At 36.0% G+C, this 288,358-nt stretch overlaps 1 pseudogene; it reads left to right on the top strand.

Annotated features, from left to right (window-relative positions):
* Positions 1-101,117: 101,117 nt before the first annotated feature.
* LOC141401837 (bumetanide-sensitive sodium-(potassium)-chloride cotransporter-like) lies at positions 101,118-256,632 on the top strand (annotated as a pseudogene).
* Positions 256,633-288,358: the final 31,726 nt, after the last annotated feature.

The following is a 288,358-nucleotide window of genomic DNA, read 5'->3' as shown; positions in this document are numbered from 1 at the left end:
AGTTAAATAATGAAACTTGAGCCAAAATACCAAAATTTTCAATTACCTTTTAGTTTATCGGTCCTAATATCATGGCTAACGCTTGGTATTTGCTCTCAGACAATTTCCGAAGCTAAGGAGGGGTCTCACGAAATCAATATGTCATTTTAAGCAGGGTTATAAAAATGTTTATTGGAATATTTCTTAATTTTATATGAATGTTCTTGGTAATTTTTCCAGGTTTAAATTTGAACCCACGTACCTAATAAAGTGGGTCAAACTTTTGTAATGAGTGATTGCAACCAAAGCCGTAACATACATTTCTTGACTATGAATTGTCTTTATATATTTCTTTAACTATACTCATTCATAATTGTTTGCTGGGTAATCTTAGTATCTCCATTTTTCATCATCATGATCTTCATCACCCCAGCAATTCATCGATACCACCTCCCACCTTATTCTGAGTTATGCTTTGCTCTACCCTCTTCTCGATATTATCTATTATTAACTCATTCTTCTCTTATCACACGTATGTGACACCCTCAAACTTTCACATGTGTGGGTGCACACAACACGGCAAGCTTCGTACACTCTCGGCTGCATTGTAAGTCAGGCTTGTCATAGCCTAGTGGATAAGAAGCCGATCTCCGATGCCAGAGACTCAGGTTCGCACCCAGGTCCGCGCAAAGTTTTTTGTCCGATTTGATTTTTTTTTTATTTTTTTTCCTCTTTTGTTCTTTTTGCTTTGGTAAATCCGAGTATGTGGGGTAGAAATACGATCATAGAATATACTCCAGATCACTAACAGTATATGTTTCAATTTCGAGTGTTCCGTTTATAGTTAATCAATTTGAGAATGTAGGAAGAGGTGAGATTCTATTGTGCCTGCTCTCCAGGTACATGAGAGGGCTAAAGGTATACAAAGCAAAATGCAAATGATCTTTTTCTTTGTGGCTTTGTAACGATACAGATCATGAGATTTTTGTGAACATTCGAATAATAGTTCAAGTTTGATTATATATTATTATAAAACACCTTGATTTAATCATTAATTATCTGATTAATCAGACAACAAAATATAAATCAAACCACAAATTGAAAAGTAACTAAAGTCCTTCTCGTCAAATCGGTCGAAATTTTCACAAATCAAATAAAAGTGATTTTGACGATGATTTTGTAAAATCGAAATTGCCACAAATATAACCCCGCTTGTCGAACGCAAACACAAAAAATTTGTTTAAAAAGCAATCAGCATAAAAATAAGCACAGGTAAAATAAAATTTGGCAGAATTTTTTTTTATTCGGAAAGTGAATTTGGTTATTTCTTCCATCCATAGCCCTCTTGTAGTCTTAATTGGCTATCTTTCTGCCATTTTTGTGAACGCTTATGGTGCAGGAGGAGGGCTGCGCTATTGTAAGATCAACTTTACCAATCTTCTTGATTCGAAAGCAAATTCTTGTGCTTGTGAAGGAATAAAACCCAATCGACATATGTACATACGACTTTCAGTGGAAAGGCCAAATATCCAGAGCTGGTTGTGAATTTAGAGAAAGTGACAGAAATAATCAGCCATAACCAACTTCGCCCAAATACATCTGTATTAATCCTCTATACCGGCATTGTGTGAAAATACTCTACTCATCGAAATCATACCTCGGAAAAGAAGTTCCTGTCTAGATTATCTTCTACATTAATCAGTTTAACTAGAATAAGGAATATCAAATCACAAAAACACCATAAAACACACAACAAGGATTTCGAATTACGTAACATACATGAAGCATAATTTAATCATTTTGTCCAGGTATCCACATTCCGTCCATAAGGAGATCATCGAGGCCTCGGCGTTCGTCAAAAAAAGGACTGAAGATAGTGGTAAGTCATAGAAAGTATTGTATGCTCCAATTTTGGGAGAAATTATTATGCTTACCTATGTTAATTACATAATTTGAAATCCCCAAACAATTAATCATAATCTTGGTGTAAATCAGCTTATAAATTGGTATTTAGTTTCCACTTTATATAGCTTTCACATTATTTTTATATTTTTGTATTTGCACTGTTACATATTAATAGATCATCAAAGATATATTGAAGTCATATTTTACTCCGAGATTTTTTTATCATAATAACAAATGCATGAATTCTAATCATATCTTCTCACACATTTTCTTAAAAATATAAACCTTCAGTTTTTCTGCTCATAGGGGTGTTTTTTCCTGAAACCTCCATTTTGTAACCTGTAGTCAATTCTACACTCATTTAAATGCACATCATTATCTGCAAATTGGAGTAAAATAAGACTTGTTAATTATCATTAACATCCATTGAGTGTACCACTAAGTTTCAGTACATACGTTGCATTCTGATTCACTTTTCTATTAGAGCATAATTATACAGATATCAAACATGTTCTATCAAACTAGTTTGATTATACCCAAATAAATTTAAAGTGGCTTTGTAAATGAAATTTACGGTAGGTTTTATTATATTAAATAAATGAATTCTGTTGTCAGATCTGATCTTAAAATGAATCTGTAAAGTTTTGATTTTATGGCTATGATGTAGGAGTAGAACGAAATACCATTGCGGCTAAGGGGGTCTTTGCTAAAACATACGTGCCAACAAGACCAAGGTTGGGAAGGGTCAAGAGGGCGCAGATTCCAAAACACCAGGAATCTTTCATTGTTTTGTAATCGAAAACGGTAAATAATGCCATCTGTTTCCAATAGTTGGGGTTACTATTTCTCATTCTCATTATGAGTTGTGGTTTTTTATTTTTTTTTGTCATAATATAGTTTCAGTTTATGGGAGTCTATATACAAATTCTTTGTTTATGTTGAGGGTAGGTGCTAGAACGTCAAGGGGACACGAACCCCCCCCAACTGACTGAAGCTAGCTTCTTATGGCTCCCAGTCCTTTTGGCGTCTAGAGAACTGTTTTGATTTTTAGCTACTTCCCTTCTTCTCATACAATGAGGTAATTAGGTGTCACCTGGTTAACCGAAGTTGTACATTACATAAATAAATGGCGCCTGGCGTGGGGCTTAAGTGACTCTAAAAATTTGGTATACATATTGTTTTCGATATTTTTTATCTGAAGACAAATATGAGCTTGAGATTGTTTTTGGTTCAGTAATCGTTTAACCAAATTTTATCCCAAGATTACCTGATTTTCAGATTTCTTGTAGAGCCCTAATAGACAATAGACCGGTGATATAAATAGAGTTCTTTTTTAGAAACGGTGGTAAGGTGTCATTTGTTCGGTTTGAACTACGTATTTGAATAGTTATTGGACTTCTACGGATATGCTATTATCTGATTGTGTCGGATAGTAGACCTGGAAACTATCCAATAACCTTTTCAATACGAGATCAAATCGACCGAAGGGCGTTTTATTATTCGTTCGTGATTATTTCAGTATGGGTTGCTCATTCTTTGACTAAGCTACGAGCCTCCTATTTTATAGTGGATTCACTTTATCTCAGCAAGTTGCGTCATAAAGTCCCTAGATAATAGTTCAGATTAAAGAAGATAATCGGCAGGCTTGTTTGTCAAAGTATCATCAATGCTTACCAGAAATATTCACACCATAGCCCAATTATAGTTATTAAATTGTTTGTCGTTTTCTCTATATTATCGTTCTACTCCATTAATACATCATCACATAGCCATATGGAAAATATATGTTAATACTTATCTTTTGATTATTTCAACGTTTTTTGGAACGGTATTGAAAAATTTTACAAAGGAAATACAAATTTTCTTTTGCGTCTACTCATAATTTTTTTTTTTAATTTTGTGGAAATTAAACTAAGGTTTAAAAATGACTCAACGTAGTCCCCCTCCTTCTTTGCTAGGTTTTTCTTTAGGAGCACATTCCATTGCTTCTGCTGAGGATAAATGTAGTGTTTGCGAAGAAGTTATACAGTTTGATTCTCAAGAATGTTATTCTATTAAAACGTGTGGTCATAAGTTTCATCGCACTTGTGTTGAGCAGGCGTTGTCCACATCGGCTGAATGCCCACACTGTAAATTACCATGTCAGCTAGCAGACTTGCGAAAACACCATAGTGCTACGGACATAAACGAAAATACTTTGGTGGAGACCGCCACCCAAACAACCAACTTTCAAAAGCTTAAGGCAATAGCAAATAGAGGCAAGGGTAGAGGAGCGCAGGCAAGTCGACCTATAACACGAAATTTCAGTAAAGCACTTTCTACAGAAATTTTTGACTTCAATACTACTTCTCAAACAAACCCCGATAGCTTGATGGACATAATTGAACCTTATTCTCCGGTGGGGAATAACAATAATCCGCCTCAAAACAATCCCGGGAATAATAATCCCAAATCTTCATCTAAAAATTCAACCAAAATTGACTATGCCAAAATCAATGACATGATTGAAAAAAATATTGCAAAATTTTTTGAAAATTTAAATCTACAATCTTATACTGAAACAAATGGTCCACAACCAGGAGTTCAAGACCCACAATTTCTTATAAACAATAATCAACAGTTTAACAGTCGTAGGCAGAGTTGTAGCCAAATTGACCAAATGATCTCTTCAAGGCCAGAGAAGTTGACTGCAATCATCCAAAATTGGAACGTCAAGTTTGACGGCTCCAGTACTGGACTTACAGTCGAAGAATTTCTCTATCGCATAAAATCATTGACTCAAGAACATTTTGAGAATAATTTCTCTATTATATGCAAAAACCTCCCCGTCCTGTTAACAGGAAAAGCTAGAGAGTGGTATTGGAGGTACCACAAACAGACCGACTCCATAGAATGGTCCTCTTTTTGCGCTGCTTTGAAATGCCAATTCAAAGACATGCGATCAAGTTTCGAAATTAAGGAGGAAATAAGAAATCGCAAGATGAGATCAGGAGAAAATTTTGAATCCTTTTATGATTCCGTCTGCTCTATTGTGGACAGGTTAGAACATCCTTTGCCTGAGGAAGAACTCGTAGAGATTTTGGTCAGAAATCTAAGACCAGAAATCCGCCATGAGCTGTTGTATGTCCCAGTCTTTACCATTGCTCATTTACGGAATCTGGTTCAACGACGAGAAAAGTTGTTTGCAGAGGAGTCTTATAGAAAAAATGTCGCAATAAAATCACAATCGAACCCAAATACAGCTTTTAGGCGAAACATAGCTGAAATCGATAGTTCTGAAGAATTAAATACTGATTCCAATGGCCAAGTTTTCGTTGACCCAGTCAACCACAATTCAAATCCACCTAAATGTTGGAACTGCGACCAGTCTGGACATTTCTGGGACGATTGTGTGCAACCTCGCACAGTTTTTTGTTATGGTTGTGGCACAAAAAAAGTGTATAAACCACAATGTGTGCGCTGTGCCGAAAAAAAGTTAGGACTTGCAAAAAACTTCTCACGCCCCAATCAACCCCAGAAACAACCATAACTCATACTGAATCCACAAATACAAATTTACATTGCGATTCACCACCCCTCATAACTATTTTAAAACGACCTGAACCCATTGTTAATGACTCAGCCAAAATATTACGGCCCATTCGTCCTTATCATGTGCGTTATAAGGAATACTTAACTAAACGTGACCAAATTTTTCAAATAAACAGTATTCAAAATATCCCTAGGCAAAGACCAAAACGTTCGACGCTTCGGTTAAGATCGTACTTCAAGAGACGAAAACTAACCAGCAAACTTATTATCTCATCCATTGTAAATAATACCAACGACAAAAGGTATTACGCCCGAATTAAATTCCTAAAATACAGTGAGTGTGGTCTCCTGGATACTGGGGCAAATGTCTCCTGTATAGGGTCTAATTTAGCACTAGAAGATTTCTCGGACCTTGAACAATATGTGCCTAGCAAGTCAGGTGTTAAGACAGCTGATGGTACTATACAAAAAACACTAGGATTTTTAGATGTTGAGGTTACTTTTCGTAATGAGACTCGGCGGTTAAAAATGCTCATCGTTCCTTCCATAACCCAGAGGGTCATATTGGGTTTAGACTTTTGGAGAGCATTCAATCTCGCTCCTGATCTGTTTGAACCAGCAATTGTTTCCGATCCATCAGCCTTTCAGAATCCACAAACTGACTACTTACAATTTCCAAATTCAGAACTATGTAATATTTCTAAATCAGAAATTTCAACCAAGACCCAAAAATTTCCTCTGACTGTCCATCAGCAGAACCAACTCAACTGTATAGTTGAGCTTTTTCCAAACTTTTCAAAACAGGGCTTAGGGCGAACTAAACTAATTGAACATGAGATAGACGTTGGGGACGCAAAACCCATTAAGCAGCGATTCTATCCAGTTTCTCCCGCTGTTGAGAACTTAATGTTCCAAGAAATTGATAGAATGCTTGCGTTAGGGGTTATTGAACCATCGTCATCTCCATGGTGTTCCCCAATGCGTTTGGTTTTAAAGCCAAACAAGGTCAGACTTTGTCTTGATGCTCGTCGGCTTAATCAAGTCACAGCAAAAGATGCTTACCCACTTCCCAGCATCGAGGGTATATTCGCTCGTTTGCCCAAAGCCCACGTAATTACCAAACTTGACTTGAAAGATGCCTATTGGCAAATTGGATTATGTGAGAAGTCAAAACCTTTAACGGCGTTTACTATACCAGGTCGGCCGTTGTACCAGTTCACGGTAATGCCTTTTGGTCTGTGCACTGCACCGCAGACCATGTGCCGTTTAATGGACCAAATAATACCGCCAGACCTTAAGCATTGCGTGTTCGGGTACCTCGACGACCTGGTCATCATAACCGAAGATTTTTCCTCTCATATATCCATCCTTGCCAGAATAGCACAAGAATTCAGAAACGCCAACCTGACTCTTAACATAGAGAAGTGTCAGTTCTGTGTAACACAGGAGAAATACTTAGGCTATGTCATCGGCCATGGGGGCATACAGACAGATCCCGATAAGGTCGAATCGGTTGCACGATGGCCTGTACCAAAAACCATCAAGCAAGTTCGTGGATTCTTGGGACTAGCTGGTTGGTACAGACGCTTCATTGAAAACTTCTCTTCACTTACATTTCCAATTACGGAAACATTGTCCACAAAGAAAAAGTTTATCTGGACTCCGGAAGCAAATGCCGCTTTCGAAGAAGTGAAGAAGCGTCTGACCACCGCTCCCGTTCTTGCCAATCCCGACTTTAGGAAAAAGTTCTACCTGCACTGCGATGCATCGGATTTTGGTATTGGTGCAGTCCTTGTGCAACTTGATGATAAGGGGGAAGAACGACCGATAGCCTTCATGTCAAAGAAGCTAAATACATCCCAACGCAACTACAGCGTAACGGAAAGGGAATGTCTGGCTGCCATCGAGGCTATTAAGAGATTCCGATGTTACCTGGAGCTTCAGGACTTCGAGGTCATTACGGATCATTCCTCCTTAAGGTGGCTTATGAGTCAACCAGACCTGACTGGCAGGCTGGCCAGATGGGTTTTTAAGCTCCAGCCATATCGGTTTACCATAAGTCACCGTAAGGGGAAGGATCACGTAGTGCCCGATGCCTTGTCCCGCATTCCCTCCGAGGAAGTATCTGTCTTGGAGCTCACAGAGCCGGAAATAGATCTCAATTCCCCATGTTTTGAAGAATCGGATTATACAGCCCTAAAATCCAAAATTTTGGAGAATAGCTCGAAGTATCCGGACCTTAAAATAGTCGACAAATTCATTTACATACGCACCGAGCACTACTCTGGCGATATTCACCAAGAAGAGAGCGCTTGGAAACTATGGATACCAAAAAATCTTCGCCTAACCATTATATCTCGTTTCCATAGCTCGCCAACAGCAGCCCACGGGGGCATGTATAAAACCGTCGAACTGATTCGTCGAAACTTTTATTGGCCAGGTCTACTGACCGATGTGCGAAATTTTGTAAGAGACTGTGAGGTTTGTAAGGTTACAAAACCTCCTAATATGATATTGAAACCAGAGATGGGTAATCAAATTCATACCACAAGACCCTTCCAACGACTATATGTCGATTTCCTGGGACCATACCCTAGGTCCAAGAATGGTCACATTGGCCTTTTTATTGTGTTAGATCACCTAACAAAGTATCATTGGTTGTGCCCACTGCGAAATTTCAATTCTACATGTGTTCAAAAATTCCTTTTGGAACAAATTTTTCACGTTTACGGCGTACCAGAGTATTTAGTAAGTGATAACGGCACACAATTTAAAGCCCATGCATTTAATGTTTTTCTGACCAAACTTGGAATAAAACATATTTATACGGCGTTGTACAGTCCCCAATCCAACGCCTCGGAGAGGGTCAACCGTTCTATTATCTCTGGTATTCGTTCGTATTTAAAACAAGACCACAAAATGTGGGATGAACACATTTCTGAAATAAGCTGTGCCCTCAGGAACTCAGTTCATCAAACCATAAAATACTCTCCTTATTTCGCAACTTTCGGCTTAAATATGATAACGCATGGAGATTCCTATAAATTACTGCGAAATGTTAGCCTTTTGGATGAGCCCACAGTTCGGTTAAATCGAGAAGATCAGCTTTCACTGATCAGGAGAGATCTGCGGAAAAACATATCCGAAGCTTACAACACAAACAGGCAACATTATAATTTGCGTACGAGGCCCAATTCATATACCGTCGGTCAAATTGTATATCGTAGAAATTTTTCTCAGAGCAATGCATCAAAAAATTATAATGCCAAGCTCTCCCCACTGTTTGTTAAGGCCACTGTTCAGTCAAAAATCGGCAACCATTATTACATTCTGAAAGATGTGGATGGAAACTCTTCTGGCACGTATCATGCAAAAGACATTCGTCCTAAATAACAGATCGTTAATTGTATACGCCGGTTAATATTATCATCCAAGGAATTAATATTACCCGGTTTGTAATGAGTGATTGCAACCAAAGCCGTAACATACATTTCTTGACTATGAATTGTCTTTATATATTTCTTTAACTATACTCATTCATAATTGTTTGCTGGGTAATCTTAGTATCTCCATTTTTCATCATCATGATCTTCATCACCCCAGCAATTCATCGATACCACCTCCCACCTTATTCTGAGTTATGCTTTGCTCTACCCTCTTCTCGATATTATCTATTATTAACTCATTCTTCTCTTATCACACGTATGTGACACCCTCAAACTTTCACATGTGTGGGTGCACACAACACGGCAAGCTTCGTACACTCTCGGCTGCATTGTAAGTCAGGCTTGTCATAGCCTAGTGGATAAGAAGCCGATCTCCGATGCCAGAGACTCAGGTTCGCACCCAGGTCCGCGCAAAGTTTTTTGTCCGATTTGATTTTTTTTTATTTTTTTTCCTCTTTTGTTCTTTTTGCTTTGGTAAATCCGAGTATGTGGGGTAGAAATACGATCATAGAATATACTCCAGATCACTAACAGTATATGTTTCAATTTCGAGTGTTCCGTTTATAGTTAATCAATTTGAGAATGTAGGAAGAGGTGAGATTCTATTGTGCCTGCTCTCCAGGTACATGAGAGGGCTAAAGGTATACAAAGCAAAATGCAAATGATCTTTTTCTTTGTGGCTTTGTAACGATACAGATCATGAGATTTTTGTGAACATTCGAATAATAGTTCAAGTTTGATTATATATTATTATAAAACACCTTGATTTAATCATTAATTATCTGATTAATCAGACAACAAAATATAAATCAAACCACAAATTGAAAAGTAACTAAAGTCCTTCTCGTCAAATCGGTCGAAATTTTCACAAATCAAATAAAAGTGATTTTGACGATGATTTTGTAAAATCGAAATTGCCACAAATATAACCCCGCTTGTCGAACGCAAACACAAGTGTTTGACATATACCACACCAAAAATTTGTTTAAAAAGCAATCAGCATAAAAATAAGCACAGGTAAAATAAAATTTGGCAGAATTTTTTTTTATTCGGAAAGTGAATTTGGTTATTTCTTCCATCCATAGCCCTCTTGTAGTCTTAATTGGCTATCTTTCTGCCATTTTTGTGAACGCTTATGGTGCAGGAGGAGGGCTGCGCTATTGTAAGATCAACTTTACCAATCTTCTTGATTCGAAAGCAAATTCTTGTGCTTGTGAAGGAATAAAACCCAATCGACATATGTACATACGACTTTCAGTGGAAAGGCCAAATATCCAGAGCTGGTTGTGAATTTAGAGAAAGTGACAGAAATAATCAGCCATAACCAACTTCGCCCAAATACATCTGTATTAATCCTCTATACCGGCATTGTGTGAAAATACTCTACTCATCGAAATCATACCTCGGAAAAGAAGTTCCTGTCTAGATTATCTTCTACATTAATCAGTTTAACTAGAATAAGGAATATCAAATCACAAAAACACCATAAAACACACAACAAGGATTTCGAATTACGTAACATACATGAAGCATAATTTAATCATTTTGTCCAGGTATCCACATTCCGTCCATAAGGAGATCATCGAGGCCTCGGCGTTCGTCAAAAAAAGGACTGAAGATAGTGGTAAGTCATAGAAAGTATTGTATGCTCCAATTTTGGGAGAAATTATTATGCTTACCTATGTTAATTACATAATTTGAAATCCCCAAACAATTAATCATAATCTTGGTGTAAATCAGCTTATAAATTGGTATTTAGTTTCCACTTTATATAGCATTCACATTATTTTTATATTTTTGTATTTGCACTGTTACATATTAATAGATCATCAAAGATATATTGAAGTCATATTTTACTCCGAGATTTTTTTATCATAATAACAAATGCATGAATTCTAATCATATCTTCTCACACATTTTCTTAAAAATATAAACCTTCAGTTTTTCTGCTCATAGGGGTGTTTTTTCCTGAAACCTCCATTTTGTAACCTGTAGTCAATTCTACACTCATTTAAATGCACATCATTATCTGCAAATTGGAGTAAAATAAGACTTGTTAATTATCATTAACATCCATTGAGTGTACCACTAAGTTTCAGTACATACGTTGCATTCTGATTCACTTTTCTATTAGAGCATAATTATACAGATATCAAACATGTTCTATCAAACTAGTTTGATTATACCCAAATAAATTTAAAGTGGCTTTGTAAATGAAATTTACGGTAGGTTTTATTATATTAAATAAATGAATTCTGTTGTCAGATCTGATCTTAAAATGAATCTGTAAAGTTTTGATTTTATGGCTATGATGTAGGAGTAGAACGAAATACCATTGCGGCTAAGGGGGTCTTTGCTAAAACATACGTGCCAACAAGACCAAGGTTGGGAAGGGTCAAGAGGGCGCAGATTCCAAAACACCAGGAATCTTTCATTGTTTTGTAATCGAAAACGGTAAATAATGCCATCTGTTTCCAATAGTTGGGGTTACTATTTCTCATTCTCATTATGAGTTGTGGTTTTTTATTTTTTTTTGTCATAATATAGTTTCAGTTTATGGGAGTCTATATACAAATTCTTTGTTTATGTTGAGGGTAGGTGCTAGAACGTCAAGGGGACACGAACCCCCCCAACTGACTGAAGCTAGCTTCTTATGGCTCCCAGTCCTTTTGGCGTCTAGAGAACTGTTTTGATTTTTAGCTACTTCCCTACTTCTCATACAATGAGGTAATTAGGTGTCACCTGGTTAACCGAAGTTGTACATTACACTTTTTGTAGGATTTACTGAAATATTCAATTTTACTAAATTAAAGCAAAAAAAAAGGCAAAATTTGCATAGGTAGTACTTTTTTAAATTTTATTTGATTTAAACCTATTCAGATTAGCCAAAAAATTTATCACTTTTTTGGTACATTTTTATTATAACAGCGATATTTTCCGAAAATATGGCAACAACGTTATGATTTTTCTAGTGAATGTTGGTATAGTATAGGACTCTTAAAAACTATATAGTATGGATCTGTAATCCAAACACAGCTGAAGAGATCTTAACATATAAAAATAAAAATTTTCTAACCTATTCAGATGAGCGGGAGTGTAATTGGGGCATATCATTGCGGCATTTTAGACCTGGAAAATCCACCACCATCGGCTTTGTAGCATGACATTAACTGATACGCGGTCCTTAGTTAAAATAGGAAAGAACATCTCTGGTACTAAACTAAAAGAGGTTTCAGACAAGGAGACAGCCTTTCGTGTGATCTTTTCAACATTCTGCTGGAAAAGGTTATAAGAGATGCAAACGTTAAAAGAAATGACGCAATCTACACCAGCAGACACATTCTACCTGTTTATTCCGACTACATAGTCATCGTGGGTCGATCTGTAATGGAAGTAAGTGATACCTTTTGAAAAGTCAAAAGAGAACCAGAGTCGACAGTAAACGGCGATAAGGTCAGGTTGATGCTTTCGACACGCAATGTGCCCACAGGACTGCGACCAACTGTGGAATTTGGCATTTACAATTTTGAAGTAGTTAACAACTTCATCTACCTCGACACCACCATAAATAAAACAGAAAAACATCAGTTGTGAAAAAAGAAGAATAAGAATATTAGCCAATAGATGCTACTTTGAACTAAGTATGCAGTTTAAAAACTTCAAACTAAAATCAAACTTTACAAAACATTGATACTGCCCCTAAGCAGAGAGGAAAATTGTAGGAAAAATGATAAAATAACTGCAGTTTAAAGTCTGTCCAAGATTATTTTTGAAATTAATCCGACATATTTTTTGTGGACAATTCCATACTATGTATGCGCCTGATCATAAATTATTTGAGGATTGTTCTAAAATGTTTACGAAATTTAGATCTTTTGGTCCAGGTTACAACAAAATACTTTTATTCTTTCCTAGATAATTACATAATTGCCCGAAAGATCTAAAGAGCCCCAAAGTAAGCAAATTCAATGGTTGGTATGCACAACATAACTCTCAAAAGGAGTAACTGACATTACGCCTTGGTAACATTTCTTCAATATGTATATCAAATTCTAGGATGGAAAAATAAGGCCACTGCTCGGAACGATTTGCAATTTTTACATCTGATAGTCCTAGTGATGATAGGTTAGTAAAGGTATACGTTTTTTTCGTGGGAAAATCCAACACTTATCATGATATGGACCACGAATTTCCCATTTCAAATGATTACACACTCCAATAAACGTTGCAAACTGCCGGCAAAGTGATTTTGCATTCTGACTACCAATTGACTTCATCTAAAATTTGACTTTTTTTAATATTAATTCTGCTTAGTTTGGTTTTTATCAATTGCTCTTTCATCCAAAAGCGTGGCAGCAAAATATACCCTTATTAACATCATTTCATTTATTTATACGTGTAATTTGCTGACAAGACAAATGTCTTTATGTCGCACTTTTTAAATGGCAACCGACAAGTCAGCAAAATCTTTATTTAGGGCAATTTCATAAATAAATTTTCCATATACTAAATCATGTTTATGGTTGCTTGGTACTTTATGTTTAGTATTGTTAAAAAATATTGGCTTTCAAACATTTTAACTCCCCATGTAATGTCATAAATTGTTGGCATTTAATATACAGTATCGGCCAAAACTAAAGCACCCCCTTAGTAAATTTTTTTGAAATGATAATTTTTTTATGAAAACTAAATTATAAATTTATATTTTATTTTTCTTTTTATTTATTTATATCTTTATAATTGGAAAATACAAAAATAAGGAATTCAGAATTTAATAAACAAAAGTTAAAATTCAAAAAATATTTTAGGTCGCAAATATAAGCGGACAAAACTAAAGCACCCCCCAATGTGAGGTACAACAAAAACTATTGAAATCAATATTTCGTTGCGTATCCTCTATTCTGAATGACACAATCACATCTTTTTGGTATAGAAGATACTAAATTATTAATTACTGCAGGCGAAATAATTGATTTTCGGAAAATGTAGCTTAAATCCTCAAAATACTGAAAATCGGAAGGTACCGTTATATGGAGGCTATACCCAAACGTGGACCCAGGTCCACGATTTTTGGTGGATATGTTTTGTGACCACTAAGAACACTAAGTACCAAATTACAGCTAATTTAGTAGGAAAATGTGGCTTAAATATCCGAAATACCGAAGATCGGAAGGTACCTTATAGCGGGCTATACCAAAACATTAGCCGATAATGTTCATATTTATCCAAAAATGATGCTACAGCATCCACTAGTCAAATACAATTCGCTAACGTTTAAAAATTAGCAAAAGAACGAATTGCAGAAGAACGATAGACGCCGGCTTATTCAGTCGACAACCAGCAAAAAAAACCTTTCATATCGACTAAAAATGAAGGAGCCAGACTGGCATTCGCCAAGACCCATTTGAACTGTTTTCCGATGAATCTACATTTAATTTAAAGTATTCAGATGGTAAAAGGCTTGGACCAAATGGGCAACCGTTAAATCCTAAATATTGCAAAGACGCTGTAAAACATGGAGGCGGAAGGTTTTTTGCTGGTCGTCGACTGAATAAGCCGGCGTCTACCGTTCTTTTGCAATTCGTTCTTTTGCTAATTTTGAAACCTAAGGGATTTAGTATTTGACCAGAGAATGCTGTAGCATCATTTTTGGATGAATATGAACAATATCGGCTAATGTTTTGGTATAGCCCCCTTATAGCGGTAGCTTCCGATCTTCGGTATTTCGGATATTTAAGCCACATTTTCCTACTAAATTAGCTGTAATTTGGTACTTAGAGTTCCTAGTGGTCACAAAACATATTCACCAAAAATCGGGGACCTGGGTTCACGCTTGGGTATAGCCCCCATATAACGGTAACTTCCGATTTTCAGTATTTTGAGGATTTAAGCTAAATTTTCCGAAACCCGATTATTTCGCCTGCAATAATTAATAATTTAGTATCCTTTATGCCTAAAAGATGTGATTGTGTCATCCAGAATAGAGGATAAGCAACGAAATATTGATTTCAATAGTTTTTGCTGTACCTCAAATGGGGGGTGCTTTAGTTTTGTCCGCATATATTTGCGACCTAAAATGTTTTTTGAATTTTAACTTTTGTTTATTAAATTCTGATCTCCTTATTTTTGTATTTTTCAATTATAAAGATATAAATAAATAAAAAGAAAAATTAAAAATAAATTTATAATTTAGTTTTCGTAAAAAAATTATCATTTCAAAAAAATTTACTGAGGGGGTGCTTTAGTTTTGGCCGATACTGTACATACATGTGTACATAGGTCAAAGACATTTCATTGCTTTTTGATTGCATTTCTAGCGTACACACGTTTTCCAACACTTTGTATCCAATTCAAATCCAAATAAAATGTTACAGAGGAACAACAAAATTCAGAAGTTAATGTTTCTGTTGTTTTTGTTGTGAATCAAAAGGATGTTTCAGCTATTCAATAAATCCTGCGGCTATATTCGTTTGTTTGTTTGAGTTAAGGGAGCTAAAATAAATCGTCTGTCTGTGTTGCCTTTCAGTTGGTTACATTGGCCTAAGAGTAATACTTTCTTGTGTGGCCTTGACCGTTGCTCCATAAAAGGTTAATGTCCTGATTTAATTGATAAAGAATGGTCTGGGCTGTATTTTGAAGTTAATGTTGCGTCAATTGATTGATGTTCTGCATAAAGTAATTTAAAATATTTTTACATGGTCTTTAAAGTCAATTGGGCGGAATTCTGGACAGATAAATATTTTAAATTATTAAAAGTATAACTTGTTATGACAATGTTTGATGTATACTTTTAGGAAAAAAATATTTGGCCTGGCCATACGTATATGTGTAATCATAAAATGCCTATCACACTATTTTATGTGAACTATGTGGAGCGTTTAGGGATTTGTATAAAATGCATACAAATAGTGTGATTTAAATGACATAGGATATGGATCGCTTATCAATATCTAGCTGAAATATTTAAAGCATAGCATTCAACGGATGTGCGAACAATATATCGTTGTAATAAGAATCACATGGACCACCTTCGATGAAAATTTCAAAACAATCTTCGAAAAATCCCAAAACTGCAATGAAGCAACATTTTGAACCTTTGTGAGGGATGTATTCGAATTTCGATATTGACCTTCATAGAACTTCCGAAGTAATTTTTCGAATTGCAACGATTCGACAAAATTCGTTCTAAATAGTGTTCGTCAGTAAATTTAGTTCCTGGCGGCAGGAAATTGTTAGAGCTTTTAGCCCATTATCTCGGAAAGTGTGTCCTGAAACTACACTTGGACGATGTGACCCATCTTCGAACGTTTTTTAAGATTGGGAAAAATATTGCGATTACCAAATCATGGGCTCCAACCAGCCAGACGGACGGATACATCGACTATAAATTGTGTAAAACGGATTTCGTATGGAATTGCCGCCATAGGCAATAGGTACCGCGTAGAATTTTAAGATTTTGGGTGAGAAGTAACCGAGGCAGTGGGCCGATACAGTCCATATTCAAACTTGATCTTTGCCTGGTAAAAAATATTTCGAGTAGCAAATTTTAGGACAAATCGGTTAATCAGTTCGTGGGCACAAGCCAGCGATCTTGCATTATCCGTTCACGGACGACTTAATTTTTTTCTGGTGCAATGGCCGTTTTTGGACGACTCTCACGATCTTTGCTTTTTTTTGGCGAGTGTAGCCACGATTGTATTTATTACACCAGTTATCCATAGTGCTATAGGATGCTCCTTAATCGACATACAAAGATTTAATTTGATCGGTGCACTCTTGCCGTAATTTTCCACGTCGAAAGTTGAAAAATGCTCGGACGAAAATGTTCACAAGTAAATTCCATTTTTTTGTTGCAAAGTGATTTTTTCAAGTAACTGTAAACAAAACAATACACGGTCGTATGACAAACTAAAGAAAAAAACCCGCGTCCTTGAAAACATATGAAAAAATTTTTTTTGCGTTCAAAACCAAACTCATAACTTCAAAGGCAGCGCATAGAAGCGTTTGTCATGAAAAAATACAATTCAACGGCCAAATATCCGTGGATGTATAAAAACACATTTGCATTTGAAAAACTAAAAGTTCTAGGACAGAGAAGCCAACCCACAGTCGATACGTCTGAAGAGCTGCTCAACCAACAGCGAAACCAGGTCATGTAATTTGGTGACTGTGTGGGTTCGAGTCCTTGGCTTTCCCTTTTCATTTGCAACAAAATTTCGATCATCAAGCCTAACTCTTAAACGAGAAAATTAATAAAAATCATTAAAAATGATCTTCGCCTTTACAGGCAAAATTTCAAAGAAAAAAATGTTGTTTCAAATACGTTCGCGTTCACAATATAAGCCAATGCGCGCAAAAGTTATAGCGGTTTTTATTCTCATTAAAGAAAAAAATATTTAAAAATGTCTTATTTATATTTATGAGAAAATTGTTGTATAAATCGCAAACAGCATTCCATATCTATTTGTAGAAGTTTAAACATTTAATAAATTTATTTTAAAGAAAACACGACTTCCGTTGATTATTTGGTTGATTCACTCTCTGTATTGCGGATGATGCTCTGCTATCAGTTTCAACTACATAAGAAAGCACTGAGGTTGATATACAGAGTACAGAGAGGAATGAACGAATTTATTAAATTGTATTCTACTTAGCTTCACTTTTGAGAAGCGACAAAATCGTTTAGTCATGAATGATAAAATTTAGTAGTACATAGTTGCTTAAAGTAGTAGTATTAAATGATTGTTTAAGTCTGGAGTTTCCCCCATTGCACAGTGGATGCGCCCAACGACAAAAATCAAAAAAATCATGTCGTCGTTTTAAAAATTTAAAGACTCAAATCGCATCAAAACATTCCAAATTTTTCGAAACTCAACTTATTTTTTCCATTTTTCGCGATTCTTAAGGAGAAACGCCCCACAAACATGACTAATTTTGAAGAAAAAAGTGTATTTAAAAATTAGAGAAAATAGTTATATTCTAAGCTAATTTCTGAAACAAAGGGCTATTTTTAACGCCTTAGCTTAAGTGGATCCATTTAGTAAATTGTCTAAGCTTCATTTTTCTAGTTATGAAAATTCCTCTAAATTGCAAGGGTTGCCAAATATTTTGGTTATAATATTGGTAAAAATGAAATTATTTAAAAAAGATGTATGGATTTCGTTAAAGTTTTGGTCACTTTGCACAAATTCGCACAAATGGCCACTAGCACCACTTTGTAGCCTAGCGCATGCAGATTTCAAAACTATGTAGACTTTTTGCGGAAATTTGCGGTTTTGGCAGTTATGATCAAAACTTTAACTCCCTTTTTAGTTGCTGAATTTAAATTTTTTGAATTTTTAAAATTATTTTTATTATCATTTATTATAAGTATGGCCAATGAAATGTTTTTTGTACTTATATATTGTAATTAGATTATTGTCGATGCTATTAGCGATTTAATTTGCTATGGTAACTTAAGCAATGTACAAATTTGAAATCAATAGGATTAAGTTTAGTATATGAAGATCCCACAAAATATAATTGTACTTGTCCAAGAATATTTGTTCATCAGATATTCATTGAAATTCGTGTAATTAACTAATAAATTTTATACGTTGAATATACCAAGAGACATTGTTACAAAGAATAGATTAATTGACCAAAAACAATATAATAATTAAAAAAATGGAAGTTATAGTCAAAGGTAAGAATTGAATCATATAGCGTAATCGGATATTAGTTAAATTAGTCACTAGTTTTTGTATGTTGAAAAGTATAGCTTAAAGTTTTTAATATTCATCTCTAATACTCTGTATCAAAGCTTGTTTATTATTATTCTTACATTATTACTATTGTTATTAGATGGTATAAAAAAGTGCTGCTTTACGCGCTTGTATATATTCGAACAATGGACTGCAAAGGAAGGGAGTAATTATGAGAAAATTCAACATATTTGTAATGGAATGGATATTATGATTAGACATATATACGAAGAAGATATATTGAAGTCTTTGGATGCCAAAATTAATAGCATTTGTAAGAGTATTGCGAGAAAATGGTCTCATAGTCATCGTAGCAAGTCGCGATTTATTACAAATAACATGGATTGGTTATTAATCGAAGAACAAATTGATTTAAGCGTAACAGCAAAAAATGTCACTATGGAAAATAGCGGTATTAAACGCAAACGGGGAAGACCATGTACAGGTTTTCTTCTATCCTCAAAAAGAACAAAACAACGTCGGGTTGCAGCTTTAAGAGAAACAGAAGAAACAGCAGCTATTGTTTTAAGCAAAGCCTACCAACAAAACAAAGATAATACAAATCCCGAAATACGCATAGAAGAAATTATTTCATTAATCGTGGAAACCAATCTAACAAAACAACAATATATGGTAATACGTAAATTTATAAACACTAAGACAGACTCGGAATTTTTACCAAGTTATGAAAAAGTAGTGAAAGGAAAACAGAAGAGCTATCCCGATTCATCGGCTATAACAGTCACAGAATCAAAGGCAGAAATAGAACTGCAAAATCTACTCGATCACACTGTATCCCACATATTAGACCTCAATATTGAAGATTTAAAAAACATGACGGACTTGCATGATTCAATTTTATTTGGAAAATGGGGATTTGATGGGTCGAGTGGGCACAGCCAATATAAACAAAAAGTGACTAATTGTGATTTAGAAGACAGCTACTTATTTGTAACTTCGTATGTACCCCTTCAATTAATGGCAAAGTCCTCTGAAATGCGCGAATCAAAAATTCTGTGGAAAAATCCTCGTCCATCGTCTACACGATACTGTAGACCAATACGATTTCAATTTCAGAAAGAAACAGCCATACTAGCTAATGAAGAAAAAGATTATTATTTCAAAAAGATTAACGATTTAAAATGTACTGAATATACAACCTTAGAAAGAAAAATATGTGTTGAACATAAGTTGCAACTTACAATGGTTGACGGAAAAATTTGCAATTCATTAAGCAAAACTTCGGCTTCAAATTGTTACATATGTGGAGCTAAACCCACAGAAATGAATGATTTGGAAACATGCTTGGAAAAAGAAGTAAATCCCGAAAATTATGAATTTGGATTGTCTCCTTTGCACGCGCACATACGATTTTTCGAATACTTTTTGCATCTGTCTTACAGATTAGATATTAAGAAGTGGAAGGCGTTTTCAGAAGATGATAAACGCAATCTTAACAACAAAAAGAAAAAGATTCAAAATCTATTTAGATTGAAGATGGGTCTTATTGTTGATAGACCAAAAATAGGAGGCTGTGGAAATTCAAATGATGGGAACACAGCCAGAAGATTTTTCAAAAATCCATCTGAATCTGCTAGAATTACTGGTTTGGATGAAGAGCTAATAACAATGTGCTCGACAATATTACAAGCAATATCTTCGGGCCACAAAATAAATATTACCAAGTTTAAAGATTTTACACTTCAGACCGCAGAGCTTCTGGTTCGTAAATATTATTGGTATTATCTTCCTCCATCGGTACATAAAATATTAATTCACGGCCCGCAAATAATTGAAAACGCGTTAGTGCCTATAGGGCAGTTATCCGAAGAAGCTGCTGAAGCAAGAAACAAAGATATAAAGATGTACAGATACCATCATACGAGAAAATGTTCCCGTACTGCAACGAATGAAGATTTAATTAATAGACTGCTGCTAAGTTCAGATCCCTTCGTGACTGAACAAAGAAAACTACCATCTAAAAAGACTACATCTCTTTCACAAGATGTATGTGATTTATTAGATGACGTGTAAAAAGTTTTAATATAAATAATTATTAAGGATGTATGTATGATATGTTTAAATATAATGAATACTTCATGTAACTAAATAAAAAATAATGATACTGTACAAAATATTATTGTAAAACAATTACTAATTCGTGGGCCTTTATTACAACATATTTTACAATGTTAAAACATTTCCATAAAACAGTTTTTGCGTTTGTTTGGGAATATTTTGGAGGTATTCACTTTAAAAAAAATGTAGTTATTGGGGACACCCTAATGTTTGACCACGCCGGAACGCTGATCTATATTGAACAATTTAAGAAGGAATTTCCCACTCTGAAAACCAAAATTACATTATTACAGGAAATTCTGCTGTAAAAGTTGCTTAAATCCTAAAAAGCACAGAAAGTGGATGGTAACCCTATATGGAGACTGTGGCCAAAAGTGAATCGATATCCATTTCCTGATAAGGTGATGTTCTCAACTCTGAATTCGCTATTAAAGCCTACTTCGTTTGAAAATTAGGTTAATATATTTTAACTACCTTAAATCGAGATAAAACTCATATAGGGAGTATACCAAATCATGGACCAATACCGACAATTTTTCGCGCGGAGGTTTACTATACAATTATAACTTTTTGTACGGGATTATGGCAAATTCGGTGGAAAATGTGTTGGTAACAGTAAAATACTTCAAATCCGTATGATGCGTTATATGGGAACCACGCGAAAACTTGGACCTAGGTCTACAATATTTTTGTTATAGTATTTGTAGGCCACTACGAGACTTTGATACAAATTTCAGCTCGATAGCTCTAGAAGTATTTTTGTCACACCTTCCCATGTAAGTGCCACCACTGTGCATTGGCTTAACTTCATCACTTTCCTCTCTGCAGAGAAAATGTTTACAAAACGCACTGACAGCTTGCAAAATTTACTGATCGCTACCAATATCATGATTTCATCCCGGCGAAGGGAATTATCAATTGGCTTTTCAGTTTTTTAAATGATGATTTTTTTTAGTGAAAACCTGAACTCTTTAAGCATCGAGTATTCTCATGTTAATGAGAATGATGCTCACTTTTCGGCTTTCCCAAATATTTAAATATATTTACAGAGGTGTATTTTTAGCTGTTAACTTTAAAAATGTAAAGATCAATCACAATAGGAAATATGAAAAAGTATAAAATCACAATGAAAAAAGTACAAAAGCTTAAAAGTGTTACTATTGAAATGTAGAGGGCGTAAAAGTGTAATTATTAAAATGTTGATTGCTTCAATTTTTATGTTCGCGAAAAATCAACAAATAATAAGAAACTTGAAGTAGATCAAAATATCCTGCACCACATTCCGAATAAACCTCTAAAAAATAAATTAAAAAAATATCTGCAGAATCTAGACAATGTATAAAAAAGTATGAAACCGAATTTATAGAGATTGGGTATATAAATTGTTTAGTTTATGTTTAAATTTGGGACCTATCTGTCCAATCCTTGTGGTACCACCCACACAAATGTTCAACAGTATTGTGTGGTTGGAGGATCCTTTGGACATTTTTACCGAAGGTTTTCCTAGTGGCCCTGTTTACAGCGGTATTATGTTTTTCGTAGGCTGGTGTGATAAAAATCTCTATCTATCGATATCCCCGCAAATTTTTGAGCTTTAATCCTATCCATACTTTTGTCGATTCATACGCCCAACATTTTGAAAACCCACCCACCCTGGGAAACAAAATTATTTCAATCCACACAGGCTGAGGGTATATATCTGTCGGCAAAGCCCACTGATACTTTTGTACTTCTTTAATGTTTCACTCAGCGGCCAAAGCGTGCCGTCAGTTGCATCACACAATGGAAAAAGCCTTAAAGTGGGTAAAAATCGCGCAATGTGCATACGTTTTTGATGCGCATCCGATTTCAGTAGCACCCATCAAAATTAAGTCAATATACACCTATTTCAAATAGATTATTCATGAAACGCGGATGGACCTCCATCTTATATTTTTGGTACAAGACCCATATTATTCCCGTATCTATGTAATTTATGACATAATTTTTCGCAAATATTATAATCGCGCATATACATTTTTGAAAGAAAATCGAGGCTTAGTACGCGGCTTTGTCAAAAATTATTATTGCATATTTTCGTATTTTCAAGGTATCTATACCCACCGCTTTAGTGGATGGGTTCCAACGCTGAAGGGCTCATTAGATCCGTCGCGTAAAAAACTAAATTCACGCGGGGTTCAAAGGAAATTGAACGGCACTTGTAAATTTTACACGAAAAAAAATAGTTTTTTAAGAAAATCCGCGCATCAAATTTCGGCCTTTAGACTCCAATTACTTGGCTGCTGTACGGAGCACACTTATGATATATACATTAATTGACGTAAAATCTTATTATGAGTTTTGAATGTTATCTTGTTGCGCGTCTGAATTATTAAAAAAAAAAATCAAAAAATCCCGAAATTCTGTCAAATGTCAGCATCAATTTTAGGTGGATGCAGTATATATATCGAAAAATTATACACTAGTATAATGCTACCCATGGAATATTCGTTGAGTCTTTCTTGGAACATAGGCCTATTAAATATAAGATTAAGCCAGAAATCGGAAGGGAACCTTAAAATACTTGTTGGCTTCAACCCATTTTTCTACTTTAATGAGCGACATTATGGGATCCCTTCTAAAACACTTTATTTTAAAGAATTTCAGTCATACTATATAGAATATGTTCGCGAATTCTGAAAGGGTGAAACTCGGATTCATCGATTGTAAAACATTTTTGGTTTTTAGCATATACCCTCGTTAGCCTAAAGGCTGAGGGTACGTAAACTTATACCGATTAAATTGAATGCGATGGAAGCATTATTTCAAAAATTGAATCCATGTCAGTAACTAATTTATTGTCACGCAACAAACACATTTTATCACATCATATACCATTTAACATTTCAGCTACGAAAAACACGAGAAATAACAGCGCAAAAACGTGAATGGTTATGGCCATTAAGTATGCTTTATTATACCCTCAGCCTTTAGGCTAAAGAGGGTATTTACACTTTGATACGACCAAAAATGTGCCTCATCGAAATAATGGTTTTAGACCCCAAGTATGTTTGTACGATATCCGTTTCAGACAATTTTGAGTAGATCTAGCAATGTCCGTCCGTCTGTCTGTCTGTCCGTCTGTCTGGCTGGTTGGTGCGGACGATAACTCTCGAACGGATCAATCGATTCGGTTCAAATTTTGGGCATCGAAATATTTTGTCCAGATTCGATTTAAGTTCGAAGATGGGCCATATAGGTCCACTCCTTCAAGTACCTCCCCCACAAATGTTCAAAAATTGTCGCAAAACTTGTGCGCACGATAACTCTTGAAGGGAATAACCGATTTGGTCTATACTTTGCACATCGTGTAATTTCTACCAAAATTAAATAAGGTTTCAATATGGACTCTATCGGTTCACTCCTTCGGGTACCTCCCACACAAAATTTCGGAAAATTTCAGTTTAGGACCTGGTCTCGAATCGCTTTGATTTTTGTTTACGCAAGTTGTATTCACTGTCCTCTATACGACGCTGTAAGTTTCATTAGGGGCAAGTCCATACTTCCTGAGAAAATAGCCTGAAAGTTACAAAAACCCTATGACACCGTGTGTAGTGGTTGGAGCGCAAGATAACTCTCGAACGGATCGGCCGATTCGGTCCAAAATTTGGCCTTCGTAATATTTTGTCCAAACATAGTTTAAATTAAAAGATAAGCCATATCGGTCCATTCCTTCAGGTACCTCCCCCACAAAAGTCCAAAAATGTTCGGAAAAATTGTGCGCACGATAACTCTTGAAGGGAGTAATCGATATAATTCATACTTTGCACATCCTAATATATCTACCAGATATAGATCAGATTCGAATATGGAGTATATTTTTCTACTCCTTCTGGTATCTCTCACACAAAATTTCGGATAAGTTCACTTTAAGACCTGCTCTCAAACCACTTTGATTTTTGTTGAAGCGATTTGCATTCGCTACCTCCATTACTTAGGAAAACAGCCCGAAAGGTGTAAAAAATTCTCGAACTGTTCAACCGATTTGGTCCAACATTTGGTCTTCGTCATATTATATCGAAATAAAGTTTCATGGGGCAATACCGGTCCACAACTTTCGGTACTTCTCCCCAATATTAAAAAATGTCACTAAAATGCTAGGACGATATTACTTGAATGGGACAACCAATTTGGCCCAAACTTTGGATCTCCTAATATTTTGTCAACATTTAGTTTAATTTCTAAAATGGCCCATATCGGTCCTCCCTAAGGGTACCTCCCCCACAAAGGTTCAACATTTGTGTCTTAGTGCAGTAAATTCCTAATCCACATTTTTGTCGGCAAGTTCAAATGTCCAAAAAGGGCCACAAAATTCCGAAGAGACCTTAAATACATTCGCTCTGTCCGTAGGTGAGAGTTTCACTTCACATTGGCTGAGGGTATACATATATCTGTCGGCAAAGCCGACTGACACTTTTTTACTTGTTATACCCTACACCACTATGTGGGGAGGGTATTACGAGGGCAGTTCGGAAACTTCTTAGCCTAGCACAAAAAGCGCGGTATAAACAGAAAAAAGTTAAGTGTTTTGGAAACTTCCATCTCTGTTATGAACACATGTTAAATTTTGTTTCGATCTGGCAACTCCTTTATATAGAAACAGGTGTTCAAAAAAGACGCATCCGCATTTTTTTACAATGGAAACATTAGAAATGCGTGCTGTCATTAAATATTTACATAAAAAAGGTTTATCGGGACAAGAAATTCGTAATGATATGGTGAATGTGTTAGGTGAAAGTGCTCCCTCATATGCAACAGTAAAAAATTGGGTTGCTGAATTTAAACGTGGTCGTACAAGCATTGAAGATGAACCACGTAGTGGACGTCCAAAAACAGCAACAACAACAGAAATTGGAGCCAAAGTGTATGATATGGTATTAAATGATCGACGGATAAAAGTGCGTGAAATTGCTAATATCATGGGCATCTCAAATGATAGAGCCCATTTAATTTTGCATGAAGAACTACCGATGAAAAAGCTTTCTGCAAGATGGATGCCGCATTGTTAACAGTCGATCAAAAACGCATAAGAATGAACATTTCTCAAGTTTGTTTGGATCGTTTTAAGCGAAATAAAATGTATTTTAAGCGTCGTTTCATAACTGTTGATGAGACATGGATCCACCACTATACTCCAGAGACAAAAGAACAACTGAAGCTGGAGGAAGTGCCCCAAAGAAGGCAAAACCAATTCAATCGGCTGGTAAGGTTATGGTTTTTTCGGACTTCAAATGTATTTTATTGCAAAAGGGTAAAACAATAAATTCAGTGTACTATTGCAATCTTTTGGATCAATTAAATGTACAAATTCGGGAAAAAACGTCCTGGCTTACAACACAAAAAAATAATTTTACATCAAGACAACGCACCAGCGCACAAGAGTGTTTTAACAATGGCTAAAATCAACGAATTAAAGTACGAGTTGCTTGACCACCCACCTTATTCTCCTTATTTAGCTCCCAGTGACTTTTACTTGTTCCCAAATCTAAAAAAAATCCTTCCTGGCACGCTTTTTACCTCAAATGAAGATGCAATTACAGTTGTAAACCACTATTTTGAAGACCTTGAGGAAAACTATTTTAATCAAGGGATAGAATTGCTAGAAATGCGTTGGACTAAGTGTATTGAAGTTTCAGAAGATTATATTGAAAAATAAAAATATTTTTGAAGAACTAACTATTCTCTTTCATTGATAGGCTAAGAAGTTTCCGAACCGCCCTCGTATATGTTGGTTTTGGCCAAAAAGTTTGTAACGCATCGAAATAATGGTCGTAGACCCATACTTATATATACCAAATTGAATGTCTCGACGAGCTGAGTCGATCTGGCTATGTGTGTCCGTCCGTCAGTCCGTCCGTCTGTCCATCTAAACCTTGTAATCACGCTACAGGTCTCAATTTTGATCGGATCGTCACGAAATTTTGAGGGTTAATGGGGGTCACACAGATGAAGAAGCCTATTGATTTTGGTGATGGTCGGATAATATTTAGGGGTCGTAATGGACAAAAAACTTATTTGGAGAAAAAGACAACGTTTTTTCCAAAGCGAATATCTCAGGTTCAATATGGGGTATACCAAAAGCAAAACCTGCTGAAGAAAGTAGAAAATATCACCTTTGCAACGATGTTACGTAGGTTGTCGTAGGTGGTCAAACAACGAAGATATCGCAAAAGCCGCTAATAGAACACAACTTTTCATTTTTGCGATTTTAATAATAATGACGAATATCACAGCTTTGGTTCCGGACCTTCCAAAAGCAAAGTCTGACAATGAAAGTAAAAAATCCCATCATTACAATGATGTAAAGCAGGTTGGCGTAGGTATCCAAATAACGGAGATATCGCAATAGTCGGTAATACATCCCATTTTTCCACTTTTTTGGAAATCACGCTACAGGTCGCAATTTTAATTGGATCGTCACGAAATTTTGGGTGTTATTGGGGGTCCCACAGAGAAAAAAAACCTTTTGATTTTTGATAATGGTCGGATATTATTCAGGGGTCGGAATGTGACAAAAAAAATATTTGGAAAAAAGGCCAACGTTTTACTTCAAAGTTAATATCTCCCTTCTGTAGGAGGTATATCGAAAACAAAACCTGGCAAGGAAAGTAGAAAATATCACCTTTACAACGATGTGAAATAGGTTGTCATAGGTGGTCAAACAACAGAGATATCGCAATAGTCGGTAATGCATCCCTTTTTCCATTTTTGTGCAATCACACTACGAAATTTTGATCGGATCCTCACGAAATTTTGGGGGTTGATGGGGGTCTAACACAGAAAGAAGCCCATTGATGGTTGGCATACATCCCACTTTCCCATTTTTTATTTGGACCTGTGTTAATGAAGACATTCAGAGCAAAGGCGCTAAGCTATCCCAATTTTAATATTTTGAATTTTATTAGTCAAAAGCTTATGAACAGGGGTAGTGGTGTAGGGTATCACATAGTCGGCCCCGACCCGACTATAGCCTTGGGTCACTTGTTTTTGTTTTCATTTTGGGGACGGGGATGACAAACTCTAGTAATATGTTAATAATTTTATAAGGTTGTCAACAAGTTGTAATCACGCAATGCTTTTTTATGGAGGAGAAACAAGGAAAAAGATATGCGGGACATACGAATGTCCCTTAACTTTTGCCAGTTGAATTTGAAGACAAACAAGACAACAACATTAAGTTGGGCTGAACCGAAAAATTGTGAGACCACGGATACCGCAAATGCCTAAATTTGGTCAAAAACAAGTAAAAAAGTATCAGTCGGCTTTGCCGACAGAGATATACCCTCAGCCTGTGCAAATTGAAACACTTTTTTCACAAAAAACTTATGTATTTAGGGGGTTTCAAAATTTTGGTCGTATGAACCGATAAAAATGTTGATTAGGATTAAAGTTCAAAAATTTTGCGGAAAAGGTACTTAAAGGAATGGACCGTAATAGACCATGGGGGTGCCATAGGGGGTTTTTACACCATTCGGGCTGTTTTCTCAAGAAGTATGGACTTTCCCCTGAAACAACTTTTACCATCGTAATTGAGGCAGCGAATGTAAGTTGCTTCAACAAAAATCAAAGTGATTCAATAGCAGGTCTTAAAGTGAACATATTCAAAATTTTGTGTTGGAGGTACGGGATGGAGTGGACAAATATAGTCCATATTCGAACCTTATCTATGTATATCTGGTAGATATTATGAGAATGTGTAAAGTATGGGCCAAATCGGTCACTCCCATCAAGAGTTATCGTGCGCACAATTTTCCGAATAATTTTGAACTTTTGTGGGGTAGGTACCTGAAGGAGTGGACCGATATGGCTTATCTACGAACTTAAACTAAGTTTGGAAAAATAATACGAAGGCCAAATTTTGGCCGGAATCGAAATTTCCGTTCGAGAATTATCTTGCGTTTCCACCCATAAACATGGTGGCATAGGGTTTGTTTTTCAACTTTCTGGCTATTTTTTCAGGAAGTATGGACTTGCCCCTGAGCAACTTGTACCTTCGTATAGGGGACAGTGAATACAAGATGTTACAACAATAACCAATGCGATTCGAGAGCAGGTCCTAAACTGAACTTTTCCGAAATTTTGTGTGGGAGGTACTCGATTGAGTTCATATTGGAACTTCATCTAAGTCTGGTAGAAATTTCATAATGTGCAAAATATGGACCAAATCGGTTACTCCCTTCAAGAGTTATCGTAAACACAAATTTTCCGAACATTTTCGAACTTTTGTGGGGGAGATATCTGAAGGAGTGGACCGATATGGCTTACCTTCAAACTTAAACTATGTTTGTACAAAATATTACTAAGGCCAAATTTTGGACCGAATCGGCAGATCCGTTCTAGAGTTATCTTGCGCTCCAAACACCTCACACGGTGTCATAGGGTTTTTTTGCAACTTTCAGGCTATTTTCTCAGGAAGTATGGACTTGCCCCTAATGAAACTTGTACCGTCGTATGGAGGGCAGTGAATACAAGATGCTAAAACAAAAATCAGAGCGATTCGAGAGATGGCCCTAAAATGAACTTTTCCGAAATTTTGTGCGGGAGGTACCCGAAGGAGTGGGCCGATTAAGTCTATATTGAAACATTATCTAAGTTTGGTACACATTTTACGATGGACAAAGTATGGACCAAATCGGTTACTCCCTGCAAGAGTTATCGTGCGCACAATTTTTGCGACAATTTTTGAACATTTGTGGGGGAGGTACCTGAAGGAGTGGACCTATATGGCCCATCTTCGAACTTAAATCGAATCTGGACAAAATATTTCGATACCCAAAATTTGAACCGAATCCATTGATCCGTTCGAGAGTTATCGTGCGCACCAGCCAGCCAGACAGACGGACAGACAGACAGGCGGACGGACATTCCTAGATCTACTCAAAATTGTCTGAAACGGATATCGTACAAACATACTTGGGGTCTAAAACCATTATTTCGATGAGGCACATATTTGGTCGTATCAAAGTGTAAATACCCTCTTTAGCCTAAAGGCTGAGGGTATAAACATAGCTAAAAATGTCTTCAATCTGTTGGTATCTTTATATGGTGGATATACACAAAAAATGGACTTATGTGGACGCTTGTTGGTGGAGAAGTTACGTGACCGCTGAAAACTTCAAGTTTAAAATTACTGCTAGATCGGTAAAAAATTGTAGCTAAAATCCTAAAAAAAGAAAATCGGTGGGATATTCCAAAACATAGACATATATTGATGATTTTTTTGGTGAAGAAGTTTCGGGACCACTGAGAACCTCAAATGTCAAATTGCCGCTAGTTCGGTCAAAAACATTTAGCTAAAGTTTCCAAAATACCGTTATAGGGAGGCTATACCAAAACGTTGACCTGTTTTGATAATTTCGTATAGAGGTTTTTTTTGGTCATTGGGAATATCAAATGTCAAATTTCAGCTAATTCGGTCAAAACATTTTGCAAAAATCCACAAAGTACTATAATCATGTGTTGTTTTCGTAAGGATATGAGTATTATTACCAGGATATATAATAAAGCGTATTTATAAAAGCAAAAAAAGTTATTGGTTGTAGCTCCCACTTTCGTCGGCACCTTAATCGTCTTTATAAGCGATTTCGACAGTACTTTGTTTGGTCTAAAATGATTATGTCAAGGAGCTACAAACGCAATTGCACATTTTTTTACGCGCCATTCAATGACGGACGGCTATAAAAATAAAACTTTAAATTTCCATTGACAGCCTATATTTGAATTATATTTACTTAGGTGTTTCAATTTTTTGGTCCCAATAAAAATACTATTGATTTGGGTGGTTTGTTGTTACAATTTCCTCCAAATGTCTGTGTAAATATTTGTTTTTTTTTTCATTTTTTTTCCATTGTGAGAAATGAGATGGTTGAACAACTAAATTAACAGTTGTTAAAACCAAGTGAAATATGCTATGATCGAATATTTTTGGAAAATATACATCGCGAGTTTGGGTGTGTACTCATATATATGCATATTTGTGTCTGTGTGTGTGTTTAATACTATCATGCATTTCCTAAACATTTATATGTGTAAAAATACAATTGGCCAACGAAAAATGGTGATATTTTTTTACTGTTTCTTTGAAAACCTCCGGACATATTTTTATATTTAAAATATCCAATTAGTTACTAAAGCTAGTTGTTTTAATTAAATATAAAATTTGTTTTGTTTAATAAAAATATACAACTTTTACATATTTTTAGGAATTCATAAAAATTCTGTGTGTGCGTTTAATACTATCATGCATTTCCTAACCATTTATATGTGTAACAAGTATGAACGGCGTTAAGTTCGGCCGGGCCGAACTTGTTATACCCTCCACCACAAGTTGTATTGAAGTAAAATGGAATAATTAGTTTCCTTTCGTGTATGAAAATTTCAGCAATTTCGGTAAAACAATGTGAGCACCATTCTATGGGGGTTATTTCAAAACGTCGATATATACCGACAAATTTTTGACGAACAGTTTTTTGGCTCAAAGAAGATTAAATACCAAATTTCCTTTATTTTGGTAAGAGAATGTGGCTAAAACTTAAAAAATACCGAAAATCAAGAAGTACGCTTCTATGGGGATATAGGAAGACGTGGGCCTATACTGATAATACTCTTCTGGAATATTTTATAACTCTTGGAAGACGAAATAACGAATTTCAGCAATTTCGGTTGGATATTGACGTCACAATCTTCAGTATTACGAAAATCGGGAGGTACCGTTCTATGGGGGCTAATCGAAACGTGGACCTATACCGACGAATTTTAGTCAGAAATGGGGCAATATGAAAGCGTGGACCTGCACAGACATATTTCTGGCGAACAGTTTCATATCATATTGAAGACTAAATACCAAATTTCAGCCATTTTGGTGGAATATTGAAGACACAACCTTCAAAATACGAAAAATCGGGAGGTGCCTTTCCATGGGGGCTATATAAAGGCGTGGACCTATACCGACAAATTTAAAGGGGAAGTTTGAGTACCCCAACGAAGTCTAAATACCAAATTTCAGCCATTTCGGTGGAATATTGAGGCCACAACGTTCAAAATACCGAAAATCGAGAGGTACCGTACTATGGGGGCTATATGAAGGCATGGACCGATACCGACAAAATTCTGGGGGAAAGTTTTATACCACCAACGTAGACTAAGTACCAAATTTCAGCCATTTCGGTGTGATAATGAATCTAAAACCTTCAAAATACCGAAAATCGGGAGGTACCGTTCTATGGGGGCTATATGAAGGTGTGGACCAATACCGACAAAATTATGGGGGAAAGTTTCATACCCCTAATGAAGACTACGTACCAAATTTCAGCCATTTTGGTAGGATAATGATATGGGGCTATGGGGGCTATATGAAGGTGAGGACCGATACCGACAAAATTCTGGAGGAAAGTTTTATACCCCTAAAGAAGACTACGTACCATATTTCAGCCATTTTGGTAGGATAATGAAGCTAAAACCTTAAAAATACCGAAAATCGGGAGGTACCGTTCTATGGGGGCTATATCAAAACGTGGACCGATATATCCCATTTTCAATACCAACCATCCTGCAAGTAATAAAAACGTCTGTACCAAATTTTGACTCTCTATCTTTAAAATTGGGAGCTGTATCTTGATTTCAACAGACAGACGGACTGACGGACGGACGGACGGACGGACATGGTTAAATCGACATAGAATTTTATGCTGATCAATAATATATATACTTTATAGGGTCTCCGACGAATATTTTGATGTGTTACAAACGGAATGACAAATTTAATTATACCCTCCATATGGTGGAGGGTATAAAAATACAATTGGCCAATGAAATATGGTGATATTTGTTTACTGTTTCTTAGAAAACCTCCGGACATATTTTTATATTTAAAATATTGAAATATCCAATTAGTTACTGAAGCTAGTTGTTTTAATTAAATAAATAAAATTTGTTTTGTTTATTAAAAATATACAATTTGTACATACTTTTAGGATTTCATAAAAATATTAAAGGTTGCCGATATAAAAAATAGCCAGTTCGTGGAATACAATGTGTAGGAGAAATGAGTTATATTAAATTAAAAAAAAACCCTTAACCACAATTCCTTTCGAATTGGCTTTAATTTCATATTTTCTATTGTTACAAATTTTAGAATTGAAATAGTTGAAATTCTTTGAAGTTGCTATGCATCTTTTCTATAACGTTCTATACGTATTAATTCTTGTTAATTTATGCGCATTTGTATATTACCAAGAATTGTTTTCCAAAACACTTCAAGAACAGCCTCTTCTGCCTTCACAAGCACCCACGCTTCTGTGATACACAACGGTGCAAGTAGCATCAGTTTTAAATATAGAGAGATTTATGTTAAACTAAGGTATGGACATTAGGGCAATCCCAAAAACAATTATTTTTTTGGTACTCCTACCCCCGAAATATTTTTCATTTGATCCAACCTAACGATCTTTGTTAGCATAGTAATTTGTATGGGGCCAAAGGTGAATTTTCTCTTTAAATTTTCAGGAAATCGCGCATTTCTACTAAACATATTCTGTTTACTCGGCCCGAAGCGACCAAATGTTTAATCCGCACTATAGGGACTTGGGGGGAACAAGTGTTGCAAAGACTCCCAAATGGAGCCAGTACGCCCAATGCGTACGAGTGGCCGTAAATAACAATGAAAAGAAAGAAGTAAATAAAACACGATAGTTTTAGTAAAGGTATGACTCAATTGCCGGTGTTTATTTGTGGTAAACAATATTACCTTTCTACAACGATATGTAGCAATGCTTACGATAAAGCGCGGGTGTAGTTGCTTGCAAGTCAAGCTGATGTTCGATTCTCTTTTTGTTTATGTTTATTTCTTATGTTTTTGTGTTGACATCTGCATGGATGTTTTAAAGTGGCGGTTGTCAAATCAATATTCGTTGAAATCTCTCATACTATTACAGGGGTGTAATAAATGGGCATGAGGAGATTTCAACGAATACACCTATGCAATTCATAGGTCCAATTTAAAGTTGTAGAATCAATTCTAACTTAAACATTTGCCGTCTCCCTTGAAACATCCAGATGTTTTAACAAATACGATAGAAAAGTATGTGTATATATGTAAGTATTCAGCATTAGTATGTATAGTGCAGGCGTGAGCATAACCTTTTACATTTTTTCTTTCAAACGATTTTGATTTTTTTTTTTTGTTTTTAGCATTTCATTTTTTTCAAAAACATTCTTACATGCTAAACGATGGGCCATGAGGGACCCAGGGCCATTAGGGACCCCGCGGTAAATATGGCCATTAGGGACCATGTGATAGTCTTACAAACTAAACGATTGGGCCATTAGGGACCCCGGGCCATTAGGGACCCCGCGGTAAATATGGCCATTAGGGACCATGTGATAGTCTTACAAACTAAACGATTGGGCCATTAGAGACCCCGGGCCATTAGGGACCCCGCGGTAAATATGGTCATAAGGGACCATTCAAGTGACTGGGCCATTAGGGACCCAGCTGTTGTGCAGATCACTATAGACCTGGCTAACGAAAGGGCCATTAGGGACCCTGCGAACGATAGTGCAACGTGAGCTAACGTTCGCCTTGTTTGGTTGGGGCCGCTTTACAACTATTTTTCCGTACGATTTACCAAAAACCAAATTTAAGTGACAGGACCCGTAACAATCCATCCAAACGATGTATTTTGAGCGAGCAGCGAACCAGACGAAAGTCGAAGAGAATGATTTTTAATTATCTTCGGGTACAGGTCTGCTCCTATCAAAATATCTGCGGGGCGCAATTCGCCGAATTGAGGATCTGCGAAAACAATATTCGACAAATCCGAGTTAAGGTCCGAAGTGACCGAAAAGGTTGGAAGATTTCCCGATATAGACCCTACTACCAACGCCGAAGTCTCAAAAGTAGACGACCTGTCACCACGACTGCAAAGTTTCAATGAACAGCTTTTACGACATGTAGCTGATACAGTACTATTAACTCCCATGATTGTAGCCTTCGTAGATTGAACCTTGAGTTTCAGATCCTTCTGAAGTCTTTCCGAAATTAAAGACGACTCAGAAGCCGGGTCGATAAGCGCCCTAACAGGAAATGAAGCACCTTGGTGAACGATATTCACCAGTGCTGTTCCCAATAGAACTTTTCTTTTCTGCCTGACGTGGAAGGATTGTCGAACTACATTATCTACCGATGTCGAAGGAATGCTAGAAGCTGAGGAAGAAGTACAACTACCATTTAGAGTTCTAGGCCGAAAAGTGGAAGCTGAAGCAGACAACTTCGAACTTCTGGGAGTCACAATTTGACTCGGACTGCTCACCATAGAGCGATCTCTGTGCAACAGAGTGTGATGTCTCTGGTTGCACTTTCGACAACAACGACTAGCACAATTTTTCACTTCGTGTCCCTTCCGAAGGCAATTTACACACAAACGATGCCTTTTGACCAATTTATATCTTTCCAACGGCGTACAATTTACCAACCGCTGGCAAACATTTAATTTGTGTTGTTGCTCTGTACAAAGAACGCAACAAGTCTTGGGCGACGATCGAAGAGGTGTCGAAAAGAGTTTTGGACTGGGAGAAGTGTGAGGAGAAGAAGTACAAGATTTAGGAGACACTTTACAATTCGAATTATACAAAGTGCCAAAACTTCTCATTTCATGCAAACACAGAAGAGTTCGAATTCTCTCTGTCAAGAATGCATCTAATTCTTTCCAAGTTGAAAGACGAGACTTATTTGTCACACTTTGCTCCCATAAAGCGTGTGTGATCTTAGGCAATTTTTGTAAACAAATGAAAACCACGATCGGATCCCAATTATCCGTAGGTATTTCATAAATTGCCATTGCCGAAAGGCAACTATTGATCCCGCGTTGAATAGACTTAAGTCCCAAACTAGTTTCCTGATCCAAAACAGGAAGTGAAAACAACGACTTCAATTGATTGTGGACAAGCAATCGTGGATTATTATAAGTGGAATTCAATGCATTCCACGCCAGATTAAAACTCCGATGAGTCAAAGGATACTTCGAGACGATTTGTCGAGCCTCACCACTAGTTTTACTCACCAGATGACACAAGCGTTCAATATCTGTCAACTGGGAGTTATTTACGTAAACCGCACTAAACAAATCTCTGAAAGTGGGCCAATTTAGAATATTTCCATTGAAAACCTCAACATCCAAAGGAGGTAACGCAAGATTATGATTGCTATTAAAATTTGGAAGATCAACCATAAAGTTTGGGTCTGCTCTAGGTTTCTCAATATTCGATATTGTAGAATTAGACACCTGGGTACCCACATCACGAGAAGTGTGGGACGACAAACTCAGGTCTTTAACATTTGCATCACACGACAGGTTTTTCAAAGAAATATCACCGGGATGCTCCGTTAAGGAATCTACCGAACTATTTTCCAATGAGTACGGGGACATTTTAGCAGAACTACTAAACTTTAACAACAATCTATTTATTATTGACGAACAATTTATAGATTTTTGATGCGACTCCTCATAAATGGAAAGAAGTTTCTCAGGATTTTCTATACGAGAGAGGCATTTTTGAAAAGTTCCCTGAAAGTTCTTCCACAATTTCTCAATTTCTTCGCAATAAACTTCGAGACCATAAAAGTCAAGTTCATCTTCCTTTAATGTACTGAAGTGCTCAGCGAATGTCACGATAGACTTGGAAGCACGAATTAATAAATGTGGAGGGGTAAAAACCATATTAGTAAAAAACGACAATCTAAACCAACAAAATGGTGAATGAAATTTAACAGCAAAAATGAAGGTCTATTAAATATATTACTTTCCACAAAAGGATAAATTCTCAAACTACCAATTGTAGCGTGCTGATTTAAAATCGGAAATCTGAAACAATATTCAAAATCCCACAAATTGCAACAAATTATTGTAACGAAAATCAACCAAAAAAGCAATTGACAACTCTAAGGGTCTAGGAACAACCTATTTACAATAATAATTTTAAACCAATAGTTTAATACCAAAAGTTGTAAAATAAATTTACAAAAAAACCAAATAAGGCAAGGGAAAATTCGAACGATATCAAAATTCCAGAAAAATAATTACAAAATTAGCACAAATAATTTCTAAAATACACTCTACACAAGAAAAAGTCCAATTGACCGGTTGTAGGGTGCATGCAATATTAAATTTATACAAATAACCACCGAATGTAGTGTATTTGTGTCCAATAATGCAACAAAAATTTCAAACTATATTGAAATTCCAAAATATATACAAATCGCAATAAATATTTTTAAATAACGCCCTACACAAGAAAAGATCTAACTGACCTATTGTAGGGTGCACGCAATTCCAAAATGTCCAAAAATATTATTAAAATGTTCCCTGACACCGATTTATTATATTTACCATAAAATATAATAATATGTGTCACAGTACTAATTTACTGACCGGGTACTGTGTAATAATACACCGGCGGGTTACTGTGCAATAAAAACGGACACGACAGAAAGAGGAATAACCAAAAATGCAATATTTACGCGTACATGCGTGTGTGTATATATTTGCATGTAAGCCACTTACTGACCGACTAGACGGTACGACAAAGCGACGATGCTGGAGTATGTAGAATCTACATAATAATAATAGATAGGTAAAAAATACCTTAAATCGGGAGGTGCGGTTATATGGGGGCTATATTAAAACATGAACCCAGAGACCACATTTTCAATACCAGAAGTTCAGTTGACATAAGAACGATTTGAGCCAAATTTTGTCAGCCTACGTGAAGTGGTTCGGCAGTTAAACCCAAGACTTGGGTAAATACTCCGGTATTGTAAAACATTTTTGCTTTTTACCATATACTTTATTTGAATCAGTTCTACAACAACCGTATATAGTTTTCTATAATTATAAAATTACTTAGTCTCAATTTTTCTCTGTTGGCTTCAATTCTAAAGCACACTTTAAAATTCCAAACTGATTTCGCATATTATAGCTCTGTTCCTTTACGTTCAAGAATCTTCAAGTTTTACCACTTTTAACTCGAAAAGCGTTCCTTTACTTCAGACACCATACAATTCATATGGGAGCAGTTTACAACTTTTGAAACTTTTGCCGGTTTTACCATTTTCAGAAGTAAAGGAACAGAACATATGTATCCAATATATTTCGCATTACTCTTTATTCTCCCACATTGGAAGTCTTATAATATAATCTTGGCGTCATAAAAAAATTCCTTTACTCCTAACAATCATTCTACCTTTTCCACTCTATTTTGTGTTCAAACTTTATTATTTATCACACAGATTCACAATCATAAATCTCGAAGGCTCTGCATTCACAATGGAAGAACGAATCTTGCATTAAATCTCTTTGGAGGCATTAAATTTTTAATGGCTGTGTAATAAATTTCGTTTTTCAAAAAACAGTATAACTCTGTTGACTGCAGTGGCAGTGTTAGAGCCCATGGATTGATGGCTGTGTAATTAAGGCAACAATATCAACAATACAACACATTATGTTTGGCAAAAAATTTTCACGAAATGTTTTGCAAACAAAAAAACACAACAAAAAAAGAAAAATGCGATTATTCTTATGTAATGTTTTTTACGCATTTACACCTGATCTCAGCGCTGTGTCAACGGATTAAGAAGATTTTATAATTTGTGTTCTGGCCATATTTTTGATTAATGGCTGGGGAATAAGATTGGCAACAGGGGAAAAAGTCGAATGATTTAATTTTATGGGCCATCATTTTGTAGCTGTGATCATTTATTTTAATTCATAATTGAAAGATAGCAAAGGGAAGGAGCAGTTTTTTTGGGAATATGCAAATCGAAGAAATTTGCAAGACTTATCTCTCTGGCCTGTAAAAATAATTATTCGAGGCGATTTAACATTTAACATAAACAAACACTTATCATTTATGACGATATTATTATTTAGCTTAAAATATAACCCCCCAAATGACAACATTATGCTAAAATAATCTGTGGGAAAACTACCAAAGATCGTTTCTACATTTCTAGATTTGCACCTTAATTGGCTGTAATTTACTATGTTTCACCAACCAAATGTTATACAAGAACACAAGTAATAAATTAAGACATCTTGTTATGCCAGTGGGGTTTGTTGTAGTAACCAGCCAACCAACCCCTTGTAATTATAGCTTTGTTTAAAAAATGTAATGGCGACCTTTACAGCCTACAACATGCCTTGTTGCTTGGTTCAGGTTGTTATGTCTCGGGGCGTTTTGTTTTTTTTTTTTTTGTAACATTCAACAGAAGACATGTCAGGCACATAATTACTTTTAATCATGTACTTAGAATCACCTTTTGAGGCGATCAATCAAGGTATGGGGTCGTTTTTGTTGTCTATATTTATGTACGTGAAGATAAAATCGTTTTTAACTAGCGGTGACAAAAACCCCATTACTAGTGGTATAACAGATTCGAAGATACGAAGGTAAAAACGATTATGAAAAACGATTTTTAAGGATATATGTTTTAGACTATTGCTCAGGATATAGAAAAGATATGCGCATGCATAGCACTAAGCATTGCATTGCAGAAATTTTAAGAAAATCGGAATTTTTTGAAAAAAAACTATTTTTCAAGGATATCGTATGTTTTAGCCCATTTCTCAGGATCTAAAAAGGATGCGCCTATACGGAAATTTGCATTGGACAACTGAAGATTTCTAGTTTCCAAAACTGCATAGCACTAAGCATTTCATTGTAAAAAATTGGAGAAAATCGAAAAAACTATTTTTAAGGATATCTTATGTTTTAGCCTATTAATCAGGATCTAAAATGGATGCGCTTATACGGAATGTGGCGTTGGAAAGCTGACAATCTCTCCTTTCCAAAAATGCATATGATTTAGCATTTCATTGTAGAAAATTTGAGAAAAAAATGTTAAAAAAAAAAAACAAGTAAAAAAGCATTAAGTTCGGCCGGGCCGAACTTTTCATACCCTCCACCATAAAATATTCTGAACTAAAATGGAATAATTACTTTTCATTCCTGTCCCCAACTTTAAGTGGGTACGTTATAATATCAGATAATGTTTATGTACATTTATGCTTCATTCGGGAGGCCCTTTTTAATGGTGCCTATATCTAACTATGTATGTTGACAATTTTTGGTGGACTAGAAATTGGGAGGTACTGTTATATAGAAGTTATAATAAAACATGGACCTATGTTGACAGTTTTTGATGGGAGCCTTTAATGTCAAATAACTCCTAATTCGGTTAAAAAATTTAGCTAGAATCTTCAAAATATCGAAAATCGATACATAACGTGGGAACTTCAAATGCCATTAACAGCTAGTTCGGAGGTATCTGGGCTATACGAAAATATGAACTTAAATGAAACGTTATATGGGGGCTATACCGAAACGTGGACCTATGTCCACAACTTTTGTTATATAAGTTTATTGACATTTAAGAACCCTAAATGTCAAATTATAGCTACATCGGTCTGAAAATGTAGCTAAAAACGTCAAAATACAGCAAATCGGAGGGTACCGTTATATGGGGGCTATACCAAAACGTGGACCTATGTCCACAACTTTTGTTTTATAAGTTTATTGACATTTAAGAACCCTAAATGTCAAATTATAGCTACATCGGTCTGAAAATGTAGCTAAAAACGTCAAAATACCGCAAATCGGAGGGTACCGTTATATGGGGGCTATACCAAAACGTGGACCTATGTCCACAACTTTTGTTATATAAGTTTATTGACACTTAAGAACCCTAAATGTCAAATTATAGCTACATCGGTCTGAAAATGTAGCTAAAAACACCAAAACACCGTAAATCGGGGGGCGCCGTTATATGGGGGCTATACCAAAACGGGGACCTATGTCCACAACTTTTGTTATATAAGTTTATTGACACTTAAGAACCCTAAATGTTAAATTATAGCTACATCGGTCTGATCTATGGTTTAAATTTCCATCAAATATTCCACATGACTTAAATGACCAGTCCAAGAAAGAAATCCACAAATTTCGTTAATTGCCACAAAAATATATTGTATGCAGCTTACAACAGCCTAAGTGGGATAGACCTGTACCCATCATTACGTCATTATCTTCACCAGATGAAAGCTTATTGCATTGGAAAAAGTACAGTCACTAATGTCATAAATAGGCTTTAAATATCATCTACATTTTGAATTACGCATTACGGTGGAGTATTTGTAAGCCACTCCAAGGATTAAAAACCACAAAATTAAGGATTAAAAACCACAAAATTAACAAAGAATTGTCCTTAGAAAGCATTTAAAACCCAAAATATTTAATTAGTATAGTATGGAAACACCCATATGTTAATTTAATGAACGCCATTTCTGAGTCGCAACATTGGTTTAGTATATTGGTATTGGTAACGTCATCATGATCTTCATAACGATAATTACTACCATAAAAATCTTATTTTTTTAACAGCAGAAAAGAACATCATTATTAAGCATCATTATTGAACATCATCACCAGGCAGATCGCTGAGGCCTCATCGTTCGATGTCTTTTGATATGGTGAGTGAGAAAAAATGCAAATTGTAAGTCTGTAGTGTATCAATATGTATGTATCATGATTTGCAGTTTATGAATGAGTACGCAAAGAGTGATTTAATAATTCTTCTCATTACATGAGGAATGAAATGGAATGAGACAGAATGCTTGTTGTTGTTTCTCATCTGTTTTTTATCGCGTTTTTTTTTCTATGATAAAATGTAAGTGATCAACGGATTAAGATTATAAGCATAAAGACAAAATTGCACATCCGTACATACATACTCTCGGTACTGTTTTTTTTCACTTCTCCTTTTTGTTCATAGAAAAAAAATTCTTCAGTTGATTGCGTCGTCATTCATAAACGGGCATAAAAAAAATACCAATGAAGAAAAAAAAAGAATATAAAAGTGTTTCGACTCTAAACATTAAAAAAAATTAATAATACTTTATTCTCCAATATGAAAGAAAGAAAACAAAATAAGTTACATTAAAAATCAAATCGAAGAGATAAAAGTAAATTTCTTTTAACATGCATGCAAATTATTTCAAGAAAAAAGATCAATGTTTACATTTCTTAAACAAAGTTAGTGTTGTTAATGTTGATTAGAAAATAAAAAAAGAGTATCAACAATTGTTAGTGAATATAGAGATGAAGGTCAAACCCTCCAATTATAAGAAAAAAAAAAAAACAACAGAAATAGTGGTCATTGAAACTAGTGAAGAATATACAAATATAGTAAGCATTAAATAATAAGAAGCCAATAATGAATTTATCAGACTTAGAAAAGTCGTCAATATTTATATAACTTCTAAAATTACGTTCTCCTTATTATTAGTGGTAAGATATTATTCTATATATTAAACTGTGAAATTTATCAACATATATTCTTAAAATAGATATCATTTTTTAATCATAATTATTCCCAAAATATCTGTAATCATGAATTGAAATCTCTATATGATATTAAAGTAATTAATATGAATCTTTAAATCCACCCTAGTGTTTCCTGTGTGATTGGTTATGATAGGGTAATCATATTTGGGTTCCTAGAAATCTTTTTACGCCACTAGGAATATGGAAGGTGCGGGTTATGAGGCGTGGATCTATGACCATCTTTTAGATCCAAAATTCCTCAAGTGAGATCAATACCATTTTTGTATACTATTACTGCTCTTGTTTTTCGGTAACCATAGAGGGGCTTTTGTTTGATTTTTTTGTACTATGGTTATCTTGGCCACTTAGAATACTTCGTAATCATTTTTAGTAAAATTTAAGGGAGTCTATAAAAATGTTGTAATTAAAGTGAGGTTAAAGAATAGGAGACACGAACCCCCCAAAATCCCGACTGTTAGTTAGCTCATCAATGGCTCCCGCCGTCTTCTTTTCCCTTAGCCATCAAAGTTTCTATTGCAAAATAGTAAACTATAAATTGATCAAAGCGATCACAAAAGTTACATTACAAATAAAATGGCGCCCAACGTGGGGCTGGAAGTGTCCAATATTTGGTATCTTTCAGTTCTGAATTCCAGTTTGAATAATTTAGAGGTCATAATTATCCTATAGTCACTGTAGTTTTGTTTGCCCGTGCCTTTCTTAACAATAAATTTGAACGCTTTTATGGAATTTTAGATACTTGATGCCTTCGAGTAATCTAACCGATTAGCCTCTTCATTTTCTTTTGGAAAAGAAGGAACAGACAAACAACACTATTAGCGCTAATGGATTTTGTATTGGGTATTGTTTCTATAGCAGGTATGACTTAGATATCAGACCTATCTTTTATAATGGACTATAGATATGTTGCTGGCTGCAAATATCTATCCGATAAAAGGTAGAAGTTATTTAAAGGGATTTACAATGAAACTGGTTTGTCCGCCTGTCTATATAATAATACTATCTTAGAGTCAATAACCCGGTTATTTTTCTTTTATTCATTGATCATCACTAGAGGGACATATTTATTCTCCACTCTACATCCTCACACAGGAACACTAACGTTTTATGTAAAAACTCTTGTTTAAACCCAAATTTTTAAACTTTCAAAAAAAAAAAAAAAATCGACATGTCTTTGGTACATACACCTCCTCCTCCTGCACAGGAAAAACCACGGTCTGAAACCCCAATACCAGATTCGAATATACAACAATCTCTTCCAACAGGAACGAGTGAAGCTTCGGGTTATACAAACTCCACTCATCCAGGGCCAAATACCCAACCTGGATTTTCAGTTTGTACCCTTTGCAATAGTGCTATGACTGAAAAGACAGAGTGTCTTATTCTAATTAAATGTCAACACGCTTTTCATAGAGCCTGTATAGAGAATTATTTGACTAGTGAAAAGGTGTGCCCAGTTTGTCAACAATCTTGTGACTTATCTGATTTCCAGAAATTAATTTTCCAAAGGAAAAATGTTAAAACCAGTAATAAACCTCGTGGGGCTATGGCTAAACAGTACCACACGAGAAGTTTTAGTAAGAATTTGTTCCCAGAAAATATTGATCAACAAAATTCATTGTTATTAGACACCAATATACATGAGCCACCTGGTCCACAACTTACTCAACATAACACTCCTAACAATAAAATACAGGAAAATCGACCTCAAAATGTGTCCACTAATCATGGAGTTGATTACAGGGTTATCAATCGAATGATTGAAACCACTATACAGAAAATGCTATCCAATCTTAATCTAGAGCAAAATCGGTCAGTTCCTCCAACATCCAATGCTATTACAAGTCCACCGAGAAATGCACAAAATTCTCGTTCCAATAATGCCCAAAATTCTCATTCAAATAACGCCCATAATTCTCAGTCACCAAATACTTCACATCAAAGCCAATTTTCTTCAAATTCTGTTAATTTTCATAACGACAAAGTTACCTCAATTATTCAAAATTGGGGACTTAAATTTGATGGTTCTCCGAACACAATTCATGTCGAAGAATTCCTTTATCGATTGTCTACTCTAACCAAAGATAATTTCAATGGAGACTTCTCCGTTATATGCAAAAATTTGCACATTTTACTCTCCGGTAAAGCTGGTGCATGGTTATGGAGATACAGGAAACAGGTTGATGTAATCGAATGGGATGATTTTTGTGACGCAATCAGATTTCAATACAAAGACTATAAGTCTACTTTTGATATTCGTGAAGAAGTACGCAACAGGAAGCAACGTCCTGGAGAAACATTTGATAGCTTTTATGAAGCTGTATCTGCTATTGCCGATCGACTTCCTTCGCCTTTATCCGAAATGGAATTAATCGAAATACTTACACGAAATTTAAGACCCGAGATCAGACATGAACTCTTATATGTACCCGTGAATACAATTCCGCATTTGAGAAAACTTGTCCAAATGCGTGAAAGCTTCCTAAATGACGAATATGTCAAACGCAATTTTACCACTAAAAACAACGCGTATCCGAGAAGGCAAATAGCTGAAATCGATCTAAATAATGACAAATTCCTTAATGATAACCCAGAATGTTGTGAAACTTCTATAGAAGCTATTCAAAAATCTGAGTTCATTTCCCGATGTTGGAACTGCGACCAAGAAGGACATCATTGGGAAAATTGTTTGGCAGATCGCTCTATTTTTTGCTACGGTTGTGGTGAAAAGAACACCTACAAGCTGCAATGCCAAAAATGTCAATCTCGTAGACCAAAAAACTTGAAAGTTCAAACGGTGTCCAAGGACCCAACTTAAAATTATCTGAAACTCTTATTTTAACCGATAAAGACAAAATTTGCCTAAATGTAAAACACTCGGACTTGACAAATATTCCCAACACAGACTCTAATCAGTCGGGTTCAAAACCCGTTAAAACTCCAATACAGATTTTGCGGAGAGAAATCTACAATGAAAATTATATTAGAAATGAGCCTAAAATCTACCCAAAACTACCTTATCATCAGAGATGGGAAAAGTATATAGCAAAACGTAATGAAATTTTTCTCGAAGATAGCGTGGCTCAAATAACTTCAGTACAACCCAAGCGATCAACAAAACGTTTGAGGAATTTCTTCCGAAAACGGAAAATATGTTCCAAATTATTAATCTCTGCAATTGTGACCATTCCAAAAGACAAACGCTATTATGCGAAAGTCTCATTCTTAAATTTTTCTGAATATGGATTACTTGACACAGGTGCTAGTATTAGTTGCCTTGGCTCTGATCTTGCCCTGGAAAATTTTTCCAAATTTCCAAACTATACCAAATGCAAATCTTCAGTTAAAACTGCAGATGGTAATTCGCAAACGGTTATTGGATGGCTCAAGTGCACAGTATCCTTTAAAAACAACACTCAAGAGCTAAATCTATTCGTTATACCCTCTATATCTCAACGCCTTATTTTGGGAATAGATTTTTGGAAAAAGTTCGACCTAATTCCCAATATTATTGAGTCTGTAGACATGGTTGATGAGTCAGTTTTCAGTTTATCAACCTCAGAATCTACTGTTCCTATGCCAGAATCTTTCCTTTTTCAATCTGAAATGTCAAATTCAAAAGATGACATAAAGACAAAAAGTTCTGAGGAACATTATTATCCTCTAACTTTAAGCCAAAAACAGCAGTTAGATACTGTAATCTCCTTATTTCCCGATTTCCAAAAACAGGGACTAGGAAGAACCTGTTTAATAAAACATACCATTGAAGTCCAGGACTCTAAACCAATTAAACAACGCTTTTACCCAGTGTCACCTGCGGTCGAAAAGCTTATGTATACGGAAATTGATAGAATGTTATCCTTAGGGGTGATTGAATTGTCAAACTCGGCATGGAGTTCCCCCATGAGGATGGTTGTAAAACCAAACAAAGTAAGATTATTATTAATTTTCTCGTTTAGAGTTAAGCTTAATGATCTGAAATTATTTGCAAGTGAAAAAGGAAAGCCAAGGACTCGAACCCACATAGTCACCAAATTACGTTACCTGGTTTCATTGGTGGTAAAGCAAATCTTCGGACGTATCGACTATGTAATGGCTTCTCTGTCCTAGAACTTATCGTTTTTCAAATGCAAATGTGTTTTTATACATTAACGGATATTTGGCCGAAAATGTATTTTCTTCACAACAACCGCTTTTTGCGATGCCTTTGAAGTTATGAGTTTTGGCTTTGAACGCTAACACGCCGTGACAACATTTTTTTTTTGATATGTTTTCAAGGACGTGGGTTCAAATCCCAGCCGGGCTCAGCCTATTTTTTATTTTTTGAAATTTTGCCTGTTAGGGCGAAGATCATTTTTTTTTAATGATTTTATTAATTTTCTCGTTTAGAGTTAAGCTTAATGATCTGAAATTATTTGCAAGTGAAAAAGGAAAGCCAAGGACTCGAACCCACATAGTAAGATTATGTTTAGATGCCAGAAAGATTAATGCCGTGACCAAAAAGGATGCATATCCTTTGCCGTCAATAGAGGGAATTTTCGCTAGATTGCCAAAGGCTAACATCATCACGAAGTTAGACCTAAAAGACGCATACTGGCAAATAGAGTTAGATGAGGAATCTAAACAAATTACGGCATTCACAGTCCCAGGCAGACCACTGTATCAGTTTGTGGTCATGCCATTTGGGCTGTGCAATGCCCCACAAACCATGTGTCGTCTAATGGACGACATTATTCCTCCTGACTTAAAGTATTCTGTTTTTGGTTATCTAGATGACTTAGTCATAGTTTCAGAAGACTTTCAGAAACATATATCTATTCTGGTTAGAATAGCTGAGAGGTTTAGAGATGCGAACTTGACCCTAAATATTGCAAAAAGTCATTTCTGCGTGACGCAAGTCAATTATTTAGGTTATGTTATAGGTGATGGTGGAATTAAGACCGATCCAGAGAAGGTTAGCGCCATTAAAAATTGGCCCATACCGAAAAATCTGAAGCAGGTCCGTGGTTTTCTCGGAATAGCAGGATGGTATAGGAGATTCATTGAGAATTTTTCTACCATCGTATTTCCTATCACAGAAACTCTTTCTAGTAAGAAAAAGTTTGTCTGGACAGCCGAAGCCAACACTGCTTTCGAGAAAATCAAGGACTTGCTGAGTTCCTCACCTATATTAACAAACCCTGACTTTAGTAAGAAATTTTTTGTACACTGCGATGCCAGTGATTGTGGTATCGGAGCTGTACTTGTACAGCTGGATGACAATGGACAAGAAAAACCAATCGCCTTCATGAGTAAGAAGTTAAATACGTCACAAAGGAACTATAGCGTCACCGAGCGCGAATGTCTCGCTGCGGTGGAAGCTATCCAAAAGTTTCGGTGTTACTTAGAACTACAAGAGTTTGAAGTGATCACCGATCACTCAAGCCTTGTATGGTTGATGAGACAGCCGAATCTAAGCGGTAGACTAGCTCGGTGGGTGCTCAAACTTCAGGCGTTTAAATTTTCCATTAGTCATCGCAAGGGAAAAGATCATACGGTTCCAGATGCTCTCTCCAGAATAGAATATGAAGAAATTGGTTCTCTTGAAAGTAATGGTCCAGAAATTGACCTCAATTCACCAGCTTTTGACAGTTCTGAGTATAAAAACTTGATAGAAAAAGTCCAGCTGGAATCAAACAAATTTCCCGATATTAAAGTAGTAGACAGATTTGTGTATATTCGTACACAACATTATAATGGTGTTGAGGAAGAAGATCAAAACTCGTGGAAATTGTGGGTTCCATTGCAGTTAAGGAGAGATTTGATGGCTAGATTTCACAGTGCAACTACAGCAGCACATGGAGGTATCTTGAAGACCTTAAACTTGCTCCGTAGATGGTTCTTTTGGCCTAAGATGGTATACGACGTACGCGAATTTGTAGGACAATGTGATATTTGTAAGTCAACAAAAACTCCAAACTTCATTACGAAGCCAGAAATGGGGAAACAGGCTGTTTCAGAAAGACCATTTCAACGGCTCTATATTGATTTACTTGGCCCTTACCCAAGAAGTAAATCGGGTAATATCGGTTTACTTATAGTTCTTGATCACTATAGTAAATTTCACTGGTTGCACCCAATGCGAAAATTTACATCTACTATCATTAAAGACTTCCTAGAGAAGCAAATATTTCATTGTTATGGTGTACCAGAGACAATTATTAGCGATAACGGCTCCCAATTTAAGGCCAACGACCTTAATGCCTTCTTTACTTCTCTAGGGATTCACCATATGTATACAGCTATCTATTCACCGCAAGCAAACGCTTCAGAACGTGTGAATAGATCTTTGATCGCTGGTATACGCGCCTATTTGAAGGGAGACCATACAAGATGGGATGAAAATATCTCTGCTATCAGTTGCGCCTTGAGAAATTCGATCCATCAGGCAATACAAATGTCACCATATCACGCTCTATATGGATTTGACATGATCACGCATGGATCAACTTATTCTCTTCTCAAGAAACTTTGCTTGATAGAGGAACCAAGTTATAAGTTATCGAGGGATGACAATCTACAGGTTATAAGAAAAGACATACAAAAACACATCAAAGATGCTTATAACACTAATAAATGCCGATATGACTTACGAACTAGAAAGGAAACTTTCAAAATTGGCCAAGAAGTTCTGCGTCGTAATTTCGCACAAAGTAGCGTAGATAAGCGTTTCAACGCAAAGTTAGCTCCTCTGTATCTTAAAGCCCGCATCAAGGAGAAAGTGGGAAATCATTACTTCATATTAGAAGATATGTCAGGCAAAAATATCGGCACATTCCATGAAAAAGATTTGCGAACATGATCTCAAGTTCCTATAAACGCTACAAGATATTATTTATCATTTGCCAACAGTTTTTCGTTATTCTAATTCTGACTAATATGTTGTCGCATAGCGCCCATATTATTCAGTTTTGTAATGAAGCAAAGCTGCATTAATTTTTGCCCATAAAGACCAAGGCAATTTGACCATTTTATTAATACTTTCAATTAGACTAAAACGTTTATTTGGTCATAAGTCCATTTCTCAGAAAAAAACATGACATTTCTATTTCATATATATTAAACTAATTTTTATTATATTTTTTTTTATTTAATATTTGTTATCAGTAACATTTTCACATCAGCTTCAAAGGTATCGCCTGTACAGTACCACAAATGCATACTATCGAACAAATCGGTTAGCATAAACACGTACTTTTTATCGTACACAGTACAAACGATTTATTTCTTCTAATCGATTTAAATGTTCACTAGTACATTCAACTTACTTCGGTCACATGAAGGAAATTATACTTCCTTTTTCAATAATCTGTCAAAGAGTGTAGATCCAGCGAAAAGTTAAACAAATATCAAAATTGTTATATCCAAAAATATCTTCAGATATATTAAACATTTTTAATAAATTTTATCGCATAAACGACCAATAGTGCTTTCCGAAGTGAGTTAGGTAAATATGCCAAAAAAATAAATGATCAAATTTCGTGAAAAAACGAAAATAAAATAAGTGCTTCTTTACATAGAATTCAATCAGTGAATAGATAGTACTGGCGAACTTGCCTAAAACTCACACGTGATCCTCAAGAATCTTACAACAACGCTTTCTCAATTTGCATTAATCAAGTGAAGAAATTACCCCAGTTAAAACTTCTTAAAATGGGTAAGAACTCAATTTAATCATGTTAAAAGTGTCCTTTTTGTAACTCAAGGATTATGTTTCCTTAGGTCCGGTGGAGTTAGCAGTTAATTCCTCTGCATAATTCGCCCGAGACCCAGTATCACGCCTTCTTTAAACCTTGCGTAAAGGAGCAAGCCTAAATGCCCAAGCAAAGCCACCAAAACATAAATCACAAAACAAGCAAATTGTCATCGAAAGCATAAACTGTACTTGCTGAATCTTGAATACTTCCCACGCTCAGTGAATATCCCTATACCCACATCGCTTCATAAAATCAAGAATTTTTAATCGCACCAGTAGCCAGCTTTGGGATTCTACCATCTTAATCACTGATTCTCTGGAATAAACACATTGCCAAGATCGCCAATTAAGTAGCCTGAAAAGTTCAAAAATCTATGGTTTAAATTTCCATCAAATATTCCACATGACTTAAATGACCAGTCCAAGAAAGAAATCCACAAATTTCGTTAATTGCCACAAAAATATATTGTATGCAGCTTACAACAGCCTAAGTGGGATAGACCTGTACCCATCATTACGTCATTATCTTCACCAGATGAAAGCTTATTGCATTGGAAAAAGTACAGTCACTAATGTCATAAATAGGCTTTAAATATCATCTACATTTTGAATTACGCATTACGGTGGAGTATTTGTAAGCCACTCCAAGGATTAAAAACCACAAAATTAAGGATTAAAAACCACAAAATTAACAAAGAATTGTCCTTAGAAAGCATTTAAAACCCAAAATATTTAATTAGTATAGTATGGAAACACCCATATGTTAATTTAATGAACGCCATTTCTGAGTCGCAACATTGGTTTAGTATATTGGTATTGGTAACGTCATCATGATCTTCATAACGATAATTACTACCATAAAAATCTTATTTTTTTAACAGCAGAAAAGAACATCATTATTAAGCATCATTATTGAACATCATCACCAGGCAGATCGCTGAGGCCTCATCGTTCGATGTCTTTTGATATGGTGAGTGAGAAAAAATGCAAATTGTAAGTCTGTAGTGTATCAATATGTATGTATCATGATTTGCAGTTTATGAATGAGTACGCAAAGAGTGATTTAATAATTCTTCTCATTACATGAGGAATGAAATGGAATGAGACAGAATGCTTGTTGTTGTTTCTCATCTGTTTTTTATCGCGTTTTTTTTCTATGATAAAATGTAAGTGATCAACGGATTAAGATTATAAGCATAAAGACAAAATTGCACATCCGTACATACATACTCTCGGTACTGTTTTTTTTCACTTCTCCTTTTTGTTCATAGAAAAAAAATTCTTCAGTTGATTGCGTCGTCATTCATAAACGGGCATAAAAAAAATACCAATGAAGAAAAAAAAAGAATATAAAAGTGTTTCGACTCTAAACATTAAAAAAAATTAATAATACTTTATTCTCCAATATGAAAGAAAGAAAACAAAATAAGTTACATTAAAAATCAAATCGAAGAGATAAAAGTAAATTTCTTTTAACATGCATGCAAATTATTTCAAGAAAAAAGATCAATGTTTACATTTCTTAAACAAAGTTAGTGTTGTTAATGTTGATTAGAAAATAAAAAAAGAGTATCAACAATTGTTAGTGAATATAGAGATGAAGGTCAAACCCTCCAATTATAAGAAAAAAAAAAAAAACAACAGAAATAGTGGTCATTGAAACTAGTGAAGAATATACAAATATAGTAAGCATTAAATAATAAGAAGCCAATAATGAATTTATCAGACTTAGAAAAGTCGTCAATATTTATATAACTTCTAAAATTACGTTCTCCTTATTATTAGTGGTAAGATATTATTCTATATATTAAACTGTGAAATTTATCAACATATATTCTTAAAATAGATATCATTTTTTAATCATAATTATTCCCAAAATATCTGTAATCATGAATTGAAATCTCTATATGATATTAAAGTAATTAATATGAATCTTTAAATCCACCCTAGTGTTTCCTGTGTGATTGGTTATGATAGGGTAATCATATTTGGGTTCCTAGAAATCTTTTTACGCCACTAGGAATATGGAAGGTGCGGGTTATGAGGCGTGGATCTATGACCATCTTTTAGATCCAAAATTCCTCAAGTGAGATCAATACCATTTTTGTATACTATTACTGCTCTTGTTTTTCGGTAACCATAGAGGGGCTTTTGTTTGATTTTTTTGTACTATGGTTATCTTGGCCACTTAGAATACTTCGTAATCATTTTTAGTAAAATTTAAGGGAGTCTATAAAAATGTTGTAATTAAAGTGAGGTTAAAGAATAGGAGACACGAACCCCCCAAAATCCCGACTGTTAGTTAGCTCATCAATGGCTCCCGCCGTCTTCTTTTCCCTTAGCCATCAAAGTTTCTATTGCAAAATAGTAAACTATAAATTGATCAAAGCGATCACAAAAGTTACATTACAAAATGTAGCTAAAAACGTCAAAATATCGTAAATTGGGGGGTACCGTTATATGGGGGCTATACCAAAACGTAGACCTAGGTCCACAACTTTTGTTATATAAGTTTACTGATACTTAAATGTCCAGTTATAGCTAAATCGGTCTGAAAATGTAGCTAAAAACGTCAAAATACCGCAAATCGGAGGGTACCGTTATATGGGGGCTATACCAAAACGTGGACCTATGTCCACAACTTTTGTTATATAAGTTTATTGACACTTAAGAACCCTAAATGTCAAATTATAGCTATATCGGTCTGAAAATGTAGCTAAAAACACCAAAACACCGTAAATCGGGGGGCGCCGTTATATGGGGGCTATACCAAAACGGGGACCTATGTCCACAACTTTTGTTATATAAGTTTATTGACACTTAAGAACCCTAAATGTCAAATTATAGCCAAATCGGTCTGAAAATGTAGCTGAAAACGTCAAAATACCGTAAATCGGGGGTACCGTTATATGGGGGCTATACCAAAACGTGGACCGATATATCCCATCTTCGAACTTGATCTTCCGACGGCTAAAAAAATGGTATTCCCCAATTTTCAGCGAAATCGGTCAACAAATGCGACCTGTATGTTGCGAACGGACGGACGGACGGACGGACGGACATGCATAAATCGACTCAGAAAGTGATTCTATGTATATCCCCAGAAGGAACTATGGGTCTATCTCGCTTCCTTTTGTATGTTACATACAAATGCACTAACACATAATACCCCTTACCACATAGTGGTGTAGGGTATAACTATTTTGAACAAGTAAGAAAAGCGTTAAGTTCGGCCGGGCCGAACTCTTTATACCCTCCACCATGGACTGTATTGAAGTGAAAAGGAACAATAAGTTTAATTTCGTTTTATTACAGGGGTAGTACATATATCTCAACTGATAATACTCCCTTCAAAACAGCTTATATGGGGCGACATTTTTGTTCTTTCCAAAACATGGACCAATATTTACAGTTTTTCGAATTGAGCGACATACATTTAATTGGGCAATACCGACTAGACCTAAACCTGGATATTCTGGATTTGGATAGTTAACAACATCGGAAGCACCATGGAGGCTGTATAAAACGTTGACCCGTGCCGATAAATTTCATTTATTCCCGTTGAATAATGTGGCTAAAACATTCAAAAATTGGGCGAGACCTTTCTATGGGGGCTATATAGAAACATGAACAATACCGGAAAATTTCAGATGGAAAGTTCTATGCCAACAACGGACTATTAAATATCATCTGTTTCGATGGGATATTGATGCCACAACCTTCAAAATTCCGAATATCGGAAGGTACGCTTCTATGGGGGTTATTTGAAGAAAAGGGCTTATACTGATAATAAGACATCGGATTCTGCATATTTTTAAAAATTTCAAATATGAAATTTTGTATATGTTTGGGTTATTTTATATATATATTTGTCATATTTGCATAAAATATTATAAAGTGGTTTAAAATGTAACAAAATCACGTACGAATATCAGAATTTTCCCATTTTAAATTTTAAAAAATATGCAAAATCCGATGTCTACTGATAATTCTCTTCTGCAATATATTATATACTTATGGCACTGGCCTATACCGGCAAATTTCATGTGCAATGTCTCATACCCCTATCAAAAACTTAATACCAAATATCAGCTATTTCGGTGGGGAACGAAGGCTAACTACCAAATGTCAGTCGTTTCGATGGGATATTAAGCAGCAACCGTCAAAATACCGAAAATCGGGAGGTACCGATCAATGGGGACTATATGAAGACATGGACCTATACCGAAACATTTCAGGTGGAAAGTTTTATACACTCAACGAAGACTAAGTACCAACTTCCAGCCATTTCGTTGTTATAATGAGGCTAAAACCTTCAATATACAGAAAATTCGGATATACCGTTCCAAAACGTGGACTTATACCGACAAATTTCTGAGGAAATTTTTGTAGCCCTGCAAAAGACTAAATACTAAATTTCACTCACTTCGGTGGAATAATGAGGCTAAAACCTTCAAAATACCGAAAATCGGGCGGTACCGTTCTATGGGAGCTATATGAAGACGTTGGCCTATACCGACCAATTTCAGGTGGAAAGTTTTATTCCCTCAACGAAAACTATGTACAAATTTTAGCCATTTCGGTGTTATAATGTGGCTTAACCCTTCAAAATACCGAAAATTGGGATGTACCTTTCTATGGGTGTACATTAAAACGTGGACCGATATCGATATATTTCTGGGAGAAAGTTTTGCATGCCAAAGGAGGACGAAATATCAAATTTCAGCCATTTTGGTGGATAATATAGCTAACTTTCAAAAATACCGAAAATTGGGAGATATCGTCCTATGGGGGCTAAATGAGGGCGTGGATCTATACCGACAAATTTCAGGTGGAAAGTTGCATACCCTTAACGAAGACTTACTTCCGCATTTCAGTCACTTCCGTAGGATATTGAGGTCACAGCCTTTAAAATACCGAAAAACAGGAGGTACCGTTTTATGGAAGAAATATGAAGTGGACCCGACAAATTTCCGCTGGAAAGTTGTATACCCCCAACGAACACTAAATACCAAATTTCAGCCATTTCGGTGGAATATTGAGGCCACAACCTTCAAAATACCGAAAATAGGGAATTAAATGAGGGCTATACTAAGGCATGGAACTGTACCGATAAGTTTTTGGGGGAAAGTTTTATACCCCCAACGGAGACTAAATACTAAGTATCAGCAATTTCTGAGGAATATTGAGACCAAAATCTTCAAAATACCGAAAATCGGGATATATCGTCCTATGGGGGCTATATCAAATGGCAAACCCTACCTCTACACCGAAATGCAATTCTGATAGGCACGATAACTGTCCAAAGGAGTGACTGGCATCGGTCCAAAGACAGAATCTAACCCACAAAAATTAATCTTTTTTGCTTATGTACAGTTTAAAAGCTGTGTAACGTGACCGTTACAAACGTTCCACCTACCTATACGCCCGTTTAATTTTTTATTACCGCAAACCCTTATTATAAATAATAATTAATAAAATAAAACCAATGCTGCTTTTATTTCATTTTACATACATTCCCCTATCAATTATTTCCCCAATTCACTGAAAAAAATTCATTAACACTACCCATCCTAATACACGTTTTACCCTCGGTACCTGGACAAAACTCACAAAACTACACACAAGACACCACACTGGTGCCAACCAACAACAAATATAAAGCAGTTGCCTATTCGTCAACACTCCCCACCCTAGCATACGTTTGGCATCAAAGGCAAACATACATACGCACACCACACATCACTCTTGTTGACAACACATGCTAATTTCGCACCACCATTCATACTGTAGTCAACATGTTAACATTGATTCTGGTGCATTTTTGACAACTCGCGCCACATGTGCTTCGCATTCACTTTGCAAGCGCATATATATATATATGATGTTCAGAATTTCACTATTGAGTTTGTCGAGAACCAGAGTTAGTACAAGTGAAGTGATGTGTGGCTTGCCCGCAGTCGTAGTAACCTGTAAGTAACGAGTGTACTTGACCTACCTAACCGTAGCCGGCTACCTGCTCTTTGCCAGCTCAACCGCTCTTTGCCAGCTCAACCTCTCTTTGCCAGCTCAACTGCTCTTTGCCAGCTCCCCCGCTCGTTGCCAGCTCACCCGCTCGTTGCCAGCTCAACCGCTCTTTGCCAGCTCACCCGCTCGTTGCCAGCTCAACTGCTCTTTGCCAGCTCAACCGCTCTTTGCCAGCTCACCCGCTCGTTGCCAGCTCAACCGCTCTTTGCTAGCTCACCCGCTCGTTGCCAGCTCAACCGCTCTTTGCCAGCTCACCCGCTCGAGGCCTGCTACTCGCCCACATCCACCGCTTCGCTCGATCAACACTTGTAGCCAGCTACCCGCTCGCCGTTCAACGCTCGTAGCCCGCTACTCGCTCGCATCCAGCTCACCGCTTCGCCCCGTCAACGCTTGTAGCCAGCTACCCGCTCGCCGTTCAACGCTCGTAGCCCGCTACTCGCCCGCATCCAGCTCACCGCTTCGCCTCGTCAACGCTTGTAGCCAGCTACCCGCTCACCGTACAACGCTCGAAGCCCGCTACTGGCCCGTATCCAGCTCACCGCTTCGCCCCGTCAACGCTTGTAGCCAGCTACCCGTTCACCGTACAACGCTCATAGCCCGCTACTCGCTCGCATCCAGCTCTCCGCTTCGTCCTTGCAACACTTGTAGCCAGCTACCCACTCAACGCTCGTAGCCCGCTGCTCGCCCACCACTAATTCACCGCTCATCACCGTCGACGCTTGCCACCAGCTACTCATCAGTCAGCCCGCTGTTCGCCCGTCACCAACGCTTGCTACTCGCTCGTAGCCATTTCGTTGCTCGCATCCAGCTCATCGCTCAGCAGCGCTCAACGCTCGTAGTCAGCAACTCGCTCGTAGCCCGCTGTTCGCCCGTCACTAATCCATCGGCAACGCTTGCTACTCGCTCGTAACTATCCTGTTGCTCGCATCCAGCTCACCGCTCAGCAACGCATCAACGCTCGTAGCCAGCTATTCGCTCGCCACTCAGCGCTCGATACCAGCTATCATCTCGCAATAAACCAGAACCAGACTAGTCAACAGCCCCGTGTGACTCCCCAGCGAACCCGTATACCAAAGCAGGGGAACCGAGGGTCCGATCTTCCACCAGATTTGTCCAATTACATATATAATCCTACAGCTATCTGAACTACATCTAAATATCCAACCAAATCTGAAATTCCACTAACGTACTATTCATTACACTAACACCCAAGAGTTAAATAAAGAATTGAACTTATAAAACTTGTGTTATTACTTAAGGTTTGTGGGTCCTTGGGTTGACCCTGGAGACGACTGAGCTTACCTCAGCCTTAGACAAAACCACTCGTTATAGCTGTTCGGGGATCCTTATGAAATTCTTACCAAAGATAGTTCTAATGGTACTGACGTTTTCCATAGGCAAGCCCACACTTTCTAACATAATGTCAGGGAAGTTCTAAAATATCCTACGGTGAGAAACATAAGGAATGATTTTTCAATTTAGATCAAGACCAAGATGAACTATGTCGACCCATTATTTCAGGTACTTCTTGATATAATTCACGTTTAAGGTTACTTTTAATTGTTTCTAGAGGAATCCAATACCTTCTGACACATGGGCACCGAACTGTGGCTATATTAAAGACCTCAATCATTGGTCCTCCAGTAAACGGGCTTCTTGAGAGTCGGTGATTACAGCATCGACTCCCTTTTCATTTTTGCTGGGAGGTAAAACCTCTTCGCTGTTTGGATTGGCTTCCTCGTCTTCGCCGATTGCCGCCTTTCCTGCTTTGAAGCGGACAGCGTTGGAGATGTAGAAAGCCCTGCCCTTAGTCTTTGCCCTCCTGCTCCTCCCTGTGGAAGACCTTCCATCTCTTCACGTCCAAGTCCTTTTGTTTGCGACCAAAGACTTCGAGCATGTGTTCCGTCTTGAACTTGCTGCCCCAACCTCTGACGAATACCGAAGTTTTTGTTAGTTGAGGAATTTGGTCTTTCCTCACCAACTTGAGTTTGCCGCTTTCCCATGGAGGTTTTATGCTGCCGATAATATCCTTGAGGGCGGCAACGTTTGCATTCTGGGCAAATTGGAACACCATCACGTCCCCTTTGACCCCCTGCTGATAATTTGAATTGTGATCCAATATTTTATTGTTGACCATTTCCTCAATTGCTGGAAGATGGTCTTTGGGTAGCTTTCCGGAACCTCTATTGGTATCGATCACTGCATAGCAGAGCTCGTCCCTGTAACGTTTCTTGGCTACCTTGGCGTAAGATGGCGGCTCTCTACCAGTCTTCGCAGCCCCCTTCCTCTTCTGCCGGGTCCGGGATTTCTTCGCAGAATCCCTAGACACTGCAGTCGATTCTGCGGCTGGGCACATCCTCTTCACGTTCGAGCTGGCTTTGAGATAATTGTCTATGAAGTCATCACAGCTGTAGCCGCTAGCTACGTACCTGCTGAAATTAAAACAAAATTCCCAGTAGAGGCGATAAGGCTAGGAAATGAGCATGATGAGCTTCGTCGTACGAACCCATCCGATAAGGTTCGGATATTATTATGAGCTTTCGGGCGAAGAAGATGGTACTACGTCATATAATAACTGTCTCCACGTGGATGTACCACCAAAATTTACACGACGTTGTAGATGTTATCCGAAACGCGATGTTATACGAAACTGCGTCACCAGTGTGGTATGCGAATGTTGGCGCTACGCAGTGGGAGATTATTCAAACCAGCCAGAATGCCGCCCTGAGGATTGCAATAGACCACATTCATGAGGAGGCCTCTCCACTAAGGCTTCCACCACTCATACACGCTAGACGAGATTTCATGATCTACATAGAGATGTCGAAAGGTACAAACGAGCACCTTTAGATTAACGGACCTATTAGACATGCTTGGATAGCATTCACACTGATGCAGTTGTGCAGCTAGTTTAAAAATTTGTGTAAATCGAATCGAATTTTGGATATTTTGAGTCCTATATCAAAATTCGCCCTAATGTGGTCGCAAAGTGGCATAACACTGAAGATGAGCTTTCTGAGTAAGCAATTTCTATTTTTTCTACAACTTCTATTTTAACTTGTGTCAAATGTTCATCTTGATACATATATCTAAAACTCAACGAGTTATAGCTCATTTATTACGATATTGGCATAGTTCAACAAAAATGTTTTTGAGTTTATGAAGCATTAAAAGACTTCAAATCATGCTTGATTTTGCACGGAAATTTAGCAGTGATATCTGGCTAGCTGTTTACAAAATATGGTCCAAGTAGTTTTTGTGTAATGACTTAAGTTGGGAAGTCAAATTTTAATCGCCAACTTGAAACGCGTTTTTCTCGAAACTGTTTTTTGAGATGTCTCACTCTTTGAGTAAATTAGCGATATCTACTTTAGAAATTTGTGACGACATGGACATTTAAAAAAAATCTGAAGAGGTGTTACATAACACCTGTAACTTATTATTTTACATTTTGTAAAACCTGTACCTTAAACTACCACAGATAATCCACGTACTTGTTTTCTATCCCGTCGTAATAAAAATATAAACATGTCCACTTGCTAGTCCATTTTTTGTTTAAATTAAAATCTCTAATAATTTATTTTGTCTCCAATGTAGCCCGCAACACCAATTACAATTTCCCCCAACAGTTTTCTTAACATTTGAATGACATTCTGGGTATTCGTAAATCCTCATCTACACAACCCACACAAAATCGAAGCAGATAAATACTTTATTATTAACAGCTTTGCGATTCAAACTTTTGTCGTGTAAACAATTGATGTTTGTTTTCGTTTTTAACATCTGTCATTTGTTTGTTTGTTTCATTTGCGTTGATATTTTAATATTTTATGAGTGCTTTTTCTTTTGTTATTGTATTTTTTCTTGCCTTTGTATTCCTGTCTTTTGTTTTTTAATCTGTGTTCTAATTTTATGTTTTTGTTGCATTCATTTTCCTTTCTTCCCTGCCACACCGCACCACCACCGATATATAGACAATCCATTAAAAGTAGTTTTCGTGACAAAGACAAACAATCGCGTTTCAAGGACTTACACACAACACCACAAAATTAGCATTCCAATGAGATCGCGAACTTTTGGATAATGAATATGACACAAAATATGGCAAAAGTTTTTTGAAAAGCATAAACAAAGGTAAATAATGCAAATACAAATATACACACATACCTATGACCATTGGTGTCCAAAATAAATGAGAGGGGATGGAATAAATGAGATGGGAGAGTAATGTTCCTTTGTTAAACAACGGCTGACATAGCTCTCATTTGAATTCGTTATTCTATGTTGTTACGACAATGTGCAGGCGTTGACATCAATGCTTTTGGCCATAATTACACAGCGCAATGAATAATGTTCGTTTTTGTTTTCTTTCTTTTTACACAGACATTTTACACGAGAAGCCTTGCCATGCCTGGTTAATTATCGTAATATAATGTCCATACAAGCTGTCTATCAACCCACACTGGATGAACTACATAATGCCACCCTAACAGGAAAGGTAGGTACCAAAACCCCCATAAGAACAAAGAAAAAATCGGAGAAAAAACATCACTGATAAAGTGCCAAAAAGTTCATCTTTGGCAGTTCAATTAAACAACTTTCCTGTCCCTAACTACCTATAGCTGAGTGGTCATGGCATTTCTTATTCGTGAATATTGTGTAGTTTGCTGATTGCTTCCTCTCTTCCTAAAGAAAAAAGTTTAACTCAGCGAATAAGTCAAAGTGTAAATATGCCACTAATACTAAGTAGAAAGTCGTGTTGCGTGTTGAGAAAGTTTCCTCCCAAGAAACAATCGTCACTTACAACTGTAGCAGCAATAATTATGGCTTACCATGGACAGTGAGCAACATTTCTTGATGTTTTGATTTTGGGAAAAACAAAAGTTTTTGCTTATTTTTAGCATCTTCTAAATATAACAGCGTCGTCTTATGGTTTGATGATTTAAGGAGGAAAAATAGAAATCGGAAAAAGATGTTAATCCGCTAAATTAGTTTCGACAAAGATGATTAATATGGTAGCTTAAAAAAAATCGTTAGATAAATTGTTGAATGTTAGCCATCGCTTGAATTAGGAACTTTTCACCAATGAACGGAAACAAACAAAACGATTCCCGTACCAATCACACAAAGCCACAAACTTTTCAGCTTCTCTGAATCGTTTCATTCTCACAACCAAAACAAAACCACAAACTTTTCAATGTAAAAAGATGAAAACTGTACGATTGCTGAATTGTACTTCGGCTATGCTTTACCGAGTTGTTTCATTCACCACCCAAACAAAAAGAATTTTTGGCAAACGTTTTCCCTGCGTTCTGGTCAATGACACAATCAGGAACACACACACACATGTGATTGCTTAGGCCTAAGATAGCATCAGCATACCACAGTGAATTTTATCAACCACCAAACGTTATTTATTTATTGAAATGTGTTTAGTACTATTCCGTTATCTATCTGCTCTTGAGTACTTTTCGTTTTGTTCGTACTCACGAATGTAAACAAAACGAAACTAAACAGCGAGCTCGGCCAACATGAGTTATGTTTTGTTTTGTATTGTTCCTATGGAAAATACGAAACGAAACGATTGGAAATGTTATTTAAAGTATTTTTACGTACGCTGCTTTTCACTTAATCTGAAGATTAAAAAAAACAACGGAAGACACGCAAATGGTCCAGTGGGCCCATATGGATGACAGAAAAGGAAAATAAGTTGTTTTCAAAAATATTTATACCCGTAGGTGTTTACTTGAGCTAAAATCTATATTTCGTTGCTTTAAATCTTTGAAAAAACAATAAAAGGATTTTTACTACGGGTGGAGGTAGAGCAGACAATGGTTTCCGTTGTTGCCACCAGGGTTTCGGAGTCGGATTCGTGCAATTTTTGCTGGAGTCGGAGCCGACATCCCCAGTATATGCGCAGCAAACCAATCGTACAGACATCGTAACGAAACCGGAACAAAATTCGGACGCTACGTCCGATGTCGGATCCGAAATCGTCACGATATCTTCGAAAGTTGTATGAAGTGGTTGACATAATTTCGGAACGAAAGGTCCGAGCGAAATCGCATCGATTTCGGTCAGATTTTGGAACGAAATCGAAAGCAAATCCTTGGTTATCTACGGTAACCAAAAAGGGACACAAAATTCTGAAAAATCCTAGAATACAAATTTTGGGGAAAACTATTTTGGCTGTGAAGGCGTGTTTCGATATGTCTATAGATAAAAGCCTCAATTAACACATGCTGAAGGCATATCTCTGGCGGCAAAACCGACTGAAACGTGTTTGATTGCTTTCCAAAATATAAGTGACGAGTTTTTATGATTTTGCTTCCAGCCGTTTACATGGTATTCGTAATCTCAAACAGTACTGCAAGTAGGATTTGGAATCTATGAGTTGTAGTCTGTATTGTCCGACTCCGTATGAAAAAAAAAAACAATCACTTTGGTTAAAAAAGTCATCATAAAGAAGTTATGATATTTTCTTTGGTTATCGACACAATAGCAATAGACAATTTATGATTGTACAATATTCACTCGCGGATTCTCTTTTATTCTTCTTTTTTTAGGTAGTAATTCATAGAATTCGTTTAGGTTGCACTTAGGGATTAAAAATAATTTTAAAGAGTTAATAAAATACATTGACGTATTACAGTATAACAAATATCATTGAAAGGTTTATACGATTTTAATAAACGTTCAATGGGTGTCAAAGATTTTGTCAACTAAAAAGCTTTTGAAAAATTAGGCTGGATTTGGAGGGCGATACGAAAATGTTGAGCAAATCTGGTTGAAAAGTTCTGGGATATACCTATACGTTAACATATATGATTAAAAATGTCATATTGAAATGAAATTCTGCGTACATCCCTGAAACGTGACATTTATACCGAGGTTATGTGGAAAGTATATACGAGAATTACATACGATCAAATCAAAAAATTTAGTAACAGGTTTTCCGGGCTGACAATAGTTTTTGTAAAAATTCTCGATTATGATAGTTCCTACCATAGGTATTGTCAATGATTTTTACAATATTGTGGAATTTCGCAAGTTGTTTTTGTTTTGTATGTTTGGAGCAAACGATGGTATTTTTGGATTTGCAATGCTTGAACAAAACAGTTGCGGCTCTGTGGGACGACAGCTTTGAGCTTATAACAAAGCATCATGCAATATCTATTGGGTTGGGATTCCTTTTGCCCTTTGATGCTGCATTGTCATCCTCCCAAGGACTATCTGCACTGCTGGCGGATGATTCCTACTTTCGAAACAATCACAGTCGATTCCATTGTTTTCTTTCGCTTGGATGGTTGGATAGTAGTGGCACCAGTAGGTTTGTCGCCATAGTAACCAATAGGGTCTTTGCTCTCAACTTGCAGTTTGTATAGGTTCTATTCCGTTTTGCACGGCCATTCGCGTCTTGGTGATGTTGATGTTTAATGTTTAGTTAGTTTTGCACAAATGGCTGTATCAGATATACATATGCGGCAAGTTCAATGTTTTGCTCCATAGGACTTTTTGGGCTTTAAATAAGGGCCGCCCTAAAATGTGGTTTCTGTACAAAATCATCCCTATTTCCCTATGTCATTTCCTCTTCAAATTGAATGTAAACGGAGTTGCTACCCGAAAAGAACCCCAAGATTAATTCAGTATAAATTTAGAAAAGTTTATTAGTATCCTATTGTCTTCAATTGTCTTAAAAAAATCGTCAATATTTTATACCCTGAGCCTATAGGCTAACGGGGGTATATGGTAAATTCCAAATTTGTTTTTGTTAATTCCATTGAAAAAAAATTAAGAAAAATGTTTGCGAGCACATCCGCGATTTTTGGTACATGAGTTAAGAAAAAATCGTGGTTTCAAATCTGTTCGCGTTCACAAAATTGGATGCTGCGCTCAAAAGTTGTGGCGATTTTATTCTGTTATATTATTATTTATTTATTAGCGTTTTTCCATCAGGAACATAAACTATTTACATAGAATCTCCATCTTACTCTATCCGATGCAATATATCTTAACTCATTAAATGTTTTTCCGGTTTCATAATGAATTGTTCTTCGCCAGGTGTTTTTGGCCGTCCTATGCTGCGATTATCCTGAGGATTTCAACTCAGTGTTTCATAGCATATATCATCAAAAGGCTTACGGAGTGTGTTTATATCTTCTTATTGAGCCAGTTGTAGAAGTTTTCATGTGAAATGGTCCTTGGCCACCATATGAAAAGTGAAAACTTGCAGTTTATTTTGAATATTTTCGTTCAATAGCCAGGTTTCAGATCCATACAGTAGTACTGATTTCTCGCATGCATTGTAAATGTGCAGTTTTGATTTTGAAGAATATGCCCCAGAGTTCTAAATATTTGTTTGGGCTAGGAGAAATTATTGACATTCTCAATGGGTTTCTCGTTCAGAAAGAATGAAGTCGTTTAATTGGTTTTAACAAGCATTCATTTCGTTTTTTCTCCATTTATGTGTAGGCCAAATTTAGCTGATTTCTCAGATAGTTGATGGATTTTGAATTGTATATTTTCTCTTGTTGATGCAAGCAGCACGATATCGTCTACATATTCTAGATCTTCAAGGTTATGATGATGACCCCAAGGGATGCCTTTGTGTTGGTTAATTGAATATGACATTATCTCGTCAAGTGCTGTTATGAACAGGAGCAGAGAAAGCAGACATCCCAGTTTAACGCCGCTGATGTGTTTTAAACTTCGCTGATTTTGTCGTTCTGAAAAAGCTCGAAAGCCTTTTCAAAATCGACGAATAATAGCGTGTTGAACTCGTTGCACTGCTCGATTACACTGTGACACAAAATGGAACTCAAAGTCTGGGGGGTGGAAAATTTCTTTTGGACATGAAAGCCCTTGATGAGTATACTAAGAACCCAAAAGGAAATTTTCGCCATAGGTCAAGTTTCTGAGATATCGCGCGATGAAGTTTTTGATTTTTTCCCTATAATACTTGGGAAAATAGCTCCATATCTCTGTTTGGCGTTGTTGTAGCATCGTTTTGAGATGACATGTCTTCAGTCAAATCGATTGGCGAATAATTTTGTAGAACATTCCATTCTTCTAACTCGATGCCTTTCATGTCCTTTTCGTCCTTTATTTCTTGAACCGTAGTGAAGGTACCACAAGATGAGATTTTTCAGCATACAAATATTCTACAAAAATGTTGCTCAGGAGATTTTAGGTACGGTTCTCTTTGACAACTAATCGATTTTGTCCCGTTTTCATTGTCCTTTTTGACATTTAATCGGCTTTGGTTCAGAAATAAACTATGTTTTGTTTTTCTGTATATTCGTCATTGGTTATTTATTGGTATGTAGACATAACAGTTGGTTATAGCTTATGTAGACATCTGGGGTGCTTCTAAAATATTTGCCACAAATAGCTCTTGTAATGATGAACACGTTAATAACAAATTTTCTTAGAGGATAGATCCGGTTATCTCAATTTTTGATCCGGATATTCTGACATTAAAACCGATTTTTGAACCGGTTTTAAGTAACCGATTAAACTTAAATGTATACCGTTAAAACGCTTATAGAGTTGTCAATCAAATTAAATTAGTTCGCTTCTGAAAACTTTGTTAGTTGCAGTTCTAGAACAAAAAAACCGTTTTCTTAAACCGTTTTTGAGGAAAAATATCAGTACGCGCAAATATAGAGATCAAAGGCTGGGGGGCCAACAATTATTTTTGGCGATGAAAGTCGATGAAGATAATATTGCGAACCCGGAAGGACAGTAATGCAGAAGGTCAAACTTCCGAGTAATGGCGCGATCAAATTTCGTTAGGTTTTTTTGTCATGTATGTATAGTTTGTCAAAAAAGAATTCATTTCGCTATAACTCAGAAGTTTGACCTACGGCATTACTGTCCTTCCGGGTTCGCAATATTATCTTCATCGACTTTCATCGCCAAAAATAATTGTTGGCCCCCCAGCCTTTGATCTCTATATTTGCGCGTACTGATATTTTTCCTCAAAAACGGTTTAAGAAAACGGTTTTTTTGTTCTAGAACTGCAACTAACAAAGTTTTCAGAAGCGAACTAATTTAATTTGATTGACAACTCTATAAGCTTTTTAATGGTATACATATAAGTTTAATCGGTTACTTAAAATCGGTTCAAAAATCGGTTATAGTGTCGGAATATCCGGTTCAAAAACTGAGATAACTGGACCTATCCTCCAAAAAAATTTGTTGTTAACATGTTCATCAATACAAGAGCTATTTGTGGTAAATATTTCAGAAGCACCCCAGATGTCTACATAAGCAATACCCATTGGTAATGTCTACATACCTATGCATAACCAATAACGAATATACAAAAAAACAAAACATAGTTTAATTCTGAACCAAGTCCGAATAAATGTCAAAAATGATAATGAAAGCGGGACAGAATCGATTAGTTGTCAAAGAGAACCGTACGTAAAATCTTCTGAGCAACATTTTTGTAGAATATTTGGATGCTGAAAAATCGCATCTTGTGGTACTTTCACTACGGTTCAAGAAATAAAGGACGAAAAGGACATGAAAGGCATCGAGTTAGAAGAATGAAATGTTCTACAAAAAGATTCGCCAATCGATTTGACTGAAGACATGTCATCTCAAAACGATGCTACAACAACGTCAAACAGAGATATGGAGCTATTTTCCCAAGTATTATAGGGAAAAAATCAAAAACTTCATCGCGCGATATCTCAGAAACTTGACCTATGGCGAAAATTTCCTTTAGGGTTCTTAGTATACTCATCAAGGGCTTTCATCTCCAAATGAAATTTTCGACCCCCCAAAAATGCTGCTGCACAGTGTTATTAATCGTAGACTATTTATTTGATCCACACAGGAACGGTTTGGCCTGAACCTTCCTTGTTCTTTGAGAAGGCATTTGTCTAGTGGATCGAGTATGCGAGTGAGAATGATTTTGTTGAAGATTTTGCATATTGATGTCTCTCCAGTCGCTGCAAAGGTTTAGGTCTCCTTTCATAGGTATTTTTATATTGTGTTATAAAGAGAAAATATTTAAAAATTCCCTTTGTGTTGTACTAAGAAAATGTATATATAAATCATTAACAGCATTTGATACCTATCTGTAGATGCTAAAATATTTGCTAAATTTATTTTTATTTTCGCGGAAAATCAAAAATATTGAAGAAATCTTGGAGGAATTGTTATTTAGTCTAAGTCAGAGTCCATAAAAAACTCTGAAAAAAAATTAAAAATACCGAATCTAAACAACGCGTAGAAAAATGTGAGACCCAAATTATAAAGATTGGGTTTTTAACTTGCATATTATAGCAACAACAAAAGACGAAAACTCATTGTTGAAATACTTTTTTACGAAAAATATAATATCGCTGTAGACAGGGCCACTAGGAAAACCTTCGGTAAAAATATCCAAAGGATCATGGAACAGACCTTTAACCACACAAAATTGTTGAACATTTGTGTGGGTGGTACCACAAGGATTGGACAGATAGGGCCCAAATTTGAACATAAACTAAGTTTCGACTATATTTAGAGATCCAAAGTTTGGACCATATCGATTGCTACGGCTATGAGAAATCAGGTCTTAAAGTGAATTTATCCAAAATTGTGTGTGGGAGGTACCCGAAGGAGTGAACAAATATAGTCCATATTCGAACCTGATCTATATCTGGTAGATATATTAGGATGTGTAAAGTATGGACCAAATCGGTCACTTCCATCAAGAGTTATGGTGCGCACTATTTTTCCGAACATTTTTGAACTTTTGTGGGGGAGGTACCTTCGAACTCAAACTAAGTTTGCACAAAATATTACGAGGGCCACATTTTAGACCGAATTGGCAGATCCGTTCAAGAGTTATCTTTCGCTCCAACAACTACACACGGTGTCATAGGGGGTTTTTGTACCTTTCAGGCTATTTTCTCAGGAAGTATGGACTTGCCACTAATGAAACTTATACCGTCGTATGGGGGCAGTGAATACAAGTTGCTGTAATAAAAATCAAAGCGATTCGAGAGCAGGACATAAACTGAATTTTTCCGAAATTTTGTGTGTAATTTTGTGAAACAGGCTCTTAGACTAAGAAAATATTGAATCTATATATATAAAAATGGTGTAAAAAATGTATAGTAATTCATAAAATGAGAACGGCTAGGCCGATTTCTGTAAAATTTTTTGTCAGTTATTCGTATTTTCGAGGAGAAGGTCTTTACGGAAGAAAATTTTGTAAAACATCTCTGGAAAAGTCGGATAATTGGAAAAATCGAAAATTGAGTTTTTGTATGAAATGTTATTCCTTAATAGCGAGACGAAGTTCGCCGGGTCCGCTAGTATTACATAAAATTTTTCATATTTTGCTAAAAACATATAACATATAAAAACATATACAGGGCAATCATGAATATTTCCCTCTGAATTTTCCGCACGGAAAATAATTTTAAAAAGTGAAATTCTTTTAAAATCAATATTAGTTAAAAGTTGAAAACTACCAGATTCGCTTCATTATGGCGTATTCTAGTCGAATAGACAAAAATATTCCCTTTTTGGGCATAACTATGGATATAAAAAATATGAATTTGGGGAAAGGCAACAAATTCTGCACAGAATTTTTATTCATGATTGCACTGATAACTATATTTTAATTCCCTAAGGGGAATGAGTTTGCAACATGCAAAAGGAAACGAAATAGACCCACAGTTCCTTTTGATTATGTGATTTGATTTGATTATAGATTCGCACTTATCCATCTGGCCATTTCTTTTTGAAAACAAAGTAAATGTCACATTTATTGACCAATTCGCATAACCATTGGGGATTTTTTTGCCCTGGGGCGATCCCTATTTATTTAGTAAGAATCGAATCAGATTTGGATATTGTTCCCATATATACAGTAAAATCTCGATAATCCATACACCACAGGTTTCGGCGGTGTCCGAATTATCAAATTGTAAAGAAAATAAATTATTTTCTATGATAAAATCACTCGTGGTAGTTATATAATAATACTTTTTTTAAATTTAATTGCTAACACCGAACACTTAAATGAAATATAAAAGTAAAAAGTGCTCTACGTGTAAAAAATAGTGAGATTTTTCTACACGACAATCCGGACATTTTTAATGGCATTGCCCGTATTTGTTCCTTTCCTTACCTTTTACCAATTTACTATGCAACAGGACTAAATTTTTCCAAATTACAGAAAAAGCCAATCAGATTCTGAAACTAGAGCTAGAAATACGACGTATTTAAAGTTTACATCAGGATGTAAGCAAAACACGGGACAGATGTGAAATTTTATTTTTTTTGGAAATTAAGATTCCTTAAAATCTTTGCCTTTTAGGTGTATAGTGCCTTTGGCAACTTTTATGATAATATTGCGGCGAATATTTTTCTTTATATATTTATATCCTATACAACAAGACTAATGTGTTATAAAGGGTGTTATATCTTTGCTGAAACAATTTTTACAGCAACTTCTCCATTAAACAACTATCAAAATTCGAAGCATTTGTTATAATTATTACAAATTATCGAGTACACGGGCAGGTATAAGTTAATTTATTGTGTATACAAAAGGGTTATGACTTTTCGACTGTTATCAAACTGTAGCAGGAATGAATTAACTATATTTTTTTAGCATTCCAAATGATTTTCTAGCAGAAATATGTGAGTGGTTTTGTCTTGGTTAAGATAATTCCAAGGTTCTTGACTTATTTTACCACTACCACGCTATTGTGTGGTTTTTCTGAGTGATGTCACTAATCATTGGGTGTTCTTCATTTTGCTTATTATTCATCGTGGATGGGTATAACAATAATGCATTACTTTTCGCCGAGGAGTGAACAATTCTGCGGTTGTATGCGTAAAATATAGATCGATATTATAAAATAATGTATTGTTAGTGCATTAAACTAAAACTATGTCATCAATATTAAAGCGGGAGTTAGATCATTTTTATGCCCTCAGCCTTTAGGCTAAAGAGGGTATTTACACTTTGATACGACCAAAAATATGCCTCATCGAAATAATGGTTTTAGACCCCAAGTATGTTTGTACGATATCCGTTTCAGACAATTTTGAGTAGATCTAGCAATGTCCGTCCGTCTGTCTGTCTGTCCGTCTGTCTGTCTGGCTGGCTGGTGCGCACGATAACTCTAGAACGGATCAATCGATTCGGTTCAAATTTTGGGTATCGAAATATTTTGTCCAGATTCGATTTAAGTTCGAAGATGGGACATATAGGTCCACTCCTTCAGGTACCTCCCCCACAAATGTTCAAAAATTGTCGCAAAACTTTTGCGCACGATAACTCTTGTAGGAAATAACCGATTTGGTCCATACTTTGATCATCGTGTAATTTCTACCAAGCTTAGATGAGGTTCCAATATGGACTCAATCGGTCCACACCTTCGGGTACCTCCCACACAAAATTTCGGAAAAGTTCAGTTTAGGACCTGGTCTCGAATCGCTTTGATTTTGGTTTACGCAAGTTGTATTCGCTGTCCTCTTTACGACGCTGTAACTTATATTAGGGGCAAGTCCAAACTTTCTGAGAAAATAGCCTGAAAGTTACAAAAAGACCCTATGACACCGTATTCAGAGGTTGGAGCGCAAGATAACTCTCAAAGGGATCTGCCGATTCGGTCCAAAATTTTGCCTTCGAAATATTTTGTCCAAACATAGTTTAAATTCGAAGATAAGCCATATCGGTCCACTCCTTCAGGTACCTCCCCCACAAAAGTTCAAAAATGTTCGGAAAAATTTTGCGCACGATAACTCTTGAAGGGAGTGACCGATGTAATCCATACTTTGCACATCCTAATATATCTACCAGATATAGATCAGGTTCGAATATGGACTATATTTGTCTACTCTTTCTAGTACCTCTCACACAAAATTTCGGATAAGTTCACTTTAAGACCTGCTCTCGAATCACTTTGATTTTTGTTGAAGCGATTTCAGGGCAAGACCATATTTCTTGCGAAAACAGCCCGAAAGGTGTAAAAAACCCCTATGGCACCATATGTTGTGGCTGGAGATCCACTTCCATAACGGTCAATGTCTATCCATTCCTTTTAGTATCTCCTCCGCAAAACTTTTGATCTTTAATCCTAATCAACATTTTTGTCGGTTCAAATGCCCAAAATTTTTAAAACCCCCTAAATGCATACGTATTTTGGGGAAAAAATTGTTTCAATATACACAGGCTGAGGGTATATCTCTGTCGGCAAAGCCGACTGATACATTTTTACTTGTTCCAAAGATATTCAAGATGGATATTCAAAACGTATACTTCAAATTATAGTTATATTCCAGAACCTGGAATCGTAAGTAGTACTCTAGTACTTTTTTCCTTTTTGTGCTAAACAACAAACCCATTTTCCAAAAACTAGAAAAACTGCGCTTTTATTTAAACACAAATTGCAATGACTAACTCTAGCTCCTTTGTTTTACTGCTAGACAATTTTGGCCGAGTAGAAATTATCACCATATTTGGTTACGTTGATTTTGACATTTCTGATTGAGTTTTTGAAAATTTTCCATTACCTACATTTGGAACTTATGTTGTAATAGGAATGCTGGGTTATTTGACATTTTCTCACCTTGTGAAAACTGATTTAATTCTTATTAGTCCAGATTTATTGCTGCGGTAGAATATCTGGAGAGTCTCAATAACATAATAATCTGCAAAAAACTATGTTAAACTGCAAAAAAACTTAATTTAGAACGCTTTTTTGATGATTTTCCAAAGTTAATTGACGATTTTCGTAAAAAAAACATTTGCATATTTAGCATATTTTTTGCATATTTTGCATATATTTGGAATATTTTGCATATTTTTTGCATATATTTTGCATATTTTTTGCATGTTTTTGATATGACCCCTAATATCGAAAAATTTACCCTCAAAACGCCTACATCCAAAATTTGAGTCCAATCGGATAAGAAATAAAAAACATGCTAAAATCCGATGTCTACTCATGAGATATAGACGTGGACGACGTGGATCCTACATAGAGTTTGGATCATTATCTGGTTGCGCCCTCTAATTATAAGAAAAATTCAAAAAAACGTTAAAATAAAAACATGAACATGTGTCGATTTTAGGTGGATACAGTGTTTATATCGAAAAATCATACATTAGAACCATGTTGCCCAAGGGGTATTCTTTAACTTTTTCTTTTAGCACAGGTCAGAATGTGGCGTGGTTTTTCCAGAAATTCCATTCCATTACCACCACACACACACCGCTTCCACGTAAATTAATTTGTATGGTCCATGTTATGAGATTGTTGCTAAAGCACTGCAATCAACAGAAATATATTTATATCGCATAAAATATATTTACAGTTCGCGATTTATTAAATGGTAAACCTCAATTTCAACGATTGTAAAACTTTTTTAATATTACCATATGTCTGAAAGTGTGTCTCTACTCTTTGGTTTATCTCGCACACTAAGTTTTGTCCGCGAGGACACTTTTATGACTGTACAATTTTTGTTTATGGCCAAGTCCATACTGCCTTGGGAAAAATTTAACGAAAGCTGCCATCTATAGTGAACTGTGGAGTGTGCACAACAACATTCCACCCAAATAATGCGCTGGTGTCTCTACTCTTTGGTTTATCTCGCACACTAAGTTTTGTCCGCGAGGACACTTTTATGACTGTACAATTATTGTTTATGGCCAAGTCCATACTGCCTTGGGAAAATTTAACGAAAGCTGCCATCTATAGTGAACTGTGGAGTGTGCACAACAACATTCCACCCAAATAATGCGCTGGTCCAAACTTTGCATATCGCAATATTTCTGCAAATCTTAAAGTCCGAAGATGTACATTGTTCCAGTTCTTCGGGTGCCGCTCCCAACAACAACATCTTTGGGTACCCCCTCACAAAATTTCACCATTTGTGCTTATGAACAGTTTGAGGTCTTTTCGAGGATCCTTTGGAAATCATTCTTGCTACAGAAAATCATTTTGAAAAAAAAAAAACAAAAACAGTCTAAAAGTCATTACCCTAAAACACGTTTCCAGAGTCTTCCACTTTTATGACGATATGTAACTAATGACCTCTCATCTTAACCCGTCAATTTAATTGTCATTCCTGAGGACTCTGAGGCATTCCTGTTGCATATTTTCCCACATACGCTAAACATTGTCATATACCATAACCATTGATGTTCTTGTTGTTGTTCTATCTAATTATTATGTATATTATGTGTATTTATAAGGCTCAAATAGAGCAAATATATATCAAGTATCGTTTTATTAAATATTCATTGTCTTCTGTTCTCCCTAACCCAAAGCACATCTATACTTGTAATGGTAATCTAATTGATTTTGTAATGGTAACAACCACAAAAACGGAATAGATATCACCAGCATCATCCATCCACTTATTTTGTCATGTAATTTAATTTAGTTTATTCGCATCCGCATATAAAGGTTAGACTAAAAAGCATCACTGATGGCATTACGTAAGTATGATGCCACAAACAGATGGATGAATTAGAAAAAAATCCGTCCTTGTATCTAATAGATATACATATACACACACATTCGTGTTAGGTGAGGTGCGATGACTTCGCAATTAATTTACACAGCCTTTAGGTTATTCATTTCTTAAGGAATTTTCCTGTCTACTTTTTTGTGTGTGCCATCTTTCCTGACATATGCCTATAAATGTATGCTTTATATTGCTTCCGGCGTTACTTATAGCTAGCTAACTACAATCATTTTGAACATATATGCATGTATATGTGTGGGGGATGTCGTGTGGGAGGCTTTATGAAATATGCGGCCAACATTTACATGTCGTTTCTGTTGCTAAAATTACTTGACTTTATTTACAGCCTTCAATTTTGCCGGCTTTTTGTTTATCTTCGTAAGATGTTGACTGCATACCCATCCATGTACATCCTTGCAAAATAGGATAGCTGTTGTGTAATTTCTCCGAAAACAGATACCTGCATACATACATATGGGATATATTGTAGAAAATATCTCAACAGCACCACTTAATTCAAATTTGATTATAGTTTATATTTATAACTGAATATTCATTCTAGCTTTATTCCGGAAATTTCATTTCTATGCAACAATACCACCGAAAAAGTTTGCATTCAGATGCAATACATTTCTGTCAAAGCATTTTTAATTGGTGCTGCATAAAATTTGATTAATTAATTATTTCAATTACGGCTAAAACATCAAAAACGCTTAAAAAATAATATCACCACTGAAATTTAATCTGAATTAATTCCATTGTTACTGTTTTAGTATTTTATTAAAAAACTTTTTTGGTGAGAAATAAATAATAAACAAGTAAAGAAGTATCAGTCGGCTTGGCCGACAGAGATATACCCTCAGCCTCGGAACAAAAGAAAAGAATTAATACACAATTCTTCAGACGGTTTCTCCCTTCGAGGGTTATGTTACGTACTACCTAGTTTAGTAGAGCTGGCAAACCATCGATATTCCCAGCATTAGATATTTTCGATATTTAATTTAAAAAAATCTATAGCTATCGATATTATCGTTAATTTGTCATCACAACTAATTTGGAAGTAAAAAAGGCGGATATATCTATTTTTTTGTTGACATTTTGCACAGGTACTTCACAGAAATATAAAGGAGAAAAACAAAAGAATTGTTTTTATTTCATAAAAAGACACAAAAATACAAATTACTTTTCAGATACAATTTGAACGTGTGACTACGGACTTACTTTCTCCCATTCTTACTTACTTAGCTGGCCCATTACAGAGCATTTGTTCCATAGACCGAACTAAGAAAAGATCTCCAATTCTCTCTGTTTAGTGCTTCGCTTTTTGCTTGTCATCTCTTCATCCACTTGTTTGCGCCATATATTCTTTGGCCTGCCAATTCTGCGTGAACCGCCATGTGGCACGAATTTATACGCCTTTTTAGCGGTTCGTCATCGCTCATTCTTATTATATGGCCTAGCCAACGCAATCGCTGCATCTCGATACGTTCAACTATATTGATGTCGTTGTATAGCAGATACAGCTGCTTGCGCAAGTACCCAGACTTCGGAACCATACATCAGCACGGGTAGTATCAGTGTTTTGTAAAGCGTTATTTTTGTTTGACGAGTTGTGGCTTTGTTTTTAAAGTGCTTACTTAATCCTAAGTAGCATCTGTTGGCCAATACAATTCTTCTTTTTATTTCACAACTGATGTCGTTTGTTGAGTTTACGGAGGTGCCGAGGTATACGAAGTCTTTTACTACTTCAAAATTATAGGAGCCAACTTTAACAGTTGGTCCGATCTTAATGGACGCATTGCGCGTCGACATCATCATCTTGGTCTTCTCGACGTTTACCACTTAATCAGATTCTCCTTCGACCTTCATAAAGGTATCGGTTACATCTTTTACTGATCGTCCCATGATGTCTATATCATCAGCATAACGAAGTAACATGTGGCTATTGGTGTAGATTGTGCCACTTCGTTTGACGTTTGCCTTTCGTATAACCTTTTCTAGGAGGCTGTCTCCTTGCCTGAGACCTCTTTTGGTACAAAACTCATCGGAGAGGTTCTTTCCTATTTTAACTAAAGATCTTGTTAGAGTCATTTTAGAAAGAGAAGGAGCTTTGCGGGGATACCAAATTCAGACATGGCTTGGAGTACCTTTGAACGCAGCGGGCTGTCGAAGGCTGCTTTATAATCGACAAAAAGGTGGTAGGTGTCGATCTGCATCTCTTGGGTCTTCTCCAGGATTTGCAGCAGGGTAAATATCTGGTCAATGGTGGACTTGCCAGGTCTAAAGCCGCATTGGTATGGTCCAATTTTTTTGTTGACCATGGGTTTTAGTCGTTCGCACAATATCCCTGACACTATCTTGTAGGCGATAGGGAGAAGACTTATGCCCCTATAGTTGGAGCATATAGTCTTATCTCCTTTCTTATGGACGGGACACAGGATGCTCAGGTTCCAATCGTCGCGTACGCGTTCTTCCTGCCAGATGGAGCTAAATAGCTGATGCATACACCTTATCAGCGTGTCGCCTCCGGTTTTAAACAGCTCGGCTGGTAGGCCATCAGCTCCTGCCGCCTTGTTATTCTTCAGCCGGTTTATTGCTGCCTTTACCTCATATGGCCGGGTAGTATACATTCAATACCTTTTTCTGGGACTGGATCTGTGGTATCTTCGTCGACTCAGCTACTATTGGATACTAACAGTTTGGAAAAATTCTCTTTCCATATCCTTATCACACTGTCTATATCAGTTACCAGATTACCTTGCTGGTCTCTATAGGAGGATGTGCCAGTTCCAAAGCCATCAGTTTGATGTTTCACTCTTTGGTAGTATTTTCGGACTTCATTCTGTCTCCTGTACATTTCGATTTGTTCACACTCCCGCTTTTCCATCTCTCTCTTTCTCCTGCGAAAAAGACGTTTCTCCTCTCTCCTTTTCTCACGATACCTCTCTCGTGCGCCACGCGTTGCTACTGATTGCAGTAGCCCTATATGCCGCATTTTTCTCTTCGGTAGTAGCACGACACTCCTGATCATACCACGGATTCTTTGGTGGAGGTCTCTGGTATCCAAGTACTGATTTTGCGGTTGTTTGCATGGAGTGGGCAATGGTTTGCCATTGTCCTGATATGTTATCGGGACGAGGAGTGCTTTGATTAAGCAATTGGGCCTGTTGATTGGAATATGCTGTGTCTATCTGTTGTGATTGCAGCTTACCGATGTCCAACTTCCCTTTTGTGTCCGTTCGCAATTTATTTGCTACGTTTAATCTGGTACGTACCTTTGCTGCAACAAGGTAGTGGTCCGAGTCTATGTTTGCACCTCGGAACGATCGTACATCCAAGACGCTTGATGCATGTCTTCCATCTATCAGAACGTGATCAATTTGATTTCTTGTTCTTTGATCTGGCGAGAGGCAGGTGCCCTTATGAATATCGACATGCTTAAATCTGGTACTGCTTAGTACCATGTTTCTTGCAGCTGTAAAGTCTATCAGCCTCATACCATTGTCAGATGTTTCACTGTGGAGACTGAATTTCCCGACTGTTGGGCAAAAGACATTCTCCTTTCCAATTTTGGCATTAAAATCGCCTAGTATACGGTCATAAGTTTCTTCTAGGCGCTCGTAAAATATATCTTTGGTCTGTTCGCCCTTGTCTTCAGTGGAAGCATGAGCGCAAATAAAGCTGATGTTGAAGAGTTTTGCTTTTAATAGAACTGCAGCAAGTCTTACATTCACTGAGGTGAATCTGGAGACCAGATGTTTTAATCTCCTACCAACTACAAATCCGCAACCAAACTCATGCTTTGTGTCATGGCAGCTATAATGAAGTGCGTCACCTTTAGGTGTTGTTGTGACGCCTTTTCCGTTCCATCGTATTTCCTGTATGGCAGTACTTTTCAAGTATATCTGCCAATGCGTAAACTGCACCTTCCCTATAAAGAGTGCGAACATTCCAGGTGCAAATTCGCAGATAATTGTCCTTAAAACGTTCGCGGGGTTCGTCAACTTTAGAAGGGTTTGTTTTTCTTTTCTTTAGTTTTTTCATAGCAGGCTGTTTTTTCTAGGGGAGGGTTATACTAACCCGACGCCCAAACCCAAGTTTTTAACGTTCTTATGGGTGAACGCAAGGCACATGTTAGCTCTCTACCTTTAACGAGTGTTAAAGGCAGTTTCCCAGGTGACACCACGGGGAGGTCAGTGTGAACTTGAGATGAAAGAGGGACCAAGATAAATCCTGGGCTTTACCATGTTAAAGCAGGTCAGGACCGTTCCTTGGTATCTTCCATCCCATACGTCACTTTCTCCCGTTCACAAAGCCGAAAAACCGCGTAATTTCAATTAATTTTATGGTTAGGGGTTTTTAATCCGGTAATATCGATAGACAAAACTATCTATGGATATTCAGTTTTTAAAATAATCGATACTATCGATAGGCCATAGATTTTTTGCCAGCTTTACAGTTTAGTTGGTGCAGGCAAGCTGTTTGGGAGCTTTTGGGCCATTATCTCAAGAAGTAAGGACTTGGCCCTGAAAACTGTTCATGTCGTAATGGAGAAAGCGAGTACAAGTTGTTAGAACAAAAGCCAAATGTATTCGAGGTCCAAATTTTGGACCGATTCGGCTGATCCGTTCGAGAGTTATCGTGGCTCCAGCCACTGCACATGGTGCCGTAGGGGTATTTTAAACCTTTTGGATTATTTTCTCAGGAAGTATGGACCTTCCCTGAAGAAACGTGCACTGTCGTATTGGAGGCATCGAATACAAGTTGTTACTAAAAGAAGCAAAACGATTTGAGAGCAGTCCTTAAACTGCACTCTTTACATATTTTGTGTAGGAGGTACTCGAAGAAGTGGGCCTATATGGTCCATATTCGAACCTGATCTATGTCCCGTCAAGATAGATTATGAACCAAATTGGTTACTCCCTTCAAGAATTATCGTGCACACAATTTTTCTGGACATTTTAAAACTTTTGTGAATTAAAAGATATTGGTATTTCTTACGAGGTAGAAGATTATGATGGACAACTTTTTGTAAAATTACATACGAAGGAGAATATATATTCCATAATTCCACTATATTTCAGACCCGCCACTTGGGAAAATGATTTTGGGAAACTAGAACAACACTTTCAAGATACAATCATACAGAACCCAATAGTTATAGGCGACCTAAATGTTCGTATTGGAGAGTTGAATCAAAATGTTGGAGAAATCTATAAAGAAAGATTCTTTTCTGGGTATAGCGTTAGAAAGTCTATGGATAAGACAGTGAACCAAAAAGGTACTAAGTTTGTCCAATTTTGTGAAGATTACAGTACGCTCATTTTGAATGGGATAACGAAAGGTGACCAAGAGGGAAGACTAACATATCTCACATCATTAGGTGAGTCAGTCAATGATATTTGTGCTGTTTCAAAAGAAATGCTAGAAAGCATCGTTGAATTCAAGGTTGAAGATTGTATTTGGTCAGATCATTTCCCTATCTCAGTAACAATAAATGTAGAAGCTGATTCACAAACCTGTAAAAATATGTCCTTGCTGCCTAAGCTTAGATGGAGGGAAGAAGACAAATCTACATACCAAATAAATCTTAATTCAAATTTACGTAATTGTGAGGAAATCAATCCAATGAGTCTTTGCCAACTTTGCGATATAATAAAGAAATCCTGTCCAAAAACGTTTAACCGAGGACAATCTTTTGAACCAAAACATAAGTGGTATGATAATGCTTGCAATAACGCTAGAATTCGAAGCTTTCAAATGCTGAAAAAAATTAGAAAAACGAAGGATATAGCAGATAAAAGACTGTACATAACTGCACTAAAATCATACAAAACTGTATGTAATGCTAAAAAGTCATCGTATTATATTAACATTGCCAACAACTTAAACCATACTAAGAACTCTAAAGAATGGTGGAGAATTGCGAGAGAACTTCGTAACCAGAAAAATCTTATCGGATCTAACATCACTCAAGAATCACTCAAAACATATTATGAAAATTTACTCAATAATTCTAGCGAAGTCTCTATTATTTACTACGCAATATCTAATACAGAAGTTTTGGATTTAGATAGGGATTTCACTATGCCAGAATTGAAGAAAATGTTGAAAAACGTTAAAAGTAATAAAGCCCCAGGGGAGGATAGAATACCCTACGAATTTTTTATTAATGGCACCGAAGAGTTTCATACCCAATTATTAAATTCATATAATAACTTATATACCAAAGGAGATATTGAAGATTTGATTACAAAAACTATTATATACCCAATACACAAGAAAGGTGATCCTAACGAACCGGCCAATTACAGAGGCATATCGTTTATGAATTGTGTTGCGAAATTATTCATGGGGTTACTAAATGAAAGACTATATGATTGGGTAGAAAAACACAGTATCCTCTTAGAATATCAGTCCGGTTTCCGAAAAAGCTATTCTACTATCGACAACATCTACAATCTTGCTTCGATTGTGAATATTAAACTTTGCGAAAAGAAAAAAGTTTATGCATTTTTTATTGATTTCAAGGCTGCATTTGATAATATTCCAAGACAGGCTCTGATCTACAAACTATTTCAAATTGGTGTATCGCAAAAATTTGCAACGATGATAGAGAAAATCTACAAAAACACTCAATCGGCAGTATGGAATGGAAGGGAACTTTCTGAATTCTTCGAAACAACCAAGGGTGTGAAACAGGGATGTCTTCTTTCGCCGTTATTATTTGCTATATATATTAACGACCTCCACGATTTCATTGAAGGTGGCCTACTTGTTGGGGATCTGAACATAAGACTGCTCTTATATGCAGATGACATCGTCTTTTTGTCAGATGATATTGTAATACTACAGAACATGATAAACAAATTAGAGAACTATTGCAAAATGTGGAGTCTGGTGGTGAATCTAACCAAATCTGAAATTATGGTATTTAGAAATGGTGGAAGATTAAGTAAGAATGAAAAATGGTTCTACAACGGCATGGAAATAAGGATTGCGAATGAATTCAAATATTTAGGAGTTATTTTCACTCCCAAAATGAAATTCAACAAGCATATACTAACAAGGAATAATGAAGCAAAAAACGCTATAAACTCGACATGGAAGCAATTCGTGGAAAGATTAGACGTGAACATGAATTCCAAATGGAAATTATTTTTATCTGTTTGCAGATCTATACAAACGTATGCAGCCCAAGTCTGGGGATACTCGTACTTCAACGACATTAATGCTGTACAAAGATACTTCCTCAAGAGAATTTTGCGAGTTCCAAGTTTCACACCAAACTATATAATTATGTTGGAAACCGGAGTAGAAGACACACACATTTATACAATGGGTTTACATCTAGATTATATAGGAAGAACTCTGTTTCGGTACAATCAAAACCGACTTCCGCACCGGTTATCGGAGCTCACCTTATCCAAAAATACCTTTTGGGCAAAAGAATTGGCCACACTGCCAACCAACAATGGTCACAGTCAACACACTCTTTTGCTAACTGGAATGACTTCTGTGGCAATTTATTAAGTAATATGAAATCTGAACTATATGAAGAACGATTGCGAAGAATGGAAAATAGTCAAAGCTTGCGTATCTACAAGTCCCTTAATCCTGGAAGAGCTCAGCTATACCTTAATGAAAAATATTCATATGAAAAACTGGTGTGGATTTTTAAAGCACGTAGTGGAATGATTCCCTTAGGATACAATAAATTTGATTCGGAAGACTCGAACAAGGAATGCAAAATCTGTAATATGCGAGAAATTGAAACGTTGAATCACTTTATGGGCATCTGTCCAATACTTAGAGAATTTCGACTAAAATATTTTAAAAAAGCAACTCTGGATATCGATGAAATTATTAGAATACTTGATGGAGAGGAAGATGACCATTGGAATAATTTATCAAACTACTTAAAAATATCCTATAAATATCGGCAACTTATATTAAATGAATTGTTTTAATTAACTATTGCTGTTTTTTCATACTATGCGACAGACGTATTTCTAAACATTGTCGCGAATAATTTTTTCTTTTAACTTCTTAAAATGTATATGTTATGGATTGTATGATATTTAACTAACATATTTATACAATAAAGAAATTTATAATACATAAATACAATACATAAAACTTTTGTGGGGGAGGTACCTGAAGGAGTGGACCGATATAACCCATCTTCGAACTAACACTAAGTTTGGACAAAATATTACGAAAGTGAATTTTTGAACCTAATCGGCTGATCCATTTGAGAGTTATCGTGCGCTCCAGCCAGACAGACAACAGACGGACGGACATCGCTAAATCAACTCTAAATTGTCTGAAACGGATATGATTATAGTTTTTATACCCTCAGCTTTTATGCCAACGAGGGTATATACACTTATATACGGGCAAAATGTGCCTCATCCAAATAATGGTTTTAGACCCCAAGTATGTTTGGGCGAAATGTGTTTCAGACAATTTGGAGTTGATTTAGCCATGTCCGTCCGTCTGTCTGGCTGGCTGGAGCGTAATATTTTGTCCAAAATTAGTTCAAGCTCGAAGATGGGTTATTTCGGTCCACTCCTTCCGGTACCTCCCCCACAAAAGTTCAAAAATGTTCGGAAAATGTATGCGCACTTTAACTCTTGAAGAGAATAACCGAATTGGTCCATACTTTGCACATCGTGAAATTTCTACCAGACTTAGTTGAGGTTCCAATATGGGCTCAATCGGTCCACTCCTTCGGGTACCTCCCACACAAAAGTTCGGAAAAGTTCAGTTTAGGACCTGCTCTCGAATCGCTTTGATTTTTGTTGTAACCGCCTCCCATACGACGGTACAAGTTTCATCTGGGGCAAGTCCATACATCCTGACACCGTGTGTAGTGGTGGGAGCGCAAGATAACTCTTGAACGGATCTGCCGATTCGGTCCAAAATTTGGACTTCGTAATATTTTATTCAAGGTTAGTATAAGTTCGAAGATAAGCCATATCGGTCCACTCCTTCAGGTACCAACAAAAGTTAAAAAATGTTCGGAAAAATTGTGCGCACGATAACTCATGAAGGGAGTGACCGATTTGGTCCATACTTTACACATCCCAATATATCTACCATATGCATATCAGGTCTGAATATGGACTATATTTGCCCACTCCTTCGGTACCTCCCACACAAAATTTCGGATAAGTTCACCTTAAGACCTGCTCTCGAATCACTTTGATTTTTGTTGAAGCAACTTGCATTCGCTGCCTCATTTACGACGGTAAATGCTTTTTCAGGGGCAAGTCCATACTTCATGAGAAGACAGGCCAAAAGCTGTCCATACTTAGCCTCAGTTCGAAGATTGTCAACAACTTCCTGTGCTTTCCTCCAATATGTAAAAATGTCACTAAACAAGTAAAAAAGTATCAGTCGGCTTTGCCGACAGAGATATACCCTCAGCCTGTGTACTTTGAAACAAAAAAACGTATGTATTAAGGGGGTTTGAAAAATTTGGGCGTTTGAACCGACAAAAATGTTGATTAGGCTTAAAGATCAAAAGTTTTGCGGAGGAGATACTAAAAGGGATGGATCGACATTGACCATTATGGAAGTGCATCTCCAGCCATTACAAATGGTGCCATAGGCGGTTTTTACACCCTTCGGGCTGTTTGCCCAAGAAGTATGGAATTAAGGCAGCGAATGCAAGTTGCTTCAACAAAAATCAAAGTGATTCGATTACAGGTCTTAAAGTAAACTTATCCGAAATTTTGTGTGGGAGGTACCGGATGGAGCGGACAAATATAGTCCATATTTGAACATGATCTACGTCTGGTAGATATATTAGGATGTGTAAGGTATGGACCAATTCGGTCACTCCTTTCAAGAGTTATCGTGCGCACAATTTTTACGAACATTTTTGAACCTTTGTGGGGGAGGTACCTGAAGATGTGGCTTATCTACGAACTTAAACTATGTTTGGACAAAATATTACTAAGGCCAAATTTTGGACCGAATCGGCAGATCCGTTCTAGAGTTATCTTGCGCTCCAACCACCTCACACGGTGTCATAGGGGTTTTTTGCAACTTTCATGCTGTTTTCTCAGGAAGTATGGACTTGCCGCTAATGAAACTTGTACCGTCGTATGGGGGGCAGTGAATGCGAGTTGATAAAACAAAAATCAAAGCGATTCGAGAGATGGCCCTAAACTGAACTTTTCCGACATTTTGTGTGGGAGGTACCCGAAGGAGTGGACCGATTGAGTCCATATTGAAACCATATCTAAGTCTGGTACAAGTGTCACGATGTGCAGAGTATGGACCAAATCGGTTACTCCCTTCAAGAGTTATCGTGCGCACAAATTTTCCGAACATTATCGAATTTTTGTGTGGGAGGTACCGGAAGGAGTGGACCGATATAGGCCATCTTCGAACATAAACTAAGTTTGGGCAAAATATTACGAAAGCCAAAATTTGAACCGAATCGGTTCATCCCGGACAGACAGACAGACGGACGGACATTGCTCAATCGACTCCAAATTGTCTGAAACACATTTCGTCCAAACATACTTGGGGTCTAAAACCATTATTTCGATGAGGCACATTTTGCCCGTATGAAAGTGTATATACCCTTTCTAGCCTAAAGGCTGAGGGTATAAATATGCACGATATCTATTGAACCGGGCAACCAAATTGGTCCAAACGTTGGATTTTGTCCAAATTAAGTTTAACTTCTAAAATGGCCGATATCGATATTCTCCTTATGGTACCACCCCCCAAAAAAGTTCCACAATTGTGTCGATCGTCCGTAGATGAAAGTATCAATTCAAATTGGCTGAGGGTACATCTCTGTCGGCAAAGCCGACTGATACTTTTTTACTTGTTAATATTATAGAAACCTTCCACAGAATATTCATATTAGCTTTATTCTAACACCACCGAAAAAGTTTGTTTTCAGATGCAATGCATTTCTGTAAAAGCATTTTTAATTGGTACGTTAACTAATTATTTTAGTTACGGTGAAAACATCAAAAACCCTTAAAAATAATACCCCCACTGAAATTTAATCTGAATTAATTCCATTGTTGCTGTTTTAATATTTTATTAAAAAACTTTTTTTGTGGGAAAAATAATAATAATATTTTATTCTGGTGTTTTTTGGGAAAGCCAAATAGTGAGCATCATTCTCATTAACATCAGAATACCCGATGCTTAAAGAGTTTTCACTAGAAAAATCATCATTTCAAAAACTGAAAAGCCGATTGATAATTTCCATCGGCGGGATGAAATCATGAGTGGAAAGGTCGAGAATTCCTCTTTCAAATATAACTTACGTAGGAGGAACATGCCTTCCAGCAATAAAGATACAGTCAAGGCCTCCACTCCACTATAAGTATGAGTTTTTCAAACAAATTTCTCGGAAACTATAACAGACATTAGGTCTGTTCGATAACCCAAAAGACTGTACAAATTTATACAAACTTTTACAAAATGCTGTTCAATAACAAACTTTTTCAGTAAACGAGAAATGAGAAGTAGTTGCAAGTACTTTTCACTTGCGAAGTTATCGAACAGACCTATTGTGTACATTTTTTGTGTTAGGTAGGTAGGATTGTTGCCTTTAAGACGCGTTTTGATAAATAACCGTAGCGTTTACACGTAGTGAGCTACTTTATTTTTCTTCTGGTACTAAATTTAAGTGAAATTAGTGGAGTAGCACTTCTAGGGAACAACATGGAACAAAGTTTGGTATTAGCAGAAAGAAACCCGAGATGTATACTTTTGTGTGTATCTCATATTAATTACAGCTTTTTACATAAATGGACATTTTTAAGTATATTAGTTTTTATATGAGTTATTTGAACTTTTTGAACAACCAAGAAGTACTCTCTTATTGAACAAAGTTTACATTTTTTGAAAAAAATTAAAATTTAAAAAAAAAAAAATTAAATGTTTTAATTATTTTTTTTCTATTTTTTAAAGTTTATTTATTGGAATTTGACCATTTTTAATATATGAAGGTATAAAAATGCAAAAACACTAATTTTTTGATGAAAAAAAGTAAAAACCTCATAAGTTTAACTTTGACCTTGAACTCCCCTGCAATTACTAGACCGAATTTAACAGTTTTGTTTTCACCAGAAATCTGAGTATGCTATCTGGCGAACAAAAAAGATTCTGAACCGCAGTTTTAATTATAACAGCTATAGCTGCGTTCCTTTACTTACCTGAGGTTACCATTTTTAAACTGCGAAGCGTTCCTTAACCCCAAAAAGTGGTAAAACTGGCAGCGGGTGAGAGAGGGTGACGTAGGGGATGGAAGATACCAAGCGATGGTCCTGACCGGTTTTAACAAGGCAAAGCCCAGGATTTATCTTGGTTCCTCTTTCATCTCAAGTGGACACTGACCTCCCCGTGGTGTCACCTGGGGAACTGTCTTTAACACCCGTTAAAGGTAGTGAGGTAACATGTGCCGCGCGTTCTCCCATTAGAACGTAATAAGAACATAAGAACTTGGGTTTGGGCGTCAGGTTAGTAACCCTCCCCTAGAAAAAACAGCATACTATGAAAAAAACGAATGAAAAGAAAAACAACCCCCTCTAAGGTTGACGAACCCCGCAAACGTTTATGGACCATGATCTGCGAATGTGCACCTGGAATGTTCGCACTCTTTATAGAGAAGGTGCAGTCTTCGCATTGGCAGACATACTTGAAAAGTACAAGGCCGATATTACTGCCATACAGGAAATAAGATGGATTGGGAAAGGCGTCACAACAACACCTAAATGTGACGCACTGTATTATAGCTGCCATGACGTAAAGCATGAGTTTGGTTGCGGATTTGTAGTTAGTCGGAGACTAAAACATCTGGTATCCAGCTTCACTCCAGTGAATGAAAGACTTGCTGCAATTCGAATAAAAGCTAAATTCTTCAACATCAGCTTTATCTGCGCTCATGCTCCCACTGAAGAAAAGGACGAACAGATCAAAGATATATTTTACGAGCGCTTAGAAGAAACATATGACAGTTGCCCTGCCCATGACATTAAAATCATTCTAGGCGATTTTAATGCCAAAATTGGAAAGGAGAATATCTTTGGCCCAACAGTCGGGAAATTCAGCCTCCACAGTGAAACATCTGACAATGGTATGAGGCTGATAGACTTTGCAGCTGCAACAAACATGGTAGTTAGCAGTACCAGATTTAATCATCTCGATATTCAGGTGCCCGGCTGTCTCCAGATCAGAAAACAAGAAATCAAATTGATCATGTTGTGATAGATGGAAGACATTCATCGAGCGTGTTGGATGTACGATCGTTCCGAGGCGCAAACATTGATTCGAACCACTACCTTGTTGCAGCAAAGGTACGCACCCGCTTAAACGTAGCAAACAAAGTACGAACAGACACAACACGAAAGTTAGACATCGGTAAGCTGCAATCACAACAGATAGCCACAGCATATTCCACTCAACTAGCCCAATTGCTTAATCAAATCACTCCTCATCCCGATAACATATAAGCGCAATGGCAAAGCATTGTCCACTCCATGCAAACAGCCGCAAAATCCATACTTGGATACCAGAGGCCTCCACCAAGGAATCCATGGTATGATCAGGAGTGTCGTGCTGCCACCGAAGATAAAAATGCTGCATATAGGGCTACTTTACAATCCATAGACAAATTTCTGCAGGTAAAAAATGGCAGAACTGATTTTGCGATATTTGTTTGACGATTATTTCACAATAAAGAAAAAAAAATTAACGAAAAACAGAAGAAAAAGGCAAAGCAAAATTAAAAACTGTGAAATAAAAAAGAAATATGATCTTTTATGTTTCTTTTTGACATTCCTTTACTTTTCTGGTAAAAATGTTCATGAGAGAGCAATTTTGACAGTTTTCTCTTTCACCACTTTTACCGTTAAAAAAGTAAAGGAACAAAGCTAATGTTTTAGAAAAACAAGCCGCACCACAGTGGATCCACCCATTGGCCAAAAATAAAAAAATGAATGTCAAAATTTTGCTACAACATCTGGCAACTCTGACAGCTATGACATGGACATTTTTAAAAATATATTAGTTTTTGTTTCATTCGAACGCGAACTTCCTAAGAATAGCTTCAAAAGTCAGAACATTTCACCAATATTTTTGTTGTGAGCACAATCTATATTTTAAGTGCAAGTAAATATGTATATTCAAAATATCGCGAAACTAATACGTATAGCAAAATACTACAGTGGATTTTGAAGGAGGAGGTAATAGCTTAGTTTTCATTAAAAAATAGTGTTTTAGCGTGTTGTGGAATTCTAGTTATCTGCATATTTTCTTAGTGTATTTTGTAATGCCAATTCGATCATATACTTAAATTTGACATAAGGTTTTAGTCATGATGCCCACCAGTGCCCACCTCGGGAATAATTTTCCAAAGTAGGTCATGGGTTTAAGATTATTCAGTATTAAAATCAGCTGTCATCTAGTGCCAGACTATAAATGGTGGGTCGCCGACTAAAGCTGCCCTAGAATAGGGTTTGTATGGATATATTAGCGTATAACTCTGTTATCTGAACACGTACATTAACATAATTGGCATCAGTGGCAATATAAAGATATCTTCTTTCAAACTTGTCTTACGTTGGCCGTACGTTCCTTCCAGGAAGAACGCTATAAGATCTATATTAAATATTTTACAAATTTTCAGACAAAAAATACAATTTTTTTTAATTTTTAGTTGGATTTTATGTTGTTTTGGAGACCGTTTTGTTTCCCCAAGCCTATTTTTGCATCATAAGATAATCGGGACCTTTGTTCACGTAATTTTGTATTAAAAGCATAAAACCATTCTTACCGTATACCCCACCAGAGGGGAAAGGGGGGGAGAATGCTACGCTCGTGGTTTCTTAAAACACTCTTCGCAGCAGCACAAAGCTGTAACCGGCGTATTGGCTTGATTTTTACACTCTAAATATTTTTGGCCACTTTCTCCATACAAGTGGATCCACTGTGCGCACTGCGTTTGATTTTTTTCAGTATACCTTTTGAATTTGTTTTTAGTAACCTTAATCGCCTCCGTCTGCCTGGAACGCATCAACGCATCAACCTTCTCCAATGGGAAACCTGAGATTAGCTTTAGGATTAAGGACGCGAGGCTATAATAAATATAAACGATTCACTTCATTGTGTTCATCCTGTAAGTAGAAGAGAAAATATAGAATAAATAAATAAAGTTAAATGGTGAGTAGATAGAAAGAATTGATAGGACCGGAACGTGGAAGTCGTCAATAGATTGCATTTTAGTTTAACGCTTGAAGACGCTCAGAATACTTTTTCCTCAGCTTTCTACGACTTTTTGAGAAAAGAACAAGTGAGGCAAGGCTATAGTCGGGTCGGGGCCGACTATGTGATACCCTACACCACTACCCCTGTTCATAAGCTTTTGACTAATAAAATTCAAAATATTAAAATTGGGATAGCTTAGAGCCTTTGCTCTGAATGTCTTCATTAACACAGGTCAATTTTTTTGAAACGCATTTAAGTGCATCGACAGTACAACCCAAATAAAAAATGGAAAAGTGGGATGTATGCCAACCATCAATAGGCTTCTCTCTCTGTTAGACCCCCATCAACCCCCAAAATTTCGTGAGGATCCGATCAAAATTTCGTAGTGTGATTGCACAAAAAAGGAAAAAGGGATGCATTACCGACTATTGCGATATCTCTGTTGTTTGACCACCTATGACAACCTATTTCACATCGTTGTAAGGGTGATATTTTCTACTTTCCTTGCCAGGTATTGCTTTCGATATACCTCCTACAGAAGGGAGATATTAACTTTGAAATAAAACGTTGATCTTTTCTCCAAATATTTTTTTGTCACATTCCGAACCCGGAATAATATCAGACCATTATCAAAAATCAAAAGGTTTTTTCCTCTGTGGGACCCCCAATAACACCCAAAATTTCGTGACGATCCAATTAAAATTGCGACCTGTAGCGTGATTTCCAAAAAAGTGGAAAAATGGGATGTATTACCGACTATTGCGATATCTCCGTTATTTGGATACCTAGCCAACCTGCTTTACATTCGTCATTATTATTAAAATCGCAAAAATGAAAAGTTGTGTTCATTAGCGGCTTTTGCGATATCTTCGTTGTTTGACCACCTACGACAACCTACTTTACATCATTAGAAAGGCGATATTTTCTACTTTCATGGCCAGGTTCTGCTTTTGGTATACCCCATATTGAAGCTGAGATATTCGCTTAGGAAAAAAACGTTGTCTTTTTCTCCAAATAAGTTTTTTTGCCCATTACGACCCCTAAATATTATCCGACCATCACCAAAATATAAATAGGCTTCTTCATCTGTGTGACCCCCATTAACCCTCAAAATTTCGTGACGATCCGATCAAAATTGAGATCTGTAGCGTGATTTCCAAAAAAGTGGAAAAATGGGATGTATTACCGACTATTGCGATATCTCCGTTATTTGGTCACCTACGCCGACCTAGTTTAAAGCATTGTAAAGATGGGATCTTCTACTTTCATAGCCAGGCTTTGCTTTTGGAAAGTCCCCAACCAAAGCTGTGATATTCGTCATTATAATTAAAATCGCAAAAATAAAAAGTTGGGTTCTATTAGCGGCTATTCCGATATATTCGTTGTTTGATCACCTACGAGAACCTACTTTACATCATTAGAAAGGTGATATTTTCTACTTTTATTGTCAGGTTTTGCTTTTGGTACACCCCGTATAGAAGCTGAGATATTCGCTTTGGAAAAAAAACGTTGTCTTTTTATCCACATCAGTTTTTTGCCCATTCCGACCCCTAAATATTATCCGACCATCGCCAAAATCAATAGGCTTCTTCCCCTCCGGGACCCCCATCAACATCCAAAATTTCGAGACGATCCGATCAAAATTGCGACCTGTAGCGTGATTACAAGAATTAGATGGACAGACGGACGGACGGACGGACTGACGGACGGACACACATAGCCAGATCGACTCAGCTCGTCGAGACATTCATTTTGGTATATATAAGTATGGGTCTACGACCATTATTTCGATGCGTTACAAACTTTTTGGCCAAAACCAACTTATAATACCCTCCCCACATAGTGGTGTATGGTATAACAATGACTGAGGCCCTTTATAGTCCTCACAAAACAAATATAGCTTATAACGAGATATCGCTTATGGCAACCAATTCTATCGATCCCTTGACCATCGTTATAAGCGATTTCGACTCTATATATACTCTAGATACCCATCCCCTGTTATTTTATTTGTCTTAACAGTTTAAAATATTATTTCATATGCAACGTAATTACGTGAAATGTCTCATATGTTTTTTTTTGTTCTTTTATGCACGACTGAAATTCTCACTTTCTGACTTTACATTCAATTTATAGGTGTTCGTGTACGTACGCCTTATATGAGGTAACTAGCAAAATGCCCGCTACTTCGTATGCGGAAAGGATATAAAAAAAAAACAAATAAACAATATATAATATGGAAATGACAAACACTGAAAATTTGGTCGCACTTAGTACTGTACGTACCCCTTAAGTTCGATTTTCAAAAAGATCAGCCGTATCTCACCCTTACACATTAACAGCGAGATCAACGTTGCACACCAATACACACCTTAACTCCAAAAATTAAAAATTCCAGCACTGTCCCTACACCCAAAAACAAATTGAGTACCATTAAGTAATTTTCGTATACTTATGGTACGTATTTCGACGACATATCTCAGCCATACACGGACATTAATACAAAATAATTACAGTAAATTCCATAATAATTACAGTAATTCCAAATCTCAAGATTCCAGCTGTATCCGTTCGTCCAATTCCAAATTGTACCAAACTTAGTATCAAGTCGAACTCTTCGTACCCATAAGTAAGATTTTCCAAAACTACCTCAATCCTTCACTTTAGTAGTAATCTTACTTCCAAATTTCAGGATTCAAACTCTATCCGTTAAATCAAATTAAAATTGTACTAAATTTAGAACAATTTAGAATTTTCGTACCAATTTTCAAAACTTCCTCAACGCAACAGGGCTACAATAATCATACTTTCAAATTGCAGGATTCCACCGCTTCCGTTCACCTACATACAAATTGTACTAAATTTAGTACCATTTAGTGCTTTTCGTAACCATAAGTTTGCTTTTTCAAAACAACCTGAATCCTACTCTTCGACTGTAATCGTAATTCCAAATTTCAGGATTCCAGCTCTATTAATTCAGCCGAATCCAAATTGTATCAAATTTAGTACCATTTCTTTCCCAAACAAAAATTTCAGGATTCCAGCTCTACCCGTTCACCCAAATCCATATTGTACCATATTTAGTACCATTTAGTACTTCTCGTACCCATACGTACGACTTTTCAAAATTTCCTCAATACTACACTCCTACAGTAATTTTAATTCCTAATTCCAACACTATCCGTTTACTAAAATTCAAATTGTACCAAATTTAGTGCTTTCTGTACCCATAAGTACGAATTTCCAAAACTACCTCAATTCTACTGTCCGGCAGTAATCTTAGTTCCAAATTTCAGAATTCCAGCTCTTTCCGTTCATCCAAATCCAAATTGTACCAAATTTAGTACCATTTAGTACTTTTCGTACCCAAAGGTGCGAATTTCCAAAACTATCTCAATCCTACGCTCCTACAGTAATCTTAATTCAAAACTTTAGGATTCCAGCTCTATCCGTTCACCCAAATCCAAATTTATTACTGCTCGTAATCATAAATACGAACTTCCAAAACCATTTCCTTATTTCAACGCCATTTCCCAACCTTGATTCCCATACCAAATTTGAAGATTCTAGCTTTATCCATTAAAAATATGCAATTGGCTCCAAATTTAGAAACTTTTAGTACTTTTCGTACACTTATAGGTCGAGTTTCTAAATACCCTTTGGTACATCTTCCTAACTCTCCATCAATGACCACTCGTTCAAAATTTTAGAATTCTAGCTCTTCGCGTTTGCCTAATACAATGGATTCCATATTTAGTACACTTTAGCACTTTTCGTACCTTTCTACGACGAATTTCCAAAAACCCCTTTACACAAAAACAAATTGTACCAAATTCTGTACAATTCGATTTTCCAAAACAACCTTAATCCTTCACTTCAACAGTAACAGTAATTCCAAATAACAGGATTCCAGCACTATCCGTGCACTCAAATCCAAGTTGTACCATTTGGTACATTTCGTACCCATAAGTACGAATTTCAAAAACTACTTCCATCTCAATCCTATACTCCAACAGCAGTCTGACCAAATTCCAGGATTCCAGCTCTATCCGTTCCCCCAAATCCAAATTGTACCACAGGTAGTACCACTTAGTAATTTCCGTACCCTTACTACCTCAGTCCTACACTCCAATAGTAATCCTAATTTCAAATTTCAGGACTCAAACACTATCCGTCACCCAAATCCAAATTCTACATCTATAGCCTGCCGCAATGGGTTGCAAATTCTAACTCTTTCCGTTTACTAAAATTCATACTTTAAATTAAAATAAATAAAATTAAAATATTTAAAAGTCAGGATTCCAGTTTTATCCGTTCACCCAAATCCAAATTGTAATAAATTTAGTACCATTTAGTACTTTTCGTACACATAAATACGAATTTCCAAAATTTCCCCAATCCTATGCTCCAACAATAATCTCAATTTCAAATTGCAGGATTCCAGCTCTGTCCGTTCACTCGAATCCCTATTGTACCAAATTTAGTACTTTTCGAACACATAAGTACGAATTTCCAAAACCACCCTCATATCTCAGTCCTACACTTCACAGTAATCTTAATTCCAAATTTCAGGTTTCCAGCTACATACATACGTTCACCCAAATCCAAATTGTACTAAATTTAGTACCATTTAGTACTTTTCGTACCCATAAGTACGAATTTTCAAAACTACCTCAATTCTACACCCCACCAGTAATCTCAATTCCAAATTTCGAGATTCCAACTATATCCGTTCACCCAAATCCCCATTGTCCCAAATTTAGTACCATTTAGTACTTTTCATTCACATAAGTAAGAATTTCCAAAACTTCCCCAGTCCTACACTCCAACAGTAATATCAATTCCAAATTTCAGGAATCCAGCTCTATCCGTTCACCCAAATCCAAATTGTACTAAATTTAGTACCATTTAGTACTTTTCGTACACTCAAGTTTCCAAAAACTCTTTGGTGCATCTTTCTTACTCTTCATCAGTGATCCTCAGTCCAAATTTGAGGAATCAAGCTCTATCCGTTCACCCAAATCGAAACTGTACCAAATTTAGTGCTATTTAGTATTTTTCGTACCCTATGTACGAATATCCAAAACTTCCGCAATTCTAAACTCCACCAGTAATCTCAGTTCCAAATTTCGAGATTCCAGCGCTATCCGTTCACCCAAATCCCCATTATACAAAATTTAGTTCCATTTAGTACTTTCCGTACACATAAGTACTAATTTCCAAAACCACCCTCATATCTCAATCCGACACTTCAACAGTAATATTAATTCCAAATTTCAGGTTTCCAGCTCTATCCGTTCATTCAAATCCAAATTGTACTAAATTTAGTACCATTTAGTACTTTTCGTACCCATAAGTACGAATTTTCAAAACTACCTCAATCCTACACCCCACCAGTAATCTCAATTCCAAATTTCGAGATTCCAGCTATTATCCGTTCACCCAAATCGCCATTGCATCAAATTTAGTACCATTTAGTACTTTTCATACACATAAGAACGAATTTCCAAAAGTTCTTCAATCTTACACTCCAACAGTAATCTCAATTCCAAATATCAGGATTCCAGCTCTATCCGTTCACCCAAATTCCTATTGTACCAAATATAGTACTATTTAGTACTTTTCGTACACATAAGCACGAATTTTCAAAACTACCCTCATATCTCAATCCTACACTACAACAGTAACCTTAATTCCAAATTTCAGGTTTCCAGCTCTTTACGTTCAACCAAATCTAAATTGTACTAAATTTAGTACCATTTAGTACTTTTCGTACACATGATTGGTAATTTTCCAAACCATTTCCTTTTAGAAGCACCACTTCCCAACCTTGATTTCCATACCAAATACCTATATTCCTGGGGCCTATTATTGATTTCATTAATTACACTGTGCTACAGTGAAAATTTGCAGGGGTTCTGATGCATAAATTCGGTATTGTGGGAGTCCATGGAAGACGAAAATACCTTTGGTTTCTTTGGGTTACTTCGTTTTTTGATTTTATAACTGTAAATGTAGTGAAAAACGGGGTTTCTTGGATTTTCAATTTTAAACGGACATAAATTCTTTTTTCCACAATGGAAATTTACAGCCTATTTTTTATTTAAAAGGTGAAAATCATGGCTTTCGAAAAAGCCATAATTTTAAAAAATCGGGTAACAAATGGTTGAGTTATAGTGCTTTAAGTGTGACAAAAACGCATTAAAAAACAGAAAAATGCTTTCCCTGGTGCTCTAGGCTGCGTAGAAGACACCAAACTGCGTAATTATTTACTTTTATCAAGAAAGAAATTTAGTTAGCTTTACAAGATGGGGAAAACCAATGAAATCGGTTGAAAAATGCGTGAGTTATACCATATTTAGTGTTTTAACTTTTTGGGTTTTCCTTTATAAAAGTTGGTACCTTGGCGCGTATGATTGTAGTTTGAATTTGTCTGATTAATAATTACGCACAAGGTACCAATATTTTATAAAGGGAAAACCAAGAAGTTAAAACACTAAATATGGTATAACTCACGCATTTTTCAACCGATTTCATTGGTTTTTCCCCATTTTGTAAAGCTAACTAAATTTCCTGCTTGATAAAAGTAAATAATTACGCAGTTTGGTGTCTTCTACGAAGCCTAGAGCACCAGGAAAAGCCTTTTTCTGTTTTTTAATGCGTTTTTGTCACACTTAAATCACTATAACTAAACCATTTGTTACCCGATTTTTAATAATTATGGCTTTTTCAAAAGCCATGATATTCACCTTTTAAATAAAAGATAAGCTGTAAATTTCCATTGTGGAAAAAATAAGTTATGTCCGTTTAAAGTTGAAAATCCAAGAAACCCCGTTTTTCACTACATTTACCGTTATAAAATCAAAAAACGAAGTGACCCAAAGAAACCACAGGTATTTTCGTCTTCCATGGACTCCGACAATACCGAATTTTTACATCAGAACCCCTGCAAAAAATTTTTGTCCACTTTTGTATCACAGTGTTATTTAGCGATTTCTTCAAATTACAGATTTTGAAATTGAATAGTTATGACTGTACATCTCCATATACGATAAAATTCTTAATTGCAAATAAATCGTGGTAATATGCACAATTTTATTGCACTTTCATTGATTTGCAAACATTTAGTTATTACCAAAAAGTGAGGTCCATACAGTTTTTAGTTGTTGTTATTTCTGGCCGATTTCTGAATTTATTCCCCTAATGTTGTCTTCAACAGCAACTCATTTGTTCATTTGCGTAATTGATGTTTATACACCATTATCACCAACTGCGACATCTGTTGCAATGGAAGATAACAAATGTCTTGTCTTTCCATTATTTAGTGGTTTACGATAAAATAAGTGCGCCTAGAAGTAAACTACAAAATTTGAAATTATGTGTGATCGTTTACGGTATCATGAAGTTATAGCATTATTAATTTGACACATGTCTTGCAGAGGGCCAACTAACTAAATAAGTACGTAATAGTAATGAAAAATAAGGATTTTCGTTGTTGTTATTTTTTGTGGTTCCAGGACGAATTTTCTAAAACCCGGCCTTATCTCGCACATTTGCATCAACAGTGACCCACTGGTAAAATTTCAAGCTCCTAGCTTTAGCCGTTTTGGCTGGGCGTTCATGATGAGTCAGTCAGTCAGTCAGTCAGTCAATCACTTATCACCAAGCTCATTTATATATATAAATAGATATGTTGCGTGGTTTTGATGACATTTGTTTTATCAGATACTTTAGCTTAAGCTCTTCCTTTGGCATAAATCTTTGAATATTATAATGAAAGCAGCTGACTGTCTTATATAAGCATTTCACTTTGTGACTATGAAAAGAACGCTTTACAAGAAAATGATTTAAATTTTTACATTTATGTATAACTTAGAAATATTAATAATGGGAAATGTTTATTAACAATGTAACTGGGTTGCACACAAAGCCGGCACTTCTTGGGAAAGTATGGGAAGTCATTTTCTGTCTAATTTCCCTATGGAAAATTTCTCTATATGAGGTGTAGAACTATGTGAGGCACACCACCCCCTGTGGTACCAACCTTTTTCCTTTTTTTACTGCAAAACGGCTGCTAGAGAGTGTGTCTGAAATTGATTTGGACATTTTCCATGAGAAATTTGCATTGGTCATTACATGGACATTAGGGGTATAACCAAAAAAATACTACACCAGTACCACATGGGAAATATTGCCCTGATATCGAAAACCCATTTTTTAGGCCGATACCGTAAAAAAGGTTCCCGCATCTTTTGATAATTTTTGTAAAGAAAAATTTCGCTTTTAGTTTTTTCAACAAACATTTATTTGAATACATATGCTTTATTTAAGTTCAAATAAACGCTTAAAATATCGCGCAATTTTCATAAAAAAATAATCGGCGTGGGAACCATTTTGACGGTAGAGAAATAGTGACAACGCATTTCTTTATAGTTGTCCATGCTTTACACGACTATGTGGTGATATTTTTGATATTTGCCAAAAAAACAGAAAGTTATAAAACCAAAGGACATTAGGGTTATGACTTTTCAAAAATGATTTCCTGTAGCACGCATGAATGATCTTTTGCCTATTAATCACTAAAATAACGTTTATTTCATTGATCAACGGATCAACCGATTCGGTCCAAAATTTGGCTTTCGTAATGTTTTGTCCAAACTTAGTTTAAGTTCGAAGATGGCTTATATCGGTCCACTCCTTCCGGTACCTTCCCCCACAAATGTTCTGAAATGTTCGGAAAATGTGTGCGCACGATAACTCTTGAAGGAATTAACCGATTTGGTCCATACTTTGCACATCGTGAAATTTCTAACAGACTTAGTTGATGGTCCTATATGCACTCTATAGGTCCACTCCTTCGGGTACCTCCCACACAAAATTTCGGAAAAGTTCAGTTTAGGGCCATCTCTCGAATCGCTCTGGTTATTGTTTTAGCCACTTGTATTCACTGCCCTCCATACGAAGGTACAAGTTTCATTAGGGGCAAGTCCATACTTCCTGAGAAAATAGCCTGAAAGTTGCAAAAAAGCCCTATGACACCGTGTGAGGTGGTTGGAGCGCAAGATAACTCTAGAACGGATCTGCCGATTCGGTCCAAAATTTGGCCTTAGTAATATTTTGTCCAAACATAGTTTAAGTTTGAAGGTAAGCCATATCGGTCCACTCCTTCAGGTACCTCCCCCACAAAAGTTCAAAAATATTCGGAAAAATTGTGCGCACGATAACTCGATTTGGTCCATACTTTACACATCCTAATATATCTACCAGACATAGATCAGGTTCGAATATGGACTATATTTGTCCACTCCATCCGGTACCTCCCACACAACATTTCGGATAAGTTCACTTTAAGACCTGCTATCGAATCACTTTTATTTTTGTTGAAGCAACTTACATTCGCTGCCTCAATTACGATGGTAAAAGTTTTTTCAGGGGCAAGTCCATAATTCTTGAGAAAACATCCCGAAGGGTGTAAAAACCCCCTATGGCACCCCCATGGTCTTTGTCGGTTCATTCCTTTAAGTACCTCCTCCGCAAAACTTTCGAACTTTAAGCCTAATAAACATTTTTGTCGGTTCATACGCCCAACATTTTGAAACCCCCTAAATACATAAGCTTTTTGGGAAAAAAGTTTTTTGTTTGTTCTGTTTTAGTTGAAGATTCAATCATATGATTGTCTAAGTCTGGAGTATTCCCCCATTGGCTTAACTTCATCACTTTCCTCTTTGCAGAGAAAAATGTTTACAAAACGCACTGACAGCTTGCAAAATTTACTGATCGCTACCAATATCATGATTTCATCCCGGCGAAGGGAATTATCAATTGGCTATTCAGTTTTTGAAATGATGATTTTTTAGTGAAAACCTGAACTCTTTAAGCATCGAGTATTCTCATGTTAATGAGAATCATTTTTGGGAAAGCCGAAAAGTGAGCATCATTCTCATTAACATGAGAATACTCGATGCTTAAAGAGTTCAGGTCTTCACTAAAAAATCATCATTTCAAAAACTGAATAGCCAATTGATAATTCCCTTCGCCGGGATGAAATCATGATATTGGTAGCGATCAGTAAATTTTGCAAGCTGTCAGTGCGTTTTGTAAACATTTTTCTCTGCAAAGAGGAAAGTGATGAAGTTAAGCCAATGGGGGAATACTCCAGACTTAGACAATCGAAAAAAGTTTTCGATTTAAAAAAAAATATATCTTTGAAAATAGCGTTTACGACTTTTTATGATTCTCAGAATTAAATACAAGTTAAAAGTATCAGTAAAAGAACAAGTAAACAAGTATTGCAGGCAGATATATACCCTCAACCTGTGTGAATTGCAGGTGCGCACTGGTAGTGCCAATTTTTCCGAAATTTTGTGTGGGAGGTACCCGAAGGAGTTGAGGTATATATTCGAACCTAATCTATGTCTCGTAGAAATGTTACGATGTACAACGTATGGACCAAATCGGTTACTGCCTTCGAGAGTTATCGTGCGCACCATTTTAGTGAAAAGTTTTGGTAGGTACCTAAAGGATTTGTAAAGTTTGAACAAAATCGGTTACTACCCTTAAGAGCACAATCGTTCGCACAATTTTTCGGAACATTTTCGAACATTGGTGGGAGAGGGTCCCGAGTCCAAATTTTGTACCAAATCGGTTCATCCGCACGAGAGCGCTTCAGCCAGCCTTGCAGTGCACTGCGGGTATTGCTAAATCGACTCCAAATTGTCTGAAACGGATTTCGTACAAACATATTTGGGGTCTTAAACCAGTATTTCGATGAAACCCATTTTGGCCGTATGAATGGTATAAACATAATTGAGAAACAATTGTTATGTCAGTTTGTTTATCTCATGTGGCGCTAACGTTTATTTTCAATTATATATATAAAAAAAAAAACAAAAAATTGCCCATAATTCTGATAAATTCAAATTTTAGAATCATTAGAAACAGATTCTTCGATCATGGTTGTTAAAAAATTTGATGAGATCGCCAACGTTTGGAATTTCCTTAGGCTAATGAGAAGAGCTGGCAAACTATCTATAGTCGGACTATCGTTTTATTTACTGTCGTGAAGCCTTGTTTATATCGGACTCACTTAATTAAAAAAAAAAATTACGACAGATAACCTATTGACTTTTTCTGATGGCCCACGTAACCTTTGTTTTACGACAGCAGACAAAACGATAGTTGGATTATCGATAGTTTGCCAGCTCTACTAATTAGGGTAGTATATACATTTTCATACGACCAAATGGGCCTCATACGACCAAAATGTGCCATATCGGTCGACTCTTTCGGGTGCCTCGCGAAGGTTGACACACTAACTCTCGAAACCAGTTAATAATTTTGTTCATACTTCACACATCGTAATATTTCTACGATATCATAGATACCCGAAGGAATGTATCCGTTCATTCCTTCGGGTACCTCCAAAACAAAATTTCGGAAAAGTGCTTAAGAGCTGCTCTCAAATTTGATTTTTTTTTGAAACAACATGTATTTCCTGTCCCCATGACGACTCTTTAAGTTTTTTCAGGGGCAAGTCCACACTTTCTGCGAAAATGGTCCGAAAAGTAAAAATATCTCTGCGTCCACCCTATTGTTTGCCGGCAAGTTCATACGTCCAAAAGGGGCCAAAATTCCGTAAACATCCTAATTGCAAAATTGTTGAGGGATGATTTTGATTGTGGAACCGGTGGGCGATCTGCCCTTAGATAAAAGTTTCAACTCACACAGACTGATGGTATATTTCTTTCGAAAAGGTCGACTGATACTCTTCTTCTTGTTGGTTGCAAATTCAGCGAAAAATTCAAATCATTCATTCAAAATATGAAATGGTAGCCTTTTATAATAGAGTAAAGCTAAATTTGTTGGTTTAGTTCGGCTTTTAGGTCAGAAATAAAAAAACAAAGGTTTCGTTTTTTATTTTGTTTTTATTTTTCCAATATTACGACGATCATTATCAGTGAATTTTCTTTTAAAGAAAGACAAATAACATCTTGTTATAAAAATACAATTAATTTTATTATTTACGACTTTCGGTACCCATCTCCACTTGCACTCAACTAATTTCCAACTGACTAAAGCTTTTTATGTTTTTCAATAACATCTCTATATATGTTTGGTGTATGTCCAGTTTTTGAAAATGTTTTTTGCTCCAGCGGTTTGTTTTTGATTTTTTGATCACTTTTATGACCACTCCATCTCGTCTTCAACTTGTTTTTTGTTGTGCCAACTTACAGCTAAAAATGAAGACAACATTTTCAAAATACTTGAAATCGGGTGGTACCGTTATATGGGGGCTATAGGAAAAAAATGGTCCCATATTAGTTTTGGTATCATATTCATGTATTGTCATCCAAATCCGTAAAGTGTGCAAAGTTTTATTTCGATTGGTCAACTGCAACTGTGTGAAAAATGAGTTACCAGGTTTTTAAAGTAAATTAGATAAAACACTGTAAAACATTGTAAAAATTGACCAATATTGGTTTTGATTTCATATTCATGTATTGTCATCCAAATCTGAAAAGTGTGCAAAGTTTTAGTTCGATATTGCTGATAATGGTTGTCGTCGGAATGGAATGGGAGGCCAAAGTAAGTATAAAAAACACGTATGTAAATAACAAAAAATGTATTTCGTAATAATGGACGAATTGTCAGTGGTTCATGGTTAAAAAACTGGCTCATGGTTAATCTCTGTTACATATGTATATTTACTTTATCACAACAAAGGCATAACAACAATTTTTGATCGGAATTAAAATTATTTTAATTTTTTCTCTCTTTTCTTAAACGAAAAATAAAAAAAATAGTTTTATCATTTAATCCCTCGTTTTAATAACTTAAATTGTAACCAATTTAACCTGTGTAGCCACACAGGGTCGTATTTAATTCACAATAACCCACTAATTAACAATAATTATTCCGCAAACATCCCACAAGGGACAAGGGAGACTTCTCTCATATCAATGAGTGCACCCCGATTCATATTACCTCAATGATATGTGATCTACTGTTTATCGCCGTGTCCGAACGGCGTGTCTTAAGACACCACTTATAGAGAAGTTTAACAGGAAATGTCGCCAAAATTACTGAGGGGTATTCGATATTCACCGTCAACGCAGATCGGTCCGTAGATCTTTCGAAGAATTTTTCTCTCAAACACGCCAAGCACTGCTTTATCTGCTTGCGCAAGTACCCAGGCTTCGGAACCATACATCAGCACGGGTAGTATCAGTGGTTTGTAAAGTGTTATTTTTTTTTTTTTTTTGACGAGTTGTGGCTTTGTTTTTAAAGTGCTTACTTAAGCCAAAGTAGCATATGTTCGCCAATACCATTCTTCCTTTTATTTCACAACTGATGTCGTTTGGTGTGTTTACGGTGGTGCCGAGGTATACGAAGTCTTTTACTACCTCAAAATTATAGGAACCAACTTCAACAGTTGGTCCGATCTCAATGGACGCATTGCGCGTCGACACCATCAACTTAGTCTTCTCGCCGTTTACCGCCAGACCCACTTTAGCAGATTCTCCTTCGACCTTCATAAAGGTATCAGTTACTTCTTTTACTGATCGGCCCATGATGTCTATATCATCAGCATTAGCAAGAAACATGTGGCTGTTGGTGTAGATTGTGCCACTTCTTTTGACGTTTGCCTCTCGTATAACCTTTTCTAGCAGGATGTTGAAAAGATCACACGAAAGGCTGTCTCCTTGTCTGAAACCTCTTTTGGTACAAAACTCTTCGGAGAGGTTCTTTCCTACTTTAACTGAAGATCTTGTGTCAGTTAGAGTAATTTTACAAAGCCGAATGAGCTTTGCGGGGATACCAAATTCAGATATTGCTTGGAATACCTTTGAACGAAGCGGGGTGTCGAAGGCTGCTTTATAATCGACAAAAAGGTGGTAGGTGTCGATCTGCATCTCTTGGGTCTTCTCCAAGATTTGCCGCAGGGTAAATATCTGGTCAATGGTGGACTTGCAAGGTCTAAAGCCGCATTGGTATGGTCCAATTACTTCGTTGACAATGGACTTTAGTCGTTCGCACAATATCCCTGACACTATCTTGTAGACGATAGGGAGAAGACTTATGCCCCTATAGTTGGAGCATAAAGTCTTATCTCCTTTCTTATGGATGGGACACAGGATGCTCAGGTTCCAATCGTCGGGTACTCGTTCTTCCTGCCAGATCTTCGACGACTTCGCTACTATTGGATACCAACAGTTTGAAAAAATGCTCTTTCCATATCCTTAGCACACTATCTGTATCAGTCACCAAATTACCTTGCTGGTCTCTACAGGAGGATGTGCCAGTTCCAAAGCCATCAGTTTGATGTTTCACTCTTTGGTCGAATTTTCGGTCTTCATTCTGCCTCCTGTGCATCTCGATTTGTTCACACTCCCGCTTTTCTATCTCTCTCTTTTTTTTTTTGTGGAAAAGACGTTTCTCCTCTCTCCTTTTCTCCCGATACCTTTCTCGCGCGCTACGCGTTGCTACTAATTGTAAAGTAGCCCTATATGCCGCATTTTTCTCTTCGGTAGCAGCACGACACTCCTGGTCATACAATGTATTCCTTGGTGGAGGTCTCTGGTATCCAAGTGCTGAATTTGCACGCTTGTCCTGATACGTTATCGGGACGAGGAGTGCTTTGATTAGGCAGTTGGGCCAGTTGAGTGGACTATGCTGTGGCTATCTGTTGTGATTGCAGCTTACTGATGTCCAAATTCCCTGTTGTGTCCGTTCGCAGTTTATTTGCTATGTTTAATCTGGTACTTACCTTTGCTGCAACAAGGTAGTGGTCCGAGTCTATGTTTGCAACTCGGAACGATCGTACATCCAACACGCTTGATGCATGTCATCCATCTATCACAACGTGATCAATTTGATTTCTTGTTCTTTGATCTGGCGACAGCAAGGTGCCCTTATGAATATCGAGATGCTTAAATCTGGTACTGCTAACTACCATGTTTCTTGCAGCTGCAAAGTCTATCAGCCTCATACCATTGTCAGATGTTTCACTGTGGAGACTGAATTTCCCGATTTTGGCAATAAAATCGCATAGTATAATTTAAATGTCATGGGCAGGGCAACGGTCATAAGTTTCTTCAGTGGGAGCATGAGCGCAAATAAAGCTGATGTTGAGGAATTTTGCTTTTAATCGAATTGCAGCGAGTCTTTCATTCACTGTGGTGAAGCTGGAGACCAGATGTTTTAACCTCCGACCAACTACAAATCCGCAACCAGACTCATGCTTTGTGTCATGGCAGCTATAATGCAGTGCGTCACCTTTAGGTGTTGTTGTGACGCCTTTCCCGTTCCATCGTATTCCCTGTATGGCAGTAATATCGGCCTTTTACTTTTCAAGTACATCTGCCAATGCGTAAACTGCACCTTCTCAATAAAGAGTGCGAACATTCCAGGTGCAGATTCGCAGATCGTGGTCCTTAAAACGTTTGCGGGGGTCGTCAACTTTTGAGGGATTTGTTTTTCTTTTCTTTCGTTTTTCCATAGCAGGCTGTTTTTCTAGGGGAGGGTTACTAACCCGACGCCCAAACCCAAGTTGTTAACGTTCTTATGGGTGAACGTGCGGCACATGTTAGCTCACTACCTTTAACGGGTGTTAAAGGCAGTTCCCCAGGTGACAGCACGGGGAGGTCAGTGTCCACATCAGATGAAAGAGGGACCAAGATAAATCTTGGGCTTTGCCATGTTAAAGCCGGTCAGGACCGTTCCTTGGTATTTTCCATCCCCTACGTCACCCCCTTTAAATACACTGTGCACAAAATCTATACCTTCCATTAATATGTTCAACTGGCCGTCAACATGTGGAATATCAAATATTCGTTCCAATCCCAACTCTTCGGTACAGATATCATTGTAGTCAACATATTCATAAAAGGATTCAGTACACATAGGAGGATAGTTCATCAAAAGAAAAATCAATGCGTGTTTTGATATATTCGGACATATAGCTTGGCCTGAATGTTGAACAGAGTTATACTGAGGCACTAAGAAATAATCAATCAGAGATGTTGATTGGTGAAAAGTGTCATAGTGTGTCGGACAGTTATTTTGTATAATGTTTATATTCATTCCTAAACAGGATTGTCGAACAGCGTAAGCCCTTGAAATACTCAGGAAATGTCGTCAATATTACACTACATTACATTTTGCCACCGATGAAAATTTAAAGTTGTCTGGCCTGGGAATCTACCTTTTTAGCGCAAGACCACTAATTACCGACCAATTTACTCGAAATGTTTTAAACTGGTGAATTTCATTTTCCCCGTAACAAATTTGCATAGCAATAGACTGGTGGGATGATAACTACAACGATGGTTTTACAAGTATACAAGTGATTTACATGTGTACATGGTTTCCAAGCAATCTTTCAAACGCATCCTCCATCTATAATAACACTGAATTTTAATTCTTGCTAATTTAATTTAATTAAATTCTTGCTAAATCAGCGGATGCATCTCTTGTAGACGTTTGTTGGGTTTGTTAAGGTACATAATTGCATTTCATTATCATGAATCGGTTGAGTAAAATACTTCATGGTATTCGCAATTTCCGTTGTTAGATGTGATTTCGGTTGCCAAGCAAACGCATCCACCATTTATAATAACACTGCATTTTAATTCTTGCTAATTTAATTTCATGTAATTCTTGCTAAATCTGCGGATGCATCCCTTGTAGACGTTTGTTGGGTTGCATTTCATTATCCTGAATCGGTTGAGTAAAATATTTCATGGTATTCGCAATTTCCGTTGTTAGATGTGACTTCTCATTGTTAACATCCACTTCTAAAGCTGTGAACAAGTAGTATTTTATTGAAGACGCATTTAGGGAAATGTCATATTTGTTTAGCATCAAGAAGAGTGTGCTATCTTTATGAATGATGTTTTCAATGGAATCAACAGGTAAATGAAAGTGGTCGTAATGTGTATCATCTGTGCTTCTTGCTAAATCTACGTTTAAGGATTTGGCTACAATGTTTTCACTATCTTTAATCGTAAGAATTTCAGGAAATGTTCTAGTAAAAAAGCATAATTAGCTCTGCCCCAATAGATATACCATCAGCATTATACGACTGTATAAAAAACAGTAACAGGTGTAATGAACCTAAATGTGCTAAGAGCCGTAATGAATTCTGTTACACATTTTTTGGTTAAAAAATAAGTTAAAACTTCCACTACAGATCCCTAGTTTTAAAAATAACAAAGATGTAAATACGTTAAGAATGGAACACTCAATTGTTAACATTTGTCAATAGATGGAGTTAAGCTCTGTTGTTACGATATCATAACCACAGAAAGGAGACAAGTAAAAAGTATGAGTTTGGTTGCGGATTTGTAGTTAGTCGGAGACTAAAACATCTGGTATCCAGCTTCACCCCAGTGAATGAAAGACTTGCTGCAATTCGAATAAAAGCTAAATTCTTCAACATCAGCTTTATTTGCGCTCATGCTCCCACTGAAGAAAAGGACGAACAGACCAAAGATATATTTTACGAGCGCTTAGAAGAAACATATGACCGTTGCCCTGCCCATGACATTAAAATCATTCTAGGCGATTTTAATGCCAAAATTGGAAAGGAGAATATCTTTGGCCCAACAGCCGGGAAATTCAGTCTCCACAGTGAAACATCTGACAATGGTATGAGGCTGATAGACTTTGCAGCTGCAAAAAACATGGTAGTTAGCAGTACCAGATTTAATCATCTCGGTATTCATAAGGGCACCTGGCTGTCTCCAGATCAGAAAACAAGAAATCAAATTGATCATGTTGTGATAGATGGAAGACATTCATCGAGCGTGTTGGATGTACGATCGTTCCGAGGTGCAAACATTGATTCGGACCACTACCTTGTTGCAGCAAAGGTACGCACCCGCTTAAACGGTAAGCTGCAATCACAACAGATAGCCACAGCATATTCCACTCAACTAGTCCAATTGCTTAATCAAAGCACTCCTCATCCCGATAACATATCAGCGCAATGGCAAAGCATTGCCCACTCCATGCAACAAGCCGCAAAATCCATACTTGGATACAAGAGGCCTCCACCAAGGAATCCATGGTATGATCAGGAGTGTCGTGCTGCCACCGAAGAGAAAAATGCGGCATATAGGGCTACTTTACAATCCGTAGCAACGCGTAGCGCACGAGAGAGATAAAGGGAGAAAAGGAGAGAGGAGAAACGTCTTTTCCGCAGGAAAAAGAGAGAGATGGAAAAGCGGGAGTGTGAAAAAATCGAGATTTACAGGAGCCAGAATGAAGTCCGAAAATTCTACCAAAGAGTCAAGCATCAAACTGATGGCTTTGGTACAGGTGCATCCTCCTGTAGAGACCAGCAAGGTAATTTGGTAACTGATACAGATAGTGTACTCAGGATATGGAAAGAACATTTTTCAAAGCTGTTGGTATCCAATAGCAGCGAAGACGACGAAGATACCACAGTCCCAATCCCAGAAGATGGTATTGAATGTATACCACCCACCCAAGATGAGGTAAAGACAGCAATTAACCGGCTGAAGAATAATAAGGCAGCAGGAGCCGATGGCTTACCAGCCGAGCTGTTCAAAACCGGAGGCGACACGCTGATAAGGTGTATTCATCAGTTAGTTAGCACCATCTGGCAGGAAGAACGAGTACCCGACGATTGGAACCTGAGTATCCTGTGCCCCGTCCACAAGAAGGGAGATAAGACTGTATGCTCTAACTATAGGGGCATAAGTCTACTCCCTATTGCCTGCAAGATCGTGTCAGGGATATTGTGCGAACGACTAAAGCCTATGGTCAACGAGATAATTGGACCATACCAATGCGGCTTTAGACCTGGCAAGTCCACCATTGACCAGATATTTACCCTGCGGCAAATCCTGGAAAAGACCCAAGAGATGCAGATCGACACCTACCACCTTTTTGTCGATTATAAAGCAGCATTCGGCAGCCCGCTGCGTTCAAAGGTATTCCAAGCCATGTCTGAATTTGGTATCCCCTCAAAGCTCATCCGGCTTTGCAAAATGACTTTAACTGACACGAAGTCCTCAGTTAAAATAGGAAAGAACCTCTCCGAAGAGTTTGGTACCAAAAAAGAATTCAGACATGGAGACAGCCTTTCGTGTGATCTCTTTAACATCCTGCTGGAAAAGGTTATACGAGAGGCAAACGTCAAAAGAAGTGGCACAATCTACGCCAATAGTCACATGTTACTTGCTTATGTTGATGATCAGTAAAAGAAGTAACTGATACCTTTATGAAGGTCGAAGGAGAATCTGCTAAAGTGGGTCTGGCGGTAAACGGTGAGACGACCAAGTTGATGGTGTCGACGCGCAATGCATCCATTGAGCTCGGACCGACTGTGGAAGTTGGTTCCTATAATATTGAGGTAGTAAAAGACTTCGTCTACCTCGGCACCTCCGTAAACACAACAAACGACATCAGTTGTGAAATAAAAAGAAGAATTGTTTTGGCCAACCGATGCTACTTTGGTTTAAGTAAGCAGTTTAAAAACAAAGCCACATCTCGTCAAACAAAAATAACGCTCTACAAAACACTGATACTACCCGTGCTGATGTATGGCTCCGAAGCCTGGGTACTTGCGCAAGCAGACATGGCAGTGCTTGGTGTGTTTGAGAGAAAAATGCTTCGAAAGATCTACGGACCAATCTGCGTTGACGGTGAATATCGACGTCGCATGAACCACGAGCTGTATCTGCTGTACAACGACATCAATATTGTTAAACGTATCGAGATGCAGCGATTGCGTTGGCTAGGCCATATCATAAGAATGAGCGATGATGACCCCGCTAAAAAGGTGTATAAACACGGACCGCTTGGCGGTGCACGCAGAATTGGCAGGCCAAGGAATAGATGGCGCAAACAAGTGGATGATGAGATGAAAAGGCGCTGTATTCCAGAAAGCGAAGCAACAAATAGAGAGAATTGGAGATCTTGTCTTAGTTCGGCCTATAGAACAAATGTTCTGTAATGGGCCAGCTAAATAAGTAAGGATATTATTGTATTCTTAATTGGAGATTATCACCAAGCCACTTGAGCGCACACAACTTTTTTGGGTCTTATGTTTTTTAATACAAGTGTTTATGCGCTCGAGTCTTATCCACCATCTCAGAAAACACTTACGACGCTTCACGACCGTTGCTTATGTCCATCGTATTTTGCACTGTATACGCGAGTTTTGTAAGTGCTACCTAATCATAGACAATTTTCCAAGTGGCCAACAAATAGAAACATTGAATATTGTCATGTCCTATGTTTGTAATGGCGACCTGACTTAACGCCCAACGGACATAACGCCCAAAATCAATTTTGGGCGTTATGTCCTCATTGACCCCGGACTTAACGCCCAAAATAAAATTGGGCGTTAAGTCCGCCCCCATAGCGGACATAAATAAATAAAAAATAAGCTTACTGAAATCATATTTAAATGTATACGGATTTTCCAACAATTTGTGGACAAATGGACCCAACATTACAGTACTGTGATCGTTATGATTTACTTGAGTTTTCTCGAAACAAGATTTATAAGCATGCACAATTTTGCAAACCTGCAATTTTATTTTTTAAAAACATATTCCGTATAAAAGATTTTTCTTGCTACATCTACACATCTACAACGCCATAAATAAAACATTGAGTCATAGAAAATCAAAATTCAAACCTGAATATGCTGGAAGCGATGGAGCAAAAGTCAAAAAACGGTATATTTTACAAGAAATCGCGCGCGCGTTTTTTTAAATATACGGTTTTTGACTTTTGCTATATCGCTTCCAGCATATTCAGGTTTGCTCTATGACTCAATTTTATTTGCAATGAGGAAACAATTTTAAATATTTATGAACATTTAACCTAACAACTTACGAAAGCGATCTAGCAAAAGTCGAAAACGGTATATTTTATAAGAAATCGCGCGCGCGATTTTTTATAAAATATACCGTTTTCGACTTTTGTTAGATCGCTTTCAACATCTTTAGGTTTTATGACTATGGCTGAAGTATATTTTCAATGAGGAAACAATTTAAATACATATTAACACTTAACTTAGCATACGAAAGCGATCGAGCAAAAGTCGAAAACGGTATATTTTATAAGAAAACGCGCGCGCGATTTTTGGGGGTTAAGTCCGGGGTCGGGGCGGACATAACGCCCAAAATTAATTTTGGGCGTTATGTCCTTGGGCTTTAAGTCAGGTCGCCGTTTGTAATGTTATGTGTACTTTTGTATATTGCTTACATTAGGCCATTCTTCTAAGGTATAAAAATCCTAGCCATTAGCAGAAAATAAAAATTCATTGCTTTTATTTTTTATAATTAAAAAAACATATTTTAATTAATTAAAGGTTCATACACACATACATATAGGAGAAACTGAAAATAATTTATTGTTATAATAAAACAAATCACAAAAATTTTAAATTTTATTTAAAATAAAAAAATCATCACATCTTCCCTAAGCGCAAAAAATCATTTTCAAAGATCACTAAAATGAAAAAAAATAAATAATTATTGTTTTAAACACAACAAGCGTCGTAAACATTTAGCAAGTGTTTTAAGTGTTTTGTACATACTTTTTGTGATCTTTGCTCTCACTCTCGCGGTGAGGATAAGACAATCGGTTGTTTGGTAAGGGTTGAAAACAACACTCAAGGTAATTGAGTACACAAAACGACTTGGCAAAGCATACGCGAGTGCCAAAAACAGTTGTGTTAATGTATGAGTGAAAAAGCAACAACCAAATGATGTTTATCGTTTGGTTTTGTTCACGTACAGTGTGCGTGAGGTGAAAAAAAAAAAAAAATATATGCTGATCGGTTTATTCGTTTTCGAGCTACAGTGGGCACCGCAAACTGCTTTATTAAAAACAATATTTAAAAACAAGTAAGCCAAGGCTGTAGTCGGACGGGCCGACCCTGTTATACCCTACACCACTACCCCAGGGAATTAGCTTTCCACAAATCAAAATTTCTTTATGGAACAAATAAACTTATTGTAAGAAATAACTTTGTGGATTCTGGCACCGTATCACACCAAGCTTAAATAATAATATAATAATTGTTTCACAAACATCCCAGAAGGGGCAAGGGAGACTTCTCTCATATCAATGAGGGAGTGTACTCCGATTCATATTCGCTCAATGATATGGGACCCACAGCTTATCTCCGAGACCGAACGGCGTGTCCTAAGACATCACTTGTAGATAAGTTTTACATGGCTGAAATACTCAGAAAATGTCGCCAACCCGTATTTCGCCACCGTTGAAAATTTGATGTTGCCTGGCTGGGGAATCGTTTTGAAAAAAGGTGGCAAAGCGACCCATGCTGCAATTTTTGTATAAAGATTGGACAATTAAGAGGCTAGGACACCATGTAACTTGCAATAATGTAAAAACTGGGAATGGGAAAATGTGGTTTTCTACACAAAACCCATTATATATTGGGCAGTAGGCCCGGTATCTATCAAGCACGTTGTTGCAATTTGCATCAGGGGAAAGATCAATAATTCTTTTTCCATAAGTAGGCTACTTTGCCGGTATATGTCCTCCAAGAAATAAAATATAGACCAAAAATATTTTTTTAGTAATGGTCCTTTTCACCCGCTAAATAATATCAGATCATCATCCAAAATCTTAGGCATCTTCTTCTACCTAAACTCTTACCGCGTGCAAAATTTAGTTGTTATTGAGCTATAATTGCGACTTCTAGCGTGTTAATGATTACACTACAACAAATAACTGGGTATATTAAGCTGTAACTCTGTTATCTGATCATGCTCAACTGGCATCAATTGAAAGGTCAAGCGTTTCATTTCCAAGGGTAGCTTACTTGTCCGGAATGTATCTTCCAGGAATAAAGATATAAGTTGTATATTAAAAATTTTCACAATTTTCACACAAAAGTTGTGGTCCATTTAACCCTCTAAATATTATCTGATCACCATCTCAAATTGCAAGTTTCTTCTCTGTCATATACTCTTACCTTATATAAAATTTTGTTGATCGGACTATTATTGCAACCTACAGAGCCGCTAAAAAATTGAATAAATATTATGTTTTTTGTCCATTTCACCCGCTAACTATTTCTCGATCATCACCAATAAGAATAGGGATCTATTCTGGCCTGAACCCGACCTCCATACAAAATTTCGTGACGATCGGTCTATAATTGCGGCCTGGAGCGTGTTTACAATTTATAATGGACAGACGGACGGACACACATGTCAAAATCGCTTTATCTCGTCGAGAAATGAAGATTGATATACCACATTGGGGGTCTCCGACGAATATTTCGCGGTGTTACATGAATTTTTACCAAAACAAACTTAAAATACCCTTTCCACATTGTGGTGTAGGGTATAAAAATCCGGAAGTAGCTCAAGGTGTGACCTTTCATATAAAAAAAAATTTAGTAGATTTCTTGCAAACAATTCAAACAAATGGCTTTTTTGATGCTCAATAAGTGGCTATAACCCCTTAAACTTCACTTAAGCGAAAATGTTTAACAAATTGAGTAATTATTCAAGCTCGAGGTCATAATAATAATTACACAGTTTAATACCATAAAAAGGCCGATAAAAAATTTGAAAAATGTTTGAAAATTTGGAAATGTTTAACTTTTATGAGGGACATACTGGAAGGTGTTGTTCACAAGTATCTTCTTTAAACTTGATAAATTTGGTGGAAATTTTACAGTGTGCACAGTCATTTTAGTTTGTGCCGGCACGGTTTTTATACCCTCAGCCTTTAGGCTAATGAAGTTATATGGCAAAAACCAAATTTCAATTACAATTTCGTTTGAAAAAAATTAAAAAATGGTTTTGCGAGCACATCTACGATTTTTGTTATATAGGTTAAGGAAAAAATTCTGGTTTTAAATCTGTTCGCGTTCTCAAAATTGGTGGATGCGCGCAAAAGCTATAGAGGTTTTGATTTCAAAAATTTGTTTTTATTTTCGCGGAAAATGAAAAAATTAAAAAATTTTAGAGAAAATATAAAAAATATTATGGTATTTTACCGTAAAAACCTCTAACAAGTAAAAAAGCATTAAGTTCGGCCGGGCCGAACTTTTCATACCCTCCACCATAAAATATTATGAACTAAAATTGAATAATTAGTTTTCATTCCTGTCCCCAACTTTAAGTAAGTACGTTAAAATGTCAGATAATGTACATAAAATGCTTCATTAGGGAGACCCTTTTTTATGGTGCCTATATCTAACTATGTATGTTGACAATTTTTGGTGGGCTAGAAATTGGGAGGTACCGTTATATAGGGGTTATAATAAAACAAGTAAAAAAGTATCAGTCGGCTTTGCCGACAGAGATATACCCTCAGCCTGTGTATATTGAAACAATTTTTTCCCAAAAAAACATGTATTTAGGGACTTTTAAAAATTTTGGGCGTTTGAACTGACTGTTGATTAGGATTAAAGATCAAAAGTTTTGCGGAGGAGATACTAAAAAGAATGGATCTCCAGCCACTACATATGGCACCATAAGGGTTTTTTACAACTTCAGGGATGTTTGCTCAAGAAGTATGGACTTGCCCCTGAAACAACTTTTACCATCGCAATTGAGGCAGCAAATGCAAGTTGCTTCAATAAAAATCAAAGTGATTCGAAAGCAGGTCTTAAAGTGAACTTATCCGAAATTTTGTGTGGGAGGTACCGGATGGAGTGGACAAATATAGTCCATTTTTGAACCTGATCTATATCTGGTAGATATATTAGGATGTGTAAAGTATGGTCCAATTCGGCCACTCTCTTCAAGAGTTATCGTACGCACAATTTTTCCGAACATTTTTGAACTTTAGTGGGGGAGGTACCTGAAGGAGTGGACCGATATGGCTTATCTTCGAACTTAAACTATGTTTGGACAAAATATTGCTAAGGCCAAACTTTGGACCGAATTGGCAGACCTGTTCGAGAGTTATTTTGCCCTCCAACCTCCTCACACGGTGTCATAGGGGTTTTTTGCAACTTTCAGGGTATTTTCTCAGGAAGTATGGACTTGCCCCTGATGAAACTTATACCGTCGTATGGAGGGCAGTGAATACAAGTTGCTAAAGCAAAAATCAAAGCGATTCGAGAGATGTTCCTTAACTGAACTTTTCCAAAATTTTGTGTGGGAGGTACCCGACGGAGTGGACCGATTGAGTCCATATTAAAACCTGATCTAAGTCTGGTACACGCTCCACGATGGGCAAAGTATGGACCAAATCGGTTACACTCTTCAAGAGTTATCGTGCGTACACATTTTCCGAACATTTTCGAACTTTTGTGGGGGAGGTACCGGACGGAGTGGGCCGATATAGCTCATCTTCGAACTTAAACTAAGTTTGGACAAAATATTACGAAAGCCAAAATTTGAACCGAATCGGTTCATCCCTTCAGGAGTTATCGTGCGCTCCAGCCAGCCAGACAGACAGACAGACAGACGGACGGACATTGCTCAATCGACTCCAAATTGTCTGAAACACATTTCGTCCAAACATACTTGGGGTCTAAAACCATTATTTCGATGAGGCACATTTTGCCCGTATGAAAGTGTATATGGGCAAAACTGCCAATAATTTCATATTCCATTTCCAAAAAATTGAATTTTTTCTTTTCGCGCTACATTAACGATTTTTGGTACATAGGTTAAGAAAAAATTCCCCAGTACAAATCCGCTCGCGAGCAAATTTTTGGTTGTTGCGGACAAATGTTATCGCGGTTTTACTTTTGCTTTTAAGAAAAAATTATTATAAAAACGCTAATTATTTTATTGAGCACAATTGTCACTAAAAAGTTATCTCGAAGTGACGTCATTAAGTAGATTGCATAATATTTGTAAAATGTTTCTCAGCATTCGCGGAATTTACAAAAAATTGACAAATTTTAAATGTAATCCGAATTTTTTGAAAATATAGGTCCATTTACCCGTCAAAAATTACAAAAAAAGTAACAGTTTTAAATAAAGACTTCACGGGGAATCAAATGATACCAAACTTATAATCATCGGGATAGTAGTTAGGATATTATAGTCAAAATAAGCACATATTTGTGTTACAAAAAACTAATTTTGGTTTGGAATAATGGTTTTCACATGCATTCTAGAGTCGAAAATATTGGAAAAATTCTATAGGAGTACTTCTTTTATTTTTCTTGAAACTCCCAAGGAAATGGGCGGATTTTGCTTTATCTACATTCACATAGAAGGTTTCCCATTGAGGAAAGTTATCGGGTTGTTGAAATAAATCATTAGACTTCTTAAACGGAAATAGAATTCAAATAAAGCGCTTTAACTTCTATGCATTATTAAGATATGTGTAAATCGCGTAATTATCAAAATCGTTTTGTCCGCATGTGATTTTCATGTACAGCAAGACCCTATCTTTTAATTTGTATATATTTTTCGAAATATAATTTGGACGCTAAGATGTAGCATCGGCTGCATCTTAGCATTAAAAAGCCTATAAAACATCGCTAATTTGCGCAAAGTTCATACAATTTCGTTCCGCATCCGGTTTTAGTGTCACCATGAAAATCTGCATCTATATATACCTATTTCAAGGCAATCAGTCAAGAACCGTGGATGTAGCATCACACACTATTTTTGGGATAAAATAAATGTAGTTCCCTTATCAGTGAAGTTTTTAAATCTCTGTTTCCGCAAAACAAAAGATGCTGCACTAGTTTTTTCATAGCAGTGTAAGCGGCCGACAGAATACGCGATAAAATGCGCGATATTTTCAAAAATAATATTAGGTGATTTTCCTACCTTGGAATTTCTCCTATCTCGCGTTTAAGTAGATGGATTTTAACGAATAATGATTTATTAGATCCGCAACGTAAAAATCCAAAATTTGCAATCATGCACGAGTAAATCGAATGCCAATTGTACAAATTAGACCCGAAATATATGATTTTTAGAAATTTGTTCGCACAAAATTTTCGTATTTGGGTACAGATTTCTCTGAAGCTGTGTAGGCTACATTCACCACACATATATCAAATAAATCAGAATCGTGAGTTCTTCATTCCTATATATGATTTTTTGAAAAACCTGTTTGCGGAACGAAATTATAAGAAAATTTCAAAAAACACTTAAAATCTGGCTTCAAAATGTCAGCATCATTTAATGGTAGACGCAGATAAAATTTTGAGAAGTTATACACTAGTGAGATGATCCTTATTTAGTTGCCTTCTACTTTTACTTTAACGGGAAAATCGTGAAAAGTGTGGTTTAATCACAAATCGAGAGAAAACAAAAAAAGACACATTGGCTTCAACCCATTTTTACCCATTCTTTAACATAAATATAGCCACAGCTTCCACGCAAATCAACTTTGAAGGCCAATATTTTTTGCCAAGTCTAAAAACATTTCATTTTATCCAAAAGTATGTAAATTGTACAATATACAACCACTATTCGCGAGTTATAAACGGGTAAACCTTGGCTTCAACGATGTTAAATTTTCAATAATATTGCCCATATACCCTTCATAGCCTAAAGGCTGAGTGTATAAAAACATGGACCTATGTTGACAGTTTTTGATGGGAGCCTTTATTGTCAAATAACTCCTAATTCGGTTAAAATTTTCAGCTAGAATCCTCAAAATACCGAAAATCGGTACATAACGTGGGAACTTCAAAAGTCATTAACAGCTAGTTCGGAGGTATGTGGGCTATACGAAAATATGAATTTAAATGAACAATTTTTGTTGGCTTTTAAATTTCAAATTACAGAAAGTTCGACCAAAAAATAAAGCTAAGGTACGGAAAATCGGGAGGTTTGTTTTGGGGCTATACCAAAACATGGACCTACGTTGGTTAAATATTTTAAGTAAAATCCTCAAAGTATCGAAAATCAGGAAGTATCGTTATATTGGGGCTATGTTGACAATTGTTGATGCAGATGTGTGGTGACCACTACAACCTTCAAATGCCAAATTACATTTTGTTCGGTTAAAAATTGTAGCTAAAATTGCAAAATTACTGAAAATTGGGAGCTACCGTTATATGGGAGCTATATCCGAACATGGACCTATGTTGACAATTTTTGATGGAGAGGTGTTGTGACCACTAAGAACTTCAAATGTCAAATTACTGCTAGTTCGGTTTAATATTGTAGCTAAAATCATCAAATTACTGAAAATCGGGAGGTACCGTTATATGGGGGCTTTATCAATACATCGACCTTTCTTGACAATTTTTGGTGGAGAGATGTGGTGTCCACTAGGAATTTCAAATGTCAAATGTTCAAATTACAGATAATTCGGTTAAAACTTGTAGGTACAATTCTCAAAATAGCAAAAATCGGGAGGTACCGTTATATGGGGCTATACCAAAACATGGATCTATGTTCATAATTTTTTCGAATATAAGTTTTTGGTCACTAAGAACCCTAAATATTAAATTATAGCTAATTCGGTCACGAAATGTGACTTAAAACGCCAAAATACTTGAAATCGGGCAGTAACGTTATATGGGGGCTATTCCAAAACATGGACCTATGTCCACTAGTTTTTATTTTTATTTTCGGCCGATTTCAAGTATTTGCTGCTCCAAAACGCGATAAATGTCCAATTTCGATGAAAATTGGAATGAGTGACTGAATTCAGCCTAGAAATAGATGTGGCAAATTTGATCGAAATCGGTTCAGATTTGGATATAGCTCCCATATATAGCATTTCCAAATTAAATGAAACCTTTTCCAAATTGAATGAAACTTTTTCCAAATTGAATGAAACTTTTTCCAAATTAAATGAAACCTTTTCCAAATTAAATGAAACCTTTTCCAAATCAAATGAAACCTTTTCCAAATCAAATGAATCCTTTTCCAAATCAAATGAAACTTTTTCCAAATTGAATGAAACCTTTATTTTTATTAAAAGAAAAAAAGCCAGAATATTTTGAAAAGAGAAAGAAATAAAAAATTATATGGGTTTTCACCGATTTTTTACTTAAATTCTAATCTTAAGTAATGACATAAAGGTGTACCTCCCTGCATGTTTTGCTTCCTTGACCTTAAACATTTCATAATTTTTAAAGTTATAGCGAAATAATCCTAAAGAGAAAATTTAGTTTTAAAAAATTCCTAATAACACTGTGAACAAAATGAAGGCGAAAATCTGGGGCAGAGATAATTCCTTTAGGGAATGAAAGGCCTTTTTGAGTATATTAAGAATCCCGAAGGACAGATCAGCCGTGAGTGGAAGTTCCGAGTTATGGCCTGATTAAGTTTCTGCTGAAGACCATGTAAGGCATCTGAAATTAACGTTATATCTTTGTTAATTGTTGTTTTAGGGTTTTCACCAAAAAATTAATCACGCCATAACTCGGAAGTTTGACTCACGGCGGATCTGTCCTTTAGAATTCTTAATATACTCACCAAGGGCTTTCATCCCCAATAAGAATTATCTCTGCATCAAGATTTCGGTTCACATTGTAATAACAGGGGCTAAGTGTAGTACCTAATGAAGTGGTTCACGATTTGATGCTTGGGGAATTCTCAATGGACATGGTCCTTACATAATTGGAGCAGTCGTGTTGATTGAGCTGTTCGATACTGCGCCCAATCACGTCAACGGTATTACGATCTATTGTCCGATCGTTGAAAACCCATATAATTTTTTATTTCTTTCTCTTTTCAACATATTCTGGCTTTTTTCTTTTAATAAAAATAAAGGTTTCATTCAATTTGGAAAAGGTTTCATTTGATTTGGAAAAGGTTTCATTTGATTTGGAAAAGGTTTCATTTGATTTGGAAAAGAGTTCATTTAATTTGGAAAAGGTTTCATTTAATTTGGAAAAGGTTTCATTCAATTTGGAAAAAGTTTCATTCAATTTGGAAAAGGTTTCATTTAATTTGGAAATGCTATATATTCGGCCGATTTCACGTATTTAAGGCGCCAAAAACCCCATATCTGTCCAATTTTGATGAATTTTTGAATGTGTGACGGAGTTCGGTGTAGATATAAGTGCGCCATTTTATATCGAAATCAGTTCAGATTTAGATATAGCTCCCATATATATATTTTACATATTCACAGTGGTGTAGGGTGTCATATAGTCGGCCCGCCCGACTTTGATCCTTTCCTTACTAATTGTTTTTGTTTTCTTTAATTTTTTAGCCACAAATTGATTTGTTGGTTATTTTGTTGGTGTTGCTGATTGTATGATTGGCAGCTTCATTGGACCCAAAAGTGATGAAGACCGTGCCAAAGGTTTTCTGGGCTATAATGGTGAGTACACTCCTTCTTTTGTAATGAAATTAAAATTGTTTGTGTTTTGTAATTTTCATCGACTTTATTTAAGCAGAATTTCGTCCCAAAAAATGTGTAGTTCATGATTTCTTTTCAGTGTTTCCCATATTTTTCCCTGCAGCTACAGGCATTTTGCCTGGCACCAATATATCCGGTGATTTAAAGGTAAGCTTTAAATTCATTATTCATGTAAGACTTGTTAAATTTATAATGCCCAAAAAAACCTTGTCAACCACCATCGTCTTCTTCGTCACTGCTTTAATGTTTTCGTGTCGTTTTCAGGATCCCCAAAATTCCATACCAAAAGGTACCTTATTGGCAATTTTAATAACAACCGTCACTTATTTGATAACGGTTGTAATGGCTGTTGCTCGCGATGCTACCGGCAATGTCACCGATATGGTTAATGGTTCCTTCGCCTTTTTGGATTGTGTGCCAGGTAAGTGCAAGTGAGAAATGAAATTGAAATTTTATTTTGACTTTTTCAATGAGAAGGGAAAGTGTTTTTCTTTTAAATTTTGTTTCGTAATTTGTTTCTCTATCACAGAGAAAATGTAAATTAAAAGAGGTAAACAAGACCCAATTTGAATATTAAAGTACTTCCTGCAAGGGAATAAGAGATAAGGAGTATGAATGCTTGTGATTTAATTAAAATAATTAATGGAGAAACCACACAGAGAGAATATTATTTGAAAATAAACATGAAAGGCGTATTGCTTAATGTCATCTGTCAAATAAAAACGAGAGAAATACTATGAAACCCTTTTTGGGGATTTTAATTGTTTTAAAACAATTGTTAATTTTGTTTCAACACGAAAATGTTGGTTGTCTTCCCTTTTGATGTTTATATCGGCACCAAGGGACAAATATAACCATACAATATAAGTCAAATAAAGTTGTAGATTCGAAGTTGGGAGTGTTGTAAATTATATATTTTTTCAATATTGGAAGATGCTGTCACTTTTTCTATATTGGCAGTTTTTATATCCTTAGACTTTAGGGTAATGAGGGTATGTACATATATAGGGATTTCTGAGTGAAATCGGACATTTTTTCATAAAGTTGCTTTTGATTTCTTTTATTTTTTGCTGTGGTGATGCTGCTCATCAGCAAAACATTTCCGTATATTTTCAGATTTTTTTGACTAACGGGTTTAGAGATATCGCGCCTGGGAAAAGTCGATTTCTGGTCCAAATAAAAAAAAACTCTTTTGTATTTTCATCTATCTAACAAAAAATAGAGAAAAATGTTGCACAGTGGGCTTGGGTGACATTTTTCGATTTAATCAATAAATCAATTTAATACATTTTTATCAATAATGTTTCACACTGGTATAAAAGACAAATCTTAAAAAAATTAAGAAAAAATAGTACTTATGCGAATCCCACTACCAAATATAACTTAAAATTTTTGTAATTAATCGTAGTTTAATACAGCAAATTAAAAAATCGCGAAAATTTCCCTCAAGTCCTCTGTGCATTTGTTTATATTTTTTATTAAAAAATACAAAAGAAATATTTTTTCTCTTTGGACCAATATTAAAGAAGTTATGAGTATTTCTTTGCCTATAGCTTTTACAGAATTCGGCTTTTTCAAGTCTTTGGCAAAAATAAAGGAAATAAAAACTACATTTTGAAAAAGGTTCCTGATTTCACTCAGAAGTCCTCAGAAGTCATTATGTAACCCATTACAAAGTAATGTAAACAAAAATAACTACGTATATTACTATAAATCATTAAACAACCCTTAATGTTCGTATGTGTGGCCTAGTTTGTAGTTTGCTCGGCTACAAAGCAGAAGTTCGTTTGTTAAAAATCAGCAAGAAGTGCTTTGAAATTGAAAACAAATTCCACCTCAACTGTTCTAAAAATAGAAAATATTTTTTTACTTATAGATTATTTTTAAACTTTCAGTGGGCATAGAATAACTAGTTATTCAGTGCGATATGCCCTTGTTAAAATAATGGGTTTGTAGGGGGTTTTGTAAGGAGTTACCACTACCAAAAAGTTATATAACATGTAAAAAAGTATCATTCGGCTTTGCTGACAGAGATACACCCTCAGCCGGTATAAATTGAAACGTCCATCTATTAACAGTATCGAATCTACGGATTTTGTAGCCCTTTCTGAAATTTTCAGGAGTTATCGTGGGCAGAAAATTTTCCGAATATTTTCGAACATATGTGGGAGAGGTACTTAAAGGAGTGGACCGATATGGCCCACCTAAGGACTTAAACTAAGTTCAGACAAAATATTACTATGACCAAATTTTAGACCGTTCGAGAGCTACCGTGCGCTCCAACCACTACATATGGTGCCATAGGGGATTTTTAAAATTTTCTGGCTATTTTCTCATGAAGTACGGACTAGCCGCTGATAAAAATTGTACCTTCGTAATGGGGACAGCGAATACAAGTTGCTATAACAAATATCAAACCGATCCAAGAGCCAAGAACTGAAATTCTCCAAAATTTTGTATGGGAGGTACCCGAAGGAGTGGACCGATAGAGTCCATATTAGGACCTCATCTGTGTCTGGTAGAAATTTCACGATGTGCAAAGTATGGACCAAATCGGTTACTCCCTTCAAGAGTTATCGTGCGCACAAATTTTCCGAACGGAAGGAGTGGATCGATATAACCCATCTTCGAACATAAACTAAGTATGGACAAAATATGACGAAAGCCAAATTTTGAACAAAATCGGCTAGTCCGTTTGAGAGTTATCGTGCGCACCAGCAAGCGAGACAGACGGACGAACATTGCTAAATCGACTCCAAATTGTGTGAAACGGATTTCGTCCAAACAAACTTAGCATAAATGCTGAGTGTATAAAAACCCGTTATTTAGTAAGGAATTTTTTGTTGGGCTGAAAGCTAACACGCCGTAACAACACTTTTTTCATATGTTTTTCAAGGCGCTAAAAAAGCGTTTGTCATGGAATGTCATACAGTTTGAATGAGATAAAAGCTCATCACTGTGGAAACAACTTGCATTTGAGAAATGAAAAGTTCGATGACAGAGAAGCCACTCTACAGCCGATATGTCTGATGACCAACAGCGAAACATGTCACACAATGGTGGTTCTGTGGGTTTGAATCTTCGGCTTTCCTTTTTTACTAGCAAAAAGTCATCGGTCATTAGTAAGTTCGACTCTAACGAGAAATTATTTAAAAATTTAAATATTTTTTTGGCACAAATGCAGTTTAAGAACACTTCTCAGATCGTCATTGTTTGCAGCATGTTGTCCTGTCGAACCTTTTTACGTCGGTAATTTTTTTCGGGGAAAAGTTCATATTTCCTGAGATAATGTCCCAAAATTTCTAAGTAACCCTTTCGGCACCAACTCAAATGACTGCTGAGCACAAATACTTACAAATTAAGTATCCGATTCGGCTGAAACATTGCACATAGAAAAATTTATTTCAAACGTACATCAAGTTCCAAGAAGGGCTATTTTGAAAAACAAATTCGGGTACCTCCCTCAAGTTCAACATGTTTGCTTAAGTTTAGTGTAAGATCTGTCCGAGAATCATTTGCAATTTTTTAACGGAAGTGCTCTTTGTGGTCTTATTTATTGTCATATGATGTTTTTCGTAGGCATGGCCATGCGTCCTAACATAATGGTCCACATGATCTAAAAAATTCTACGGTGACCACCTAAAATGCCTGAAGGAAACAAAAATTATCGAAAGAAGTGATTAAATAATACGATATGCAAATGTGAAGCAAGTAGTAATTTACGACAGTATAATTTTTCAGTGGTTCGGAGCCACTGTGGTGCAGTTGTTAGCACGTTCGCCTGGCATTCAGCAGGTCTGCGATTCAATCTGGGACGAGAACATCAAAATTGTCGAAGGTGGTAAATCTCCTCAGTTTAATGTGACCTTTCAGCCATGAAAAACTTCTTTACAAGTGTTGTCATAAGACACGCCACACATTGGTTCAGAATCGTTTTTTCCTGGTCAAAACTCTGTAACTTTTGAAAAGATAGATATATCTTAATTTTTTGTTGTTCGACAGAACATTCGAATTCGGCCTGGTAGTTGCCAAGGAATTCAAGTCAAAGTTAAAAATATGAGTTTGTTCATATTTTGCATCAAAAACCTGCCTAAACTTGCGTAAACCTCAACCGTACTTGCAATTTCCCGCCGATCAGACTACCATTGCGATCTATAGAGCCGCTACAAAATTGGATACAAATTTCGTTTTTGGTTCATTTCTGCTTACTTACTTAACTGGCCCATTACAGAACATTTGTTCCATAGACCGAACTAAGAAAATATCTCCAATTCTCTCTGTTTAGTGCTTCGCTTTCTGGAATACCGCGCCTTGTCATCTCTTCATCCATTTGTTTGCGCCATCTGTTCTTTGGCCTGCCAATTCTGCGTGCACCGCCATGTGGCTCGAATTTATACGCCTTTTTAGCTAGCTCATCATCGCTCATTCTTATTATATGGCCTAGACAACGCAATCGCTGCATCTCGATACGTTTAACTATATTGATGTCGTTGTATAGCAGATGCAGCTCGTTGTTCATACGACGTCGATATTCACAGTCAACGCAGATAGGTCCGTAGATCTTTTGAAAAAAAAAATTCTCTTAAACACGCCAAGCACTGCCTTATCTGCTTGGTAGTATCAGTGTTTTTTAAAGTGTTATTTTTGTTTGACGAGTTGTGGCTTTGTTTTTGAAGTGCTTACTTAAGCCAAAGTAGCATCTGTTGGCCAATACAATTCTTCTTTTTATTTCACAACTGATGTCGTTGTTGTGTTTACGGCGGTGCCGAGGTATACGAAGTCCTTTACTACCTCAAAATTATAGGAACCAACTTCAAAATTTGGTCCGATCTCAGTGGACACATTGCACGTCGACACCATCAACTTGGTCTTCTCGCCGTTTACCGCCAGACCCACTTTAGCAGATTCTCCTTCGACCTTCATAAAGGTATAGGTTACTTCTTTTATTGATCGTCCCATGATGTCTATATTATCAGCATAAGCAAGTAACATGTGGCTATTGGTATAGATTGTGCCAATTCTTTTGACGTTTGCCTCTCGTATAACCTTTTCTAGCAGGATTTTAAAAAGATCACACGAATGGCTGTCTCCTTGCGTGAAACCTCTTTTGGTACAAAACTCTTCGGAGAGGTTCTTTCCTGTTTTAACTGAAGATCTTGTGTCAGTTAGAGTAATTTTACAAAGCCGAATGAGCTTTGCGGGGATACCAAATTCAGACATGGCTTGGAATACCTTTGAACGTAGCGGGCTGTCGACGGCTGCTTTATAGTCGACAAAAATGTGGTAGGTGTCTCCAGGATTTGCCGCAGGGTAAATATCTGGTCAATGGTGGACTTGCCAGGTCTAAAGCCACATTGGTATGGTCCAATTATTTCGTAGACCATGGGCTTTAGTCGTTAGCACAATATCCCTGACAATGTATTTTATGATCCTTATTTCAATATGTTTCAAACCTTCGAGTAAAAAACAGCACATAATATCCTACCCATTTGGTGGTATAAAGTAAAAACATCAGCACGTACAAAGTCTGGACGAAACTTCGTTGGTGAGTTATCGTGTGCACTAACCATCCATACAGAAGGATGAACGGACAGGCTAGATGGATTTCAAATAAATTATGCAGCCCTTGGTTATATGATGTCACAAATTAACTGGATCAACAAGTCAGCTTTCTTCAAGAAAATATTGTCAGCCTTTATAACGCTACCGTTCCCATAAAATATAAAAGGCAGACTTCAAATAACAAACCCAGGTTCAATTCTAGAATTAAAAAACATATAGAAGATAGGGATCTAGCTTATTCTAGATGGAAGCGGTTCAAAATGCCGGAGTTATTTGAGGAATTTCTATATCCACGAAGTAAAGCTAATCGTTTAATCAATGCGGCGAAAAGAGAATATTACGCTTTGAAACTCAGATCAGATATTGCCTCGAAAAGAAAGTGGAACATCATTCGTGATATTGGTATTGGAAAATGTAAGTTTTACACCAATTTTGGATTTGGATGATCTAAATAAGACATTTATGTATAGACATATGTTCCTACTGTACCTGCAAAACCCTCCTTCTATGCACCTATTAATGCATACACGGATAACCCAGTATACGGTACAGGTTTTGAATTTAGATGTGTATCTCAAGACGAAGGATTGAACTTTTTTCACGTGTGAAGTCAAATGCTATTGGCCTTGATGGCATTGACCCAAAGTTTGTGCACATTTTACTTCCTGACCTGATACCTTATTTTACACATCTATTCAATAGTATATTAACCTAAAGCGGTGTACCCAACCATATGGAAACATGCAAAAATTATTCCAATTCCATAGTCAAATGTCGAATTCCGTTCCATATCTATTCTTTGTTATTTATCCAATGTCTTTCAGTAGATTTTGCATTTTCAAATGAATGAGTACCTCCATAATGAGTCCTTGCTGACCGATATCCAATCCGGTTTTCGTCCAGGCCATAGTTGTGTTAGCGCCTTACTTGAAGTGTCAGAATCCGTAAGAAGTGATATCGATGATAATAAAGTAACCTTTTTAGTACTACTTGATCACTCCAAGGGTTTTGATTCTGTCGACCATTCACTCCTATGCATGAAGCTCAGACGTGTTTTTAATTTTTCATCTACGAGTACTGCGTCAAAACTTCTTATGTCCTTCCTTCGAGACCGACTTCAATCAGTATATGTGGAACACTCACAATCAAAGCCTTTACCAGTACTTAAGGGAGTCCCGCAAGGCTCAATAATAGGACCATTGTTGTTTTCTTTGTACGCAAATGATTTATTTACCCCTACAACTTACCCATAGTAAAATTGTTATGCAGACGATGTCCAAATATTTATAAGAGACTTCATTGAAAATGCTAAGGATTGCATTTACAAACTAATGTTTCCAAGTGGGCATCGGCAAATGGGTTACTTTTAAATCCTCAAAAATAAAAAAGTCTTGTCATTCACAAAAATAAAATTTTTCTCTTCAGAATACTGATGTTCACATAAACCAACAATGAGTCGCTGTTGTATCCAATGCAAAAAACTTGGGTGTCATTTTTAACAGCTCATTAAGTTGGTTTGACCATGTTAATACTGCGGAAGCACTAACTTTTGCAAAATTGCGTGCATTATGGGCGACACAACCATTTACGCCTTTTAAAGTCCGTTTACTACTGGCTAAAACTTATCTAGTGCCCGGTCTAATTTATGGGTGTGAAAAGAACCCAACATATTTCGCGTTTTGCGAAATCACTCTACTGCTGCACTTTTAACACATATCTGGGAATAAGAACCTTAACATTCATAACTTACATAACATTTTTAGAAAGCAACCCCCAAAAATCTTTTCTATAAATTAAGTTTCAATCGTTCCAGAAGAGGTAGACGACTAACCCCCCCCCCATTCGGCAGAACTTAGTATCTGATTGGCATTTCTACATCTTTGCGATACGTCTTTGGAATACTCTTCCATATGACATTCAAAATATCAGTAGAGCTTTTCTCTTTAAAAAACGGATTTTCAGTCTTTTATCAAGACTGATTGATAGGAACAATGTACCCTTGAGTCGCTCAAGTGAATGATAAGGATCTCTAGTCTATTGATACAGATACTGTTTCAATAGCCTCTTAAATAAAAAGCCGTGAATACAATACTTGCTGCCTCCATCAAGTTTTAGGCTAACAAACGTAATCTGTTTTTGGCTTTCCTCCAATAAGTGAAAGAGTTTTTTTCAATAAATCACTTTTGTGTCTCTTTTATGGCTTTTGTTTTGGTCCTTATAACAGATTATTGCTTAACAGAGGAACATACATACACACTAACATTGATGTTACGTTGTTGTTGAGCAATGTATACATTCATCTTCTCTCCTCTCCCCCTTTTAAGAAAATAACTTTTGATATATGTATGTATACATATTTATAAGCACAGAAGAATACATCCTTCAACCTATTGAATTGATATATCAGCTTATTTGAACGGGGAGTATGTGTGTGTGCGCGCATTTTGACCTTTGAAAATTGTTTCCCCCTTAAGCTGAAATGGGATTTATTTATACCACATTTGGTGTTGATATATCACAAAGCATTCAATGTTCTTAAAATGGTCTTGAGCCGCAACAGCTTATGAGTGGGGAATTTCATCGTTATTGAAAATCATAATCTTCTTACAACGACTTGTTTTTGTTTATCTTATCTCTCTTACAGGCGCTTGCGAATATGGTCTATCGAATTCATTCCAAATAATGGAGTTGGTCTCTGGCGTTGGTCCACTTATTTATGCCGGCTGTTTTGATGCTACACTTTCATCGGCCTTGGTCAGTTTGGTATCGGCACGCAAAGTATTCCAGGTAAATTGTTTTCTATAAAAAATATTTTTCTGTTTTGTTTGTTGTTATACTGATTTGAGTTTTAAGCAGCTTTTTGACATTGACTTAACCTAAGCCTGCATTTAATTAAAACTTTTATCTTTAAATTTAACACAAAAATATGATTTTATTTTGTTTTTCATGTTTTTGTTTTTTTCGTTTCAGGCTTTGTACAAAGTTGAACTTTATCCAAAGTTTGTGTGGTTTGCCAAGGGTTTTGGCAAAAATAATGAGCCTGTTCGTGGCTATGTTCTCACATTTGTTATTGCTGTGGCGTAAGTCTTAACTTGTTTTGAGTGTTCCTTTTATTTCATTTTGATCTTTAGTCCTTGCCAAAGAAATAACTAAACTTCTTATAAAATGCCAATGTAAGCATTGTTATTATTTTTTTTGTTTACTTTTGTTTTTTCTTTGGTTTTCGTATCTTTGATGTTATTCCTGTGCTTTCTAACAACTTGTTGGGATATGTTGTCGCTGCATGACTGCCTTCCCGCCGCCTTCCAGCCTGTTTGTCTGCCTGCCAACCCGTCATTGGTGATTTGAGTTTCATTTTAATTGGCGAACTAGCTCCTCTCATATCGAATTTCTTCTTGGCCGCCTACATGTTAATCAACTTCAGTACATTCCATGCCAGTTTTAAGTACATAACCAACCTTTTTTTATGTATGCATATATGCATATGTACATAAAATAAATAAATAAAAATTACTGATCAGGATAATAATGTGCAACACAAAATGTGTAAATAAATTGCAGTAATTTATCCTGAAACTTCATATCGACGAGTATGTGCAGCTTGTCGAAAAGACAATGATTTCGCCATATGTCGCGAATATAGCCAACTGCGGGTGTGCACAGAAACTTTCATTTCCCTTAAATTCCAATTTATCATGAATATATGAGGACGAGGAAATAAATATATAACCAGTAGTAAATTATCAGTCTGCTTCAGGAACGTATTCTGGCCCTTTTTTGGGGCCCGGACCCACGGAGTTAAGAAATTTCATACATTTTTTAACATTTTGCTTTCAACAAGTCTAGGTTGTTACTTGGTTTAGTGGTCACTTGCTGAAGTCTTACACGCCCCAAACACAAAGGGAAACAATTTGACCTAACAAATTCAAATTCGCCGTTAACACTACCGTATTAATACGACCAAACTGTCTCTCAAATATGTTTGGACGAAATCCGATTCAGACAATTTAGAGTCGATTTAGTACTGTCTGCCTGTGTGGCTGGTGCTCACGACAACTCTCGAACAGATCAACTAATTTGGTTCGAGTAATATTTTGATGAAACTTAGATCAAGTTCGAGGATGGCCATATCAGTCCAGTGTGATTTGCTCCCAACTTTGCTTATCATTAGACAGCGGAACCCTATGCAAATGCATATATGGTTGGGATGGTCGTAGAGAAAATCTGATTATATCACAAAATAAAACGAATTAGGCCCAGAAATTTTTGCATATTTGCATAATATGAGCATATGCAAAACGATATGCAAAAATATATACAAGGATTTGTGGTCTAAAAATCCCACCCAAATGGCTGAAATGTGGTATTAAGTCTTTGTTAGGGGTATGAAACTTTACACCTGAAATTTGTCCGCATGTGTCCACGTCTTCATATAGTCCCCATAGAACGGTACCTCCCGATTTCCGATATTTTGAAGGTTGTGGCCTCAACATCACACTTAAATAACTGACATTTTGTATAAAGTCTTCGTTGGGAGTATAAAACTTTCCACCTGCAATTTGTCAGTATAGGTCCACGTCTTCATATAGGCCCCATAGAACGGTAACTCCCGATTTTCGGTATTTTGAAAGTTGTAGCTTCAATATCCAACCGAAACGACTGAAATTTGGTATTTGGTCTTCGTTGGGTGTATAAAACTTTCCACCTGAAATTTCTCGGTATGGGTTCACGTCTTCATATAGACCCCATAGAACCGTACCTCTGGATTTCTGGTATTTTGAAGGTTGTGTCCGCCAAAATGGCTGAAATTTGGTATTAAGTCTTCCTTGGGGGTAAACAACTTTCCACCTAAAATTTGTCGGTTTAGGTTCTGGCCATCATATAGCCCCCATAGAACGATACCTCCCGATTTTCGGTATTTTAAAGGTTGGGGCTGTGGTTATACATTTCTCTATTTTATTGACTTGTCTGAAAAGAATTTTAAATAGAAAAATTGTACATACAAACATTTTTGTACCTATTATTGAAATATTTGTTGCCTAAAAAAATATTTAAAATGCATAAATTTTGCATATGCAAAAATTTATCCATTTTGCATAATTTTGCTTATCCAATATCGTACGGTGACCAACATAAATGACTTGTAATAATTGTTCCCACAAACATACCAGTAGGTAAAAAGGAGACTTCCTTCATATCAATGAGTGCACCAGGATTTATATTAGCCCAAAAATATTGGACCAACTTTCACAGAATCCCAACGGCGCCCAGGTGTTCAGAATAATTGTTTCTGGTCAAAACTCTGTAACTTTTATGGATAAAGCTATTTTCATAATTTTTTAGTTCGACATATTACTCATTCAGCTTTTCGAAACATTAAAGCTGAAAACACATCCAACGTTTGAGTAAAGTATTGTGTCGTATATGGTAGAAGAGTAAAGAAAAGTTGAAACTTGGCAGCACATTTAAAATTTTGCATCAAAATATGAGTGTTTTTGAGTTTTTTCATGGGTTCCAATCATGGTAGAACAAATAAAGTAAAGTAAATACTACAACAAATACAACTCAACAACCACATAGACATTTGTTTTTGTTTGTAACGTTAGTGTCACCGGTATTTGTAAACAAAACAAGGATATGTCTATAAACAAGTGAGCCAAGGCTATAGTCGGGTCGGGGCCGACTATGTGATACCCTACACCACTACCCATGTTCATAAGCTTTTGACTAATAAAATTCAAAATATTAAAATTGGGATAGCTTAGCGCCCTGTCTCTGAATGTCTTCATTAACACAGGTAAATTTTTTTGAAACGCATTTAAGTGCATCGGCAGTACAACCCAAATAAAAAATGGAAAAGTAGGATGTATGCCAACCACCAATAGGCTTCTTTCTCTGTTAGACCCCCATCAACCCCCAAAATTTCCGATCAAAATTTCGTAGTGTGATTGCACAAAAATGGAAAAAAGGGATGCCGACTATTGCGATATTTCTGTTGTTTGACCACCTATGACAACCTACTTCACATCGTTGTAAAGGTGATATTTTCTACTTTCCTTGCCAGATTTTGCTTTCGATATACCTCCTACAGAAGGGAGATATTAACTTTGAAATAAAACATAGGTCTTTTTTCCAAATATTTTTTTCACATTCCGACCCCTGAATAATATCCGACCATTATCAAAAATCAAAAGGTTTTTTCCTCTGTGGTACCCCCAATAACACCCAAAATTTCGTGACGATCCAATTAAAATTGCGACCTGTAGCGTGATTTCCAAAAAAGTGGAAAAATGGGATGTATTACCGACTATTGCGATATCTCTGTTATTTGGATACCTACGCCAACCTGCTTTACATCATTGTAATGATGGGATTTTTTACTTTCATTGTCAGACTTTGCTTTTGGAAGGTCCCGAACCAAAGCTGTGATATTCGTCATTATTATTAAAATCGCAAAAATAAAATGTTGGGTTCTATTAGCGGCTATTGCGATATCTTCGTTGTTTGACCACCTACGACAACCTACGTAACATCGTTGCAAAGGTGATATTTTCCACTTTCATTAGCAGGTTTTGCTTTTGATATACCCCTTTTAGAAGCGGAGATATTCGCTTTGAAATAAAACGTTGACTTTTTCTCCAAATAAGTTTTTTCCCATTCCGACCCCTGAATATTATCCCACCATCACCAAAATCAATAGGCTTCTTTCTCTGTAGGATCCCCATTAACCCCCAAAATTTCGTGACAATCCGATCAAAATTGCTACCTGTAGCGTGATTACAAAAAAAAATTAAAAAAATGGGATGTATTGCCGACTATTGTGATATCTCCGTTATGTGGCCACCTACGCCAACCTACTTTGCATCACTGTAAAGATGGTATTTTCTACTTTCATAGTCGGGCTTTGTTTTTGGAACATCCCCAACCGAAGCTGTGATATTCGTCATTATTATTAAAATCGCAAAAATAAAATGTTGGGTTCTATTAGCGGCTATTGCGATATATTCGTTGTTTGATCACCTACGATAACCTATTTTACATAATTAGAAAGGCGATATTTTCTACTTTCATGGCCCCATATTGAAGCTGAGATATTCGCTTAGAAAAAAAACGTTGTATTTTTCTCCAAATAAGTTTTTTGCCCATTACGACCCCTAAATATTATCCGACCAACACCAAAATAGGCTTCTTCATCTGTGTGACCCATTAACCCTCAAAATTTCATGACGATCCGATCAAAATTGCGACCTGTAGCGTGATTTCCAAAAAAGTGGAAAAATGGGATGTATTACCGACTATTGCGAAATCTCCGTTATTTGGTCACCTACGCCGACCTAGTTTACATCATTGTAAAGATCCCAACCAAAGCTGTGATAATCGCCATTATAATTAAAATCGCAAAAATGAAAATTTGGGTTTTATTTGCGACTATTGTGATATCTTCGTTGTTTGATCACCTACGAGAACCTACTTTACATCATTAGAAAGGTGATATTTTCTACTTTTATTGTCAACATCCAAAATTTCGTGACGATCCGATCAAAATTGCGACCTGTAGCGTGATTACAAGGTTTAGATAGACAGACAGACGGACGGACTGACGGACGGACACACATAGCCAGATCGACTCAGCTCGTCGAGACATTCATTTAGGTATACATATACAAGTATGGGTCTACGACCATTATTTCGATGCGTTACAAACTTTTTGACCAAAACCAACTTATAATACCCTCCCCACATAGTGGTGTAGGGTATAATTATTGGAATTTAAAAAAAAAAAACTAATTTTTTTCACATTTGATTGAATATTTTGAAAAACATGAATGAAAATTCGTTACATTTTCAATTTGAATGTTTCCGTATCATTCCACAAAATGCATAATTTCATGCAGAAAGTAGAATTCTTACTAAAATGTGCGGAGTCGCTAAAAATTCATTGAAAAAGGAGAAGCTGTTTCAATATTTTTGTTTTGAAATCAAAAAAGCACATGTTTATTCGGGCTTTATTTGTTCAAATTTAACCAAATACCACACATTTGAAGTGTTGTTATAGTGTGGGACATGTCGTTCGGACTTGGAGGAGGTTACATTCATCGATATGAAGAATTCTTTATGAGAAATAGTTTTTTTTTCCAAATGCTATTTTTTTTCTTTAAAAATGTATATCCCTAATATACATCGAAAATAGAAATAAATATACAAAATGTCGTACGGAATTTGACACTAACTTTACAGCCCAGTTCAGTCAGCTGTTACCTTATATTGCTGTTACCTTATATTGTTCTACCATGGGTTCCAATCTATAAAAAGGTCAAACACCAATAAACAAAATATAAAAATACAGTTGAAAAAACAAGTAAAAAGGTGTCAGTCGGCTCCGCCGACAGATATATACCCTCAGCCAATGTGAAGTAAAACTTTCACCTACGGACAGATCGAGTGTATTTAAGGTCACTTCAGAATTGTGTGGACCTTTTTGGACATTTGAGCTTGCCGACAAAAATGTGGGTTTGGAATTAAATGCACTAAGACACAAATGTTGAACTTTTGTGGGGAGGTCCCTTTTGGGAGGACCGATATGCGCCATTTTAGAAGTTAAACTAAAGTTTAACAAAATATTAGAAGATCCAAAGTTTGAACCGAATTGGTTGCCCCATTCAAGTGATATCATCCTAGCAATTTAGTCACATTTTTTTAAATATTGGGGAGAAGTACTGGAAGTTGTGCACCGGGATTGCCCCATGAAACTATATAATTGTTCCACAAACACCCCAGATGGGACAAGGGAGACTTCTCTCATATCAATAAGTGCACGCCGATTCATATTGGCTCAATGATATGGGACCTATATTTTATTGCCGAGTCCGAACGACGTGTCCTACGACACCACTTGTAGAGAAGTTTTTCAGGACTTAAATACTCAGGAAATGTCGCCAGCATTACTGAGGGGGAATTTTGCCACCGTTGAAAATTGGATGTTGCTTGCCTGGGATTCGAACCGCAGACCTTCTGAGTGCAAGGCGGACGTGCTAACCACTGCACCACGGTGGCCCCCCAAACTAGGTTTGGATATAATATGACGAAAACCAAATGTTGGACAAAATCTGTTAAACAGTTCGAGAGTTATCGTGCTCTCCGACCGCCACATATGGTGACATAGGTTTTTTTACAACTTTCGGGGCTGTTTTCCCAAGAAATATGGACTTGCCCCAAAAAAAAAAAACTTTTACCGTCGTTATGGAGGTAGCGAATGTAAATCTCTTCAACAAAAATCAAAGTGATTCGAGAGGAGGTCTGAAAGTGAACTTATCCCAAATGTTGTGTGAGATGTACCACAAGGAATAGCCAAATATAGTCCATATTCGAACCTGATCTAAATCTGGTAGATATATTAGGATGTGTAAAGTATCGACCAACTTTGAACTTTTGTGTGGGAGGTACCTGAAGTAGTGGACCGATATGGCTTATCTTCGAACTTAAACTAAGTTTGAACAAAATATTACGAAGGCCAAATCTTGGACCGAATCGGCAGATCCGTTCGAGAGTAATCTTGCGCTTCCACAACTACACACGGTGTCATAGGGGTTGTTTGTAATTTTCAGGCTATTTTGTCAGGAAGTATGGGCTTGCCCCTGATAAAACTTGTACCGTCGTATGGGGGCCAGTGAATACAAGTTGTTACAACAAAAATCAAAGCAATTCGTGAGCTGGTCCTGAACTGAACTGAACTTTTCCGAAATTTTGTGTAGGAGGTACCGGAAGAAGTACATATTTGATCCTCATCTAAGTCTGGTAGACATTTCACGATGTGCAGAGTATGGACTAAATCGGTTACTCCCTTCAAGAGTTATCGTGCACATAAACTTTCCGAACATTTCCAACTTTTGTAGGGGAGGTACCTGAAGGATTTAACAAATATTACCCATCTTCGAACTTAAACTAAGTTTATGCAAAATATAACGATACCCAAAATTTGGTTCGAATCGGTTGATCCGTTCGAGAGTTATCGTGCGCACCAGCGAGCCAGACAGACGGACGGACATGGCTAAATCAACTCCAAATTGTCTGAAACGGATTTCGTCCGAACAAACTTAGGGTCTAAAACCATTATTTTGATGAGGCACATTTTGCCCGTATGAGTTATGGCTTTCATTCTGTTAGGTTTAAAACTGTTGTATGAAGACTATACCGAACGTGGCCTGATATGTTTCATTTTCAATTCTAAACAACCAAGGACTAATAGGATTCTATTCAGAAGTCCAAATAATGTGATCTCTCTCTGTTTAACATATGTATATAGTTTGTGGCAATATTGCATATAAAATCAACTAAAAAACTATTAAAGTAGCTTTATGTATCGCTATACAAAATTTTTAATATTCATGATTTTTTGTTAGATAAATAATATTGTTGCCTTAAGAAACTTTTGAATAAATTACCGCAGCTATTTTATTCTTCCTCAGGTACTAAAGTTTAGTAAAAGTCCAAATTTAGTGGAGTATGTGTGTGTCTTCACAATGTTGTGACATTAACTAAATGATATTAAATACAATACAAATATAAATAGAATGAATTATGAAAAGGTCATCAATAATGAATATTATTGATGAATATGGATATTAATGAATATTATTGATGAATATAAATATTAATGAATATTATTGAATTTAAACACGATGATGAAACAGATGCTGTTGAAAAGTGGGATACTGTAGCAATATCCCCTTATGTCAGGTAATAATGAGCCAACCTGTTGGATAAATTAAAAATAAAGAGTTTTCATTTTATTTAAACGCACCAATGCCCATTTAGCCATGGGCCTACTTACAATATCCGGCATGCTGTGCTCTTTAAGCCTGGCAAATTGAAATACAAAGTCTTAGCATGTCAACAGTACCTCCAGCATTTTGTATTAAATTATCCTGAACAGTTCATAGCAGCATCAACAATTTGGCATCTTAAGAATATTTTATTGAATTTATGTGAGAAGGAAGATTAAACGTGCCTTGTGTGCAAACACCCCAAACAAGAACGCCAACAAGAACACGAAGATATTCTTCTCTGCTAATGTTCTTTAATTTATGTTAATATGTTCCCCCCTGCCCCTACTCCAACACTAATTTTCATTTCATTCCATTCCATTACTGTACTACAACATGTGGCTAAGTCTCCTGGGTGCTATTCTCTGTGTCGCAGTCTTGTTCTTGATATCATGGGCAACCGCCTTGATCACATTTGCTGTGGTATTGGCACTGAACATAATCGTAGCATATCGTAAGCCTGACGTAAATTGGGGCTCCACCACCCAGGCCCAAACGTACAAGAATGCTTTGATTTCTGTACAACAGTTGAACAACGTTGCGGAGCATATTAAAAATTATCGTCCGCAAATTTTGGTACTCTCTGGCCTGCCCAATACCCGTCCGGTGTTGGTCGATTTCCCTATATGCTAACCAAGAATTTGTCGTTGATGGTTTGCGGTCACGTCTTGCGTGGCAGTAGCTCACAACGTTATCGCAACTATTTACAGGAACGTGCCACCACTTGGTTCCGTAGACATCGTTATAAAGGTTTCTATTCATTAGTGGATGGTGAAGATTTTGAATCTGGATCCCGAACATTGATGCAGCTTAGTATAATGTTATTGTTATTATTTTTGCTTCTAATGGTGGTGACTTAGATGATGATGATGGTGTTTTGCGTAAATTAACCATTGTTTAATGATTTCTTTGAACTAAAAAAAAAAAAACAAATTAAATATGTAAGTGTGTGTGTGTAGTTAGTGGATATAATGGAAAATAAACTTTGTTAAACATCCCTTACATAGTTACACGCCTTACAAGGAAAACCAAGAACCTTACTTCTTGAAAGAAATTGCAATTTCATGATTATTTTTAGATGGATGTACTGATGTATGTAAATATGTATGTTGACACGGGCGAGAATAAGTAATTGCCAGACCAAACAAAACAAAAAACCTTTTGTCGCGTCAACACTTCTCATTGAAATGAAGAGCAATTCATACAATGAATGAATTCTGACATGTCACTTACAAGGACATGACATGTTCTCTATGGTAATACACATGTATTTATACATTCGCCATTGGGTGGAAAGAATGAAAATTTGTTTTGACAGCCTAACAAAGCAAACATTTAAAATGCGTGGATGTAAATAAAATCAAATGAAATATTTGCGACCATATCACAACTGACATCTCAACACCTGATATAAATATAAACACAGGACAAAGAAATCATATGGCAAGACAGCATGTGCCTATGGGTGAGGATTTGTCAAAAAAATTTAGCTTGGATTTTTTTAAGGGTCCATGGCGTGGATTTTTTAAAGGTCCATGGCGTGAATTTTTTAAAGTTACATGGCGTGGATTTTTTAAAGGTCCATGACGTGGATTTTTTAAAGTTACATGTCGTGGATTTTTTAAAGTTACATGGCGTGGATTTTTTAAAGTTACATGGCGTGGATTTTTTAAAGTTACATGGCGTGGATTTTTTAAAGGTCCATGGCGTGGATTTTTTAAAGGTCCATGGCGTGGATTTTTTAAAGGTCCATGGCGTGGATTTTTTAAAGGTCCATGGCGTGGATTTTTTAAAGGTCCATGGCGTGGATTTTTAAAGTTACATGGCGTGGATTTTTTAAAGTTACTTGGCGTGGATTTTTTAAAGTTACATGGCGTGGATTTTTTAAAGTTACATGGCGTGGATTTTTAAAGTTACATGGCGTGGATTTTTTAAAGTTACATGGCGTGGATTTTTTAAAGTTACATGGCGTCGATTTTTTAAAGTTACATGGCGTCGATTTTTTAAAGTTACATGGCGTGGATTTTTTAAAGTTACATGGCGTGGATTTTTTAAAGTTAAATGGCGTCGATTTTTTAAAGTTACATGGCGTGGATTTTTTAAAGTTACATGGCGTGGATTTTTTAAAGTTAAATGGCGTGGATTTTTTAAAGTTACATGGCGTGGATTTTTTAAAGTTACATGGCGTGGATTTTTTAAAGTTACATGGCGTGGATTTTTTAAAGTTACATGGCGTGGATTTTTTAAAGTTCCATGGCGTGGATTTTTTAAAGTTACATGGCGTGGATTTTTTAAAGTTACATGGCGTGGATTTTTTAAAGTTACATGGCGTGGATTTTTTAAAGTTACATGGCGTGGATTTTTTAAAGTTACATGGCGTGGATTTTTTAAAGTTACATGGCGTGGATTTTTTAAAGTTACATGGCGTGGATTTTTTAAAGTTACATGGCGTGGATTTTTTAAAGTTACATGGCGTGGATTTTTTAAAGTTACATGGCGTGGATTTTTTAAAGTTACATGGCGTGGATTTTTTAAAGTTACATGGCGTGGATTTTTTAAAGTTACATGGCGTGGATTTTTTAAAGTTACATGGCGTGGATTTTTTAAAGTTACATGGCGTGGATTTTTTAAAGTTACATGGCGTGGATTTTTTAAAGTTACATGGCGTGGATTTTTTAAAGTTACATGGCGTGGATTTTTTAAAGTTACATGGCGTGGATTTTTTAAAGTTACATGGCGTGGATTTTTTAAAGTTACATGGCGTGGATTTTTTAAAGTTACATGGCGTGGATTTTTTAAAGTTACATGGCGTGGATTTTTTAAAGTTACATGGCGTGGATTTTTAAAGTTACATGGCGTGGATTTTTTAAAGTTACATGGCGTGGATTTTTTAAAGTTACATGGCGTGGATTTTTTAAAGTTACATGGCGTGGATTTTTTAAAGTTACATGGCGTGGATTTTTTAAAGTTACATGGCGTGGACTTTTTAAAGTTACATGGCGTGGATTTTTTAAAGTTACATGGCGTGGACTTTTTAAAGTTACATGGCGTGGATTTTTTAAAGTTACATGGCGTGGATTTTTTAAAGTTACATGGCTTGGATTTTTTAAAGTTACATGGCGTGGATTTTTTAAAGTTACATGGCGTGGATTTTTTAAAGTTACATGGCGTGGATTTTTTAAAGTTACATGGCGTGGATTTTTTAAAGTTACATGGCGTGGATTTTTTAAAGTTACATGGCGTGGATTTTTTAAAGTTACATGGCGTGGATTTTTTAAAGTTACATGGCGTGGATTTTTTAAAGTTACATGGCGTGGATTTTTTAAAGTTACATGGCGTGGATTTTTTAAAGTTACATGGCGTGGATTTTTTAAAGTTACATGGCGTGGATTTTTTAAAGTTACATGGCGTGGATTTTTTAAAGTTACATGGCGTGGATTTTTTAAAGTTACATGGCGTGGATTTTTTAAAGTTACATGGCGTGGACTTTTTAAAGTTACATGGCGTGGATTTTTTAAAGTTACATGGCGTGGATTTTTTAAAGTTACATGGCGTGGATTTTTTAAAGTTACATGGCGTGGATTTTTTAAAGTTACATGGCGTGGATTTTTTAAAGTTACATGGCGTGGATTTTTTAAAGTTACATGGCGTGGATTTTTTAAAGTTACATGGCGTGGATTTTTTAAAGTTACATGGCGTGGATTTTTTAAAGTTACATGGCGTGGATTTTTTAAAGTTACATGGCGTGGACTTTTTAAAGTTACATGGCGTGGATTTTTTAAAGTTACATGGCGTGGATTTTTTAAAGTTACATGGCGTGGATTTTTTAAAGTTACATGGCGTGGATTTTTTAAAGTTACATGGCGTGGATTTTTTAAAGTTACATGGCGTGGATTTTTTAAAGTTACATGGCGTGGATTTTTTAAAGTTACATGGCGTGGATTTTTTAAAGTTACATGGCGTGGATTTTTTAAAGTTACATGGCGTGGATTTTTTAAAGTTACATGGCGTGGATTTTTTAAAGTTACATGGCGTGGATTTTTTAAAGTTACATGGCGTGGATTTTTTAAAGTTACATGGCGTGGATTTTTTAAAGTTACATGGCGTGGACTTTTTAAAGTTACATGGCGTGGATTTTTTAAAGTTACATGGCGTGGATTTTTTAAAGTTACATGGCGTGGATTTTTTAAAGTTACATGGCGTGGATTTTTTAAAGTTACATGGCTTGGATTTTTTAAAGTTACATGGCGTGGATTTTTTAAAGTTACATGGCGTGGATTTTTTAAAGTTACATGGCGTGGATTTTTTAAAGTTACATGGCGTGGATTTTTTAAAGTTACATGGCGTGGATTTTTTAAAGTTACATGGCGTGGATTTTTTAAAGTTACATGGCGTGGATTTTTTAAAGTTACATGGCGTGGATTTTTTAAAGTTACATGGCGTGGATTTTTTAAAGTTACATGGCGTGGATTTTTTAAAGTTACATGGCGTGGATTTTTTAAAGTTACATGGCTTGGATTTTTTAAAGTTACATGGCGTGGATTTTTTAAAGTTACATGGCGTGGATTTTTTAAAGTTACATGGCGTGGATTTTTTAAAGTTACATGGCGTGGATTTTTTAAAGTTACATGGCTTGGATTTTTTAAAGTTACATGGCGTGGATTTTTTAAAGTTACATGGCGTGGATTTTTTAAAGTTACATGGCGTGGATTTTTTAAAGTTACATGGCTTGGATTTTTTAAAGTTACATGGCGTGGATTTTTTAAAGTTACATGGCGTGGATTTTTTAAAGTTACATGGCGTGGATTTTTTAAAGTTACATGGCGTGGATTTTTTAAAGTTACATGGCGTGGATTTTTTAAAGTTACATGGCGTGGATTTTTTAAAGTTACATGGCGTGGACTTTTTAAAGTTACATGGCGTGGATTTTTTAAAGTTACATGGCGTGGATTTTTTAAAGTTACATGGCGTGGATTTTTTAAAGTTACATGGCGTGGATTTTTTAAAGTTACATGGCTTGGATTTTTTAAAGTTACATGGCGTGGATTTTTTAAAGTTACATGGCGTGGATTTTTTAAAGTTACATGGCGTGGATTTTTTAAAGTTACATGGCGTGGATTTTTTAAAGTTACATGGCGTGGATTTTTTAAAGTTACATGGCGTGGATTTTTTAAAGTTACATGGCGTGGATTTTTTAAAGTTACATGGCTTGGATTTTTTAAAGTTACATGGCGTGGATTTTTTAAAGTTACATGGCGTGGATTTTTTAAAGTTACATGGCGTGGATTTTTTAAAGTTACATGGCGTGGATTTTTTAAAGTTACATGGCTTGGATTTTTTAAAGTTACATGGCGTGGATTTTTTAAAGTTACATGGCGTGGATTTTTTAAAGTTACATGGCGTGGATTTTTTAAAGTTACATGGCGTGGATTTTTTAAAGTTACATGGCGTGGATTTTTTAAAGTTACATGGCTTGGATTTTTTAAAGTTACATGGCGTGGATTTTTTAAAGTTACATGGCGTGGATTTTTTAAAGTTACATGGCGTGGATTTTTTAAAGTTACATGGCGTGGATTTTTTAAAGTTACATGGCGTGGTTTTTTAAAGTTACATGGCGTGGATTTTTTAAAGTTACATGGCGTGGATTTTTTAAAGTTACATGGCGTGGATTTTTTAAAGTTACATGGCGTGGATTTTTTAAAGTTACATGGCGTGGATTTTTTAAAGTTACATGGCGTGGATTTTTTAAAGTTACATGGCGTGGATTTTTTAAAGTTACATGGCGTGGATTTTTTAAAGTTACATGGCGTGGACTTTTTAAAGTTACATGGCGTGGATTTTTTAAAGTTACATGGCGTGGATTTTTTAAAGTTACATGGCGTGGATTTTTTAAAGTTACATGGCGTGGATTTTTTAAAGTTACATGGCTTGGATTTTTTAAAGTTACATGGCGTGGATTTTTTAAAGTTACATGGCGTGGATTTTTTAAAGTTACATGGCGTGGATTTTTTAAAGTTACATGGCGTGGATTTTTTAAAGTTACATGGCGTGGATTTTTTAAAGTTACATGGCGTGGATTTTTTAAAGTTACATGGCGTGGATTTTTTAAAGTTACATGGCTTGGATTTTTTAAAGTTACATGGCGTGGATTTTTTAAAGTTACATGGCGTGGATTTTTTAAAGTTACATGGCGTGGATTTTTTAAAGTTACATGGCGTGGATTTTTTAAAGTTACATGGCTTGGATTTTTTAAAGTTACATGGCGTGGATTTTTTAAAGTTACATGGCGTGGATTTTTTAAAGTTACATGGCGTGGATTTTTTAAAGTTACATGGCGTGGATTTTTTAAAGTTACATGGCGTGGATTTTTTAAAGTTACATGGCTTGGATTTTTTAAAGTTACATGGCGTGGATTTTTTAAAGTTACATGGCGTGGATTTTTTAAAGTTACATGGCGTGGATTTTTTAAAGTTACATGGCGTGGATTTTTTAAAGTTACATGGCGTGGTTTTTTAAAGTTACATGGCGTGGATTTTTTAAAGTTACATGGCGTGGATTTTTTAAAGTTACATGGCGTGGATTTTTTAAAGTTACATGGCGTGGATTTTTTAAAGTTACATGGCGTGGATTTTTTAAAGTTACATGGCGTGGATTTTTTAAACTTACATGGCGTGAATTTTTTAAAGTTACATGGCGTGGATTTTTTAAACTTACATGGCGTGGATTTTTTAAACTTACATGGCGTGGATTTTTTAAACTTACATGGCGTGGATTTTTTAAACTTACATGGCGTGGATTTTTTAAACTTACATGGCGTGGATTTTTTAAAGTTACATGGCGTGGATTTTTTAAAGTTACATGGCGTGGATTTTTTAAACTTACATGGCGTGGATTTTTTAAAGTTACATGGCGTGGATTTTTTAAAGTTACATGGCGTGGATTTTTTAAAGTTACATGGCGTGGATTTTTTAAAGTTACATGGCGTGGATTTTTTAAAGTTACATGGCGTGGATTTTTTAAAGTTACATGGCGTGGATTTTTTAAAGTTACATGGCGTGGATTTTTTAAAGTTACATGGCGTGGATTTTTTAAAGTTACATGGCGTGGATTTTTTAAAGTTACATGGCGTGGATTTTTTAAAGTTACATGGCGTGGATTTTTTAAAGTTACATGGCGTGGATTTTTTAAAGTTACATGGCGTGGATTTTTTAAAGTTACATGGCGTGGATTTTTTAAAGTTACATGGCGTGGATTTTTTAAAGTTACATGGCGTGGATTTTTTAAAGTTACATGGCGTGGATTTTTTAAAGTTACATGGCGTGGATTTTTTAAAGTTACATGGCGTGGATTTTTTAAAGTTACATGGCGTGGATTTTTTAAAGTTACATGGCGTGGATTTTTTAAAGTTACATGGCGTGGATTTTTTAAAGTTACATGGCGTGGATTTTTTAAAGTTACATGGCGTGGATTTTTTAAAGTTACATGGCGTGGATTTTTTAAAGTTACATGGCGTGGATTTTTTAAAGTTACATGGCGTGGATTTTTTAAAGTTACATGGCGTGGATTTTTTAAAGTTACATGGCGTGGATTTTTTAAAGTTACATGGCGTGGATTTTTTAAAGTTACATGGCGTGGATTTTTTAAAGTTACATGGCGTGGATTTTTTAAAGTTACATGGCGTGGATTTTTTAAAGTTACATGGCGTGGATTTTTTAAAGTTACATGGCGTGGATTTTTTAAAGTTACATGGCGTGGATTTTTTAAAGTTACATGGCGTGGATTTTTTAAAGTTACATGGCGTGGATTTTTTAAAGTTACATGGCGTGGATTTTTTAAAGTTACATGGCGTGGATTTTTTAAAGTTACATGGCGTGGATTTTTTAAAGTTACATGGCGTGGATTTTTTAAAGTTACATGGCGTGGATTTTTTAAAGTTACATGGCGTGGATTTTTTAAAGTTACATGGCGTGGATTTTTTAAAGTTACATGGCGTGGATTTTTTAAAGTTACATGGCGTGGATTTTTTAAAGTTACATGGCGTGGATTTTTTAAAGTTACATGGCGTGGATTTTTTAAAGTTACATGGCGTGGATTTTTTGAAGTTACATGGCGTGGATTTTTTAAAGTTACATGGCGTGGATTTTTTAAAGTTACATGGCGTGGATTTTTTAAAGTTACATGGCGTGGATTTTTTAAAGTTACATGGCGTGGATATTTTCCATACTTCAATACTGATGACCAATGGCACGATTGGACCAAAATTTTTTGTGCATATTTTCCTTGGCCACATGCTTTGGTTTCGCGGCATGTTCATCATGGACGACATTTTGTGGCAAATTTTATAAATAACATGTGTTTTCGACGAATTCTTTTGTTTCGCTGGTAGTTCCCAGTATTGTTTTTCGCTGGCATTGTTTGCATTAAAAATGCCTTATATTGCCACATACTGACATCGAAAAAAACATAGTGCCCATAGTTTGTGCAACCACATACATGTTGCATTTGTTCAGTGTGGTGTTTACATTTCAATAACCTTTATACGCACCAATGTACCACCATTAATTGTATGCAATTTATTTCTCTGGAACTCTTGTGGCGTATACGCTATAGTCAACGTGTATACGTCAGTACTTCGATTTTTATTCTGTTGATTTCTTTTAAATTTCTACATTAAAATGTGCTGATAATGATGTGTGTTCTAATAAAAATGCGAAATATTTTTGCCGCGTCATAAAACATCCTAAAATATTATTCCCATTGGATGGTTGATAAAGATTTATAACTTTTTGGTTTTGTTTTAATATACCCACCATGACTGGATGATGTGGATATTAGTAATATGAACTGTGGATGTGTGTTGTAGAAAAATAAACATATACATCCATTCTTTTGTTCCCATATTGGCAGGCAACCTTTTTTGATTAGTTATGATTTTACACATTTTTTTCCATTCTCCCCATAGGCTTCCGGCATTGGCAAACTGAAACCGAATATTTTATTAATGGGCTACAAGGCAGACTGGCAGACCTTTGACCACAAGGATCTTTAATATAATGCCTAAGGTAAGTATTCGCTTTCCAAATTGTTTTTGTTCACAGCTGCTGAAATCTCGCTGTGAGATGTTGTTTCGCTTGTCATTCAATTTAGAAACTAATCATGAAATAGCCTTTTTTTGAATTTCCGTGCTACTCGTTGCTCAACGAACTTCGAACTTACTTCCATTTACGAGTTCTACTGAAACTCCTTGAATATTGAGTAGTGATGACATAACATTTACGAAAGTAACCATAAAATTCGTGTCTCATTTTTCGAGGCATTGGACATGTACTTATCCGTGGCTATACTACGTGTTCCAAATGGTTTGGATTGTTCACAAATATTGGGCGATGAAAGCAATGCGCAATGGTATATCTTGGATGTGTCACGTATTCAGTCGAACGTACAAGACAAAATGGCTTGAGCGGCAACATGGATTCGTTGAGTCGCAATGTATCCCAAGGTAAGCAGATGATAACCATATCTCTTCCATTAACACATCTATGGCCCACATACACCAAACTCATTCTGCCTAACAGAGAAACTAGTAAGCATTAGGCTGTATACTGAAATAACTTCAATTTCTGGAAACATTTTCCAATGAAATGTGGAATACGGATTAATATAAATATTTCTTAAGGCCATGTTTATATTATTGCATTTTGCAGGGTTAACCTTCTTATTGAGGATTTATTTGACGTATACGCAAAGGAATTGACATTTGAAACCCAGTGGGTTTGTGAAATCCGGTTAAATATAAACGTACTATAATGTTAATTAGTCTTACATTTATTGTTGTTGTTGAAGTTATTGATACTCGACAAAAACAATTGCTGTTGAAACAAGTAATGCAAATTATTTTGATTAGCAACTTTTAATGTGTTGATTTGTTCGAATGGATTACAGAGCTCTTTGAAAAGTTAATATAACCAGCGGCAACCGGAGATATCAAATACCATGGCCAACACATAAATAGTGTTGAGTACAATTTTCAAAAATTGAAATAAAACCTAATTAGGCACTTATTATTATAAACAGTATGATAGTGCATAATGTGGGTAATTTTTGCATTTTAATGAACACATATATAGAATCAATCGGTTTTGTTGATAAAATAAAAAAGCTATACCAACAGAGTAGGATAGCCAAAATAAACACGAACAAAATCAGCTTTCACTTTAAATTTGTTGAATAAAATCTAACTTTTTCGGTCGCGTCGTTTTGGACTTATATCTATGAGTGCACCCCGATTCATATTAAGTTTGTAACGCCGAGTCCGAACGGCTTGTCTTAAGAACAACTTGTGGAGCCGATTTGCATTTATTTTGGGAGTCATTCCTCTCGATAGGACCATTATACCAGGAAACATGGAGTTGCTCACGAAAAAGATCATATCGCTGTAAACAGGGCTACTAGGAGAGCCTTCGGTAAAAATTTCCATAGGATTCTCACACAGACCCTTTTGAACATAAACAAAGTTTGAACCAAATATCTCGAAATCCAAAGTTTGGACAAAATTGATTGCTCCGTTTATGAGATACCATTTTTTAGCGAATATTTTTGAACTTTTGTGGGGGAGGTACCGGCTGGAGTGGACCTATAAGCACCATCTTTGAATTTCATCTAATATTCTAAGGAATATTACGATATGCAAAGTGTGAACCGACGAAGTATTCGGTTCGGGAGTTGTCGTGCGCACCAGCCACTACACATGCTGGCCGTAGGGGTTCATTTACAGTTTTCAGGTCATTTTCTCAAGAAGTATGGACTTGCCACTGAACAAAGCTAATAAGGGCCTAGAGTGCAAACCGTAATTTTCTAAAATTTGGTGTGGGTAGTATCCGAACGTTACCGTTCCCTTCATCCACAACACATGGTGCCATAGCGGGGTTTTACAGCTCTCAGGCCATTTTCTCAAGAAGTATGGACTCGCCCCTGAGAAAACTTGTACCGTCGTAATGGGGGCAGCAAATACAAGTTGTTATAATAAAAATCAAAATTTTGTGGGGAAGGTACCCGAAGTAGTGAACCATATTCGAACTTCATCTATATCTCGTAGAAATATTGCAATGTCCAAAGATGTGTCCAATTCGGTTACTCTCTTCTAGAGTAATTTTAGCGAATCACTTTGAACTTTTGTATATAAGATGGCCCATCTACGAACTAAACTAAATTAATTTTGGACAAAATATTACGAATGCCAAATGTTGGACCCGATCGGTTGCTTTGTTCGACAGTTATCGTGCGCACCAGCCACCCAGCCAACGCAGCAAAAGAACGCCTGCTGACAAAGGAAACACGAGTGGTTTTAGTCCACTTAAGATCCGGACGATGTAGTCGGTGCAATTCGTATTGGGCCCGAATTGGTAGCACGATACCCAACACACGATCCGCATTTGAATTGTGACCGTACGACACGCCTGTCTCCTGATTCCTATGGCCACAGTCAGTCTAGGTTGCACAATTTTTTAATCTAGACTCAGAGTAACCAGAACCAGATAACTGCAAAAGATATACGAACGAAAATATTTTCGACGCTACTGCAAAAACAACAACTGAAAGTCGATTATTAGAGGATGATCGGTGACTCGATGATTAGAAGATTCGTTATTCGGTTTTGTAGATGATCGGGCTTCGATGTTCAGATTTAGGTGATTTGAAGATGATCGGGAACTCCATAATTCGTTATTCAGTTTTGCAGATGATCGTGAAGACGATGATTGTGGGTAAAAGATGTATAAATGATAGGTTACTCAACGATGATCGGGAACTACAAGGACAAGCATTGTCGATGATCAGAGGATCGTAGATAACACTAACACTATGATAAGGCGATTAATAGATAATCGGGAACTCGAATATTCGAAGTTCGGTGCTCGTGTTGTAGTTGTTGGGTGCCCGAGCAACTGTGTTATAGTTGTTCGTGAACGTAGTTTAGTATTGTAGTTGTTCGGGAACTCCGTGTTCGTTGTGCGGTTTTTCGGGAACTTAGCGATTCGTGGTTAATGCTGCACGATAGCATCTAAAGCATGCTCGTGGTACTAACTAGTGGAATAAATCCCGAAGACGGAGCGGAACAACACCCGAACGTGAAGCAAAACATCACCCGAAGATGGAGTGATACAACACCAGAACTTGGAACTCTCGAAGGGACTAACCGATTTGATCCATACTTTGCACGTCGTAATATTTCTACAAGATTCCTTAGAGTACCTCCCACACCAAATTTCGGAAAGTGCAGTTTAAGACCTCCTCTCGAATCATTTTAATTTTTGTTGTAGCAACTTGAAATCGCTGCCCCCATTATGACGGTACAAGATATTTCAGGGGCAAGTGCACACTTATTGAGAAAATGGTCTGAAAGCTATAAAAACCCGCTACGTCACCATGTGCAGTCGATTGAGTGCACGATAACTGTCGAACGGATTAACCGATTTGGTTAATTTGGCAGTCGTAATTTTTTGCCCAAACCTAAATCAAGTTCTAAGATAGACCTTATTGGTCCTACGAGACATAGAATATGGACTATATACCAACTACTTCGGATATCTCCCACACAAAATTTCTGTAAAGTGCACTTTAGGACTTCCTCGCGAACCGTTTCGATTTTTCTTGAAACAGGTTGCACGCAAGGCCCCCATTATGGTACAAGGTTTTTCAGTGCTAAGTCCATACTTCTGGAGAAACTATGCTGTAAAAAACCCCTACGGCCATCATGTGCAGTGGTTGGTGCGCACGAGAACTTTCGAACCAAATACTGCGTTGTTTCACACTTTGCATATCGTAGTATTTCTTCGAACATTAGATGAAATTCGAAAGTGGTGCTTATAGGTCCACTCCTTCCGGTACCTCCCACACAAAAGTTCTAAAATATTCGCTAAAAATGGTTTTGGATCTCAAAATATGTGGTCCAAACTTACTTTATGTTCAAAGGGCCTGTGTGAGAATCCTATGGAAATTTTTACCGAAAGCTCTCCTAGTAGACCTGTTTACAGCGATATGATCTTTTTCGTGAGCAACTCCATGTTTCCTGATATAATGGTCTTATAAACGAATCAAACGATATCTTATAAACGAATCCACCAATTTGCTCCAAACTTTGGATCTCGAAATTTTTTGTCTAAACTTAGTTTATGTTCAAATGTTCAACTTTTTGTCTTTAGTTTTAGTTCGGCTCTAGATCCTTTTGAATAAAACAAATATTGATTTTTGTTTTATATCTGTATTTATTTACCGATATTTCGATCATCATCAGGGATTTATTTTATTTTTTAATTGTTAAGTGGATTGCAATTTATACTGTCTGTTCTCCATCACAGGTGATTTCCAACTGTTTTGTTTAAGTGCGCTTAAGGGTCTGCTCGATGACCCTTTGGACATTTTTTACCGAGGGTTCTTCTAGTGGCCCTGTTTACAGCGATATTTTGTTTTTCATGGGTAAAGCCATGTTTTTTAACATAAAAATCCAAAAACTTATATTATATGGTGACCAACAGAAATGACTGCTGAGCCGATATCTATCGAGAAGAATGACTCCAAACATAAGACGCACTTCCAAAATGTAGAGTTGGGTAATCTAGTTCCTTGTACTAGTTCCAAAACGTATGAGTAACGTCATGAAATATAACGTGTGATAGTAAGTACACGCAGTTTGTTCAAAGAAAAAATGTGGGCCATTGGAACTGCGAAGTGAACGAGATAGTTCCATATAGTTCCTTTGGCACAACTCTACCAAAATGTACAATGTCCTTTAGGCACTATCCCCAGCAACACTTTTGAACTTTTATCCTAATGCATATTTTTGTCGGGAAGTTCATACGACCAAAAATTTAAGTTATTATTTGTTAATAAAAATGTTACTTAGATAAGCAGCACTTTATGCCTGTCTAAGGTTGAACGTTTAAAATTCCGGGCGAACTCCGTATACTTACAGACAATTTTAATTTAAAGCTTAATATAAAGACAAGGAGAAAAGGTCAAAGTTGAAGACTCGCCACCCCAGGAAATCTAATTTTTATAAATCAAAAATTTATTAATTTGGGTTTTGTAATAGGAAGGTCATAACACCCAATTTGAATTTGGTCCTGATGACCCTATGGTCTGAGTTTATATTCATCAGGAAACATGTCAAGGGAAAATTACAGGAATAATCAAAAATAACGCCGTTCTTACCTCCTAATTGAGATTCCGAGTAATTTTAAAACACATGAAACATTGACATTATATGTGTTTAATTACCCAGCAAAATAAATTGGAAGTAGTGCAATGTTCTTCCACGTCATGTTTTGATGCAGTTCAAACGGAGTCGTGAAAGAGGCACTCCATTCCTTTAATTTGAACCGCATTCGGATGCGATTCAATGAATGGTATCCTTTCCTCACTTTTTAACTGCATCTGGATGCAGTTCAATCGGAGTAGTGAAAAAGGCAGCCAAATTCCTTACATTTTAACAGCATATGGATGCGATCCAACGATTGACATCCATTTCTCACATTTAAATTGCATCCGGATGCAGTTCAAGGGAATCGTGAAAAGGCACTCCGTTCGATACATTTTACAAGAAGTTGCTTAGTGATTCCTAGCAAGCAAGCCAATTCGTAGATACCTTCAACTACAGAATTTTTTCAAAGAGAGAAAAAGTGTGCGTCAATTTCTAAAATTTTGATATAAAATAAAAAAATACAACCAAAAGTTGTGAACATTTTTACAGTAACTCACGAGAAGAAAATTTCCTAATGAAGTGCTGTAAGAGTACTTGTCGAAATCTCAACTGGTGATGGGAAGACAATACAAGAACCCCTTTAGCAGACAAAGCATAAACATTTCAGATGGATTAAATGGAGAGCGGACGAACAAACTCAGTTGCGATTGAATTTAATGAAGAAATTTCATAATCTGTGTTAATGTAATAAAGTTCTTATTATTCTTGTTTTATACAAACATTAAATTCTTTTTATTATTTTCGGATAGTTTGCAATGGCTTGCATTTTTATTGCATCTTTGAACTGCATAAAAACACATTCCGAAGAGTGCCTTTAAATTCAATCCAAGGTACTGCATCAAAACACGTGCCTTGGATGCAAATTGGACTGCATCCTATTCTACCCCAAAGGGTTAGTTAAAATGCGATTCCAAAGGGATAGTTAAAATGCAGTGCTGAAGGGTTAGTTAAAATACAGTGCTAATGGAGTGCATCTTTCAGTAGTCACGCTCTTGTAAAAAGCATGAGTGAAAATGCATAATTTGATGCACTTCCGGATCACTTTGCTGGGTATATTTGTTTACACTTGTTGTTAAAATAAGCCGAACTAAGAAAAGATCTCCAACTCTCTCTGTTTAGTGCTTCGCTTTCTGGAATACCGCGCCTTGTCCTCTCGTCATCCTCTTGTTTGCGCCATCTATTATTAAGCCTGCCAATTCTGCGTGCACCGCCACGCGACCCGAATTTATACGCCTTTTTAGCGGGTTCATCGCTCATTCTTATGATATGGCCTAGCCAACGCAAGCGTTGCATCTCGATACGTTTATCTATACTGATGTCGTTGTAAAGCAGATACAGCTCGTGGTTCATACGAAGTCGCTATTCACCGTCAACGCAGATTGGTCCATAGATCTTTCGAAGAATTTTTCTCTCAAACACACCAAGCACTAACTTGTCTGCTTGCACAAGTACCCAGGCTTCTGAACCAAACATCATCACGGGTAGTATCAGCGTTTTGCAAAGCGTTGTTGTTTGACGAGATGTGGCTTTATTCCTATGCTGCTTACTCAGCCCGAAGTAGCATCTGTTGGCCAACACTATTCTTCTTCGTATTTTACAACTGATGTTGTTGGTTGTGTTTATATATTGTGCCACTTCTGCAGGGATACCAAATTCAGACATGGCTTGGAATTCCTTTGAACGCAGCGGGCTGTCGAAGGCTGCTTTATAATCGACAAAAAGGTGGTAGGTGTCGATATGAATCTCTTGGGTCTTCTCCAGGATTTGCCGCAGGGTAAATATCTGGTCAACGGTGGACTTGCCAGGTCTAAAGCCGCGTTGGTATGGTCCAATTATCTCGTTGACCATAGGCTTTAGTCGTTCGCACAATATCTCTGACACGATCTTGTAGGCAATAGGGAGAAGACTTATGCCCCTATAGTTAGAGCATACACCTCATCAGCGTGTCCTTTTTGAACAGCTCGGCTGGTAAGCCATCGACTCCTGCATTATTCTTCAGCCGGTTTATTGCTGTCTTTACCTCATTTTGGCTGGGAGGTATACATTCAATACCATCTTCTGGGGTTGGATCTGTGGTATCTTCGCCGTCTTCGGTACTATCGGATACCAACAGATTGGAAAAATGTTCTTTCCATATCCTGAGTACACTATCTCTATCAGTTACCACATTACCTTGCTGGTCTCTACAGGGGGATGTGCCTGTACCTCTTTGGCTGAACTTTCGGACTTCATTCTGGCTCCTGTACATCTCGATTTTTTCACACTCCCGCTTTTCCATTTCTCTCTTTTTCTTGCGGAAAAGACGTTTCTCTTCTCTCCTTTTCTCACGATATCTCTCTCGCGCGCTACGCGTTGCTACTGATTGTAAAGTAGCTCTATATGCCGCATTTTTCTCTTCGGTAGCAGCACGACACTCCTGGTCATACCATGGATTCCTTGGTGGAAGTCTCTGGTATCAATGTATGGATTTTGCGGCTGTTTGCATGGAGTGGGCAATATTTTTCCATTGTGCTGATTTGTTATCGGGACGAGGAGTGCTTTCATTAAGCAATTGGGCTAATTGAGTGGAATATGCTGTGGCTATCTGTGTTGATTGCAGCTTACCGATGTCTAACTTTCGTGTTGTGGCTGTTCGCACTTTGTTTGGTACGTTTAATCTGGTACGTGCCTTTGCTGCAACAAGGTAATGGTCCGAGTATATGTTTGCACCTCGCATCGATCGTACATCCAACACGCTTGATGCATGTCTTCCATCTATCACAACGTGATCAATTTGATTTCTTGTTCTTTGATCTGGAGACAGCCAGATGCCCTTATGAATATCGAGATGATTAAATCTGGTACTACTAACTACCATTTTTTGTGGCCAGCCAGCCTCAGATGTTTCACTGTGGAGACTGAATTTCCCGACTGTTGGTCCAAAGATATTCTCCTTTCCAATTTTGGCATTAAAATCGCCTAGAATGATTTTAATGTCATGGGCAAGGCAACGGTCATAAAATATATCTTTGGTCTGTTCGTCCTTTTCTTCAGTGGGAGCATGAACGCAAATAAAGCTGATGTTGAAGAATTTAGCTCTTATTCGAATTGCAGCAAGTCTTTCATACACTGGGGTGAAGCTGGATACCAGATGTTTTAGCCTCCGACTAACTACGAATCCGCAACCAAACTCATGCTTTACGTCATGTCAGCTATAATACAGTGCGTCACCTTTAGGTGTTGTTGTGACGCCTTTCCCGTTCCATCGTATTTCCTGTATGGCAGTAATATCGGCCTTGTACTTTTCAAGTACGTCTGCCAATGCGAAGACTGCACCTTCTCTATAAAGAGTGCGAACATTCCAGGTGCAGATTCGCAGATCATGGTCCTTAAAACGTTTGCGTCAACTTTAGAGGGGTTGGTTTTTCTTTTCTTTCGTTTTTTCATAGTAGGCTGTTTTTTCTAGGGGAGGGTTACTAACCCGACGCCCAAACCCAAGTTTTTAACGTTCTTATGGGTGAACGCGCGGCACATGTTAGCTCACTACCTTTAACGGGTGTTAAAGGTAGTTCCCCAGGTGACACCACGGCGAGGTCATTGTTCACTTGAGATGAAAGAGGGACCAAAATAAATCCTGGGTTTTGCCATGTTAAAGCCTGTCAGGACCGTTCCTTGGTATCTTCCATCCCCTATGTCACCATACATACATAAAAATTACAAAAACAAAAATTGAAAAATTGAATCGTAACACACTTGTCATGTGTCATGCCGCACTTGCTCCACTACTACCAACCGCACAATTACAACATCAGATGCTGGTCCACTGACCACTACAACCACAGGGAATGGTATTAAACAAGGTAAGTTTGTTAACTTTATTTTTATTTTTTCTTTTATTTTAATTTTATTTCAATGAATTTTGTATGTAGTTTTCCTTTAAAATAACTAAATGAGACAGACATAGCCTCAATATAGTTCAGAAATCATTGAATTGTTGGCATAGTTACGTATATTCTAATACAGGCAGTATCAAAGAAGAGGGAGAGATCCAAAGGTGGATTATAAACAGCAAAACCTTACTCTCGACATCATCACTGTCTTTATAAATGTTGGTTATACATTAGCAAAGCATTCGATACGGTTTTTGTTTTTGCTTTCACAAATAACATGTGTCTGATATGTTTTCTCTTCAAATATTTACATATGTCTTTCATATTTTTTTAAACTTTTTTCTTCTACTTCGTCTACTATTATTTTAACCTTTAACCTAACCCTACCCCTGTCTTTATAAATGTTGCTTTAACATTAGCAAAGCTTTCGATACGGTCTACGTTTTTTTTTTTTTTGCTTTCCCAAATAACATGTGTATGTGTGTCTGATATGTTTTCTCTTCAAACATTTATGTATTTCATAATTTTTATAACTTTTTTCTTCTACTTCGTCTACTATTATCTTAACCTTTAACCTAGCCCTACCGCAATGCAATGACGTTTTTACACGTGCAAGAAAATATAAATAATTTGATAGCAATAAAATTCGTATGTTTCTCCTTGGGAACAAGAAATGAGAAACAACAATGGACAAGTTTTTTTATGTTTTCTTCGGTTTCGAAAGGTTCGATATAATTTCTGATCGTTTGTCATCTTCAGCATTATTCATGAATTTTGATTTCGTTTGAAAGATTTTTAAGATTTTTTAAAAGTTCATGGCATGATTTTTTTAAACGTCTATGGCGTGGATTTTTTAAAGGTACATGTCGTGGATTTTTAAATGTCCTTGGCGTTGATTTTTTAAAGGTCCATGGCGAGGAATTTTTAAGGATCCATGGAGTGGATTTTTTATACCCTACACCACTATGTGGGGAGTTGTTGGTTTTGGCCAAAAAGTTTGTAACGCATCGAAATAATCGTCGTAGACCCATACTTATATATACCAAAATGAATGTCTCGACGAGCTGAGTCGATCTGGCTATGTGTGTCCGTCCGTCCGTCTCTCCGTCTGTCCATCTAAAGCTTGTAATCACGCTACAGGTCGCAATTTTGATCGGATCGTCACGAAATTTCGGATGTTGATGGGAGTCCCGGAGGGGAAGAATCCTATTGAATTTGGTGATGGTCGGATATTATTTAGGGGTCGGAAAGGGCAAAAAACTTAGGTGGATAAAAAGACAACGTTTTTTTCCAAAGCAAATATCTCAGCTTCTGTATGGCGTATACCAAAAGCAAAACCTGACAATGAAAGTAGAAAATATCACCTTTCTAATGATGTAAAGTAGGTGCTCGTAGGTGATCAAATAAAACCCCAATTTTCATTTTTGCGATTTTAATTATATGGACGAATATCACAGATTTGGTTTGAAAAATTTCCCAAAGCAAAGCCTGACTATGAAAGTAGAAGATCCCGTCTTTACAATGATGCAAACTAGGTCGGCGTAAGTAACCAAATAACGGAGATATCGCAATAGTCGGTAATACATCCCATTTTTCTATTTTTTTTGGAAATCACGCTACTGGTCGCAATTTTAATCGGATCGTCACGAATTTTTTCGTGGAAGCCTATTTAGTTTGGTGATGGTCGGAATAAGCGAAAAAGTTTGGTGGAGAAAAGTCAACGTTTTTTCTTATACGAAAATCTCCGCTTCTGGTTGGAGTATTCCAAAAGGAATACCCGTCAATGGAAGAAGAAAAGATCTCGTTTATATTGATGCAAAGTATGTTGGCGTAAGTGAGCAAACCGAGATATTGCAAAGTTCAGTAATATACCCAATTTTTCCATTTTTTGTAATCACGCTACAAGTTGGAATTTTGACCGGATAGTGACAAAATTTTGGGGGTAGATGGGGGCCTCACAGAGGAAGAAGCCTATTGACTTTGGTGGTAGTCGGATAATATTTAGGGGTCGGAATGGGGAAAAACTCATTTCGAGACAAATTCAAAGTTTTATTCTTTGTGAATATATCGGCTTCTAGTAGGGGTATTCCAACGTAAAGCCTGGTAATGGAAGAATAAAATATTACCTTTACATTGGAGTAAAGTAGTTGGCGAAGGTGGCCAAACAAGGGAGATACCACAATAGTGGATAATGCATCCAATTCTTCAATTTGTTTGCAATTGCGTTACAGGTCACAATTTTGATCGGATGGTCACGAAATTTTGGTTGCTTATGGGGGTCCCAGAGAGAAAGAGGCATATTATTTTTGATGGTAGTCGGATTATATTCCCTAAAAGAAACGTTTACCAGTGAAAAGTTTATGCACAGGGGTAGTGGTGTAGGGTATCACATGGTCGGCCCCGTCCCGACTATAGCCTTTGCTCACTTGTTTTTTATTAAATTCGTTTTTTTGCTTACATTAAAATTTGTACATAAAGAGATGGTTTAAAAACCTTACATCTACAATTAAACATTTAATGCGACACATACATTTGTACATAGTTTATACTAAGGTGTAATAAATGGAGAAGGAAAAGATGACAAAAAACCTTCAATAAAATATAGGTGTATAGAGTGGATTTTTTAAAGGTCCATGGAGTGGATTTTTTAATGGTTCAATGGCATGGATTTTCTAAAGGTACATGGCGTGGATTTTTTAAAGATTTTTTGCATATTAACCTTGGCCAAACGCTTTGGTTTTGCGGCACATTTATCATAAACGGCATTTTGTGGAAAATTTTATAAGAAAAACTTGGTTTTTAAACGAATTCTTTGGTTTCATTGTTTGCATCAAAAACTCCGTACCTTGCCACATACTGACAGAAGAAATATACTTTAAAAAGAAACAGAAATACACATGCAGCATTTGTTCAGTGGAGTGTTTACATTTCAATAACCTTTATACGCACCTTTTTACGCAATTCTTGTGGCGTATACGATATGATCAACTTGTATACGCCAGTACTTCCTTTTTTATTGTGTTTATTTCTTTTAAATTTCTTTTTTCAAATGTGGTGATAATATTGAGTGTTCTGTTTGCCATTTTGTTGCGATAAAAGTTTATCATTGAAATAATGATGGTAGTCTGTCAGACTGCTGGCTGGAGAGCACGATAACTCTCAAACCAATCTAGTGATTTGGTCCAAAATTTGGTTGGAAGGTGGATATATTCGTCCACGCCTTCGGACAAATCTCCCAAATTTTTGGGAAAAGTGCAGCTTAAAAACAGCTCGAATCGCTTTGATTTGTTGTTGTTGTTGTAACAACTTGTTTTCAATGCTCCCTTACGACTATACAGGTTTTTTCAAGGGGCAAATCCATAGTACTTGGGAAAGCTGTAAAAATCCGCTATGGCACCATGTATAGTAGCACAATAACTCTCTAAAGGATTAACCGATTGGGTACAAAATTTGACCTTCGGAATATTTTTTCCAAACTTAGTTTATGTTTGAAGTTGAGTCACCACACAAAATGTCTGGTAGGTAAAAGTTTCAATTCGCAGAGGCTGAGGGTATACATTTGTTGACTTATAGACCTTTTTTACTTGTTTTAATTAAGTTTCTCAAAACTGAAACTTGTGCAGAATTAAATTTTCATTGAATACATTGTTCATTGTACACTTTTACTAGGTTGGGGTGTATGTAATGAAAAAAAATTGAAAAGTTAATAAAAACATATTAAAGTCAAACAAGTAAGAGAGGGATATAGTCGGACGTGCCGACCATGTGGTACCCTACACGAAGATAATACCTCAGCCTCTGACCAAAAAAAAAAAAAATAAATAAATAAAATATATCGTTTTGTATCAAATAGATCCGAGACGAGTCCTCACACTGCACTTTTCCCACATTTTGTGTGTGAGGTACCCGCAGGTCGGGACCGATATAGTCCATATTCGAACCCTATGTCTATGAAGAACAAAATCGATTGCTCCCTTTAAGAGTTATCGTTCGCATCATTTTACAGAAAATTTGTGAACTTTTGCGTTGGGAAGAAGGAGTGGTCCATATGGTCCATTTTCGAACTTAAACTAATCTCGAGAAAAATATTACGAACTTCAAAATTTGATTGCACCAGCCAGACAGACAGGGCTAAATCGACTCCAAATTGTCTGAAACGAATTTCCGCCGAACATACTTGGAGTTTAAAGCCATTTTTTCGATTAGACACATATTTGGTCCTATCAAAGTGTATAAACCATCGTTAGCCTAAATGCTGAGGTATAAAACGACTAATATTTCGAGGTATTGCATTGCTTTTTACCGAAGGAAGTACACAAACTTCCGACCCAGTACAGAATTGTAATTTGCATTAATTTAAAAAAAAAACTGGGATGATTTGAAAACTTTTCCATAATGATTGCAACATTTTCTAGCATGCGGTAAATGTAGTTATTTGCAATCAAACCAAAACGATAAAGTAGCCCACTTATATGTTCGACAACAGTTATTTAACAGATATATTGCTACAATATGCATCAACGGATAGGTCAAGAGTTAGTTTTCAAGTTTCGCGTTCCTAATTTGTCTGAACATGCCCCCAAGGATTCAAAATATGGAACAAGATTTAAATTTGAATATTTTTCCCACAAAAATTGACCAAAACTCTTACCTCGTGCAAAAATGTTTCAGTATTGAGCTATAACTGCCATATCTAGCGTGATTATTATTACACTACACAATTAAAACTGTGGGATCCCTGTTTAAAATAGGCTGTAATTCATTTATCCGACCAGCCGACCACCCGACCATATAACTTACGTGGGTGGAACATGTGTTCCAGCAATAAAGATATAGTCATTATACTAAAAGTTTTACCAATTTTCACACAAAAGTGTTGGTCCATTTTAACCTCTAAATATTATCTGACCATTATCTACAATTGCAGCATATTCTTTATCGTAAACCTAAACCGTACTTACAATTTCCCACCGATCAGACTACCATTGCGACCTATTGAGCTGCTACAAAATTGTATAAATATTTCGTTTTTGGTCCATTTCACGATCATCGCGAAAAACTATAGGGGTTTATTATGGTCTGAACCCGGTCTCCATACATAATTGCGGTCCATAATTGCGGCCTGTAGCGTGCGTACAAATTTTAATGGACGGACTGACACGACGACGAATATTTCGTGGTGTTTCATTAATTTTTCGAAAAACAAACTTATAATACCCTTTCCACATTGTGGTGTAGGATATAAATATTTAAGAACAAACATGCCTTTTTAGGTTTCCTTAACCAAAGATAATAATTCAATTTGTCCCAATGATATAAAATGCAAAAAAAACATATTTAAATTGATATTGAAAAAATTGGTAAAATTCTGAGAAGGAATCCGTTAATCACAACAACATAACATTTACAAAATGAAACAGAATTTTCTCAAACATCCAACACTTCAGATCTAATATCTGGTGTTCAACTTTTCGTCTTTGTTATATTTGTCTTTTTTCAAATTTCTTCATTTCCTATAAACGTTCATAAACAGCCAGAGATGTTTGTATAATACATGCAAACATATTTATATAGTATGGTAACATGGGGCGCCTTCGCCATTGGGGCGGGTACGCCATCGCCGATTTTTTCGCAAAATACAAGTGCTAGAAAAAATCCGTTAAAGGCAAATTTGTGAGTTTAATGAAGATCTATCATCTCTTAAAAGTTGGCAGTTGTGTCATAAGTATGATAGCGGACGCACGTGGTTTTGTGTTTTGATGGTATTGGGAAAAATAATTATGGTAGATGGTTTTTGTGATATCTTCTCTACCTTTTGTGATATCAAAAACATATTTTATACCGTTAGAATACAACTATTAAAGAATAGAAATCCCAATAATTTGCATGAAAAAAACAATAACAAATGTCAATATATTCATATTATGAGATATGTTGGGGGTGGGGGCCTACGCCATGATAGGGGTGTGGTGGGTTAATGTCAGAAATTTGTCATGTTTAACTTCAATTCTTTATGCCATAGATATACAACACTATAATGTGAAGTTAGAATCAAATAGTATCATAAACGTATCTTGTTTTGGTTATAATATGATTTTTGTACCTAAATTCAAGGAACCTATTTCAATTAACCGTTAGAATCGGTTACTATTTGTGAATTTTAGAATCATTTTTGATTATTCAATAGAAAACATGTTCCTTTTTCGCATAATATTGATATTTAAGGAAAAAATATGGTAAATTACAGTTTTAGAGTCCGTTGGAAAATGTTCAATATCGATGGCGAAGCTGCCCCATGGGTGGGGAGGCTTCGCCACTTTTTAGACATTTTGTAAATTCTCAAAAATAATATTTTAAAAACAAAATTATAACCACTTATATATCAAAACTTATAGTCAAGATACGCTAATATTTGTACCAAAAATAATATTCGAAAAAACTTTAACGGTGTCGGTATGAGAACATTTTGAACAAAAACGTGGCGAAGGCGCCCCATGTTACCATACTTCATGCGTTCGGTAACAGTTTAGAGTTTTTTTTCTTTGCAGAACAAAACAAGTCCTTGAAATCGTTGTTTGGTACATATGTATCTGAGAAACATAAACACTTGACTAAAAAAGTAATATAGAAAACGAAAATATCGGACGAAATATGAAACATTCTTAAGAAATGTCCAAAAAAAATGTTTTATGGCTGGCTCCCTTAAGGTCACATGAAAGTACTCAAAAATGTTTGGAAGTGTTGTTGATATTATTCAATTATTCCAAGAAGATCCACTTTTAAATTTAATTTAAAAAATGTGTTGTAGTTTAGTATATATTGTGGTCACATAAAAACCGTTTGAGAAAGGCATCGGAGAAATGGATAAGAAATGGAGAGGCGGCAGAATGAATATCGAAAACTTTACGAAACATTGAGGCTATGCAAGCAATACCAACAAAATATTTGTTCTTTTTACAAGGGCTGTTGTTCGAGTTTAAGTAGTGCCTGTGTAATTTCAATAAACACTTATCTATTCGAGCGAACAATTGACTCTTGGCTATAATAAAGTTTCTGTTGAAGAAACAGAACACATATTCGTCCTTCCCGATCCTCTGTACGCTATCTGTATCGATTAACTGAGGCGCAGTAGGCTTGTGCTATCTTTTGTGTTTGCAGCTTCTGGACATTCAGCTTCAGTACTGTGGAAATATGCACTAAGGAATTGAATTTTGAATTTTTATACCCTCAACCCTCAACAAAGCCACAACTCGTCAAACAAAAATAACGCTTTACAAAACACTGATACTACCCGTGCTGATGTATGGCTCCGAAGCCTGGGTACTTACGCAAGCAGATAAGGCAGTGCTTGGCGTGTTTGAGAGAAAAATTCTTCGAAAGATCTACGGACCAATCAGCGTTGACGGCGAATATCGACGTCGTATGAACCACGACATCGAGATGCAGCGATTGTGTTGGCTAGGATATATATTAAGAGTGAGCGATGATGAACCCGCTAAAAAGGCGTATAAATTCGGGCCACATGGAGATGCACGCAGAATTGCCAGGCCAAAGAATAGATGGCCCAAACAAATGGATGAAAAAATGAACAGGCGCGGTATTCCAGAAAGCGAAGCACTAAACAGAGAGAATTGGAGATCTTTTCTTAGTTCGGTCTATGGAACAAATGTTTAGTAATGGGCCAGCTAAGTAAGTAAGTAATACCCTCAGCCTTTAGGCTATCGAGGATATATCACCAATATTTTTGAGAATTTAAAATAGCTGAAGCCAAGATTTACCCTTTTAGAACACGCGACTTGTGATTTTATATTATACAAATTAAATATTTTTGGATAAAATTCAATGTTTTAGGACGTGGAAAAAATAAATAAAAGATAACTTGCGTGGAAGCTGTGGCTATATTTATGTTAAACAAGTAAGAGAGGGCTAGAGTCGGACGGGCCGACCATGTGATACCCTACACCACTTGCCCTGAGCATTAGTTTTACACGGAATTTTTTTATATTATTGCGACACGTTATATTTTGTTTTAAAATTTGTATTAAGAATGAAACTAAAAGAATTTAAAAATAGCATTAGACGACTTTTATAGCTGTGCTGACGAAGCTCAGCCTCTGACCAAAAAAAAAAAAAATTAAATAAAATATACTGTTTCGTATCAAATGGATCCGAGACGAGTCCTCACACTCCCCTTTTCCCAAATTTTGTGGGTGAGGTGCCTGCAGGTCGGGACCGATGTCCATATTCGAACCCTATGTCTATGAAGAAATAATATGATGTGCAAAGTTGGGACAAAATCGATTGCTCCCTTCAAAAGTTATCGTTCGCACCATTTTAAAGAAAATTTGTTAACTTTTGCGTTTGAAGAATGAGTGGTCCTATTTTCGAACTTAAAGTAATATCGAGAAAAATATTACGAACTTCAAAATTTGATTGCACCAGCCAGACAGACAGGTCTAAATTGACTCCAAATTGTCTGAAACGAATTTCCGCAGAACATACTTGGAGTTTAAAACCATTATTTCGATTAGGCACATATTTGGTCGTATCAAAGTGTATAAACCATCGTTAGCCTAAAGGCTGAGGTATAAAACGACTCATATTTCGAGGTATTGCATTGTTTTGTGCCAAAGGTGGTACACAAACTTCAGACCTAGTACAGAATTGTAATTTGCATCAATTTAAAAACAAACTGGGAATTTCTTTATCATGATTTGAATACTTTTCCATAATGATTGCGGCATTTTCTAGCATGCGGCAAATGCAGTTATTTGCAAACAAACCAGAACGACAAAGTAACCCACTTATATGTTCGACAATAGTAGTTCTGTTATTTAACCGATATATTGCTAAAATATGCATCAACGGTTAGGTTAAGAGTTAGTTTTCAAGTTTCGCGTTCCTAATTTGTAGGAACATGCCCCCAAGAATTCAAAATATGGAACAAGATCTAAACTTAAATATGTTTCCCACAAAAATTAGGGTCAATTTCACCAATTCCAACTTTCACTATCCTATTATTATCCACGACGATTGGCGTTCCCTTGACCAAAACTCTTACCTTGCTCAAAAATGTTTCAGTATTGAGCTATAACTGCGATATCTAGCGTGATTATTATTACACTACACAATTAAAACTGTGGCATCCCTGTATAAAATAGGCTGTAATTCTATTTATTTTTTATTTATTTATTTATTTATTTATTGCATTAACTGGTAGTAAATACATAGTTAATAAAAAGAAGGTAGCATTGGCTACTAAGGCCATCAGCTAGTGGCTGTAATTCTGTTATCTGACCACGTACATCAACATAATTTAAAACAATGGAAAGGTCAAGAGTTCAATTTTCAAATATAACATACGTGGTCATTAGTAATTATACTAAAAATTTTACCAATTTTCCCACAATAGTTTTGGTCAATTTAAACCTCTAAATATTATCTGACCATTATCTACAATTGCAGGGATATTCTTTATCGTAAACCTAAACCATACTTACCATTTTTCCGCCGATCAGACTACCATTGCGACATATAGAGCCGCTACAAAATTGTATAAAAAAATTCGTTTTTGGTCCATTTCACCTAAATATTTCACGATCATCGCCAAAAACTATAGGGGTCTATTGTGATCTGAACGCGACCTCCATACAAATTTGTTCCATAATTGCGGCATGTAGCATGCATACAATTTTTAATGGACGGACGGAAACACATCTCAAAATCGCTTTATATCGTCGAGATATGAATTTTGGTATGCCACATGGGGGGTCTACGACGAATATTTCGCGGTGTTACATGAATTTTTCGAAAAACAAAATTATAATACCCTTTCCACATTGTGGTGTAGGGTATAATAACATGCGAAGCTAGAATACTGAAACTTCGGGAAGTGTTGCAGCACATAAAAGTTTTGAACATATATTTTTTGAAAAAAAATTAAGGATGTTTTCAAAGGATTTTTTAGTATTTATTTTTTCAAGGACATTTTTCATGTCCTTGTTATCCTTGAATACAATAAATGAAAATTATTATATAGAGCCAATATTCTCTTCTTTAATATGACACCAACACCAGCATCGTGCAATATATTTTTTTGAAAAATGAATGTCCTTTAAAAGGATGAGACAACGAAAAGTCTTTAGTGCCATTTTACACTATTTGTCCTGCAGTTTCAGATGTATATAGTCCGTCAAGTGTGACGATATTTTTTCAAAATTGTCGGACGGTGTAATAAGTTAATAAAGCTAAAACAATCACTCAGCCTAAAATGCTCGCCATTTTCTGTGCTATACTTTTGCCGCTCATTTATAACTGAATGTAGTTTTTACTATTATCCATCGAACGAAATGTGTCAATAACATTTTTTCCTAGGAGAGAAGTTGTACTGAATCTTGGCCATGTTTACAATAAGTTATTGCTTGCTTCTATTACTGTTTGTTGTTGTTACTTTGACAGTTATTATTTGTTCCATATGGAGGGGAATAAAAGGTACGTTTCTACTTCTGGGTTACACACTACAAATGAAGAATACCAAATTTAGTTTTTGTTTTTGCCGCATACAATTTGCCATATATTGCGGGATAATCTCAACTGAAAACGAACGTGATTCAAATGAATACAATGCACATGTTGTTCAAATGGACACGTAATTTTCGAACTTAATCAGTCCTCCTTGTTTCCATAATCAATGCTTGACATTTTCAATCATTCTTCATGGAGGAAACTTTAACAAAAAGAATATTAACAAAAATCATGTAGTATACTGCTGCTGCTCAGAATATTTGACAATCAGAGCCATCAACTATTATATCAATCACATTTTCGTAAAAGGTACCCAAACCCAATGTTTTCGAAACTCATTTCTAGCTACGTTGATGCTAAAGAAATTCATCGCATGGTAACAGTTGTTTGCAGCATCAGCATGGTGTCTTTCATTTTGATTGCTATTTTGGGTTTATTGTCCATCTTAAAATTTTCTCTGGGGGACCTTTTCGATCTTAGTAGCGCAAAATCTGCCAACAAAACAGAATTACCAAAGGATTTAATTTGTCAAATACGAAGAGTTTGTTGCTATTTAGCCTTTGTTGATACGACAATTCAAGTCAAAGTTTAGGACAAACAAGAAAAGTAAATTAACCAAAAACAGAATTGCCACTTATTACATACGAAGGAATTTTGTTAAACGGAAGCTGTGTTGACAGATATTGCCGGAATTGGACATGCATGTCGTAATAGTTTACGTTATACATACATACATACTACACATATATATGGTGTTTGTTTTGTTGTAACATAACAACTTTGGGGTATATTGGAGACAAATCATACAACTGTGAAAATGTCAAAGCACTTGCGTGTAAACTGGTACACCATAAGGAACAGCTGATGACTTCCTTGGCTGTAAATATAAAATTTTTGTAATAAAAACTGAATAAAACAAATTTATCAAATATACCAAAAATATATGTACACTCATCACTAAAATAGTTAAATGTTAAAATGTTTCCTGGAAGGCAACGTAAAATTTCTCATTTTATCTCCTTTTCACTAATAGTAGCGGAACATAAATATTTAATCAAAAGTTTTTTCATAAAAATGTGTAAATAAAAATAAAACCTAAAGGAGCCGACAATAACAGCTCATAATTACGTTGTACAAGACAAATAAAATCACAATAAAAATCGGACAAATATGAAATAGGTCAAAAAAAGAAACACTTCAAAGACACGTCTTTTGAACGCAATGTGGCGGCAAAAATCAAAAAAATCGATAACAAGAAGAAAATGTGCCAAACCAACAAATTTTCTTCAAACACATCAATATTGAATATTTTAAGTTTTGGATTTGATTTCTAATGGCATTTGGTGAGGGAAATCCAAAGAACTAGACGTGACTTGGCCAATATTTGCCTCCTTACTTAGTTGTCCCTCTATAGAACATTTGTCCTATAAGCCGAACTAATAACAAGTAGGAAAAGCGTTAAGTTCGGTCGGTCCCAACTTTTTATACCATCCACCACAAATTTCAGCCATTTCCGTGGATTAATGTGGCCACAACCTTCAAAATACCGAAAATCGTAATGTACCGTTCTTTGGGGGCTAAGTGATGGCGTGGACCTATACTTACAAATTTCTGGGGGAAAGTTTTATACCCCCAACGAAGACTAAATACCAAATTTAAGCCATCTCGGTGTGATAATGAGGCCAAGACCTTCAAAATACCGAAAATCAAGAGATATCGTCCTATGGGGGCTATATCAAAACGTGGACCTATATAAACATTTTATAATAGAAATGTTTCTTAGCCTCTGGAAACACAAAATACAAAGTTACAACCGATTCTGTTGTCAAATGGGACTAATACATTCTAAATATATTAAAATGACGCGTACTATATAAACCAACTTTGGTAGGAATGTTTTTTGGCCTCTGGAGACACAAAATACCAAATTACAACCAATTCGGTGGTAAAATGAGACAAATATCTTAAAAATTCCTTAAAACGACGACGCGTCACGCGTCATTTTGTATGGGGGCTATACGAAAGCGTGGACCTACATAGCCCGCTTTCAAAACCATCCTACGTACATATAATAGATTTTTCCAAAATTTCATCCACCCACAGACGGACGGTCATGGCGATCGATTTAGAATTGCACGCTGATCAAGAATATATATAGTTTGTGGGGTCTATAATGATTATTTCGAGTAGTTACAAACGGAATGACAAACTTAATATACCCCCATCCTATGGTGGAGGGTATAACAAATGCAATCCCACTTTTCTTCTCATCCCACTTCTTTCTCCTGTGTAAAAGCCATTTTTCCCCTCCCCTTTTTGTTTTCGTAGAGTAATCCTATGTGGCGAATTCTTCTCTACGGAAGCAGTACAAGGTAGAGGTCTCTGGCAATCAAGTTTGGATTTTGCGGCTGTTTGTATGAAGTGGGTTATATTTTACCACTGACCTGATATGTGATCGGGACGAGCAGTGCTTTGATTAAGCAATTGGGCCAGTGGCTATCTTTTGTGATTGCAGCTTACCGATGGCCAACTTCCGTGTTGTGTCTGTGCGTACTTTATTTCCTACATTCAATCGGGTACGTAACTTTCCTGGAACAAGGTGGAGATCTGAGTCTATATTTGCTTTTCGGAACGATCATACATCCAACACGCTCGATGAATGGCTTCCATCTATCACAACGTTATCAATTTGATTTCTAGTTTTTGGTCTGGAGACAGCAAAGTGAGTCTATATCTAAAGTCTTTTCAATTGTCAGATGTTTCACTGTGGAGGCTGAATTTATTTTAATTCGAATTTTGGCATTAATTCTAATGTTTATTTTCTTTCGTCCTTGTCTTCTGAGGGAACATGAACGTAAGGAATGCTGATGTTGAAAAATTTTGCTTTATCCGTTGCAAGTCTTTCATTCTCTAGGGTGAGATGGAGACCAGATATAAACTCCGACCAACTACAATACAGTGTGTCACCTTTAGGTTTTGTTGTGTCGTCTTTACCAATCCATCGTATTTCCTGTATTATAGAAATTTGCCTTGTTCTTGGAAGCACGTTCTCTATAACGAGTCGGAACATGCCATGCGAAGATTATGGTCCTTAAAACGGAGGGGGTCGTCAACTTTAGACGAATTTGTTATACTGTTTCTTTTTATACCCTCCATAATTAAGTCATTCCGTTTGTAACACATTGAAATATTTATCGTTCATCGTTTGTAACACATTGAAATATTCATCGGTGATCCTATAAAGTATATATACTCTTAATCAGGGTAAAATTCTAAGTCAATATAACCATGTCCGTCCGTCTGTTGAAATCAAGATACAACTCCCAATTTTTATACCCTCAGCATTTATGCTATGAAAATTTGAAATGTAAAATAGTTTCTTTATATATATATTTTTTTCATTTGTCAATTATTTCCTTTATAAAATTTTTAATTGCACTCACTTTGGTTTTTGTTTTATCAGCTTGTATTCACTGCCCCACTTACGATGGTATAAGATTCATCAGGGGCAAGTCCATATTTCCTTGGAAAATAGACTTAAAGTAGCAAAAAACCCCTATGGCACCGTGTGTAGTGATTGGAACGCAAGATAGCTCTCGAACGGATTTGCCGGCTTGGTACAAAATTGAGCCTTCGTAATATTTTGTCCAAACTTTGTTTAAGTTGGAAAATAAGCCACATCAGTCCACTCCTTCAGGTACCTCCCCACATGAGTTCAAAAATGTTGGGAAAAATTTTGCGCATGATCACTCTTGATGGTAGTGACCGATTTGGCCATACTTTACACATCCTAATATATCTACCAAATATATATCAGGTTCGAATATGGACTATATTTGCTACTCCTTCGGTACCTCTCACACAAAGTTTTTGATAAGTTCACTTTAAGGCCTGTTCTGGAATCACTTTGATTTTTGTTGAAGAATCTTTAATTCGCTGCCTCATTTACGACGGTAAACGGTTTTTCAGGGGCAAGTCCATACTTCGTGATAAAACAGCCCGAAAGGTGTAAGAACCCTCTATGGCACCATATGTAGTGGCTGGAGAGCACAACTCTCGAACCAAATACTGGGTTGGTTCACACTTTGCATATTGTAATATTTCATTGAATATTAGATGAAATTCGAAGGTGATGCTTCCGATACCTCCCCCACAAAAAAAAAAAAAACGGAAATATTCGCTAAAATGTTACGCGTGATATCTTATAAACGGTTGAGGGTTTTTGGCTTACATGGCTGAAATTTGGTACTTAGTCTTCATTGGGGTATACAACTTTTCCCCAGAATTTTCCGGTATTTTGACGATTGTGGCCTCAATATTTCTGCGAAATGACTGACATTTGGTATCATTCCATATGAAATTTGTCGTTATAGGTTCACGCCTTCAGATAGCCCCCCTAAAACGGTACCTCCCGATTTTCGGTATTTTGTAGCTTGTGGCCTCAATATTCCTCCGAAATAGTTGAAGTTTCGTATTTAATCTTCGTTGGTAGTATAAATAATTCCCCTAGAAATGGTCAGTACAGGTCCACGCCTTAATATAGCCCCCATAGAACGGTGCCTCCCGATTTTCGGTATTTTGAAGGTTATGGCCACAAAATAATCCATCGAAATGGCTGAAATTTGGTATTTAGTATTCGTTGGGGGAATTCAACATTCCTCTCTAAATATGACGGTACCGGTCCACGCCTTAATATAGCCCCCATAGAACGGTGCCTCCCGATTTTCGGTATTTTGAAGATTGTGGTCTCAATATTCCACTGAAATGGCTGAAATTTGGTATTTAGTCTTCGTTGGGGGTGCAAAATTTTCCACACTAAATTTGTAGGTATAGGTTTACGCCTTCATATTGGCCCCATAGAACTGTACCTCCCAATTTTCGGTATTTTAAAGGTTGTGGGTTTAATATTCCACCGAAGAATTTAGTCTTCGTTGGTGATATAAAACTTTCCCCATGCCTTCATTTAGCGCGCCATAAAACCTCCCGAATTTCGGCATTTTGAAAGTTATCCACATTGTTTTACCGAAATTGCTGAAATTTGGTACTTAGTCTTCTTCATAAACGAAAGGAAGCTAATTGTTCAGTTTTATTTCTATACAACTCGTGGTGGAGGGTATAACAAGTTCGGCCGGACAGAAATTAACGCCGTTCTCACTTGTTTTTTCCATAGTATGGATAGGTTACTAGCCAAACGCCCAACCCAAGTTGTTTTACGTTCTTCCGTGAACCGCGCGCTCTTGTTAGCTCACTACCTTCAACGGGTGCTAAAGGCTGTTCCCCTGTTGACACTACGGAAGGCCGGTGTCCACTTTAGATGAAAGGTGAACCAAGATAAGTCCCGGGCTTTGTCACGTTAAATTCGATCAGGGCCGTTGCTTGGTATCATTCATCCCCTACGTCACCCCATACTAAAGAGTGGGTTTGTAAACTAAATATATTTGAAGGATGTTTGTCACCAAAAATATAGCATATTTTGATATCGAATTTGTTGAAAGTAATTAATACCCATAAAATCTGGGATCAACTTTATATGGGGGCTATCTCGAAACGTGGGTCCATGTCCACAAATTTTGTTGAAAATGTTCCCTCTATCTAGAGAATGCAAAATACAAAATTTTATTAAGTAAAAATATCATAAAGAAAATAATGATGTTTCTCCCATTTTCCTGGAGTAATTTCATTAAAATAAAACAAGCAAGAGAGGGCTATAGTCGGACGGGCCGACCATGTGTTACCCTACACCACTTGCCCTGAGCATTAGTTTTACACGGAATTTATTTTATATTATTGCGACAAGTTATATTTTGTTTTAAAATTTGTATTAAGAATGAAACTAAAAGAATTTAAAAATAGCATTAGACGACTTTTACCGCTGTGCTGACGAAGGTATAACCTCAGCCTCTGACCAAAATAAATAAATAAAATATATTGATTTGTAACAAATATATCTGAGACGAGTCCTCACACTGCAGTTTTCCCAAATTGTGTGTGTGAGGTACCCGCAGTTCGGGACCAATATAGTCCATATTCGAGCCCTATGTCTATGAAGAAATAATATGATGTGCAAAGTTGGGACAAAGTCGATTGCTCCCTTCAAGAGTTATTGTTCGCACCATTTTACAGAAAATTTGTGAACTTTTGCGTGGGAAGAAGGAGTGGTCCATATGGCCCATTTTCGAACTTAAACTAATATCGAGAAAAATATTACGAACTTGAAAATTTGATTGCACCAGCCACATTTTCTAGCATGCGGTAAATGTAGTTATATGCAAACAAACCAAAAGTAGCCCACTTATATGTTCGACAATAGCAGTTCTGTTATTTAACCGATATATTGCTACAATATGCAACGGATAGATCGAGTTAGTTTTCAAGTTTCGCGTTCCTAATTTGTCGGAATATGCCCCCAAGAATTCAAAATATGGAACAAGAACTAAATTTGAATATTTTTCCCACAAAAATTTGAGTTAATTTCATCCGATAACTACTATCCTATTATTATCCCAGACGATTGGCATACCCCTTGACCAAAACTCTTACTGCGATATCTAGCGTGATTATTATTAAACTACACAATTAAAACTGTGTGATCCCTGTATAAAATAGGCTGTACTTCTGTTATCTAACCACGTACATCAACATAATTTGAATCAATGGAAAGGTCAAGAGTTCAACTTTCAAATATAACTTACGTTGGTGGAACATGTGTTCCAACAATAAAGATATAGTCATTATACTAAAAATTTTACCAATTTTCACACAAAAGTTTTGGTCCATTCAAACCTCTAAATATTATCTAACCATTATCTACAATTGCAAGCATATTCTTTATCGTAAACCTTAACCGTACTTACAATTTCCCGCCGATCAGACTACCAGCGCCGCTACAAAATTGTATAAAAATGTCGGTTTTGGTCCATTTCACCCCCTACATATTTCACGATCATCGCCAAAAACTATAGGGGTCTATTCTGGTCTGAACCCACCCTCCATACAAAATTTCGTGAAGAGTGGTCCATAATTGCGGCCTGTAGCGTGCGTACAATTTTTAATGGACGGACGAAAACATATCTCAAAATCGCTTTATCTCGTCGAGATTTGAATTTTGGTTACATGAATTTTTCGAAAAACAAACTTATAATACCCTTTCCACATTGTTATGTAGGGTATAACAAGTATTGAATTGCGGCAATTTTTTCCATAAAAGTGTCAAATATGTCTTTGTCACAATGTGACCAGTATGTATTATTCCACGGCAAACAACATCACACTTGTTTGGGCAGATATGAGAAAAAAAATTTTGATCAAATATTTGCCTAATGTGACCTTGCCTTTAAAGAAACCGGTTAGGATAGGTACACAAATACAGATGGGTTGAAAGAGATCCTGCTTTCAAATATAATATCTAAATATCTTAGAAATAGCTACAGTCACCAAATCGACTAAAATATAGAGGTCTACAATAAGTACAATATGCCCCACATGTTACTGCCGTTATATTTTTGGTGGTAAACCTAATGTTTACTATATTTGCAGTCTACGTTCATAGTTAACGGTGTTTTGTTTTTAATTTCTTTCCACGGTTTACGGTTTTGATTAAAATTGTTTCAAAATTGTTTCTTGCTTTTGCAAACAGTACTCCTTCAATCCAGCAGAACACATATTTACATTTCATTACAAATAGACAATAGACGTTTTGATTGCACAGTTTTGGGCAAGTAAAAGGTTACTTTTGAAAACTTGAAAATGCACGAACTTCAGAATGTGCATCATGGTAGTTATTAGCGTTTGTAGCGTCGATAGCACAGGCACTGATGCCAGATAAGTTTGGTCGAAAATCGTTAATTTTCGGGACCCAAAATCGTCAAATCGGCAAAATAGTATTTCAAATCGCCAAAAAAATCGGCAAATACAATAACTTGTATTTCAGTTCCAATTATTACTACACGCAGAAAAATATATGTTAGAAATATGTTTGGATCCAAACAATTATTTGTTTGGGTCTGGTTCCAAATATAATTTGTTTGTGTCCAAACAAATATATGGTTGCAACATTTTGTAACATACCTCAATTTTATTTGTTTGGGTACCAACATATTTTTTTAGTTAGAACATATTTTTTATGGGTGGAGAGAAGATTTTTGTCAAAGAGAGTAATAAGAAAGAGCTCTGTGTATAGTGTAATAGCCCAGCAAACACAATGTCGGACGTCCGACGCGTCTGCTCAAAGTCGGAAGTTTTTTCCGACGCGTCTGACCGACTTCGGTCCGAACTCTGTCCGACTACTCTGACGAACTTTTTCCCGTTCTCTCTCTCCCTCTCTGAAGGGAATTTTTCTATTTTCCCTTGTGCTTCTTTGGCAAAACTAAGTGTAAATAAGCAGAGAGAAAAGAATTGTACATGTTTCGCTCGCACATTGTAAATGTGTAATTGTTGATGTGCGGCGTTGATGCAGTACAAACGAAAAATTGAGTGCTCGGGTTTTAATTTCTGTATCGGAGAACAAATTTGGTTTATTTTTGTTATGCGTGCTGATGAATGATAGTGCTTAAATGTTATTCATAGTGACCGGTTGCATACATATTTCTTTATTTTTATGAACTTAATGAAAGTAAAGATTTTCTTCGTCAAACTTCAACACTATTCCGTGGAAAGTCATATGTTTTATATTTGTACATGGCCAAAGTTAAGTTTCTTAACACTTTTATGTGTATCAAAATTTTTTGCATGTGAAGACATGTATTTTTTCATATGTATACTAATAACAATTGTTTTACATATTTCACAGATCGTGTTGACGAATTTATTTTTCTCCACAGTTTGTTTTTCCATTTAACACAGCAAAATATGATATTAAAACCTTTAATATGTTTATAGTAGATAAACTTTCATCGGATTGGGATATTTCATGAACTAAATGTTTATTTTCAACATCTTTTAATAATAATGATTGTAAACAAATCAGAATTTCATACGATAGTTCATCTGACTTCGCAAACACTTTCGAATTTATAAGATTTTACTTCCGAATTCGGACCGATATCTGTCCGAAAGTCGGTAAATAAATCAGAAATTTATCCGATAGTTCATCAGAGTTCGGACCGAATTCGGTCCGAAAGTCGGCTAATACATCCGATTTTCATCCGAATTTCGGTCAGAGAACACGTCAACCACGCCATATGACTTTCGGTCAGAGTTCGGACCGAATTCGGATCCGAACTCGGACGTTTTATCCGACTTTCGGACCGAATTCGGTCCGAACTCTGATGTTTCTTCCGATTTTGGTTTGCTGGGAGGAGACGCAGAAGCTTTGGTGTTGTGTTTGCCGTCAACCACGTGTGTTTCGTGCTTTGTTGTTGTTAACCAACTTAGCAAGCGAAGAGGAAACGAAAAAAAGGTATTAATTATGTTGTTTTTTTGTTCTTCAGTTATCTAAATACAATCGTTGATTAAAGACGGTAAAGTGATTGAATTAATCAGTTTTTTGTGTCTTCTTAACGCAGCAGTTTCTTTTCATTTTATTCTTTATTTTCTGCATCTATATCTGATGTTGTCTGTAGATTGTATTTAACTGTCCGAGTCTGTTTTCGTTACGTTGTCAGCAGGCCACAATGCCTATGCCATGAGTACGAGAGCAAACAGCATAATGAGTGAGTGAAAGATAATCTAGAGAGTAATAAGTAGACATCGGATTTTTGCATGTTTTTTTATTTCTCATCCGATTGGACTCAAATTTTGGATCTAGGCGTTTTAAGGGTCAATTTTTCGATATTTGGGGTCATATCAAAAATATGCAAAAAATATGCAAAAAATATGCAAAATATATGCAAAAAATATGCAAAAAATATGCCAAAAAATATGCAAAAAATATGCAAAATATGCAAACAGTTTTTGGGCGAAAATCGTCATAAAAGTCGTAAAATTTACAATTAAATTTGGAAAAAATCATCAAAAAAACTTTAAAGTGTCCTGAATTAAGACTGTTGGCCATTTATTTTTTAGCAGATTATTATGTTATTGATACCTCTTACGACTGTGTGTTGTAGAATATAAGGTATTGTAATACTATTTTTTATTGTTAAACTATTCAAAAATATAATATTTGATAAAATATCAATCATTTTATGTAAATTCAATATTTACTTTGTCTTAATTTGTAGCTTTATGGTGGTTTTAACTCAAAGGGAAGAAATCGATGTTTTTAGGCGGGAGTGTCGCCTAAACTGTTTACCTAGATTAGATTTTAGATAGATTTAAGATTAAGATTGCCAATTTAGCACCATTGGAATAAGTTAACACGTGCTACTGGAGCCTCGAAGTTATGAAAATCTCTCTCTGGGCGGTTCAAACCACCGTAAAGAGCCAAATGCGACAAAAATCTTAACAAAGCTAGCAGAAGAAGATGGATAAAACCAAACTAACAAAAGAACAGCTGCCGAAAGTTCCAGAAAAAGTCTATCAGGCGTAATTACAGGGTATACTTACTTGTTGTTCAAGAGATTAAGCATTAACTCCGAATTTCTTGAAAAAGATCCTGCAACTTGACCGCAGAACATCAATTACCAGGAAGGGTAAAGGATGTTAAACAACTTGAAAGTTGTGAACGACATAGCAGAGCAAGGAGTCGAGCTCTTCACCAATCTTTAATCCTTACCCAGATGTGGCCAAAATCACATTATGTCAGTCCCTTAAATAAATGTAAATATGAACAAAATGTAAAAGACATTTGTTTTCATTCCCAAAAATTGATAATATGGGAAGAAATAAAAAATAATTAAAAAACTTAAGTTGCAATGTTTTATTTATAAAAGCACATAAAACTAAAAAATAATTTTTAATGATGGATTCTCTCAAATAAAACGCTTGCCGTTTAATATTGCCACAATTTTTAATTCAAATGCAAGCTTTTTATTTGAGAGATTTAATCATTAAAAATTATTTTCTAGTTTTAAGTGCATTTAAAATAAAACACTGTAACTTATCTTTTTAACTATTTTTTATTTTTAACTTTTCAGCATTTAATTTTTTTGACCACTGGGAACCTCATAACAAAATTATAGCCAATTTAGGCCGAAAATGTAGATAAAAACTTTAAATACTTGAAATCGTGTTGTACCGTTATATAGGGGCTATACCAAAACCTTGACCTGAGTCCAAAATTTTCAGTGAGGAAGTTTCTGTACCATTGGAAACCTCACATGCCAAGTTATAGCCAATTCGGCCTAAAAATTTAAACAGAATCCTTAAAACACTTTAAATCGGGTGGTACCGCTATATGGGGGCTCTAAGAAAAAATGGACCCATATTGGTTTTGGTTTCATATTCATGTATTTTTATCCAAATCTGAAAATTGTGCAAAGTTTTAGTTCGATTGGTCAACTACAACTGTGTGGAAAATAAGTTACTAGATTTGAACTAAACAGACACCAAAGCAAGCTAAATAAAAGGCTGTACAAAGTTTTTTTTTTTTTTCACAATAGACTCCATTTTCACCCTAAGGCGTTTTCGGGACATTGGCTTTATTATCTTGAATTCAGTACTACTTACGTATTTTGTTGTTCGGCAAGAAATATTAAGAATATTATGGCATTTAATTTAATGCATAACACGGGCAAATAGTTTTAACCTTTTCATAGATATGGGCAGCTGAAGTCGTCAAACATATTCCAATTGTGCTCAAACTTTAACAATCTTAAAATCTGCCGCATAAAAAAATCCGACATCGATGTTTTTCCTTTGAGTTAAACCCAGACTAATGCAACAAATTAAGACAAAGAAAATATTGATTTTGAAATAAAATATTTGACAATTTAACACATTATATATTTTTTAATAGGTTATAATAAAAAAAATGGTATTACAATATACATATAACCATATTTTTATATCCACACTGTGGAAAGGGGTCTCAATAGCATAATAATCTGCTAAAATCTGCTCTAATCTGCTAAAGCGACGTTAAACGGCCAGTAGTTTTAATTTAGGACACTTTGATGATTTTTCCCAACTTTAATTGTCAATTTTACGACTTTTATGACGATTTTCGGCCAAAAACTGTTTGCATATTTTGCATATTTGTGCATATGCAAAATATGCAAAATAAATACAAAATATGACCCTGCCATTAATTTTGGATTTCTTTGAAACGAATTTTGGTCCAATCAGAATCTTCGTATCTTTATTATTAAAAAATATGCAAATATGCAAAATCCGATGTCTAGTAATAAGCTAATGAACAAATAATTGAGTGAGAGATATCTTAGAGAGTAATACACTATACTACAATATGTATGTACCTATTTATTACATTATATAATTATTTGACTCCAGCTGCCGATTTCCCATCAGCGGGAAATTTCAGCTTTTTTCAACTTTAAGGAAAAGGTGTTTTATTTCACAACTAAGGAGATGTTTCTATATATTTATACCCTCAGCCTTTAGGCTTTAGAGGGTATTTACACTTTGATACGACCAAAAATGTGCCTCATCGAAATAATGGTTTTAGACCCCAAGTATGTTTGTACGATATCCGTTTCAGACAATTTTGAGTAGATCTAGCAATGTCCGTCCGTCTGTCTGTCGGTCTGTCTGGCTGGCTGGTGCGCACGATAACTCTCGAACGGATCAATCGATTCGGTTCAAATTTTGGGTATCGAAATATTTTGTCCAGGTTCGATTTAAGTTCGAAGATGGGCCATATAGGTCCACTCCTTCAGGTACCTCCCCCACAAATATTCAAAAATTGTCGCAAAACTTGTGCGCACGATAACTCTTGTAGGGAATAACCGATTTGGTCCATACTTTGCACATCGTGTAGTTTCTACCAAACATAGATGAGGTTCCAATATGGACTCAATCGGTCCACTCCTTCGGGTACCTCCCACACAAAATTTCGGAAAAGTTCAGTTTAGGACCTGGTCTCAAATAGCTTTGGTTTTTGTTTACGCAAGTTGCATTTGCCGTCCTCTATAAGACGCTGTAAGTTTCATTAGGGGCAAGTCCATAGTTCCTGAGAAAATAGCCTGAAAGTTACAAAAAACCCTATGACACCGTGTGTAGTGGTTGGAGCGCAAGATAACTTTCGAACGGATCTGCCGACTCGGTCCAAAATTTGGCTTTCGTAATATTTTGTTCAAACTTAGTTCAAGTTCAAAGATGGATTATATCGGTCCACTCCTTCCGGTACCTCCCCCACAAAAGTTCGAAAATGTTCGGAAAATTTGAGCGTACGATAACTCTTGAATGGAGTAACCGATTTGGTCCATACTTTGCACATTATGAAATTTCTACCAGACTTAGATGAGGTTCCAATATGGACTCAATCGGTAAACTCCTTCGAGTACCTCCCACACAAAATTTTGGAAATGTTCAGTTTAGGACCTGCTCTCGAATCGCCTTGGTTTTTGTTGTAACATATTGTATTCACTGTCCCCTATATGAAGGTACAAGTTTCCTCAGGGGCAAGTCCATACTTCCTGAAAAATTAGCCAGAAAGTTGAAAAACAAACCCTTATGGGTGGAAGCGCAAGATAATTCTCGAACGAAAATGCAGATTCCGGCCAAAATTTGGCCTTCGTAATATTGTTTCCAAACTTAGTTTAAGTTCGTAGATAAGCCATATCGGTCGACTCCTTCAGGTACCTACCCCACAAAAGTTAAAAAATATTCTGAAAAATTGTGCGCACGATAACTCCTGATGGGAGTGACCGATTTGGTCCATACTTTACACATTCTCATAATATCTACGAGATATAGATCAGGTTCGAATATAGACTATATTTGCCCACCCCATCCCGTACCTCCCACACAAAATTTTGAATAAGTTCACTTTAAGACCTGCTATTGCATCACATTGATTTTTTTTGAAGCAACTTACATTCGCTGCCTCAATTACGATGGTAAAAGTTGTTTCAGGGGTAAGTCCATACTTCTTGAGAAAACAGCCCGAAGGGTGTAAAATCCCCCTATGGCACCATATGTTGTGGCTGGAGATCCACTTCCATAACGGTCAATGTCGATCCATTCCTTTTAGTATCTCCTCCGCAAAACTTTTGATCTTTAATCCTAATCAACAGTTTTGTCGGTTCAAACGCCCAAAATTTTTTAAACGCCCTAAATACATACGTATTTTGGGAAAAAATTGTTTCAATATACACAGGCTGAGGGTATATCTCTGTCGGCAAAGCCGACTGATACTTTTTTACTTGTTTTTTCTTTTGAATTTTTTATGTACCTATGTGTCTGTTGTTACTTTTGTATTGGGTATTAGTATGTCTTTCAATAAACCACCACCATTTATAAATGTGTGAATATGTTAGAGATAGCCAGTGAGCGCTTACTGAGAGCAAGTGAGCATACATTTCAATGTGTTTTACATTGGAATTTACGCTCCCTTGCTCTCAGTAAGCGCCCGCTGGAGCATGTGTTTGTTTTTTTGTGGCTTTTGCGTTTGTATTTGTTTGCACCCAAACATATAATTTGTTTGCACCGAAACATATATTTGTCTGCAGGACCCCAACATATGTTATGTTTGGGACTGATTGCAAACAAATATATGTATGTTTGCTGCAAAATATGTTTAGAACATATGTTAGAGAGGCCATTTTTTCCTCCATGTGTATAAGTTAAAACAATTCATAAAACAAAACAGTTTTGTGATAAATGACCACCTACGAAACACTGTTATAAAAACGGTGTTCACTTTAGAAGGACTGTACCGATTATTATATATTTTTGTGGGTATATTGAGTACAACACCACCTCCCTCACTTACCACTTCTTAAGATCAATTCTGTTTATATGAAAATGTGAAATGAAAAATGTTATAAAAGAAATAAATGTCAAATCATCTATATATATAAAAGAGCTTAGTGATGAGTGAGTGAGTGAGTGAGTGACTGACTGACATATCATCGCCCAGACGAAACCGCTGAAGCTAGAAAGCTGAAATTTTGACTGTGGGTTGCTGTTGGTGTGTAGGGGTGAGATAAGGCTGGTTTTTTGGAAATTCGAACTAGAAAGGTACGAAAAGTACTAGAAGGTTCTAAATATGGTACCCTTTGTTTTAGGCAAACGGGAAGAGCTAGAATTCTGAAATTTGGAATGAGGGTCACTGATGGAGAGTTAGAAAGATGTACTAACGGGTTTTTGGAATTTCGACCTATAAGTGTACGTTAAGTACTAAAAGTTAACAAATTTAGTACCAATTGTATATTTTGAACGGATATAGCTAGAATATTGGAATTTTGTATGGAAATCACGGTTGGGAAGTAATGTTTATACAAGAGAATGGTTTGGGAAATTCGTACTCATGTGTACGAAAAGTACTAAATGGTACCAAATTTAGTACAATTTGGATTTGGGTGAACGTATAGAGCTGGAAACCTGAAATTTGGAATTAAGATTACTGTTGAAGTGGAGGGTTGAGATATGAGGGTTGGTTTGGAAATTCGTACTTATGCGTACGAAAAGTACTAAATTGTACTAAATTTGGTACAATAGGGATTGGGGTGAACGGATAGAACTGGAATCCTGAAATTTAGAATTGAGATTACTGGTGGAGTGTAGGATTGGGGAAGTTTTGGAAATTCTTACTTATGTGTATGAAAAGTACTAAATGGTACTAAATTTGGTACAATGGGGATTTGGGTGAACGGATAGAGCTGGAATCTTGAAATTTGGAATTGAGATTACTGGTGGAGTGTAGGATAGAGGTAGTTTTGAAAATTCGTACTTATGGGTACGAAAAGTACTAAATGGTACTAAATTTAGTACAATTTGGATTTGGGTGAACGTATAGAGCTGGAAACCTGAAATTTGGAATTAAGATTACTGTTGAAGTGTACGATTGAGATATGAGGGTGGTTTTGGAAATTCGTACTTGTGTGTACGAAAAGGTACTAAATTTGGTACAATAGGAATTTGGGTGAACGGACAGAGCTGGGGTCCTGACATTTGGAATTGAGATTGCTGTTGGATTGTAGGATTGGGGAAGTTTTGGAAATTCGTACTTTTGTGTATGAAAAGTACTAAATGGTACTAAATTTTGTACAATGGGGATTTGGGTGAACGGATAAAGCTGGAATCTCGAAATTTGGAATTGACATTACTGGTAAAGTACTAAATGGTACTAAATTTAGTACAGTTTGGATTTGGGTAAACGGATAGAGCTTGATTCCTCATATTTGGACTGAGGGTCACTGATGAAGAGTAAGACAGATGTACCAAAGGGTTTTTGGAAGCTATGAGTGTACGAAAAGTACTAAACGGTACTACATTTAGTACAATTTGGATTTGGGTGTACGGATAGAGCTGGAACCCTGAAATTTGGAATTGATATTACCGTTGGAGTTTATGACTATGGTAGTTTTGGAAATTCGTACATATGGATATGAAAAGTCCTAAATGGTACTAAATGTGGTACAATTTGGATTCGGGTAGCGGATAGCGCTTGAGTCCTGAAATTTGAAATTAGGATTACTGTTGTTGTAGGACTGAGGTAGTTTTGGTAATTCGTAGTTATGGGTACGAAAAGTACTAAGTGGTACTACCTTTGGTACAATTTGGATTTGGGGGAACGGATAGAGCTGGAATCCTGGAATTTGGTCAGACTACTGTTAGAGTGTAGGATTGAAATGGAGGTAGTTTTTTAAATTCGTACTTATGGGTACGAAATGTACCAAATGGTACTAAATGGTACAATTTGGAGATGAGTGCGCGGATAGCGCTGGAATCCTGTTATATGGAATTACGGATACTGTTCAAGTGAGGGATTGAGGTAGTTTTGGAAAATCGTACTTACGGGTACGAAGAGTTTTTAATGGTACTTAGTTTGGTTAAATTTGTTATTGGACGAACGGATAAAATATTTAAGTTAATATTACTGTTATTATTTGGTATTAATGTCAGTGTAGGGCTGATATATGTGGTTGTGGAATTCTACAATTTGTTCTTAGAGCCACTGTGACTTTGGAAATAATTACTATGAAAAGTACTAAATGGTACTGAATTTGGTATAATTTGTTTTTGTGTAAATGGGTTTTTGTAAATTCGTCCTAGAAAGGCACGAAAAGTACTAAAAGGTACTAAAAATGGTATCCATTGTATTAGGCAAACGCGAAGAGCTAGAATTCTGAACGAGGGGTCACTGATGGAGAGTTATAGAGATGTACCAAAGGGTTTTTGGAAATTCGACCGATAAGTGTATTAAAAGTACTAAAAGTTACTAAATTTGGTACTAATTTTATATTTTGAACGGATATAGCTACAATGTTCAAATTTGGTATGGGAATCAAGGTTGGGAAGTGGAGTTGAAATAAGGAACTGGTTTTGGAATTTCGTATTTATGAGTACGAGCAGTACTAAATTTGGATTTGGGTGAACGGATAAAGCTGGAATCCTTAAATTTGGAATTAAGATTACTGCTGGACTGTAGAATTGAGGTAGTTTTGGAAATTCGTAGTTATGGGTACGGAAAGCACTAAATTTGGTACAATTAGTAAACAAATGGATTTTAGTAAACAAATAGAGTTGGAATTAGGAGTTAAGATTACTGTTGGAGTGTAGAATTGAGGAAATTTTGAAAATTTTGTAGTTAGGGTGAGTATTGGTGTGCAACGTTGATCTCGCTGTTAATGTGTAAGGGTGAGATACGGCTGATCTTTTTGAAAACCTAACTAAAGGGTACAATACTAAAATAAAAAAAATATTGATTAAAATTGGCAGTAATGCAACAAAATTGTCAGTGTTTGCCATTTTCATATTATATATTGTTTATTTGTTTTTTATATCCTTTCCGCATACGAAGTAGCGGGCATTTTGCTAGTAGACAAATAAAAGAATAGACAGAGAAATTGTAGTGTGCTTGTTTTTTTGTAGGGGTCGCTCTTACAACCAATAGGCTGTGTGTTCTCTCAATTGCATTTTATTTTTGGGTAAATTGCAAGATTTTTTTTGATTTTTTATATGAGGGTGTAGATCCGACCAAATACTACCCACATATTGTATTTTATCATCAAAAATAGTTTAAAAATGTATAGTACTTGCCATTTTAAAAATTGAGTATCTCGTAAACTGACTCAATTCTCATTGAGTGAGAGGATTTCTTTGTCTATTCTTTTATTTGTCTATGTGTCAAATGAAAAAAAATATAAAGAAAATATTTTTCATTTAAAATTTTCATAGAACAAGAATCCAGCCCCAGCCCTGTAGTGGAATTCTGTAACTCATTTTTCGAATTACCGACAAAAATCGGTAAAATAAAAAGCTTATAATTTTGGTAATAAACGAAAATTTTCGAACCAAAATAAAGCTGTCGATAACACTGTGAACCGAAATTTTGGGGGGTGGAAAATTCCTATTGGAGATGAAAGCCCTTGGTGAGTATATACAGAATCCCGAAGTACAGATTCGCCGTGAGTCCAAAAAACGTTCAAAATTTAAAAAATCTCTTTTTTAAAAAGAAGATTTTTATGTACTTAATAATATACATTCCAGTAGTGGAATTCTGTAATTCAATTTTTGATTTACCGATCGGTAAAATTAAAACGCAATATTATGAATGAAAAGTATCAATAAAAATTGACAACACTGTTGATATCGGTAGAACTTACACTGTGCAACAAAATGGAGCTCAAAGTCTGGGGGGTGGAAAATTCCTATTGGAAATGAAAGCCCTTGGTGAGTATATACAGAACCCCGAAAGACAGATTCGCCGTGAGTCGATCTTTCGCGATATGGCGTGATGAAGTTTTTGCTAGAGACCCTGTAAGCCATCAGGAATTAGCGTTATATCTTTGTCCACTGTTGCTTTAGCTTATTTTTGATATGACATGTCTTCAGTTAAATCGAATGAGGATTATGTTCGTAGAGCACTTCGACCTTCTAACTCGCTTCCTTCAATGTCCTTTTCGTCCTTTATTTTAAGAGCCGCTATAAAAGTACCACAAGATGACGTTTTTCAACTTCGAAATGTTCAGAAAAAATGTCGGCCAGAAAATTTTAGGTACGGCTCTCATTGACAACAAATCGATGTTGTCGCGTTTTCGTGGTCGTTTTGTGCATTTACCCCTGTTTGCTCAGAAAAAAACTGTGTTTTGTGTTTTTGTATGTTCTGTAACGAATATACAAAAAACAAAATATAGTCTTTTTCTGAACAAAAACAGGGTAAATGCACAAAATGACCACGAAAACTCGACATAATCGATTTGTTGTCAAGGAGAGCCGTACCTAAAATTTTCTGGCCGACATTTTTGCAGAACATTTCGAAGTTGAAAAACGTCATCTTGTGGTACTTTTATAGCGGCTCTTAAAATAAAGGACGAAAGGACATTGAAGGAAGCGAGTTAGAAGGTCGAAGTGCTCTACGAAAATAATCCTCATTCGATTTGACTGAAGACATGTCATATCAAAAATAAGCTAAAGCAACAGTGAACAAAGATATAACGCTAATTCCTGATGGCTTACAGGGTCTCTAGCAAAAACTTCATCACGCCATATCGCGAAAGATCGACTCACGGCGAATCTGTCTTTCGGGGTTCTGTATATACTCACCAAGGGCTTTCATCTCCAATAGGAATTTTCCACCCCCCAGACTTTGAGCTCCATTTTGTTGCAAAGTGTAAGTTCTACCGATATCAACAGTGTTGTCAATTTTTATTGATACTTTTCATTCATAATATTGCGTTTTAATTTTACCGATCGGTAAATCAAAAATTGAATTACAGAATTCCACTACTGGAATGTATATTATTAAGTACATAAAAATCTTTTTTTTTAAAAAAGAGATTTTTTAAATTTTGAACGTTTTTTGGCCAAAAAAACTAACCAATTTTTTAACAAAATTAAATTTTTTAAAGTCCACCATTTTTTTCAATTAATATTTTTTAAATTCCCTCGTCTAAAGACAATATTTTTAGGTTCTTAATAAGCCAATATAAACATATGATGATCCGTCCATTCGTTTACAAGATATAGCGGACACCGCAAGACGCTTTTTTAAAAACAGTCTCTCGTAGATGGCCATTTGCTATAAAACTATGCGATATTTTTCAACAAGAAATGACACAAGGTAGATCAAAATGTGCTTTTCCTCGTGAAAAAATATCTGTTATAAAAGTCTGGTACTTTTCTTGGAATAAAAAATCTTGAAAAAATATGTTTTTTGATCTGCACGACTGGGTGTTACTCTTTAAACAAAACTCATACAAATATAGCTTTAAGAGGTTAATTAATAGCTTCTTTATATCACAGGGTTTTTCTGGTTAACCTTTTTTATGAGGATTTATTTGACGTATACAAAATGAAATTGACATTTAAAATCCAGTGGCTTTATTAAATCCGGTTATATGTATATCAACGTACCTTATTATAATAAGGTGATAGATTTATGTATAGTTGTCTTTCAAAGATCAGTGCTACCAATTACAATATTCACACAATTACAATATTTCACATTTTATGTGAAAAAGTTGCCATAACAAGAAATCGGCATTTTAGTGGTAGAAATCGTCAAATCGTCATTTGTGCTTTTTTGGTCTAAAAATCGTCAACATGCCGATAAATCGGCAAGTCTGGCATCACTGAGCACAAGTAGCACTTGTGAGCACTCTTACTTATGTTGTGCTACTTTTTTAGGTCAGTTATATGGAACATTCTTCATATCAATGCTTAGTACGAAAGGTGGTCGAGCATGGTAAGACACCAGTTGTGGGATAAATTTTACATGTTTGAAACAGTCAGAAATATTTACTCATATACTGAGTTAGCTCAAGGAGAAACGTTAACTTAAAATAAACTTACAACAATGGTCTTTCGCTATTGTCTCTTAAAGTTTACAAACAGTTGCTGATGCACACAACAAAGGCTAAGTTTAAAGTTGAATGTCCTGGTTAAACGTGTCTATTGACCAAACAGTTGCGGTTTAACTTTATCTTGAATATTTTCAAAATAACTTTTAAAATATAAGATTTTGTTAAAAAATTACTTGTTTTGCTCAACCAAAAATCTGGTTAGGTGGTCAACTTTAAGAATTCTTAATAAATATATTGAACTTTCACTTTATGATGTTCTTAGACATGGTATACCAGTTGAATGTCCCATAGTGGCAATAAATTATTATCAAAGATTGAATCCGGGCTGTCCAGCCGGCTGTGAAAGAGATAAAACTTGTATTTGACCCTTGGCTACGTGAGCTTCTTAATTGTGTTAAGATTAGAGTGCGATTACTTTTATTGGAAAAGTTAGTTCGTATTGATGTATGTCTTTGTCCTTTTAATGTTTTTTTGATTGAAAAAACTGTCTCCTTGATTTGAGGCAAAACAAACCAAGAGTGAGCACATATTAATTGCATGACCTTTGACTTTTAATATGTCATTAACATCGATACAAATTAATTTGTTTACTAAACTTTATTATTTTGTTGTTGTTTTGTCTTTCCTCTTAACACTATAGCCTCCAGTACTAGTGATTTGTCATTTGTCGCTGATGCCCAAAACTAAGAAATGTCTGGATTGCCAGATCCAGCTCATCCCAAAACAGCTCCTCTTTTGGTAAGTAGAAAGAAGACAAAAACATTTTTTGTTGAAGTGCGCAAATAAAAAAGGCGCAATAAGTTAATTTCTTTCATTTGCAGACAAATTCTTTGCGTAAATCGAAGACAAAACATGATGATCCAGCTGCTCACTACAAAGGTCCCGGTGGTGTTGAACTATCCAAGGAAGTTTTCGTAAAATATCTAAACTATGTCTCCAAGAAGTCTGTATAAAATACATTCTTCCAACGAAAATTACTCAAGTCCAAAGATGAGCTATATCGGTCCACCTTTTACTATAGCCTCAATGTAACGGTACCGGTAGTTCGAAGTTGTTAGCTACATTTTCGGACCGAACTAAGTTTAAATTGATATTTAACTTTCCCCGTGGCCAAAAAGCTTCTAAAACTAAATTGTTGGACAGCAAAGGAAACTACATATTCCGTTTCAAACTCACGGCTGCGGGTTCTTCGACATCGGTGGACCCCGAAACAAACTGTATCAGCGTTCCGGCCAGCGGCAGTCACCTTAGTATACATATGGTTGTGCCTGGACCGAGGAAACCACAGGAACAATTTGTATATGCTCGGTGTGTCACATTAGCATCCACCACATTCAAACTTAGATGCGATGCTACAGATGTCGGAAGTGAGTGCATCTCAGGGGTTGCTTTAGACCCGTCCATATGACGGGCTACGACAGGGCCTATGTTTTTGTATGTTGCGAGAACACATCCCGTATTGAGTCAGAATACGAGACTCCTCCGCTTTCGCCACAACAGCACACGCAGCACTTGACATTAGTAGTTCATGTTCTAATCCTAGTGGAGAAAAACAGCAGCTTACAGCGTTGTGGTGATTACAACGTACTGATCAAGGATTACACCAGAAGCGGAGGTGGGGGCCTAACTTTCCTGTTTCACAAGTCTCTTCAATACACGCCTATCTCGCTTAAGCCTGGCACTAACGACCCGTGCATGGTATGTATGGCGGGTAGCAGTCAGGTGAGGAACTGCTGAGATAAAGTTGCGTACCGTTTACACCTCGCCGTTTAATAGCTGTACTCCGGGGTTAAAGGCCCAACATTAGCACGCGTTTCAAGGCTCATCATGAGTTGTGGCATTCGGTCCTCGGAAACGAAGAGAAATGAGCAGATTGATAGCTCTACGTTTTTCACAGTCAATGAGGACGCCCCTATCAGAATTAGCGGAGAGTGTCACAGTTCGCAAAACATAACCATCATGTTACCTGGTCTGACCACCCAGCAAACCGATCGTACCGACATCGTAACGAAATCGGCACGAAATTCGGACGCTACATCCGATGTCAGATCTGAAATCGTACCGATATCTTAACGAAAGTTTTATAAAGTTGTTGACATAATTTCGGAACGAAATGTCGGAGCGGAATCGGATCGATTTCTGAAGAAAATCCTTGGGAAATTCGGAAGGGCAATTTTTTCTTCGAATCTTCTTTCTGAACCATTTCGGAATAATGACGCATGAAAATCTGAGGTACCTTCCGAAACCAACCACATTATTTTTCGAAAACAAACTAAAATTATACATACAAAATATGGTTGCGGTGCGAAGGGAAATTTGTTTCCGACATTTCGCTCGGAATTCGTACCGAAATCGGAAGAAAAGCATTGGTATATTCGAAGACAAATATACTTCCGACATTTTCTCCGGAATCGAAACCAAATCTGAACAAATTTTCCTATGAAAAATCGTATAGAAATCGGAACGAAATCTGAACGATTTTGCTTCCGAAAGTGTTTAGATGTGTCGGATATCCGACATTTGGCTCGCTGGGGAATGGCTTCACCTGACAAACCGTCGTTTCTCTTGGAACAGACCATCTCCCTATAATCATCTGCATCAGTATACAGCCCGACTTTATCACCTTTGAATGCCACACTTTCATCAATCATGGGAAAGCTAATTGAACTGGTTTCAGAGAGTTCACCAACCACCGCTTAATAGAACTAATCATGGTCCTTCTGATGTTGGGATAGCAGAAAGTATGTCTTGGGACATCATCCCAACTGCAGGCGCTTGCTACATTGCTGCTGGTCGAATCGCCGAACCAACCCTAGTGACCCCAAAATTAGGTTGCTCACTTTGGAGCTTAATAGGTTGGTCGCTGAGCACAAGCGGAACAACTGGCTAGACCATCTAAAGAGACACCACATTAATACCCAATTAGTGGATTGTAGGCAACAAATATGCTACTTTCGAACCTTGGAATGAAGGAAGATATGTCCTTATTCTCGTTTGGCGACGTTACGCTGACTGATTCGGTAGTAACTGGACGAAGAGAAGTGTACTATTTCGCATTAGATCTCTACCTGCCGAAGTGGAACCACCACCACCACCATAAAATGGTTGATGCTGTAAATACAATTAGAAAGGCTAACCATCCAATCTCTATGGTAATACTGAAACAGCTGGATAAACCGGGTTTGACTATCATACGAAGGTAATTAACCTGTCGCTAGCCACTCACATTATGATCCAAGTCTTTAAAATTTGGAGGTCCCGCTACCGAAGCCAGGCAAGGATGCCAGCAAGTGTGAGTCGTACAAACCTATTTTACTCTTGTTGTCCTTAGCAAAAATTCCTGAGGTATTACTCCTCCCCAACATCGGAAATAGCTATCCAGTTGCAGATCAACGCTGCGCGCCATCTCCACACATATTAGCCGAGAACCCAACCCAAGCAAGCCGTGCGATAGGACATTTTGTTCTGCCACATAAGTCATAACGATGTTCGAATTATTAAAAGAAGTTGATACTGACAAGCACTCCACGCTGTTTGAAGGTACTGAGCGGTCTACCATCCGGTCGTGTTTGAAACTTTGGATAAATCCCTGTTTCACCCCTCGGGGCTTCGACTTCACGTTTCTCCACTCCACGTTGTTTCAGGACATCCGGTCAAGCTTTGGATAATTATATAACTGTGTGGACGCCAGTCGTACCTGGAATTCAGGAACACCCCAGCAAAATAAATTGGAAGTAGTGCAATGTGGACTAGTTCTTTCACGGCATGTTTAGATGCAGTTCAAATGGAGTCGTGAAAAAGGCACTCCATTCCTCACATTTTAACTGCATTTGGATGCAATCCAAAGAATCACATCCACTTGTCACAGTTTAACAACATCCGTTAACATCAGTTAAAATGCAGTGCCAAACGGTCATTTAAAATGCAGTGCAATGGAGTGCATCTTTCAATAGTCACGCTCTTGTTAAAATCATGAGTGAAAATGCATAATTTGATGCACTTCCAGATCTCTTGTACATATCATTTAACTGCCTCTTTGGAGGCAAACTTTTTGCTGGGATGAAATCGAAGCTCCATAGAGTGAAACAGGGAGTTTCCCAAGGTGGGAACTCCACCTTTCTTGCCAGACTATTTGAGATTTTTACGTATGCGGATGATTGTACGATCATGTCGTCGGGTAACTTCTCTGGTGTTATTTGTGAAAGCCTGAAGTTCTATTTGTTTTTCCTGGCAAGAAATACATATGCAAATATTCGCCACTCTGTTCACTACATGGACTGCGGAGATGAGCACAAAGTTGAATGGCCAGGTCGTTGGCAACAGAATTCCAACCGGATCTAAAGTCCTAGTCTAGTCGGCAGAACAAAGTGCAGACAAAGAAACCTTTTTGACCACATATAAATATGCGGCGCCAGTGTGGTCGGCGAAGATGAGTGCAACGCTATGGTACAAACTTAAAACCTGTCAGAACCCTGCCTTGAAAACTGCAACAGAATGCCTCCTCATGTTATAAATGGGTCATCTGCATTAGGATACGAATATTCAACCAGTAAGGCAATACAATGGCATGCTCTTGTTGCAGTACTCGCTTGGGTGTTAAAGTGACAATCATCCGAACCACTCCCCCACCCAGGCATGTCAGGAGGGATCTTCATGATCTAGAGAGATATTCAACGAGAAAACCTCTAGATCAGCAAACATATCAAGCAGGTTTGAATTGCATTTATAAAGTCGCAGATGTCATAAACAACTATCGTGTGAATGTGGTCCACGGAGTTCAAACCTCCCTCCTATTGCAGCTTATCGGACAAACTTAACTCTTGTTTACTTGTTCTTCATTTACCAAATTTTCAATTAGGGGTCATTGACACATTTTTGAGCTTTGTCCAACCTTGGCTTCACCTAAACTTTTTTACCTTCTCTCAGATACGTGACTTTTTTCTGCATACGTGTAATGTGACCAGTGATATTTTAAGAAGGGGAGCTCGAAATGTTTTTGGCGGCCATTCTTGTAGATACAACATTTACTTAACCACTTAAAAACTCGTTTTTGTATGAAATCCGAATATAACCATAAACCCCCAGAAATAATCTTTGACCCCGAATATGGCCAATGGGACCTTTTAGGACATTACTTTTAATGGCAAAAAATAACTATCCAACAAAATTCAGCTATGTGGGAATTGTGTTGCTATTCTGATTGGGCTAATAGTTTCAATAACGACAAGATACATATGTACATCTGTATGTACGTATTTATGTAAACGTCATGTTGCATACACTTATTTTCCAATCGGATAAACATATTCAGTCGGGCATCACATGACAGCACGTGTAGCACATCACAAAGAAGCCACAAGAATTATCGACACAGTCCTTTAATGTTTTAATTAAAGACTTTGTTGTTGCTGAAAAGGATACAAACGTAAAACTGCAAGAGGATGAAGGTAAGTACACAAACAAGCCATCACACAGACATAGTACTGATTACATTGCTTTCCAACTCAACACAATCCAATGTGATATCGGCAAAGTAGAATTACTCGTTTTTCAGTACTAATTAATAATGGAACTAACGAAGACCCGCGTGAATTGAATTGGATTTTCATTTCATTAATGAGCAAAAATTTCAATACAAACCGGTTTATGGTTTATTCGATCGATTCGATACCAAGGCATATTTATAAAAGGTAGATGCATGAATTACAGTAACTAACAATTTTACAAAAACAACAATCATGTTATTGAAAATAAAACGACAAAGAAAATATCAAATAGTAGGGATGTTCTTAAAATGTTTTAGAAAAAACGTAAATACATATTGAAAATCCTCAAAAATACAACAGATCTGAATAAAAATTTATAAATAAAGCATTCGGCAATGAATTATTTAATGGTAGAAAATTTCGTATTATTAAATTTATTGAGACCGTATTAAATTCTAAAAACTCAATTAACAAAAAAAAAAAAAAAAATATAAACACTGCTGATTATCACTTCTACGTTCTTTCATATACATACCTTGGATCATACGGGTGGAACTAGACAATTTTCTGGCCTAGGCAACAGGTGGTGTTGCAAGACGCAATTTAACATTTTTTGGAAAGTTTGACAGTTTTTGGTCTACACGTACTCAGGACAGTTTGACATACGACCATATATTGTGTTGTTTACAGTGACTTGAAAAAATAACTTTGCAAAAATGGAATTTACTTGTAAACATTTTCGTCCGATAATTTTTCCCAACTTTTGACGTGGATAATCACGGCAAGATCCAACACTCGCTAAAAAACGAAGGTCGTGACTGGGCATCCAATGACTTCATTTGATTCCCGCATATCAAGAAAAAAGGCGTGTTCAACGATTTTCTTGGCCAGAAGATGCTGAAAAAGAGACCAAAAACCATGTTTTGGAGGTGTCTCAATCGGAGTGGAAACAGAGCTTCAACAATTGGTTTGAGGGCATTAAAAAGTGTATAAACCAAGATGGAGACTACTTAGTCGATAGTCACACCAGAACGTTTCAATTGAAACGTTTTTCTTCAATTCTGTTCAATTCAGTTTAAAGTTTAACGCGAGTATTTTGTATTGGATAACAAGCTACGAATATCCAAACAAAGCACAGAAAATCATGTACAGAGGTTTGACTACTTCACACCCCTCGCCTATACACTTCAAATCGCCATGTTGAAATTGAGCTACACAGAAAAACCAAATTCATTCAATTTATGAATAGTGTTCAAAAATTGTTTCCAATGTTCAGATTTTTACATTGTATAAACCTAATTCATAAAGCATTAAATACTGGTTTCTTTTTTGAATGAAACATAAACATGACATATGTGTCTATTCTGGTTTGCAAAATATAAACCAATTCATTCATTTCAAAATATTTTTTAAAGCAAGAAAAAGTTACTTATATTCAAAACTCCGTTTATATTTTTTATAAATTTATTTTTTCTATACAAATTTTGTTTTTTTTATTTTATTTTTTATTTTTATTTAATTTTGTAATTATTGTTCTTTAAACGTTTCTCTTTCTAATTGATTTTTCCAATGAATTATGCATCTTGTAAATCAGAACAATCTGAACCATATGTACATACGTATTGAGTCCATCAGCACTGGCTTGAGTTATTAGATATTGCATTTATATTAAGGTCCACTTTCCAAATTGACAATATCGGTCCCTTCTTTCTGGTATCTTCTCCACAAAAGTGCAAAACTTTTGCATTTTTATCGAAGTCAAATTTTTGAGCACAACATAAGCATTTATTCGCAAGGCCCACAATTGTGAAGTTGTATATCACAAATGTTTCGATATTTTTGTCTGTTCAAAAAAGACCACGAAATTCTGAAAGTCTCAGACTAAACAATTTTTAGGAAAAATATTTGGTTATGTGTAAATCTTTGTCGGCAAACTCGACAGATACATTTTTACTGGTTTTCAACAAAACAAAAGTTATTAGAAGAGAAGCTAAACGAACAGTGAAACCAGGTCACATAATTTGGTGGTTGTGTGGGTTCGAATCTTTGGGTATCCTTTATCACTTGCAAAAATCTTCGATAATCAAGCTCAACTCCAACTAGAAAATTTATAAAAATTAATATTATCTTCGCTCTAACAGGCAAAATTTCTAAATAATACACCAGCTGAGACTGGCTGGGACTTTAACCCACGTCGTCGAAACACACAAGAAAAATGTTATCACGACGTGTTAGCTTTATAATCCAAACACATAACTTCCAAAGGCTGCGCTATAAAGCGTTTGTTATGGAAAACATACAGATTGAACGGACAAATATCCGTCTTAACTCCAATGAGAAAATTATTAAAAATTATTAAATTACAAATGTGATCAATCATTGGGCATAGTGCTTGCAAAGGATTTTAATGTCATCGAGACCATAAAAATCTTTTAGTACTATTAAAATAGAAATAAGCCGGAACAACAACCATTGCGGTATTTGATGGAGTTTTTCGACTTAACCTATTTTGCCGAGCTTTTTATAGAGAGATTTTTGGACCATGTTTTTGCAAAGCCCCAATATGGGTATCGTAGTCTCAAACAGTACTGTGAGTAGGATTCGGAGTCTATGAGTAGTAGTTTGTATCGCCCGACTCCTGATAAAAATGTTTTCTTTTTTCTTAATGTAATAATCTGAATTTTTTAGTTGGCTTGCACGAACTCTATCACATATTTTAATATATAATGTTTTGTTGTTTTTCTAACATAAAAGATTATTTGAATTAATAAGGCAAAAAGAATAAAAAAATATTATTTTTACAATATTCAACTTTGAAAAAGGTAAAAAGATAATTTTTGATTGGAAATAAGTCTACTCAAGCCTAATCTCGTATTCTAGTTATTCTTCTTTTTGGAGGTATTTGTTTCAATTGATTATTTGATGGTATACAAACAACATTAAAAATTTTTTGAGATAGATCTTTTTGTCAGAATCAGTACTCGTAATCAAAAATAATCTCAACTGAAAACTTAATAATACAACAATTTTAAATGGGACTTAAGTTAGTGTATTATATCTGGATATGTACTTTAAAGAGGAAGCAAATGCGTTATGCTCGGGCCGAACTGTTTATATCCTCCATAACATTAAAACACTTTATATATCTGCTCGACATATTCGCGAATGCAATTTATATATTCAAACGTGGATCTATTTTGACCACTTTCTGCATAGAGGTCCTCCCACCAAAAGGATTCCCTAAATCCATATTACAGACGATAATTTTAACAATTCGAAATACTGAAAATCTTTATATACCGAAAATGTGGACTTATTATAATATCCGCAGAGAATTGCTAATATAATTCTCTGCTCTGATTGAAAATTCCGGGATACACCAAAACGTAAACCTATATGGGAAATATTCATTTGAAAGACTTTTTAGCAATTGCGTCACTAATATAATATATTAGTTCCAAACTCTGTTCCAAATTTCAAAATTGTATCTAAAATATTGTGATCTCTCTCTATTGAATTTATATACTTTGTGTCAATATTGCATGTAAAATCAACTAAAAAAACATTAAAATCGTTTTATGTAACGATACACAACATTTTAAACATTCATGAATTTTGATCAAGTTGGGTGGCCATTCTTGCGAATTTTTGAAAAGTAACTAAAACTTTAAGGGAATCCATACATCTATATTAAATATTTTAATTTTGACCAATATTATAACCCAAATATTTGCCAACCCTTGCAATTTACAGAAATTTTCATAACTAGATTCATAATTTTCATAAGTGGTTCAACTTAAGTTAAGGTGTTAATAATAGTCCTTTGTTTCATAAATTTGCTTAGAATATAACTATTTTTCTTACTGAAATGTGTTGTTGTTGGGCTTTTTGGTCAGGTATTTTTAATGAGAATAAAAAACTAAGTTTTATTTCATTTCCACTCGACGTTTCGTTGGTTTTATTCCAACTTTCTCAAGAGTGTTATTTTATTGGCGAAATTCTAGTAACAAAATAAAAAGGGAGATTCTTATTAGACTTTTTTCTGTTAGATATTTCACTTGTTTTAACTTACATTAGATATTTCACATTATTTTAAACTTTTTTCTTATATTAAAAAACGGGACTGCACACACATAAATTAATATAAATAATAGAAAAATAATTGCAAAAATAATTAAAGTTAAAACTAAGCTAATATCACAGAACTGTTATTGCTTGATTGCAATGGAATACTGATGTTTTGTCTTGTCTTTATCTTCTTTTGTGTTTACTGATCTGTCAATTCGTTGCTGTATCCTTAAACTTTCTAGTGTGTATCTTCTGTTCTCTTTTCTTTCCTTATCCAGTATTTTGACATTTTTTAAGTCCGCTGTGTGTCCACTGTCTTTAATGTGTTGAGAGAGTGCTGTTTTTTCTGAACCATTCCTAATGTCAGTTTGATGTTCGCTCATTCGTATACTTAGCTTTCGTTTGGTTGTGCCAACGTATACTCTTCCACATTCCTCTTTGTCATTGCCTTTACATGTAATTTCGTAAACAACATTGCTCTGCTGTAATCTGTCTCTTTTTGTTTTGTGCCTTTTAAATAGTGTTTGAAGTGTTTCGTTTGATTTGTATGCTAGTGATGTTGTTGTGTTATCAATGATGTCTTTCATACATTTAGTCTCTGTAAGTTTAGGAACATACGGTAAACTGAGGAAACATTTTTCCGTTTTCTCAATGTTTTTATTATCGTTTGTGTTAGTACTATTTATGATTTGGTTTATTAGTGCAGGTGGATAGCAGTTTTTGGTTAAAATGTCGGTAAATTTGTGTATGTTGTTGTTTTTGAATTGCTCGTCGCTTAAGAAAAGGACTTTATTCAGTAAACTTTTTGCAGTATTCACTTTCATATTTTTTGGTTGTGTCGAATGGAAGTTTATTATTCGTCCAGATGCCATTTTTTTAGTGTACCAATCTGTTTTGATTTTATCCATGTCTCTTATTATCAACATATCCAAGTAGGCTAGTCTATTGTTTTCTTCTTTCTCTATGGTAAATTTGATTTTTTGGTGATATGTGTTAAGAAGGTGTAATATGATTTGTTCGTCACTTTTGTTTATAATTGCAAATATGTCATCGACATATTTGGTCAGTAATTTTATATTGATACCCTTTTCCTTCAATTCCATTAGTACTTCGTCCAGTAGAGTGTCCAATACGATATCAGCGATTTTTCTCATTTTTAAATACATTTTTTCTTCAAAATTAGTCATGTTTGTGAGACTTTTTCTCCTTACGAACTGCGAAAAATGGAAACAATGAGTAGAGTTTCGAAAAATTTGGAATGTTTTGAAGCGATTTGCATCTTTAAATTTTTAAAACGATGACTTTAATTTTTTTATTTTTGTCGTTGGGCGCATCCACTGTGCATAGTGGTGTAGGGTATACAAATTTAGTTACATTTCAAACAAGTTATTGCCTGCCGGATACAAAAAAATATTTTTCCCAACTGAAAATATTTTTCCCAACTAATCTACCCCTAGTTAAACGTCAAGTTACATTTGTAGCAAATTTTGTTAAATTTGGTTTCATTGTGTCTCGGGAGATGAGGGTGGTGGATAGATAACATTTTGTTTGTTTCTTAATATTCATGTTTTGTTGATTTGTCTATTATTTGATTTATCATCTTCTCTTTCTTCTTAGTGTTTTATTGTTAATTTTGTGGTTTATTTTTATTGTCATTGCAGTTGCCATTACGGAGGATGACATGATGGTTGTACAGGACAAAACGAATCGCAATTTACGTTTACGTGAATATTTACGAGAGCAATCAACAAAATCCGATTTGGTTGTAATGACATTGTCCATGCCATCGAAGAAATTGTCACAATTGTGAAGTTTAATTCGTGATATGCCACCGTTCCCGTTTGTTCGTGGAAATCTGACCAGTGTATTGAAGGAAAGACGAGAAGAACGAAGAGGAAAGTTAAAATCCAATGAAGCGCGAAACATAAATATTAAATAGGTTTTTACACAAAACAGAATGAAGAAGAATTTCAACAAAAACCGGAAACACAGTTAAATATGAAATGTGAAACGAAAACAATAAGGAGAATTGTGTATAAACAAAAATACATATAAATACATAGTTAGATATGTATAAGCTTAAACCCAACCAGTATTTTTTGAAATTTTTAATCAAATTCGAGACTTTTTTGATCATACTGCACGATTAAAAAGCTGGAATATGAGCTCATTTTCTGATCACAAATGACTCCTTTGTCGGGAGGAAAACGTAATCTCAGGCGACTCTTATAAACAAATCACAAAATGAGTTTTCCTCTGCATTAGTTTTGAGTCATTTTTGCCAATTTTCTGATGGTATATAAAGTCTTTTAATAATTTATTGGTGATATGTTGATTAATTTAGTACTCTTTTTTGAGTCATGTTTATAATCGTTTATGAGTCTTTAAAGAGTTATTTTTGAGTCTTTTTATTAGACGAAAATTAAAAGAATTTTCTTTTTATTCTTCTTTGCTTTTTGTTTCTTTCCTTTGTTTTGTTGTCTTTTCTGCTTTGATATGACTTTTACTTATCATTTATGTTGCTCGGTGGTTAGTATACTGATTCTTCATTTCCCTTGACAAAACCTGAACATGTGTTATGTTTGTCTGTACTTTTAATATTATACGTTACATTTATATCAAAGTTTTGGAGAAAGTGTATATGAGAATTATTTACAACCAAACCATATGCTTAGACAAATAAAACAAAACAATCGGTTTTTAATCACCTATCTGTTTAAAATATGATCAGAAGGTACGTAATTATAATCACTTTTCAAACACCTGCATGACCCTTTTTTGATTAAGCATTTTTCAATCTTCCGGTGGTCAAAATGTGACAATAAATAACAAAAAATAGTCACATTTGAAACGCCTCAATGATTTATATGATTGCCACACATTTGTTTTTGTATTTTAAATTGAACTCTTTTTAATAATTACCGGGAGTGACTTTCGAGTCCCTTTCTGAACATACAAGCTACTTAATCAGTTTTTGGTCACAAAAAGGACTCAAAATAGACTCCGCAATGTGATGTTTGGAAAAACAATCTTCCAAATGCTAGCTGGGAAGAGACATAATTTTGTATATATGTATGTAAGTTAACACATAAACATAAAAAATACCAAATGAATTGAGTTAACAATAAACATACAAAATACCCACTGAATTGCCAGACGCTGAGTTTGCAGTTTTGCTGCGAGAAGTAAAATAAAATGAAAATGCTGATGTTGCAGTTTGGTGGGAAGAACATTTTCAAAACAAAGAGTAACACTCACTCTGCCGTCGCAAGTCAAGAACATAAGAGCCAGCAACGCTGCTCGGCCAACATAATTAAAAATAAAACACACAACAATTTGTATTGATGTAACTTGCATATTGAAATAAAGATTTTGTTCAAATTAAAATTTGAAAAATATATTGATGTAACTTGTATATATACATAAATATATATATTTTTTAATTATACCCCCAGCATTTATGCTAACATTCATACGGGCAAAATGTGCCTCATCGAAATAATGGTTTTAGACCCCAAGTATGTTTAGACGAAATCCGTTTCAGACAATTTGGAGTCGATTTAGCAATATCCGTCCGTCTGTCCGTCTGTCTGGCTGGTGCGCACGACAACTCTCGAACGGATAAACCGATTTTGTCCATCGTAAAATTTCTGCTAGACTTAGATTAGGTTCCAATATGGACCCAATTGGTCCACTCCTCCGGGTACCTCCCACACAAAATTTCGGAAAAGTTCAGTTTAGAAGCTGCTCTCGAATCGCTTTGATTTGTTGTAGCAACTTCTATTCACTGTTCTCTATACGACGGTACAAGTTTCATCCTGAGAAATTAGACTGAAAATTGCAAAAAAAATCTTATGACACCGTGTGTGGTGGTTGGAGCGCAAGATAACTCTCGAACGGATCTGCCGATTCGGTCTAGAATTTGGCTTTCGTAATATTTTGTCCAAACTTAGTTTAAGTTCGAAGATAAGCCATATCGGTCCAATCTTTCAGGTACCTCCCCCACAAAAGTTCAAAAATGTTCCGAAAAATTTTGAGCCCGATAACTCTTGAAGTAGTGACCCATTCGCTCTACACTTTACACAACCTAATATATTCACCAGATATGGTTGGTTGGTTTACGTGGTGGCTATACTTTATTGCCTCAATTATTATATAAGGAATACCGTTTTGAAAACCACACCTCTCGTTCAAGGATTGTAATTTCGTAGTATTCAATTGGCAGTTAAATCCAACCTGATGAGTTGAGAAATCGCAGAAGGTCTCCCGGACCTACTTCGGCTATCTCGGCGACATTATAAAGGAACGGTCGTCGTTGCATTAGTGTAGGGCAGGAACAGAGGAGGTGCTCCACAGTTTCCTCCTCTTCTTCATCTCCGCAGCTGCGACAGTGGTCGTTGTGTGGCATATTTATACGCTTTGCGTGGTTACCAATAGCCCAGTGACCGGTTGACACTGCAATAAGTCTTGCCAGGTTCCGTTTGGCTGATTAGGAAATTTGTACGTTTGGCGTTGTATTGAGGCCATGTAGATTTTGATATTCGGCATGTTTCCGTTTTGTCCCATCTACTCTCGGCCAATGATAGATAGTATTTGAAGATATCCGCTTTAACTACTCCCATTGGTTTTGCGACTGACGCCTTTGGGAGTTCATTAGAGGCGGATCCTTCTCTGGCTAGTTCGTCCGCTTTTTCATTCCCATCAAGCCCCTTATGGCCTGGGATCCAGGTGAGAGTTACTCTTGCCAGACGCCCTAGTTTAGCAAGTTCTTCTTTACAATCTTTCACTAGCTTTGATGTGGCAGAGTTAGATTTTAGTGCAAGGAGCGCCGCTTGACTGTCGACATAAATTCCTATTGAGTTTGATGTGTGGATTTTTAAGAGAATAATACAAGCTTCCTTTATGGCCAGTATCTCCGCCTGAAAAACACTGCAATCGTCAGGTAACTTTATGGATGTAGATATGTTTGCATCATCTGAGAAGACACCAGAGCCGACTCCACATTTTATCTTGGAGCCATCTGGGTATACCTTGATGTCATGGCCTGTCAGTGGTAATCCATTATTCCATTCTTTCTTGCTTGGAAATTTGACTTCAAAAGGCTGATCGAATGTCATTGTAGGAACATTCACCAGATATAGATCAGGTTCGAATATGTACTACATTTGTCCACCCCTTCGGGTACCTCCCACACAAAATTTCGGATAAGTTCACTTTAAGAAGAAACAAATTGCATTCGCTGCATCCATTACGACTGTAAAAGTTTTTTCAGGCGCAAGTACATACTTCTTGAGAAAACAGACCGAAAGGTATAAATATATATGTAGTGGCTGGAGAGCACGATAACTCTCGAACTGATCAACCGATTTTGTTCAAAATTGGACTCCCAAAGTAAGATCGACTGCCATAATATACTATGTCGGTCCATTGCTTCAAGTACCTCCTCTGCAACACATTTGAACTTAAATCTTAATCCACATTTTTGTCGGCAAGTGCAAATGTACAAAAAGGGCCACAAAATTCTGAAAAGATTCTAAGTTCATTCGATCTGCCCAAAAATGAAAGTTTCACTACACATTGGCTGAGGGTATATCTCTGTCGGCACGACTGATACTTTTTTACTTGTTTTATTATGATTTGTATTTTAGGTAAATGTCTTATAAAATAGTTTCCACAACAAAACATGCCACTACATACCACACCGACACCACACCATGCAGAGAATAGAGATGACAGTCTGTTGTCTTTAGACCATTACCGACCGCTTTGACTTTCCACAACACAATTTCCAGAGCATTAGACAACAATAAACGAGCATGTGTTTGCAACCTGGAGACAATGCCTATGCAAAGCAGCCCATCCCAGCTATAGAGCTTTTTTTCTATTTTAGTTTGTCACCTTATTTTAGTATCAGTTAAAAATTGTCCGTTTAGATAAACTGTCTCTTATATAAAAACACGATTTTTTTACTTTTAACTTTTTCCATTTAATTTGAAGCATTGTGGCGTTTTTTTATTGGGATAGCGACTGCAATTTTGTTTTTTCAAAATAGTCTGGCTTAATCCCATTGTTGTTGTTTTAATATTTTAAAACAACTATTTTATTAGTGGAAAAGATTTGGCATTGTTCGCCAAGGGGTAAGACAGGGACTACTATAGTTTCGATCCACGCCACTGGATCTCATCAGTTTCCTTGTTTCTTGTTTGTGGATATTCTCCACCGAAGTTATTTTTCAATAACTTCTTCTTTATACTTCGAGCTGACGATTGATGTTTGGGTATAAAAAGATTCTTGTTGAAGAAGTTATTGAAAAATAACTTCGGTGGAGAATATCCACAAACAAGAAACAAGGGAACTGATGAGATCCAGTGGCGTGGATCGAAACTATAGTATTCCCTGCCTTACCCCTTGGCGAACAATGCCAAATCTTTTCCACTAATAAAATAGTTGTTTTAAAATATTAAAACAAGAACAATGGGATTAAGCCAGACTATTTTAAAAAAAAAACAAAATTTTCCATTTAATTTTAAAAATTTTTTGTTAAGTAAATTTCTTGTAAACTAGTGTTTGTTGTTCAAAATTGTTTGATGCATTATTGTATGTTTTTAATTTGTAATTTATTTAGTCTTTAAACAAACCCTGCGGGACTTTTCTTAACCGGTTTACAAAATAGTTATAAATGTATTATTCTAAAACTAACTACAAATTGGTTGAAAAGTCATCTATAGATCAACCAGATTGAAAACTAAACAAATGGAGAACTGACTATCTCTGCATTACTTTCCAACTAGTTATTAACCAGTAGGAAAATAGTCGGTTACAAAGCAATTTTTCTGCAACCAACTATAAATTAGTTGAAAAGTCATGTAAAGATCAACCAGTTGAAAACGTTGAATGTTCAATAGTGTTTTTTCGACGGAAATAATTCACGTTCGTAATTATTTCGATATGAAAGCAACATACAATTATACAAGCTAGTTTCGATAGACTCGACATACCAAAAGAGGAACAACAAGGGAAAATAACTGAGAAACAACTGGAGTCACAATAAAAATTCAAAGATAAAACCAAAAGAGAGAATTAAAAGAAATAAAAAATAAATAAAATATAATAAACAAAAAAATTAAAAAACAACAATTTTAAACTGACTATAAAAAGTCAAAAAATAGTTAGATATAAATTAGTTAAAAATATTTGGTTTATAACTAGTTAAAAGTAATGCAGAGTTGGACAACTGTCCACTGCCTAGCTCACCCCACGTTAAAGTAGTTAGTTGGCGCAGTGGAAAATAAACGAAAAATAACCACTTGTGGTCATTTTTGAACTACTTATAAACTATTTTTAAACTAATTTATTTCCCCGCAGGGAAACTAATTGTTAACATTAAAAAAAGAAACACTTACACGCAGATACATTAAGTTGCCGACATAGCCAGACAAAACCATTGTTTATTGTATTTTTATGACAATATTATTGTGTATTTTTACTAACTTAATAATTAATTGTATTGTTAACTCAATTGTCGATTTTAATTAATTAATGTAAATTATCTAGTTAGATTATATGCTAATCAATAAATAAAGAAACAACAAAAAGAATTCACAACAACATTTTTTATTTTTATACCCTCAGGTTTTGGCTGACATATTTTATTAAATTTGTCTTTGAGATGACCAAAAAGCATACATATAAGGTGAATTGATAAAAAAACATGACTCCCAAAAGATTTAAAAATTTGTATGTACTGGCATTTTGACCATTTTTTTAAGTCACCGTTATGTGGTTAACGATAAAAAATAACCATTATTTTCAAATTTCGTGTGTTACGCGTATTCGATTTTCGTGTTTATACCCTCCACCATAATATGGAGGGTATAATTAAATTATTCATTCTGTTTGTAACACATCGAAATATTCGTTGGAGACCCCATAAAGTATTTACATATATTCTTGATCAGCATAAAATTCTAAGTCGAAATAGCCACGTCCGTCTGTTCGACCGTCCGTCTGTTGAAATCAAGATACAACTCGCAATTTTAAAGATATAACTTTGTAATTTGGTACAGAATTTTATATTACTCCTAGGATGTTTGGTATTGAAAATGGGCAATATCGGTTCACGTTTTGATATAGCCCCTATAGAACCGTTCCTCCCGATTTTCGGTTTTTTGAAGGTTTTAGCCTCATTATCCCACCGAAGTAGCTGAATTTAGGTACTTAGAAATTTTCCACCTGAAATTTGTCGGTATAGATCTACTAAAGCCCCCATAGAACGGTACCTCCCGATTTTCGATATTTTGAAGGTTGTGGCCTCAATGTACCACTGATATGGCTGAAATTTGGTATTTAGGTTTCGTTGGGGGTACAAAACTTTCCACCACGTCTTATCATATTCCCCATAGAACGCTATCTTTTGATTTTAGGTATTTTGAAGATTGTGGTATCAACATCCCACCGAAATGGCTGAAATGTGGTATTTGGTCTTCGTTGAGGGTATAAAACAATCCACCAGAAATTTGTCGGTATAGGTTCTTACATAGCCCTCCATGGAACAGCACTCATGGATTTTTGATATTTTGAATGTTTTACACAGGACACTATAGGTAATTTGGACAGGTTTTTAGGCAAAAAATTGATCTTTGTACTTTAAGTAACGCGAGTTTTATAATATGATTTGAAGAAAGAACATGTCAAATTATAAGGATACTAGCTAAGTGCCCGCTTCTTCGTATGCGGAAAGGAAATAAAATACAAATAAACAACACTGATGATGGACCATAGATTTTTGTATACTATTAGCTATTTAAATTTCTATTTAATTTAAGTCATGCTCCTTCGCCTTTAGTTGGATTTCCAAGAAATCGTAGTATGTAACCACTACACCTTATTAGCGCCCAAGTCTTAAAAATTCAGATTTATTGCTTTATCCATTCGCTAAAAATCGCGCAGTATTTATTTCCCATTTAATTCGAATTTCCAAAACTACGACCTTATATCGAAGATACATACTTTCAGTGACTTACGTTAGAAATTTCTGGTTTTACCCTTTCATTAACAAAGAATTTGGTTCTTTTCGTACCCTTCCAGTAAGAATTTCCAAACAGCCAACCTTATCCAACACTTATACGCCAACAGTAACTCACATTCCAAATTCAAGGTTCTAGGTTCAGCGGTTTCGCCTAGGACCCGAATACTTCCCTAAAATGTCCGGTATTCAAAATGACCATGGAAGTCACGTTAACTATTTACACTTCACTTAGTCTATTTTAAAACAGCAACAAATCTACATTTTCCAATCGTCTAAAATTTGGACTTTGAATACTCGGAGGATATAGAATCTTGATTAAAAAAAAATTCACTTCAGTTTAGGGTATTGTGAAGATTTATTTACATTTCACAACAGAAGTAGACCTAATTTCGTAATTTGTGGTATCACAGGTCAGAAAATCTTTATTCAAACAATTTTATTTAATGTGCATTTTTTGAGGTATTTCAGTTTATCAAGGGGTAAAAATCTTCCTGTAAAGGATTGTTTATAAACCGCATTGGCGTTAACATAAAGCCAATAGAACAATATTCAGTACAATTTTTAATTTTTCTTACTTTAGTTTGTACTTTGAGTACACTCTAACAGTGACCACATCTAACAGTGAACCTAATAATAATTTTCAGAATTCTACCTCTATTCCGTTGTCCAATTTGATACCCCTTGGTACTTTTCATACTCTAGCAATTTAATTCCCGCTTTATTGCTTCCACAAACACCAAATTTAGTGCAATTCTGAACTTTCCAACACAACCTGCATAACTCAACTCACAACGACCTCTGTACTAAATTGCAGAATTTGCATGCATTTCAAAAAATCCCTAATCTAAACAACAGCACTCCTCCGTCAGGGGTAACAATCTTGACGCGATGCGGGGGCTTAGGTCACAATTTTCTGTGCTCGACATGTCATTCTGAATGAAGACCTAATATTCATTCTATATGACATCTTGTACATTCTGAATGAAGACCTAGTATTCATTCTACATGACATCTTGTACACAGGAAAGTGTGACTGACCAAAGGTTATCCACCTTTGTCACGACCCAAGCAGGCGAACTGATAATCCACAGCTCACCTTTAGGTGAGTGACATATACATACACTTTTAAGATCAAGGTGATGGAGTTGTGCCGAGGATCTGAATGGCCGACAAGTGCCTAAAGAAGTCTGGTCGCTAGCAACTCCCCCTCGACGCCAGGGCACGGGTCGGGGGTACTTATAATTAGCCTAGTCTGCGCAAGCCGTCACTGCGTACGATGGTCCATCCCCTTACGGCACACTCGTGGGAACAATCTATGGAAAAAATACTAAACAAACAAACAAAAACCAAAACAAAACTACCCCTCGGCTGCAGTGTGGCAACTCATCCGAGGATGAACTTTTAGCCTCCAGCCAGGAGCTGGCAGCTAGCCAACCAAGTGTAGTCAGCACTGCAAACAGCTCTGACTCACTTCAGCAACATAAAACTAATACACAAACTCTAACCGTCACTGAAGATGGTCAGTCTAACAAAAAGAAAAAAAGCCCGTCCGACGTTCGTAAGGCCCTGTACCAGAAGGCAAAGTATATTCTCAGCAAAATTGCTAAGAATGCTGCAGAAGGTACAGTCCATGAACGGGATGAAGAAGACAAGATTACCTACACTAAAATCGTAGAGGAATACGAAAAAGCTAAAGCCTCTACAAATGAACAACCAACATCCTCCAAGCGTGAACGCTCTCGCACAGAGGACAATAAGCCCGCAAAGAGGAAAAAGTTAAAGCATAACACCACTGCCTCTTCAACAATAAAACGCCCATTCAACGAAGTCGTTAAGGATAACCTGATGGTTGCCGTGGCCAACGACAAGAATAACAAGCTGTCCCCTATCACCACAGCGGAATGGGGCATGGTAGAAACAAAGTTGTCAGAATAAGTTATGGAACATGTTTTCGCAAACGACGATTCTCCTGTGCCCCATTTCGACTCTAGCGAGGTACACCGTGGTTATAGGGTAATCAAATGCATGGACGAGTTCTCAAAGGGATTCTTGGAGAAATGTATCGCAAAGATCAGCGATGCTTGGGAAGACATCAGCCTGCGGCTGATACCAGCCCAAGATATCCCTATGAGACCTCGAGCCAGAGTTTGGTTGCCCAAGATAGACTGCGACGGCCCCAAATCACTGCAAGGTCTGGCGAAAATGAACAAAGACGTTCCAATGGACGAATGGTCTGTAATCGCCATGGAACCACCCAATAATAATAGTATGAGCTTGGTTCTCTCGATAACAGAGGCCGGAGTAGAGGCACTGGAGAGACTAGGCAACAAACTGTTCTTTGGCGTAAGGGAAGCCAAAGTAAAGATACTACGCCCACTTGGCCCGAACGGAGAAGACGATGGTGTTGACGTCGACGATGCCGAAAAGCTGCTCGATAATATGCAGCTAGAGGGGCCATCCACATCATCCCCCCATTAAAACTATGCTTAACCCATATCGTACCGAGAAAAAATTTTTATTTATTTTTTTAAAAACAAAGCACTTTTTAGGGTAATTAGGACCCACTGATGTCAAAAATCAACTCAAAAAATTTTTCCGATTTTTCGTTTTCCCGGAAAGTGGTGTTCGAAATTTCGAACGCTGGTACTTAAGCTATATGTATAGAAGTAAAATAAAATTGATTTATTTGCCGTTTTACTGATTTATTTCACCATTTTTGTATGAAAAAATGGTTGAAGATTGGTATTAAGACTTCTTTGGACCTACAAAACCTTTCCCCGAAATGTGTCAGCACTGGTCCACGTTTTGGATTGCCCCCCATAGAACGGTACCGCCCGATATTCGGGAGATTTCAAGGATTTAGCTGCATTATCCTACAGAAATGACTGTAAATTAATACATATTTAGCCTCTTTTGAGGTTACTTAAATTTCCTCCAGAAATTTGTCAGCATAGGTCCACGTTTTATATAGCCTCCATTGAATTGTACCTAACGTTTTTAGGGTATTTCAGGCTTTTAGCCGTACTATCCTTTAGAAATGGCTGAAAATTAGTATTTAGTGTTATATGGTGCTATAATAACTTTTCCCCGCAATTTGTCAGTAAATTTCCACATTTTGATATACCCATCGATATGTAGGTTAAGTACCAGCGTTCGAAATTTCGAACAGTCAACTTTGCACATCTGTAAAGTCGCGCTTGCGCATGTAATTCAAGTTCTCTATATTTACTGAAACGACTACATATATTGGCAATAATTCCCCATGATTACTTTTTTAATTTCATTTTTTCTATAATTTTTTAAAATTAATTTAAAAAAGATCCAAAAATATAGGTTTTAAAAATCTACCCTTAACATCGAGGGGTAGGTGTTGTTTTCAAGGGAACAATTTTTTTTTATTTGCTGACAGATTAGACTTTATACATATACCAAAACATGTTTAAAATTTAACCTTTTTCATCCATAAATATTTTTTTGAAAAAAAGTGATTTTACTGTTCGAAAAATCGAACACCAAGTACGAAATGGGTTAAGGTCGTTCAGATCAATCTGAAGCACTCTAGGGTAGCTTTAGATAACCTGAGGATCCTTCTGGTGGAGGAGGATCTAGACATAGGCATTATACAAGAACCATACGTCTTTGAGAATGAAGTAAAGGGACTTGATAGCAGAGAATACAATACATTATACATGAAGGATAAAGGTAAGCCAAGATCATGTCTAATTGTTAAAAGAAACATAAATGCATTTCTGTGTCCTCAGTATAGTACAGCGGACTTCACCGTGGCAAGAGTGGAACTGAAAAATGGTAAACAGTTCTTTATCGCATCCTGTTATATGGCTCACTCAAGGGAAGCACCACCAAGCGAGGTCTTGGACACCTTGGGAGCCATACACACACACAACACCGTTATCATTGGCTGCGACGCAAACGCAAGACATACCCTGTGGGGTAGCTCTGAAATCAACGACAGAAGTGTGTCAGTTTTAGATTTCATTAATACTAACAATCTCACTATATGCAATAGAGGTACTAACCCAACATTTGTATTTCCAAGCTCGGATAACTTTAGGGGATGGCAAGATGTCATTGATCTAACCTTAGTATCCGATAAACGACATATTGAAATTGCTAATTGGATGGTATCCGATAAGAATTCTTTCTCAGATCACAATTGGATACTATTTAATATATCTGAAAAAGAAACGCCAACAAATTGCTTTCGCAACCCCAAAAGAACAAACTGGGAGAAATTTAATAGGGTTTTAAAAGATAAACTTCCCAGCTCTCCTCAAAAAGGCGACACTACAACATGTATTGACAAAGCTGTATCTATTCTGGAGAAATCACTAGACACAGCCTTTAAAGTATCCTGTCCAATGACACGATCGAAAAAACACTATCCACCATGGTGGACATCCGAACTCTCTAAACTGCGTAAAGAGTCACGGAAAGCTTTCAACGCCAGCTACCAAAGCGGATCCTGGCAGTCATACAAGGATAAGCTAAAGGAGTACAAAAAAGCCATAGCCAAAGCAAAAAAGCAATCATGGGTTGATTTTTGCGGATCGCTAGAAAATACCAAAGATACAACCAGACTAAGTAAAGTTATGGCAAAAGGTCATTCGAATCCTACCTATATAAAGAGAAACAACGGCACCTGGTCCGAAAACTCAGCCGAATCTCTTGAAATCCTTCTTACCACGCACTTCCCCGGCTGCTCGGACAGTACCGAAGAAATGCGACCCACTACAGCTGTAGATAATAACAACAGTGAAGTTGATAAGATAATAAGTCCGAATAAAGTCACGTGGGCTATAAACAGCTTCTCTCCCTACAAATCTCCAGGACCAGATGGAATCATACCAAAAATGCTACAATGTGCAGAGGAAATAATAAATCCCTGGCTAGTATACATTTATAGTAGATGTATATTCCTTAACTACGTTGCAACGAGTTGGAGACAGGTAAAGGTTGTCTTCTTACCCAAAGCAGGAAAACGTAGTCACGAAAATGCTAAAGACTTCAGACCAATAAGCCTTTCATCATTTCTACTTAAGACGCTCGAAAGACTCATCGACGTGTATATTCGAGAAAAGATGGACAACTCAAACATCATATCTTCTAGCCAACATGCTTATATTAAAGGGCGCTCGACGGATACAGCCCTACATGAAGTCGTTAGGACTATAGAGAAGTCCTTAGAACACAAACAATTTACTTTAGCTGCTTTCCTAGACATAGAAGGTGCCTTTAACAACGTCAGTACATCAGCTATAAAACAAGCACTTGATAACTTCGGCGTGGAACCACTCATCAGTAGTTGGATTACCACCATGCTGCAAAGCAGAGTTATTAATGCCACACTGGGAAACAGTACACTGTCAAAGCACGTGAACAGAGGAACTCCACAGGGAGGAGTTATCTAGCCATTACTTTGGCTCCTTGTCATCAATGAAATTCTCAATAAACTTGACCACATGGGGATTAAGGTGGTTGCCTATGCGGACGATGTGGTAATACTCGTCTCTGGTTTGTTTCCGACCGTAATAAGTGACATTATGTGCGGAGCCCTGAGATCGCTAGATACTTGGGCCACAAGATGTGGTCTGGGAGTGAATCCAGGGAAAACTGAGATGGTGCTATTCACCACAAAGACCAAATATGCAATACCTAATCTACCAAGACTTCGAGGTCAGGAAATACCCCTAGATCATGCCAAGTACCTAGGAATCATCCTAGATTCAAAGCTATCATGGAAACGTAACGTGGAACACCGTGCTCACAAAGCAACTGTTGCATATTACGCATGTCGCAAATTGTTTGGAAGCCGATGGGGCCTCAAACCTAAAATGGTGTTATAGATGTACACCAGCATAATCAGACCAATTCTCACATATGGAGCACTAGTGTGGTGGCCAGCAGTTGACAAGAAAACAACACAGAAAAAACTATACAGCATACAAAGATCTGCATGCATCGGGGCAACAGGGGCGATGCGAACGTGTCCGGCCGAAGCCCTTAATATAATGATGCACATTTTGCCAATTGATTTACACATCAAAGCAACAGCAACATGTAATGCGGTAAGACTCCGAGCTCTAGGAATGTGGAGAGACAGAGCTTACGGACATGCGTGCATGCTTCAAAAACTTCCGAAAGAAATAACAACCACTGCTGATTACTGCGTACCTACATTGGATTTTGATCAGCCTTTTGTAATCAAATTTCCAAGCAGAAGAGAATGGAGTAATGGATCACCATTGATAGCATATGACACTAAGGTATACACGGACGGCTCCAAGATGAAATGTGGAGTCGGATCCGGTGTGTTTTCGGAAGAAGCAAACATATACACATCTACAAAGCTACCTGAGTACTGTAGTGTCTTTCAAGCGGAGATACTGGCAATAAAGGAGGCCTGTACTGAACTTTTACAGCATCACACAGCAAACTCAATAGGAATCTTCGTCGACAGTCAAGCGGCGCTCCTAGCACTAAAATCCAACGCTGTCACATCAAAGCTAGTGAAAGATTGTAAAGAAGAACTTGCCAAACTAGGGCGTCTGTCAAGAGTAGTTCTCACTTGGATCCCGGGCCACAAGGGACTTGCTGGGAACGAAAAAGCAGACGAGTTAGCTAGAGCAGGATCCGCCTCTAACGAACTCCCAAAGGCGTCAGTCGCAATTCCAATGGGAGTAGTTAAAGGGGATATCTACAAACACTATCTATCACTGGCTGAAAGTAGATGGGACAAAACGGCAACATGCAAGATATCAAAATTAACGTGGCCTCAATACAACGCCAAACGAACTAAGTTCCTAATCAATCAAACGCGACGGAACCTTGCAAGACTTATTGCAGTGTTAACCGGTCACTGGGCAATTGGTAACCATGCAAAACGTTTAAATCTACCGCACAATGACCACTGCCGTAGCTGCGGGAATGAAGAAGAGGAGGAAACTGTTGAGCACCTCCTCTGTTCCTGCCCTGCACAAATGCAACGACGATTCAAAGCTCTAAGACAACCGTTCCTTCGTGATATCACATAGATAACAGAAGTGGGTCTGGGAGACCTTCTGCGATTCCTTAACTCATCAGGCTGGATTTAACTGCCAACATGCAACAACGAAATAGCAATCTCTGAACGAGTGGTGTGGTTTTTCAAAACGGTATCTATTACATACTAATTGAGGCTATAAAGTATAGCCACCACGTAAACCAACCAACCAAACAACAGCACTAAGCTTTTAGAATCCAGCTCTATCCGTTTATGAAATACCAAAATGGTACCAAATTTTATAACATTCGTACACATAGATGGTATACGTTTATAAAATTACCTCCTTATACCCCAAACGCGATTCTCATTTCCAGCTCTACATATTCTAAACCTAAAACCTATTATAGTACAATTTAGTACTTTTCGTATACATAAGTACGAATTTTCAAAACCTTTTCCAAATTCTGTATCATTTAGTACTTTTCGCATTCTTAACGTATGTATTTACACAACCACATCCATATCTCAATCCTACACAACAACAGTGATTATAATAACAAAATACCGAATTCCACCTTTATTCCTACACCTATATCTAATTTAATATATATTCTACAAAACTACAACACATTTCAGTTCTACATTTTAGCAAATGTCAAAAGGTAACAAATTTTGTACAATGTGCATTTACGAATATCCAATATCCAGGATAACAGCTCTATCCGTTCACTTAAATCAACTGATACCAAATTTAGTGACATTTGGTACTTTTCGTATTCGTAAGACTGAATGTCCAAAACTATCTTAATCCTGCACCTCAACAGTTATCTTACAGCCTGTTTTACTATGTCGAACGAAAATGAAAACGAAAGAAAAACAACTAAACTACTTTGGTTTTTAAATTTGATTTTTAATTTTGTAGTTGCTCTAAAGCAAACACAAAGTCAATACTGCCATGAAAACCAAAGTTTAGGTGTTTTTCGTTCGCAATCAGTTTCTTTCGACATAGTGAAACAGGATTCTAAATGTATACGAATAGACACTCCAACAGTAATCTTAAGTCCAAATTTCAGGATTTCAACTCTACCGGTGAGCCCAAATCCTAATTGTACCAAATTTAGTACCATTTAGTAATTTTCGCACACCTGAGTTCAGATTTCAAAAATCACCCCCTTGTATGAACTCTAGTTCTCAACTTTGATTTTCATTTTAAATGTCAAGTTTTTAGCTTTAGTACTTTTGTACGCATACGTAAGTACGAATTTCCAACACTACATCCATATCTCAATTCTACACTCTAACAGGAATCCTAATTCCAAATTGCTGGTTTTCAGCTCAATCCATTCACCCAAATCCACATTGTACCAAATTTAGTACTTTTTGAACACAACACTCCAACAGTAATCCTAAATTCAAATTTCAGATTTATAGCTCTATCCGTTCAGCCGAATCAAAATTGTAACAAATTTCGTACCATTTAGTACTTTTCGTAAACATAAGTACCAATTTCCAAAACAATTTCTTACATCAATATCACGTCCCATCCTTTATTACCATACCAAATTGCAAGATTTTAGCTATATTCTTTCAAAATATACAACTGGTACTTAATTTAGTAACTGTTAGTATTTTTCGTACACTTATAGGTCGAATTTCCAAAAATCCTTTGGTACTCCATCAGTGACCCTCATTCCGAATTTCAGAATTCTAGCTCTACCGGTTCGACAAATACAAATGGTACCATATTTAGTACTTTTCGTACAGTTCTAGTTCGAATTTCAAAAAACCCAGCCTTATCTGATCTATTCGGACCAAGAGTGACCCAAAATTTCAAGATTCTAACCGTTTAGCCTGAGCGTTGATTATCAGTGAGTAATCATTACTCAACTCTTTTATAAGTATAGATGAAATTTGTTTTCAAAAATTCAAATCAAAATTCGCGGAATAATTTGAAGTCGAAGTCAAAATTTCGAAGGCAAAATAAAAAATATTAAAAAAGATTAGAACTTAGAGCTGAATTTAAACGCAATTTGTTAGAGTTTGGCAATAATCAAATACATAGATATGATATTCAGTAGAATCGTTGCGGGGTGCACTTTTAGTTTTAAGATATAATTTTCTTCAAAATGGTTGTTACAGCGGAAATAATCGTCACATGTGATACAATCTAGGCAATTTCTTTACAAAATTATAGTTTGATATTATAGACTTTTACAAAATTGACCAACTTTTTCTGAAATTCTGCCATCGCTCTATAGGTAACTTGGACAGGTTTTTAGGCAAAAAGTCGATTTTTGAACTTATAATATCGCGAATTTTCTAATTTGATTCGAAGAAAGAACATGTCAAATTCTATGGATGTGCAATTTGTTTTTCAAAATAATCAAAACTCGCGGTATAATTCGAAGTTAAAATCAAAATTTCGAAGACAAAATAAAAAAATGTTAAAAAAGATTAAAACTCAGAGTAGAATTTAAACTCAATTTGTAAGAGTTTGGTAATAATCGAATGCATAGATGTGATATTCAGTGGAATGGTGGCGGTGTGTACTTTCTGTTTTAAGAAATAATTTTCTTGAAAATGTTTGTTACAGCAGAAAAAATCATATAGGATAAAACCTAAGAATTTTGTTTTTTACAAAATTGTAGTTTTATATTATAGACTTTTACAAAATTGTCCAACTTTGTCCGAAATTCTGCCATCGGGAATGTCTTCAGAAAAAGATTCTAAACCAGCTATATAATTACCAAGGTTCGATTTTTTGCGTTTTTTATTTATATGACTTTTTTGAAGGTGCCCTCCTTGCAGAAAAAATATTTTTTTTTATATTTAGTTTTGTGCAGAAAATATTAAACGCAAAAAAGCATCAGATTTGAACTATAAATACATTTTCTTTAAAGAAATATTTACCATGTGGTGGAAAAAAATGTACAGAAGTGCACTGGTCAACATCTTTGTTAATTATACCTGTAATACGGTATAACTAGGGATCATGATTGCGCGTTTTACTTGGTGCTTTAAAAAAATAATATTTATAAAGATCTATTCGCGAATCAATATTTTAAACATATTAATGTTTATAAAAATCTTTTGGCGTTTTTTTGTTTTAACCGCGTTCATTGGTTTGAAATTAATAAAATAGGTAAAATAAGAATATAAGGTAGGAACAACAAAATTTGTTCGCTATATCCGACGTTTCTTATAAACAAATTGTAAGAAATTCTAGTCGCGGGGTGATAATTTTTGTTCGTTATAATCGTGATAAATTTAAGAAGTTGAATATGTGTACAAATATTAAGAAAATTTCTTTGGGAACACACAACTTTGTTTGTTATAAACGTAGTGTCTTATTACCGATGTTCGCTATATACGAATTCTACTGTGTATTTCTTTGTTTAAGCTTACTTTTGCATATAAAATGTCCACCGCTATTAATTTTTGCCTCAAAAACAGGCCAAATTACCGACAAACATTCCTTGCAAAAAAATCAGGCAGCATGATTTGCCAAAGGCCCCTTGTAAGGGTACCACCCGATTGAAGATTTTTGTCATATTTTTCTACCGAATTGGTTGTTAATTGGTATTTTGTGTTCCCAAAAGATAGAAAATTTACTCGCAAAAAACTATCCATATGTATATACGTAGGTTTTAGTCTTAACTTTTATGGACCGCCATCGCCCAATTTTATGTATTTCGATAGGTTTTTGTAAAATGTTCGAACCGAGATTGCTGTAATTTGGTATTGTGTTTAGTCAAAGGATAGAAAGAACAACGATGAGCTCTTTTAAAGAGTGTTATTACATTTTCCTTCTGAAGTTGATGTAACTTGGTATTTTGAAATCTCAATGGGTGGAAAACCTCCACACCGAAAACACGTAAGAGAGGGCTATATTCGGACGGGACGACCATGTGGTACCCTACACCGCTACCCTTGGGCATCGCTAGTTTTCCACGGAATCTATTTAATATGATTGCGTAATACCTTTGCCGCCCGATACTACATATACAAAGTTGATATACATGATAAAATCTCAGGAATATTGCACAGACATACCCCGCCATTACTGGAACAGTTATTATTTTATAATGGACATCCGTACCTTTGTGTAATTAAAAGCAATAAAGATGTCAACAGACATTTAGAAATAGCTTTTGGGCAATTTTATCGACCAATGAATAAACAAGCAATATCGAGAAATTACATTACTTGCTACCGCAAAAACTTCAAGGCCCCGTATGGTGTTGTAATCAACCCAGCTAAATGTTCGATGACAAGTCATGAGCTGAATCATGGGTGCAAGTGACATGGCATCGATGAAATTTCGGGTGAATCATCGATGAAATTTACAAGGGAGTGACACACGCTTTCACGAATTCATTGTCACGGCATTTTTCACCAGTTCATTGTCATGTCATCTAGCACCAGTTCATTGTCATGGGAACTTGCACTAGTTCATTGTCATGGCATTTTTCACCAATGCATGGATCTGGAATTCAAACAATCAGAAATAAAATATGGGGACCATTTATGTAATTTGTTGAACACAATACACAGATGATTTCTATCACCAGATGTCATTTTTTTACTTTTTATGTAATTTTCAAGATTATTATCTTTGTGGTTTTTGATATATTATATTGATCTACCAAAATCAAAATCAATATTCGATCAATTATATGCCAATCTCTGCACCAGGCTCATCATTTGGGATATATAGTATAAATTTGAATTCTATTATTTTTAAACAATTTAATTATTCTGTTATAGTTAGCATGTTTTGGTGGTCCCGTTTATACTTATTTAGATGGCTTTTATTCTAAACAGAATATATTGTTACATGAGCCGAACTAAAAATATATTTCCAAACGCACCGATCTTCTACTGTGCTTCTCCAATTTTGGACGCCATGTTTTGTCGTAAAATGGCTCGTATTCATATGCAGGTGGCTTTATTCATCCCCTTGACATGGCCCAGCCAATGCAATAGTTGCAGCTAGATACGTTTTACTATATCGGTGTCGGTCGGCGGGTACAGCTCATGGTTTATAGACCGAGTCCCTTTTATACTTATGCATTTTTAATTCCACAAAAATGAAACAGGTTTACAAACACAAAATATATTTTTCTTTTTGTTTTATAACAATTAAAATAGTATTTTTAATTAAAATATGTAAATTTTGCCAATATCGATCACTTCTTTCTGACTTTTACTTTCATTTTAAGAATTACTTTTGCAAGTAAATAATTATTCGGGTACATGATTATTCGATCATATATTGTACGGGTACTTATCAATTTTTTTAAACTCATGACAATATTATGACAAAGATCGGATCTTTCACCACTTCATTTGCACTCATGAAAATTCGATGAGAAAGATTGGATCTTTCACGACTTCAATTCCGCTCATGAAAATTCAATGAAAAGCATCGGATCTTTTACGACTCCAGTCGAACTCATGATAATTCGATGAAAAAGATCGGATTTTCACAACTCCATTCGAACTCATGATAATTCGATGTTGAACTCATGCAAAAGAACCCAGTAAAATGTTCGATGCCAAAGATGTCATTCAATCATGGGTGCAAGTGATCTTGGTTGTCATCTTTTTAGCATCTTTATCGATGAATTTTATATGTGCTTGGACCCCAAAAGATTCTATAAATTTTTGGATCCAAAGCATGTAATTTACATCAATGCTTTTATATGTCATTTTCACCAGTGCTTTGGCATGTCATTTCCACCAATGCTTTGGGTTCAAATTCTTATGAAAAGATCGGACCTTTCACGACTTCCGTTGCATGGGTTCTAATGCTAATGAAAATATCGGATCTTTCACGACTTCGTTTGAACCAATGCAAAAGATGGCATGAAATCACGTCATCGCATGGAACCCCTTACTTCAAATTTTGCTGGGAACCAATGTAATCATGATTTCACATGGAACCAGGAAGTGGTTAATTTTGCTGGGAACTTAAAAAAATTTGACTTTCTCTAACATGATTTGAAAACTCTTCTATCATGATTTCGACATTTTGTAGCATGGACGGTTAAACAACCCAAAACGATAAAACAACCCACTTATATGTTGGACAGTAGATTCGTATTCTAACCGCTTCATTGGTACAATTAGCATCAAAGGAGAGGTAAGAAGTTGGTTTCCGTAATTTGTCAGAATATGCCTCAGAATTCAAAATGTGGACCTAATTAATAAATTTTGGTAATCAACACCGAGTAGAAACGGCTGAATCTAGAATCTTGAAATTTTAGCAAAATCGTGACAACTTTAAAAAACCCCACTATAAAAGTGAATTTTGACCGCGATTTATTTATTTAAGAATCCGCAAAAACTTCCCAGGTGTAAGCTCCTTTCATTTAATTTGGTTAAAGAGCACCGTGAAATGTCTGGAATAACCATGGTGCTGATTTCACCCAAACTGTCGAATTCATTATAATGTAAACAGAAACGGGAACACACCTATTGTTTGCGGGGTAGGAAATGTCATATGATTACATTTTAAATTTCCTGCAGCATAAATCGGCTTACATTACGATGAGCAAATTGTATTTAAGCGTGAAATTGTTTTTCAATTTTCGCTCATAATTGCGAAAAGTTCCATACATATACATATACGAGGGCAGTTCGGAAACTTCTTAGCCTAGCACAAAAAGCGCGGTATAAACAGAAAAAAGTTAAGTGTTTTGGAAACTTCCACCTCTGTTATGAACACATGTTAAATTTTGTTTCGATCTGACAACTCCTTCATATAGAAACAGGTGTTCAAAAAAGACGCATCGGCAATTTTTTTACAATGGAAAAATTAGAAATGCGTGCTGTCATTAAATATTTACATAAAAAAGGTTTATCGGGACAAGAAATTCATAATGATATGGTGAATGTGTTAGGTGAAAGTGCTCCTTCATATGCAACAGTAAAAAATTGGGTTGCTGAATTAAAACGTGGTCGTACAAGCATTGAAGATGAACCACGTAGTGGACGTCCAAAAACAGTGGACGTCCAAAAACAGCCAATGTGCTTGATATGGAATTAAATGATCGACGAATAAAAGTGCATGAAATTGCTAATATCATGGGCATCTCAAATTATCGAGTCTATTTAATTTTGCATGAAGAACTACAGATGAAAAAGCTTTCTGCAAGATGGGTGCCGCATTTGTTAACAGTCGATCAAAAACGCATAAGAATGAACATTTCTCAAGCTTGTTTGGATCGTTTTAAGCGAAATAAAACGGATTTTAAGCGTCGTTTCATAACTGTTGATGAGACATGGATCCACCACTATACTCCAGACACAAAAGGACAAACCAAACAATGAACTGAAGCTGGAGGAAGTGCCTCAAAGAAGGCAAAAACAATTCAATCAGCTGGTAAGGCAACGGTTTTTTGGGACTTCAAAGGTATGTTATTGATTGACTATCTGCAAAAGTGTAAAACAATAAATTCAGAGTACTATTGCAACCTTTTGGATCAATTAAATGTACAAATTCGAGAAAAACGTCCTGGCTTACAACACAAAAAAATAATTTTTCATCAAGACAACGCACCAGCGCACAAGAGTGTTTTTACAATGGCTAAAATCAACGAACTAAAGTACGAGTTGCTTGACCACCCACCTTATTCTCCTGGTTTAGCTCCCACTGACTTTTACTTGTTCCCAAATCTAAAAAAATTCCTTGCTGGCAAGCGTTTTACCTCAAATGAAGATGCAATAACAGTTGCAAACCACTATTTTGAAGACCTTGAGGAAAACTATTTTAATCAAGGGATAGAATTGCTAGAAAAGCGTTGGACTAAGTTTATTGAAGTTTCAGGAGATTATATTGAAAAATAAAAATATTTTTGAAAAACTAACTATTCTCTTTCATTGATAGGCTAAGAAGTTTCCGAACCGCCGTCGTATGTATGTATGTTTGAATGTTGCAAAGAGTCTGAAAATAATCCAATCAATTACGAATATTGATTTATTTTTAATTACATGGCAATTTATTATGGCAATTTGTCACATCAAGGAATGCTTAAATACCATTTAAAATGTATGTATAAACCCAGAAAAATCTTCGTGAGTTCAAGCCTGTGTATGCTGGTTATTGATGTGCCATCTGTGGTGTTGTCAATTGAATCTTATATTACTTTAGTACAAATGTTATATTCACGTCTAAACAAATTACTTTCCCATTAATAAAATGAACACATTTAGTAATTAATAAATACCGCAATACCAGTGAAATGTTTACATCTCGATAAATAAATACGTATCGAGCGTCAGAAAACATTAATTTTATAGAACAATTAAAACCGAAATTATCGATTTAATCGATTACCTATTTCTTATGGCCACTTACATATTTCAACTGATCGAAGCACGGTGTTTCAGAATTCAATTTTCCTGCCCAAAATCCCAATGTGTTGTCATCACCGATTTCTAATTTCTAAATGGAATTCGATAGTTATCATATTGAAACGGAAGAATCCAAAAAGTAGGTCAAACCATTGGAAGATGTAGGCGTGGCATGTGTGGTGTAAAGACGAGTATTTGTTAATTTCGGAAATTACGTAGTGTTTTCTATATCTGAAGAATAAATGGCAATTACCCGAAAACTGTTACCACTAATTTTTTACTTGTTTTTTTTTTTAGGTAGATACGACTGTTGACTTAGGCTCAGGACTTATCTTAGTCCATCTTTCACCTCAAGTGGACACTGAACTCCCTGTGGAGTCACCCGGCAAACTGTCATTAATGCACATTAAACGTAGGACGCTAATATGGGTTGCTATGAGACAAGTAAGAACGGCTATAACTTCCGCTGGGCCGACTTTTTTTATATCCTACACCACGAGTTGTATTGGAGAAAAATACAAACTCTTCGGTCACGTCAAGGCTTATTCCTAGAAGAAGTGGAATATGCTTACTGAAGAATATTACTTTCATGAGACCAGCTTTAATCTCTCGGTCTACTGGAGAAAAATGTCAAATAACAGTCAATTCAATGGCGAAAACATCAATACACGTAAAACAAGATGTTATCATTATGTTGGATCTTTGCCAAACCGTGGATCGATATGTCAATTCTTGAATATATAGTAAGCTTACATTTACGAAATCCACTCGATTTCAACTGTCAATTCTACTGCTTAAATGTCAAATGAAATCCAATGGATTTCAGATGAGATTTCATTTGACGTATACACAAAGGAATTGACAGTTGAAATCAAGTGGATTTCGTAAATGTGAACCAAGCATTGATCCAAGTTTGGAAGAAATATTACAAAGATTGGTCCATATCGGTTACTCCGTTACTCCTATATATTTTTAAATTAGTTGGTCTTGACATACTTGGGATCTGAAACCATAATTTTGATGAAGAACATTGTTGGTCATATCCCCTCTTTAGCCATGAGATTGAGTATGTAAAAATGTGAAGAACCATGTAATACACATATCGTAATGGGACATAGGTTACACTGTGCTACAAAAGTTGACTAAAAAATATTCAAGCGTTCTGATGGTGTCCATGGATAACGAAAATACCTTTGGTTCTCTTGGGTCACTTTGTTTTTTGTTTTATAACGGTAAATGTAGTGAAAACGGGGTTTCTAAGATTTTCGATTTTAAATGGGCATAACTTCTATTTTTCACAACGAATTTATACTGGGATAAATAATATATTTCGAACAAGCCATTAAGTTTTGAAATCGGTTAACAAATGGCTAAGTTATAGTGGTTGGAGTGCGTAAAATCACATCAAAAAACGGGAAAATGATTTTCCTTGTGCCCAGGCTGCTTAGAAGATACCAAACAATATAATTATTTAGTTTCACCAAACAGGTAATTAAGTAAGTTTTCGAAAACCAAAAAAACCAGGGAAATCGGTTGAAAAGTAGATAAGTTATGCAATTTTTTGTGTTTTTATACCCTCCACCATAGTATGGAGGGTATATTAAGTTTGTCATTCCGTTTGTAACACATCGAACTAATCATTTGCGACCCTATAAAGTATATATATTCTTGATCAGGATAAAATTCTAAGACGATCTAGCCATGTCCGTCCGTCTGTCCGTCTATCCGTCTGTTGTAATCACTCTAGCGTCCGTAATAATTGAGATAGAGTGCTGAAATTTTGCACCCGAGGGTCTTTTTTCCATAGGCAGGTAAAGTTCGAAGATGGGCTATATCGGTCTACTCTTAGCCCCCATATAACGGTACCTCCGGATTTGAGGTATTTTGACGTTCTTCGCCACATTTGCAGGCCGAATTAGCTATAATTTGGCACTTAGGGTTCCTGGTGATCAGCAAACTTATATCCCAAAGGATATGGGCATAGGTCCATGTTTTGGTATAGTCCCCATATTACGGTACCTCCCGATTTTCGGTATTTTGAGAATTTTAGCCACAATTTTTAACCGAACTATCTGCAATTTGACATTTGAGGTTCTCAGTGGTCGTGAAACATCTCTACGCAACATCGTCAACATAGGTCCATGTTTTGGTATAGCCCCCATATATCGGTACCTTCCGATTTTCGGTATTTTGAGAATTTTAGCTTCAATTTCTACCGAAATAACTCTAATTTGCCATTTGAGGTCCTCAGTGGTCATGAAATATCTCTACCAAACATAGTCGACATAGGTCCATGTTTTGGTATAGCCCCCATATAACGGTACTTCCCGATTTTCGGTATTTTGAGAATTTTAGCCACAATTTGTAACCGAACTATCTGCAATTTGACACTTGAGGTTCTCAGTGGTCATGAAACATCTCCACCAAACATCGTCAACATAGGTCAATGTTTTGGTATGGCCCCCTTATAACCGTACCTCCCGATTTTCGGTATTTTGAGCATTTTACTTACAATTGTTAACCGAACTAGCTGTAATTTGGCATTTGAGGTTCTCAGTGGTCATGAAACATCTTCACGAAACATCGTCAACATAGGTACATGTTTTGGTATAGCCCCCATATATCGGTACCTCCCGATTTTCGGTATTTTGAGAATTTTAGTGGTCTTAAAACATCCCCAACGAAACATCGTCAACATAGGTCCATGTTTTGGTATAGCCCCCATATAACGGTATCTCCCGATTTTCGGTATTTTGAGAATTTTAGCTGCAATTTTTAACCGAACTAGCTGTAATGATCGGTATTTTGTGAATTTTAGCTAGAATTTTGTCATTCAAAAATAATCGTCAATATAGGTCCATCTTTTGGTATATCCCCCCATATAACTGCACCTCCCGATTTTCGGGAATTTTCAGTGGTCACAAAATTTCTGCACTAAAATTCGTCAACATGGGTCTACATGAAACTACCCTCAATTTGACTCTTTAAGTTCCCTGCAGATATAAAACTTTTCCGCCACCCGTAGGTGGTACCTTTCACCTAGCTGAACACATTTTTTTAGATTAGATTAGATAAAACTGTGCAAAGAAATGGAGGTGAATGTCTGAGGCACGGACAATTTCTCTTGGGGAAGAAAGGCCTTGGTGAGTATATTATGAACACCGAAGGACAGATCCGCCGTGAGTCGAACTTCCGCGTTATGGCGTGATGAAATTTTTGTTAGAGACCCTGTGGGCCATCAGGAATTAGCGTAATATCTTTGTTCACTGTTGCTTAAGTGCTCTATAAAAACAACAAACAAAGATATAATACTTATTCATGATGGCTTATAGTGTCTCTTGCAAAAACTTCATCACTCCATAACGCGGAAGTTCGACTTACGGCGCATCTGTCCTTCGGGGTTTTATCGAAAAGTTGTTCCACATAAAATTGTGAAAGGACCCTAATTATTCCATTTTAATTAAGACTATTTTATGGTGGAAGGTATAAAAAGTTCGGCCCGGCCGAACTTAACGTCTTTTTACTTGTTACCCTTTGGTTTTTTATGCAAGTTCGTCCCTCCGTCCGCCTTAGGTAATTACTCTAGCATACACAAAAATTGAGATAGGAAGCTAAAAAATGGGCCTCTTGTTTTGGGGCAAGGCCAATTCGAATATTGGCTTTATCGGTCCAATAGAAATTCGTTGTGAAAAAGAGAAATTATGCCCGTTTAAAATTAAAATCTTAGAAACCCCGTTTTTTACAACATTTACTCTTATAAAACAAAAAAACCAAGTGTCCCAAAGGAACCAAAGGTATTTTCATCCATGGACCCAAACACAATAGAATTTTTGCATCAGAACCCTAGAATATTTTTCGTGTAGCACAGTGTTATGTATTCTTAGACTGAGTTATGTTGCCACAATAATTTAATACTTTCTTAGCATTATCGAATGTTTATGCAACACTGAGTTTTGCTATCTTTATAAAGTCGTCGATGCCGGAAAAACCCACATAAAAGCTTTTGCCAAGGAAACGTAAACGTAAAAAAAACGTGTGCTGGCTACAAAAACGAATTATATTTGCAAATTGGAAAAATTGCAAAGAAAAACACTGTAGAACTTCTGTACATTGGAATATATCAGAATTCCATTTGGATTTTTTGGGAATGTTTCAACATTAGAACTGTCGATAGCTTTTCCATTTACCAGACAAACAGTAACGAATATACAAGAGCACATGCATTTACCACCCCTGGTGGGTTCCCAGCAAACCAAATGTCAGAGGTCAAAGTCTGAAGTTTTTTCTGACGCGTCTGACCGACTTCGGTCGGAATTTTTTCGACTTGTGAAGGTAATTTTTTGCTATTTTCTCTGGTATCACGGTGCTCTTGAAGCAAATTTAAATGGAAGAAAAAAACAAAAGTATGATTTTTTTACTAATTCCGTTCATAATTTTTATATGTCATTACAAGAAAAACTGGTAGAAGATGTAACAATAAAATCAATACGAACACACAATACGAACCCCCAAATTCCTCAATAGAACAAATTCGCGACACTATAAAACAAAAACTAATAAAATACACTAGTAGACTCAGAACCTACATGAAAAGCCATCAAAGAACAACACAAAATAAGTTGTTTTAAATAAACAATTCTACAATTCAATAAGCACTCCCCCAATCACCAACACACCATCCAACACCAATATAACACATATAGAACAATTCTGGAAATCAATCTGGAGTTATAAAGAACAACATAACCCATCAGTCAACTGGATGCCTACAATATACGACGAAATTACATCAATGGACAGTCATGCCATCACGGAGACCTCATTCAAAAAAGTTATACAGAAACTACATAACTGGAAACAACCTGGACCTGATAAAATCCACAACTACTACTATAAATACTTATCCACATTACATCCACACATCATCAAAACTTTCAACCAATTCATTACAAACCCACAAAACATACCACAAAGCATGTGCTCAGGTATAACATATCTGAAACCGGAAACAGATAACCCAGTATCACCCTCCCAATACAGGCCCATCACATGCCTAAATACTGCATACAAAATATTTACGGCTTGCATCAGCCTGCAAATATCCAACCACTGCGAGTTACATAACATTATAGCAGAAGAACAAAAAGGATGCAGACAGGGAACCAAGGGATGCAAGAACCAACTAATCATAGACAATACAATAACAAAACAAGCCATTCGAAACCGGAAAAACCTATATGTAGCATTTATAGACTACCAAAAAGCATTTGATTCGGTCCCACCCTCCTGGCTTCTCGAAACTTTACAGATCTATAAAATTAACCCAACAATAGTAAACTGCATAGGCCACATAATGAAACATTGGAGAACCACCCTCAACTTCCGCATCGGAAACGAGAACATCACTTCAGGCCAAATTGAAATCTCCAGAGGCATATATCAGGCGATTCCCTCAGTCCACTCCTATTCAGCATTGCACTTAACCCACTTTCCTCACTCCTAAGACAAAGCCAATACGGCTATAAACTTAGACAATCCGATTCGTACTGTGACTTTGGTCAACTCACAAAGTTCAGCATATAATTAGTTATTTATTTGTACCCTAGAAAATATATTTATTGGGAGCATAGCAAGTTTTGATGGAGCAGTAGGCAAAACGAAAAACTTGTCAACTTGAAAATAAATAAAAAAAGAAAATGTTCAATTAATAAATAGACATCGAAGAGAAAAGAACTTGATATTTTAAAATGACAATTCATTATTTGAAAAGTCTGAGCAAATATATATATCCTGTGGAACAATATCCTTTTAAGGAAGGAGAAACTGGAGGATAAAAAAACTATTTTTGAATTTAGATCCTATTGGTCTGTGAAACAAATTATTTATGGCCAAACTGACGACACATTATTACACCGATTTTTATCTTCAAAACGGAAGGCTGAAAATTAGAAAAGGAAACTAATTCATAGTCCGAAATATCCTCGAAGGATGACCAAATTTTCAATATTAGTGAATGTTTTCAAGACGTCACAAAATCCAAATTGTTTCTTTTTCTGGTGAAAATTACAAGAAATTTAAGTTATCTTTTGCAATGTCTGAATATTTGGAATAAGCTGCAATTTCCTCAATATTCTATTTACAACGTTTCCATCGCAATATACATATTTAAAAGGATCTCCTGCATCACCAACATTTGTTACTATTTTCATTTACTAGAAGCACACACATTACTCAAACATCTTAAGTAATCGCAGCATTCTTATGAAATGAAATTAAGATTTTAGAAAAAGAGGCATCATATTCCACCGTCAACAGGCCTGGAGACTGCGTTGGAGTAATTGGGTAAGTCCAATAGTAATATAATTCATTTCATAGAAGTTTGCGATCCTTCAAAACATAAGTAATTTTTTTTGTAAATTCTTATCATTAAAATTTCTAATCATTTTCATCTCATTAATCAATTTCATCTCATTAAATATATCAATTTAGTGTTGTTTAATCTTATAACAATATTAAAACTGTCTATGATATTTACTCTTTACAATACATACAATTAAGATACTTTTTGGTAGTCACGAATTATTCTAATTAAACTTATGTTATTCATAATCTATCCAAGATGTTAAATATATGCATTGCAATTACAAATATGAATCACTAAACGCTTTGGTTATGTCACGAAGGGGGAGGGTGATCTGTTAAAAGGTATATTAGGGCTGACATAAAACGACTTGTCAGCAGGAAGGGTGGGTAACGAACGAGTAGCAACACACATACATCTTATGTTGCTCACATTCGATTAACACCATTTTCCACAAACAAATACCAACAGACTCGCATACAAATACACACACACCAACATATGGTCATACAAACACATAAACAAACAGCTACCTTAAACTTTACTCCGATTCCGTCCCCGAAGGAAAAGAACTGTCCCAGACTGAGCACGGCCGGGGCCAGAAGGAAGCAAACTCTGGAGGAGATGGAGCCATAAGGGTGGATCGTTACAGTACAGAGTATCACACTGTTTCTACATGGATGATCTCAAGATATACGCAAGTACTAAGGCCAATCTTAATCATCTACTCCAAATATTAGAAACGTTCTCCAAAGATATAAAGATGCCATTCGGAATCGATAAATGCAGGACCCAAAATATAACAAAAGGTAAGTACAACGCCGGAGAAACTTTTAATACGTCCGATGGTGAACAAATTACACCACTTCTTAGAGATGAGCACTACAAATATCTGGGTATTAAACAAAATATCACAATCGATCACATCGCCCACAAGGAGGCAATAAAGAAGGAATTCACCAACAGGTTATACACAATCTGCAAAACCAAATTAAATGGCAGAAATCTACTCAAAGCCATCAACACGAATGCAATACGACTATTAACATACACATTTGGCACAATAGCCTGGACCCCCACGGACCTAGCTGATCTAGACAGAACAGCCAGAAAAACACTCACAAAATTCAACCACCACCATCCCAAAGCTTGTACTGAAAGGCTGACAAGGTGAGGAAGGTGAGTTTTACATATTCAAACCCTACACAATAGGCAAATCCTAAATTTAACAAAATATTTCAACACGAAAGCCACAACATCAACTCTCTATAACGCCATCGTAAGCGCCCACGACAACCTCACACCACTAAACCTGAAAAATAATACCAATACAAACCAAACATATATACAACCACCAATAGAAAACTAAACCGCTCCACTGGAAATACCCCAACCAAGTATACCAATCGCACATAGATATAGAAAATACAGTGAACTGGCTAAAATACAGCAATATATTCTCAGAAACGGAGGGATTCATGCTGGCGATACAATACGGTGTAATACCAACAAAAAATTACAGGAAATACATTATGCACGACAGCAACATCACAGATGACAAATGTAGAAGATGTGGAGAAGTCACAGAAACGACCGCACATTTACTTAACAGCTGCAAATCATTACTACATAGCCAATATACAACAAGACACAATAACATGGGAAAAATAGTACACCTTAACATAATAAAATCTTTACAAATCCACGAAACCACCACGTATTACTACAAATACCACCCAAAATCAGTAATAAATACAGACGGATACACAATATATTGGGAGAGATCTATCCTGGTCAATAATCCACCCGATATCACAATACCCAACAGACCGGACATGATAATAATAGACAAAACATCAAATACAGCCAAAATTATAGATTTCGCAGTCCCACACAATTTACACGAAATTAAGATCCTACCAATAGTGATAAGCTCCCTTGGAACCATATCCAAGGAAACTACGAAGAGTATGAAGGAATTAAACCTACAAAACAAAGTCCTAACAGAGATGCAGAAATCAATCATCATAAAATCAACATCGATAATTAGAGAAACGATTGGATGAATAAAGGATACAAAGTATCCCAACTGAGTGCAACTTTTAGTCATACACCCGGTGCGTAAATTCCAGCATATGCTGAGAATAATAATAGTAATAGTAATAATAATAATAATAATAACCATAATAATAATAATAATAATAATAATAATAATAATAATAATAATAATAATAATAATAATAATAATAATAATAATAATAGTAATAATAATAATAACCATAATAATAATAATAATAATAATAATAATAATAATACTAATAATAACCATAATAATAATAATAATAATATTAATAATAATAATATAATAATAATAATAATAATAATAATTCGGTCCGAATGTCGGCAAAAACATCCGATTTTCATTCGACTTTCGGTCAGAGAACAACCTCGCCATATGACTTTCGATCAGAGTTCGAACCTAATTCGCATCCGAAGTCTCATGTCTTTTTCGATTTTGGTTTGCTGGGTGCAGTCAACACTTTTAGAGTATTGAATAAACCACTCACATTAAGTCAACATTGCCAAATTTCTGCCAGTGATTTGTGGCTCACATTTTCAACCCACTGACATGTAAAACCATTTCAAAGTGAGTTTGGAAGAAATGTTTGCAAGAATAATAGTTTACGGAAATATACAGTCAGTATAACTCCTTTCCAGGAATATGAATACAACAGACAACCCATTAGGTATGAGAAAAGTCTGGCAGACGATTAAGTTTTGCCATGTAGTTGTGCACAACATTGCCAACGTTGTTCGTGATAAGAAGTTCAATTTCAACTGTCGAATTTCTTGAGTTTGAGTATTGGTTGGTATGGCGCCATCTCACTGGTCTAAACGAAAAGCAAAGTAGTCCTACCACATGTTGTAGGAATTTTTCGAATTCGAATGGTGCACTGCTCTTGAGTAAAGCTAAGTAAATGGCATGTAAATGATAAGCGGTGATAAGTGCCGGAATGAGAAACACTGGCAGAATAAAATAGCAAAAGCCTTGATATGTCTACCTATGTTTGAAGAAAAAAGCATGCTAAAAAACGTTTCACTCGGATAAATTCCAACTGTACTCAACTCAAATTTATCCTAAACACTGGTTTAAGGTGCCAGGCTTAATTGGGTTTTAGGATAACAGTCATATTGTTATACCCTGCACCATGGTTTGGAGTGTATATTATGTTTGTTTTTCCGTTTGTAACGCATTGAAATTATCATTTATATTCTGATCAGGGTAACATTCTGAGTCGATCTATGCATGTCCTTCCGCCCGCCGTTCGCCCGTCTGTGGTAATCTTCTTCTTTATTTACTCATCCGTTATCCGGATATAAGTGATCGTACAATTCATTTTGTTTTTTAATATTTTTCGCATTATATTTATGTTATAGTATAGTGGTTGTCAGCTCTCTGTGTCTTGCAGCATTCAGCAGATCAGTTTCGTCGGTATAACCTGTCCAGTCCATGATGTTTTTGAGCCAAGATGTTTCTTTTCTTCCTCTAGCACGCCTTTCATCAATTTTTCCTTTTAAAATTGCTTGTAAAATGTTGTATTTATTGTTCCTTAATACGTGTCCAAGATATGCTATTTTGCGACTTTTTATTGTTGTTATTAACTGCCGGCTTACATTCATCCTTCTTAGTACTTCGTCATTAGAAATTTTCGCAGTCCATGGTATTTTCAGTACTCGCCGGTAAATCCACATTTCGAAGGCTTCCAATTTTCTTTCATCAGAGGATTTGAGCATCCAAACTTCTGTTCCATATAGCAGCACCGACCAAATATAGCATTTTATAAAACGTACTTTCGTTGTTACGTTTATGTCATGGCTTTTCATAAGTTTGTTGTATTTACAAAAAGCATCTCGCGCCATCTCTATACGACTTTTAATCTCTTTCGAGGGATCCCATTGGTCGTTTATTAGTATCCCTAGATATTTAAAAGATCGCACTCTTTCAATTTCTGTACCTTGAACTTTTAAGGTCACATCTGCATGGGGATTTTTTCTGCTTATGACCATATATTTCGTCTTCTTCCTGTTTATTTTAAGGCCATATTTCTTACTTACACGTGCAAGTTTCTCCACAAGTTTCTGGAGACCGGATATACTTCCAGCCAGTAACGTGGCATCGTCCGCATACTTTATGTTATTAATTATTTTCCCATGAATTTTTATTCCGACGTTTTCTCCTTCTAGCGTTTCTTGGAATATTTTTCTCTGAATATACATTAAACAATAAGGGAGATAGAAGACAGCCCTGCCTAACACCCCTTGAGATGCCAATTTCTTTTGTTGGTTCTCCACTTACTTCAATTCTTGGCGACTGATTCCATGCACATAAGTTCATTGTCTTGCATTCCTATATCATGTAATATTTCCATTAATTTATCGTGTTTGACGGTATCGAAAGCTTTTTCGTAGTCAATAAAACACATGAATACATCCTTCTGGGCATCCCTACATTTTTGTGTTATAATTTGGATGCAGTATAGTGCTTCTCTTGTACCCATTCCTTCTTTAAACCCAAATTGGGTATTTCCCATGTGTGCTTCACATATTTTGTATATTCTACTATGAATAATCTTTAGAAATATCTTCAAGGCATGACTCATTAAGCTAATGAGTCTGAAGTCACTGCATTGTTTTGCATTATTTTTCTTGGGTATTGCGATGAAGGTTGATTTTAGCCATTCTTGTGGATAGTTTCCAGTGTTGTATATGTAATTAAAAAGGTTGACTAGTAGGTGTATATTGCTGGAATCAATAAGTTTCAGTAATCCTGATGGGATTTCGTCCGGTCCTGTAGCCTTTCTATCTTTCAATGATTTTATAGCGCGTTCTACTTCGCTCTGCGTTATAGGCGTCCCTCTTCTTGGAATTTCCGAATCATCCTCATAAGATGATCGTTCGCTATCAGTAAAAAGATTGGTAATATATTCCTCCCATATATGCTTGTACGATTTTCAAGGGATTATACATCAGTGGTTTCCCCTTGCCTTCTGATGGGTTTATAGTTTCCTTCTATATTTCAGCCGCTCCACTGGAGTACAGACGCTGCTTGCTGCCGCCGAATCTCGATCAGACGCTGCCTTTTTCCTTTTTTTTTTGTGGTAATCAAAATGGAGATAGGACACTCAAATTTTGGGAAGATGCGTCTTTTGTTTGCTGGCAAGTCTAGTTCGATGACGGGCTATATCGGTTCACGTTTTGGTATAGCCCCATATAACGCTACCTACCGTTTTTGGTATTTTGACGTTTTCAGCTATATATTCAGAACGAATTATCTATATTGACATTTAGGGTCCCCAAGTGTCAAGAAACTTATATAACAAAACTTGTAGACATAGGAATTTCTTATGCGGCACTTCCCTAAGTGTTTAGTTTTTTTTAGATTTGAAGATTTCCAAAGTTTGAGCATAGTAATTTGTATGGGGCCAAAGGTGAATTTTCACGAAATTGTTCTAAAGGCCACCTTTATTGTCCAGTATTGGATGCCACCATGGTGCAATGGTTAGTACAACCGCCTTGCACTCATAAGGTTTGCGGTTCGATTCCCAGGCCCCTCAGTGTAATGTAAGCGACATTTCCTGAGTATTCCACTTCTCTATAACTGTCGTCGCAATACACGCCGCACGGTGGTTCAGAAATCGATTTTCCTGGCCAAATCCCAATTGTTGGTCGTCACCGATTGTCAATTGCCATATGTGCTTCAATAATGAACATATTGAAATTAAGGAAACCAAACAAATTAGGTCAAAATATTGGAAGGTGTGGGCGTGGTATGCTATTAAAGACGACATATTTTTCCAATTTTGGAAAATACATTATTTTTGCGAAACAAATAGCTATTTCTCGGAAACTATAACAGACATTTTGTTCGTTGTTCTTTTGTTAGGTAGGTAGGATTGTTGTCTTTAGTACCGTTTCAGTAAATTAGAGTAGCGTTTACACGAAATCAACTATTTTATTTTTCCTCAGGTAAAAAGTTCCAAATTTACTGTACTAGAACTTTTAGGGAATAGTATGGAATAATGTTCCAGAATGATGCCTGAGAGTGTCTTCTTTCAGTTCCTACATAATTTTGCATCCGTTCGTTTAACACTTTTTTAAATTTATTGAAATTACATGGGCAACTAAATGTGTTTTTATGCTAACGGGTGTATATACACTTTCATACGGGCAAAATGTGGCTCATCAAAATAACGGGTTAGACCCCAAGTATGTTTGGACGAAATCCGTTGCGGGTAGTTTGAGATTGATTTAGCCATGCAGTTTAAATTGGAAGATGGGTCATATCGGTCCACTTCTTCGGGTAACTCCCACACAAAAAATCGATAACTCTTGAAGGGAGTAGCCGATTTGATCCATACTTTGCATATCGTGAAATTTCTACCAAATATAGATGAGGTTCCAATATCGACACTATTGGTCCTCTCCTTCGGGTACCTCTTACACAAACTTTCGGAAAAGTTCAGTTTAGGACCAGCTCTCCAATAACTTTGATTTTTATTGTATTCGCTGCCTCCATCACGAAGATACTAGTTTTATCAGGGGATAGTCCATACTTCCGTTTTGATCCATTTTTGGGCCCTAAATTTTTGTGCGGGTAAGGGTTTGTTGGATGATCCACTCCAAGTGGCCCTGTTTACAGCGATATTATGTTTTTCGTAGGCAAGTTCATGTTTCCTGATATAATAGTCCAAAGGGCTAAATTATATGGTAACCAACTGAAATGACAGGTGGGCGCGATATCTATCGATATCTATCCTAAATGGCCCTTTCCTTTAGGTATCTCCCCCGAAAAACTGTTGAGATTTAATCCAAATCCATATGTTTGTCTTTCATACGCCCAAAATTTTAAATTAATTGAAAAAAAAATGAAATAAAATTTAAAAAAAAAAAAATTAAATTTAAAAAAAAATTGAACTTGAGGTCGTAAGTTTATTTTTATTTTTTTCATCTTCCCTGAATATGAAATTTTATAATTACGAAATATTGGAATGATGAAAAAATAAAAATAAACTTATGACCTCAAGCTCAAATAACAACTTTATTTATCATTTCGTATGGTTCATTTATTGATATTTGACTTTTTTAATAGATTGGAGCATATTAAAAACTCAAAAACACTCATATTTTGATGCAAAAACCTCAACATTTTAATTTTGACCTTGAATTCAACTGCAACTACTAGACCGAATTTGATCGTTTTTAATGTATCGGAAAACTACATTTGTTATCATTTATGTGTAAAGTAAGTCAGCTTAATCTCAGATTTCAAAATTAAAAAGAACAAGTATTTAGTTCAAAAGCTACAGAGTTTTGACCAGAAAAAACGATTCTGAGCCACTATGCGCCGTTCTGATTCTCTCGGCGATAAAAAGTATTTCCCATATCATTGAGCTAATATGAATTGGGGTGCACTCATTGATATAAGATCAAGTTTTAAAATATATCGCTCCACCCCTTGAAGTACCTTCCACAAAAGTTCAAACATTTTCGGTAAAATATACATACCATTTAAGGAAATATCTTGGATCGTTTTGAAATGTCTTTCAAGAGGTTCAGGGGTTTCAGGGGGAAGTCAATATTTCCGGAGGTAATTGACCACAAGCTAAAAAAAATAAAATTACATATGTTAAAAAATTGTTGGGAACTTTTTATACTCCATCTGGTCCTGGTTACAGGAATATAATGATTAATGTGGAATTTCGAAGGTGGACTATATCAGTTTTCGGGTACCTCCCACACAAAATTTAATTTTTTTTCACAAATGTGGGTTCGGACTGTTTTGGATTTTTAAGTGGGTAGTCTTTCCGGCTTGCATTACAATGGTATATTTTTTGGGGGGTTAGTCCATACTTCCCCAGATAATTACCCCTTAGCTGTAAAACCCTACGGCCACCGACTACATGACATAAATAAATGTGATATTTAAAAAAAATGGATATTTAATAAAATAAAGAACTAAAACAACTGATGTCATGTGGCGTTGACCGAAGCTATAGTCTTCTCTGCCTTTCTCGAAAGTCAAACCATTTTACTCTTTCCACGATGTTGTCTAGCCCGTCCGTCCAAATTTTGTTTAAGTCATAACTGTCCACTCCTCCACAAAAAAAAATATTTCTTTAAAGTGGTGCGCACAATTACTTTCGAAGGGAGTAATTGATTTGGTCCAAACTCATTTCTTCCAGACATAGATTATGTTTAAATATACAGGTTCACTCCTTCAGGTACATCCCACACAAAATTTCAAATATTCGATTTGACCGAAACTTTGCACATCGCAAATATTTCTTCCAAACGTAATTTAAGTATTGAGAGCGTCTATAGGAACCACATTTTCGCTAGCTCCCTAGCAGAAGTTCAACATAAGAGCCGTTAATACGCGTGTTCGAGGATTCCTGGGATATTTTGAACAGGGATAATCCTTGTAGTCTTGTTTACAACAATATCCTAATTTTTCCTAGGCATGTCCATTTAAAAAAAAATATGGCTCGTTCGAAATATACGTTATTCGCCCTTTAAAAACAAGTAATAGCCGTGAAAAAAGTTTTCCCGAAAATATAAGAAACCTCGTCCTTTTTCACTACACTAACCGTTAAAAAATCAAAAAGAAAAATAAAATGACCCAAAGAAACTGAAGGTGTATTCGTCTTCTATCGATTCCAACAAAACCGAATTACTGCATCAGAATTCCTGCCTATTTTTCATGTAGCCAGTGTAATTATTGCATGTTCTCCACCAACGCTCTATTTTTGTTAGCAGTGTTTTTCGATTCTATATAAAATTCAATTAAACATTTTCAAATATTCATTCATTAATTTGTTTATTTCAATATTACGGAAACATACAGTATAATTTTTTTAAAGCTATTATCAAGTTAGTTTTCATTTTTTTTTCTTGAAACTATTATGTATTTAAAATACGTTCGAAGAAAATGTTCGATTCTATATAAAATCCAATTAAACATTTTCAAATAACAAGCATTTAGTATAAATTCACTTCATTCATTTGGTTATTTAAATGTTACAGAAACATACAGTATAAAGCTATTATCAAGTTAGTTTTATTTTTTTTTTTTCTTGAAACTATTATGTATTTAAAATATGTTCGAAGAAAATGTTCTTTTGAAAATTCATTGTGAAATTGAAAAAAAAAAAACACACACAGTATGACTTTTTTTGAATTACTATAGATTTTAGAAATGCCGTTCATGCGCCAACTAGTTACCAAAGTCTATTCATTAAGGTTGTCTTTTTTTTTTTTTTTTTTTTTTTTTTTTTTGAAGCAACCCAAGTGACCGGTAAAAGAAGCAAAACGAATTGAAATATGTATACGAAACATTGTTGATTGTCCTGGATTAGGGATGTCAATTTACCAGGTATTTTTAATCGTGTGTATTTAATAAATTTATCTTACAGTGTTTTATTTTTATAATTTTTATAGCAATACTCGTATATAACACTTAAATAAATTTATCAAAGTGGGTCTATGTCTTAAACCAGAAGGAGTGGACCGATATAGTCCATATTCCAACCTGATACATGACTGCACGAAATAATACGATGTGAAAAGTCTGTACCAATCAGAAACTGACTGCGGGAATTATCTTGCGGATTTGCCATTTTGGTTGGTGCCGTCAGGGTTTCTTGCAGCTTTTAGGCCAATATATCAGGAAGTGTGGACTTGCGCAAAAACAAAAAATTACCGTCGCACATAGGGACGAGATCGCCAAAAACGGAGATTGATTCAAGGAAGCATTTGGGTGATCTAATGCTAATATTTTTCGAATGTCTACACCTCAATCAATATAACGGAACACAGTTTTGGCGCAAATTAAGGGATTGGAGAGGTATATTCAAAGTCCTCATAAATGGGTACCATAACAAGTAAAAAAGTATCAGTCGACATTGCCGACAGAGATATACCCTCAGCCTGTGTGGATTAAAATACTTCTTTTTCCAAAAATACTTACGCATTTAGGGGGATTTTCTAAACAATATGGATAGGATTAAAGCGCAAAACTTTGCGGGGATATCGATAGATAGGGCTTTCTTAAAACTGAGTTTCGACAATATTTAGAGTACCATTTTAGCGAATATTTGCCAACTTTTGTGAGGGTGGTATCGGAAGGTCCACTCCTCCGAATTTCATCTAATATTCAAAGAAATATTACGATATCCAAGGTGTGGACGAACGCAGTATTCGGTTCGAGCTCTCTAGTCACTACATTTGGTGCCATAGGGGGTTTTTACAACGTTCGGGCTTTTTTCTCAAGAAGTATGCACTAGCCCCTGAAAAAACTTTTACTGCCGTAATTGAGGCAGTGAATGCAAGTTGATTCAACAAAAATCAAAGTGATCCGAGAGCAGGCCTTAAAGTGAATTTATGCAAGAATGTGTGTGGGAGGTACCCGAGTGGACAAATATAGTTCATATTCGAACCTGACCTATACCTGGTAGATTTATTAGGATGTGTAAAGTATGGACCAAATCTGTCACTCCCATTCAGAGTTATCGTACTCACAATTTTTCCGAACATTTTTGAACTTTTGTGGGGGGAGGTACCTAAAGGAGTGGACCGATATGGCTTATCTTCGAACTTAAACTAAGTTTGCACAAAATATCACGAAGGCCACATTTTGGACCGAAACGGCAGATCCGTTCGAGAGCTATATTACGCTCCAAAAACTACACACGGTGTCATAAGATTTTTGTTCACCTTTCAGGCTATTTTCGCAGGAAGTATGGACTTGCCCCTGATGAAACTTGTACCGTCGTATGGGGGGCAGTGAATATAAGTTGCTACAACAAAAATCAACGCGATTTGAGAGCAGCCCTTAAACTGAACTTTTCCGAAATTTTGTGTGGTAGGTACCCTAAGGAGTGGACCGATGGAAACCTTATCTAAGTCTGGTACACATTTTACGATGTGCAAAGTATGGACCAAACCGGTTACTCCCTACAAGGGTTATCGTACGCACAAATTTTCCGAACATTTTCGAACTTTTGTACGGGAGGTACACGAAGGAGTGGACCGATATGGCTTATCTTCGAACTTAAACTAAGTTTGGACAATATATTACGAATCGGTTGATCCGTTCGAGAGTTATCGTGCGCACCAGTCAGCCAGACAGACGGACGGACATGGACGGACATTTCGTCCAAACATACTTGGTCGATGAGTCTTTTGGTCGTATCAAAGTGTATATATACACTTTTATAAATTTTTTCCCACTCCACTCAATTTAAAATTTGCTTCAGAAAATTAATAAACTTAGTAATAAATGTTTGGGTAAATGTAAACACCATATGATTAATATTTACATGCAAACAAAAGTATAGCCAAGTTTATTACATCCCAGGAGAACTTAGGAAACATTTTTGCAGCGACCGTTACTTTTAAATTTTAAATATTAACGCATAATATAATTTATTAATTTTAGAAAAAAAAAAACACAAAAGTACGTATTAACTAAAATTGTCGGATTTAAATCCTCATATAGCAAAAACTACTTCACGTATTAGTACCAAAATTCAGATTCTTCTTATTTAATATGTTTTATATCACTCCCCATCAATAAATTTGTTCAACGAAGTATTTAGTTTTTACCATTTATGGCCACGGTCGTGACACTGTGCATCGTCTTCCCGATCATCGACAGCCGAGCACTGGATACATCGTCTTCTCGATCATCTGCAGCCGAACATCGAATACATCGTGTTCCCGATCAAGATTAATGGCCAAAAACTACTCAATTTTTTGCTAAAAATCGAAATTTCGATTTTGATTGTTCACTATTTTTTTTATATTTATATTTTTAAAAATCCTTCGTTTAAAGACAAGATTATTAGGTACTAATTAAGCCAAAAAAAAAAATACGTGATGATGTGTCTATTCGTTTTCGAGCTTTAGTCGATACCGCAAAACGCTTTGTTAAAAAAGGGGGCAGCCCCTTAATGTGGTGGTCACTGAAAAAGATAAATAACTTCCCACAATTCAAACAGCAAATAATATAGATAAGCACTTTTATTCAATTTTTTCCCACATTACTAATTTTAAAATTTGCTTCACAAAATAGATCACTATTTACTTCCAAACAAATGTGAAGGCAGATTTATTACATCCTTAGCAACTTAAAAGTTCAGTTTTATAATGACCGTTACTTTAAATATCCAAATATTTGAAGATAATAAATGTTGTTAATTTTGGAAAAATATGGAGAAAAATTTACGTTACCAACAATTATCGGATTTGAACCCTCATTTCGACAAAACTACTTGACGTACTGACGTACTACTGGCCGCTGTCGTGACACTGTGCTCCGTTCGGACTCGGCTATAAAAAGAAGCTCCCATATCTTTGAGCTGATGTAAATCGAGTGCATTCATTGATATGAGAAAAGTCTCCCTTGTCTCGTCGGGAATGTCTTTGGAAACATATGTACATATGGTAAATTTCAAATTTCCTTTACAATTCCATCGAAAAAAAATTAAAAAAAATTCTTACAAGCACATTCACGATTTTTGGTACATGGGTTAAGAAAAAAATCGTGGTTTCAAATCTGTTCGCGTTCACAAAATTGGATGCTGCGCCCAAAAGTTATGGGGGGTTTTATTTCCTTATAAAGAAAAAATATTTAAAAATTCCCTTTGTGTTGTAATACCGAAATGTATATATAAATCGGTAACAACATTTAATATCTATCCGTAGATGCCTAAATATTTGCTAATTTTATTTTCATTCATGCGGAAAATCAAAAAATAATGAAGGAATCTTTGAGTAAATTTTATTTATTCTAACTCAGAGTCCATAAAAATCTCTAAAAAATAAATTAAAAATACGTACAGAATCTAGAAAATGTCCAGAAAAATGTGAGACCAAAATTTTATAGATTAGGAATTTAAATTGCATATTGCAGCTACAACAAAAGACTAAATTTATTGTTGGAACATTATTTCAAGAATATATTTTTTGGATTAATACGAAAAATTTGAGAACATTTTTTGGGAGTTATTGTACTATTTCGCTAAATTTCCAAACAAAACCTGAAATATTTTGCTAAAACCTCTTCAAGGAAAATAGTTTATCATCGTAAAAGTATATTTGCTTAGTGTGTTAAGCAATAGAACTAGAAAATAAAGAGTGATATTGATATTACAATCAAAGAAAAAACATAAAAGTTAAAAACCGTATAACGCGCGAAATAGTTAAAATCAGTAGAGGCGCATGTGCTTTTCGCATAGAGCGAGTGTATCTCTATCAATATGTTTGCATTTTTCCATGTTTCATTCAGCGACCAAAGTGTGCCATCAGTTGCATCTTACTACACCAAAATGCTTCATCTGGGTACAAATAACGCGATGTTCATATGATTATAAGGCGCATCCGATTTCAGAATACGTCAATAAGACAAATTTTATACAGATTCGTCAAGAACCGCGAATGTGTTACCTGATTCTATTTTTGGTTAAATACGAATACTACTCCCGAATCTCTGTAATTTATGACACACCTTTTTGACAAATATTATAATCGCGTATAAAGGATTCCATTTATGTAAAAAAATTTAAGGGAAATCACGGTTTAGTATGCGGATTAGTCAAAATAAAATTTTTCTTATTTTCCTATTTTCAGGGTATCTATATCAGCGGTTTTAGTGGATGGATTCGATCGCGGTAAGGCTTATTAAATCCGGCGGGGAAAAAAACTAAAATCACGCGGGGTTCGAGGGTACCTGAGCCAAAGTTGTAAATTTTGAAGCCAAAAAATAGAGTTTTAAAGAAAATTTACGCACCAAAAATTCGACTTTGGACTCCTATTACTAGGGAGCTGTACGGAGCACACTCATGAGATATACATCAAACGACGTGAAATCGCTAGTTCTACAATCCAATAAATAGTTTAGGTCATTATCTGGTTGCGCCCTCCAATTATAAGAAAAATTCAAAAAACCCAGATTTCAAAACTTTAAAATGTCAGCATCGATTTAAGGGGGATGTACTGTATATATCGAGAGGTATCGTTGACCTATACCGACAAATTTCTGGGGGAAAGTTTTGTAGCCCCAAAGAAGACCAAGTATCAAATTTTAGCCACTTCAGTGAGATAATGTGTCTAAAACCTTCAAAATACCAAAAATCGGGAGGTACCTTTATATGGGGGTTACATCAAAAGGTTGACCGATATACTCCATTTTCAATACCAAATATCCTAGGAGTAATATAAACTTCTATACCGAATTTCAAAGTTCTATCTTCAATTTTGCGAGCTGTATATTGAATTCAAGAGACGGATGGACAGACGGACATGATTATATCGACTTAGAATTTTATGCTCATCAAGAATACATATGGCGAAAAACAAAAATATTTTACAATCGATGAATCCGAGTTTCACCCTTTCAGAATTCGCGAACTGTTAACATATTCTATATAGTATGATATACATTCTTTAAACTGAAGTGTTTTAGGAGGAATCCCATAAGGTCGACCATTAAAATTCATTTACGTGGAAGCTGTGTTGGCATCAATGTAGAAAAATAGGTAAAAATGGGTTGAAGCCAACAATTTTTTTTATGCTCCCTTCCGATTTTAGGCTTAACCTTACATTTTATAGACATATGCCCAAAGAAAGACTCAAAGAATACTTCATGGGCAATATGATACTAGTGTATCATTTTTCGATATATCCACTGCATCCACCTAAAATTGATGTTGACATTTTGAAGCCGGAATTTCGGGGTTTTTTGAATTGTTTTAATAATTCGGACGCGCAACAAGATAATATTCAAAACTCACATTAGGATTATTAAACTCGTGATTCTACGTCGTTTAATGCATATCTCATGAGTGTGCTCCTTACAGCATCCCAGTAATTGGAGTCTAAAGGCCAATATTTGATGCGTGATTTTTTTTAAAAAACCTATTTTTTGCGTTTAAAATTTACAAGTTCCATTCAATTTCCTTTGTACCCCGCGTGAATTTAGTTTTTTTACGCGACGGATATAATGAGACCTTCCGCGATCGATTCCATCCACTAGAACCGCGGATATAGATACCCTGAAAATAGGAAAAGCAGCAAAAAATTATTTCGACAAATCCGCGTACTAAACCGCGATTTTCTTGAAATTTTTTTACGTAAATGGAATCCTTTATACGCGATTATAATATTTGCGAAAACGCGTGTCATAAATTACAGAGATTCGCGTGTAATATGGGTTTTTCACCAAAAATAGAATGTGGAGGCACATCCGCGGTTCTTGAAGAATCTAATTAAAATTGGTATATTTGGACGTATTTTTGATAGGCGCTGACGAAACCGGATGCGCATCAAAATCGTATGCACATTGCGCGACTTTTACCAACTTTAAGGTTTTTTGCAGTGTATGATGCAACTGGTGGCACACAATGGCCCCTGAGTGAAACATCGAAATATGCATACATTTTGACAGAGATTGATTCGCTGTATCCAAAAACGGATGCGCATCAACCGACTTTAACTAATTCGCTAATAACAGGCTTTTTAATTATAATATTAATTGAATGATTGTAATTTCAATATTACTCTTAATTTCCTACCCTTATAAGTTATCACAGTAATCAGTTAAACTCTCGCGATGGTAAACCATATGTCTTGATGAAGTTTTAACTGTATACATTCATTATTCTATGGGATTTTAGCAAAATAGTTGGAGAACTCCCAAATATTTTTTTCTAATTTTTAGAATCAAACCGAAAAAATATTTGCGACAATATTTTCCAACAATAAGTTTTTCTCTTTTGTTGTTGCAATAATATGCAATTTACGTACCCAATCTCTATAAATTTGGTATCATATTTTTCTACGCATTGTCTAGATTCCGCATATATTCTTTAATTTATTTTTTGAGGGTTTGTGCGGATTCTGGGACAGGATAATTTGGATTTACTTCAAATTTTTTTTATTATTTGTTGACTTTCCGCGAAAATAACAATAAATTTAATAACTATTTAAACATCTACGAATAGATATGGACTGCTGTTAATGATTTATGCATACATTTTCTAATAACAACAAAAAAGATATTTTTAAATATTTTTCTTTATATGAGAATAAAATCCGCTATAACTTTTGCGCGCATTGGCCAATTTCGTGAACGCGAGCAGATTTGAAACCGGATTTTTTCCTTTACCTCTGTACCAAAAATCGTAGATGTGCTCGTAAAAAAAATGTTTAATTTTTTTTCAAATGGAATTGTAAAGGAATTTTGTTATTCGCCATATACTGTATAGGGTCTCCGACGAATATTTCGACGTGTTACAAATGGAATTGCAAAATGAATTTTACCCTTCATATTATGGTGGAGGATATAAAAATAATGTTGCTAGCCTACGCACATGACATCGACAGAATAAATAAGTCGATCAAAGCACCAACATAGCAAGGGACAGCCCGGATCCAAGGGGGAAGTGGTTATTTTTATTACTCGGAGTAGTAAAACACTGGAAAGTAATAACACTGCTGATATAGGTAGTATATAATTATATCCACAGCCTTTGGGCTAGAGAGGGTATATGGCGAATAACAAAATTCCTTTACAATTCCATTTGAAAAAAATTAAAAATTTTTTTTACGAGCACATCTACGATTTTTGGTACAGAGGTAAAGGAAAAAAATCCGGTTTCAAATCTGCTCGCGTTCACGAAATTGGCCAATGCGCGCAAAAGTTATAGCGGTTTTTATTTTCATATAAAGAAAAAATATTTAAAAATATCTTTTTTTTTTGTTATGAGAAAATGTATGCATAAATCGTTAACAGCAGTCCATATCTATTCGTAGATAATTAAATAGTTATTAAATTTATTATTATTTTCGCGGAAAGTCAACAAATAATAAAAAAATTTTGAAGTAAATCCAAATTATCCTGTCCCAGAATCCGTACAAACCCTCAAAAAATAAATTAAAGAATATATGCGGAATCTAGACAATGCGTAGAAAAATATGATACCTAATTTATAGAGATTGGGTACATAAATTACATATTATAGCAACAACAAAAGAGAAAAACTTATTGTTGGAAAATATTGTTGCAAATATTTTTTTGGTTTGATTCTAAAAATTAGAAAAAAATATTTGGGAGTTCTCCAACTATTTTGCTAAAATCCCATAGAATAATGAATGTATACAGTTAAAACTTCATCAAAACATATGGTTTACCATCGCAAGAGTTTAACTGATTACTGTGATAACTTATAAGGGTAGGAAATTAAGAGTAATATTGAAATTACAATCATTCAATTAATATTATAATTAAAAATCCTGTTATTCGCGAATTAGTTAAAGTCGGTTGATGCGCATCCGTTTTTGGATACAGCGAATCAATCTCTGTCAAAATTTATGCATATTTCGATGTTTCACTCAGGGGCCATTGTGTGCCACCAGCTGCATCATACACTGCAAAAAACCTTAAAGTTGGTAAAAGTCGCGCAATGTGCATACGATTTTGATGCGCATCCGGTTTCGTCAGCGCCTATCAAAAATACGTCCAAATATACCAATTTTAATTAGATTCTTCAAGAACCGCGGATGTGCCTCCACATTCTATTTTTGGTGAAAAACCCATATTACACGCGAATCTCTGTAATTTATGACACGCGTTTTCGCAAATATTATAATCGCGTATAAAGGATTCCATTTACGTAAAAAAATTTCAAGAAAATCGCGGATTAGTACGCGGATTTGTCGAAAAAATTTTTTGCTGCTTTTCATATTTTCAGGGTATTTATATCCGCGGTTTTAGTGGATGGATTCGATCGCGGAAGGTCTCATTAGATCCGTCGCGTAAAAAAACTAAATTCACGCGGGGTACAAAGGAAATTGAATGGCACTTGTAAATTTTAAACGCAAAAAATAGGTTTTTTAAAAAAAATCACGCATCAAATATTGACCTTTAGACTGCAATTACTAGGATGCTGTAAGGAGCACACTCATGAGATATGCATTAAACGACGTAGAATCACGAGTTTTATAATCCTAATGTGAGTTTTGAATATTATCTTGTTGCGCGTCCGAATTATTAAAACAATTCAAAAAAACCCGAAATTCCGGCTTCAAAATGTCAGCATCAATTTTAGGTGGATGCAGTGGATATATCGAAAAATTATACACAAGTATCATATTGCCCATGAAGTATTCTTTGAGTCTTTCTTTGGGCATATGTTTATAAAATGTAAGGTTAAGCCTAAAATCGGAAGGGAGCATAAAAAAACTTGTTGGCTTCAACCCATTTTTACCTATTTTTCTACATTGATGCCAACACAGCTTCCACGTAAATTAATTTTAATGGTCGACCTTATGGGATTCCTCCTAAAACACTTCAGTTTAAAGAATGTATATCATACTATATAGAATATGATAACAGTTCGCGAATTCTGAAATGGCGAAACTCGGATTCATCGATTGTAAAAAATTTTTGTTTTTCGCCATGGCGAATAACAAAATTCCTTTACAATTCCATTTGAAAAAAATTAAAAAATTTTTTTACGAGCACATCTACGATTTTTGGTACAGAGGTAAAGGAAAAAAATCCGGTTTCAAATCTGCTCGCGTTCACGAAATTGGCCAATGCGCGCAAAAGTTATAGCGGTTTTTATTCTCATATAAAGAAAAAATATTTAAAAATATTTTTTTTGATGTTATGAGAAAATGTATGCATAAATCGTTAACAGCAGTCCATATCTATTCGTAGATGTTTAAATAGTTATTAAATTTATTATTATTTTCGCGGAAAGTCAACAAATAATAAAAAAATTTTGAAGTAAATCCAAATTATCCTGTCCCAGAATCCGTACAAACCCTCAAAAAATAAATTAAAGAATATATGCGGAATCTAGACAATGCGTAGAAAAATATGATACCAAATTTATAGAGATTGGGTACATAAATTGCATATTATTGCAACAACAAAAGAGAAAAACTTATTGTTGGAAAATATTGTTGTAAATATTTTTTTGGTTTGATTCTAAAAATTAGAAAAAAATATTTGGGAGTTCTCCAACTATTTTGCTAAAATCCCATAGAATAATGAATGTATACAGTTAAAACTTCATCAAAACATATGGTTTACCATCGCAAGAGTTTAACTGATTACTGTGATAACTTATAAGGGTAGGAAATAAAGAGTAATATTGAAATTACAATCATTCAATTAATATTATAATTAAAAAGCCTGTTATTCGCGAATTAGTTAAAGTCGGTTGATGCGCATCCGTTTTTGGATACAGCGAATCAATCTCTGTCAAAATTTATGCATATTTCGATGTTTCACTCAGGGGCCATTGTGTGTCACCAGTTGCATCATACACTGCAAAAAACCTTAAAGTTGGTAAAAGTCGCGCAATGTGCATACGATTTTGATGCGCATCCGGTTTCGTCAGCGCCTATCAAAAATACGTCCAAATATACCAATTTTAATTAGATTCTTCAAGAACCGCGGATGTGCCTCCACATTCTATTTTTGGTGAAAAACCCATATTACACGCGAATCTCTGTAGTTTATGACACGCGTTTTCGCAAATATTATAATCGCGTATAAAGGATTCCATTTACGTAAAAAAATTTCAAGAAAATCGCGGTTTAGTACGCGGATTTGTCGAAATAATTTTTTGCTGCTTTTCCTATTTTCAGGGTATCTATTTCCGCGGTTTTAGTGGATGGATTCGATCGCGGAAAGTCTCATTAGATCCGTCGCGTAAAAAAACTAAATTCACGCGGGGTACAAAGGAAATTGAATGGCACTTGTAAATTTTAAACGCAAAAAATAGGTTTTTGAAAAAAATCACGCATCAAATATTGGCCTTTAGACTCCAATTACTAGGATGCTGTAAGGATCACACTCATGAGATATGCATTAAACGACGTAGAATCACGAGTTTTATAATCCTAATGTGAGTTTTGATTATTATCTTGTTGCGCGTCCGAATTATTAAAACAATTCAAAAAACCCCGAAATTCCGGCTTCAAAATGTCAGCATCAATTTTAGGTGGATGCAGTGGATATATCGAAAAATGATACACTAGTATCATATTGCCCATGAAGTATTCTTTGAGTCTTTCTTTGGGCATATGTCTATAAAATCTAAGGTTAAGCCTAAAATCGGAAGGGAGCATACAAAAACATGTTGGCTTCAACCCATTTTTACCTATTTTTCTACATTGATGCCAACACAGCTTCCACGTAAATTAATTTTAATGGTCGACCTTATGGGATTCCTCCTAAAACACTTCAGTTTAAAGAATGTATATCATACTATATAGAATATGTTAACAGTTCGCGAATTCTGAAAGGGTGAAACTCGGATTCATCGATTGTAAAAAATTTTTGTTTTTCGCCATATCGATATTTTTTGCTGTATGAGTAGCAAAAAGTGAGTACTTCAAATATATAAAGGTCCCAGCTGCAGAGGTTTGCAGACGAATGTGTCATTTCTGTTTTTCAGTGACCACCTCACTGAGAGGATACCCCCTTTTTTAAGAAATCGCTTTGCTATGTTGGCTATAGCGCGAAAACGAATGAACCGATCATCATTTATTTTTGTGGGCTTATTAGGTACCTAATAATCTTGCTTTCAAACGAGAGAATTTAAAAAAAAAAACAATTTTTAAAAAAATTGTTAGCAGCGAATATCAAAATTCTAATTTTTACAAAAAATTGAAAGTTTTTTGACCACTAATCGATCAAAAAAAATTTTAAAGGAAAGTTCTCATATATGAAGACAAAAGTTTGATATATTCAATATGCTCACAAACAATATGAAGACTAAACACCAAATTTCAGTCATATCGGGTGGATATTGAGGCCAGCGGAGACTTAATACCAATTTTCAGCCATTTCGGTGCGATAATCAGGCTAAAACCTTCAAAATACCGAAAATCGGGAGGTACCGTCCTATGGGGGCTATATGAAGGCGTGGACCTATGCAGACAAATTTCAAGGTGAAGGTATAATGCCCACTACGAAGACTAAATACCAAATTTCAGTAATTTCGGTGTAATAATGAGGCTAAAATCTTCAAAATACCGATAATCGGGAGGTACCGTTGTGTGGGGGCTATATCAAAACATGGACCTAAGCCCACAATTCTCTGTTGGAATGTTTGATACCTCTGCAGAAGGCTAACCACAAAATTTGAATACTTTCGGTTGGTCATTGTGTAAAAAAAATTCAAAACGTGGACCGACCAACCCAATTTTTTGTCCTGAAGATTGCAAGTCAATAATAGGTACGTGTACCAAAATTGATGCACCTACGACAACTCCTTCTATTTTTGGCCACAGTTAATATAAACTCGCGACATTTTGCGATGTATTCGGTGTTCGGCTGCAGATGATCTGAAGAACGATGAATTCGGTGTTTGGCTGCAGATGATCGATGAATACGATGAATTCGTATATAACATGAAGGAACAGGCATATTGCTTCCAAGATTGACATTTTTATATCGTCTGCTACATCGGAAAAGGTCGTAAGTCCACTTTTTTTTTGGAAATCGCGTTTTTGTTACAAGATGATAGTACAAGTCAAAACACGTCGTATGATACAAAGAATATGGTAGTATGTCGCGTTTTTCTATATGTTTTGCCCTTGTCGGAAAAGGTTGTAAGTCAACAAAACATACAAATTTGAGTACGAAAAGGTCGTAAGTCCACAGGAAAATGTATACTCTAAAAGAATACTACAGCTAATGTAGTTCATATATGAGCCGCTCAGTGCACACTTCGACTAACTCCACTTTTCGAAAAATTTGAGATTTTAGTGTCAAAGCCTTTGATATAGCCATTTCTATTTATGATTATAATATCTTTCCTGAATAATAAAGATGAGCACCTTTAAATAACAAGTTTTTATTGACCACTGAATAATATGCAATTTTTTTCAGTGCACATTTCGATTAACTCCACATTCAAACGTAGGTCTGCTCGCAACATGTACATTTTTACATGCAATGCTCTTTCGGCTTTTGTTGAAACCATAGATGGCCTTTAGGAAATTATGACGTATATGACATATATTTTTGACGTATATTACATACGTCGGAAACGTCGTAAACCTAGCCATGAAGAATGCCGCTAACATAAAGCTAACATGAATTAATTACAAATATTGTTTTATAACCGAAATTCCAACATTAATTTTTATGTAAAACCTGTAATATATGTGTATAAAACTAAGTTTTTCGTTAATAAAAAAATTCAAGACCTAACATTATTACTTTTTTCAGTGCACACTTCGATTAACTCCACCATTACCACAACATTACTAACGATTGCTTGTTGACTATTGTTTTTTATTTTATTTTATATACCGTTAGAGGAAAGCTATACCTGCTATTATGCATTCTACATTCCATATTTGAATCCATATTATCAGGGGAATTTTAAAAAACAATATACATTTCATCATTGCTTTTCTCAACTTTTTGTTTTATGGAGTTAGTCGAAGTGTGCTCTGAACGCCTCATATAATGTTTAACGTCATCCATGGTTGGGTACAATGTAAAGAAGTAGCCTACACTTTTGGATGATAATCGGATGATATTTGGCGGAGCCTGTGGACCAAACTTTTGAACAAAAATGTGATAATTCTATATTGCAACGAAAATTTACATTTGAAATCTATTTTCCCCTATAAGCGAACTGATTATGAAAGATGGACTTCTGGCCTTTCATTGATACAAATTGGGATGCTGTATGTGTTCAAAAACCTCATATATTAAAAAAAATTGTAAAAAAATCAAAATGTTTACTGTCGTATATCTTACTTAACTTTATCAACTGTTAATTTGTGGTTTCTCTAGGGACATTTATTCACATAACGAAATTAGTTTGTATTCTGAATTAAATAAAGTAATACCTTCTAACGGAAGGGTAAGTGTAATGTTTATATTATTAAATGATTCTAAAATAATAATTGATTAAAATGTTATTAAACTAAGAAGACATCATGATTTTTGCTAACAAAGAGCACTATGAATTTGGAATGGAATTAGAAGATGGTGTCATGGGTCTAGTTCCCTATGGTTTTCACGGTGATTCTGAAAGCTCTGATTATAAACTTCCTAAACGCAGGAAGACATTACATGCTGAAGATTCTACATGGTTTGCAGACAAAAACAAAAGATGCAGGGAGTTGTGGCAGAAATACTTGGAAAGACAAAAAATAACACTATTTGTGATTACAATGTAGCTAAGAAACCACGTACATTAACGGAATTAATGATGAAATTTAATTGAAGGAAAAGGTCGTAAGGCAAAAATACAAGGTCGTAAGTACAACGTGTCATGTTTTATATTAAATATCAGCCGAACCGGTCCACGTTGCTGGCCCTTGAAACAGTTTATATTACCTTTCCTATGTCAATTATATTTTTTGCATCGGAAATTAGTTGGGATATGCAAGTGACTATCAATAACAAGAAGAACGTCGTTAAATTCGGTCATGCCGAACTTGTTATACCCTCCTCCATGAGTTATATAAAATTTTAATTCAATTATTTTCCTTTCGTTTATGAAGTAGACTAAATACCAAATTTCAGCAATTTCGGTAAAACAATGTGGTTAACCTTCAAAATACCGAAATTCGGGAGGCACCGTTCTATGGGGCTATACGAAGGCGTGGACCTATAAAGACAAATTTATGGGAGAAAGGTTTATACCCCAAACGAAGAATAAGTACCAAATTTCAGCCATTTCGGAGGAATATTGAGGTCACGCCTTCAAAATACCGGAAATCGGGGGGTACCGTTCTATGGGGGCTATATGAAGGCGTCAATACCAAACATCCTAGAAGTAATAGAAACTTCTATACCAAATCACGAAGATCTATCTTAAAAATTGCGATATGCAATTTTAACATACCGTCAAATAACTGATGACTTGAGACATGCCGACTGTGTCCACCTTCTTATAATGTATCTTATATACCTGATGAAACTATAGCTATCGATGATATGTTGCCTTCTAATCTAAACACTTGCTTTCTAAGACCAAAGCATCGTTATGCATAACATCTGGTATTTCCATTGATTTGTAGCATATTTAAGAAAGTGGGAGTGGTCGGGTCTTATTGCTAAAATATGTACCCAGGATTGGGAAAACGGAATCGTACGTAAGTTTTATATATATAGCGCATTTAAAAACAAGTAGGCCAAGCCTACAGTCACACGGGGCCGACCTTGTAATACCCTACACCTTTGCCCCTGGGAATTAGCTTTCCACATATCAAAATTTCTTTATGGAACAAATAAACTTAATATATGAAGTAAATTTGTGGATTCTGGTACCGTATCACACCAAGCTTAAATAATAACATAATAATTGTTTCAGAAACATCCCAAAAGGGACAACGCTCAATTATATGGAAACCACAGCTTATCTCCGAGTCCAAACGGCGTGTCCTAAGACACCACTTGTAGAGTAGTTTTACATACTGAAATACTCAAAAAATGTCGCAAACCTGACTGAAGGATATTTTGCAACCGTTGAAAATTTTATTTTGCCTGGCTGGGGAATCTTTTTGAAAAATGGTGGCAAAGCGACCCATGCTGCAATGTATGTATAAAAATCCAATTGGACGATTAAAACGTTAGGGCACCATGTAATTTGCAATAATGCAACAACAAGGAATAGGAAAATGTGGTTCTCTACACAAAACCCATTATATATTTAGCAGTAGGCCCGTTACTTTCTTGAAATTTTCATCTGGGGGAAGATCAGTAGTTCTATTTTCATATGTAGTCTACTTTGCCGCTATATGCCCTCCAGGAAATTAAATATAGACCAAAAATATTTCGTATTTTTCATACAGAAATAAAGGTCAATTTCACCCGCTAAGTAATATTAGATCATTATCCAAAATTGTAAGTATCTTCCTCTACCTCAGGGACGAGCTTCTTTGCTTAGATCGTATAGTGAGGGCGCCCACTGAGTTGTTTTTGTATTTGCTTCTCTCTCTCACGTACAGTGTAAATGAATGAAAACAAACAAAAACATAATGTGGTTGTTGCTTTTTTCACTCATACGTTCATACATGTCTTCGCTTTGGTTGTATTTCTGTGGTCGTCGCTGCTCTACCTAAACTCTTACCTCGTGCAAATTTCGTGATTATTGAGCTATAGTTGCGACCTCTAGCGTGTTTATGATTACACTACAAACAAATAACAGGGTATATTATGCTGTAACTCTGTGATCTTATCATGTACACCAACACAATTGACATCAATAGAAAGGTCAAGCGTTCCTCTTCCAAGTACAGGTTACTTGCACGGAATATCTCTTCCAGGGATAAAGATATTAAATTAAATTTTTCCACAATTTTCACACAAAAGTTTTGGTCCATTTAACCCTCTTAATATTTTCTGATCTAAGTCTCAAATTGCAAGCTTCTTCTTTGACATATACTCATACCTTATTTAAAATTTCGAGGCGATTTGTCTATTATTGCGACCTACAGAGCATCTACAAAATCGGATAAAAACTATGTTTTTGGTCCATTTAACCCGCTAAATATTTCACGATCACCACCAATTAAAATACCGATCTATTCTGATGTGAAACCGACCTCCATACCAAATTTCGTGACGATCGGTCCATAATTGCGGCCTGGAGTTTGATTACAATTTATAATGGACAGGCGGACACACGGACGGACACACATCTCAAAATCGCTTTATCTCGCCGAGATATGAAGATTGGTATATTGGGGGTCTCCGACGAATATTTCGCGGCGATACATAAATTTTTACCAAAACAAACTTATAATACCCTTTCCACACAGTGGTGTAGGGTATAAATAGGGCACAGGTGTCACCCGCTCCTCCGAAATTCATCAAAATATATAGCCTACTTCCACCAAGGGACATCCCTGTGCATAATCTGAAAATTACATGGAATAAGTACTTAAGGTCGGAGATTCAACAACCGTTGCCTCGCATATTATTTTCTGACCGATACTTTCATAATTTTTGCAAAAAAGCGATTTTTAAAAAATAGGGCCTGCCCCGCCCCCTCCGAAATTCAAAAAAATAAAATTTTCTGAAATTTAAAAAAAAAAAAATAGGTTCAGTCGTTTTTGAGTCTATGCGGAACATACAAACATACACACATTGTCTTTTATATATACGATTTCACCCAAAAGTTTTAGTCCATTAAACCCGCTAATAATTATCTCATCACCATGTTGAATTGCAAGCTTATTCTTTGTCTTAAACTCAAATCATTCTTAAAATGTCGCTTCGATCGGAATATTACTGCGATCTACAGGACAGCTACAAAGTCGGGAAAAATTGTGGATTTGGTCCATTTCACACCTTTCGATCATAACCAACATCTAATGGGGTCACTTTTGGTCGGAATCCGACCTCTCCACAAAATCTCGTGAGTATCGGTCCAAAATTGAGGCCTGGAGTTTTATTACAATTGTTAATGGATGGACGGACGCACATAGTTAGATCGCTTTATCTCGTCAAGATATGAAAAATGACAAGGGGTCTACGACGAATACTTCGCGATGTTACACGAATATTGGACAAAACAAACTTATAATACCCTTTCCACATTGTTTTGTAAAGTATAAATATTTTATTTTAAAAACGTCCGTAAATTGTAGGAAAAGGTCGTAAGTCCCTACAGAAATCCAAAACTGTACAAGGAAAAGGTCGTAAGTCCAAAGACATCCAATTATCTCTCAAACGCGACAGAATTTTATCAAAGTACAGGTATTGAAGCGGAATAAATAACCGACGAATTCTGCCTTTACCACCATAATAAAATCTTTAATACAGAAAGCGCTGGAATGTTTTTTCTTCCTCCTGAAAAAATTATTGAGAGGAACTTACGACCTTTTCCGACGGAGCAGACGATATACATACTCATATATGCCTCATCGAAAGAATGGTTTAAGACCCCAAGTATGTTTGAACGAAATGTGTTTCAGACAATTTGGAGTCAATTTAGCCATGTCCGTCCGTCTGTCTGTCTGGCTGGTGCGCACTTTAACTCTCGAACGGATGGACCGATTTGATCCAAAATTTGGCGTTCGTAATATTTTATCCAAACTTAGTTTAGTTCGAAGATGAGCCATATCGGTCCACTCCTTCAGATACCTCCCCCACAAAAGTTCAAAAATGATCGGAAAATTGTGAGCACGATACCTCTTGAAGCGGGTAACCGATTTAGTCCATACTTTGCACATCGTGATATTCTTACCAGACATAGATGAGGTTCCAATATGGACTCTATTGGTCTACTCTTACGGGTACCTTCCACACAAAATTTTATTTTTTATTTACTCGCACTCCATCTCTATTGTGAACCCCAAAGTAAAAAAAAAAACAAATACAGTTACAGTCGAATGTTGTGGTTGCTCGTTAACATTATTTCCATGTGCCATAATAATAAAAGTTCTCCTCCATTGTCTTGACTACGCAGCAAACCCAGAAGTGCTCTATATATATCTTTTTTTTTTTTTTTTTGGTATTGTCAAACTTTTCAAAAAGTTTTTTAAATGAACATCAAAAGAAGTTGTGTATTCTTATAAATAGATTACTATTTATAATTGCTCAAAGGATGTACTCGTAGTTTGAAGTAAATTTGTAACAACAGTACGAACAACAACAGTTGTACATAATAAAGAAACAGGGTTTATGTGATGAGTTTTTCAAATTTCTATTGCTTTTTTTGGTGATAGAAATTATAGAAAATGAAACAAATATATTCACAATGCCTATGATAATAAGGAAAAAAGCTAAACAAAATATCGATTATGTTTTCTGATTATGTATGTGCTCTGTGTGTTAAAATACAAAATTACGAAGTATATAAAATGTATAAACTTTAAATTGGAGAGTTAAAGAATTCGAAAGGACGGGAGTGCTATCGGTCACGTACACTGGTGGCGAATGGTGCAAACCCTCCAATGCATACAGTGGTTAGCTTCGAAATAAATATATATCTGGTAACAATACAGAGGAAGTGGGATCGGGAAATTCACCACCACGTTCAGGCATGAGAAGATTAAAAGACATGACTGCCGCTAATGAACATTTATTTATTTAATTACTCTGTGAAACACGAAAATTATTAACCATATTTTGACACTGCGGCGTGATAGAACACCAAAAAAAAGAAGACACGTATCCCGGCGTTTTTCCCTATCACTTTAACTTTCGCGGTTATGCGCCCCGAAGACCTGAGGCTTTCATGTCAAAAGGGATCATTTTGTCAGGCAGGTTGTTTACTGAAATCTTAGGTACATTTTTGTAGTTGACTGTATCCTTAATTTTTGGGCGGTTCGGTATATGTGGACCAGAATATAAATCTAACATTTTCAAAAGTTGTTGGCTATTTTTGCATTAAGAACCCTTCAAAGACGTTTCGTATGTTCCAGAAAGTTGTTTGCTGATATCTTTTAACGGTTTAGTATCTATGTAGCGGAAGCCAAGAAAAGAGGATAAAAACGCTTTTGTTCAGCTTTTTTGGCCATTAAGAACCGTTTCTACAGAGTTCGTATGTTCTAGAAAGTTGTTTTTTGAGATCTAAGGAACATTTTAATTTTGATCGGTTTAAATCTGCAGACTAAAATCTGAGAAATAAATATAATGGAAGTTTGAACATGACGATTTTGACCTTGAAGATGAAGTTGAATGGATTTTATGTGTTCACAATTATTATTCTTTAGGACGAGAGCTACAACCTTGTCTCCACGAGTAATACCAAATTCCAAGCAGTTTAGAAAAAATGTGCCTGACAAAATTATCCCTTTTGACATCAAAGCCTCAGGTCTTTGGGGCCCATAACCGCAAAAGTTGAAGTGATAGGGAAAAACGCCGGGACATGTGTCTTCTTATTTTTGGTCTTCTATCACGCTTTGGTGTCAGAATGTGGTTAATAAACCATGATTCAAAAATGACACATAGTGTTATTTATGTTATTTTACATTTCTAATTATACCCTCGGCTTTTTGACTGAGGAGGGTATATACACTTTCATACTCATCGAAATAATGATATTAAAACCCCAAGTTGTTTGGACGAAATCAGTTTTAAATTTGGAGTCCATTAAGCCATGTCCATGTGCACGATAACTCACGAACGGATGGACCGATTTGCCCAAACTTACTTTAAGTTAGAAGATGAGCCATATCAGTCCACTACTTCAGGTACCTCCCCCACGAAATTTCAAAAATGTTCGGAAAAATTGTGCACACTTTAACTTTTGAAGGGAGTGACAGAATTGGTACTGCACATCGTGACATTTCTACCAGGTTCCAATATTGCTCCACTCCTTCGAGTACCCCCAAAATCATTTCCGAAATATTCAGTTCAAGACCTGCTCTCGTATCGCTTTGTTTTTTGTTGCAGCCACTTGAATTCGCTGCCTCCATTACTACGATACAATTTTTTTCCTGAGAAAAAATCCCAAAGGCTGTAAACAACCCCTTTGGTAACATGTGTAGTGGCTGGGGTGCACGATTACTCTCAAAGGGATCAGCCGATTCTGTTCAAAGTTTGGCCTTCGTAATACTTTGTTCAAACTTAGTTAAATATGGCAATGACGGTGCACACCTTCCAAGACCTCCCGCACAATGCACACTGGTCCCAACCGGCGACAAAAATCGAAAAATCGATATCAGCAAATCTCTGAGACAATTCAGCAAATTGTCTCTAAACATATCATATTTTATATTCCAGCACTGTTTTTGTAATTTATAACGGTATTTAATAGAACAAAACAGAAGAAGTTGACATTTACGTATCATTTCTTAAAAACTTTAAAAACATCAACAAGGTTGTGACTTCTTATAAGGCAAGTAACTCAAAATTGAAAGGATAAAATTATTTTTTTCGAAATGGAAGTTTTTTTACAAAGTTTTCTATTACTTTTACATAAAAATGTGTACACATTATTCGCATAAAATTTGCTGGAAATCACATTTTTTATAACACTTTTTTGTAGATTTTTTTTCAAGTCCTAAAAATTTAAGTTGAGTTTTATTAACTTCGCCATCCTTCGCCACTATCCAAATTTTTTGAAGAATGTTCGAAATAGTGTCAAATTTACAAAAAATTTGGTACCAGCTGCATATATTTGCATTTCCATGTGTGACATTAAAAATACTGACGATGCCTCTGGTTGCTTCAGTGAATATGCCGTATTATTGTATTCTCAGTTTCTTCTTTGTTTTGTGTTTAAATTGTTTGTTTTGGTTTTTTTTTCTTTAAAGATTTATTTGTTTTAGGATCTACTTATGAGTGTAATTTTTTACATTTGTATATTTTTGATATACTGTGTCGGCCAAAACTAAAGCACTCCCTCAGTTAATTTTTTAAATGATAATTTTTTTAAGAAAACAAAGTAATAATTTTTTTTTTATTTTTCTTTTTATTTTTTTATATTTTTATTATTGGAAAACACAAAAATAAGGAATCCAGAATATAATAAACAAAATTTACAATTCCAAAAACATTTTAGGTCGCAAATATAAGCGGACAAAACCAGCGCCGATATTACAACTTGCGGAGACGGCCCTGGAAACCGCGGGTTGGTGACAGGGTGCTCGTCAAGCAACACCCCTTGTCCAAGGCGATGTACAACTTTGCCGCAAAGTTAGCTCCCAAGTATGGAGGACCGCATGTAATCGTGGATTTCCCTTCGCCTGTTATCGTTCGCGCGAAGAGTCTACAAACTGGCGACCAAAGAAATGTACACTTGAGCGAACTCAAACCCCAATCCCGAAGACCCTAATCCTTCCACCCCCACAAATATACAGGCCCATGAATAATAATTTCTTTTACCTATAGGTTGGCGAAGAGACGAGACCGGAGGATGAAGAACAAGCCACCAACGAAAGCTCACCTGAAAGAGCGTTGGCGTCAGTTAGAAAGCAGTGGGCTACGGGTGAGGTTGCAACGAATTACGTCCCCACCACGACGCAAGGAGGCCGGCACAGTGGAAGCAAATCTGACCCCATGCTATGTAGTTGTGCAGCGGTTGACCGAGTTTGAGATCACCGAGTATCTGGGTGGAAGCACAAGCCACAAGGAACCCTACTGCCCAATAACGTCGCCGGTCTCCTCGGTGATAGAAATTTCCAGCGATGAGGAACTCCCTTCAAAACCCTTCCCACGCCATCCCCGAATTTATCCGCACCAGAGACGGAAGTCGGACGCAAAAAGTCACCAGCGGCCCCAGCTTCGCCGATTCTAACCGCAAGGGAGGAGTTATGGTCCCAACCGCTCTCTACCCCACCAAGGTACCATAACAACGAGTGGCCACCACGCACCACCTACTCGCCAATTAGCACGGAATCGGAGCTTGAGCGGTCATTGTTGGGATTGGGACAAAGATCCTCCACGTCCGCGATATCCATCTATACCTCATCTCCATCCGCCGAATCGAGTTCTTCAACGGCGCCAAAGGGGCCGAGTCATAACACCAACAACAGTCAGCCAGTTGAAGCCATTGGTGGAGAAGGCTCTAGCGGTTCATCGTCCACCTAGCCGATATAAGACGGTGGTATTTCTTCCGGATGGGCAAGCCTTCAGAATCTAGGCCAATCGCAGAGGAGAAGCAATTGTAATTCCCCGAGAGAGGAGGGCAGTGTGAGGGGGTAAGTAGTAAAACTCGTTTTCCCCACACAAACCTAGAAATTTATGACAAAAGGCCAGAAAGGCTGTTTAAGTTGTTATTTTGAGTTAGTCTGTTTTGCCTATGAACAAAGGATTGTGTGTTTTTGCTCCCAATAATAAATGTAGAAATTACTTGTAATGGTTTTGTTGCATAGCGGGGGTACCGTTGGGATCAAAATACTCTCATAGGGAATAAACAGAAGTAAACAAGGTACCGTTGCGGCGATGCCGTTGGTCGGAGAGAGTCAGTGCAGTGGCAGCGGCGGCGAATTGAGTAGCTGAGAGGGTGGTCGACAGAGAGAAGCGGCCAATTCGCCGCGACAACAGAGGCTTAAAGAAGACTTGCGCACGGGAAAGGAGTTAGTCTATGACATAGACTCTATGTCGAGTGCTGATCGAGTGCGGATCGGGAAAATTTTAGTAACCGAGAAGAAATAGGACTAGTGGATTTTTTGATTGTTCCTGTGCGATTATAAACGTGAGTACTAAGAATTATATAATTTTATATTGTGCTCCCTATACCCCTCCCAAGTGTAACCCCACAATTAGTGTGAACAGAGAACTCATACAAGGAGATTCGTGTGTTCGAAGATTTGCGGCGTATGTTTCCAATTGAGATTTGTTTTTTTTAACCAATATCACTACTCGCCTCGAACTCTAGGGAGGGCCGAACGGTCTCCTATAGAATCAATAGTGTAAAACTTTAGGGAGGGCCGAACGGTCTCCTACATTATTACTCGTGTTTAACTTCATGGAGGGCCGCACGGTCTCCACGATTATCATCTGTATTGAACTTTAGGGAGGGTCGAATGGTCTCCTACATTATTACTCGTGTTTAAATTTATGGAGGGCCGAACAGTCTCCAATATCACTATTCGCGTCGAACTCTAGGGAGGGCCGAACGGTCTCCTATAGAATCAATAGTGTAAAACTTCAGGGAGGGCCGAACGGTCTCCTACATTATTACTCGTGTTTAACTTTATGGAGGGCCGAACGGTCTCCAATATCACTACTCGCGTCGAACTCAAGGGAGGGCCGAACGGTCTCCTACATTATTACCCGTGTGCAACTTCATGGAGGGCCGAACGGTCTCCAATACTATTGCTCGCGTCGAAACTTAGGGTGGGCCGAACGGTCACCAATATCATCACGTGCGTTTAACTTCAAGGAGGGCTGAACGGTCTCCGATATCATCCCTAGCGTTGAACTTTAGATCCACGTTTAGGTATAGCTCCCATATAACGGTAACTTCCGATTTTCAGTATTTTGGGGATTCAAGCTAAATTTTCGGAAAACCAATTATTTCGTCTGCAATTAATTAATAATTAATTAATAATTTAGTATCCTCTATGCCTAAAAGATGTGATTGTGTCAACCAGAATAGAGGATATGCAACGAGATATTGATTTCAATAGTTTTTGTTGTACCTCAAATTGGGGGGTGCTTTAGTTTATATTTGCGACCTAAAATGTTTTTTGAATTTTAACTTTTGTTTATTAAATTCTGAATTCCTTATTTTTGTGTGTTTCCAATAATAAAGATATAAATAAACTAGTAAGAAAAGTCTATAGTCGGACGGAGCCGACCATGGGATACCCTATACCACTATCCCTGGACAATCGCTCTCCACGGAACTTCTTTTCAATGATTGTGAAAATTTAATTATCAAATATCCGAGATGTAATGTATAATATTTGTGATCAAAACCAAAAAGTTATTTAGCATGACAAAGACATTTTTGTAGCAGGAATGGAAAATTTAGTTCAAACTTTGTTTAAAATTTTGCGGGTTATTATTTTGACCTACAGAGCCGCTACAAAATTAATTAATTAAAATTAAAATTTTGTTTTTGGTCCATTTCATCCCATGATCATTTCACGATCATCACCAAAAACTAATTATTTCTATTCTGGCCCGAACCCAACCTCCTTAAAAAATTCGTTACAATCGGTCCATAATTGCGGCCTTAAGCTTGTTAACAATTTTTAATGGACGGACACACATCGCTAAATCGCTTTATCTCGTCGAGATATGAATTTCAGCATACCAAATAAGGGGTCTAGGACGAATATTTCGTTGTGTTACATAAAATTTTGGAGAGACAATATGTAGCATGGGATAAAAATGTGGTTCTCTACACAGAACCTATTATATATTAGGCAGTAGGCCCGTTATCTAGCAAACACTTTATTGCAATTTACATCAGAGGAAAGTCAGTAGTTTTTTTCCATATGTAGGATACTTTGCGAAATATATATGTCCTCAAGGAATTAAAATATCGACCAAAAATAAAATTTTTGTATTTTGCATACAAAAGTAATGGTCCATTTCACCCGCAAAAGAATATCAGATCATCATTCAAAATTGTAGGCATCTTTTTCGACCTATACTCTTACCCAGTGCAAAATTTCGTGACTATTGATGTATAATTGCGACTTCTAGCGAGTTTATTATTACACTACAAACAAATAACTGAATATATTAGGCTGTAACTCTGTTATCTGATTATGTACACCAACATAATTGGTATCAATTGAAAGGTCAAGCGTTCCACTTTCAAGTATATCTCACTTGTCCGGAATGTCACTTCCAGGAATTAAGATATAAGCTGTATATTAAAAATTTTCACAATTTTCACACAGAAGTTTTGGTTCATTTAACCCTCTGAATGTTATCCGAACGCCATCTGAAATTGCAAGCTTCTCCTTTGTGATATACTCTTACCTTATTTAAAATTACGCGTTGATCGGACTATTATTGAGACCTACAGAGCCGCTATAAAATTGGATAAATATTATGTTTTTGGTCCGTTTCACCCGCTAAATAGTTAACGATCATCACCAATAAGAATAGGAATATATTCTGATCTGAACCCGACCTCCATCGATCGTGACGATCGGTCCATAATTGCGGCCTGGAGCGTGTTTACAATTTATAATGGACAGACGGACGGACGGACGGAAGCACATCTCAAAATCGCTCGTCGAGATATGAAGATTGGTATACCACATTGGGGGTCTCCGACGAATATTTCGCGGTGTTACATGAATTTTTACCAAAACAAACTTATAATACCCTTTTCCACATTGTGGTATAGAGTATAATAAAAAGAAAAATAAAAAATAAATTTATTACTTTGTTTTCTTAAAAAAATCATCATTAAAAAAATGTACTGAGGGGGTGCTTTAGTTTTGGCCGACACTGTATGTATGAAGCTACATATAATATGAAAAACAAGTTCTGTCGCACCGAACTGTATTATATCCCATACCATGAAATATTCTGATCTCAAATGGAATAATTTGTTTCCTTTTCTGTCCACGATACCAGTCGGAGACGTTTTTTGCCCACTAAGAACTCCAAAGAGCAAATTACAACCAATTCGAACCGAAAATGTAGATAAAAACTTCAAAATAACGGAAATATGTAGGGAGGTACCGTAATATGAGGGCTATACCGAAACCTGGACCTAAGACCACAATTTTTGGCGCAGAAGGTTTTTGATCATTGAGAACTCCAAATGGAAAATAACAACCAATTCGGGCGGAAAATTTCGATAAACTCTTCAAAATACCTGAAATCAGGAGGTATCGTAATATGAGAGCTATACCGAAACCTGGACCTAAGACCACAATTTTTGGCGCATAAGGTTTTTGACCATTGGGAACCCCAAATACCGAAGTACAGCCGAAAATGTAGATAAAAGCTTCAAAATACCTGAAATCGGGTGGTACCGTTACATGGGGGCTATAGGAAAAACTGGGCCCATATTGATGATTTTTTGGCTAAAGTCTTTTTTACTTATTTTTAGCATATACTGAAAAAATCAGATTGATCCGACTATTATAAATATTTTTGTCGCACCTTCCCATACAAGTGGGACCACTGTGCAATGGACCGATACCTAATATATGGACCAACTCTGTTGCTGCCTTCGACAGTTGTTGTGCGCATCATTTTAGCAAAAAGTTTTGAACTTTACTTATTGTAAAATGGTGCGCACAACAACTGTCGAAGGCAGCAACTGAGTTGGTCCATACTATCGTAATATTTGTGCGAATCTTAGATATAGTTTCAATATGGACTATATCGGTCCACTCAATCGGGTATCTCCCACACAATATTTCGGAAAAGTGCAGTTTAAGAGGTGCTCTCAAATCGCTTTAATTTTTATTGTAGCCACTTGTATTCGTTGTCCCTATTAGGACAGTACAATTTTTTTCAGGTGCAAGTGCATACTTTCCGAGAAAATTACCCTTAAGGTGTAAAAACCCCTAATGAACTATGTGTAGTTACTGGAGCGCACCATACCTCTCGAACGGATCAGCCAATTCGGTCCAAAACTTTGGCCTTCGTAATATTTTAACCAACCATAGTATAGGTTCGAAGATGAGCCATATCGGTACACTACTTCGAGTACCTTCCCTACAGAAGTTCCAAACTTTTCGTTACGGAGCAACCGATTTGATCCAAACTTTGAATTTGCACATATTTTGTCCAAATGTTATTTTAACTTCGACCAAAATCAACCTCAAAATGTCAAATTACGGGAAGTTCCATCAATCAATGTAGCTAAGACCCTAAAATTACCGAAAATCGGGAGGTACCGTTATATGAGAGCTATATCGAAACGTAGACCTATGTTGACGATTTTTAGTGAAGAAATTTCGTCAACACACCTAGTTCGCTTAAATACTTTAGATAAAATCCGCGAAATGCCGAAAATTGGGAGGTACAGGTATATGGGAACTATATCAAACCATGGGATTATGTTGACTATTTTTAGTGGAGAAATTTCCTGACCACTGATAAACCCAAACGTTAAATTACAGCTAGTTCGGTTAAACATTTTAGCTAAAATCTTCGAAATACCGACATTCGGGAGGTACCGTCATATGGGGACTATATCAAAACATGGCCCTATTGTTGACGATTTTGGGTGGAGAAGTTTTGTGACCAACAAGAACCTCAAATGTCAAATTACAGCTAGTAATGTTAAAAATGTTAACTAAAACCCTTAAAATACCGAAAATCGGGTGGTACCGTTATATGGGGCCTATATCAAAACATAGCCCTATGTTGAAAATTTTTGATGAAGAAGTGTTTGAACGAACGAACGTTAAATGTCAAATTAAAGCTAGGTGGTTAAAAATTTTAGCTAAAAACCTCAAAGTAAAAAAAGTCTGGGGCTATACCACAGCTTAGACCTATATAAACTAGGTTGTCCTTTGCCTTTTAATCTTTTTCAAGAAATGACTTAACCAATAAGGCAGTTGCAATGTACTGAAGCCTTAATACTGAAAATAGGAAATTTGGTACGACTAAGGAATATTTATTTCCTTCACACTAAAATTGTTTACGGTATATTTTTCCAATGTGAAGCCTATCTTTGGTCATCATTGCCTTCTCCTTTAACACTATATGCACCATACCACGAACCTCTAATGGTTGACAGTCTTTTTAAGAGAGGCTATATATTAGCCCCACTGTATAGGCTCACACCCCCGTATTTCCTTTTTTAAACACTGTAAACATCTTTAAATCGTTTACATTGTTATTTATAGTCTGTTTTATTCAGATACTTCTCGCAATTACAGCAGATATCATTGGACATGTTTGTATGAGTAGCTCGTAAACTCTTCCCCTATGTCAAACAACAATTCAAAATGACAAATAATATTCACAAAAGATAAAAGCAAAACTTTTGTTGGGCTTATACAGAATTATGACCCTTAGTTTGGTAATGTAACAAAATTGTTTCACACTACTACAGAAATGCTGACATTGTTGTATTCTCGACTACAACAAAAGTTTATCTTTGCTTCCTTAGAAAACAGATTCTTTATGCGTCGGCCGGTACCTTCGGCTGAATATTATTTTTAATAAAGCAAAAACAAAAAAGACATTTTGTGACAACTAATTTCAGTTTCAGTTCTCATTAATCTAACTAATTAACAAATTTCCAGGAAAATGACTTCCGGAATTTTTTATTCAAGGACAGCCGTTGACACGAGTTGAATAAATTTTTAAAGTTTTTTCACACGATGGCAAAAATAATGAAGAAATCATTGGACGAAAACAGATAGCTTTGCTGCAGTGATTGTCGTGAATAATTACAGAAGTTTTGGGAAAATACCGCATGACAGTTTTCTTTAGGGACAATGGAAAATTTTGTCATACGAAAGATTGCAATCCGATTACACTGTGCAACAAGGTTTCTGTGCGGTGGAAAATTCCTTTTGGAGATGAAAGCCCTTAGCGAGTATATTAAGAACCCAAAAGGAAATTTTCCCCATAGGTCAAGTTTCTGAGATATCGCGCGATGAATTTTTTGAATTTTCGCCTGTGATGCTTGAGAAAATAGCTTTATATCTCTGTTTGCCGTTATTGTAGCTTCATTTTGAGATTACATGTCTTCAGTCAAATCGAATGGCGAATCTTTCTGTAGAACATTTCATTCTTCTAACTCAATTCCTTTCATGTCCTTTTCGTCCTTTCTTTCTTGAACCGTAGTAAAGGTACCACAAGATGAGATTTTACAGCATCCAAATATTCCACAAAAATGTTGCTCAGAGAATTTTAGGTATGGTTCTCATTGACAACTAATCGATATTGTCACGTTTTCATTGTCTTTTTTGACATTTACCCGATTTTTGTTCAGAAAAAAACCTATGTTTTGTTTTTCTGTACATTCGTTATTTGTTATGTATTGGTAGGTAGACATACCCATTGGTTATCGCTTATATTGACATCTGGGATGTATCTGAAATATTTACACATATATAGCTCCCGATATGCTGAACACGTTAATGACAAATTTTCTTGGAGAATAGAACCGGTTATCTAATATTTTGAACCGGATATAGCGATATAAAATCCGGATTTTTTACCGATTTTAAGGAACCGATTAAGGTTATATGTATACCATTAGAAAGCTAATAAAATTGCCAATCAGGGAAAATAAATTTTTTGACAGCATCTTACCTGAGTTCGGTGCTAAAACAAAAAACCCGTATTCTTGAACCGTTTTTAAGGAAAACAAGTAAGAACAGACTATAGTCGGACGGGGCCGACCATGTGATACCCTATACCACTATCCCTGTGCACTAGCTTTCCGGGCTAGCTGTTATAAGATGTGCATTAGAAATTTTACCAATTTTCACACAAAAGTTTTGATCAATTTAACCCGCTAAATATTATCCGATCATACCGTTGACTTGCACGCTACTTCTTCATCTCAAACCAAAACTACGTTTAAAATTTCGCGCCGATCGGACTATTATTGCGACCTACAGAGCGGCTACAAAATCGAGCAAAAATTTTGTTTTTGGTCCATTTCATCCCTTTAACATTTCACGATCATCGCCAAAAACTAATCAGTTCTATTCTGGTCCAAACCCGACCTCCATACTAAATTTCGTGACAATCGGTCCATAATTGCGGCCTCTAGCTTGATTACAATTTTTAATGGACGGACAGACGGACGGACGGACGGACGGACACACATCGCTAAATCGCTTTATCTCGTCGAGATATGAAGTTTGGTATACCACATGAGAGGTCTACGACGAATATTTCGCGGCGTTACATGAATTTTTGGGAAAACAAACTTATTATACCCTTTTCCACATTGTGGTATAGGGTATAAATATCACTGCGCGTAAATAAGAAGATCAAAGCTTGGTGGGTGAAATATTCTTTTGGCCGATGAAAGTGGATGAATTTAGTATTATGAACCCGGAAGGACAGTTATGCCGTAGGTCAAACTTCTGAGTTATGGCGTGATGCATACATTCTTGATGAACTTTAAGAGCACGACAATAAACCCGTAACATAAATTCCATTTCGCTATAACTCAGAAGTTTGACCTACGGCATAACTGTCCTTCCGGGTTCATAATACTAAATTCATCCACTTTCATCGGCCAAAAGAATATTTTACCCACCAAGCTTTGATCTTCTTATTTACGCGCAGTGATATTTTTCCTTAAAAACGGTTCAAGAATACGGGTTTTTTGTTTTAGCACCGAACTCAGGTAAGATGCTGTCAAAAAATTTATTTTCCCTGATTGGCAATTTTATTAGCTTTCTAATGGTATACATATAACCTTAATCGGTTCCTTAAAATCGGTAAAAAATCCGGATTTTATATCGCTATATCCGGTTCAAAATATTAGATAACCGGTTCTATTCTCCAAGAAAATTTGTCATTAACGTGTTCAGCATATCGGGAGCTATATATGTGTAAATATTTCAGATACATCCCAGATGTCAATATAAGCGATAACCAATGGGTATGTCTACCTACCAATACATAACAAATAACGAATATACAGAAAAACAAAACATAGTTTTTTTCTGAACAAAAATCGGGTAAATGTCAAAAAAGACAATGAAAACGTGACAATATCGATTAGTTGTCAATGAGAACCATACCTAAAATTCTCTGAGCAACATTTTTGTGGAATATTTGGATGCTGTAAAATCTCATCTTGTGGTACTTTTACTACGGTTCAAGAAAGAAAGGACAAAAAGGACATGAAAGGAATTGAGTTAGAAGAATGAAATGTTCTACAAAAAGATTCGCCATTCGATTTGACTGAAGACATGTAATCTCAAAATGAAGCTACAATAACGGCAAACAGAGATATAAAGCTATTTTCTCAAGCATCACAGGCGAAAATTCAAAAAATTAGCGATATCTCAGAAACTTGACCTATGGGGAAATTTTCCTTTTGGGTTCTTAATATACTCACTAAGGGCTTTCATCTCCAAAAGGAATTTTCCACCGCACAGACCTTGACTTCCAATTTGTGGCACAGTGTTATATTTGACCTTGTTTTGTTTTTTGCCCAACCAAAGTGCACACAATGCTTCAGATTTCTTTTTGCAGATCGAAATGGAAATTTTTAGTCATCACGGAATCCTAAAATATGAATGTCATTCAATCACGAGATGCTAACTGTGTTCTCATCATGTGAAGGACAATTTTAACAAATCTCTCAAAAGAGCTAAAAACAGTATAACAGAGGCTTAAGATATTATGAAAACAAGATTGGTTAAGAAATGCTACTTTTGCCTATGGAAAAGCACATCGTGGAAACCAACTTCACAAGCTACAAGACACTGATCCGCAGCATAAATACTTGTGCGAGCAGATGAGTCAATGCCATAGGTTTATTAGAGAACAATTTGTTGAAAGGTCTATGCACCAATTTACGTCGTTCATAGTCGACGTAGCGTATTTATTTGGAGTTAAACATGTTGAGCCAAAACTGTATCAATGTTGAAAATAACCTTATTAATTTTTATGTCAATGTTTATTGCGAGATTTAAACTATGGATTATACCTCGGATAAAGACTTTCTACAGGCAATTGTGTCAAATTAATAATATGCCTCAAATATTAAATGTAATAAAAGAGAACATTGTGGTTCTCATTTGTTTTTTATTTAAATTCGGAAGTTTAAAATTATAAGAACTTTATTGGAGTATCGAAAACAATATACCTGGCCATACAGTTAGTTAGTTGTACAGTAGAACCATTTGTATGGAGAAAGTGGCGAAAAATATTGCGTTGGTTATAGCTTTGTGTTGCTGCGAAGATTGTTTTAAGAAACTGTAGCATTCTCCCCCTTTCCCCTCTGGAGCGAATATACAGTATGAATTGTTTTATGCAGTTAATACAAAATTTCATGAACAAAAGTACCGATTACACTGCGCAACAAAATTGAAAAAGTTGAATGTTTCAACTGACACGGTACACTTGAAGCAACTTTAAATGGCAGGTGCTTACACCTGGAAAGTTTTTGTGGATTCTGAAACTACAATGGTCATATATAAGAAAAATCAAAAAACAATAAAAAAATCGCCGGAGCGCTTTTTAAATAAATCGTGATTCAATTCGGCATTTTTAAGGGTTTTTATAGGTTTTGTAACGTGACAATATGTTCATGTACATAATACCACAACTATTACTAAGAAACGCCCCTACATACATCGCTTCGACAACACTTGTCTACCTGACACTAGTGGCATCACAGGTCACACACTGCTAAATTTAACTCCAGTGTATTTTTGCAACCATCGTAATTTATACTTAGGGCGAATAATACTCATTCGCTTTATACTCATAGTTATTAAAGTATTTCAGTTTTGGAGCCAAATGGCGAGCTGGCTACTGCAGGGAGTTAGCTACACGGGTTGGAACTAAATATTGTTCTAAATCCGCCAACGTACACCTTGGTGTTACCGAGTTGGGAATACTTTTTGGAAGCTACCCTTTAAATTGTGGTAGCTAATAAATTGCACTGGACCTTCGGGTTTTTCAGTTCTACAGGGCTTTCGGATCATCTGTTCCATTCGGCACTGAACCTTCGAGTTTTCAGTTCTACAGGGCCTTCGGGTCATCTGTTCCATTCGGCACTGGACCTTCGGGGTTTTCAGTTCTACAGGGCCCTTGGGTCATCTGTTCCATTCGGCACTGGACCTTCGGGTTTTTCAGTTCTACAGGGCTTCCGAGTCATCTGTTCTATTCGGCACTGGACCTTCGGGTTGTTCAGTTCTACAGGGCCTTCGGGTCATCTGTTCCACTGTTTGAGTAATAGTACTAGACTGTAGAAACTAGACCGTAATCCTAGACTTACACCCGAGCGACGAATTTATCGCGTCAATATCCGAACTCCGTACACCGATACCCGAGCATCAACACCCGAAGCCGTGTTCCCGAACATCAACAGCCGAACGCCGAACCCATCGTGTTCCCGAACATCAACAGACGAACATATCTTCTTCCCGATCATCAGCAGCCGAACACCGAATTCATCATCTTCCCGATCATCTGCAGCCGAACACCGAATTCATCATCTTCTTGATCATCTGCAGCCGAACACCGATTCCATCATCTTCCTGATCATCTGCAGCCGAACACCGAATTCATCGTCTCCCGATCATCGGCAGACGAAAACCGAATACATCGTCTTCCCGATCATCTGCAGCCGAACACCGAATTCATCATCTTCCCGATCATCTGCAGCCGAACACCGAATTCATCGTCTCCCGATCATCTGCAGCCGAAAATCGAATACATCGTCTTCCCGATCATCTGCAGCCGAACACCGAATTCAACGTCTTTCCGATCATCTGCAGCCGAACACCGAATACATCGTCTTCCCGATCATCTACAGCCAAACACCGAATACCTCATTGACACCCGAACACAAACAACACCATTTTCCCCGAAGAATAACCCGCTAATTTAACACGAGCTCCCCAACTGCCAAACCCCAGCGAGTCTGCATAATACTTACGCAAACTATTAATCCAAATATATACCCATTGAATTCATTCTTATCGCATTTAAACACGAGTAGATTGTAAATTAGTATTTAATCAATAAATCCCCGATTTAGCCCCCAGGAAAGGGAGAATACTAGTCTTTTCATTTCGTAAGGTTTAGTGGGTCCTTATGGAGACCCTGGAAGCGACTGAAGTTACCCCAGCCGACGAGAAAACCGCGTTACAGTTTTCACGATTTTGCTTGGAAAGCACAAGTCCCATCGACAAAAGAAAATGTTGTAGCTATGAAAATTTTCTACAAGATTAGCCTGTATGGTATTTTCGCATATTTTACCGTTTTTGAGATATAGAAGTTCAAATTGGGACAGTGTACAACAGTGTCATTACTGCTATTTCTCAACATAAACTTGCATATCTCAAAAATTTTACAACATAGGAAAAAGATACGAAAGCCAATCTTGTAGAGAGATAGCTACAACATTTTCTTTAGTCCCATTTCGATAGGACTTACGGTGCACGCACAGAAAAAATATTTTTCGCTTTTGTTGGAACAAAAATATATGTTTTGGTTCCAAAAATTTATTTGTTTTGTTCAAACATTGTAATCCAAATCCAAAAATACCATCTTTTGTTCCAAACATAGAAAACAAAAACAACTTTCAAATTTCCGCAATATTGTTAAAATCGTTAACAATACCGATTGTAGGAACTATCATAATCTAATTTTGTTTACAAAAAGTATTGTCAATACAGAAAACCAGCCCAGAAATTTTTGATTTGAGTGCATATACTTCTCATATACACTTTTCGCATAACTTGGATATAAATGTCGCGTATAATATTGCAATCATTGATGAACACAATACATGGTTTGTTGCATTGGCTGACAACAAAGACAAACAAAAAGCCACAAGAACCCACCACAACATAAGGAATAATTAAACACCATAACAAACATGAAAAGGAAAGAAGAATGAAACAAAACAGAAACAAATAAAAACAAGAGTCTCACAAGTACATACCTACACACAAAAACAAAGGTAAAGGCAGCATGTCATACAAACACACCACAACTCACCAAAATTGTTTTTTCAACACGGCATCGAATAGCGAGAGAAGAGAAACAAATTTTCGAAGAAAAGAGAGAAATATTGTTCAGTTGACACAAACTATTTTTGGATTTACAATACTACATGAGGAATCCAACAATATGTTAACAATACATATTTTGCTCTTGGAATATTGTTGAATCAAACATATTTTTTTCTCTGCGTGTGTCCAAGCAAAATCGTGATAACCTAAAAAACCTCTTAAAATGCCAACTTGAATTGCGATTTATTTAAAAAGCGCTCCTGCATTTTTTTTTTAATTTTTCTCAATCTATGTTGTTTCAGAATCCGCAAAAACTTTCCAGGTGTACGCACCTTCCATTTAAAGTTGCATCAAGAGCACCGTGCTGATATGTTTTTTCTAACTGAAATCGGCGAGTTATTTCCAAATTTGTTCGCGGTTTTTCTCCATCAGCTCTTGTTCTTGAGATATAGCTAAAAATCGTCTTTTACGAGTTTTACCCAGAATTTCGTTATTTTCGGATACAAACAAATATTTTTTGTGGGTTTTTCGACACTAATATATCAAGTAGATGTTGTACGCTCGATACGAAAAATTTTTGAAATAATTATGGTGAATTTACGTAAAAATTGCATATTTGGTGTATTTTAAGATGTAATTACGTCATCGGTGGAAGTCATACGATCTTTATATGGCATACCGGATACGCTTAAGGAGTCTACTATATAGTCCAGTATTCAAATATGTAATATAAAGTTCATAGCGCTCATGATTCGGACATAACCTAAAAATTGCCATGAAGACAACAACAACATAACAACCAGTAATTTTAACGGGTTAAATAGAGCACTATTTTTGTCAGAAAATTGGTAAAATTTTTAATATAGATCTCATAGTGTTCTTCCTGAAATTGTTGAACGGATAGATATACATATTTTCAGTTTTTTGTTTGACAGATAACACAATCAGCATTCCGGTGAATCGGAGACGATAAATTTGGGTATAGTTGTGACAGAAGAATTCAAGGTCAAAATCAAATATTATTTTTTAATTTTTTTAAATAAAAAATATTTCAATGTTATCTAACATTTGTTTAAAGATTTAAAAAACTACTCCTCAGTTTTTCCAACAACTCTTATAAATACACATTTATCTAAAAAAAAGAAATGTTGATTTGTGTAAAAAATATGTTACGATGTTTTTTATACAAATGCACTAAAAACTAGAAAATAATTTTTTGCTTAGCTACAATAATTAATAATTTGTAATTTAATTTTCTTAAGAAAATATAATACTTAGATGTATTGCTTATTCTGAGACTTATAAAAAAAGTTGTGTAGAATTTGTATTCTTTTAACACTTTTTACCTAGAATCAAGTTTTATGTTACTTTAATGTATCAACAAGAAAAAATCACAATTTTTACATAAGAAATGGAAAATAGGTTCGTTCTTTTTATTTGAAAATGTTGCCTATTTTTTTCGTTAAAATTGATACTGTTATTTTCGTGATATATAAAATAGAGATTTCATTTTTTTTGTGAAATTTGACGGAGAATTTTTTTGTATTTGATATCATCCCTCTAAAATTATGTTTTGTGGGACAAATTTGAATATACTTAGTTGAAGTACGACTTTAACCCTAAAACGTGTGAAGCAGTTCTTCGTCTAAGGTTATACCCAATGTCCATTAAAACGAAGATTAGTGATGTTTAAAAACAATTTATTAAAACTTTGTACTTTGGTTGGTATCTTCCACTTGGTTTCTCAACTATTGCAATGTCCGAAACTTATTAAAAGCTGGTTGACTAGTTGGTTTCTCAAAGGATGATCTCAAAGTGATTTTATTAATTTTTATTCTATTTAGGTACTTGGTTTGAGAAGCGCAAAAGTCGTCTAGACTTACATAGATGTGTATTTTAGTAGTAAATACAATGTTGTAATGAAATAGTATGATAATAGAAATATGAACAGTGTTGCATAGAAACCGTTAAAATTTTAAAACATAGAAAATATAAACAGAATTGTATGGGATATGTACAAAATTACATCCTAAACATTGAATTCACATGTGAAGATAAAATAAAAATAAGGTAATTCAAAAAATATAAATAGCACTGTGCGACAACAAAAAAAAAATGACGAGGAAAATCGAGTAGATTATGAAAGTAGAGCTAAAAATATGAGACACGTGTATCGGCGTTTTAAAAGTTTACGTCGGAAAGTAACCAAAATAATTTTTTCGAAATATTCGAGTTAAAATATCTTTGAATCCTTGCATTTTAGGTATATAGTGTCTTTAGCAACTTTACAGAGGAGTATGTGGGCAATATTTTTGTTAAAAATTTTAACCCTCATGCGGTTCATCAAAGGGGTCTTTTTTGTCCTTTTTTCAAAAAAACCTTCAAAAATTCCTTAAAAATGTGATTGTATCAAATCCAAATATTCTACAAAATTGTTCGCCATAAAATTTTACTATAGGTCTCAGAATACACCAAATATGTAACTCTTGTCTAATCGCCAGGAATCTCTAAAAATGAAAAACACGTTTTAGGGTTAAAGTCGGACTTCATCTGAGTTTATTCAAAATTGTCCCACAAAACATAATTTTAGAGAGATGATGTAAGAGATAAAAATATTCTTCGTCAAATTTCACTGTGGGTCATCAAAGAAATAAAATGTCTATTTACATTTTATAGCATGAAAATATCATGTATCAATTTTGCTGAAAAAACATGAAAATATTTCCCAATTTTTTGATGAAAATTTGTTCCTTCTTTTTTCGAGTTGGTACATGGAAGCAATATGAAACTTGGTTATAGGTAAAAAGTGTCAACGGATGAAACATTTTACACAAAATGTCACTATGAGTTTCAAAATAAACCATATATCTATGTATACTATTTCCTTAAAAAATTAGATTACAAATTTATATATATTAGGATGAAATTATTTGTTTTAATTTTGGATTGTTAATTTTACATAATTCCATACTGGATCAAAATCTCGCAAAATCCTTTACTTTTTGCAAATATTGTTAAAGAACGAAATGTTCCAAATGAAATTTCATTATGGGTCTCTGAATAAAAGAAATCTGTAACCATAGCATATAACATTCTTAGCAGCACTTGTTTTTGATATATATGTTTTAGGGCCATATTTCCCAATTTTCATACAGATTGTCGTTGTGATTGGATACTGTAAATATCATATTGATGGTTTTTCGTTGTGAATTCATACAGAAGATGTTGTACGTTCCATTCATAATGCTTTTGAAATATTTGTGGTGCATATATATTTGGAATATAAAAAAATACACATTGGACCTGCCCAAATTGCGTATTTTTAGTACTTTCAACTTAAATTCCGTAGTTTGGATAAGCCGTTGGTTGCTTATATTGTAACTGAAAATAAATTAGAGGTCTACGGCTATGGTCAAGTGAAAATATAGGTGTCATATGGGCTCTCACATGCACAATTTGGTGTGGTCCAAAAAACTACAATGATGGGACTAACTCCTACTTTGGTGGCATTTCTGTATGAATTCACAACGAAAAACCATCAATATGATATTTACAGTATCCAATTACAACGACAATCTGTATGAAAATTGGGAAATATGGCCCTAAAACATATATATCAAAAACAAGTGCTGCTAAGAATGTTATATGCTATGGTTACAGATTTCTTTTATTCAGAGACCCATAATGAAATTTCATTTGGAACATTTCGTTCTTTAACAATATTTGCAAAAAGTAAAGGATTTTGCGAGATTTTGATCCAGTATGGAATTATGTAAAATTAACAATCCAAAATTAAAACATATAATTTCATCCTAATATATATAAATTTGTAATCTAATTTTTTAAGGAAATAGTATACATAGATATATGGTTTATTTTGAAACTCATAGTGAAATTTTGTGTAAAATTTTTCATCCGTTGACACTTTTCACCTATAACCAAGTTTCATATTGCTTCCATGTACCAACTCGAAAAAAGAAGGAAAAATTTTTCATCAAAAAAATTGGGAAATATTTTCATGTTTTTTCAGCAAAATTGATACTGATATTTTCATGCTATAAAATGTAAATAGACATTTTATTTCTTTGGTGACCCACAGTGAAATTAGACGAAGAATATCTTTGTCTCTGACATCATCTCTCTAAAATTATGTTTTGTGGGACAATGTTGAATAAACTCAGATGAAGTCCGACTTTAACCCTAAAACGTGTTTTTCATTTTTAGAGATTCCTGGCGATTAGACAAGAGTTACAGATTTGGTGTATTCTGAGACATATAGTAAAATTTTATGGCGAACAATTTTGTAGAATATTTGGATTTGATACAATCACATTTTTAAGGAGTTTTTGAAGGTTTTTTGAAAAAAGGACAAAAAACAAAACAAAAAACATACTCCTCTGTAAAGTTGCCAAAGACACTATATACCTAAAATGCAAGGATTCAAAGATATCTTAACTCGAATATTTCGAAAAAATTAAAAATGGGCGGAACTTGCCCCGCCAATTTTGGTTACTTTCCGACGTAAACTTTTAAAACGCCGATACACGTGTCTCATATTTTTAGCTCTACTTTCATAATCTACTCGATTTTCCTCGTCATTTTGAAAAAAATTGAATTTTGTTGCACAGTGTAATGGTTTGCTTCACGTGTTTTTAATTTTTAGAGAATCCTCGCGATTGGATAAGATTTACAGTTTTAGTTCGATTTGTCAACGGCAACTGTGTTAAATAAAAACAAGTAAGAAAGTATCAGTCAGCTGTGCTGACAGAGATAAACCCTCAGCCCCTGACCAAAAAAAAAAAAAAAAAAACAACAAAACCAAACACACTAATTATGTCGTATATAAAATATATTGATTTTGTATCACGACTTTGCTTTAAAATCTGCACGTATCGAAATATGGGGCTATACCAAATCATTGACATATACCAAAAGTTTTTAGGAACCAACTTTTTTCATAAAGGGCCTGAAATATTAAATTACGTTAAACTAAATTTGGAAGAAATTGTTGAAAAAGTTTTAGAGTTATTTTGTACAATAGCCATTTTACTCGTAGTATGTGCAGCCAGGGTTTTGGAGCATTTGGGCCATTATCTCAGGAAGTATTGACTTACTTCGGAAAAAAATTTTACCGTTCTAAAAGAGGCTGTTAGAACAACCTACTGAAAAAAGAATCAAAACGTTGCGAGAGGATCTCTTAAACTTCACTTTATCCGAATTTTGTGTGGGAGGTACCCGAAGGGGTGGACCGATATAGTCCAAATTCCAACCTGACACATGACTGGATGAAATAATACGAAGGAAGGTAGTATCGAGAGAGGCTATCAGTTAGAGATGTTTTTTTCTTTTTGCAAAAAAGCATTTATTAGCTGTCATTATTTAAAGCTCTATCTAAAGCTTAATAACTCCGCCTGGTTATGTGCCATGTGCACCTAGCTTGCCGGTCCCAAGCCCGGATAAAGGAGGAGGGAAAACCGAGACCCCCAACCGGCTGTCAGCTGTCAGCGTCTTGGGAAGTAGGATCTGAAACATCGGTTTTATATGGGTCCCTTGCCCTGCTGCAATCACAGCAGATAGCCACAGCATATTCCACTCAACTAGCCCAATTGCTTAATCAAAGCATTCCTCATCCCGATAACATTTCAGCGCAATGGCAAAGCATTGTCCACTCCCGCAAACAGCCGCAAAATCCATACTTGGATACCAGAGACCTCCACCAAGGAATCCATGGTATGATCAGGAGTGTCGTGCTGCTGCCGAAGAGAAAAATGCGGCATATAGGGCTACTTTACAATCAGTAGGAACACGTAGCACACGATAGTGGTATCGGGAGAAAATGAGAGAGGAGAAACGTCTTTTCCATCTGGCAGGAAGAACGCGTACCCGACGATTGGAACGTGCGCATCCTATGTCCAGTCCACAAGAAGGGAGATGAGACTGTATGCTCTAACTATAGGGGCATAAGTCTACTCCCTATTGCCTACAAGATCGTGTCAGGGATATTGTGCGAACGACTAAAGCCTATGGTCAACGAGATAATTGGACCATACCAATGCGGTTTAAGACCTGGCAAGTCCACCATTGACCAGATATTTACCCTGCGGCAAATCCTGGAGAAGACCCAAGAGATGCAGATCGACACCTACCACCTTTTTGTCGATTATAAAGCAGTCTTCGACAGCCCGCTGCGTTTAAAGGTATTCCAAGCCATGTCTGAATTTGGTAGCCCAATTGCTTAATCAAAGCATTCCTCATCCCGATAACATTTCAGCGCAATGGCAAAGCATTGTCCACTCCCGGCAAACAGCCGCAAAATCCACACTTGGATACCAGAGACCTCCACCAAGGAATCCATGGTATCATCAGGAGTGTCGTGCTGCCACCGAAGAGAAAAATGCGGCATATAGGGCTACTTTACAAACAGTAGCAACGCGTACCGCACGAGAGAGATACAGGGAAAAAAGGAGAGAGGAGAAACGTCTTTTCCGCAGGAAAAAGAGAGAGATGGAAAAGCGGGAGTGTAAAAAAATCGAAATGTACAGGAGCCAGAATGAAGTCCGAAAATTCTACCAAAGAGTCAAGCATCAAACTGATGGCTTTGGTACAGGCACATCCTCCTATAGAGACCAGCAAGGTAATTTGGTTACTAATACAGATAGTGTACTCAGGATATGGAAAGAACAGTTTTCAAATCTGGTGGTATTCAATAGCAGCGAAGACGACGAAGATACCACAGTCCCAATCCCAGAAGATGGTATTGAATGTATACCGCCCAGCCAAGATGAGGTAAAGACAGCAATAAATCGGCTGAAGAATAATAAGGCAGCAGGAGCCGATGGCTTACCAGCCGAGCTGTTCAAAACCGAACATTGATAAGGTGTATTCATCAGCTAGTGGGCACCATCTGGCAGGAAGAACGAGTACCCAACGATTGGAACCTGAGTATCCTGTGCCCCGTACACAAGAAGGGAGATTAGACTGTATGCTCTAACTATAGGGGCATAAGTCTACTCCCTATTGCCTACCAGATCGTGTCAGGGATATTGGCGAACGACTAAAGCCTATGGTCAACGAGATAATTGGACCATACCAATGCGGCTTTAGACCTGGCAAGTCCACCATTGACCAGATATTTACCCTGCGGCAAATCCTGGAGAAGACCTAAGATATGCAGATCGACACCTACCACCTTTTTGTCGATTATAAAGCAGCCTTCGACAGCCCGCTGCGTTCAAAGGTATTCCAAGCCATGTCTGAATTTGGTATCCCCGCAAAGCTCATCCTCATCATTGTAAAATGACTTTGACTGACACGAGGTCCACAGTTAAAATAGGAAAGAACCACTCCGATGAGTTTGGTACCAAAAGAGGTTTCAGACAAGGAGACAGCCTTTCGTGTGATTTCTTCAACATCCTGCTGGAAACGGTTATACGAGAGGCAAACGTCAAAAGAAGTGGCACAATCTACACCAACAGTAACATGTTACTTGCTTATGCTGATAATATTGACATCATGGGCCGATCAGTAAAAGAAGTAACTGATACCTTTATAAAGGTCGAAGGAGAATCTGCTAAAGTGGGTCTGGCGGTAAACGTTGAGAAGACCAAGTTAATGGTGTCGACGCGCAATGCGTCCATTGAGCTCGGACCGACTGTGGAAGTTGGTTCCTATAATATTGAGGTAGTAAAAGACTTTGTCTACCTCGGCACCTCCGTAAACACAACAAACGACATCAGTTGTGAAATAAAAAGAAGAATTGTATTGGCTAACAGATGCTACTTTGGTTTAAGTAAGCAGTTTAAGAACAAAGCCACATCTCGTCAAACAAAAATAACGCTCTACAAAACACTGATACTACCCGTGCTGATGTATGGCTCCGAAGCCTGGGTACTTGCGCAAGCAGACATGACAGTGCTTGGTGTGTTTGAGAGACAAATTCTTCGAAAGATCTACGGACCAATTTGCGTTGACGGTGAATATCGACGTCGCATGAACCATGAACTGTATCTGCTATACAACGACATCAATATTGTTAAACGTATCGAGATGCAGCGATTGCGTTGGCTAGGCCATATCATAAGAATGAGCGATGATGAACCCACTAAAAGGCGTATAAATACGGACCGCTTGGCGGTGCACGCAGAATTGGCAGGCCAAGGAATAGATGATGAGATGAAAAGGCGCGGTATTCCAGAGTGCGAAGCAACAAATAGAGAGGAATGGAGATCTTGTCTTAGTTCGGCCTATGGAACAAATGTTCTGTAATGGGCCAGCTAAGTAAGTAAGTAAGGTTATTCCGGCGGCAAACCTCTTGGTGACAATACCATCCACACATACCAGCTCAGCAATACCTGATTGTTCGACAGTAACAATATGGGAACGGATAATAACGGACTCATCCGACAACAGTACAGGTAATCCTTTGGAGGACGACAATGCATCGTTGATGCTGCATTGTCATCCTCCACAAAGGATCATAAACCAGTAGGCATTGCATGAAGCTTTGTTATGAGCTTCCTGAAAAAAATGATTGATTCTATAGTTTTAAATCCGACAGATACTTTGTTCCTGTTTTTGGTAACATTAACTTAAAGTAATAAAACATAGTTTAAGTTCATGGATTATTTATTTGAAACAAAAGTTTAAAGAACTAACTTTCTTTAAGCAAATGCATATAACAATTTGCTTCCACATGTTACATATATGTTTGTGTATGTATGTATGTCAAATTTGAATACATATTTAAAAAGCTAAATCCCTAAGTGAATATAGTATTGATTTTAATGACCTAGACAACCCCAAGCAAATGTTTTTTTCCTACGCAACATGGCAACATGCATTAAAATGCATGGCTTTGTATGTGTGTTAATAAATTATTCACTCTTAACCCCTGCAAATCCCTTTACAAATTTATTATCTAATAATGTTATGTTGCCATGAAGTTATGTACATACATTACAAAGCTTATTTGATTCTTCCTTCGTTCCCATCCTAAAAGTTTTTTGCTTTCGTAAACATAATATTAAAGTTTATAATCTTAACATTCGTAACTCCTACAATTTGTTACAGTCAAAGAACTTCCGAGTGTGAAAAAGAAACTTTTCTTAATAAAGTACACATAACAAGAACATTCATAAAAAAGTTTAGCAGTGGGAGTCAGTTGGACAAAAATGGTCATCAATATATACTCGTATATTACAGGAAACATGTTGCACATACGGAACACATCATAAATTCATGTGAAATCCTTTGAAAAACTTTACTGATTTATAACAAAATAAGTTATTTGTTTGAAAATGTTAGAAAAGATAAACAAACGTTTTGAGTGTAAATATTAAAAATTATTAACTTCCTTAGTTGGTTTATTCTGTTTATTTTTGCAGTTGATCTAAGAATCGACTTCCACGTGCGTAAGCTTTGAGACGCGTTAAAGATAGGTATTATGAACCGTACGCCTAGCTTTTCCTTTGAAAAGTCAAATCAACACTGTCTACACGCATAAAATCCACAACCCTTCATATATTACAAGAACAACCTTTGCTGGGGTTTCTGGACCATTATCGAGAGAAAAATTTAAAATAAAATTATATTATTAGGCTATTTAAGGACCCAAATTTCGCGAAATAACAGTAAACTGGTTATACTCTCAGCTTTTCGGATAAAGAAGCAAAGTTTGGTCGTATGGGAGTGATACGACCAAAACGCACCTCTACAAAAATATTGGTCTTGGGGTCTATGTATGTGTAGCGTTTCATACAATTTGGAGTTGTTTTAGCCATGTCCGTCCGTCTGTTTGTATGCTTGGCTGGAGCGCACGAAAAGTCTCAAATAGATCAACCGATACGGTCCGAAAATTGGTCCAAGTAATATTTTGTCCAAACTTAATAGATCGTATATTACACTCTCTCGGGCCGCCCTATAACTCTATAAAGGAGTAACTAACTTGGTCCATACTTTGCACATCGTAATATTTTTTCCAGACATAAATAAGGTTCGAATATGGACTATATCGGAAAACTCCTTTGGGTTACTCCCACACAAAATTTCAATATTTTTCGTAAAATTACAGTTTCAGGACATGTTTACTTTGAAATCTTTGTAAATATTTCGTTTATGTTTTATACCGGAAGTTTCCCTGTTTTCCTGTTTACAGTGATATAATGTTTTTCTTGGACAAGTCCATGCTTCCTGACATTATGGTCCAAAAGCTCTGAAAAATCCCACGGTGATCCACTAAAACGTCTGATGGGCACGATAACTATCTAAAGGAGTTATAGACATTGACACAACCTTTGCATACATACACTATGCGACACGCAAATTATTAACTATATTCTGACACCGAAGCGTTATAAAATAACAGAAAAGAGAAGACACGTGTCTCAACATTTTTCTCTACCACATCGACATTCCCGGTTATAGACCTCCAAAAGATTGAGGCTTTGATGTAAAAAGGTATAATTTTATCAGGTTTATATCTTCCAAACCGTTAAGAAATTTGATATAATCTCAGAGTCGTAGCTCTTCTCATAAAGAACAAAAATTGGGGACATATAAAATCCATCAAACTTCATGTACAAGTTCAAAATCACCAAGGTACAATTTCTTTCGACATTTATTCTCGGGTCTTGGTCTACAGATATGAAACCGATCAAGTTTGAAGCAAACAACCAACTACAAAAATGTACCGTAGATCTCAATAAACATCTTTCTAGAACATACGAACTCCGTATATTGGTTCCAAAGGGTCAAAATAGCAAAGCAAATGCGATTTTTATCCTTTTTTCTCCGTTTCTAGTCCATAGTTACTAAACCATTCAACATTATAGAAAACAATCAACTACAATTATGTAGCAAAGATATCAGCAAACAAATTTCTGCAACATATGTATATACTGTCTGCGAAAGGTTCTTAAAGGTCAAAATTGCAAAATTCCTTAGGAAATATTAGATTTTTATACTTTTTCCATCGATTCTGGTCCATATATACCAAACTCTTCAAAATTCAAGAATACAAACAACTACAAATATGTACCTTAGATTTCAATAAATGAAACATATAAACTTTCCAGGGCCGTTTTTTCAAGCTCAAAGTTCGATTATTATTGACTAGTGTTTACTACTCACGTCCTTAAATTACGAACATTTCAATTTTTTTTGAGTCTTGAAAAGTTTGTTATTTCCAGACCTGTGCAGGGGAAGAAGTTAACAACAATTGAATTGTTTGTGAATTTCGGCTTAAAGAATCGTTCCTAGAATGTTAATATTTTCTAGTAAAATGTTTATTGAAGTCTTAGGTATATTTTTGTAGTTGACTGCATCCTTAATTTTTGGGCGGTTCGATATCTTTGGACCACAATCCGAGAAAAAATTATAAAATTAGAATATTTTCTAAAGTGGTTTGATATTTTGATCTTTAAGAAAATTTCGCAAACAGTTTTTATGTTCCAGATAGTTGTTTACTGATATATTTGCTACATAATTGTAGTTGATTGTTTTCTTTAATTTTGAACGGTTTAGTATCTATGGACCAGAAATAGAGAAAAAGGATAAAAATCGCATTCGCTTTTCTATTTTGACCCTTTAGAACCTATATACGGAGTTCGTATGTTCTAAAAAGATGTTTATTGAGATCTAAGGTACATTTTTGTAGTTGGTTGTTTGCTTCAAACTTGATCGGTTTCATATCTGTAGACCAAAACCCGAGAATAAATGTTGAAAGGAATTGTACCTTGGCTATTTTTACATTGCACATGATGTTTGATGGATTTTATACGTTCCCAATTTTTATTCTTTATGAGAAGAGCTACGACTTTGCCTCTGAGTTTATATCAAATTTCTTAACGGTTTGGAACATATAAGCCTGATAACATGATAATAGAGAAAAACGGCGAGAACGTGTCTTCTCTTTTCTGTGCTTCTATCATGCTGCGGTGCCAGAATATGGTTAATAAAACATGACTCAAAAAATTACAAACAGTAATATCATAATATTTCTTTCACACTTAAATAAAATTCGAATATGGAATAAATATATCGATCCACTGCTTCCAAATTTTTTTACAAATATACAGTTTAGGGAAATAGTCCTGGTGGCTCATATTACGACAGTATACTTTTTTCAGATTAAGTCCATACTTTCTGAGATAATTAACCTAATGTAGGGTTTGGTCATCAACTAGAATGGTTCTTAAAGCGAGTCCTCGATTTGGTCTAATCTTTGAACATCGTAATAGTTCTTCCAAACTTATACCAAATTAGAATTCGATATAGTCCATATATCGGTCCACTTCATGCGGTATCTACCCAACAAAAGTTCACATATTTAGGCTTAAGAAAAGGTTGAGACGGATTTTTCATATTTTTTAATATTAAAGATACGAAGATGCTGATTGGACCAAAATTCGTTTCAAAGAAAACTGAATTCAATAACAGGGTCATATTTTGTATTTATTTTGCATATTTGCATATGCACAAAATATGCAAAATATGCAAAAAATATGCAAAAAGTATGCGGAATATGCAAAAAATATGCAAACAGATTTTGACCGAAAATCGTCATAAAAGTCGTAAAATTGTCATTTAAAGTTGGAAAAACCATCCAAAAATACATAACAGTATTTTAAACTAAGACTGTTTACCGTTTAACGTCGATTTTTTCAACAGATTATTATGTTATTGAGACCATTTACGACAGTGTGGAGTAGGGTATAAAAATATGGTATCGTAATACCATTTTTTATTATTAAACTATGTAAAAATATAAAATTTAATAAAACATCAAACGTTTTATGTAAAATTCAATATTTTCTTTGTCTTAATTTGTAGCATTGGGCTGGTTTTAACTCAAAGGACCGAATCTATCCCGAATTTTTTTAGCCGGGGAGCCGCCTAAACCTTTTATTATTGTTAGATTTAAAGATTGCCAAAGTTTGAGCACAATTGAAATATATTAATACGTGCTACTGGGGCCTCGAAGTTCTGAAAATCTAGATTTTATTGCTATTTGGCGACTACGACGACCCATATACGAGTATGTGGAACGGTTAAAGCTACTTGCCCGTATTATTCATTCATTAAAGGCCATTCTGTTCTTAACATTTCTTGCTGAACAACAAAGTACGTAAGTGTTACTGAATTCGAGATAATAAAGCCAATGTCCCGAAAAAGGCCTTGGGGCAAAAATGGAGTCTATTTAGAAAAAAAAACTTTTTTCTTCCTATATTATAAATTTTTGGGAATGAAAACGAATATATTTTACACTATTTGAAAATGTTGCATTTTAGGCGAAGATCTATTTTAATTTTAATTAATTTCTCGTTGGAGTCGAGCTTAATGACCGATGATGTTTGCAAGTGAAAAAGGAAAGCCGAAGATTCGAACCCACACAACCACCATTATGTGACATATCGGCCGTGGAATGGCTTCGCTATTCATCAAACATTTCCTTCTTCAAATGCAATTTTGTTTTTAAAAAGATAGACATTTGTACATTCATTGTGTGGCTTCAATGACAAACGCTTAAATTTACATAAGGGACTGACATAATGTGGTTTTGGAGCCATCTGGGTACAGATGACAACTTGATGATGAACTCGACTCCTTGCTATGTCGCTCACAATTTTCAAGTTGTTTACCATCCTTTACCCCTCCTGGAAATTGATGTTCTGTGGTCAAGTTGCAGGATCTTTTTCAAGAAATTCGGAGTTAAAGTTTAATCTCTTGAACAGCAATTAAGTCTCACTTGTAATTATGCCTGGTAAACCTTTTTCTTTTTTTGGCAGTTGATTATTGTAAGTTTGGGTCGAATATTTCTGGAGAAATTTCTATCTTTGATTTTTTCAAGAATTTTGTCGTTTTTTGGATCTATACGGTCAATATTTGTTTATAACTTCTGTTCGGATTGACCGATCATTACCAACATTAGACAGAATTTAAGGTAAAGGACGTTCGACACCTCCAAATAATAGTTTGCTATGTCTGGAGGCGTCGATATGATTTATCATTTTATTATTTCCTTTATCTGATATTTGTTTGTGAATGCCTTTCGTATTAAGTAAATCTTCAATGCGGTTTAGGTCTTGTTTTGGACCTAACAAATATTTCTGAATATCGTCTTCACTATTTTTTATATTAAACTCAATCTATTGTCTCTATTTGTTTTCAACCTATTGATAATGTTTACCCAATATTTCCTATATTATATGGTGCTTCTACGGCCTCTTGTTCTTGGAAAGTAAGATGGGAAGTAGTTTTAAAACACTCTCGCCGAACTTGGATTTGTCAATCGCAGACTATTCTTATAAAAATCGCTTGAATATGTTTGGTTGATGTCCGGATGTTCTTCCAAACTTCTCAAAAATTTCTCTTAACAACTTTTCTAACAAGTTTGTACAGAGGTACAGAAGCTCCCGACCTAATATCTGCTCGATCTGGTTATTCTAGGCATTTGTACACTGCTACTTCTTGTTTCTCCCATGAGCTACTGTCAGTTTCAGGAACGCCTAGGAGTTGTTCTTTACCTCCATGTGATACCAGAACAGCAACCCGTTTTTTCTTCTCTGTTTGAGAATATCTGGTAATAGTTTTCCACCTCAGTGCACGCAAATAGCCTCATTCCCTGAAGCTGTTGCGTGTATTTTTCACGGCTTATTCTCCGCTGTTCACAAATGAAGCTTCTAGAGATCTTATATTTGTAGGGATCCTTTCCGATAGCTTATACTGTAGCCAAAATGATATTAGTAACGTTCCTATACACCCCTGTAAGGTGTAAGGTCAAGCACCAATGACAATTTCATAGTTACGATTTTCATGAAACCACGCTTGATTCTTTTCGGAACAGATGGTTCTTCAGATTCTACGATACTTTTAGCATAAAATTTAAAAATTATCTTGTTGTTCAAGAGATTAAACATTAACTTCGAATTTCCAGGAGGCGCAAAGGATGGTAAACAACTTGGAAGTTGCGAGCTACATAGCAGAGCGTTCTTCAAGTAGTCAGCTGTACCCAGATAGCTCTAAAACCACATGATGTCTGACTCTTGAATAAATTTAAATTAGAACAAAATGTAAAAGAAATTTGTTTTCATTCCAAAAATTTATAAAAAGGAAGAAGATGTTTTTTTAATAGACTCCATTTTCGCACAAAGGAGTAAATAGTCACGTTTTTCGGCACATTAGCTTTATTATCTCGAATTCAGTAATATTTACGTAGTTTGTTGTTCAGCAGGAAATATTAGGAACAGAATGGCCCCTAGTTAATGCTTAATATGGACAAAAAGCTTTAACCATTCCAGAGAAATGGGTCGCCAAATTCGCTAAATAGCTAACAAATCGAGGTTTTCAGTGGCACGTGTTAACATATTCCAATTGTGCTCAAACTTTGACAGTCTTTACATCTGACCAAACTAAAAACATATAGCCTTATCTAAACCTGGCACTTTTTTCCCTTTATCGGGGCTTTATCTCAGAAACTAAAAAGAATTTTACTTCGCGGTCTTCATCAACATTATAGCCCGACACTAGAAGAACTTACGTGTCAAACGGTAGAACTAGAAATACTGCATCTAGCGCATCAAAATCGATAATCGAAGTTTACATAATTTCTGGAATTTTGGTCAGTAGCAGCTAAACTATTGGGAGTTGAACCAAGTAACCTTTCGCAAAAATTTTCCAAACAATGTGCTCAGCAATTCTTCAGAACATTTTGAAACTCTAAAATACTTATTTCACGTTGTTTATGCTTTATTTCATATCATACCTTTTACAAGACATATTTCAAGCAATGCTCACACTGGCTGTTTATTTTCATATTTTAGATTTCAATATATTTATCAAATTTCCTTTGAAAAATGTGCTAGAAATAGCTTGATAGAGGTATTTTACAAGAATGGAATGTTCTGAAGATTTGCGAACTACATTCCAGCGGATATTTCTTTTAAAGAAGAGTTAGCGTAAAATGTAACAGGTTTGGAGTTATGGTGCGAAATATACGAAATAAAGGAATTTATCGATATATTATCCATTTTGAGGCATCAAATGCAGTTTTTTCGAGGTAAATTTTTCTCCAAATATTTTCTTCACGTTCTTATGTACAAGTTTGCTTCAGAGGTTTAAACAAAATTCGAATTGGTTTCGCTTTGCTCTAAAAAGTCAATATTTAGCTATGTTTAGATGAGGCCATAAAATCTAAGCCCGATCTAACAACACAAAACCAAAATACGGTTTTTGTCGATAGGGTCTGCACTTTCATAAAATCCACATTTGAAGTTGTTTGCACAAAATTACCTTGAATATGTTTCACAGTGTAATAATCTGCTGAAAAAATCGACGTTAAACGGTCAACAGTCTTAGTTTAAAACACTGTTATGTATTTTTGGATGGTTTTTCCAACTTTAAATGACAATTTTACGACTTTTATGACGATTTTCCGTCAAAATCTGTTTGCATATTTTGCATATTTTTTGAATATTCTGCATATTGCATATTTTGGCATATTTTTTGCATATTTTTTGGCATATTTTTTGCATATTTTTTGCATATATTTTGCATATTTTTTGCATGTATTTTATATGACACCAAATATCGAAAAATTGACCTTTAAAACGCCTAGATCCAAAATTTGAGTCCAATCGGATGAGAAATAAAAAACATGCAAAAATCCGATGTCTAGTTATCACGGTTTTACTTCTGCTTTTATAAAAAAATATTATAAAAACAATAATTATTTTAATGAGCACAATTGTCACTAAAAAGTTATCACGAAGGGACGTCAGTGAAAAGATTGCATAATATTTATAAAATGTTACTCAATATTCGCGGAATTTACAAAAAATTGGCAAAACTTTATATGAAATCCGACTTGTCTTCAAAATAAAGGTCCATTTACCGGCCAAAAATTACAAAAAAAAAACTGTTCTAAATAAAAACTTCAAGGCGAATCAAATGAGATTACAATGATCGGGATAATAGTTTGAATGTTATATGCAAAATAAACGCATATTTGGATAACAAAAAATAAATGTGGGTTTGAAAAAATAGTTTTCACATGCATTTTAGAGTCGAAAGTATTGGAAAAATCTAAAGGAGTACTTATATTATTTTTCTTGAAACTCCCAAGAAAATGGGCAATTTTTGCTTTATCTACATTCACGTAGAAAGTTTTCACATAGAGGAAAATTATCGGGTTGTTGAGATAAATCATTAAGCTTCATAAACCGTTTTAATTTATATGCATTTTTAAAATATGTGTAAATCGTGTAATTATCAAAATAATTTTGTACGCATGTGATTTTCATGTACTGCAAGACTATATCTTTTAATGTGTATACATTTTTCGAAATATAATTTGACGCTAATATGTAGCATCGGCTGCATCTTAGCATTAAAAAACCTATAAAACATCTTTAATTTGCTTAAAGTGCATACAATTTTGTTCAGCATCCGGATTCAGCGTCACCATCAAAATCTACATCGATATATATCTATTTCAAGGTGATCAATCAAGAACTGTGGATGTAGCATCACACACTATTTATTTGGGATAAAATTAATATAGCTCCCTTAGCAGTGAAGTTTTTAGTCTCTGTTTCCACAAAAACGAAGATGCTGCACTAGTTTTTTCATTGCAGTGGAAACGATCCGCAGAAAACGCGATAAAATGCACGATATTTTCAAAAACAATTTTAGGTGATTTTTCTACCTTGGAATTTCTCGCATCTCGCGTTTTAGTAGATGGATTTTCACGAGTAATGATTTATTAGATCCGCAACGTAAAAATCTAAAATTTGCAATCAAATACGAGGAAATGGAATGACAATTGTAAAAATTAGGCCCGAAAAATATGATTTTTAGAAAAATGTCCTCACAAAATTGTCGTATTTGGATACAGATTTCCTTAAAGCCGTGTAGACAACATTCACAAAACATATATCAAATAACTCAGAATCTTGTGTTCTACAATCCTATACATGATTTTTGAAAAATCCTGTTTTCGGAAGAAAATTTCAAAAACACTTAAAATCTTGCATCAAAATGTCAGCATCATTTAATGGCAGACGCAGATCAAATTTTGAAAAGTTATACATTGGTGAGATGAACCTTATTTAGTTGGCTTCTATTTTTACTTTGACAGGAAAACATGAAAAGTGTGGTTTAATCACAAATCGAGAGAAGACAAAAAAGCCACGCGTGCTTCAACCCATTTTTACCCACGTTTTAACATAAATATAGCCACAGCTTCCGCGCAAATTAACTTTTAAAGCCAATATTTTTTTGCCATGTCTAAAAACGTTTCATTTTATCCAAAAGCATTTACTTTGTATAATAAGCAACCACAATTCGCGAGTTATAAACGGGTAAACATTGGTTTCCACTATGTTAACTTTTCAAAAATACTGCCCATGTAGACATTGATACGACTGTCTGGCTGGCTGGTGCGCACGATAACTCTCGACTGGATCGACCGGATACGAACCAAATATTGCGCTTCGTAATAGTTTGCCAAAACTTTGGTCCAAACTTTTCAAATCGTATTATTGTTTCCAGGTTTATATCGATTTCGAACATGGACTATATCGGTCCACTACTTCGGGTACCTCCCACTTAAAGTTCGGAAAAAGTGAAGTTAGTTGAAACTTTTTTCACCAGGTTGTCCATGTGAACCACCTCTACGACGCACAGTGCGAAATATGGGAACTTTAGTGGATCTTTACTCAAAAATTAAAGTACATACATAGAACTACCGATATTCTTGTTGGGATCCATTGCTAAGTATCCTACGACAAATGTCTCATATTCAGTTTTGTGATTTACCCCGCGAAACAACTACAAATGCAATTAAAAGTTGCACTTTTGTTTTACAATATTTATTTTCCTTAAAAATTGCTTCTAGCTTTGCTTAAGTAATATAGTGATACAAACAAATGGTAAGTTAATTGACTATATTTTTTGTCGGTGTTATAATTCTTGAAAATTTTTTAGTTATTTGGCGTTTATAGAGTTGTAATATCTAATTTAGTTTGGTTGCTATTCCTTCCCCAAAAATTGGCCTTTTTAAAAGTCTACTAAATTATTTTTTTATATGTTTTGGTGGTTTTTAATTTGTTTAATTTGTTTTTTAAATGAAACCTTTTCCAAATCAAATGAAACATTTTCCAAATTGAATGAAACCTTTATTTTTATTGAAAGAAAAAAGCCAGAATATTTTG

This window comes from Musca autumnalis, unplaced genomic scaffold (assembly GCF_047663935.1).
Source record: "Musca autumnalis isolate F117 unplaced genomic scaffold, ASM4766393v1 scaffold_4, whole genome shotgun sequence".
Taxonomy (NCBI): Eukaryota; Metazoa; Arthropoda; class Insecta; order Diptera; family Muscidae; genus Musca; species Musca autumnalis.
This window is presented reverse-complemented; position numbering and strand designations above follow the sequence as displayed.